This window comes from Meleagris gallopavo, chromosome 29 (genome assembly GCF_905368555.1).
Source record: "Meleagris gallopavo chromosome 29, MGAL_WU_HG_1.1, whole genome shotgun sequence".
Taxonomy (NCBI): domain Eukaryota; kingdom Metazoa; phylum Chordata; class Aves; order Galliformes; family Phasianidae; genus Meleagris; species Meleagris gallopavo.
The window spans coordinates 2,747,237-3,020,463 of NC_139432.1; the positions used below are offsets into that span (position 1 = coordinate 2,747,237).

The 273,227-nt window shown below is 59.2% G+C and overlaps 19 protein-coding genes across 29 annotated transcripts; 11 read left to right on the plus strand and 8 right to left on the minus strand.

Moving 5' to 3' along the window:
• Nucleotides 1-2,393: 2,393 nt before the first annotated feature.
• On the plus strand, nt 2,394-6,893 carry ATXN7L3 (ataxin 7 like 3). Its single transcript, XM_085211059.1, has 13 exons — nt 2,394-2,580; nt 3,003-3,115; nt 3,230-3,362; nt 3,472-3,643; nt 4,006-4,103; nt 4,266-4,288; nt 4,408-4,453; nt 4,571-4,602; nt 4,697-4,765; nt 4,996-5,039; nt 5,160-5,231; nt 5,330-5,463; nt 5,549-6,893. Exons 2-13 carry the CDS (start codon nt 3,065-3,067, stop codon nt 5,695-5,697), a joined length of 1,023 nt encoding a protein of 340 aa, XP_085067185.1. The 5' UTR covers nt 2,394-2,580; nt 3,003-3,064; the 3' UTR covers nt 5,698-6,893.
• A 536-nt stretch (nt 6,894-7,429) lies between these two features.
• ASB16 (ankyrin repeat and SOCS box containing 16) lies at nt 7,430-10,682 on the minus strand. The gene is made up of 5 exons (XM_085211058.1): nt 10,318-10,682; nt 9,522-9,789; nt 8,562-9,054; nt 7,814-7,927; nt 7,430-7,720 (listed from the first exon to the last, which is right to left on the minus strand). The coding sequence occupies exons 1-5, from the start codon at nt 10,625-10,627 to the stop codon at nt 7,535-7,537; spliced, it is 1,371 nt and encodes a 456-aa protein (XP_085067184.1). The 5' UTR covers nt 10,628-10,682; the 3' UTR covers nt 7,430-7,534.
• A 231-nt stretch (nt 10,683-10,913) lies between these two features.
• Nucleotides 10,914-13,708, minus strand: HROB (homologous recombination factor with OB-fold). Of its 2 annotated transcripts, XM_085210980.1 has the most exons (9): nt 13,609-13,707; nt 13,058-13,165; nt 12,874-12,960; nt 12,019-12,159; nt 11,829-11,937; nt 11,675-11,760; nt 11,494-11,601; nt 11,234-11,423; nt 10,914-11,153 (listed from the first exon to the last, which is right to left on the minus strand). In XM_085210980.1, exons 1-9 carry the CDS (start codon nt 13,690-13,692, stop codon nt 11,080-11,082), a joined length of 987 nt encoding a protein of 328 aa, XP_085067106.1. In that variant the 5' UTR covers nt 13,693-13,707; the 3' UTR covers nt 10,914-11,079. The 2 variants fall into 2 exon arrangements, with proteins under 2 accessions (XP_085067106.1, XP_085067107.1); XM_085210981.1 differs by lacking the exon at nt 13,058-13,165 and having other exon boundaries at nt 13,609-13,708.
• A 1,039-nt stretch (nt 13,709-14,747) lies between these two features.
• HDAC5 (histone deacetylase 5) lies at nt 14,748-52,850 on the plus strand. Its single transcript, XM_085210793.1, is given in 31 exon segments — nt 14,748-14,839; nt 15,089-15,231; nt 19,383-19,457; nt 24,695-24,897; nt 27,164-27,299; nt 29,254-29,368; nt 29,540-29,667; nt 29,779-29,910; nt 31,785-31,897; nt 33,086-33,217; nt 34,759-34,969; nt 37,175-37,350; nt 40,988-41,106; nt 41,108-41,144; nt 41,146-41,265; nt 42,566-42,595; nt 42,598-42,718; nt 44,460-44,593; nt 44,731-44,851; nt 44,963-45,006; nt 46,245-46,352; nt 48,054-48,109; nt 48,206-48,293; nt 48,380-48,499; nt 49,754-49,851; nt 49,925-50,004; nt 50,007-50,042; nt 50,147-50,280; nt 50,521-50,605; nt 51,931-52,084; nt 52,196-52,850. Coding segments are annotated over 31 exon segments (3,366 nt in total). The 5' UTR covers nt 14,748-14,762; the 3' UTR covers nt 52,236-52,850.
• On the minus strand, nt 52,463-57,235 carry G6PC3 (glucose-6-phosphatase catalytic subunit 3). The gene is made up of 8 exons (XM_085210979.1): nt 57,083-57,235; nt 56,232-56,457; nt 55,958-56,064; nt 55,320-55,410; nt 55,056-55,174; nt 54,824-54,965; nt 54,117-54,498; nt 52,463-52,635 (listed from the first exon to the last, which is right to left on the minus strand). The coding sequence occupies exons 2-7, from the start codon at nt 56,447-56,449 to the stop codon at nt 54,147-54,149; spliced, it is 1,029 nt and encodes a 342-aa protein (XP_085067105.1). The 5' UTR covers nt 56,450-56,457; nt 57,083-57,235; the 3' UTR covers nt 52,463-52,635; nt 54,117-54,146.
• Nucleotides 57,236-57,323: 88 nt separating this feature from the next.
• Nucleotides 57,324-62,677, plus strand: LSM12 (LSM12 homolog). The gene is made up of 5 exons (XM_085210983.1): nt 57,324-57,535; nt 59,794-59,927; nt 61,932-62,041; nt 62,253-62,379; nt 62,465-62,677. The coding sequence occupies exons 1-5, from the start codon at nt 57,415-57,417 to the stop codon at nt 62,555-62,557; spliced, it is 585 nt and encodes a 194-aa protein (XP_085067109.1). The 5' UTR covers nt 57,324-57,414; the 3' UTR covers nt 62,558-62,677.
• A 947-nt stretch (nt 62,678-63,624) lies between these two features.
• TMEM101 (transmembrane protein 101) lies at nt 63,625-65,787 on the plus strand. Its single transcript, XM_085210982.1, has 4 exons — nt 63,625-63,816; nt 64,885-65,065; nt 65,147-65,293; nt 65,365-65,787. Exons 1-4 carry the CDS (start codon nt 63,680-63,682, stop codon nt 65,671-65,673), a joined length of 774 nt encoding a protein of 257 aa, XP_085067108.1. The 5' UTR covers nt 63,625-63,679; the 3' UTR covers nt 65,674-65,787.
• Nucleotides 65,788-68,999: 3,212 nt separating this feature from the next.
• LOC104917010 (peptide YY-like) lies at nt 69,000-72,431 on the plus strand. Its single transcript, XM_085210969.1, has 4 exons — nt 69,000-69,067; nt 70,368-70,537; nt 71,969-72,040; nt 72,129-72,431. The coding sequence occupies exons 2-4, from the start codon at nt 70,368-70,370 to the stop codon at nt 72,157-72,159; spliced, it is 273 nt and encodes a 90-aa protein (XP_085067095.1). The 5' UTR covers nt 69,000-69,067; the 3' UTR covers nt 72,160-72,431.
• A 1,550-nt stretch (nt 72,432-73,981) lies between these two features.
• On the plus strand, nt 73,982-75,912 carry LOC146542582 (pancreatic polypeptide-like). Its single transcript, XM_085210984.1, has 3 exons — nt 73,982-74,038; nt 74,158-74,341; nt 75,711-75,912. Exons 2-3 carry the CDS (start codon nt 74,160-74,162, stop codon nt 75,772-75,774), a joined length of 246 nt encoding a protein of 81 aa, XP_085067110.1. The 5' UTR covers nt 73,982-74,038; nt 74,158-74,159; the 3' UTR covers nt 75,775-75,912.
• A 1,991-nt stretch (nt 75,913-77,903) lies between these two features.
• Nucleotides 77,904-87,334, plus strand: LOC104916981 (all-trans-retinol 13,14-reductase-like). Its single transcript, XM_085211014.1, has 11 exons — nt 77,904-78,147; nt 79,073-79,255; nt 79,930-80,159; nt 81,762-81,957; nt 82,593-82,787; nt 83,639-83,764; nt 84,547-84,685; nt 84,750-84,859; nt 85,588-85,754; nt 85,856-86,015; nt 87,172-87,334. The coding sequence occupies exons 1-11, from the start codon at nt 77,976-77,978 to the stop codon at nt 87,330-87,332; spliced, it is 1,839 nt and encodes a 612-aa protein (XP_085067140.1). The 5' UTR covers nt 77,904-77,975; the 3' UTR covers nt 87,333-87,334.
• A 1,000-nt stretch (nt 87,335-88,334) lies between these two features.
• LOC146542583 (uncharacterized) lies at nt 88,335-102,215 on the minus strand. The gene is made up of 4 exons (XM_085211013.1): nt 101,992-102,215; nt 97,737-97,990; nt 89,416-89,641; nt 88,335-88,866 (listed from the first exon to the last, which is right to left on the minus strand). Exons 1-4 carry the CDS (start codon nt 102,022-102,024, stop codon nt 88,765-88,767), a joined length of 615 nt encoding a protein of 204 aa, XP_085067139.1. The 5' UTR covers nt 102,025-102,215; the 3' UTR covers nt 88,335-88,764.
• An 8,520-nt stretch (nt 102,216-110,735) lies between these two features.
• Nucleotides 110,736-126,778, plus strand: COL1A1 (collagen type I alpha 1 chain). The gene is given in 52 exon segments (XM_085210964.1): nt 110,736-110,960; nt 112,565-112,759; nt 112,856-112,890; nt 113,012-113,047; nt 113,150-113,242; nt 113,340-113,408; nt 114,443-114,487; nt 114,756-114,809; nt 114,914-114,967; nt 115,074-115,127; nt 115,248-115,301; nt 115,466-115,519; nt 115,647-115,691; nt 115,915-115,968; nt 116,060-116,104; nt 116,252-116,305; nt 116,513-116,611; nt 116,703-116,747; nt 116,837-116,935; nt 117,198-117,251; nt 117,340-117,447; nt 117,616-117,669; nt 117,752-117,850; nt 117,968-118,021; nt 118,102-118,200; nt 118,449-118,502; nt 119,822-119,875; nt 119,973-120,026; nt 120,119-120,172; nt 120,286-120,330; nt 120,411-120,441; nt 120,444-120,508; nt 120,637-120,744; nt 120,978-121,085; nt 121,198-121,251; nt 121,347-121,400; nt 121,484-121,591; nt 121,674-121,727; nt 122,076-122,129; nt 122,323-122,484; nt 122,594-122,701; nt 122,796-122,903; nt 123,024-123,077; nt 123,177-123,284; nt 123,502-123,555; nt 123,658-123,765; nt 123,860-123,913; nt 124,032-124,139; nt 124,225-124,507; nt 125,353-125,543; nt 125,639-125,881; nt 126,554-126,778. Coding segments are annotated over 52 exon segments (4,359 nt in total). The 5' UTR covers nt 110,736-110,878; the 3' UTR covers nt 126,701-126,778.
• Nucleotides 126,779-129,942: 3,164 nt separating this feature from the next.
• On the minus strand, nt 129,943-134,159 carry SGCA (sarcoglycan alpha). Of its 3 annotated transcripts, none has more exons than XM_085210970.1 (10): nt 134,016-134,159; nt 133,475-133,630; nt 132,826-132,971; nt 131,779-131,851; nt 131,488-131,686; nt 131,217-131,379; nt 130,942-131,147; nt 130,748-130,774; nt 130,159-130,344; nt 129,943-130,065 (listed from the first exon to the last, which is right to left on the minus strand). In XM_085210970.1, exons 1-10 carry the CDS (start codon nt 134,053-134,055, stop codon nt 130,062-130,064), a joined length of 1,200 nt encoding a protein of 399 aa, XP_085067096.1. In that variant the 5' UTR covers nt 134,056-134,159; the 3' UTR covers nt 129,943-130,061. The 3 variants fall into 3 exon arrangements, with proteins under 3 accessions (XP_085067096.1, XP_085067097.1, XP_085067098.1); XM_085210971.1 differs by having other exon boundaries at nt 130,147-130,344; XM_085210972.1 differs by lacking the exon at nt 130,748-130,774.
• A 1,907-nt stretch (nt 134,160-136,066) lies between these two features.
• Nucleotides 136,067-145,262, plus strand: PPP1R9B (protein phosphatase 1 regulatory subunit 9B). Of its 3 annotated transcripts, XM_085210967.1 has the most exons (10): nt 136,076-137,624; nt 139,755-139,887; nt 140,014-140,134; nt 140,277-140,381; nt 140,778-140,913; nt 141,012-141,164; nt 141,253-141,306; nt 141,794-142,023; nt 143,430-143,526; nt 144,593-144,783. In XM_085210967.1, exons 1-10 carry the CDS (start codon nt 136,335-136,337, stop codon nt 144,644-144,646), a joined length of 2,373 nt encoding a protein of 790 aa, XP_085067093.1. In that variant the 5' UTR covers nt 136,076-136,334; the 3' UTR covers nt 144,647-144,783. The 3 variants fall into 3 exon arrangements, with proteins under 3 accessions (XP_085067091.1, XP_085067092.1, XP_085067093.1); XM_085210966.1 differs by lacking the exon at nt 141,794-142,023 and having other exon boundaries at nt 136,068-137,624; nt 144,593-145,262; XM_085210965.1 differs by lacking the exons at nt 141,794-142,023; nt 144,593-144,783 and having other exon boundaries at nt 136,067-137,624; nt 143,430-144,528.
• A 1,684-nt stretch (nt 145,263-146,946) lies between these two features.
• Nucleotides 146,947-153,850, plus strand: SAMD14 (sterile alpha motif domain containing 14). Of its 3 annotated transcripts, none has more exons than XM_085210976.1 (10): nt 146,947-147,123; nt 147,528-147,579; nt 149,605-149,762; nt 149,935-150,226; nt 150,305-150,392; nt 151,296-151,370; nt 151,459-151,615; nt 152,181-152,294; nt 152,371-152,526; nt 153,217-153,850. In XM_085210976.1, the coding sequence occupies exons 2-10, from the start codon at nt 147,540-147,542 to the stop codon at nt 153,370-153,372; spliced, it is 1,236 nt and encodes a 411-aa protein (XP_085067102.1). In that variant the 5' UTR covers nt 146,947-147,123; nt 147,528-147,539; the 3' UTR covers nt 153,373-153,850. The 3 variants fall into 3 exon arrangements, with proteins under 3 accessions (XP_085067102.1, XP_085067104.1, XP_085067103.1); XM_085210978.1 differs by having other exon boundaries at nt 150,127-150,226; nt 153,217-153,849; XM_085210977.1 differs by having other exon boundaries at nt 149,626-149,762; nt 153,217-153,849.
• Nucleotides 153,851-154,273: 423 nt separating this feature from the next.
• PDK2 (pyruvate dehydrogenase kinase 2) lies at nt 154,274-164,793 on the minus strand. 2 transcript variants are annotated; one of them, XM_085210927.1, is made up of 11 exons: nt 164,633-164,793; nt 163,836-163,977; nt 162,017-162,088; nt 161,654-161,838; nt 160,852-160,941; nt 160,499-160,576; nt 160,310-160,386; nt 157,029-157,127; nt 156,820-156,942; nt 154,813-154,926; nt 154,274-154,717 (listed from the first exon to the last, which is right to left on the minus strand). In XM_085210927.1, exons 1-11 carry the CDS (start codon nt 164,748-164,750, stop codon nt 154,577-154,579), a joined length of 1,239 nt encoding a protein of 412 aa, XP_085067053.1. In that variant the 5' UTR covers nt 164,751-164,793; the 3' UTR covers nt 154,274-154,576. The 2 variants fall into 2 exon arrangements, with proteins under 2 accessions (XP_085067053.1, XP_085067054.1); XM_085210928.1 differs by having other exon boundaries at nt 163,836-164,046; nt 164,633-164,773.
• A 514-nt stretch (nt 164,794-165,307) lies between these two features.
• On the minus strand, nt 165,308-181,929 carry ITGA3 (integrin subunit alpha 3). Of its 3 annotated transcripts, none has more exons than XM_085210925.1 (25): nt 181,640-181,929; nt 178,011-178,132; nt 177,796-177,878; nt 176,745-176,994; nt 175,465-175,548; nt 175,109-175,316; nt 174,064-174,257; nt 173,535-173,623; nt 173,306-173,442; nt 173,131-173,217; nt 172,950-173,017; nt 172,607-172,743; nt 172,347-172,493; nt 172,168-172,265; nt 170,622-170,787; nt 170,444-170,512; nt 170,278-170,357; nt 169,604-169,681; nt 169,404-169,506; nt 169,143-169,313; nt 168,900-169,013; nt 167,897-168,010; nt 167,696-167,794; nt 167,480-167,605; nt 165,308-166,199 (listed from the first exon to the last, which is right to left on the minus strand). In XM_085210925.1, the coding sequence occupies exons 1-25, from the start codon at nt 181,807-181,809 to the stop codon at nt 166,050-166,052; spliced, it is 3,144 nt and encodes a 1,047-aa protein (XP_085067051.1). In that variant the 5' UTR covers nt 181,810-181,929; the 3' UTR covers nt 165,308-166,049. The 3 variants fall into 3 exon arrangements, with proteins under 3 accessions (XP_085067051.1, XP_085067050.1, XP_085067052.1); XM_085210924.1 differs by having other exon boundaries at nt 181,634-181,929; XM_085210926.1 differs by lacking the exon at nt 165,308-166,199 and adding an exon at nt 166,492-166,647 and having other exon boundaries at nt 181,634-181,928.
• Nucleotides 181,930-186,285: 4,356 nt separating this feature from the next.
• On the plus strand, nt 186,286-191,684 carry DLX3 (distal-less homeobox 3). Its single transcript, XM_010727928.4, has 3 exons — nt 186,286-186,879; nt 187,640-187,830; nt 189,813-191,684. Exons 1-3 carry the CDS (start codon nt 186,561-186,563, stop codon nt 190,137-190,139), a joined length of 837 nt encoding a protein of 278 aa, XP_010726230.3. The 5' UTR covers nt 186,286-186,560; the 3' UTR covers nt 190,140-191,684.
• A 3,072-nt stretch (nt 191,685-194,756) lies between these two features.
• DLX4 (distal-less homeobox 4) lies at nt 194,757-197,731 on the minus strand. The gene is made up of 3 exons (XM_085211066.1): nt 197,449-197,731; nt 195,916-196,109; nt 194,757-195,168 (listed from the first exon to the last, which is right to left on the minus strand). The coding sequence occupies exons 1-3, from the start codon at nt 197,729-197,731 to the stop codon at nt 194,914-194,916; spliced, it is 732 nt and encodes a 243-aa protein (XP_085067192.1). The 3' UTR covers nt 194,757-194,913.
• Nucleotides 197,732-273,227: the final 75,496 nt, after the last annotated feature.

Genomic DNA, 273,227 nt, shown 5'->3' on the forward strand with positions numbered 1-273,227 from the left:
GACCCCTTCAGTGCTGGGGGGGGGGGGCTGAAAAGCATCAATTTGGGGCAACCCCCCCCGGGTGGGGGGGAGTGAGGGGGGGGGGTCCACACAGGACAATCCGAGGTCACCCCCCCCCCCCACCATCCCTGTGTCCGTCCGTCTGTCCGTGCCCCCCCCATCCCTTTGTCTGTCCATGTGTCCCCCCCCCCAGTTTGGGGTTTTCATTCCTGTCCTGGTTTTTAAGCCCCCCCCCCCCCCCAAATCCCCTAAGGGGATCCCGACCCCGCGCCGTTGTGTTTTCGTGGATGTTTTTAGTACAAAAAAAAAAAAAACAAAAACCCCAAAACGAGCCGGAAAAAAAAAAAAAAAAAAAAAAGAAAAAAAGAGGAGAAAAAGAAAAAGAACCGATTTTTTTTTTCTTCCCCGCCGTTTTTCCGTTAAAAAAAAAAAAAAAAAAAAAAAAAGAAAAAAAAAAAAGAAAAGAAAAAATTCTTACAGCGCCGACAATGACGGGATGGGGGGGGGGGGGGGGGGGGCGGCGTTTGCGCTGCGAGAGGAAATTGAAGCTCGGTGCTTTTTGGCACCGCTACGGAGCGGGGAACGGCCTGGAAAGTGCGTTCAAATGAGGGGAGAAAAAGGGAAAAAAAAAAAAAAAAAGAGAAAAAAAAAAGAAAAAGGAAAAAAAATTGGTAAAAAAGAGAGAAAAAAAAAAACCGAAAAATGAAAAAAAAAGCAAAAGGCAAAAAAAGCAAAAAAAAAAAAAAACCACAATTTTTTCCTTTTTTTGTTTTTGTTGGGTTTTTTTTTCTAAATATTTAAAGATGTTTTTTTGTAGGTTTCAGCGCCAGCGACGACGACGACAATAAAATACGGAAATAATAATAATAATAATGATAATAATAATAAAAAAATGATAAAAATGAGAGGAATCCCCAAGTGGAGTTTGTATGGATGGGGGGGGGGGGCGATCCGGTGGGTTTATTTTATTTTATTTTAATTTTTTTTTTTCTATAATAAAGTGAAGAATAATTAACGTTTCCATTCTCGTGTCGTTAATGAGTGAATAATTAGTAATAATAAAACTTTAGGGGGGGAAAGAAAGCATGAAAAGTGGAGTTTGGCGTGCCAACGGTGGGTTTTGGTTTGGGGGGGGTCTGTAGGGTCCCCGTGGGGGTCCTTGGGGATCATTATGGGATGGATATGTGGGGTTACTATGGGGGGGGATCATAGGGTCATTGCAGAGCCCCGGGGGTCGCTATGGGGGTCCCTGGGGGATCATTATGGGGGGATATGGGGGATGGGACCCCCCTGGGGTTACTATGGGGGGGGAACGGGGGTAGGGGAATCTTCAGGGTCCCTATGGGGGTCCCTTGGGATCGTTGGGGGGGATATGTGGGGATGTCTGGGTTACTATGGGGGGGAATGGGGGCACGGGGGGGTCCTTGGGGGTCAATATTGGGGGTAACAGGGATGAGGGTCACTATGGGTGTCCCTGGGGATCGTTATGGGGGGGATATATGGGGATGGGACCCCCCTGGGGTTACTATGGGGGGGAATGGGGGTAGGGGGGTTTGTAGGGTCACTATGGGGCTCCCTGGGGATCGTTATGGGGGGGATATGGAAGGATGGGACCCTCCTGGGTTACTATGGGGGGGGGGGGAATAGGCATGGGGGGTCTGTAGGGTCACTTTTAAAGGTTCCCGGGGGTCACTATGGGGGTAATAGGAATGGGGGTCACTATGGGGGTCCCCAGTAGCACTACTGGGGTTCTCCAGGGATCCTGATAGGGGGGGATGTGTGGGGACGGGACCCCCATGGGGTTAATATGGGGGGGTAATGAGGGTATGGGGGTCCATGGGGGCATTGTGGGGGTGCATGGGAATAGGGGAGCCGTGGGGGGGGTCGCTGTGGGGGGGTCACGTGGGGGTCCATAGGGGTCACTTGGGCGGGGATTACTATAGGGAGGGGACTTGGGGATGGGGGTCCCTGGGTGGGGACCGTGGGGTTGGTAGATCCATGGGGGGCATTAGGGGAGCCCCCGAGGACCGGCCGCTATGGGGGGGGGCAGGCGGTGGGGGTTCCTTAGGCTCTCGATGGGGGGCGGCCACGCAGCCCCGCCGCACCCCGCACCGCCCACGGGGCGGTAAGCCCCGCCCCAAGCCCCGCCCACAACAACACGCCCCTTGTTTAACCACGCCCCCTCTCGCCACGCCTCACATTTGACCACGCCCCTAAACACAGACCGCGCCCCCATTCTAGCCCCGCCCCTTCCGCTCCCCACCCGCTCTCCGTCCCCGCGCGGCGGCGCCCTCTCCCCATTGGCCACGGGCGCGGCGACGCCTCCCTATTGGCTGGCAAGCAGGAGGGGGCGGGCCGCGCATGCGCACCGCTCTCAGCGCCCCTCCCTCCTCTCTCCCCCCCCCTCCGCCGTCCCCTCCCCTCAGCGCCGCACCGCCGGGCGGGGGGAGCAGCGAGCGCCAGGCCCGGCCCTGCCCCGCCCAGCCCATGGCGAGCCGGGCACCGCCGTACCGCGCCGGGGGGCGGCGCTGAGCGGCCCCGGGCCTGGGCCTGGCCCGGCCGCCTCGGGCCTGCGCGCCGGTGAGTGCGAACGGGGCCGGGCCTGGGCCTGAGCCGCGCCCCTCGGAGCCGGGGGGGCAACGGGCGACACCCCGCCTTTTGTTCGGGGGCCGGAAATGGGGGATGGGGGGTGGCGTAGCGGTGTGTATGGGGGGGTTCGAGCCTCTCCTCCACGGCAACGGGGACGCGGAGCCCCGCGCGGCGGTGGGGGCAGAGCGTGAGGTTGGCCTTCCTCCTCGTCCTGCTTCGTTGCATTGATCGCTTCGGGGTTTGGGACCCCCCTCCCCCCCCCCACACACAGCCCACCCCCACCCCCGGTTTGGGGTCCCCTCCCCTGTTTCTCACGGGCAGGGAGGGGGTTGGCTGTGGGTACGGATTGGGGTCGGGTTGGGGGGGGTTAAGAAGGGTCCGTCCGCACTCAGTGCCCCCCCCCCCCCCCGCAGCCCTCTCCCTGTGCCCCCCCTGCTATGAGCCTCGGCCGCCGCTTCCCCCTGAGCAGCTGCAAATGAAAATGGAGGATATGTCTGTGGCTGGCCTGGATAACAGCAAGCTGGAGGTGAGCGACCCCACCAAACCCCGGGGGAGGCTCACGCTGCGCTCCCCCCCCCTCCATTCCAGTCTCCATTCTCACTGCCCCCCCCCCACCCCCCCCCCAAATTTTGCTCTGCAGGCCATCGCGCATGAGATCTACGCAGAGCTGGTGGAGGATGCCTGCCTGGGGCTGTGCTTTGAGGTGCACCGTGCGGTCAAATGCGGCTACTTCTTCCTGGATGACACCGACCCCGACAGCATGAAGGACTTTGGTGAGGGGGAAAGGGTGGGGGGAGACAACAGGACAAATCTCTGGGGTGGGACGTAGAGCTGGGCTGATTTCTCTGCCCCCCGTCCCCCTCTGCCCTTCCTGACCCACAGAGATCGTGGACCAGCCAGGGGTGGACATCTTTGGGCAGGTGTACAACCAATGGAAGAACAAGGAGTGTGTCTGCCCCAACTGCAGCCGCAGCATCGCCGCCTCCCGCTTCGCCCCCCACCTGGAGAAGTGCCTGGGGATGGGGCGCAACAGCAGCCGAATCGCCAACCGCAGGTGAGACCCCAACCCCCCAACCCATGGGGGGAAACTGAGGCACAGGCAGGGAGTTTGGTTGCGCTGGGAGCTCCGTGCTGTTCCCATCTCTCATTGAGCTGGGGATGGGAGTGGGAAGAGAGTCCTGAGATCCCCAAATCCGAGCTCAGCCCACCCCGCCGTGCCCACCCACCACATCCCTCAGTGCCACCAAGGGCACCCCCAGGGACAATGACCCCTCTGCTCCCTGGGCTGCCTGTGCCAATCTGTCTTTGGAGAAGAAATTTCTCCTGCTGTCCAGCTGGGTGGAAGCAGAGGCTGGGGAGAGGGGGGGGTGGGTGACAATGGGGACCTGATGCCACCCACCCCCCTCCCCTGGGCAGGATTGCGAGCAGCAACAACATGAACAAGTCAGAGAGTGACCAGGAGGACAACGATGACATCAACGACAACGACTGGTCCTACGGCTCTGAGAAGAAAGGTGGGACAGGACGGGGTGGGGGCACATGTTGTGGTGTCCCTCGTGCCCCATCCCTGCGTGCTGGGGGGACACACGAATGCTGCCCTGGCAGCGTTGGATGGTGTGTGGCGTTTTGGGCTAAGTTTTGCCAGAAGAAGTAAAAATCCTTCTTTCTCCCTGCAGCAAAGAAGAGGAAATCGGATAAGGTGAGAGGGCCTGAGGGGTTTTGGGGGGAGCTTTGCGGGTGCTTTTGGTGCCCCCTGCCCCCTTCAGGGCCAAGCGGGGGCTGTGGGGCTGCCCCCCAACTTCTCTACTCTCTTTGCAGAATCCCAACTCGCCCCGCAGGTCCAAGTCCCTGAAACACAAGAATGGTGAGGGGAGGGGCTTTGGGGGGGGGGGGGGTTGAGTGAGTGGGAGGGGCTGTGAAGTGGGAGGGGCTGTAATGGGAAGCGTGGGGGCATTGATTTCACACCCCCCCAATTTTTCAGGCGAGCTCAGCGGGAACCCCGACCCCTTCAAGGTGAGGGAAGCCTGTCCCCTCCTGTCCCCCCCCCATCCCAGGACATGGCTCGTGTCACTGGGGGGGCTCTGACAGCACTCCCTGTCCCCTGCAGTACAGCAACTCAGCAGGAATCAGCTACGAGACGCTGGGCCCGGAGGAGCTGCGGACGCTGCTGACCACGGTGAGGGGGGGCACGGGGTGTCCTGGGGGTGGGGAAATGCCCTTTGGGGGGGGGGAGGGAGGGGTGTGAACTGGATGATGGGGACGTGCCCCTCTGCACCCAGTTTGGGGACATCCCCAGGGGATGCTGTGTGTGTGGGTGGCACATAGGGGGTGGGGGGGGGGGTGGGGGACACACAGTGCAGCTCCGTGTGCCCGGGATCAAAGCTCACCCAGCTCCTCTCTCCCCAGCAATGCGGGGTCATCTCTGAACACACCAAGAAGATGTGCACCAGGTGAGTGCTCCACACCTCCCTGCTTAGGGAGGGGGGGGTCTGTGGGCCCTCTGCAGGCTGGCTGGAGCTGTGGGGGGGGTGCAGCTGAACACCTGGCTCAGCCCCATGCCCACCCCCCAGGTCCCTGCGGTGCCCACAGCACACGGATGAGCAGAGGAGGTCCGTCCGGATTTACCTCCTCGGTCCTTCAGCGTAAGTGAGGATCCCGGGGAGGGGGTGGTGGGAGCCTGTTTGGGGGAGGGGAGGGGCTTTTTTCCCCCCAGCCCTGGGGACACGGTGCCGCTCTGCAGGTCCCTGCCTGAGGCTGAGAGCAGCGTGGAGAACGACGGCTTTGATGTGGCTGAGAGCCAGGCCATCATGAGCCGGCTGCAGTGGGACGGCGCCTCCGACATCTCCCCCTCGGATTCGGCCTCTTCCAAAGCCAGTGAGTGCTGGGGGTGGGGGGCAGAACAGGAAGGGGAGGGAGCACAACGCTGAGCCTCAAGGACCCCCCTCCCACCCCCCTGCAGGTACCAACAACTCCGAGTCCCGGAAGACCAAGAAGAAGAAGCCCCACCTGGGGTTGGTGAGCGGCACCCCGGGGTTGGGCTCCAGCAAGAAGAAGAAGCCCAAACCCCCCGCCCCCCACACCCCCAGCATCTACGATGACATCAACTGAGCATCGCGGGGTGGATGGACAGACAGACAGACAGAGACAGATGGACGTGGGGTACCTGGGGCTGGAGGATGCAGGACTCGGCCGTTGCTGGGGGGTGGGGCTGCCCCTGTTTGTGCCCCCACCCCCCTCCCCATCCCGGTGCCTCTATTTATTCTGTGACGTTGTTTTTGTACTGGGGGGGGGGGCCATAAGTACCCCTCCCTTCCCCCCCCTTCACACTGCTCCCCCAGTCCTGCTACAGCCCCCCCTGCATTCCCTCCTCCGGCGCACCCGTATCAGTGGGGTGGGGGGTGGTGGACACACGGGGGGGGGGCACAGAATTCCTTCTGTTGCTCTGGGCTGGTGCTGTGGGGTCAGGCTCAGGATGGAGAGTACAGTGGGGGTGGGGTGGGGGGAATGTTCTCATGTTCTCTATGGGACCTCCTGCTCCTGAAATCTGCTGTCCCCAGTTGGGGCAAAGGGGGAGGGAGGGGGGAGAATGTGCATGCTGCGTGCGTGGGGCAACTGCTTTGTGTCTGGGGAGGGGGGCAACTGTGGCTGTACCCCCCCTACCCCCAGCTGGTCTCTTTTGGAGGGAGGGGAGGACCCTGATCTGCTAAGGCCTCGTGCTGTGCCCTGCTGGGGGGGGGGGTGAACAGAGCAGAAGTGGGGTCTCTATGGGAGGGGGGTCTTGGCTCTTGTTGCCCCCCCCCCCCCCCAAGGCTGGGGGCAGAACGGATCCTTGCAGCTGCCCACCCCCCACCTGTTGCAGTTTTGCTCTGTGCCCCCATCAGAACCAGTCACCACTCATCTCCCCCCTTAACCCCCCTCCCCCCCCCCCGGCCAGTCCTTCCTTCGGGTCTTGCGAATTATGGTGCTCTCCGTTCTGGATTCACTCTCGTTTCAAACTGCTGCTAAAGGCTATTGCTGGGGGGAACGAACACCCCCAGCCCCCCCCCCCGTCCCCCGCAGCCCGGTGCGCGGAGCTGGACTTCGTGTGCCCCGACCCCCGGGGGGGCCCGGATGGGGGGAGGCGGGGGCAGCGTTGTGGGGTCCACGGGGAAACGGCACGTGGGTCCGCCCCGCGCGGGGTTTATTCGTTTGGCCGCGTCCCGTGCCGAGGTCGTTGTGAGGTCCGTGTGTCCGTGCGTGGGCCGAGGCTGCAGCCCCCCGTAAATAAATCCGCGTCATGGACCGCAGTGCCGCGGGAACCGGGAGAGCGCGCCACGTCGCGTGCTTACGTCACGTGCTTTTGTCACGTGGTTGCGTCACAGCGCCGCGGGGGGGGGGGGCGTGAGCGGGGAACGCGCGTGCGTCAGAGCAGCGTCGCCCCTATGGGGGCTGGGCTGTCGCGTGGTGATGACGCCAAGCGATGGGGCGGGGCTACACTTGTGCCACGCCCCCTTCTGGGCGGGGCGTTCCGGCGGGTGGGTGGGTGCTGGCGCGTGTCACCTCCTCCCCGTGTCACCTCCTCCCCGTGTCACCTCCTCCCCGTGTCACCTCCTTCGGCCCCGCTCCGTGTCGCACCCCCCACATTGTCACCCCCCCCCCCCCCCCAGCTGCCGTCCCTCCTCTCTGCCCTTTGTCACCCGCCCCGAGCCGCTGTCACCTCGCTCCTCTGATTGTGCCGCCGACCCCCGCTTGTTGTCACCTCCCACGTGCTCTGCCGTTGTCCCCAGCGCTGTGCCACCCCCCAGCTCTTCCCGTGTCCCCTGTGCCCCCTCCCCCCATCCCGCAGGGAAGAACCCCAACAGCCGCCTCCGCACCTCCTTTATTCCCACGGACCCGCGGAAGGAACGGTGCGGGCTGAGACACCAACCGGGGGTGTTGGTGTCCCCTCCCCCGCCACAGCCGGACCTCAGGAAATGATTCCCTCCAGCGGCAGCTGCAGGTAACGGCGCAGCGCGGGCGGCAGCGACAGCGCGGGGACGGCGGTGTGACAGCGGGCGCCCAGATGCCGCCGCAGGGCACAGCGGGCCAGGTGCTGCAGGCGCCGGGGCTGCCCCGCCATGCGCACGGCCGACGTGTAGAACTCGTGGTGCTCCTGGGGTGGGGGGTGGAGGGGGGCAGAGAGCTGAGCGCGTTACGGACGGTCGAGGAACCGGCGGTGTGCGACCGCATCCCTGCGTCACCTCACCTCCCACAGCTCCGGCGGAACGGCCTCCAGCCACGTGTCGGGGGGGGGGATGCGGTCGTAGGCGTTGAGCAGCAGCTCCAGAGCCGGGGGGTGCGTGCAGCAGAACTTCAGCATCTGCAGGCGTGGGGACACAGCGGGTCACGGCGGTGCCACGTCCCTGAGCCACAGCAGCCCCGTGTCCCGCATCACACCAACAGCAGTTCTGTGTCACATCATCGCCGCGCCCCAAGGCAACCAGCGCCGTGTCCTCGTGTCACATCAATGTCGCGTCCCCATCTCACACCGCTGCCGTGTCCCCGTGGCACACCAGCCCCACGTTTCCACGTCCCACTGATGCCACATCCCTGTCCCACAACATCTCTGTGTCCCCGTGTCACACCAGTCCCACGTCACATCAGTGTCACGTCCCTATGTCACACCCAGGCTAGGTTCCCTCTCCCTGTGTCCCCAAGTCATGCTAAGGTCATGCCCCCATGTCGCTCTGACCTTGTGCCCTCACGTCGTGCTGCCTCCTGTCCCCATGTCACACCTGCCCTCTGTCTCCACGTCCCACCAATGCTGTGTCTCCATCTCACACTGCCCCACGTCACATCAGTGTCACATCCCCGTGTCACAACGCGTCCCTAAGGCACACGGACGCCACATCCCCGTGTCGCGCCAACATCACGTCCCCATCCCACTGACACCACGTCCCCATTTCAGACCGGTGCCGCATCCCCACGTCCCATCGCGTCCCCTCGTCCCCCACCTTGGGCCGCACGGGCCCGGCTCCGTGCTCCAGCAGCAGCGCAACGATGCTCTCGGGGCGGTGCCGGCGGTACTCCGGGACGGCTCTCAGCGCGCAGTCCATGGGGGTATCCCCGGCTCCGTTGGTCGCCGTGGGGTCGGCGCCGTGCCGCAGCAGCAGCCGTGCCAGAGCGTGCTGCGCGTTCCCGCAGGCGTTGTGGAGGGGAGTGTGGCCTTTCCGCCCCGCGGCCGCGGGATCCGCTCCTGCCGCCAGCAGCCGTTCGGCTACCAGGCAATACGCGGGGGCATCGCGGGGCCGCTCGGCTCCGGAGCAGGCGGCGTTCAGGGGGGTTTCGCCCTGGCGGCTGCGCAGCGCGGGGTCGGCGCCGTGCCGCAGGTACAGCCCCACGTGCTCCGCCAACCCCCGCCCCGCGGCCACGTGCAGCGCCGTCAGTGCGCGCTCCCGCGTCGCCAGGTTCACCCGAGCGCCGTGGGCCAACAGCAGCTCCGCGCACCTGCGGGGACGGCGTGGGGCCGGTGTGAGACCCCCGGATCCCGGCCCGGACCCCACAACCCCCCCCGGGGCGGGGATCGCCGGCGGGCGCGGGGCGAGTGGGCGTGGCTTTAGGGTGGGTGTGCGCTGTTTGGGGGCGTGGCTTGCTCCAGCGAGCCAATGGGAATTGACGTGGGAGGCGGAGCCCGACATGCAAATCACAGTCAGATGTGGGCGTGGCTTTGGTGGAAAAGGTGGTGCGGTGTGTGGGCGTGACCAGCGGGTGGGCGTGGTCAAAGCTGACCCAGAGCGCAGGTGTGACCGGGATATGCAGACCGAGGGGGCAGAGCCTATCAGCAAGCGCGGGCGGGGCTTAGTGCGCAGATCGAATGGGTGGCGCACAGGAGGGGCGGGGCGTCGCATGCAGATGAGGGGGGCGGGGTTTGTCGCGGAAGGGGCGGGGTTTGTCGCGGAAGGGGCGGGGCGTACTGCAAGCTGTCGGGCGCCGTGCAGAGGTGCAGCGGAGCGCTGCCGTCCGAGCTGAGCAGGTTGGGGTCGGCACCGAACGACAGCAGCAGGCGGGCGCTTGAGGGTCGGGGGGCGGCCACGCTGTCGTGCAGAGCCCCCCGCCCACCCACCACGGCGTCCACCTCCGCCCCGCACAGCAGCAGGTGCCGGGCGCATTCCTCGTAACCGCGGGCGGCCGCGATGCGCAGCGCTGAGGTCTGCTGGGTGCGGGGGCTCAGAACCCACAGCCCTGCGGGAAGGGGCTGTGAGTCCCCCCATCACCACGGCATCTCCCCCTCCTCCTCCCCCCGGGGAGCGGAAATCCCCCCATCCTCCCCCTTTTTCCTCGTGGAGGCGCTCGGGGCTCTGTGCTCCCCCTTCCAGAATTAAAGCCCCCCCTCCTCCACCGTGAGCCCCTCCCTCTCTCATGAAAGCGGCCCCTGCCAAAGTTTGCCCCCTCCCCAAAATTAGCATCTCCCCTCCCACTGAACGACCAGTAGGTGACGGACCCCTCCCACGTCACAGCCCCCCTCCCCCCCTTTTCCAAATACGCGAATCCCTCCTCCAAAACCAGGTCACGATCAGCCCCTCCGGATGGATCCTGGGGGGGGCCTCAAAAACTGAGGACCCTCCTCCCAAATTCAGGCCCAGACCCCCTCCACAATTAGCGACCCCCCCTCTCTGAAATAAAGGGATTCATCCCTCCCAAGTCACCGCTCCTTTTAGCGGCCGCTCCAAACCCAAGGGACCCTCACCCCCCCGCAGCCCCCCCCCATACCCTGCTCAGGTGACCACACCAGCTCCTCGCTGACCGTCTCCAGCACCATATTGGCTGTGCTCTCATCCCTGAAGATGCCTTTGACTCGCTGCAGATCCCCTGCATACAGAGCATTGTGCACCGCCGGGTCCCGGCAGCACCGCGGCCTCCGGGTGGAGCTGTGGGGGGGTCTGGGGTCGGGGGGCTGCAGTCTCCTTGCAGCCCATTCCCTGGCCAAAGCCCTCCGTCGCTCCTCCCGTTCCAGCAGCTCCCGCTGAGCCTGGAGGGAGCGGAGGGCGGACGAGGAGAAGGCGAAGGTTTCCTGGGCCATGGGGTCGGTGCTGCAGCCCTGAGTTGGGTTGGGGTTATAAATAGGGCTCCTGCTTCATCCCGCACCCAGCACGGCCCTATAAATAACTGCGGTAAACAGAGTCACGTTGGTGATGGGGGGGGGGGGGAAGGGAGCGTGGCCTGCGGGTGGGTGCAGCACGGGGGGGGGGTTTGTGGGGTCAAATCTCGCAGGGTGAATGGTTTTGTGGGTTTGGGGCGTGTGGGGAAACCCCACGTGAAGGGTTTTGGGGGCTGAGGGTGGAATGAAGCAACGGCGAGAGAGGAGAGCAGAACCAACAGCCCTTTAATGGGGGGTGGGGTGCCGGGGGGGGCGGTGGGGATGGGGGCTGCAGGGCTCCTCAAACACAACAAAGGCACAGAGGGATGGGACGCAGGCAGAGCGGCACCCGAGTGCTCTCAGCACCGTGCCAGCAGTGCGTGCAGCTCCCGAGCTCAGCAGCAGTCATCCTGGGCTGGGGCTGAGAAGAAATCCTCGGGGAGATCTCGCAGGAGTCCATCCAAGTCGTCTGCAGGGGACAGAAGGAGGGAAGGTGTCAGCGTGGGAGTGGTTTTTGGGAGCCTTTCCCACGGGATGCTCATTCCTCACCCAGGTCAGCTGCATTGCAGCCATCGCTCCCTGCAGGCTCCTGCTGCGTGGGCTCCTTGCTCTGTGGGTGCAGCCCGGAGCCTCGGGGCGGCTGCTGAGTGTCAGAGCTGCTCATCCTCAGCAGGTCCCCATCCCCGCGTGCAGGGATGTGGCGCGGGATGGGGGCAGAACGCTCCTGGGATGACGAGACCTGTAAGAGCCGAGCTGCTGGAGCTCCTCTGATAGGAGGCACCATCCCTCCCTGCTCACCCCCGACTCACCTCCTGCTGCGAGAGCCCCACGTCGGGCTCAGGGCTGTAGATCCTCAGCAGGTTGTTGGGGGTGACGTTGAGGTAGTGGTTGCGGTGGGACGGGGAGAAAACGCCCACCTGAGGGGACAGAGCCGTGGGTTGGGGCAGAGCTGGGGGGGATGGGAGGGGGGGCTGCCCACCTGCCTCGTACCTGCTTCAGCAGCAGCACAGCACCGGGCTTCAGCTCACCCTGCCGCTCCTCCAGCAGCAGGCGATGCAGCGTGCCCTGCATCTCCCCTGTGGGCGAGGACGGGGGTTATGGGGAGTGCTGGGATGGGATGAGGATGGGCTCTGAGGGCTCTCACCAGTCGGGTCCCGGAATACAGCCCCGGCATCAACGCTGCTCCTGCTGAGGCTTTTGATCATCACGGCCATGCTGGGCACTTTGTTCCTCGGGAGCTGCTTCAGCGCTGCCTGCGTGCACCGACCTCATAGCACTGCAGCACCCGGGAGGGGGGAAACGGGGGGGTGGGGGAGGGATGGGGCAGAGCTCACCTTGCGCAGCACCATAACCACGCTGTAGGTCCTGAGGAAGCAGCTGGGGTCCCTCTCATCCACACCCAGCTCCGTCTTCATGGTCAGCCAGGGGCCCTTCCCGAAATCCTCTTCTGGAGGTGGTGGGGAGCTGGGCAGCTCCTGGGGGTGCAGCAGAGCAGCGGTCAGAGCTGTGTGCGCCCCATATAGAGCTGTGTGCGCCCCATATAGAGCTGCGTGCGCCCCATATAGAGCTGTGTGTGCGCCCCATAGAGAGCTGTGTGTGCGCCCCATAGAGAGCTGTGTGTGCGCCCCATAGAGAGCTCTGTGTGCGCCCCATAGAGAGCTCTGTGTGCGCCCCATAGAGAGCTCTGTGTGCGCCCCATAGAGAGCTGTGTGCGCCCCATAGAGAGCTGTGTGCGCCCCCCCCCATAGAGAGCTGTGTGCCGTATATAGAGCTGTGTGCACCCCTCCCTATAGAGCTGCGTGCCCCCCCATATAGAGCTGTGTGTGCCCCCCCCATAGAGCTGTGTGCTGCATATAGAGCTGTGTGTGCCCCCCCATATAGAGCTGTGTGCGCCCCCATAGAGCTGTGTGCTGCATATAGAGCTGTGTGCCCCCCCATATAGAGCTGTGTGCGCCCCCCCATAGAGCTGTGTGCTGCATATAGAGCTGTGTGTGCCCCCCCATATAGAGCTGTGCGCCCCCCCCATATAGAGCTGTGCGCCCCCCCCATAGAGCTGTGCGCCCCCCCCATAGAGGGCTCTGCGTGCCCCCCATAGAGCTGTCTGCGCCCCCCCCCCCATAGAGAGCTGTGTGTGCCCCCCCATAGAGGGCTCTGCGTGCCCCCCCCCATAGGGCAGTGAAAGGCTTCACCTGCACCCGTAGCTTTGCCACCGCCCCATGAAGCGGAGCTGTAGGGGCCGAGATGAGGATCTGCTCCAGGTGCTGCTTCCCGGCGTGCTGGGGGGGGGCAAAAGAGAAAATGCATTTGTACACAGAGCTCAGCAGGCAGCCGGGGGGGGCTGCACGGGGGAACCCCCCCCCCCCTTTTACCCACCTGCTGCTGCGGGAGGAGCCCCGCGGGGCCCGGGAAGCGGCGGCTCTTGGCTTTGGCTGCGGGGCGGGGGGCGGCGGGGGGGGGGGCTCTGCTGGCGGCGGCCACCAACTGAACCACGTGGTTGGTGAGCACCGGGCTGTGCGGGACCCCCGGGGGCGGTTCCGGAGGAGGTGGGTGGGGGGCGACGCCGTTACCGGGACCCCCCCACAGCCCAGCGGCGGGGGGGGGGGCGGGGGATGGGGGGCGGCGATCTCCGGCCGCGCTGGGCCTCAGAGCCCATTTGGAGGGCGGAGGTTGGGAGGGGTGGGGGGGTCCGAGCCGCGCTCTCTTAGCGGCCCCCTCCTCCCCGTCCCCCCCCCGTCGGGGCGGTTCTCCCCCCCCCCCGCTCTGCCCGGGCTCCGCGGGGAGGGCGAAGCGGTGCTCGGCGTCACGCACGGCCGAGAGGAATTCCTGCGGGGCAGAAGGAGCGGATGGGCACAACCGCAACCCCCCTCCAAGTCCCCCCCCGCCTTGACCCCCCCCCGCCTTGACCCCCCCTCCCCGCCGCTCACCTCGTCCCCCAGGTCCCCGTCATCACCGAAGCGCCGCTGGAGGCCGCACGCCTGCGGGTGGGGGGGGCCGTCAGGGGCCGTCATGGCGCCCGTATCGCCCCCTATGAGCCCCCCCAGACCCCCCTCGAAGCTCAGCCCCCCCCCCCCGCGGCCCCGCGGCGTTACCATGGAAGCGGCGGAGGCGGAAGTGGAGGGAGCGGGACGCGAACCCGCGGCCCCGGAGGGCGGCGCTGTCCGCTGTCCGCGTCGGAGGGCAGAAATCCGCCCGCGGCGCCGCTCTTAAAGGGGCCGCGTCACCCACGGCACACGCGTGGCGTTCCGCGTGCGTGTGGATGGGCACACACGTGTCAGCGCACACACACGTGTCGATGCACGTAGATGTCAATGTGCACACACGTATTAGCAGGAACACACGTGTCCATGCGCGCGTGTGAGAAGGAGCACATACGTGTCCATGCACACACATGTCTGTGTGCACACACGTGTTAATGGGCACACACGTGGCAGTGGGCATGCGTGTTAACGTGCACATACGTGTCCGTGCACACATATGAATGGGTTCGTGCGTGTCAATGCAGGTGCATGTCAAAGGGTGCACACATGTGAGTGTGCACGCACATGTGAATTGGCACACACACATCAGTGCGTACACAGGTCGATGTGCACACATGTGAATGAGAACATACATGTCCATATCCACACGTGTTGATGTGCACACATGTGTTAACACACACATCAACACACATAGAAGTGAATGGGCACACACATGTCCATGTGCATACACATCTGCACAGCCATATGTCCTCGCACATACATGTGAACGAGCACGCACGCATCATCTCACACACACATCATTGGGAACACATGTCAATGGGCGTGGGTATGCACATACGTGTTGATTAGCACACGTGTCCATACACACATACACATTATGTAATGTATGCACATTAGTAGCCACACGCATGTCAGCGCGCACACGTGTGAATGCACGCGCACACACTCCGGTGTCGCGGTCCCTTTAAGACCCCCCCCCCTCGCCCCGCCCTCGCGGGAGGAGCGCCCGTTATTGGGGGGGGGGAGGTGGGGGAGGGGCCGGCGCGCCGCGGCTATTTTTAGCGGCGGTTCCGTCACGTGACGCGCGGTGACGTCACCGAATGTTGTTGTCGGGCGGGCGGGGCGCGCCGCAAAGATGGAGGGGCGGAGGGGCGCGCGCGGGGCGGGCGGTGCGCAGGTAGGGGGGGGGCCGCGATATCGGGGGGGGCCGCGATGTTAAGGGGGGGCTTTGCGGGTCGGGGGGGGGGGCTGTGGGTCGCGGTGGAGGGAGGGGGTGTTGTTGTTGTTGTTGTTGTTGTTGTGGGGGGGGGCGGTGGGTTGCGGGGGGGGCGGTTTGTATGGCGCCGAGCTGTGCCCCCCCCCCCCCCCCCGTTATGCAGACCCCCCCCCACCGCTCGGTTCGCTGATTTGGGGGGGGGTCCCGCAGAGCTGCCGCTCCCCGCCGGCACGCTGCCCCCCCCCCCGCGCTGCTGACCCCCCCCCGCACGGTGCCCGCTCGGCCCCCCCCGGCATCCGCCTCTGCGCGACCCCCCCCGGCAACCGCAGCCATGGAGCCCCCCGGGGATACAGGTGAGAAATTGGGGGGGGGCAAAAAAAAACCCCAACCCCATTGAATGGGGGCACAGCGCGGCCCCTGCATGCAGGTCCCTCCGGTGCGCTGCGGGTCCCGGCTCTGCCATCGCCCCATTGCATGGATGTCCCCATAGCGCACAGTGGGGTCCCGTCCCATCATGGCCCCATTGCGCTTTGGGGTCCCACCATGACCCCATTGCACGGACGTCCCCATAGCGCACAATGGGGTCCCATCCCATCATGGCCCCATTGCGCTTTGGGGTCCCACCGTGTCCCCATTGCATGGATGTCCCCATAGCGCACAGTGGGGTCCCGTCCCATCATGGCCCCATTGCACTTTGGGGTCCCACCATGACCCCATTGCACGGACGTCCCCATAGTGCACAATGGGGTCCTGTCCCATCATGGCCCCATTACGTACTGGGATCCCATTGTGTCCCCATTGCATGAATGTCCCCATAATGCACAATGAGGTCCTGTCCCATCATGGCCCCATTGCACTTTGGGGTCCCACCGTGTCCCCATTGCATGGACGTCCCTATAACTCACAATAGGGTCCTGTCCCATCATGGCCCCATTACGTACTGGGATCCCATCGTGTCCCCATTGCGTGAATGTCCCCATAGTGCACAATGAGGTCCTGTCCCATCATGGCCCCATTGCACTTTGGGATCCCATCGTGTCCCCATTGCATGAATGTCCCCATAGTGCACAATGGGATTCCATCCCATCATGGCCCTATTGCACTTTGGGGTTCCATTATGTCCCCAATGCAAGAGGTCCCCATAGTGCACAATAGGGTCCCATAGCATCCCCATTGCGCTTTGGGGTCCCATAGCATCCCCATTGTACTTTGGGGTCCCGTTGTGCTCTTGTGTCCCTGTTGTACTTTGGGGTCCCATCGTGTCCCCATTGCATGAAGCTCCCTATAGCACAATGGGGTCCCATCCCATCATGGCCCCATTGTGTCCCTGTTGCATGAGGTCCCCATAGTGCACAATAGGATCCCACGCCATCATGGCCCCATAGTGCACAATAGGGTCCCATCGTGTCCCCATTGCACTCTGGGATCCCATAGCAGCCCCATTACATACTGGGGTTTCCTCGTGTCCCCGTTGCACAAATGTCCCTATAGTGCACCATAGGGTCCCATCCCCTCGTGCCCCCATTTGCTATGGGGTCTCTTTGTGCCCCTATTGCATAAACATCCCAGTAGCGCGCTATGGGGTCCCATTGCATCCTCATTGCATGAAGGTCCCTATAGGGCGCCGTGGGATCCCATCACGTCCCCACTACACTATGGGGTTCCCTCGTGTCCCCGTTGTGTGAAGGTCCCTATAGCGCACTGTGGGATCCTGTTGTGTCCCATTGCAAACCCATTTGTTGTATGCTGGCGTCCCATTGTGTCCCCATTGCGCTATGGGGTCCCATCGTGTCCCTGTGTCCCCGTTGCGCTATGGGGTCCTGTTGTGTCCCTATGTCCCTACTGCACAACGATGTCCCGTTGCGTCCTTATTGGGACCCCATTGCACTATGGGCTCCCATCGTGTCCCCATTGCACAAAGGTCCCTATAGTGGACTATGGGGTCCCATTGTGTCCCCATTGTACTGTAGGGTCCCCTCATGTCCCCATTGCACAGAGATCCCAACAGTGCACTGTGGGATCCTGTTGTGTCCCTATTGCACTACGAGGTCCCCTCATGTCCCCACGATGTGTCAGTCCCTATTGTGCACGAGGGGTCCCACCCTATAGGATCCTCCCCCATCCCCATTGCACTATGGGGTACTATTGTGTCCCTATAACGCACTATAGGGTCCCTGTTGTGTCCCCATAGCACAGAGGTCCCCATGTCCCCATTGTGCACAGTGGGGTCCTATAGCATGGGGGGGGAGGTCCCCGTTTCCCCATTACAGTGGGGTCTCCATTGCAATTGGGGGGGAGGGGTCCCCTATGTGTCCCTATTACATGGGGGGGTAGGGGGTCCCTATGGATCCCTATTGCAATGGGGGGAGGGTGGGGTCCCTGTGTCCCTATTGCAATGGGGGGGGTCCCTATGTGTCCCTATTGGAATGGGGTGGAGGGGTCCCTATGTGTCCCTATTGAATGAGGGGGGGTCCCTATATGTCCCTATTGCAATGAGGGGGGGGGTCCCTATATGTCCCTATTACAATGAGGGGGGGTCCCTATATGTCCCTATTGCAATGAGGGGGGGGTCCCTATATGTCCCTATTACAATGAGGGGGGGTCCCTATATGTCCCTATTGCAATGAGGGGGGGTCCCTATATGTCCCTATTACAATGAGGGGGGGTCCCTATATGTCCCTATTGCAATGAGGGGGGGTCCTTATATGTCCCTATTACAGTGAGGGGGGGGTCCCTATATGTCCCTATTGCAATGAGGGGGGGTCCTTATATGTCCCTATTACAATGAGGGGGGGTCCTTATATGTTCCTATTGCAATGAGGGGGGGTCCTTACATGTCCCTATTCGAATGAGGGGGGGTCCTTTTGTGTCCCTATTGCAGTGAGGGGGGGGTCCCTATATGTCCCTATTACAATGGGGGGGGGTCCCTATATGTCCCTATTACAATGAGGGGGGGGTCCTTATGTGTTCCTATTGCAAGGGGGTGGGGATGGGGGTCCCTATATGTCCCTATTGCAATGAGGGGGATACTTTTGTGTCCCTATTGCATTGGGGGGGACACCGCTGTGCTGGGGGGGGGAGGGAGGGGGGGATTTGGGGGGATGGCCTCTCTGCGACCCTAAAGGGGAAACTGAGGAGCAGGCACCGCTTTAGGGGGGTGGGATGCGATTGGGCGGGGGGGGCTGCAGGGAGCCGAGAGCCCCGTAGCGCTATAGGACTGCCCCATAGCACTGCTTTGGGGGGGGGGCGGGGGGGGGGGCCGTTCCCGTGGCCTCCTGCCCGCCAGCTGTACCCGAAATAGCAGCGCTGACGTCAAGGCCCCAAAGAGCCCCGCGGGTGGGGGGCACCGGGGGGGGGGGGCGACCCATAAATATCCCTGGCTATTAAAAGGTGGGGGCGGCGGGAGGGCGTCAATAAGGGGGGGGGGACACAGCCCCCATGGGAGGAAGGGTGGGCAATGAAGGGGGGGGTCCCATTGTATGGGGTGGATGTCCTGTGGGGGGGTCCCATCATATTGGGGGGGGTCTGTGCTATGTGGGGGGGGTCCCATCCCATTGTATGGGTGGATGCCCTGTGGGGGGGTCCCATCCATTTGGGGGGGGTCTATGCTGTGTGTGGGGGGGTCCCATCCCATTGTATGGGTGGATGCCCTGTGGGGGGGTCCCATCATATTGGGGGGGGTCTGTGCTCTGTGTGGGGGGGTCCCATCCCATTGTATGGGTGGATGCCCTGTGGGGGGGTCCCATCCTATTGGGGGGGGTCTGTGCCCTATGTGGGGGGGTCCCATCCCATTGTATGGGTGGATGCCCTGTGGGGGGGGGTCCCATCATTTGGGGGGGGGGTCCCATCCCATTGTATGGGTGGATGCCTTGTGGGGGGGTCCCATCATATTGGGGGGGGTCTGTGCCCTATGTGGGGGGGTCCCATCCCATTGTATGGGTGGATGCTCTGTGGGGGGGTCCCATCCTATTGGGGGGTGTCTGTGCCCTATGTGGGGGGGTCCCATCCCATTGTATGGGTGGATGCCCTGTGGGGGGGGTCCCATCATACTGGGGGGGTCCCATCCCATTGTATGGGTGGATGCCCTGTGGGGGGGTCCCATCATTTGGGGGGGGGTCTGTGCCCCATGTATGGAGTTCTCCACTCTAAGGGGGGGTGTATGGGGTGCCCCCTCCCATTGGGGGGGGTCCTTGCACTCTGTAGGGGTCCCCATCCTATGGGGCTCAGTGGGGTTGAGCTGGGATGGGTTGTTACTGATAATGGGATCCCAGTTATTGGGGGGGGGGTCTCAATGGGGGGGGGTCAGTGTTGGATGGGGGGGCACCATTTGGCTGTGCAGGTGGGGGGGGGGGGGGTAATCTGGGCTTGGGCTCCTGATGCGGATTAATGTCCCTGGCAATTAGGGGTGGGGGGTGGGGGGGGGTCCTGGCTGTGTTACCATTGCTGGGGGGGGGTCCTGGAGGAAGGGGGGGGGCTGTTGGAGCTCATCGGTGTCTCTCTGCAGAGGGGGGGCCCGGCCATGAGCCCCCCCCAGAGCTCCTGCCCCACCCCCAGCTGCACGCTGCCCTCCCCGCTGCTGGTGAGTGCCCCCCCCAGACCCAAAACTGGAGTTCCCCCCCCCCTCCCCCCCTCTTTCCCCCCCCTCGCCCCTCCAGATCCCAAATCTGAGTAGTTAATCTATGCCCCCCCCAGCGATGGGGCAGGAGGTGTGTGGGGGGGGGGGCACCCCACAGCCCCCACCATCCCCATGGGGGTGGGGGGCACAAGCTGTGACTTCACGGATGCCCCCCCCCCCGTAACCCCCCCCCAGCTCAGAACCCTGTGCGTATTTTTAGTGCCTGAGCCGCTTACAGTGCTGTAATCCCCCCAAGGGGGGGGGCGTGGGGGGGGGGGGTCCCTGGCTGCTGTGTGTCTGCATGCGGGGGGAGGGGGGCGGGGGGGGGGCAGCAGAGCTGGGACGTGGCGCTGGGGGGGGGGGGGGGGGGGGCAGTGCTGGTGGCCCCCGGCCAACAAAAGCCACTTCAGTCACCCCTAAGTGCAGGGTTGGTTGGGGCTGGGCCCTCACAGGGATATTTTTAGCCCCCCCCCCCCATCCTTGCTGACCCCCCCCCTTCCTTTAGCAGCCCCATCCCGGCTGGGGGTACTGGTGAATACTGGGAGGGGCTGAGTTTTGAGGGGGGGGGGCACAGATCCATGGTAGCCCCCTCCCATTGCGCTGATGTCTGTCTGTCCGCACGTCAGTTGGGGGGGGGGGCTCTATTAGCATGCATTGTGGCCCCCCCCCACCCCACCCCCCAGTTTCCTGCTGATGCTCTGCTTGGGGTTGGATTGGGGGGGGGGGGGAGCTGGGCACCCCCCTCAGTTTTGTGGCTGCCCCCCATCCATGGGATGCCCTAAGGTGCCCCCCCCAAGTTGCCTCCCAGCCCTGCTTGTGTCCCCCCCCCGACCCACACCACCACCTCCCACCTTCCCCCATCCCTGTGCTGTCCCATATTCCCATACACCCCATAAGTGCATCCCAGTACCCCTATGATTGGGATCCTGCTCCAGGACCGCCCTATAAGCACATCTGAAATCCCTCCCCCCCCGTCCCTGAGATCCCCAAATCCCTGCCCCCCCCCAACTCAGCTGCCTCCCACCCCTTTTGGCCATACCTTCCCTCGCACCCCCACCCCATAGCCGCCCTTTGGGGTCCCTATATGGCCAGAGGAACACCTCCACCCCATATCAATCCTTTGGGGTCCCTATACTGCCAGAGGAACACCCCCACCCCATAGCCGCCCTTTGGGATCCCTGTAGGGCCAGAGGAATACTCCCACCCCATATCAGCCTTTTGGGGTCCCTATAGGGCCAGAGGAATACTCCCACCCCATATCAGCCTTTTGGGGTCCCTAAATGGCCATAGGAACACCCCCGCCCCATAGCCGCCCTTTTGGGATCCCTGTAGGGCCAGAGGAACACCCCCACCCCATAGCAGCCCTTTGGGATCCCTATATGGCCAGAGGAAAACACCCCCACCCCGTATCAGCTCTCTGGGGTCCCTAAATAGCCCTAGGGGTACCCCCACCCCATAGCAGCCCTTTGGGATCCCTGTAGGGCCAGAGGAACACCCCACCCCATAGCAGCCCTTTGGGGTCCCTGTAGGGCCAGAGGAATCCTCCCACCCCATAGCAGCCCTTTGGATTCCCTAAATGGCTATAGGGATACCCCCAACCCATAGCAGCCCTTTGGGGTCCCTATAGGGCCCGAGGAACACCCCCACCCCATATCAGCTCTCTGGGGTCCCTATAGCACCATAGGGGTACCCCCACCCCATAGCCGCCCTTTGGGATCCCTGTAGGGCCATAGGAACACCCCCACCCCATAGCCGCCCTTTGGGATCCCTGTAGGGCCATAGGAACACCCCCGCCCCATAGCCGCCCTTTGGGATCCCTGTAGGGCCATAGGAACACCCCCGCCCCATAGCCGCCCTTTGGGATCCCTGTAGGGCCATAGGAACACCCCCACCCCATAGCCGCCCTTTGGGATCCCTGTAGGGCCATAGGAACACCCCCGCCCCATAGCCGCCCTTTGGGATCCCTGTAGGGCCATAGGAACACCCCCGCCCCATAGCCGCCCTTTGGGATCCCTGTAGGGCCATAGGAACACCCCCGCCCCATAGCCGCCCTTTGGGATCCCTGTAGGGCCATAGGAACACCCCGCCCCATAGCCGCCCTTTGGGATCCCTGGAGGGCCATAGGAACACCCCGCCCCATAGCCGCCCTTTGGGGTCCCTGTAGGGTCATAGGAACATCCCCACCCCATAGCAGCCCTTTGGGATCCCTGTAGGGTCATAGGAACACCCCCACCCCATAGCCGCCCTTTGGGATCCCTGTAGGGTCATAGGAACATCCCCACCCCATAGCAGCCCTTTGGGATTCCTATACTGCCAGAGGAACACCCCCGCCCCATAGCCGCCCTTTGGGATCCCTGTAGGGCCATAGGAACACCCCCGCCCCATAGCCGCCCTTTGAGATCCCTGTAGGGCCATAGGAACACCCCACCCCATAGCCGCCCTTTGGGATCCCTGTAGGGCCATAGGAACACCCCCGCCCCATAGCCGCCCTTTGGGATCCCTGTAGTATCAGGGAGATACCCCCACCCCATATCAATCTTTTGGGGTCCCTATAGGGCCATAGGAACACCCCCACCCCATATCAACCCTTTGGGATCCCTATATGGCCAGAGGAAAACCCCCACCCCATAGCAGTCCTTTGGGGTCCCTATTGGGCCAGAGGAACACCCCCACCCCATATCAGCCTTTTGGGGTCCCTGTAGGGCCATAGGAACACCCCCGCCCCATAGCCACCCTTTGGGATCCCTATATGGCCAGAGGAACACCCCCACCCCGTATCAGCTCTCTGGGGTCCCTATAGCACCTAGGTGGTACCCCCACCCCATAGCAGCCTTTTGGGGTCCCTAAATGGCCATAGGAACACCCCCGCCCCATAGCCGCCCTTTGGGATCCCTGTAGGGCCAGAGGAATACTCCCACCCCATATCAGCCTTTTGGGGTCCCTATAGGGCCAGAGGAATACTCCCACCCCATATCAGCCTTTTGGGGTCCCTAAATGGCCATAGGAACACCCCCGCCCCATAGCAGCCCTTTGGGATCCCTATACTGCCAGAGGAACACCCCCACCCCATAGCCGCCCTTTGGGATCCCTGTAGGGCCAGAGGAATCCTCCCACCCCATAGCAGCCCTTTGGATTCCCTATGGTATCAGGGAGGTACCCCCACCCCATAGCAGTCCTTTGGGATCCCTATAACGCCAGAGGAACACTCCAGCCCCATAGCAGCCCTTTGGGGTCCCTGGAGGGCCAGAGGAATACTCCCACCCCATAGCAGCCCTTTGGGGTCCCTATAGTATCAGGGAGGTACACCCCCACCCCATAGCCGCCCTTTGGGATCCCTGTAGGGCCAGAGGAATACTCCCACCCCATATCAGCCTTTTGGGGTCCCTATAGGGCCAGAGGAATACTCCCACCCCATATCAGCGTTTTGGGGTCCCTGTAGGGCCATAGGAACACCCCACCCCATAGCCGCCCTTTGGGATCCCTGTAGGGCCATAGGAACACCCCCACCCCATAGCCGCCCTTTGGGATCCCTGTAGGGCCAGAGGAACACCCCCGCCCCATAGCTGCCCTTTGGGATCCCTATGGTATCAGGGAGGTACCCCCTCCCCATAGCCGCCCTTTGGGATCCCTGTAGGGCCATAGGAACACCCCCACCCCATAGCAGCCCTTTGGGATCCCTATAGGGCCATAGGAACACCCCCACCCCATAGCCGCCCTTTGGGATCCCTGTAGGGCCATAGGAACACCCCCGCCCCATAGCCGCCCTTTGGGATCCCTGTAGGGCCATAGGAACACCCCCGCCCCATAGCAGCCCTTTGGGATCCCTGTAGGGCCATAGGAACACCCCCACCCCATAGCCGCCCTTTGGGATCCCTGTAGGGCCATAGGAACACCCCCGCCCCATATCAACCCTTTGGGGTGCCTATATGGCCAGAGAAACACCTCCACCCCATAGCAGCCCTTTGGGGTCCCTATAGGGCCAGAGGAACACCCCCACCCCTTATCAACCCTTTGGGGTCCCTAAATGGCCAGAGGAACACCCCCGCCCCATAGCCGCCCTTTGGGATCCCTGTAGGGCCATAGGAACACCCCCACCCCATAGCCGCCCTTTGGGATCCCTATAGGGCCATAGGAACACCCCCGCCCCATAGCCGCCCTTTGGGATCCCTGTAGGGCCATAGGAACACCCCCGCCCCATAGCCGCCCTTTGGGATCCCTATAGGGCCATAGGAACACCCCCGCCCCATAGCCGCCCTTTGGGATCCCTGTAGGGTCATAGGAACACCCCCACCCCATAGCCGCCCTTTGGGATCCCTGTAGGGCCATAGGAACACCCCCACCCCATAGCAGCCCTTTGGGATCCCTGTAGGGCCATAGGAACACCCCCACCCCATAGCAGCCCTTTGGGATCCCTGTAGGGCCATAGGAACACCCCCGCCCCATAACAGCCCTTTGGGATCCTTGTAGTATCAGGGAGATACCCCCACCCCATATCAATCCTTTGGGATCCCTATAGGGCCATAGGAACACCCCCACCCCATATCAACCCTTTGGGGTCCCTATATGGCCAGAGGAAAACCCCACCCCATAGCAGTCCTTTGGGGTCCCTATAGGGCCAGAGGAACACCCCCACCCCATATCAGCCTTTTGGGGTCCCTGTAGGGCCATAGGAACACCCCTGCCCCATAGCCGCCCTTTGGGATCCCTATATGGCCAGAGGAACACCCCCCCCCTGTATCAGCTCTCTGGGGTCCCTATAGCACCTAGGTGGTACCCCCACCCCATAGCAGCCTTTTGGGGTCCCTAAATGGCCATAGGAACACCCCTGCCCCATAGCCGCCCTTTGGGATCCCTGTAGGGCCATAGGAACACCCCCGCCCCATAGCCGCCCTTTGGGATCCCTGTAGGGCCATAGGAACACCCCCACCCCATAGCCACCCTTTGGGATCCCTGTAGGGCCATAGGAACACCCCCGCCCCATAGCCGCCCTTTGGGATCCCTGTAGTGCCATAGGAACACCCCCGCCCCATAGCCGCCCTTTGGGATCCCTGTAGGGCCAGAGGAACACCCCCGCCCCATAGCCGCCCTTTGGGATCCCTGTAGGGCCATAGGAACACCCCCGCCCCATAGCCGCCCTTTGGGATCCCTATATGGCCATAGGAACACCCCCGCCCCATAGCCGCCCTTTGGGATCCCTGTAGGGCCGGAGGGGCCGGCAGAGCCTTGCGGGGAGCTCCGTGCTGCGGGGTTGGACGCTGCGGCGCGGGAGCGGCAGCTGCAGCGGGAGCTTCTGGCCCTGAAGCAGCAGCAGCAGCTCCAAAAGCAGCTGCTGTTCGCTGAGTTCCAGAAGCAGCACGAGAACCTGACCCGGCAGCACGAGGTGCAGCTGCAGAAACACCTCAAGGTGGGGGCGGGGTCGCAGGGGATTTTATGGGGTGATGGGACTGGGAGGTTGGGGGCTCGGTTTTGGGGGCGATTGGGGGTGGTGGAGCTGTGGGGTTTGGATTGTTGTGGGGTGATGGAGCCGTTGTGGGAAGGTCGGGGCTGTGGGATGTTGGGTATGGCTCGTTTTGGGGTGATGGAGCTGTGGGGTGTCCCATGATGGTGGAGCTGTGGGGCATTGCTTGTTTTGGGGTGATGGACCTGTGGGGTGTCCCATGATGGTGGAGCTATGGGGCAGGGCTCGTTTTGGGGTGCTGGAGCTGTGGGGCAGGGCTCGTTTTGGGATGATGGGTCTGTGGAGCTGGGGGTGTCCCATGACGATGTAGCTGTGGGGCAGGGCTCGTTTTGGGGTGATGGAGCTGTGGGGTGTCCCATGATGGTGGAGCTGTGGGGCAGGGCTCGTTTTGGGGTGATGGAGCTGTGGGGTGTCCCATGATGATGGAGCTGTGGGGCAGGGCTCGTTTTGGGGTGATGGAGCTGTGGGGTGTCCCATGATGATGGAGCTGTGGGGCAGGGCTCGTTTTGGGGTGATGGAGCTGTGGGGTGTCCCATGATGATGGAGCTGTGGGGCAGGGCTCGTTTTGGGGTGATGGAGCTGTGGGGTGTCCCATGATGGTGGAGCTGTGGGGCATTGCTTGTTTTGGGGTGATGGAGCTGTGGGGTGTCCCATAATGTGGAGCTGTGGGGCAGGGCTCGTTTTGGGGTGATGGAGCTGTGGGGTGTCCCCTGATGATGGAGCTATGGGGCAGAGCTCGTTTTGGGGTGATGGCATGGCTTGTTGGGGGTGAATGAGCTATGGGGTGTGCCATTATGGTGATGGAGCTATGGGGCACGGCTTGTTTTGGGGTGATGGATTTGTTGGGCATCCCATGATGACGGAGTTACGGGGTATTGAGTGTTTTGGGGTGGTGGAGCCATTCTGGGTAGAGGGGAGGCATGGAATCGTGGACTCATTGTGGGGTGATGGAGATACGGGGTGTCCCGTGATATGGAGCTGTGGGGCATTGCTCCTTTTGGGGCGATGGGTCCGTGGGGATGTGGCTCATGTTGGGGTGATGGGGCCATGGGATATTGCTCCTTTTGGGGTGGTGGAGCTTTGGGATCTGGCTCGTTTTGGGGTGGTGGAGCTTTGGGTTCTGGCTCCTTTTGGGGTGGTGGAGCTTTGGGATCTGGCTCCTTTTGGGGTGGTGGAGCTCTGGGATCTGGCTCCTTTTGGGGTGATGGAGCTTTGGGATCTGGCTCGTTTTGGGGTGATGGAGCTTTGGGATCTGGCTCGTTTTGGGGTGGTGGAGCTTTGAGATCTGGCTCCTTTTGGGGTGATGGAGCTTTGGGATCTGGCTCGTTTTGGGGTGATGGAGCTTTGGGATCTGGCTCCTTTTAGGGTGGTGGAGCTTTGGGATCTGGCTCGTTTTGGGGTGGTGGAGCTTTGAGATCTGGCTCCTTTTGCGGTGATGGAGCTTTGGGATCTGGCTCCTTTTGGGGTGATGGAGCTTTGGGATCTGGCTCCTTTTAGGGTGGTGGAGCTTTGGGATCTGGCTCGTTTTGGGGTGGTGGAGCTTTGGGATCTGGCTCCTTTTGCGGTGATGGAGCTTTGGGATCTGGCTCCTTTTGGGGTGATGGAGCTTTGGGATCTGGCTCCTTTTGGGGTGGTGGAGCTTTGGGATCTGGCTCGTTTTGGGGTGGTGGAGCTTTGGGATCTGGCTCCTTTTGGGGCTGATGGGCAGTGGAACGTTGCTGATGTTGGGGATGACGAAGCGGTGGGACGTTGCTCATTTTTGAGGTGATGGAGCCATGGGATGTGGCTCATTTTAGGGTGGTAAAGTGGTGGGATGTGGCTCATTTTTGGGGAGGTGGAGCCATTGGACACGGCTCATTTTGGGATGACGGAGCCATGGGATGTTGCCCATTTTTGGGGTGCTGGAGCCATCGGACATGGCTCATTTTGGGATGACGGAGCCATGGGATGTGGCTCATTTTTGGGATGATGGAGCCATTGGACACGGCTCATTTTGGGATGATGGAGCCATGGGATGTCGCTCATTTTTGGGATGACGGAGCCATTGGACACGGCTCATTTTGGGATGACGGAGCCATGGGATGTCGCTCATTTTGGGATGACGGAGCCATGGGATGTCGCTCATTTTGGGATGACGGCCATAGGGGGCGGTGGGGGGGATGCTGGGGTGGGGGCAGCCCCCGGGGGAGCCGAGCATGCAGTGCCCCCGCAGCAGCAGCAGGAAGCGTTGGCCGCCCGCCGGCAGCAGGAGCTGGAGCAGCAACGGCAGCGCGAGAGGCAGGAGGCGCTGGAACAGCAGCGCATGGAGCAGCTGCAGGCACTGCGCTGCAAGGAGAGGGGCAGAGAGAGTGAGTGGGGATATGGGGGGCGGGGTGGGATTGGGTGGGGTGCAGTGGGGTTGTAAGCCCTTATGGGGCTGGGGGGATTGGGGTGGGGAGTGCAGTGGGGGCTGGAAGCCCGTATGGGGCTGGGGGTGGGGATTGGGGTCGTGGGGCTGGGGGGGTCTATGGGGGAGATATTGGGGTGGGGGGTGCAGTGGGTATTGTAAGCCCTTATGGGGCTGGGTGGGGATTGGGGTGGGGAGGGTCTATGGGGGAGATATTGGGGTGGGGTGCAGTGGGGGCTGGAGGTGGGGTCTATGGGGGAGATATTGGGGTTGGGGATGCAGTGAGGGTTGTAAGGCCTTATGGGCTGGGGAGGGGATTGGGGTGGAGGGTGCAGTGGGGGCTGGAAGCCCATATGGGTCTGGGGGTGGGGATTGGGGTTGTGGGGCTGGGGGGGGTCTATGGGGGAGATATTGGGGTGGGGGATGCAGTGGGGTTGTAAGCCCTTATGGGGCTGGGGAGGGGATTGGGGTGGGGGGCCCAATCTGGAAGCCCGTATGGGTCTGGGGGTGGGGATTGGGGTCGTGGGGCTGGGAGGGGTCTGTGGGGGAGATATTGGGGTTGGGGTGCAATGAGGGTTGAAGGTGGGGTCTATGGGGGAGGGATTGGGGTGGGGGTGCAGTGGGGGCTGGAGGGGGGGTTTGTGGGGGGAATATAGGGGTGGGGGGTGCAGTGGGGGTTGTAAGCCCTTATGGGGCTGGGGGGGGATTGGGGTGGGAGTGCAGTGGGGGCTGGAAGCCCGTATGGGTCTGGGGGTGGGGATTGGGGTCGTGGGGCTGGGGGGGTCTGTGGGGGAGATATTGGGGTTGGGGATGCAATGAGGGTTGTAAGGCCTTATGGGGCTGGGGAGGGGATTGGGGCGGGGGGTGCAGTGGGGTTGGAAGCCCGTATGGGTCTGGGGGTGAGGATTGGGGTCGTGGGGGTGGGGGGGTCTATGGGGGAGATATTGGGGTTGGGTGCAGTGGGGGCTGGAGGTGGGGTCTATGGGGGAATATTGGGGTGGGGGATGCAATGAGGGTTGTAAGCCCTTATGGGGCTGGGGGGGGGATTGGAGTGGGGGTGTGTTGGGTTTGGGGGTGAGGTGGGAGTGGGTCAGTGGGGTGCAGTGGGGGTTGGGGTGGGATTACGGCTGGGGGTGCAGTGGTGGCTGGAAGCCCATGTTGGTATGGGGTGGGGATGGGGGGCTGGGGACCCATGGGGGGGGTATTGGGGTTAGGGGATGCGATGGGAGTTATAAACCCATATAGGGCTGGGGAGGGATTGGAGCTGGGGGTGCAGCGAGCCCATATTGGTATGGGGGTGGGGATTGGGATTGTGGGGCTGGGGGGGTCTATGGGGGAGATATTGGGATTAGACATATAATGAGGGTTGTGAGCCCTTGTGGGGTTGGGAGGGGATTGGGGCAGGGGGTGCAGTTGGGTGCGGGGGTGTAACAGGGTGAGGTGGGAGTGGGTCAGTGTGGGGGTTGGGGGTGCAGGGGGGGCTGGAAGCCTTCGTGGGTGTGGGGCTGCGCATGGGGGCTGGGTGCTAATGGGTCTGGGGGTGAGCAGTGGGGGCTGGAGGGGTGCAGTGGGGGTTGGGGTGGGAGTGGGGCTGGGGTTGCAGTGGGACCTGCGGAGATGCAGTGGGGATATCGTGGGGTGCAGAGCGGGTTGAAGCCAATGTGGGGCTGAGGGAAGCAGGGGTTGGGGTCTGTGTGGGTCGGGGAGCAGCGGGGGGCTGTAGGGGGAGGCGTTGGGGCGGGGGGTGCGGCGGGGTCTAAGGAGGCACTGGGGCCAGCGTGGCTTTAGGGTGGTGTTAGGGTCTGGGGGGGTGGTTTTGGGGCTGGGGGCGATGTGCGCTGGTGGTGCAGGTTATGGGGTGGGGGGGGGGGTGGGGGGGTCCACGCACTGCCCCCTCCCACCCCCCCACCCCACAGGTGCCATCGCCAGCACAGAGGTGAAGCTGAAGCTGCAGGAGTTCCTGCTCAGCAAAGCCAAGGAGCCGGGCGCCGGCGCCCCCAACCATTCCCTGCCGCAGCATCCCACGTGCTGGTATGGGCCCCCCCGAGACCCCCCCCCGGGACCCCCATATATCAGCAGCACCGCTGGGGGAGGATGGGCTGGGGGGGGGGGGGGGATGCGCAGTGGTGCACGGCGGTGCCGTGGGGCTGGGGGGCACGCAGCCATCCCAGCGCTCCTGCCCCCCCCCCGACCCCCCCCCAGGGCTCACCACACCTCCTTGGAGCAGAGCTCCCCCCCCCAGAGCGGCAGCCCCGGGACCCCCCCGTCCTACAAAGTGCCGCTGCTCGGCCCCTACGACGGCCGCGACGATTTCCCACTGCGTAAAACCGGTGGGTGCCAAACTGTACGGGGATTTGGGGATTTGGGGGGGGGTGTCCCACTTTGTACGGCTGGGGGGGGGGGGTCATAACCCACTCCCCCCCCCCCCCTCCTACCTGCAGCCTCAGAACCCAACCTGAAGGTGCGCTCACGGCTGAAGCAGAAGGTTGCAGAGCGGCGCAGCAGCCCACTGCTCCGCAGGAGGGACGGGACGGTGCTGAGCGCAGTGAGACGCAGAGCTGCTGAGGTCACGGGTGGGTGGGGGGCAACGGGACACCCCCCCCCCCCCCGTCTCCCGGGTGGGGGATGGGGCTGGGGTGGTGGGAGGTGGGGGTGTGAATAGGGGTGGGGGTTGTAAAGGGGTGTGGGGTGCCGTTAGGGGCTGGGGTGTTGTTGGATCTGGGGTGAGTTTTGGGGCTGGAGGTGTGATTGGGGGCTGGGAGATATTGGGGCTGGGGGTGCGATTGGGGGCTGGGGTTGATTGGGGGCTGGGGAGATATTGGGGCTGGGGTGCGATTGGGGGCTGGGGGTGCGATTGGGGGCTGGGGTGATTGGGGCTGGGGTGCGATTGGGGGCTGGGGAGATATTGGGGCTGGGGGTGCAATTGGGGCTGGGGCGATATTGGGGCTGGGGGTGCAAGTTGGGGCTGGGGAGCGATTGGGGCTGGGGGTGCAATTGGGGGCTGGGGAGATATTGGGGCTGGGGGTGGTATTGGGGCTGGGGTGCGATTGGGGGCTGGGGGTGCACTTAGGGGCAGAGGGTGGGTTTGGGGATGGGGGTTGCAATTGAGGGATGGGGTGCAATTGGGGGGTTGGGGTGCAGTGAAGTGGGTTTGGTGCAGAGGGTGGGTTTGGGGAAGGGGTTGCAAGAGAGGGTCCGGGTGCAGTTAGGGGCTGGGGTGCTATTGGCTCTGGGGTGGTATTGGGGCTGGGGGTGCAGTTAAGGATAGAGAGCATGTTGGGGGCAGGGGTTGCAGTTGGGGCTGGGGGTGCATTTAGGGGCTGGGTTGGGTTTGGGGCTGGGGTGCATTTAGGGGCTGAGGTTGGGTTTGGGGCTGGGGGTGCAATTGGGGCTGAGGTTGGGTTTGGGGCTGGGGGTGCATTTAGGGGCTGAGGTGGGTTGGGCTGGGGTGCATTTAGGGGCTGAGGTTGGGTTTGGGGCTGGGGGTGCATTTAGGGCTGAGGTTGGGTTTGGGGCTGGGGGTGCATTTAGGGGCTGAGGTTGGGTTTGGGGCTGGGGGTGCATTTAGGGGCTGGGGTTGGTTTGGGGCTGGGGGTGCATTTAGGGGCTGAGGTTGGGTTGGGGCTGGGGTGCAGTTGGAGGCTGGGGGTGCATTTAGGGGCTGGGGGTGCAGTGGAGGTAGAGGGCATGTTTGGGGCTGGGTAATACTGGGGCTGGGGGTGCAATGAAAGGTAGAGGTGGGTTTGGGTGGGGTTGCAAGAGGGGGGTTGGGGTGCAGGTAGGGGCTGGAGTGGTGTTGGATCTGGGGTGCATTTAGGGAATGGGGTGCAGTTGGGGCTGGGGTGCATTTAGGGCTAAGGTTGGGTTTGGGGCTGGGGGTGCATTTAGGGGCTGAGGTGGGTTTGGGGCTGGGGTGCAGTTGGGACTGGGGTGCATTAGGGGCTGAGGTTGGGTTTGGGGCTGGGGGTGCAGTTGGGGCTGGGGTGCATTTAGGGCTGAGGGTGGGTATGGGGCTGGGGGTGCATTTAGGGGCTGAGGTTGGGTTTGGGGCTGGGGTGCAGTTGGGACTGGGGGTGCATTTAGGGGCTGAAGTTGGATTTGGGGCTGGGGGTGCAGTTGGAGGCTGGGGTGCATTTAGGGGCTGAGGTTGGGTTTGGGCTGGGGTGCAGTTGGGGCTGGGGGCAGTTGGGCTGGAAATAGGGGTGGAGAACACGTTTATGGGGGGGGGGGGGGTTGCAAGAGATGGTTCAGGCTGCAGCGAGGGGCTGGGGGGTGACAGGGGGTCTCGGGGTGCAGGTAGGGCTGTGAGGGTGCCCAGGGGGGCTGGGGATGAGGTAGGGGCTGGCAGTGCAATAGGGGCGGGGGGTGCAGCAGGGACACGGCGCACGCATGGGGAGCGGAGGGGGGGCTGCAGTGTCCCCGTGCCCCCCTCCCCGCCCCCCTGCAGTCACAGCGGTGTGCAGCAGCGCTCCGTGCTCCGGGCCCAGCTCACCCAACAGCTCCCACTGCGCCATCGCCGAGAACGGCTTCACCGGCTCCGTCCCCAACATCCATGCAGAGGTGTGTGCACACGCGTGCAGTTTGCATGTGCGCGCAGTTAGCGTGTGCGTGGTGCGTGTGTGCGCTCAGTGCTCAGCTCAGGGCGCTGCAGACGGTGCTCAGGGGCCATGCGTGCAGTCGGTGCATGCAGTCGGTGCGTGCAGTCGGTGCTCGTGTTCTCAGGCTGCACGCGTGCTCTTAGCGTGTGTTGGATTGCGCACACGTGCTCAGGGTGCGTGCATGCAGTTAACGTGTGCAGGCTGAGTGCACGCGTGGTAAGTGGGTGTGCAGTTAGTTTCATGCATGAGTGTTAAGGGTCCGTGCATGTGTTAGCTCAGTGCACGCGTGTTAAGGGTCCGTGTTAGCTCAGTGCACGCGTGTTAAAGGTCCATGCATGCACTTAGCATGTGTTAGCTAAGTGCACACATGCGCTTAAGGTGCATGCATGCAGTTGCTCTATGCTCAGTGCACACATGCGCAGTTAGCATGTTCATGCTCAGAGCACGTGTGTACTAAGGGCGCACACATGCAGTTAGCATGTTCATGCTCAGAGCACGTGTGTACTAAGGGCGCACACATGCAGTTAGCATGTTGGCTCAGTGCACACGTGCACTCAGGTGTGTGCGTGCAGTTGGCGTGTGCATCCTCAGCGCAAACGTGCTCAGGGCCCACGCATGCAGTTAGCATGTGCGTGCTGAGTGCACGCATGTTGAGTGTCCATGTGTTGGCTCAGTGCACAGGGTGCATGCAGTTAGCGTGTGTTAGCTCACTGCAAGCACGTTAAGGATCCACGCGTGCAGCTAGCATGTCCTGGTTTGGTGCACACGTGCTCAGGGTGCGTGCGCGCACTTAGCACGTGTTGGTGCACACGCATGCTTGGAGTCCTTGCGTGCAGAGCATTGGCTTGGTGCACACTCGTGCTCAGGGAACACGCGTGCAGTTAGCATGTTAGCTCAGTGCACACACGTGGATGTGTTAGCTCAGGGCACGTGCGTGTTTGCTCATTGCAGACGTGTTCTCAAGGCATGTGCATGCGTGTGCACGCTCGGGGCACGCGTGTGCTGAGCTGCACCCCGTGTGTGTGTGTGTGTGTGTGTGTGTGCTCAGGGTGCTGTGTGCACAGCTGGGCTGCACGCCTGTCCCTGTCCCTGGGATGGGCGCCCATAGGGGTGCAGGGTGACCCCCCCCCCCCCCAACCTCCCCCCGCAGCAGCTGCTGCCCCAGCCCCGTGCTTTGGCCCTGGATGGCTCCGGGCAGCTCAGCCTCTACACGTCCCCATCACTGCCCAACATCTCCCTGGGGCTGCAGGCCACCGTCACCGTCACCAACTCCCACCTCAACGTGAGTGTGGGCTGGGGGCACATGGGGGGGTCACGGGGGGGGGGGGGGGGGGCGTGGGCTGGGGTCCTATAGGGGGGCTGTTGGGGCGTCTGGGTTCCCGTAGGAGGACTATTGGGGTCTGGGTTCCTGTAGGGGAGCTGCTGGGGGGATCTGAGGTCCCACAGGGGGGCTGTTGGGGTCTGGGTTCCCGTAGAGGGGCTCCTGGGGGATCTGGGGTCTCACGGGGGGGCTCTTGAGATCTGAGTGCTCATAGAAAGGGCTACTGGGGGATCTGGGGTCCGACAGGGGGGGTTTTGGGAGGCTCTGAGATCCCACAGGGGGGCTGCTGGGATGTGGGTTCCCATAAAGGGCCCGTGTGGGGGATCTGGGGTCTCAGAGTGGGGGCTGTTGGGTTCTGAAGTCCCATGGGGTGTTTGCTGGGGGGTCTGGAGTCCCCATAGGGGGCAGTTGGGATCTGGGGGCCCATTGAGGACCTGTTGGGGGGATCTGGGGTCTTATAGGAGGGCTGTTGGGATTTGAAGTCCCATGGGGTGTTTGCTGGGGGGTCTGGAGTCCCATAGGGGGGCTGTTGGGATCTGAAGTCCCACGGGTGTTTGCTGGGGGTCTGGAGTCCCCATAGGGGGGCAGTTGGGATCTGGGGGCCCATTGAGGACCTGTTGGGGGGATCTGGGGTCTTATAGGAGGGCTGTTGGGATTTGAAGTCCCATGGGGTGTTTGCTGGGGGGTCTGGGGTCCCATAGGGGGGCAGTTGGGATCTGGGGGCCCATTGAGGACCTGTTTGGGGGATCTGGGGTCCCATAGGGGGCTGTTAGGATCTGAAGTCCCACGGGGTGTTTACTGGGGGGTCTGGGGTCCCATAGGGGGGCTGTTGGGATCTGAAGTCCCACGGGGTGTTTACTGGGGGATCTGGGGTCCCATAGGGGGCAGTTGGGATCTGGGGGCCCATTGAGGACCTGTTGGGGGGATCTGGGGTCCCATAGGGGGCTGTTAGGATCTGAAGTCCCACGGGGTGTTTACTGGGGGGTCTGGGGTCCCATAGGGGGGCTGTTGGGATCTGAAGTCCCACAGGGTGTTTACTGGGGGTCTGGGTGCCCATAGAGGGCTGTTGGGATCTGAAGTCCCACGGGTGTTTACTGGGGGGTCTGGGGTCCCATAGGGGGGCTGTTGGGATCTGAAGTCCCACGGGATGTTTACTGGGGGGTCTGGGGTCCCATAGGGGGGCTGTTGGGATCTGAAGTCCCACAGGGTGTTTACTGGGGGGTCTGGGTGCCCATAGAGGGGCTGTTGGGGGGTTCTGGGGTCCCGTAGGGGGGCTGCTGAGATCTGAAGTCTCATAGGGGTGTTACTGGGATCTGGGATCCTGCAGGGCTGTTACGGGGGGGGCTGGGGTCCCATATGGGCAACATGGGGACCCTGGCATCCCTGGGAGGGTCTCGTGGTGACCTGACATCCCACGGGGGGTGGCAGCGGGGTTTGGTGTCCTATGGGGGGGTGACACAGAAGCACCCATTGCTGGGTTTCCCTCCCCCCCCCCCCCTCAGGCATCCCCCAAGCTGACCCCACAGCCCGAAGCCGATCGCCCGGCCGTGGCCGCGCTGCGACCCGGGGCTGCACTCAGTGGGAAATTCCTGAGCACCTCGTCCATCCCCGGCTGCCTGCTGGGGGTGGCCCTGGAGGGGGATCCCCCCGCCTCCCTGCTGCAGCACGTCCTGCTGCTGGAACAGGCGAGGCAGCAGAGCACCCTCATTGCTGGTGAGCAGAGCCCCCGGTTCCCCTATAACCACACCCCAATTCCCCCATAGCTGTGCCTCAGTTTCCCCTATAACCACACCCCAATTCCCCCATAGCTGTGCCTCAGTTTCCCCCATAGCCACCCCCCCCATAGTCACCCCCTATCCCCATATAGCCATCCCCCAATTCCCCCATAGCTGTGCCTCAGTTTCCCCTATAACCACACCCCAATTCCCCCATAGCTGTGCCTCAGTTTCCCCTATAACCATACCCCAATTCCCCCATAGCTGTGCCTCAGTTTCCCCTATAACCACACCCCAATCCCCCATAGCTGTGCCTCAGTTTCCCCTATAACCACACCCCAATTCCCCCATAGCTGTGCCTCAGTTTCCCCTATAACCACACCCCAATTCCCCATAGCTGTGCCTCAGTTTCCCCTATAACCATACCCCAATTCCCCCATAGCTGTGCCTCAGTTTCCCCTATAACCATACCCCAATTCCCCCATAGCTGTGCCTCAGTTTCCCCTATAACCACACCCCAATTCCCCATAGCTGTGCCTCAGTTTCCCCTATAACCATACCCCAATTCCCCCATAGCTGTGCCTCAGTTTCCCCTATAACCACACCCCAATTCCCCATAGCTGTGCCTCAGTTTCCCCTATAACCACACCCCAATTCCCCATAGCTGTGCCTCAGTTTCCCCTATAACCATACCCCAATTCCCCCATAGCTGTGCCTCAGTTTCCCCTATAACCACACCCCAATTCCCCCATAGCTGTGCCTCAGTTTCCCCTATAACCACACCCCAATTCCCCATAGCTGTGCCTTAGTTTCCCCTATAACCATACCCCAATTCCCCCATAGCTGTGCCTCAGTTTCCCCTATAACCACACCCCAATTCCCCATAGCTGTGCCTCAGTTTCCCCTATAACCATACCCCAATTCCCCCATAGCTGTGCCTCAGTTTCCCCTATAACCACACCCCAATTCCCCCATAGCTGTGCCTCAGTTTCCCCTATAACCACACCCCAATTCCCCCATAGCTGTGCCTCAGTTTCCCCTATAACCACACCCCAATTCCCCCATAGCTGTGCCTTAGTTTCCCCTATAACCATACCCCAATTCCCCCATAGCTGTGCCTCAGTTTCCCCTATAACCACACCCCAATTCCCCATAGCTGTGCCTCAGTTTCCCCTATAACCATACCCCAATTCCCCCATAGCTGTGCCTCAGTTTCCCCTATAACCACACCCCAATTCCCCCATAGCTGTGCCTCAGTTTCCCCTATAACCACACCCCAATTCCCCATAGCTGTGCCTCAGTTTCCCCTATAACCATACCCCAATTCCCCCATAGCTGTGCCTCAGTTTCCCCTATAACCACACCCCAATTCCCCCATAGCTGTGCCTCAGTTTCCCCTATAACCACACCCCAATTCCCCCATAGCTGTGCCTTAGTTTCCCCTATAACCATACCCCAATTCCCCCATAGCTGTGCCTCAGTTTCCCCTATAACCACACCCCAATTCCCCATAGCTGTGCCTCAGTTTCCCCTATAACCATACCCCAATTCCCCCATAGCTGTGCCTCAGTTTCCCCTATAACCACACCCCAATTCCCCCATAGCTGTGCCTCAGTTTCCCCTATAACCACACCCCAATTCCCCCATAGCTGTGCCTCAGTTTCCCCTATAACCACACCCCAATTCCCCCATAGCTGTGTCTCAGTTTCCCCCATAGCCACCCCCCATAGTCACCCCCAATCCCCTATATACCCACCCCCACCCCCCATATACCCACCCCAACCCCCTCAACCCCCCATACACCCACCCCAACCCCCCATACCCACCCCCAACCCCCCACCCACCCCCAATCCCATACACCCACCCCAACCCCCCATATACCCACCCCCCATATATCCACCCCAACCCCCCATACCCACCCCAATCCCCCATATACCCACCCCCGATCCCATATACCCACCCCCACCCCCCATATACCCACCCCAACCCCCTCAACCCCCCATACACCCACCCCAACCCCCCATACACCCACCCCCAACCCCCCATATACCCACCCCCACCCCCCCCCATTCCCACCCCCAATCCCATATACCCACCCCCCATATACCCACCCCCACCCCCCATACCCCCATACCCCCACCCCACCCCATTCCCCCATGCCCCCCCAGCCCCCTCTCAGCCCGGTTCCTCCCCCCCCCCGCAGTCCCCCTGCTGCCTCAGTCCCCGTTGCTGGCAGCTGATCGCAGCCGTGCGGTGCCCAAAGTTCCTCGGCATCACCGGCCGCTGAGCCGCACGCAGTCCTCACCGCTGCCACAGAGCCCGCAGGCGCTGCCCCACGGAGCCCTGCAGCATCACCTGCTGGATAAACAGCAGGGCAAGGTGGGGGGCGGGGGTGGGGGGAGGGGTGGGAGATGGGGATGGGGTAGGAGCGGGGTGGGATAGGGATGGGGTGGCTATAGGGCAGGAGTGGGGTGTGGGATAGGGATGGGGTGGCTATAGGGCAGGAGTGGGGTGTGGGATAGGGATGGGGTGGCTATGGGGCAGGAGTGGGGTGTGGGGTAGGGATGGGGTAGCTGTAGGGCAGGGTGGGGTGTGGGATAGGGATGGGGTGGCTATAGGGCAGGAGTGGGGTGTGGGATAGGGATGGGGTGGCTATAGGGCAGGAGTGGGGTGTGGGATAGGGATGGGGTGCTGTAGGGCAGGGGTGGGTGTGGGATAGGGATGGGGTGCTGTAGGGCAGGGGTGGGGTGTGGGATAGGGATGGGGTGGCTATAGGGCAGGAGTGGGTGTGGGATAGGGATGGGGTGGCTATAGGGCAGGGGTGGGGTGTGGGATAGGGATGGGGTGGCTATAGGGCAGGGGTGGGGTGTGGGATAGGGATGGGTGGCTATAGGGCAGGAGTGGGTTGTGGGATAGGATAGGGATGGGGTGGCTATAGGGCAGGGGTGGGGTGTGGGATAGGGATGGGGTGGCTATAGGGCAGGAGTGGGTTGTGGGATAGGGATAGGGATGGGGTGGCTATAGGGCAGGGTGGGGTGTGGGATAGGGATGGGGTGGCTATGGGGCAGGAGTGGGGTGTGGGATAGGGATGGGGTGGCTATAGGGCAGGAGTGGGTTGTGGGATAGGGATAGGGATGGGGTGGCTATAGGGCAGGGGTGGGGTGTGGATAGGGATGGGGTGGCTATAGGGCAGGGGTGGGTGTGGGATAGGGATGGGTGGCTATAGGGCAGGGGTGGGGTGTGGGATAGGGATGGGGTGGCTATAGGGCAGGAGTGGGTGTGGGATAGGGATGGGGTGGCTATAGGGCAGGGGTGGGGTGTGGGATAGGGATGGGGTGCTGTAGGGCAGGGTGGGGTGTGGGATAGGGATGGGGTGCTGTAGGGCAGGGGTGGGGTGTGGGATAGGGATGGGGTGGCTATAGGGCAGGAGTGGGGTGTGGGATAGGGATGGGGTGGCTATAGGGCAGGAGTGGGGTGTGGGATAGGGATGGGGTGGCTATAGGGCAGGAGTGGGGTGTGGGATAGGGATGGGGTGGCTATAGGGCAGGAGTGGGGTGTGGGATAGGATGGGGTGGCTATAGGGCAGGAGTGGGGTGTGGGATAGGGATGGGGTGGCTATAGGGCAGGAGTGGGGTGTGGGATAGGGATGGGGTGGCTATAGGGCAGGGGTGGGGTGTGGGATAGGGATGGGGTGGCTATAGGGCAGGGGTGGGGTGTGGGATAGGGATGGGTGGCTATAGGGCAGGGGTGGGGTGTGGGATAGGGATGGGGTGGCTATAGGGCAGGAGTGGGTTGTGGGATAGGGATAGGGATGGGTGGCTATAGGGCAGGGGTGGGGTGTGGGATAGGGATGGGGTGGCTATAGGGCAGGGGTGGGGTGTGGGATAGGGATGGGTGGCTATAGGGCAGGGGTGGGGTGTGGGATAGGGATGGGGTGGCTATGGGGCAGGAGTGGGGTGTGGGATAGGGATGGGGTGGCTATGGGCAGGAGTGGGATGTGGGATAGGGATAGGGATGGGGTGGCTATAGGGCAGGGGTGGGGTGTGGGATAGGGATGGGGTGGCTATGGGCAGGAGTGGGATGTGGGATAGGGATAGGGATGGGGTGGCTATGGGGCAGGGTGGGGTGTGGGATAGGGATGGGGTGGCTATGGGGCAGGAGTGGGGTGTGGGATAGGGATGGGGTGGCTATGGGGCAGGAGTGGGATGTGGGATAGGGATAGGGATGGGGTGGCTATGGGGCAGGGGTGGGGTGTGGGATAGGGATAGGGTGGCTATAGGGCAGGAGTGGGTTGTGGGATAGGGATAGGGATGGGGTGGCTATAGGGCAGGGGTGGGATGTGGGATAGGGATGGGTGGCTATGGGGCAGGAGTGGGGTGTGGGATAGGGATGGGTGGCTATGGGGCAGGAGTGGGATGTGGGATAGGGATAGGGATGGGGTGGCTATGGGCAGGGGTGGGGTGTGGGATAGGGATAGGGTGGCTATAGGGCAGGAGTGGGTTGTGGGATAGGGATAGGGATGGGGTGGCTATAGGGCAGGAGTGGGATGTGGGATAGGGATGGGGTGGCTATAGGGCAGGAGTGGGGTGTGGGATAGGGATGGGGTGGTTAAAGGGTAGGGGTGGGGTGTGGGATAGGGATGGGGTGCTGTAGGGCAGGAGTGGGATGTGGAGTAGGGGTGGGGTTTGGGGTGGGGTGACTATGGGAGGGGGGACAGGTGATGGGGTGGGGATGGGATAGGAGCGGGGTGTGGGATAGGGATGGAGTGCTGTAGGGCAGGAGTGGGGTGTGGGATAGGGATGGGGTGCTGTAGGGCAGGGGTGGGGTGTGGGATAGGGATGGGGTGCTGTAGGGCAGGGGTGGGGTGTGGGATAGGGATGGGGTGGCTATAGGGCAGGAGTGGGGTGTGGGATAGGGATGGGGTGCTGTAGGGCAGGATGGGGTGTGGGATAGGGATGGGGTGCTGTAGGGCAGGGGTGGGGTGTGGGATAGGGATGGGGTGGCTATAGGGCAGGAGTGGGGTGTGGGATAGGGATGGGGTGGCTATAGGGCAGGAGTGGGGTGTGGGATAGGGATGGGGTGGCTATAGGGCAGGAGTGGGGTGTGGGATAGGGATGGGGTGGCTGTAGGGCAGGGATGGGGTGTGGGATAGAGATGGGGTGGCTATAGGGCAGGAGTGGGATGTGGGATGGGGCAGCTATGGGACAGGGGTGATGGAGTGGGGTGGGGTGGCTATGGGACGGGTGATGTGTGGGGTGGGGATGGGGAGGGGCGGGGACAGGGGTGATGGGGTGGGGATGGAGCAGGAGTGGGGTGTGGGATAGGGATGGGGTGGCTATAGGGCAGGGGTGGGGTTTGGGGTGCGGCAGGGAGGGGTGTGGGGTGGCTATGGGACAGAGGTGATGGGGTGTGGGGTAGGGATGGGGCAGCAGTGGGGCAGGGATGGGTGTGGGGCGGTGATGGGGAGGCTGTGGGGGTGGGACCGGGGTAGGGCTGCTGTGGGGCAGGGGTGGGGTGGCTATAGGGCATTGGTGGGGTGTTGGGTGGGAATGGGGCAGCTATGGGGCAGAGATGGGATATGGGATGGGGTGGCTATAGGGCAGAAATGGGGTGTGTAGGGTGAGGATGGAGTGGTTATGGGGCAGAGATAGGGTGAGGGATGGGGTGGCTGTAGGGCAGGGATGGGAAGTGGGGTGGGGATGGGATGGTTATAGGGCAGAGATGGGGTGTGGGGCGGGTATAGGGTGGGGATGGGGTGGCTGTAGGGCAGGGGCGGGCTGTGGGTATAGGGTGAGGTTGGAATAATTACAGGGCAGGTGTGGGGTGGGATGGGGTGGCTATAGGGCAGGGGTGGGGCGTGGGGTGGGTTTAGGGTGGGGATGGAACGGTTACAGGGCAGAGATGGGGTGGGGGGGGGGGTACAGGGCGGGGTGTGGGGCAGCTATAGGGTGGAGATGTGGGTTTGGGCTGTGGATATAGGGCAGGGTTGGGGCTCACCTCCCCCCCTCCCCATCAGCTGCTCCCCAAGGGGGGGGATCTGACCCGGCAGCCCCCCACGCACCCCGAGGAGACGGAGGAGGAGCTGACGGAGCAGCAGGAGCCCCCCCAGGGGGGTGAAGGACCCGGCGCCGCCCCCCCCCCCAAACGTCCTCCCCTCCCCGGATGCCGCCGACCCCCCCCGAGGGGCTGCGGGACCCCCAGCGCTGTGGGGCGGAGCTGGGGGGGGGCAGCGGGGATGAGGCCGAAGCTCCGGGGGGGTCCGACGGCCCCGAGTTGGGGGTCACCTACACACAGGTGAGGGGGGAGATGGGGGGGGGGGGGGGGTCAGCACCTCCCAACACCCCCAACCCCTCCCCACCCCCAACCCCTCCCCACCCACCCCTCCCCCCCTACCCCCCCTCCCCACCCCCACCCCTCCCCACCACCCCACCTCCTCCCCACCCCCTACCCCCTCCCCACCCTCACCCTCCCCACCCCCAACCCCTCCCCACCACCCAACCCTGCCCCACCCCCACACCTCCTCCCCCCCCTCACCCTCCCCACCCCTACCCCTCCCCACCCCCAACCCCTCCCCACCCCCCAACCCCTCCCCACCCCTACCCCTCCCCACCCCCAACCCTCCCCACCCCCAACCCCTCCCCCACCCCCAACCCCTCCCCACCCCTACCCCTCCCCACCCCTACCCCTCCCCCACCCCCAACCCCTCCCCACCCCCAACCCCTCCCCACCCCTACCCCTCCCCACCCCCAACCCCTCCCCACCCCCAACCCCTCCCCACCCCTACCCCTCCCCACCCCCAACCCCTCCCCACCCCCAACCCCTCCCCACCCCCAACCCCTCCCCGCCCCCAACCCCTCCCCACCCCCCAGCGCTTTGGGTCCCGTCCTTTGCCCCCTTCTGTCGGTGAGCTCCTGCCTTTGCACGAGCGCCTCCCATCTGTCAGCGTCTCCCTTTGCACGAGCATCTTTGCACGAGCGCCTCGCACCCCCACGAGCGTCCCTGCGGCGCCCCGGCTGCCTTTGCACGTGCACCCCCCCCCTTTGCACAAGCATCGCTCCCTTTGCACGAGCACCTTTGCACGAGCGCCTGCCGTCGATGCAAGCGTTCTTTCCATGAGCGTCTCCCTTTGCACGAGCGTCTTGCACGAGCGCCCCTCTCCCCACAAGCATCCCTGCAGCGCCCCGGCTCCCTTTGCACGAGGACTTTTTGCACGAGCGCGCCCCCCCCCCCCCCCCGTTTTGCACGAGCATCTTTTGCACGAGCACCTTTGCTCCAGCATCCTCAACCCGCACAACCCCCCCCCCCCTTTGCACACCCCCCCCTTGCACAAACACACACTTATGTACCACTGTGCCCCCCCCATGCTGCAGCACAGACTGACTCCAGGGCTCCATGACTCACGCCCCCCCCCCCCCCCCCACATCCTCCCATCTCCACCCCCCCTCATGACTCATCCCCCCCCCCCCAACCTCAGCCAGCCCCCCCCCAGCCCTAAGGACGTGGCAGCTCAATGCACACAGCTATTTTGAGTGGGGGGGGGGGAGGGGTGAGGGGGGTGGGCTGTACTGATGCCCCCCCCCCCCATCACCCCCAGGTGTTCCCGGAGCCGCTGCCCCCCCTGTACCCCCCCCCCCCCCCCTGGCAGTCCTGCCTCTGCCCCACCCCCCCCTCGGCCGCACTCAGTCGTCCCCCAGCAGCGTGAAGCCCCCCCAGCCCGACGGACCCCCCCAGCACCTCTTCACTACAGGTACGGGGCTGTGGGGGGGGCTGTGGGGTTTCCTTGCGTCTATAGGTTGTCCCCATCCCATAGGGTGTCCCTTCTCCTGGTGGTCCTGGTGGTCCATATCCCACGGGGTTCCCCTATATCCCTTGGGGTGTCCCTATATCTTGTGGGTTCCCATCTCCTGGTGGTCCCGTGGGGTGTCCCTATGTCCTATGGGGTGGGGTGTCCTTATATCCTGTGGGATTCCCCCATATCCCATAACCCCATATTCCTGTTTCCTGGTGGGCCCATGGGGTGTCCCTATATCCCATGGGGTGTCCCTATATCCATGTGGTGTCCCTATATCTTTTGGGGTTCCCATCTCATGGGGGGCATCCTTATATCCTGTGGGGGTGTTCCTACAACCTATTGGGTACCCTTGTCATTTAGGGTTCCTTATCTCCTGGTGGCACAGTGGGGTGTCCCTGTATCCTATGGGGTGTCCCTATATCCTATGGGGTGTCCCTATATCCTGTGGGTTCCCCTCTCCTGGTGGTCCCGTGGGGTTCCCCTATATCCCGTGGGTTCTCATTTCCTGGTAGTCCCATGGGGTGTCCTTATATTCTATGGGATGTCCCTATATCCTATGGGATGGGGTGTCCTTATATCCCGTGGGTTCCCCATATCTCCTGGGGTTCTCATTTCCTGGTGGTCCCATGGGGTGTCCTTATATCCTATGGGATGTCCCTGTATCCTATGGGGTGGGGTATCCTTACATCCTATGGGGTTCCCCCATATCTCCTGGGGGTCCCATTTCCTGGTGGTCCTATGTGGTGACCCTACATCCTATTGGGTGGGGTGTCCTTATATCTCATGGGATTCCCCCATATCTTATGGGGCTCCCATTTCCTGGTGGTCCTATGGGGTGTCCCTATATCCCATGCGGTGTCCCTATATCCCATGGGATGTCCCTATATCCTATAGGGTGGAGTATCCCTATATCCATGGGGTGTTCCTATATCCCATGGGGTGACCCTATATCCTATGGGGTGGGATATCCTAATATCCCATGGGATTCCCCATATCTTACGGGGTTCCCATTTCCTGGTGGTCCCATGGGGTGTCCCTATATCCCATGCGGTGTCCCTATATCCCATGGGATGTCCCTATATCCTATAGGGTGGAGTATCCCTATATCCCATGGGGTGTTCCTATATCCCATGGGGTGACCCTATATCCTATGGGGTGGGATGTCCTAATATCCCATGGGATTCCCCATATCTTACGGGGTTCCCATTTCCTGGTGGTCCTATGGGGTGACCCTATATCCTATGGGGTGGGGTGTCCTTATATCCCGTGGAATTCCCCCATATTTACTGGGTTCCCATTTCCTGGTATGGTCCCATGGGGTGTCCCTATATCCTATGGGATGTCCCTATATCCTATAGGGTGGAGTATCCCTTATCCCATGGGGTGTCCCTATATCCTATGGGGTGGGATATCCTAATATCCCGTGGGATTCCCCATATCTTACAGGGTTCCCATTTCCTGGTGGTCCTATGGGGTGACCCTATATCCTATGGGGTGGGGTATCCTTCCATCCCATGGTGTTCCCCATATCCCACGGGGTTCCCACCCCCTGCTCATCCCATCGGACCCCCATCCCCCCCCTTCCCCCCAGCAGTGCCGCATCCCTCAACCCTCCCCGCTCCTTACACCCCCTCCCCAAATCCCAACCCCCCCACCCCCACCCCATGGGACCCTTTATGGGATCCGTGCCCCCCAGGCGTGGTGTACGACACCTTCATGCTGAAGCACCAGTGCACGTGTGGGAACACCCACATCCACCCCGAACACGCGGGGCGCATCCAGAGCATCTGGTCCCGTCTGCAGGAAACCGGGCTGCTGGGCAAATGTGAGGTGAGAAGGGGGGGGGGGGGAGGTGGTGTGTGGGGGGGGTGATGTGCTGTGGGATTTGGGGAGGGGGAGGGGGGTGGTGGGGGGGGGCTCAGTTCTGTGCCCCCAACCCGTTTTGTTCTTTCCGTCTCACCCCATAGCGCATCCGGGGTCGGAAAGCGACGCTGGAGGAGATCCAGGCTGTGCATTCGGAGCATCATGCGCTGCTGTACGGCACCAGCCCGCTCAACAGGCAGAAGCTGGATGGGAAGAAGCTGCTGGGTGTGTAAGGGGGGGGGGGGCACGGGGGGCGGGGGGGGGGGAATGGGGAGGGGGGGGGTGAGGAGGTGAGACCCCCCCCCCCTCCCCATGATGTGTGGTGCTGCCCCACAGGTCCCATCGGGCAGAGACGTACGCGTGCTGCCGTGTGGGCATGGGTGGGGGGGAAACGGGGGCAGAGCGTGTGACCCCCCGTGTGTCATTGTGTGTTGGGGGGGGCGAGCTGTGTGACCCCCCCGTGTGTCACTGTTGTTTGGGGGGGGCAGAGCGGTGTGACCCCCATGTGTGTTGAGACGTGTGTGTACTGTGTGGGGGGGCAGAGCATGTGACCCCCCCCCATGTGTGTCAGTGCTGTGTTGTTGGGGGGGGCAGACAGTTGACCCCCCGTGTGTCACTGTGTGTGGGGGGGGCAGAGCAGTGTGACACCCCCCCCCCCATGTGTGTCAGTGCTGTGTATAATGGGGGGAAGGGGGGGCAGTACATGTGACCCCCATGTCAGTGCTGGGTTGTATAGGAGGGAGGGGGGGGGCTGCATGCTGTGCCCCCCCCCCCAGTGTGGTCTCTATGTGTGTGTGGGGTGGGGGGTCAAACAGTGTGACCCCCCCGTGTGTGTCACTGTGTTTTGGGGGGGGGGGCAGGTGGTGTGACCCCCCCCATGTGTGTCAAGTGCTGGGTGTGTATGGGGGGGGGCAGGATGCTGTGACCCCCCCCCATGTGTGTCATGCTGTGTGTGTATGGGGGGGGGGGGAGCAGGATGGTGTGACCCCCCCTGTGTGTCATGCTGTGTGTGTATGGGGGGGGGGCAGGCAGTGTGACCCCCCCCCCACGTGTGTCAGTGCTGGGTGATAATGGGGGGGGGGGGCGGATGATGTGGACCCCCCCATGTGAGTAATGCTGTGTGTGTATGGGGGGGGGGGGGCGATGGTGTGCCACCCCACCCATGTGTGTCAGTGTGTGTGTGTATGGGGGGGGAATGGTGTGACTCCCCCTGTGTGTCAGTGCTGTGTGTATATGGGGGGGGGGGGGGGCAGGATGGTGTGACCCCCCATGTGTGTCAGCGTGTGTGTATATGGGGGGGGGGGGGGTGTGCATGGTGTCACTTGTATGGGGGGGGGGGTGTGGTGACCCCCTCATGTGTGTCAGTGCTGTGTGTATATGGGGGGGGGGCACGCATATTTCCCCCCCCGTGTGTGCGTGTCACTGCTTTGAGAATGAATGAAGGGGGGGGGGCAGAACAGTGTGACGTGCGACCCCCCCTCCACGTGTATCACCATTCTGTGTGTGTATACAGGAGCGGGGGGGGGAGGGGAGGGGAGGGGGCAGAGAGGTGTGACCCCCCCCCACATATCACCATTGTGCCCCCCCCCTCCCCGACCCCCCCCCCCCCCGCCCCCAGGTTGACAGTGACACGGTGTGGAATGAGATGCACTCATCCAGCGCCGTGCGCACGGCCGTGGGCTGCCTGCTGGAGCTGGCCTTCAAAGTGGCAACGGGGGACGTCAAGGTGTGTGCGAGGCCGTGCACGAGGGGGGGGGGTATGCACGAGGGGGGGGTGTGCACGAGGGGGGGGTGTGCACGAGGGGGGGGGTGTGACGATGCACCAGTGTGTGAGCGGATGCTTGTGTTTGTTCTGCAGCTGCGTGCTCCGTGGGTGTTTGCACGACGTGCACAAAAGTGTGTGTGCACAAGTGTGTGAGTGCTCATGGGTGTGAGTATGAGTGTGTGTATAGAAGTGCTTGTGTGTGTGCACGAGTGTGTGCACAAGTGTGTCGTTACGTGCTCGTGTGTGAGCACAGGTGTGTGCACAAGTGTGTGCACCAGTGTGTCCTCATGTGCTCGTGTGTGAGAGCACGGGTGTGCACACAAGTGTGTCCTTACGTGCTCGTGTGTGAGCACAGGTGTGTGCACAAGTGTGTCCTTACGTGCTTGTGTGTGAGCACAAGTGTGTGCACAAGTGTGTCCTTATGTGCTCGTGTGTGAGCACAAGTGTGTGCACAAGTGTGTTGTTATGTGCTCGTGTGTGAGAGCAAGGGTGTGTGCACAAGTGTGTCGTTATGTGCTCGAGTGTGTGCACAAGTGTGTGCACAAGTGTGTCACTATGTGCTGTTGTTAGTGCTGTGTGTGTGCACGGGTGTATGCACAAATGTGTCCTTATGTGCTCGTGTGTGAGCACAAGTGTGTGCACGAATGTGTTTACATGTGTGTGAGCACAGGTGTGTGCTGTGTTTGAGCACAGGTGTGTGCACATGTGTGTCCTTATGTGCTCGTGTGTGAGCACAAGTGTGTGCATGAGTGTGTTGTTATGTGCTTGTGTGTAAGCACAGGTTTGTGCACTAGTGTGTGCACCTGTGTGTCCTTATGTGCTAGTGTGTGTGAGCAAAGGTGTGTGCACAAGTGTGTGCATCAGTGTGTCCTTATGTGCTCGTGTGTGAGCAAAGGTGTGAGCACAAGTGTATGCACAAGTGTGTCCTTACGTGCTCGTGTGTGAGCACAAGTGTGTGCACGAGTGTGTGCACAAGTGTGTTGTTACGTGCTTGTGTGTGAGCACAGGTGTGTGGACAAGCGTATGCACAAGTGCGTGCACAGGTGTGTCCTTATGTGCTGTGTGTGTGAGCACAAGCGTGTGCACAGAGCGCACACAAGTGCTCATAGGTGTGTGCACGTAAGTGGTCATGTATGTGAGCACAGAGTGTGCACGAGTGAGTGTGCAAGTGCTCACAGGTGGGTGCACAAGTGCACATGGAAGTGCTCAGGTATGTGAGCAGCGGTGTGTGCACACGTGCTTGTATAAGTGTGTACGTGAGCACCGACATGTGCACAAGTCCTCACAGGTGCACTTTTACACACGTGTACGTGAGCGCGGGTGTGCACGCGTGTGTGCACAACAAGATTGTGTGCACGTAGGTGCACACATGGATGCCTGCACACGTGCTCACGTGTGTCGCGCTCACAGATGTTTCCGTGTGATCACAAATGCACATGCACGTGCACGAGTGAGCGTGCACAAGCGTGCACGAGTGCTCCTGTTGGCGCGTGTGTGTGCGCACACTGGTGTGTGTGCTGGCTGGCTCCGTGCACACTCAGCAGCAGCTGGGGTTGCTGTGAGTGCACGCACAGCACGCTTTGCACACTCGGCGAGCCCTCGTGCAAACAGCCACGTGTGCACACACACACACACACACACACACCACTGCTGTCCCTGCAGAACGGATTTGCTGTCATCCGCCCCCCAGGGCACCACGCAGAGGAGTCGGCAGCCATGTGAGTGCTATGGCGGGGAGGGGGGGGGGTTGGGGGCTGTGTCCCCCCCCCCTCGGTGCCCCCCCCTACTGACTGTAACCCCCCCCCCCCAAATAGGGGCTTCTGCTTCTTCAACTCGGTGGCCATTTCAGCCAAACTGCTGCAGCAGAAGCTGAGCGTGGGCCGCATCCTCATCGTGGATTGGGTGAGGGCTGCCAGGCTGGGGGGGGGGGGGGCAAGGTGGGGGGGCTGTGTGTGTGTGTGTGTGTGACCCCCCCCCCTTGTCTGTAGGACATCCACCACGGGAATGGCACCCAGCAGGCTTTCTACAGCGACCCAGCTGTGCTCTACATCTCCCTGCACCGCTACGATGATGGGAATTTCTTCCCCGGCAGCGGAGCGCCCGAGGAGGTGGGGGGGGAGGGGGGGGGGCAAACACCCATGTGCCACCCCCAGCCCCCCCCCATGTGTCACCTCCCCTCCTTTGGGTGCCCACCACCCCCTCCCACACACGTTGTGTGCCCCCCCCCCCCCCCCGTGCGTTGTCACCCCCAACGCTGGGTGCCCCCCCCCCCCCCCATTGGGTGTCACGCCTCCCTTTGGATGTCAGCCCCCCCCCCCTCATTGTGTGCCCCCCCCCCCCCCCGTGTTGTCACTCCCCCCATTGGGTGCCTACCCACACCCCTCCACGTGTCCCCCCCCCTCATTGGGTGCCCCCCCATGCATTGTCACCCTCCCTCCCTTCTTTTGTCACCCTTCCCTCCCCGTTGGGTGTCACACCCCCCTTTGGCTGTCACCCCCCCCCATTACATTGCCCCCCCCCATGTATTGTTACCCTTCCCCCCACTTTGGATGTCACCTTCCTCATTGGTTCCCCCACCCCTTGTGTCACCCCACCCCCCCATTGGGTGCCCCCCCTTGTGTCACCCCACCCCCCATTGGGTGCCCCCCCTCCTCCTTGTACCACCCCCCATGTCACCAACTCCTCCATTGTGTCCCCTCTCCCCCTTTGGGTGTCACCAACCCCATCGTGTGCCTCCCCTCTACTGGGTGCCCCCCCATGCATTGTCACCCCCCCTCTGTGTCACCCCTCCTTCCCCATTGGGTGCCCCCCCCCCTCCACGTGTCACCACCCCCTATTTTGACCCCCCCCCACACACACATCACCCCCTCACTCAGTTGTGCCCTTCTGTCTCCTATTTGGGCCCCCCCGTGGGTCCCCTCCCCCCATGTCACCCTATAGAGTGCCCCCCCCAAATATCGCTCCCCACCCCAATTCTCCCCTCCCCTACGACTCACCCCCCCCATTTTACCCCCCCACTGGATGCCACCCCCCCAATGCGTCACTCCACTGTGCCCCCCTCCACATATCCCCCCATGTTATCCCTTTGGGACCCCCCTCACGTGTCACCCTACAGTGTTCCCCCCCCCCATGCATCACCCCCCCTCCAATTTTCACCCCCCATGAGTCCCCCCCCCCCATTTTACTCTTTACTGGATGCCCCCCCAATGCATCACTGTGCCCCCCTCCACAACCCCCCCTACGTTTCCCCATTGGTTGCCCTCCTTTGGGTGACCCCCCCATTTTGGGCGAGCCCCCTCCCCACATATCACCCTACGATGCCCCCCCCCCACGTTGCCCCCCCCGGGCGTTGTGCTGTGCAGGTGGGCAGCGGGATGGGAGTGGGCTACAACATCAACATCGCGTGGACGGGCGGTGTGGACCCCCCCATCGGCGACGTGGAATACCTGACCGCCTTCAGGTGAGATGGGGGGGCACGGGGGGGGGGTCTTATATAAGTTGGGGGGGGTCCTTGAGCCGCTGTGCCCCCCCAGGACCGTGGTGATGCCCATCGCCCGTGAGTTCTCCCCCGACGTGGTGTTGGTGTCTGCTGGCTTCGATGCGGTGGAGGGGCACCAATCCCCCTGGGGGGGTACTCCGTCACTGCCAAATGTGAGTTGGAGGGTGGGGGGAGGTGGTGGTGGGGGGGGGGGTCAAGATGCAGCACTGCATCCCCTCCGCTTCAATTCATTTATTTGCCCCCCCCCCCCCCCCAGGTTTTGGCCACCTGACCAAGCAGCTGATGACGTTGGCGGGGGGCCGCGTGGTGCTGGCCTTGGAGGGGGGGCACGACCTGACGGCCATCTGCGACGCCTCCGAGGCGTGTGTCACTGCATTGCTGGGGCTGGAGGTACAGGACCCCCCCCCCCTAAATCCCACCTCCCCCCCCCTCCCTCCCCCAACCCCCATATCTTATCCCAATTCAGAGGGAGGGGGCTTTGGGTTTATGCACCCCGTGCCGTGCCTCAGTTTCCCCCGTGTGGGTGGAGGAGGGGGGGGTTGGGGGAGAAGAGGGTCTCAGGGTGTTGTTTGGTGGGTTGTTTTTTTTTCGGGGGGGGGGGGGGATCCTGATGGTGACCCTCTGCCCCAGCTGGAGCCCCTGGATGAGTCCCTGCTGCAGCAGAAGCCCAATGTCAATGCAGTGGCCACCCTGGAGAAGGTCATCGAGATCCAGAGTGAGCCCCTGGGGGGCACCTGGGGGTCTTGGGGGGTGGGGGGCAGCGGGGGGCTGCCCTCACTTTGCGGGGGAGGGGGGGAGGGGGAGCACAGAGGGGTGCCAGCCATGGAGGGACAGAAGGCGGGGAGGGGGGGGGACAACACATAGGGGTCCCCAGGGCTGTTTTTGGTCTCACTGGGTGATCCCAGGGGGTCCTTATCGTTTGGGAGGGGTCCTTCCCGCTGGGGGGGGGTTTGGAGCTGCTCCGGCCATGGGGGTCCCAGGCTGTGTCCCCAGATGTGTCCCTTGAGCTGGGGTTCTGGGGGTCCCCAGGTCTGTCCTTCCCATGGGGGGTCCCCCCAGATGGGTCCCCAGCACTGGAGGGTTCTGCCCCCCCCTCCCCCCCCCCGAGCTATCCCTGCATATGGGGGTCCCAGCAGGGTGTGTGGGGGGGTCCCCAGGTCGATCCCATGGGGGTTTCGGGGGTCCTCAGAACTGCCCTTCCCAGTAAGGTGTCATCCCCCCTCCCCAGTTGTCCCCCCATATGGGATATGGGAGACCCCTGTTCTGTCCCTGGAGTGGGGGTCTTGGGGAGGGGGGGGGTCCTCAGGTCTGTCCCTTTAATGGGGTCTTGGGAGTGGAGGGGGGGGGTCTCCACATCTGTCCCTGCAATGAATGGGGTCCTGGGTGGGGGGGGATCCCCAGGTCTGTCTCTGCAGTGGGGCCCTGGGGGGGGGTCCTCAGGTATATCCTTGCACTGGTGGTCGGGGAGGGGGTGTGGGGGTCCCCAGGTCTGTCCCTGCAATGGAGTCCTGGGGGGGGTGGTCCCTAGATCAGTCCCTGCAATGAAGGTCTGAGGGCGGGGGGGGGGGGTCACCCTCAATCTGTCCCTGCACTGGGGGTCCTGGAGGAGGGGGTCTCCAGGTCTGTCCCTGCACTGGGGTCTTGGAGGGGGGGGAATCTGTTCCATGGGGGTCCCCAAGTCTGTCCCTTTAATGGGGTCCTGGGAGTGGGGGGGGGGGGGAGGCGGGGTCCCCGGGTCTGTCTGCAATGAATGGGGTCCTGGGGAGATCCCTGGGGCTGTCCTATGGGGGTCCTCGGGTCTGTCTGCAATGAATGGGGTCCTGGGGAGATCCCTGGGGCTGTCCTATGGGGGTCCTCGGGTCTGTCCCTGCACTGGGGGTCCTGGAGGAGGGGGTCCCCAGGTCAGTCTCTGATACGAGGACCCCCGGAGCCCCCAGCCGTGTCCCTGCCCTATTTGGGGGGGGGAGGGGGGGGAAGGGGGTTCTGTGTGTGTGTGTGTGGGGGGTGTCCAGGTGCTCAGCAGCACGGGGGTCCCGGCAGGCACACACTGGGGGTCTCTGAAACGCGGGGGGGCTGCGGTGGGCTGCTCACTGCTGGAGGCACAGAGCGGGGAGAGCGAGGAGGCAGAGACCGTGACGGCCATGGCACTGCTGTCAGTGGGAGCTGAGAGGGGGGGCACGGACCCCAACCCCAGGTATGGCCTTAGGGAATAGATGGGGGGGGGGGTCACATGGGGGTCCGGCTGTGGGTCCGGCCTTATAGTGACATCCCCCCCCCCCCCCCCCCTTCCCCTGACCCTGTGTAGGTCCGTGGAGGAACCGATGGAGGCTGAGCCTGCGCTGTGATGGAGGAGGGAGAGAGAAAAGGAAAAAAAAAAAAAACAAAACAAAAAAAAGAAAAAAAAAAAAAAACAGCAACAAAAAAGGACAAAATGGGGGGGGGGGGGAAAAAAGAAAAAAGGGGAAAAAAAAAAAAAAAAGGGAAAATATTTTTTTTCTATTAAAAAAAAAACAAAAGGAAAAAAAAAAAAACAAAAGGAAAAAAAAAAACCTACCCCCCCCCCCAAAAAAAAAACCAACCCCGAACCACCACCACACGTAACCAAGCGAGCGCTAAAAGCAGTGCCCCCCCCCGACCCTCCCTCACCCAGCAGCTCCACGCGGTGTTTGCAGTCGTGTCTGTGTGCAGCTGTGTCCACCAGCAACTCCCCGTCCGTCCGTCCGTCCGTCCATCTTAGGGCCGCCTCTATATATATTTATGGAGAGATGGAGGGGGGGTTTGGGGGTGTTTTCCTTCATTTTGCCCTGTTTTTTGTTTTTTTAATCCCCCCCCCCCCCACCCCCCCCTCCATGCTGCAATGGGGGAACAGCTGTGCCTTTCACCACCTCCTTTTTTATTTTCAAGCCTTAATTTTCCCGGATTTTATTCTTATTTTTTAAATGAATTCTTTTCATTTTCTCCACCGTCGTCACTTCTTTCTTTCTCCTTCCCTCTTCCAACCCCCCCCCCCCCCCCTCCGCCCCCCCAAATGCCCCCCCCTCCCCAATTTCGGATGGGGTCCCGGCGCTCATTGAATCCCAGTGGGGAAAAGGCATTGCTGCCATCCTTCTCTCAGCCCGAGGAGCGATGGGAGCTTTAACAGAGAGGGGAAAGCGAAGCCCCGCAGAGCAGAGGTCTCTAATTTTGTTAATTACAGAGGAATTATTTAATAGTATTTTTTTAATGGCTGGTGGCGGATGGGAGCGGCGCTTTGTGTGTCACTTAGTGGGGCGTTTTGGGGGTCTCCCCCCCCCCCTTATTTCCCCGTCACCCCCTCCTCCCCCTCCCCACTTCATTCCTATGTGTGTGTGTGGCAGTGTTGTGCTGCAGGGGGAGGCGGGGGGGGGGGGGGGAAGGTCCTCAATTTAATGGACTGAGACCCCCCCCCCCCACACACCCCTCTCCCCATCATTATTTGGGGTGGGGGTGCTGCCCTGTTCTCCCAATGCGGGTGGAATGGTGTGGGGGAGGGGGGGGTCCGGCCCTCCTGAGAGCGAGGCTGTCATGCTTTGGGTCAGTGCCCCCCCCCCCCTCTCCAATATTCCCCCCCCCCCCCGCCGTTTCTTTCTGTCCGTCCGCCGCCCGCTGGCTCTCGATATGGGTTTGAGTATTTTGTAATATGTCACCAATGTTCGTCCTTGTATAAATAAAACTGTTTCTGGCAATAGCCATGGGAGTGGGGGGCACAGCCTGAGGGTTGGGGGGCCGCGTCCTTGTGCCCACCCTCCCCCCCCCATCCCCCCCCATCCCCCCCCCTCTGCTTTTAGAAGGAACTTTGGGGCGGTGGTGGAGTGTAACAGTGCCTTTATTGGGGCAGAGAGGGATGGGGGATGAGGATTGCCCCCTCCCAGGGGGAAATGGGGGGGTGGGGATGAGGATCGCCCCCTCCCAGGGGGAAATGGGGGGGTGGGGATGAGGATTGCCCCCTCCCAGGTGGAAATGGGGGGGGTGGGGATGAGGATCGCCCCCTCCCAGGTGGAAATGGGGGGGTGGGGATGAGGATTGCCCCCTCCCAGGTGTAAATGGGGGGGTGGGGATGAGGATTGCCCCCTCCCAGGTGGAAATGGGGGGGTAGGGATGAGGATTGCCCCCTCCCAGGAGGAACCTGAGGGGCTGAGGAGTGAGGGTTGCCCCTATTTGGAGAGGATTGGCACGGGATGCTGGGGTGGGGGCCACGCAGGACTCACCGTGCCAAAGTTGAGGATCCCCCCAGCCCGCTATTCAGCGTGGGGGGGGCCCTTGGGGCGGGTGATGGTGCGGGCGATGCGGGGCAGCAGCACAGCCACCAGCCCGGGCCCGGCAGCGTATTTGAGGAAGCTGGAGGCGTACCACAGTGTCACCTGCTGGGGCTGGGGAATGTGCTGCAGCCCCTGCACGGCTGCCAACGCCAACACGGCACAGGCTGCTCGCTGCCGGGGGGGCAAAGGTTTATCCCAGCGCTGGGGGTCTCCGGCAGCGAAGCCCAGCCCCAGAGCGCTGCCGGCCACGCGGCAGATGGAGGCGAAGGGCCGCGTGTCGATGCGCAGCCAGGACGGGTCCTTGCACCAGGCGGTGGCCAAACGGATGGACCTGAATGGGGAGAGAGGTGGGGTGAGGCTGAGAGCCCTCCCAGAAGGCGGGGGAAGGGGTTGGGTGCTGCTTTGGGGGCTGATCTCAGCCCGCGGTGGCCTTGGGAAACGCATGTTAAAGCCGGTCCCTCTCGAACTCGAGGGCAAAATCTTTGGGGTTCGACCTCCAGCAGCCTGGGGGGCAGATCCCTGTGTCCTCCCCCTCCTCCCCCTTTGCCCTCCTGGGGGTTGAGCCCCTCTCTGTTTTGGAGAGTCAGTTCTCAGGGATGAAAACCCTTCCCCCCCTGGGGCTGTGAGTCCCCCACCCCCTTCCCACAGCTGCTCACCAGTCGATGTCAACGCCAGCAGCAACCATGAGTCTGTGCAGGGCGACCGAGCCCAGCAGCAGCCCCAGGGATGTGGCAGCAAAGAAACCCAGAGAGCGCGTGGCTGGGATGAGAGCCTGCAGCCCCCAGCCCAGGGCAGCCCCTGTGGGGTGAGCAGAGTCAGGCTGTGGGCTTTGAGGATGGACGTGGGGGGTTTGAGGGGATGGGAGGGGGTGACCCTTGCCCTGCTCACCTGCCACGATGCCACCGAGCACCTGGTGGGGAAAGTGAGCGAGGACAAAGACCCGTGAGAGCCCCACGGCCAGCAGCAGCAGCGTGTAGGCACTGAAGGGGATCAGCTTCAGCACCAGGCTGGAAGAGGTGAGCTGGGTGAGTGGATCCCGCAGCAGCCAGAGCCGCGTTCCCCATCCAGCCCAGCAGAAAGAGCCCTGCAGTGCATCTCCCTCTTCCCCCAAAAAATGCCTTCTGGGGACTTCAGGAGTGCCCCAGCTCTCACCTCTTGGAGTGTCGGGATGCCAGTGCTGTCAGTGCAGTCACCAGTGGCCACAGTGCTGCCCCAGTGATCATGCAGTGGCCGGAGGGGCTGCCTGCAAAGCACGAGATGCTCAAATAGGGGGGCAAGGAGCCCTGCAAGACCCCAAAACCAAGAGGCACAGAGCTGTGGGGGCCTTCAGAACGGAAACCCAGTGCAGACTGTCCGGTGGGTCTCCTGGCCCCAGAGCTGTGCCAGCCCATCCTGTTCCCTGCCGGTCATTTCTCAACTGTGCTGCCAACTCCTGGCTGCCCCATCCTGCCAGCACTGGGATCCCCAGGCTGCCCTGCCCACCTCTGTGCTGCCAGGGAGGAAGGCGGGACCCAGAGGCCTCACAGAGCAAAAGAGTAAATAAATCTGTTGTACAGACGGGGAACTGATGCAGGAAATGCTTTCCCCAGTGCCAGCTTGGCAGGAAGGGCTCTCACCGTCCTGCTTATGCTAAGCACTGACACCAAGGAGCCCCTGGGTGCCCCTCTAAAGCCAGCAGCCCAGTGTTATAGATTTCCTTGTGTGCTTTCAGTTCCACACTCTCCCCGCTGTGTCCCTGGAGTCACCAGGATGGAATCCCGTGCTGTTCAGCAGGGACACACACAGCTCACCTGGTCCCGTTTCGCAGCTGACGGGGAACTGACGCAGCGTGAGCGGCTGCTGGCTGGCAAAGCCCGACTCATGGATCCACCAGAACGGGCGTTCCCCAAATAAAAACCTGAGAGGGAGGGACAGAGCAGAGCAGTGAATGGATGCAGCCCAAAGCCTCAGTGCCCCACACGGCCCCGGTGGGTTTGGGGGCTGCGGGCGGCAGCAGGAGGGCGGCTATGGGGCCGTGGCATCCCCCAGCCCTGCAGGACCCAGCGGCACAGGCTGTGCTCTCACCATTTGAAGACCACGTTGAGCCACTCGGCCACCAGCCCGACCCACAGCACTGCCACCCCCACCTTGCGGTCGAGGAAATAGGCGAGCGGGAAGCACACGGTGAAGATGCATTTGGGGTCGGCCATGGAGGTGACGGTGAGCCAAAAGTTTTCCAGCCATGGCGGCCCGGCCTGCAGCAACTCGGCGACGTGGATCCCAGAGATGTGTAGGGCCTCCATGGTGTGGGCTGTGGGGAGGGAGAGAGTCAGGGAGGGGTCCTGGGGGGGAGGGGAGGGGGAGAATAGGGATGGAGATGGGGAATGGGGTGGAGATAGGAAGGGGGATGGGAATGGGGTGGGGATGGTGGGGATGGGTAGAGGAGGAAGATGGATGGGGATAGGGAGAATGGGATGGGGATGGGAATGGGAATGGTGGGGATAGAATGGGGAGTGGGATGGATATAGGGATGAGGACAATTGGAATGGGATGGGGAAGGGATGGAGGGAGGGGTTGAGATGGGGATGGGATGGGAAATGGGGATGGAGGTGGAGAATGGGGTGGGATGGGGATAACGGGGATGATGGGGATGGGGAGAGGAAGGGGATGGGATGGAGGCGGGGATGGAGATAGGAAAACGGATAACGGGCCGATGGGCACAAAGGCACCGGACGGGCGAGGCTGGTGCGGACACAAGGCCGAGCCGCGCAGCCCTGCGCACACCGCAGCGATCGGGGCTCCCCGAAGGACCCCCAGAGCGACCCGTCAGCCCTCTCCCCGCGCAGGGAGCCCCGCATCGGGCCGTTACGGCTCGGGGAGGCAGCAGGCGGGGCCCGGGCCGGCCTAGGAGCTCGCAGCGCGGTTTGGGGCCTCACCCGGGGGTCGGGGTCCCTGCGGCCCTCCCCGCGGGCAGGCCGCTAACCGCCTCTTCCTCCTACACTTCCCAGCGCCCCCTGCGGCACGGGCGAGGCGACCGCTACGGGGCGGCGCGAGGATCAAACAACCCTCACCGATCCAAGGTCACCCCGCCCCGCGGCGGCGCGCGGCGCGGCGAGGCGACGTCGGCACGCAGCGCGCGCGGAGGGGGGGACGCGCGACGTCATCACGCAACGCGTCTACGTCATCACGCAGCGCGGTGACGTCGAGCGGCGCCCCGCCCCCCCCTTGGCCGAGCCGAGCCGCGGCGGCCGCTGCGGGCTGAGAGAAAATGGCGGCGCCGGGCGAGTGCTTCAGCGTGGGCAGCCAGGTGTCGTGCCGCACCTGCCAGGAGCAGCGCCTGCAGGGCGAGGTCGTCGCCTTCGATTACCCCAGCAAGATGCTGGCGCTCAGTATCCATCCGCCGCGCCGCCACGGGGCCGGCCGCACACCGCACCGCGGCCCGGCCTCACTGAGGGGATGGGGGGGGGCTGAGGGGAGGGCGGGACGGGGGGTGGGGGGGGATGGGGGTTGGGCGGGGGGGATGAGGGGGTTGGGGGGGGGGGTGGGAGGTCTGCGTGGGGTTATTGGGGAGTGGGGGGCTGGTGGGGAGGAGGTATCGGGGATGAGGGGGTGTTTGGAGGGGGTTGGTGGGGTGGGGGGGTTATTGGGGGGTGAGGGGGTCTGTGATAGGGCTTTTGTGGAGCTTGGGGTGTATTGGGGGATGCTGGGGAGTGGGGAGGAGGGTACGGGGGTCCGTTCCAGCTTGGGATGTTGTGTGAGTCTGTGATTCTGTAACGGAGTTCCTGTAGAGCAGGGAGATGTATGGAGAGGGTTGGGGGGGGGGGGGAGGAAAAGAGGGGATCTGTGGGGGTTTGTTGGGTGGTGGAGCGCTGTGGAGGGGGATGTTATTGAGGGAGGAGGTGTTGGGGGGTTGGAAGACTTCTGATGGGGTTACTGGGGAGTGTGATCTGTGGGGGGGGTTATTGGGGTCCTGTAGGACAAGGGGGCTTGGAGGGTGAGGGGTGGATAGAGGGGCTGCTGGGGAGTGAGGGGATCCATAGAGCAGTGAGTGAGGAGTGGGGGGGGGGGGGTGGGGGAGGATGCAGGGTGCTTCTGGAGAGGGGACAGCCCTGCTGGGGGGGGATTGTGGAGTATTGATTGGGACCTCCTGGGGGCTTTGGACAGAGCATGGTGAGGCCTTGGAATGGGGGGATTCTGAGGACAGGAGGAGCCTGGGGAAGGCTCTGGTTGGGAATAGTGCTTGTTTGGGATTGCAGAGAGAGGCAGCAGCGTGGTGAGCAGGGCTCAGTGAGATTTGGGGAGGGCGGGAGGAGTCTTCTAAGGGCACGTGGGAGCCCTGGTTGTTATTGAGGTGGGGGAGAAATGTTGTGGGGAAGGGGACGGAGCTCTGGCATTGCCCAGGCCTTGTCTGGAGGGAGCAGGAGAGCAGTGCTCAGGTCTTAAAATGCATCGGTGTGTGTGTGTATGCACTAGGATGTGCTTTATCTTTTTAACCTGGCAGTGATGTGAGAGCAAGAAGGTGGTGGGCTGGTGCAGAACATTAAGAGGGACTGCAGGAAGCTCGTGAAGGCAGACTTTGAGCCCAGGGATGGTACTGAAAGGGGCTGGAGGAGCTTTGAGGTGATTCTGTGGCCCCAAGGCTGATTCTGGAGCTGTGAGAGAGGGCAGGAGCTGCAGGAGGTCCATGTCTGCAGGCTGCATTGGTAAGGAGTGTTGGAGCATTGTGGGAAATGTCCCGCAGCTCTGGAGGAGGAATTGGGACCCCCAGAGCTCCCCACCAGCAGGCTGTTCTGACTCATCCTCCATTCTCAGCTGTAAGGTTTAGTTTCTGGGTGGTCCTGTGTGGAGCCAGGAGTCGGACCCGCTGCTCCTTGTGGGTCCGTTCCAACTTCACATCTTCTGTGATCTCATCCTCTCAGGGGGAAGAGACTCTTGTGCCACATCCCTCGTGCTCTCTGCCGTGCAGAAGTGTGGTTGCTCGTGAGGGGCTGAGGAGAGCTGAGCCCCACGGGCTTCTCTTCAATGGGAGTCAGCAGCGAGGGCCTGCAGTGCAGCTCCCTGGGAACAGATTGCTCAGGAATTCGTGTAGGTTCTAGAAAGGTTTTCTGGGGGTGGTGCACTGTTGTTTCATTTACGTTTCCCAGCCATGCTGCAGCACCAAGCACAACAAACCCGGGAGGTGAGGAGGGCGAGGAGCTCCTGTCCTCCTGGTGAGGCTGTGGGCTTAGCTGTTGCCTGCCAGAGGAAGCAGCTGTGGGATAAAATTGTGTGAGTTTGAGGTAGGGTGGTGGTGGTTGGGTTCACTTCCAGACCAGCTTGTGTGTAAGGGAGTGCACTGCACTGCTCAGAACGTGGCAGCTGCATCTCAGAACTGAGCTCGCTTCTTGGAGGAGACCACACAATATCCCAGCTTGTGTGTGGTTGTGGCAGTTTTGGGCTGAAAACATCTCTGCTGGAGTTGGGGAAAAGCACGTCAGCATCGAATGAGTCAAAGGAGAGTTTGGTCGTGGTGTGCGGTCTTGCAGGTGGCCAGGTTGGCCGTGCTGGGGCAGGGATGGTGGAAAATTCACTGAAAGCCACCTGCTGGCTCTCTGTGCTCAGCACCTCTCTGTCTGGGTTTGTTTTCCTTAATGCTTTGTCCCTCCAGAATGCCCTTCTTCCAGTGGGAAGCCCAACCATGCAGATATCCTGCTTGTAAACTTACAGTATGTTTCAGAAGTGGAAATAATTAACGACCGCACGGAAACCCCTCCTCCTTTAGCTTCACTCAATGTTAGCAAGGTAAGAAGGTGACTGGGGTGGGCTGGGGGCTGCCTGTGGGTGGGGGGAAGCCATGCTGTCAATGCTGGTGTGGGTTGGCTTTTAACTTCAAGCCTGTGACTCCGTGCAGCTCCGTTCAGTGCTTGGGGGTCTGTGTGACCCGTGAATTTCTGCGCTGTGGGGCTCAGCCAGGAGCTGCAGCAGGTTCTGGGGCTGTGGGCAACCCAGTGCTCAGAGGCCTTCCCTCGAGGAAGGGCACAGCTCAGGCTCTCTCTCTGCTCCTTGCCCTTTGAACTCTTGCCCTGCTCACGCGGCGCCTGCTGGCTGAACGCATCAGCCTGCTTTCTGTGCTCCTGTGGGCAGGGAGAAGCTGTGGGAGGTCGGTGCCCTCTCTGCATGGATGCTGCTCGTCTTCAAAAGCAGAATTTCTGGCACAGCCCCGTGGCGGGGGGGGTGGGACAGGAGCTGTGAAGCCCAGCATTGTCTGAGTTTGGAGGAGCAGCTTCTTGTGCGTCCTCCTCAAAGGGGGCAGGTGCTGAAGGGAAGGTGAGCCCACACCTTTAGGACACAGCCCTGCAGGTTGTGAGGCCCTCGGAGGGCTCCAGGGGAAATGTGAGCAGGGTCTTTCTGTGGGGTTCCTCCTTTTCCCACCTGGAAGCTTCTCATGGTCACAGCAGCCCTGTCCCTGCACATGGTGGTGGTGGTGGCAGCGGCTGGACGTCCCCTGCCTGGCAGCTCCCCCTCCCTGGATGAGCAAGCTGACAGATTTCAGATGACACAAATGCTGTAAAGATGCAGCTCTTCTCATTGCACAGAGGGATGTGGCTGGGAGAGGACAGCACCTCTCTTAGGTCTTCCTGGCATTAAAATCCTTGCTGTAGTTTTGGTCCGTGCCCCCCATGTCCCTGGAGCTGTGGGGCTGGAGCAGATAGGGGGGGGGTGGTGGTGGTGGTGGTACTGCAGCACAGAGCTCGCAGAGCATGGCCACCCCTGCTTGGTGCCCTGCTGTGCTCAGTGCCCTGTTCTGCTCTGCGGTGCCAGGGGCTGTTCTGTCTGCTCACGTTTTGTCACTCACACCAATGGGGCAGGAGAGGGGCGGTGACTCATTTCATTCATGCAGGCGTTGCATGAGGCACGGAGCTGAGGAAAGGTCCCGGTGCTGAGGGGATGCTGTGGAAGTGAGGAAGCTGTATGGGGTGCTGGGGGCTGGCACGTTGCACATCTACTTCTGTTCTGGCTGGGGCAAATGGGAGAGAAACCTTTGGGTCCTTCCCTGCAGGACTGTGCTGCCAGTGGTGGCTCATGGCTCACAGCTGCAGCCCTGGGTGCTGTGGGTCACAGTGTTTGGGTGAGAAGCCAGAGTGAAGCTGTGCTGGAGGGATGAGCAGTGTTTGCTGCAAGAAGTGCCCATTCTCCCTGAGCAATTGGGCTTTTTGAACCCAGAGCAGGCTTGCAGAGGGGTCACTGCTGCCGTTTGGGATGCAGTGTTGTCAGCAGCGTGTTCAGTGTCTGCAGTGCTCCTCGGCTGTCAGGTTGAGGGGGAGAGGCTCCATGTGAGGGCTGAGGGGACCTTTTGCTGCTTCTCCATGAGCTCTTGGAAAAAGTTGGGAGGAAACTCCATGGCCTCGTATGCTGGACTCCTTGTTCATGGACTGCCTGTGCTGTGTCAGTGGGAGCCCCAGCAGAGGCCTCCCTGCACATGGATTGTGTGCTGCCAGAGGGATTGCTGTTGCTGTTCCCAAAAAGCTGACTTTGTTATTGTTGTTGTTACCTTTTTTGGACTGTAGTAACTGCTCTGGGATAAAGTTGCTCATACCTCCATCGTGCAAGCCTTAGTGTTGTGATTATTTTGGATTCACCTTGCCCAGGTCGTCGCGCATTGCGTGAACAAATGGAAGGTGGCTGGGAGCTAAAATGCACTGATAACTGGAGAAAGGCAGAGGGAATGGTGGTGGGTGCATAGCCATCCTCTGGGGATGGTGTGGGGCGCAGGCAGTGTGTGCAGGATCTCTGTCTCCCCCCCAGCTCGCCAACAAAGCACGGATGGAGAAGGAGGAGAAGCTGAGCCAGGCGTACGCCATCAGTGCGGGGGTCTCCCTGGAGGGACAGCAGCTCTTCCAGACCATCCACAAGACGTGAGTCTCGGTGCCTCCCCCCCCCCCACCCCTACACACCCACACTGGGGGTTTGGGGTCCCCACGTGGCCCAGGGAGGGGGGGTCTGCGTTGTTTTGTGTCACCCCTAAAAACCTGCAGGCGGTCAGCGGGATGCGTCGGGTGGTGGAATGGGAATTGGGGTGGGGGGAGGACACGGCTGGGCTGATCCTTCTGCCCCCCACCCCCGCAGCATTAAGGACTGTAAATGGCAGGAGAAGAACATAGTTGTGATGGAAGAAGTCGTCATCGCCCCCCCGTACCAGGTGGAGAACTGTAAAGGCAAAGAGGGCAGCGCGCTGGGGCACGTACGCAAAATAGTGAGTACGGCACAACGGGGGGAGGGGGCAGTGGGGGGTCACCCCCTCCCCTCCCCAGCCATGCTGAGCCCCTCCCCACCCACAGGTCGAGAAACACTTTAGAGATGTGGAAAGCCAAAAGGTAATGCAGCGTTCACAAGCACAGCAAACACAGAAGGAGAGCGCCCTGTCGTCCTGAGGCCTGCCGGCACCGATGTCCTCCCTGGGGAACGGGGCAGCTCGCCGATTCCAAACCTTAGACTTTAAAACAAACAAAACAAACAAACAAACAAACCACACACACACACACACACACACACACACACAAAAAAAAGAAAAAAAAAAAGAAAAAAAAAAAAAAGAGAAAAGAGAATAATTTAAAAGCTCATGCATTACTTGACTAACAGACTTTCTTTTGTCCGCCATGGTTTCTTTCCCATCGGCTGCTCGCGCTCGGTTACTTTTATTTTTGGACGCCCCTCTCCCCACACCCCCTTTATTTTTCCAAAGGGGGTCCTTCACCCCCCCCCAGTGGGAGCAGCTCCCTTTTCCTCCCCCAGAACACCTCCAAAAATAAAACTAAGCAGCAGCAGCCCCGAGCCGGGACCTGCGACCCGCACGGTCCTCTTTTAATTTTGTTTGCACAGGGCAAGGCTTGAATTAGTCCTATTTTTCTTATCTTTAAAGATATATATGAATATATATTAAAATGTTCTTTAAATATTTTCTGCTTCCGGCAGTTCTCTTGGGATCATGGCAAAAAAAAAAAAAAAAAAACAACCAAAAAAACCCACAACAAACCACCAAAATCCCCACGTTTTCACCCAAAGTTCATTTCCTGGGGGGGTGGGGGGAGGATGTCCTTCTTTCTCTTTAATTTTCACCATTTCCTTCATTTTTTAGTGTCTTTTTTTTTTTTTTTTGCCATGATTCTCCCCCTCCTCCCTCTTTGTTTTAATTTTTTTGGGTTTTTTTTTTTCTTTCTGTTTTTAAAGAGAAGAAATGGCTCAAAAAAAAAAAAAAAAGTTTAATTCAAGCCCTGCCTTATGGAGTTTAAGAAGAAAAAAAAAAAAACATAAAGAAAAGGCAAAAAAAAAAAAAGAAAAAAAAAAAGAAAAATTTTTTTAGTATTGTTTAGCAAAAAAACAATAAAACCCGAGATTTTTTTAACCATCACCGGTGTGGCGATGTGGGTTTGTGAGGGGACACCGGGCCGTGCCGGAAGTCCTGCCCCTCGACTTCCGGCGGCGGGATTTCCGGCGCAGTGCGCAAAGGACTTCCGGCTCCTCCACTAGGCCTTCCGGTTTCAGGCCTCCCCGAAATGGCGGCGGGGCGCGGGTGGAGGCGGCGGGCGCTGCGCCTGCTGACGGCGGGCGGCGGGGTGCTGCTGACCCGCTTCCCCTTCTGGCACTGCTTCAGCGGGCTGCTGCTGTGCGCCGAGCGGGCCGACGGGCGACGGTGCGGGGGAAGGGAACGGAGGAGCGGGGAGGGTGGGCGTGAGATGAGCCGCGGTGGGCCGAGGGGGGACGGAGGTGGGGTGGGGGTTAAGTGTGGGGCAGCTGTTGGGGGGAGGGGGTGAGTGTGGGTGTGGTGGAGTCTGGGTTAATTGTGGGTCAGCTGCGGGGAATTGGGGTAAGTAAGGGCTGTGGGGTGGGTGTGGGGCATCTGGGGGTACGGGGGTGGGTGTGAGGTTGTTGGTGGGCACTGGGATCAAGTGTGGGGCAGCCAGGGGAGACTGAGTATGGGTATGGTGGGGTCTGAGTCAGGTGTGGGGCAGGTGGGGTGGGATTGAGGGAAGTAAGGGGTCTGGGGTGGGTGGGGGGCACTGGGGTTATTATGGGGAAGCTGGGTACAAGGCAGCTGGGATCGTTTTGGGAGGGGAGGGATTGGGTGAAGTGTGGGTTAGCTGGGAGGTCCTGGGGGGCGTTGGGATTGGTGTGGGGCAGCTACAGGTTCTGGGTTGTGTATAGGGCACCTAGGGGCTGCTATGGGGCATCTGGAGTTAAGTGTGGGACACCTAAGAGAGACTGAGTGAGTATGTGGGGCTTGGGGAGCAAAGGTCGCTGTGGGATAGCAAAAGGATCTTGGGTTGGTATGGGGAGTGGGAGTTGGTGGGGTTGGTGTGGGGCAGCTGTGTGCCGAGAGTTAAGCGTGGGGCAGGAGGGGCTGAGGGTTGCTGCGATGCAGTTGGAGGAACCTAAGTTAAGTGTGGGGCAGCTGGGGGTTGGGGCATGGGGGATATGTGGGGCGGAGGATGTTGGCAGAGCCCTGGGGCTGAAGAGGCCATGATTGGTGTGGGGCCGTGGATGCTGGTTAGCGTGGGGCAGCTGGGGGGCTCCAGAGGTGGTATTAGAGGGGGTGGGGCTGGGGGTCTTGGGGCAGCTGGTAGCTTCGGTGGTCGTGTAGGGCTCAGGAATGGAGAGCTGGTGGGAAGGGAACCGTGGGAGGGGGCGGGATGTGCAGATATGGCACGGGGATGGGAGCAGGGGGTGCCTGCGGGGCTGGAGCTGCCGTGCCCCCTCCCAGGAAGCCTGACATCCCGGTGCCATACCTGTATGTGGACATGGGGGTGGCCGTGCTGTGTGCCAGCTTCATGTCCTTCGGGGTGAAGCGCCGCTGGTTCGCCTTGGGGGCCGCCCTGCAGCTCGCTGTGGCCACGTACGCCTCACACGTCGGCGGCCAGGTGCACTACGGCGACTGGCTGAAGGTGAGACCCCCCCCCCCTCACACCTCCCCAGGGGCTCCCTCCCTTTCCCCGGGGGGCGCAGCAGTGACGGTGGCCCCACAGGTGCGGATGTACTCTCGGACCATCGCCATCATCGGCGGTTTCCTCATCCTGGCCAGCGGTGCAGGCGAGCTGTACCGGCAGAAGCCACGCAGCCGCTCGCTGCAGTCCACAGGCCAGGTCTTCCTGGGCATCTACCTCATCTGCCAGGTATGGGGGGCGCTGGGGGCGGGCGACGACGGCACCGAGCCCATCCCACAGCCACAGCCCTTCTCCCGCAGGCCTACTCGCTGCAGCACAGCAAGGAGGACCGCCTGGCTTACCTGAACCACATCCTGGGTGGCGAGCTCACCCTGCAGCTCCTCTTCGTGCTCTACGGCCTCCTGGCTTTGGCCTTCCTCTCTGGTTACTACGTGCGGGTGGCAGCGCAGGTCCTGGCCGTGCTGCTGCCTCTCGCCATCCTCCTCATCGATGGCAACATTGGTTACTGGCACGAGGCACGGCGCGTTGAGTTCTGGAACCAGATGAAGCTCATCGGGCAGAACGTGGGCATCTTCGGTGCCGTCGTCATCCTGGCCACCGACGGCTGAGCAGGACTGGGGACGGTGCAGCCAAACGGCTTGTTTTGGGTTATTTTATTTGAAGGATTGCTATTTATTATGATTTTTTTTTTTTTTTAAATATGTAAATATTTGATAATAGGACGAGGTGGTGGCTGTGCCCTGCGCGCTGGCGGGGTTGCAGGGGGGGCTCCCAAGGGGCCTGAAATCCCCACTCCTCCATTTCTGTGGCAGCAGAAGGAGAAATCCTTTTGCTCCGTCGGGTGGGGGCTCTGTGTGCCACTACGGGGTGTCCCCCATCCTCAAGGTGGGGAAACTGAGGCAGGGGGTGCGATGTTGGGGGCTTCCCACTGCGTGCTGCTGCGGTTCTGGCTGCCACAGTGGGCACGCAGGGAGGGGCTGGGAGCGGGGGCCGTGTCCTCCCTGTCCCCACCGTCCCTGTCAGCACGTCGGAAGCGCGTGGGGCCGAGCAAACAGGCACTGCCGGGGCTGATAGGGGCTGATAAGGGCTGCGGGGCCGTTAATGCGTCTCCGGCGGAAAGAGCGGGGCCATAAAGAGCGGGGAGGCGGCAGCGGCTGTTTGCTGTCCCTGCACGGAGCTGGGGGGGGGGGAGGGGGTGCCACGTCCCACCCCCTCCGCCACGCTGCCCCCGCTGCCGGAGCCGTCGTGTGACCTTTGGAAAACGGCTGTTTGCTGTCACCTGGGGGAAATAGAGCAGAAACGTCGCCTCCGTTTCACCCCCCCGCCGCTACTCTGGGGTCGGTGCTGGGGGGGCCACGTAGAACCTGGGCCCCCCCCACTCCTCTGCCTGAGGACATCGGTGGTGCTGCGGGCTGGGAGTGGCGCTGCCGCTGTCCCATCCCTCTGGGGGCGATGGGGACGGGTGGCAGTCGTTGTCCCCCCCTCGGGTGGGGGGTCTGGCAGTGCTGGATCCGCCCTCGGTGTCCCCAGCACGCGGCTGCATCGATCCGATTACCTTCAGGGGACGCGAGAGGTGACATCGACGCTGTCGATCCCATCCCCGGAGCGCGGCTGTGGCCCCGCTCTGTGCGTGTGACACGAAGTCCCTTCGGCCACCTCTGTGCTCGTGGCTCAGCGTGACACCAAACGGGCCGTGTGAGCGCACGGCTGCGAGCCCTGCGGGGTGCGAGGCGATGCGTGCTGCTCACCGGGCCGCGCACAGCCGTGGGGCCGGGACCCCCGTGGTGGCAGTGCTACGAGCTGTGCCCATGCTGCTGCTTGGCCGGGTCGCAACAGCGCGGCCGTGTCCCCTCCTGCCGGGCGTGCAGCAGCACCGCGTCCCCTCATCCCATCCCTCCATCCCTCCCTCCAGAGACACGGCTTCAACCCCCCCCCCGAGGCGGTTCTGTTGACCCCCACCTCGTGCGTCACGTCCCAGACGCTTGATTGCTCATTAATACCAGGTCCGTAATGAATTAACGCAGGTGGGGGGGGTGAGGGGGGAGCAGAAAGGGCAGCTCATCCATCCTGGGGAGGTGGTGGCAGTGATGCAGTGACGGTGCTGCGTGGCTCCGTGCTCTGCTGTGTGCTGCAGGGGGGGGGAAACTGAGGCAGCAGAGGTGCTGTGTGCTGTCCTGTGTGCTGTCCTGCCCGCTGCCCCAGGGCTGGCCGTGCCCGTTGTCCCTCTGTGTGATTGATGTCCCCCTGTCTGTGTGCCACTGTCACCTCCTGTGCCTCTCACGTGTGTGGTGGCTGTGTTGCTACTGTGGCTGGGTCCCTGTGCCATGTTTGTGCCGTGTCCACCTGTCATGTTTGTGCCATGTTTGTGCCATTTCTGTGCCATGTGCATGTGCCATGTTTGTGCCATGTCCATGCTGTGTCCCTGTGCCACATCTGTGCCATGTCTCTGCCATATCTCTGCCATGTTTGTGCCTTGTTTGTGCCACATCCATGCTGTGTTCCTGTGCCATGTCTGTGCCATCTCCAAGTGCCATGTTTGTGCCACGTCCATGCTGTGTCCCTGTGCCACATCTCTGCCATGTCTCTGCCATGTTTGTGCCAATCCATGCTGTGTCCCTCTGCCATGTCTGTGCCATGTTTGTGCCATTTCTGTGCCATCTCCATGTGCCATGTTTGTGCCACGTCCATGCTGTGTCCCTGTGCCACATCTGCACCGTGTCTCTGCCATGTTTGTGCCTTGTTTGTGCCACATCCATGCTGTGTCCCTGTGCCACATCTCTGCCATGTCTCTGCCATGTCTCTGCCATATTTGTGCCACATCCATGCTGTGTCCCTGTGCCACATCTGTGCCATGTCTCTGCCATGTTTGTGCCATGCTTGTGCCATGTCCCTGTGCAGTGCCATGTTTGTGTCATGTCTGTGCCACATCCATGCTGTGCTACGTCTGCGCCATGTCCATGTGCCATGTTTGTGCCATGTTTGTGCCCACGTCTGTGCCACGTCTGTGCCATGTTTGTGCCATGTTTGTGCCATGCCCCTGTGCTGTGTCTGTGCCATGTACCTGTACTCTTTCCCTGTGCCATTTTGGTGCTGTCCCTGTGCTGTGTCCCTGTGCCACGTCCGTGCCATGTTCCTGTGCCATGTTTGTGTCATATCTGTGCCATGTCTCAGTGCCACATTATGTCCCCGTGCCATGTTTGTGCCATGTTCTTGTGCCATGTATGTGCTACAGCCATGCTGAGTCCCTGTGCCACATCCGTGCTGTGTCCCTGTGCCATGTCTGTGCCACATCCCGGTGCTGTGTCCATGTGTCACATCCTGTGTCCCTGTGCCATGTTTGTGCCATGTCTGTATCACGGCCCCGTGCTGCATCCCAGTGCCACATTCATGCCATGTCCCCGTGCTGTCCCTGTGCCATGTCCCTGTGCCATGTTTGTGCCATATGTCTGTGCCACGTCTGTGCTGTGTCCCTATACCACATCCGTGCCATGTCCCTGTGCCATGTCCCCGTGTCACAGCCACATCTGCGTGCCGTGTCACCTCCCTGTGCCGCATCCGTGCTCCGTCCGTGTGCCATGTCCCTGTGCCACCTCCACGCTGTGTCCCTGTCCTTTATCTGTGCCGTGTCCCTGTGCAGTGTCTCTGTCCTTTGTGTCAGGTCTGTGCCATATTTGTGCCACGTCCCTGTGCCACATCTGCATCCCCTCCCTGCACCACGTCCGTTCCGTGTCCCCGTGCCACATCCCTGCGTCCCGTGGTGCCACATCCGCGTGTGACATTGTCCCCCACACCTTTCACCCTTCCCCCATCCGTGCACCACACTGGGGGCACCGAGAGTTGCTGCAGAGCCGGGGGTGGGGGCTGCGTGGTCCTCGCTCTGGTGGGTCGGTCACGGCCGAGGGGGGGAGGGAGGAGCCGGGCCCCCCCGGAGGCTATAAAAGCAGGGAGGGCACAGCAGCTGGCTGGCGTGTCCCCTGTGCTGTCACCCCACTGCCTGGCACTGTGAGTATGGGGGCAGATGGGGGGGCTGCTGGGGACGGAGGGGTCCCCTGGAGATGGGGATGTTGGGGGGGGGGGGGGGGTCTGTGGGATGGGGAAATGTCTCCTTGGGGGTCTGCGGGGGGAAGTTGTCCTATGGGGGAAATGGGGGTCCCGGGTCATGGGTGGGGTGCTGGGTGGGGGAAGAGTTTTCCTTTGGGGGGGGGTCTTTGGAAAAGGTCCCCTTTGGGGGGAAGGGGTCCATTTTGGGGGGTGTCCCCTTTTGGGGGAGCTTCCCTTTTGTAGGGGGTCCCTGTTTGGGGGGGGCGTGTCCCTTTTGGGGAGGATGTCTCTTTTTGGGGGGATCCCTTTTTGGGGGGGGGGTCCCTTTTGGGGGGCTTCCGTTTTGGTGAGGGGTCACCTTTGGGGGGATGTCCCCTTTGGGGGGGTCCCTTTTGGGGGGGGGTCCCTTTTGGGTGACAGGTCCCTTTTTGGGGGAGTGTCCCCTTTTGGGGGGGGGGGGTTGTTTGAGGGAGGGTCCCTTTTGGAGTGGGTTCCTTTTGGCAGTGTCCCTTCTGGGGGGGGAATCCCTTTGGGTGACAGGTCCCCTTTTGGTGGGGGGGTCCTCTTTGAGGAGGGGTCCCCTTTGGAGGGTGTCCCTTTTGGGGGGTGTCCCTTTTGGGGGGATGTCTCCTTTTGGGGGTGTCCCTTTGAGGGAGGGGTCCCCTTTGGGGGGGGTCCGTTTTGGGTGGGGTGTTCCTTCTGAGGGGTGTCCCTTTTGGGTGACAAGACCCTTTTGGGGGGGGGGTCCCTTTGAGGGAGGGGTTCCCTTTTGGGGGGATGTGCCTTTTGGGGAGGGTCCCTTTGAAGGGTGTCCCTTTTGGGGGGTGTCCCTTTTGGTGGGGGGTCCCCTTTGGGTGGATGTCCCCTTTGGGGGGGGGTCCCTTTTGGGTGACAGGTCCCTTTTGGGGGAGGGGTCCCCTTTGAGGGAGGGGTCCCTTTTGGGGGGGTGTCCCTTTTAGTGGGAGGTCACCTTTGGTGGGATGTCTCCTTTGGGGGTGTCCCCTTTGGGTGACAGGACCCTTTTGGAGGGGGGGGGGGGGGGCCCATTGGGGGGCTGTCCCTTTTGGGGAGGGGGGTCCCAGTGGGGAGGGATACATCCCCTTGCTGACCTCGGAGGGATCCCAATGCGGGGGGGGGGGGGGAGGGAGGAGGGGACCAACAGAGCAGCTTCGGGTCGGGTGGGACCCCGAGGGTCGCGGGGACCTGTAGTGGGGGTGGGCACCGCTCTGACCCCCCCGGGCCTCGCTGCCATCCGACGCAGATGCCTCTGGCCCCGCTCCGCGTTCTGCCCGCCTTGGCGCTTTGCGCGCTGCTGTGCGCGGCCGCGTATCCGCCGAAACCCGAAAACCCCGGAGACGCGGCGTCGCCCGAGGAGATCGCGCAGTATTTCTCCGCGCTGCGCCATTACATCAACCTGGTCACACGGCAGCGGTGAGCGCCGTGCGGGGCCGTTTGCACGCGTGTTTGCACACCCGTGTGCGTGCCTGCGAGCCGCTGGGCGCGCAGCCCTGAGCTCCCGTTTGCACACCTGCCTGCTCCTCCTTTATGGTTGCGTGCTCCCCTTTGCACACCTCTCAGCTCCCGTTTGCACATCTGCAGGCTCCCCGTTGCACACTCGTGCACACCCACGGCTTGCCATTTGCACACCTGTCAGCTCCCGTTTGCACATCTGCACGCTCCCCGTTGCACACTCGTGCACACCCACAGCTTGCTATTTGCACACCTGTCAGCTCCCGTTTGCATATCTTCACGCTCCCCGTTGCACACTCACGTGCACACCCACGGCTTGCTATTTGCACACCTGTCAGCTCCCGTTTGCACATCTGCACGCTCCCCGTTGCACACTCACGTGCACACCCACGGCTTGCCATTTGCACACCTCTCAGCTCCCGTTTGCACATCTGCAGGCTCCCCGTTGCACACTCGTGCACACCCACAGCTTGCTATTTGCACACCTGTCAGCTCCCGTTTGCACATCTGCACGCTCCCCGTTGCACACTCACGTGCACACCCACGGCTTGCTATTTGCACACCTCTCAGCTCCTGTTTGCACATCTGCAGGCTCCCCGTTGCACACTCACGTGCACACCCACGGCTTGCTATTTGCACACCTCTCAGCTCCCGTTTGCACATCTGCACGCTCCCCGTTGCACACTCGTGCACACCCACGGCTTGCCATTTGCACCCCTGCACGCCCCCATTTCCACACTCATGTGCTCCTCCTTGCTTGCTTGTGTGCTTTCGTTTGCACACCCACGACCCCCTATTTGCACACCCACGATCCCATTTGCACATCGCCGTGCTCCCCCTTGCATGCTTTGTTCTCCCATTTGCACACCCGTGACCCGCCATTCGCACAACCACGTGCTCCCATTTGCACACGTGCTCCCATTTGCACACCCGCATGCTCCCCCTTGCTTGTGTGCTGCCGTTTGCACGCTTGTAAGCTCCCATTTGCACACCCACACGCTCCCACATGCACAGACGTGATCCCATCTGCAGCCTTGCACACTCCCATTTGCACACCCACGTGCTCCCCCCTCACGCTGCTGTGCTCCCCACTGCCCACTGATGAGCCCCATTTGCACACCCACGAGCTCCCATTTGCACATCTGCACGCTCACAATTACACGCTCGTGTGCTCTCATTTACACACCCGTGAGCTCCCATTTGCACACCCGCAACCCCATTTGCACACCTACACTCTCCCCTTGCACGCTTGTGTGCTCTCATTTATGCACCCATGAACTCCCATTTGCACACCCGTACGCTCCCATTTCCATGTCCGTGAGCTCCTCCTTGCACACCCCCACGCTCCCATTATTTGCACACCCGTGTGCAGCCCTTTGCACGTCCCCACAGGTATGGGAAGCGCAGCAGCTCCGTGCCTGCAGTGTTGGTGCAGCCCGTGGGTCCCCGCAGTGATGCACTGTGGTGAGCATCACCCCCCCCTCTGACCCCCTTGACCCCCCCCGACCCCCCCAGGCTGTGTCCCCACACGTAACCCCTGCTGTCCCCACAGGTCCGACATCGATGACGACTCCGCCTGGTGACCCCCGTTACCCCAAAGTCACCCCCCCCCCACCCCCCAACCCCACCAATTGTCCCCATCTCTCCGTGTTGCTCCCATCCGAGTGAGGGTGCAGCACTGGGGGCTGCATGAGCGCTGCGTGGGGGGACCCCCAGAGCCCGGGGGTGTCCCATGAAGGGGGGGGGCACACAGACACACAGACACACAGACACACAGACACACAGACAGATCCCATCTGCTGGGGGGGTCCCGTGTGGCCCCCACACACTGCTGCCAGTGGCAATAAAGAGCATGATGTGGGCACCAGTGTGGGTGTGTGTGCTGGGGGGGGGAGAAATTGGGGGGGGAGGGGAGGTTGGGGGGGGCAGAGGTGAAAGGGATGGAGGAGGGGATGTGGAGGGGGGGAGAGGATGGAAAATGGGATTTGGGGATGGGGGGATGGAGGAGAGGATGGGGGATGTGGGGGGGACTCAGATGGGGATGGAGGGATGCAGGAGAGGATGGGGGTGTGGGGGGCAGGGAAGGAGGGAGAGGGTGGAAAAAGGGATGGAGGGATGGAAAAAGAGGGATGGAGGGAGTGTGGTTGTGCAGGTTAGGATGGCAGAGAAATTGGGGGGTGGGAGGGGTGGATGGGGGCAGAGATGAAAGGGATCGAGCAGGGGATACGGGGGGGGGAGAGGATGGAGGGGGGGTGGAGGGATGCAGGAGGGGACGGGGGGTGCAGGGAAGTAGGGAGGGAGGGAGAGGGTGGAAAAAGGGATGTAGGGGTGGAAAAGGGGGGATGGAGGGATGGAGGAGGGGATGACAGATACAGGGATGTGGAGGATGGAGGGATGGAGAAGTGGATATAGGGATGGAAAGGATGGGGGATGTGGGGGGGACTCAGGTGGAGATGGAGGGATGTAGGGGTTGGTGGGAAAAGGGATTTGAGGATGGAGGAGAGGATGGAGGGAGGGATGGAGGGATGCAGGAGGGGATGACAGGTAGAGGGATGCGGAGGGTGGAGGGATGGATAGGAGGAGAGAGGGAGGCAGGAGAGGATGGGGGGTGTTGGGGGGTCCGGCATTGAGTTGTACTGGTGTGGAAACTCGGGAGGGAGGGGATGGGTGCAGTGAGCAGGGGGGGGGCACACGGGGATGGGTGAGGGGTGTGTGCTGCCTGGGGGCGGGGGGGGGGGGCGGCTGGGCTGTGAGGGTGCTGGGTGGGGGGCAGTGCTGTGGGTGCTGGGGTGCACCTTGTGTTGGCTGCACCACGTGTGCTGTGTTGTGGGGTCCCTGGGGGGGGGGCTGCAGCCACTGGGGGCTATCTGGGCTGTGTCTGGGCTGTGTCTGGGCTGTGTCTGGGCTGAGCCGGGGGTCCCCAGCCCCTCTGAGCCCCCCACCCCAAACCCCTCTGACCTCCCAGCCTGGCCATGGCGGGTGGCCACGTCTCAACTCACAGCCACAAGCGGGGGGTTCCAGCTGCTGCCCCCCACGCTGCCTGCAGCCATTCACCTCCTGCCCCCACGGCGTCCCCCCGTCCCACTGCCATCTGTCCCCCCCACCTCCCATGGCTGCACCCTCTGTCCATCCGTCCCCGTGCTGCTGTCCATCTGTCCATCCCCAGGACAGAACCACTCTGAGGACAGCAACCTCACCCCCCCACGTACCCCCATCCCTAGAGTCAAACATTAACCAGGGCACTGCGAGGGGCCAGCTGTCCCCGTCCCCCCCCCAACCCCCTCCATCCCTTCTCCCTGTCCCCCCCATCCTCCCTGGCAACGCAACCGGGGTGACATCAGCAGGGGACAGAACCCAGGGGGGGATATAAGGGCAGCTCAGCACCGCGGCGGTGCCACCGAGGGATCGGGAGCTGCCACCAGTGCTGCCATCGTGTCCCCGTGCCACGTCCCAAGGAATCAGGTGAGCAGCACCGGGCAGTGCCACGGAGCGGAACCGGGGCCGTTCGTGGGCCGCTGAGCAGGGTGTGCACGCACACACGTGTGCAAGGGGCGAGCTGACACTGCACCGCTGCGCTGCAGCCATGCCGCCCCGCCGGGCCTCGCTGCTGCTGCTGCTGGCCTGCAGCCTGCTGCTGCTCGCTGTGCCCCCCACCACCGCCGGCCCCTCGCAGCCCACCTACCCCGGGGATGATGCTCCTGTGGAGGACCTCATCCGCTTCTACAACGACCTGCAGCAGTACCTCAACGTGGTCACGCGGCACCGGTGAGCAGCAGGGTTGCAATGCCCTCCTATTGCAATGCCCTCCTATTGCAATGCCCTCCTATTGCAATGCCCTCCTATTGCAATGCCCTCCTATTGCAATACCCTCCTATTGCAATACCCTCCTATTGCAATGCCCTCCTATTGCAATGCCCACTTATTGCAATGCCCTCCTATTGCAATGCCCACTTATTGCAATGCCCTCCTATTGCAATGCCCACCTATTGCAATACCCTCCTATTGCAATGCCCTCCTATTGCAATGCCCACTTATTGCAATACCCTCCTATTGCAATGCCCTCCTATTGCAATGCCCACCTATTGCAATACCCTCCTATTGCAATGCCCTCCTATTGCAATGCCCACTTATTGCAATGCCCTCCTATTGCAATGCCCTCCTATTGCAATGCCCTCCTATTGCAATGCCCTCCTATTGCAATGCCCACCTATTGCAATGCCCACCTATTGCAATGCCCTCCTATTGCAATGCCCACCTATTGCAATGCCCTCCTATTGCAATGCCCACCTATTGCAATGCCCTCCTATTGCAATGCCCACCTATTGCAATACCCTCCTACTGCAATGCCCTCCTATTGCAATGCTTCCCTTTTTGCAACTCTCCCCCCCTCCATTGCAACACACTCTCTCTTGCAATGCATTTCCCAATGCAAATTTCTCCCCCCCGCAGTGAACTCCCCATTGCAATCCTCTCCTTCTTGCAACCCATCGCCTGCTTGCACTCGCTGCAATGCTCTCCCTCCTGCAACGCGCTCCACTGTTGCAACCTGCTTGGCCACTGCACTCAGATCCTTGCTGCAATGCCTTCCTTGTTGCAGCATGCTGCCCCATTGCAATGCACCTCCTGTTGCTCTGTGCTTTCCTCTTGCAGCTGCTCCACTTTTGCAACGCCAACCCATTTCATGCTGCAACCCACCTCCCCTCACTGCAACCCATCCAGCTGCTGTGCCACCGTCCCTGTTGCAACGCAACTCCTGCTGCAACACACTCCCTGCTGCAAAGAGCTTTCCCACACTTGCAAGCTCCTGATAGCACTTCCTCCTTGCAATGCCCTCATTGTTGCAATGCCTTCCTCCCTGCAATGCTTTCCTTGTTGCAACGCCTTCCTTGTTGCAACTCCTTCTTCCTTGCAATGCATTCCTTGTTGCAACACCTTCCTTGTTGCAACGTCTTCCTTGTTGCAATGCCTTCCTTGTTGCAACGCCTTCCTTGTTGCAATGCTTTCCTTGTTGCAACGCCTTCCTTGTTGCAACGCCTTCCTTGTTGCAATGCTTTCCTTGTTGCAATGCCTTCCTTGTTGCAACGCCTTCCTCCTTGCAATGCACAGCTCCCTTGCACTGTGCTCCCTGTTGCAGGTACGGCCGGCGGTCCAGCAGCCAGGCGCTGTGTGAAGAGCCCATGGGTGCTGCTGGGTGCTGAGCACCGGGTGCAGCGCTGACTGTGGAGCCCAGCAGTTCCCCGGGGGAGGGGGGAGCTGCAACATCTGCAGCTCCTCAGCCCCCCTCACACCGCCCCCCAGCCCCAACAATAAACCCCATTGCAGCCACCTCCTGCTTCTGCCTGGTGCTGGGGGGACTGGGAGTGCTGGTGGTGCACTGGTGTGCGTGCACGTGTGTGTGTGCCAGCATAGAGTGCAAGGGTGCGGCTGTGCTGGTGTCTGTGCCGCAGTGAGCACGAGGTGATGTGCACAAGTTGTGCACTGTGCACGCCAGGCATTGCTCTGTGCACACACAGCCTTGCACTGTGCACACTTAGCATTGCACCGTGCACACACAGCATTGCACTGTGCACACTTAGCATTGCACCGTGCACACACAGCATTGCACTGTGCACACTTAGCATTGCACCGTGCACACACAGCTTTGCACTGTGCACACTTAGCATTGCACCGTGCACACACAGCCTTGCACTGTGCACACTTAGCATTGCACCGTGCACACTTAGCATTGCACCATGCACACACAGCATTGCACTGTGCACACTTAGCATTGCACTGTGCACACTTAGCATTGCACCATGCACACTTAGCATTGCACCATGCACACACAGCCTTGCACTGTGCACACTTAGCATTGCACTGTGCACACTTAGCATTGCACCATGCACACTTAGCATTGCACCATGCACACACAGCATTGCACTGTGCACACTTAGCATTGCACTGTGCACACTTAGCATTGCACTGTGCACACTTAGCATTGCACCATGCACACACAGGTTTGCACTGTGCACACTTAGCATTGCACCATGCACACACAGCTTTGCACTGTGCACACTTAGCATTGCACCGTGCACACTTAGCATTGCACCGTGCACACTTAGCATTGCACTATGCGTGCGCACACGCGTACACCAGCCTTCGAGGACGGTTGGAGCTCCTCCCGCCGGAGCCGCTCTGCACTGCCCTCTCTATGATCCGAGGTCCTCCGGGCGGTGCAGAGGTGCTGTCCGTCCACCAGGGGGCGGTAGAGAGCACTGCGCGTGCGCAGACCCTGCCTCCGTTTCCTCACCCGACCCCACCGGGTTGAGCTCTGCACTCATCTCGGGTCCCCCCTCCCCCCACATAGCAATGACCCCCTGAGGACCGCAACCTGTAATTAGCCCGCAATTAATGACCTTCAGTGATGCTGCTGGGGCTGCTATGGGGGGATGTGAGGACAGGGGGGCTCCGTGCTGCATCTCTGCATCCCCTCTGTCCCCCTGCCCTGCCCTGGGGGGACACCCGGGTGTCCTCATGTCCCCGTGTTCCCAAATCCCTGTGTCCCCACATCCCCACATCTCAATGTCCCTATGTCCCCATTTCCCCACGTCCCATTTTCCCACATCCCCATATCCCCCCATCCTTGGCTCACCCCTTTTTGTGGCACTTTTGTGCCTTTTCTTAAAGTGAAAGAGTTAGAAAAGCAGCTCCTGTGTCCCCAGACCCACAGAACTGGGGCAGTGCGGGGTGGGCACGGTGCCACCCGTGTCCCTTCTGCCCCCCGTGTGCGTCCCCCTGTCACTACGTCCCCTCTCCCACCGACGCCTTAATCCCTGAAAATGCATCTTTGGCCCCATTTTAGCACACGGAGGGGCAGAAGGGAGGGGGTTTGTGGGGCTGGGGAGGAGTGTGTGTGGGGGGTCAGTGTGTGTGTGTTTGCACACGTGTGTGCAGCGCCCTTCCCCCTGCAGCCGGGAGATGTCAGCAGAGCTGCAGGCAGCGGAGTTGGGTTGGGTGTGAGGGTGTGCACGCGCGTGCTTGCACAATTTGCACACGCAGATCCATGCATGCCCAGCTCCGTGCACCCCCCTTTTGCACAGCTGCACACGTGCCACACACACACACACACACACACCATCCATGCACGCTGCTCTGTGCCCCAGCAGCACGATATGTGTGTGTGTGGGGGGGGGGATGACACAACAGGAGGGGGGGTGCTGCCCCACGGGGTGCAAAACTGCTGGCTGCAAGCCAGTGTCTGTAAGCCGCTGCAGCGATAAGCTGCTCTGCCCCCTAAGCCCCCAATCCGACAGCCCGGGGGGGGGGAGGCGAGGGGGGGACACACATGAGGTGCTTTGCATCCACACCACCCCATCCCTGAGGTGCTGCATCCGAGCTGCAGTGCTTTCCCGGTGCAACCATGTGGGCTGCGCTGCTGCTTCTGCTGCCTCCGTGCCTGGCCGTGCTGCTGCTGGGGCTGCTGGCACAACGCCTGCTGGGCTCTGCTGGGAATCCCTTTGCACACCCACCCTCCCGACCCCCCCGGCCCTTGGTGACGGACCAGCACGTCCGTAACAGAGTGCTGAGAAGGGGTGAGTCTGTCTGTCTGTGTGTGTGCTTGTCCGTCCGTCTGTCCATCCCTGCAGGCTCGTGCAGTGCAGTTGCAGCGTGCGTGCTGCATGTGAGCGCGGCGCCTGCTGCAGCCACGCATGCGGGGCAACGTGTGGTTGTGAGCTGCACGCTGCACGGGTGTGCATCGCGTGCTGTGTGGGTGCATGTTGCACGCTGCTTGGGGGCCGTGTTGCACGCTGCATGCATGCGCACTGCGTGGTGCACCAATGCATGCTGAGCACTTCGTGGGTGCACGTTGCACGCCGTGTGGATGTGCAGCGCGTGCTGCACCAGTGCACATTGCACAGATGCACACTGCACGCTGTGTGGGTGCACACTGCATGGCTGCATGGCTGCATGTTGCGTGCTGCGTGGGTCCGTATTGCACATTGCATGAATGTGCGCTGCATGCTGTGTCAGTGCACGCTGCACAGGTGCACACTGCATGCTGCGTAGGTGCATATTGCACACTGCACGGCCGTGCACAGTGTGCTGCACCAGTCACACTGCATGGCTGCATATTGCACGTTGCATGTGTGTTTATTGCACACTGCACGGGCACACACTGCACGCTGTGCGGGTGTGCACTACATGCTGCACATGTGCACGCTGCATGGCTGCATGCTGCATGCTGGGTGGATGTGCACTGTGTGCTGGACGATGCACGCTGCACAGATGCATCTTGCACACTTCACGAGTGCATACTGCATGCGGTGTGGATGTGCACTGCGTGCTGCATCAGTGCACGCTGCACGGCTGCATATTGCACACGGCGTGGGTGCAAAGAGCACGCTGCACTGGCGCGTGTTGTGCACTCCGTGGGTGCACACTGCTTGCTGCATGGGTGCACGTCTCCCGCTGCAGGGGTGCATGCAAGCAGCACAACAATCCTCTCTCCATGCACAGGGTTCAGTGCTGCACGTGTGCCACAGGATTTGGACGCTGTTGTCATCGGCAGTGGCATTGGGGGGCTGGCAGCTGCATGCATCCTGGCCAAGGTGGGCAAACGTGTGCTGGTGCTGGAGCAGCACGACCAGGCTGGGGGCTGCTGCCACACCTTCCAGGAGCGGGGCAGTGAGTTTGATGTGGGTAAGGAGCAGCGTGCATTGGTGGTGCTTGCAGTGTGCGATCCTGCATGCAACCTGCAGTGCAACGGCTGTGCAAAGCGTGCATGCAGCACGTGTGATGTTGGCGCGGGCGGGCAGGGTGTGCGTGGTGCATGCACTGATTGCACGTGGGGTGAATGCACGAATGTGCGATGTCTGCAGTGTGCACAACCTCCTGCATGCATTATGTGTGTGTGCATGCAGTGTGCAAGCCATGTGCATGCATTATGTGTGTGTGCATGCAGTGTGCAAGCCATGTGCATGCATTATGTGTGTGTGCATGCAGTGTGCAAGCCATGTGCATGCATTATGTGTGTGTGCATGCAGTGTGCACGCCATGTGCATGCATTATGTGTGTGTGCATGCAATGTGCAAGCCATGTGTATGCATTATGTGTGTGTGCATGCAGTGTGCATGCATTATGTGTGTGTGCATGCAGTGTGCAAGCCATGTGTATGCATTATGTGTGTGTGCATGCAGTGTGCATGCATTATGTGTGTGTGCATGCAGTGTGCACGCCATGTGCATGCATTATGTGTGTGTGCATGCAGTGTGCGGAGCACATGCACGCCATATGTGTCTGCACGTGCACTGTGCATGCTGTATGCGTGCAGAATGCGTGCACACAGTGCATGCCTGCCCTCCTGGTGCCCGCAGGCATCCACTACGTGGGGCAGATGCACGAGGGCAGCATGCTGCGCGTGGTGCTGGACCAGCTGACAGATGGGCAGCTGTGCTGGCAGCGCCTGCCTGACCCCTATGATGAGGTGGCCCTGGGCCCACGCTGCTATCAGCTCCGTGCTGGCAAAACTGCCTTCGTTGCTGCATTGGAGGAGCAGTTCCCTGAGGAGAAGGCGGCGATCCGGGAGTTCATGAGGCTGTCCAAGGTTGGGGGAGTGGGGATGGGGGGCAGTGGGGTGGGGGGCAGCCAAGCTGCTGGGGGAGGTGGTGTCCATGTGGGTCTGTGGGTGTTCGGGTTGGGATGGGGGTGAAAAGGTGATCGTGGTGGCTCTGGGGATAGAGGTGATGCGGGTGGAGGGGACAGGGGTAGTGGCCATAGGGGGACATGGGTGGTGGGGACAGGGGGGACATGGAAGGGATGTGAGTATTGGTGGGGTTGGCTGGGACGAGGGTGGTGGAGGCCACGGGGAAGATTATGGATGGTAGAGACATGGGGGGCATGAGTGATGGGGTTGGATGGGACACAGGTGGTGGCCATGGGGGAACAAAAGTGGTGGGGACATGGGGAGCAAGAGTAGCGGCCATAGTTGGGACATGGGCGGTGGCTACGGGGAGGACATGGGTGGTGGGGACAAGGGACATGGGCAGTGGCCATGAGGGGGGCATGGATGGTGAGGACGTACGGGACATGGGTGGGAACCATGATCAGGACATGGGCGGTGGGGACAGTGGTGGCGGGACATGAGTGGTAGAGTTGGCTGGGAGGATGTGGATGGTGGCCATTGGGAGGACATGGATGGTGGGGACATGAGTTGTGGGGGTGCAGGTGGTGGGGACATGGACATGGGTAGTGGCCATGGGAGGACATACGTGGCTGGGACATGGGGAGGACGTGGATGGTGGGGACATGAGTAATGGGGTTAGCTGGGACGTGGCTGGTGAGGGCACAGGGGACATGGGTGGTGGCCATGATCAAGACATGGGTTGGTAGGATTGGGAGCACATGGATGGTGGCCATGGGGAGGACATGGGTGGTGGGGACATATGGGACATGGGGGGAGGACATGGGTGGTGGGGATGGAGGTGGTGGGGAAATGGACGCAGGTAGTGGCTGTGGGGGGCGCATGTGGTTGGGACATGGGTGGTTGGGATGTAAGTGTTGGGGACGTGGGTGGTGGGGTTGGATGGGATGTGGGTGGAGGGACATGGTGGGCCATGGAGGGACGTGGTGGTGGGGACATGGGGGACACGGGGGACATGGGTGGTGGGGACACGGGGGACATGGGTGGTGGGGACACGGGGGACATGGGTGGTAGGGACATGGGGGACATGGGTGGTGGGGACATGGAGGACATGGGTGGTGGGACATGGGGGACATGGGTGGGGGACATGGGTGGTGGTAGGGACATGGGGACATGGGTGGTGGGGACAGGGAGGACATGGGTGGTGGGGACATGGAGGACATGGGTGGTGGGGACACGGGGGACATGGGTGGTGGGGACACGGGAGACATGGGTGGTGGGGACATGGGGGACATGGGTGGTGGGGACACGGGGGACATGGGTGGTGGGGACACGGGAGACATGGGTGGTGGGGACACGGGGGACATGGGTGGTGGGGACATGGGGGACATGGGTGGTGGGGACACGGGAGACATGGGTGGTGGGGACACGGGGGACATGCGTGGTTGGGACATGGGTGGTGGCCACGGTGGTGGCAAAGGCAGAGGGGATGCTGGGGACATGGGTGACACAGCCACGCTGGGGACAAAGCTGGCCGAGGGGTGACACGGAGCCGTGCTGGCGCAGCTGGCCTCCAGGCACGTGGCGCTGCTGGCGCTGCTGAAGTTGGTGCCGCGCTGGCTGGCGGCCATGTTGGTGCGCAGCCGCCTGCTGCACTGCCTGTCACCCATCTTCCGCATGGCGGCCACCAGCCACAGCGAGGCGGCGGCCCGGCTGACGGCCAACCAGGACCTGCGTGCCCTGCTCAGCTACCTCTTCTATGGTCAGCGGCTGTCGTGACAGGGAGGGGGCTATCGCGATGGAGAGGGGGCTATAGTGATGGGGAGGGAGATATAGAGACGGGGTGTAGGCTATCGTGATGGGGAGGAGGCTATCATGACACAGAGCGGGCTATCACAACAGGGAGGAGGATATCGCGGCAGAGAGGGGGCTGTTGCTGCAAGGAGGGAGGTATTGTGATAGGGAGGGCACTGCTGCAACAGGAGTAGGGCTGTGTTGTGATACTGCAGGACGTTGCTGCAGGAGAGGTAGGCTGTGTCGTGATAGGGTGGGGTAGGTTGCAACAGGGAGTGGCTGTATCATGATAGGGAGGGCCATGTTGTGGTGGAGAATGGCTGTGTCATGATGGAGAGGGCCTTGTCATGACAGAGGATGGCTGTATCATGATGGAGAGGGCCTTGTCATGACAGAGGATGGCTATATCATGATATGGAAGGCCACGTTGTGATAGGGGAGGGCCATGTTGTGACAGAGTACGGCTGTATCACGATGGGGAGGGCCACATTGTGCTAGGGGAGGGCCGTATCACGACGGGGAGGGCCACGTCGCGACAGAGGACTGCTGCCCTGCGTCGGTGCCATCTCCGCGGTGGCACTGTCACGATCCCCGTGTCCCCAGGCACTGCACCCCGGGACTCCAGCTTCCTGGTGAACGTGCTGATGGTTCACCACTACCAGCGCGGCGCCTGGTACCCGCGGGGGGGGGCCAGCGAGATCGCCTTCCACACCGTGCCCCTCATCGAGCGCGCAGGGGGGGCCGTGCTGGTGCGTGCTGCTGTCACACGCATCCTCGTCTCTGATGGCACCGCTGTGGGTGAGAGCCCAGCATGGGGTCTGGGATGGGTGACAGTGTGGGATGGGTGACAACGTGGGATGGGTGACAACATGGGATGGGTGACAACATGGGGACGGGTGACAATATGGGATGAGTGACAGTATGGGATGGGTGACAGTGTGGGATGGGTGACAGTGTGGGGATGGGTGTCAATGTGGGATGGGTGTCAATGTGGGGATGGGTGACAGTATGGGATGGGTGACAACATGGGGATGGGTGACAACATGGGATGGGTGACAGTATGGGATGGGTGACAGTATGGGATGCATTACACTATGGGGATGGGTGACAATGTTGGGATGGGTGACAATATGGAATGGGTGACAACATGGGGACGGGTGACAATATGGGATGGGTGACAGTGTGGGATGGGTGACAGTGTGGGATGGGTGACAACATGGGGATGGGTGACAACATGGGATGGGTGACAGTATGGGATGGGTGACAGTATGGGATGCATTACACTATGGGGATGGGTGACAATATTGGGATGGGTGACAATATGGAATGGGTGACAGTGTGGGGATGGGTGTCAATGTGGGATGGGTGTCAATGTGAGGATGGGTGACAATATGGGATGGGTGACAGTGTGGGGATGGGTGTCAATGTGGGATGGGTGTCAATGTGGGGATGGGTGACAATATGGGATGGGTGACAGTATGGGATGGGTGACAGTATGGGATGCATTACACTGTGGGGATGGGTGACAATGTTGGGATGGGTGACAATATGGAATGGGTGACAACATGGGGACGGGTGACAATATGGGATGGGTGACAGTGTGGGGATGGGTGTCAATGTGGGATGGGTGACAACACGCTGTGCTGCAGGGGTGGCTGTGCAGAAGGGCGGTGAGGAGGAGGAGGTGGAGATCCGGGCACGTGTTGTCATCTCTGATGCTGGCACCTTCAACACCTTCGGCAAGCTGCTGCCCGCCCCGCTGCGCGCCCACCCCGGTGTGTGCCCCCATGGACCCCCGTGTGCCTGGGTTCCCCTGTGTCCATGGTGTCCCCAGTGGTCCTGGTGTCCCCACTGTCCCCCGTGTTCCCAATGCTTATGGTTTCTCCAATATCTCCCATGTCCTTGGTGTCCCCAGTGCCCATGGTGTCCCCAGTGTTCCTGGTGTCCCCAGTGCTCATGGTGTCCCCAGTGCTCATGGTTTCTCCAATGTCTCCCATGCCCATGGTGTCCCTGGTGTCCCCAGTGCTCCAAAGCTCATTGTGTCCCCAGTGTCCCCGGTGTCCCCAGTGCCCATAGTGTCTCCAGTATCTCCCATGTCCCCTGCACCCTCACTGCCCATGATGTCCCCAATATCCCTGTTGTCCCCAGCACCCCAAAGCTCACTGTGGCCCCAGTGCTCCTGGTGTCCCCAGTGTTGCTGATGTCCCCAACACTCCCGGTGTCCCCCAGTGCTTGTGGTGTCCCCAGTGTCTCCAGAACCTCCAGAGCTCATCATGTCCCCAGTGCTCTTGGTGTCTCCAGTGTCCCTGGTGTCCTCAGCACCCCCAGTGTCCCCAGTGCTCTTGGTGTACCCAATGATCTTGCTGTCCTCAATGCTCTTGGTGTCCCCAGTGATCCCCAGTGTCCTCAAAGTCCATGGTGTCCCCAGTGCTCTTGGTGTTCCCAGTGTCCCTGATGTCCCCAGCACCCCTGGTGTCCATGGTGTCCCCTGTGCCCCCCCCAACTCCTCTCCAAGGGACAGGGTGCCACTGTCCCCAATGCCTCCCTGTCCCCGCAGCCATCCGCTCCCGCCTGGCCATGGTGCAGCACGGGATGGGCTCCTTCCTGGTGTTCGTGGGGCTGCGGGGCAGCGCAGCTGAGCTGGACCTGCCAGCCACCAACTTCTGGATCTACCCTCACAACGACCTGGACGCCATGTAAGGGCCCCCCATTGAGGGACAGGGATGGGGACAGGGATGGGGACAAGTGCTGTTCCTGTAGGATGAGCAAATATGCTGCCCTGAGCCGCGAGGACGTCCCTGAGAACCTGGCCATGATGTTCATCACCTTCCCTGCTGCCAAGGACCCCACCTATGAGGAGCGGCACCCAGGTGGGGTGGGGGGTCCTCACTGTGTCCCCAGCCCCCAGACCCCATCCATACGGCAGCACGAGCTCAGCACCTCCTTCATCTCCCAAGGGTTGGGTGATGGGGTGGGCTTGGGGGTGATATCTCCATGGTTAGGACCATTAGGGCCAAGATCATCCCAGTGGTCGGGGTTATGGGGTGGGCACTGGAGTGGTGACAACTCTATGATTAGGATCAAGGTCATCCCCATGGTTGGGGCTGGGCATCCCCCAAGTGGGGTTGAGGCACTGAGGGCAACGCTCCTATGATGAAGACTGGCTTCATCCCAAGAGTTGGGTGACGGGATGGACACTGGGGGTGACATCCCTACAGTGGAGACCAAGGTCATCCCAATGGCTGTAGGTATAGGGTGGGCACCAGGGGTGACATCCCTATGATGGCAACCAAGGTCATCCCAATGGTTGGGTTATGGGGTGGGCACTGGGGAAGTGACATCTCCGAGATTAGGACCAAAGTCATGCCAACGGTTGAGGTTATGGGGTGGGCACGGGGGGAGAAATCCCTATAGCGGGGATTAAGGTCATCCCAATGGCTGGGGTTACGGGGTGACATCCCAAAGATGAAGTCTGTGATCATCCCAGTGGCTGGGGCTGTGGGGTGCGCACCAGGGGTGACATCCAGGACGCCCTACAACAGATACCGAGATCACGCGGGGGTCGCAGAGCCGATCTCCCCCCGTGCCCCCCATGCAGGCCGCTCATGCATGACCATCCTGACCATGGCACGCTACGAATGGTTCGAGGGCTGGGCAGGGACTCTTCCCAGGCACCGTGGGGACGATTACCTGCGCTACAAGACCGACATCGCCCAGCGCCTGCTGCAGCGCGCGCTGCTGCGCTTCCCCCACCTCCGCGACAAGGTGACGGCATCGGGGCGCTCCGTGGGGGTGGGGTGCCCGCAATGGGGTGGGCTGTAGGGGACGAGGACCCCCCGTATACCCTATGTGCCACCTCCGTGCAGGTGGAGTTCGTGGAGGCGGCGTCGCCGCTCAGCAATGCGCATTACCTGGCGGCGCCGCGCGGGGAGATGTACGGCGCTGAGCACGACCTGCGGCGCTTCAGCCCCGAGGTGGTGGCAGCCATGAGGGCGGACACCCCTGTCAGGAACCTCTACCTGACGGGTACGTGGCCGTCCCCGCCTCCTGCGTGCCCGTGTGCCCGCGTCTGTGTGTCCCCGTGTCCCCACGTGCTCCACGTCCCCACATCCCTGCATCCCCGTGTCTCCTGTTCTTGTTTCTCCACGCCCCCGTGTCCCCGCGTCCCAGAGTCCCCATGTCCCCATGACCCCATTTCCCCACATCCCTGTGTTCCCCATGTCCCCACATCTGTGTGTCCCCATGTGCCCGTGTCCCCACATCTCTGCATCCCCGTATCCCTGTATCCCCGTGTCTCCTGTTCTTGTTTCTCCATGTCTGTGTCCCCATGTCTGTGTGTCCCCATGTCTATGTGTCCCCATGTCTGTGTGCCCCCATGTCCCCACGTGCTCCATGTCCCCACATCCCTGCATCCCCGTGTCTCCTGTTCTTGTTTCTCCATGCCCCCGTGTCCCCACATCCCAGAGTCCCCATGTCCCCATGACCCCATTTCCCCACATCCCTGTGTTCCCCATGTCCCCACATTTGTGTGTCCCCATGTCTGTGTGTCCCCATGTCCCCGTGTGCCCTGTCTCCACATCTGTGTGTCCCCATGTGCCCGTGTCCCCACATCTTTGCATCCCCATATCCCTGTATCCCCAAGTCTTCTGTTCTTGTTTCTCCATGTCTATGTGTCCCCATGTCTGTGTGTCCCCATGTCCCCACGTGCTCCATGTCCCCACATCCCTGCATCCCCGTGTCTCCTGTTCTTGTTTCTCCATGCCCCCGTGTCCCCACGTCCCAGAGTCCCCATGTCCCCATGACCCCATTTCCCCATGTCTATGTCCCCATGATCCCACGTCCCATCTCCCCATGTCCCCATGTCACCACGTCTGTGTCCCCTCATCCCCATGTCTCCATGTCTGTGTGTCCCCATGTCCCATCTCCCCATGTCTCCATGTCTCCACGCTCCTACATCCCCACGTCCCCATGTCTGTGTGCCCCCACGTCCCCATGCCCCCTCTCTCCACGTCTCCCTGTCCCCGTGTCCCACGTCCCCATGTTTCCATGCCCAGCTCCAGCCAGGCTCTCCTTACACCTGGGACGTCCCATGGGGTGACCAGATCCCCATGGCAGTGGCCGCGTCCCCGTGTCCCCATGGGGTGGCCGTGTCACAGCCGGGTCTCGTCCCTCTCGTCCCCAGGGCAGGACGTGTTCAGCTGTGGGCTGGCAGGGGCTGTTCATGGGGCGCTGCTTTGTGCCTCGGCCGTGCTGGGCCGTGTGCTGTACGTGGATCTGCTGCGGCTCAAGAGGAGGGAGAAGGCAGCAATGCGTGGTGCGAGAGCGGGGAGTGCAGCACAGTGATGGGGGGGATATGGGTAGGGTGGGGTGGGGGGTGGGATGGGGATGGGATGGGGTAGAATAGGATGTAGGATGGGATGGGGATGGGGATGGGGATGGGGATGGGGATGGGATGGAATGGGGATGGAATGGGAACAGGGAAAGGATGGGATGGAATGGGATGGGATGGGATGGGATACAATAGGATATAGGATATAATGGTATGGAATGGGATGGAATAGGATGCAATAAGATATAGGATGGGATGGGATGGGATGGGATGGGATGGGATGGGATGGGATGGGATGGGATGGGATGGAACAGGATAGGATAGGATAGGATGGGATGGGATGGGATGGGATGGGATGGGATGGGATGGGATGGGGATGGAATGGGAACAGGGAAAGGATGGGAATGGGATGGGATGGGATGGAATATGATAGGATAGGGTGGGATGTGATGGAATGGGGTGGGATGGGATGGAATGGGATGGGATGGGATACAATAGGATATAGGATACAATGGTATGGAATGGGATGGAATAGGATGCAATAAGATATAGGATGGGATGGGATGGGATGGGATGGGATGGGATGGGATGGGATGGGATGGGATGGGATGGGATGGGATGGGATGGGATGGAACAGGACAGGATAGGATAGGATGTGATGGGATGGGATATAGGATACAGGTTGTAGGATGGGATGTGATGGGATGGGATATAGGATACAGGTTGTAGGATGGGATGTGATGGGATGGGATATAGGATACAGGTTGCAGGATGGGATGGGGATAGGGATGGGATGGGATGGGATGGGATGGGATGGGATGGGATGGGATGGGATGGGATGGGATGGGATGGGGATGGAATGGGAACAGGGAAAGGATGGGAATGGGATGGGATGGGATGGAATATGATAGGATAGGGTGGGATGGGATGGAATGGAATGGGATGGGATACAATAGGATATAGGATATAATGGTATGGAATGGGATGGAATAGGATGCAATAGGATATAGGATGGGATGGGATGGGATGGGATGGGATGGGATGGGATGGGATGGAACAGGATAGGATAGGATAGGATGTGATGGGATGGGATATAGGACACAGGTTGTAGGATGGGATGTGATGGGATGGGATATAGGATACAGGTTGTAGGATGGGATGGGATGGGGGCTGACATACAGCTGTGCCCCCACCCCTGCGGTTCCCCCCGGCTCAGCAGAGCAGTGTGGGCTCTTTCCATTCTATTGCCACAATAAACTGAGATCCCCGCACGGAGCTCCACCGGCGCAGCTCCGGTGTGGGGGGGGGAGCGGTGAGTGGGGCTCAGACGGACACAAAGGCAGCGCAGCGGAGCTCAGTGCCGCCGCCGGGGCGGGTGGTGACCGCAGAGCCCCGCAGAGCCCCGCACAGACCCGCTGTGTCCGGGGGGGGGGGCCGCAAACCCCCCTAGAAGTGGGTCGGGCTGCCGGGGGGGGGCGATGCCGGGACGCTGCGGTCGCGCTGCGGGAACAGAGCGGGCTGCGGGAACAGCGAGGGCTGCGCTGCCACCTGCGGGGACCGGGAGTCAGCGGGGACGGCCCTATAACTGCGTCACCCCCAGCCCCTAAACTCCATCACCCCCAGCCTCATAAGTCCGTCACCTCCGGCCCCATAACTCCATCATCCCTGATCCCACAAATCCATCATTGCCAGCCCCATAACGCAATCACCTCCCAGCCCTACACCTCCATCACCTCCAGCCCCATAACTCCATCATCCCTGACCCCACAGCTCCACATTGTCAGCCCCATAACTGCATCATTCCTGACCCCACAACTTCATCAATCCCAGCCCCATAAATCCATCATCCCTGACCCCACAACTCCATCACTCCCAGCCCCATAACTCCATCATTCCTGACCCCACAACTTCACATTGTCAGCCCCACAACTCCATCATCCCTGACCCCACAACTCCATCATCCCAGCCCCACAACTCCATCACCCCCAGCCCCATAACACCCCGGTCCCCATAGGCAGCACCCGCAGCCCTCTCACCCCACCCCCCCTTTTTCCTCCCCGCCCCTCACATCGCCCATCCCGGCTTTATGGGGCGCACCTCGCTATAGGGCGGGGGCTCCACGCCGAACATCCCGGCCCCCCCGGGCAGGCTGGGCAGGGCGGGCATTGGGTGCAGCGGGGGGGGGGGCGCGGGGCCGGGGGGGTCACGGCGGAGCGGGGAGGCGGCGCGGTTGCGGCAGAGCAGTCGGCACACGTAGAGGGACACAACGAAGATGGTGACGGAGATGAAGATGATGATGAAGACGAAGATGACGGACATCGCCCTGCGCACAGCGGAGGCCGCGTCGGTGCTGTTTTTTCCTCCCCCCGCGACCCCCCCGACACCCCGGGGGTCCACGCCGCCCGCAGCCCCGCAGCCCCGCACACACCTGCCGTGCGGTTCCCCCCCACGCACACACCGGGCATCGCCGCCGCGCCCGCTTGGACTTTGGACCCGCACCGCCCCGCACCGCCCCGCAGACAGACTTCGGCCCGGGCGGTGCTGCGCGGCCCTCAGTGGGGCGGTGTTGGGGTCCCGTTGTATCACTTCGTTTCATTGCGCCGCGGTCCCCCCCCCACCTCCCCCAACCGGGCTGTCCCCGCTCTGCAGGGCGGTGTCGGCGCTCCGCTTCCGTCGCTCCGCATCGCAGCTCCGCGCAGCGCTCCGTGCGGCACAGCACAGCACGGGGGGACCCGCAGCGGACACGCAGGGACGGCCCGCAGCCCCGCAGTGCAACCCCCCAACCCCCCCCATCCCGGCTGCCGCTCTGCCCCACTGCTGAGGGGGCTGCAGATGTGCCCGACCCCGGCCCCATCCCATCCCATCCCATCCCATCCCATCCCATCCCATCCCATCCCATCCCACCCCATCCCATCCCACCCCACCCCATCCCCATTCCCATCCCATCCCATCCCATCCCACCCCATCCCATCCCATCCCATCCCATCCCACCCCATCCCATCCCATCCCATCCCATCCCACCCCATCCCATCCCATCCCATCCCATTTCCATCCCATTTTCCATCCCTGTCCCCCTTGCCCCTTTCCCCACCCCATCCCTGTCCCTATCCATGCACCCATCCCCATTCCCATTCCCATCCCATCCCCATTCCCATCCCCATCCCATCCCATCCCATCCCATCCCATCCCATCCCATCTTTCCCCATCCCATCCCATCCCATCCCATCCCATTCCTTGATCCTGTCCCCATCCCATCCCATCCCCTCCTTTTCCCAATCCCTATCCCTGTCTCCATCCAATCCCATTCCCTGTTCCTCTCCCAATCTCCACCCCATCCCATTTCCCATCCCTGTCCCCCTCTCCCTATCCCCCACCCAATCCCTGTCCCCATCCCATTCCCCATCCCTTCCCATCCCTGTCCCCATCCCAACCCCATAGCGCTGCACACAATGGGGCAGAAGTTGGGGGGTGTGGGGGTGTCTGTGTGCACAGCTGTGCAAAATGCTGTGTGTGCAACATGTGTGTGTGTGTGTGCAACGTGTGTGTGCAACGTGTGTGTGTGTGTGTGCAACATGTGTGTGCAACGTGTGTGTGTGTGTGCAATGCCATGGGGTGTGCATGGGGCATACGAGCAGCACAAGGGGCTGCATGGGGTGCACATAGGGGGTGCCATGGGGTGGATATAGGGGATGCCATGGGGTGCACATAGGGGTGCACAGAAGGTTGAATATAGAGGGTGCGCATAGGGGGATGCTATGGGGTGGATATAGGGAGTGCTATGGGGTGGATATAGGGGATGCCATAGGGTGCACATAGGGGATGCGATGCCATGGGTGGATATAGGGGATGCCATGGGGTGGATATAGGGGATGCCATGGGGTGCACAAGGGGTGCACAGAAGGTTGAATATAGAGGGTGCGCACAGGGGGATGCTATGGGGTGGATATAGGGGATGCCATGGGGTGCACGAGTGGCACACAGGGAGTGCATGTGGGGGTTGCACATAGGGGATGCCATGGTGTGGATTAGGGGGGGCCGTGGGGTGCACATGGGGCGCATGAATGGCTTGTGGGGTGCACATAGGGGATGCTATGGGGTGGACATAGAGGGTACATATGGGGGTACACATAGGGGATGCCATGGGGTGGATATAGGGGATGCCATGGGGTGGACATGGGGTGCAGGAGTGGCACATGGGGTGCACACAGGGGGTGCACATAGAGGGTGCACATAGGGGATGCTATGGGGTGGACATAGGGCACACAAGGGGGGTGTGTATAGGGGGTGCTCATAGGGGATGCTATGGGGTGGACACAGGGGATTCCATGGGTGCACACAGGCGGTGCAATGGGGCACACAATGTGGGCGAGCCGGGGGGTGGAGGTGCCACCCATGGGTGCCACAGCGCTGTGCTGAGCGGGATGATCCCATGATGGGATTATCGGCACTCGGGGCCGCCGTTAATTGGCTCAGCTCCTTAATGAGGGCTGCGATGCCACGCGGCCTCCGGTGCCCCCACCCAACCCCAAAGGGGGGGGGCTGCAGTGTGCAGCAGCACCAACACACGAGTGTGCAAGCATGCGTGCTGCACGCTGTGCGTGTCTTGCATGTTGAGCATGCCTGTTGCACGCTGAGCATGCGTGTTGCACACATGTTGCATGTCGCGTGCACGTTGCATGCAAGGTTGCATGCTGCATCTTGCACGTTGTATGCATGTTGCACGTGGAGGACACACGTTGCACTCAGTCGCATGTTGCACACCCAGCATGCGTGCTGCACGCCACATGCAGATGGCATGTTGCACGCTGAGCACACATGTTGCATGCTTTAATTGCATGTTGCACGCTGAGCACACATGTTGCACACTTTATTTGCACGCTGAGCACACACGCTGCATGCTTTAATTGCATGTTGCACGCTGAGCACACATGTTGCACACTTTATTTGCACGCTGAGCACACACGCTGCATGCTTTAATTGCATGTTGCACGCTGAGCACACATGTTGCACACTTTATTTGCACATGGAGCACACACGTTGCATGCTTTAATTGCATGTTGCACGCTGAGCACACACGTTGCACGCTTTATTTGCACATGGAGCACACACGTTGCATGCTTTAATTGCATGTTGCACGCTGAGCACACACGTTGCATGCTGTATTTACACACTGTACGCTGAGCACACATGTTGCACACTTTATTTGCACATGGAGCACACACGTTGCATGCTTTAATTGCATGTTGCACGCTGAGCACACACGTTGTACACTTGATTTGCACGCTGAGCACACACGTTGTACACTTGATTTGCACGCTGAGCACACACGTTGCATGCTTTAATTGCATGTTGCACGCTGAGTACACGCGTTGCATGCTGTATTTACACACTGTACGCTGAGCACACATGTTGCACACTTTATTTGCACGCTGAGCACACACGTTGCATGCTTTAATTGCATGTTGCACGCTGAGCACACACGTTGCACGCTTTATTTGCACATGGAGCACACATGTTGCACGCTTTAATTGCACACTGAGCACACACGTTGCACACTTGATTTGCACGCTGAGCACACACGTTGCACACTGGCGGTGCACACTGCCCGCAGTTTGCACACTGCAGCCCCCCCTCCATGGCCCCTCTCCCTCCCAGCTCTGCACTCCCTGCTATTTTTTCCACCGCCGCTGCCAGCAGCCCATAATGAGAACCAAACGCTCCCAACGCCGCAGCTCGGCGCCGCCCCACACCGGGCTGCACTGCGCCGCCTCCTGGCGTCCCCACCTCCGTCCTGTCCGTCTGTCACCATCCCATAATATCCCCATCCTGCCCACGTGCCACCATCCCACGGCGTCTCCACTCTGCCATGTGCCACCGTGCCACGAACTCTCTGTCCTGTCTGCGTGCCACCACCCCATGACATCACCATCCTGCCATGCGCCACCATCCCCTGAACTCTCTGTCCTGTCCTCATGCCACCATCCCATAATATCCCCATCCTGCCATGTGCCACCGTCCCATAACATCCTTCCCTGTGCCACCGTTTCTGAACACCTCTATCTCCCCATGTGCCGCCATCCCGTGGCATTTCCATCCTACAGATGTGCCGCCATCCCGTGGCATCTCCATCCTACAGATGTGCCACCATCCCATGACATCTCCATCCTACAGAGGTGCCACCATCCCACAGCATTTCCATCCTACAGATGTGCCACCATCCCACAGCATCTCCATCCTACAGATGTGCCACCACCCCATGACATCTCCATCCTGCCATGCGCCACCATCCCCTGAACTCTCTGTCCTGTCCTCATGCCACCATCCCATAATATCCCCATCCTGCCCATGTGCCACCGTCCCATAACATCTCCATCCTTCTCTGTGCCACCATTTCTGAACACCTCTATCTCCCCATGTGCCACCATCCCATGACATCTCCATCCTACAGATGTGCCACCACCCCATGACATCTCCATCCTGCTATGTGCCACCATCCCCTGAACTCTCTGTCCTGTCCTCATGCCACCATCCCATAATATCCCCATCCTGCCCATGTGCCACCATCCCATAACATCTCCATCCTTCCCTGTGCCACCGTTTCTGAACATATCTATCTCCCCATGTGCCACCATCCCATAATATCTCCATCCCATCCACACGCCACCATCCCTGGATGTCTCCATCCCATCCATGTGCCATCATCCCATAACATCCCCATCCTGTCTGCGTGCCACCACCCCATGACATCTCCACTCTGCCACGTGCCACCATCCCGTGGCATTTCCATCCTACAGATGTGCCACCATCCCACAGCATTTCCATCCTACAGATGTGCCACCATCCCACAGCATTTCCATCCTACAGATGTGCCACCATCCCACAGCATTTCCATCCTACAGATGTGCCACCATCCCACAGCATTTCCATCCTACAGATGTACCACCATCCCATGACATCTCCATCCTGCTATGTGCCACCGTCCCCTGAACTCTCTGTCCTGTCCTCATGCCACCATCCCGTAACATCTCCATCCTTCCCTGTGCCGCCATCCCATGGCATCTCCCCCCTGCCATGTGCCACCATTTCTGAACATCTCTACCCCCCCACATGCCACCATCCCATGATATCTCCATCTGTCCGCGTCCCACCACCCTGTGGCATCTCTATCCTGCCATGTGTCACCATCTCTTGCCATATCCATCTTTCCACATGCCACCATACCATGGCATCTCCATCCTGTTCATGTGCCACCATCCCGTGATACCTCCATCCTACCCATGTGCCACCACTTCTGAACATCTCTATCCTCCCACGTGCCACCATCCCATGGACATCTCTGTCCTACCCACATGTCACCATCACTGGACATCTCTGTCCTACCCACGTGTCACCATCCCATGGACATCTCTGTCCTACCCACGTGCCACCATCCCATGGACATCTCTGTCCTACCCACGTGCCACCATCCCATGGACATCTCTGTCCTACCCACGTGTCACCATCCCATGGACATCTCTGTCCTACCCACGTGTCACCATCCCATGGACATCTCTGTCCTACCCACGTGTCACCATCCCATGGACATCTCTGTCCTACCCACGTGCCACCATCCCATGGACATCTCTGTCCTACCCACGTGCCACCATCCCATGGACATCTCTGTCCTACCCACGTGTCACCATCCCATGGACATCTCTGTCCTACCCACGTGCCACCATCCCATGGACATCTCTGTCCTACCCACGTGTCACCATCCCATGGACATCTCTGTCCTACCCACGTGTCACCATCCCATGGACATCTCTGTCCTACCCACGTGCCACCATCCCATGGACATCTCTATCCTCCCACGTGCCACCATCCCATGGACATCTCTGTCCTACCCACGTGTCACCATCCCATGGACATCTCTGTCCTACCCACGTGCCACCATCCCATGGACATCTCCATCCTGCCACCTGTGACATCTCTGTTCTGCCTGTGTGCCACCGTCCCATGGATGTCTCCATCCTTCCATGTGTCACCATTACTGAATTGCTCCATCCTGTCCACATGCCACCATCCCATAGCATCTCCACCCTGCCCATGTGCCACCATCCCATGGCATCTCCACCCTGTCCACGTGCCACCATATCTGAACGTCTCCACCCTGCCCACGTGCCACCATTTCTGAACATCTCCACCCTGCCCACGTGCCACCATTTCTGAGCATCTCCACCCTGCCCACGTGCCACCATTTCTGAACATCTCCACCCTGCCCACGTGCCACCATTTCTGAGCATCTCCACCCTGCCCACGTGCCACCATTTCTGAACGTCTCCACCCTGCCCACGTGCCACCATTTCTGAACGTCTCCACCCTGCCCATGTGCCACCATTTCTGAACGTCTCCACCCTGCCCATGTGCCACCATTTCTGAACGTCTCCACCCTGCCCATGTGCCACCATTTCTGAACGTCTCCACCCTGCCCGTGTGCCACCATCCCTTGTATGTCTCCATCCTTCCATGTGTCACCATCCCATGAAATCTCCACTCTGCCTGTGTGCCACCATCACTGGAAATCTCCATCCTACTCACGTATCACCATCCCATGATGTCTCCATCCTGACAATGTTCCAACTTCCCATGGCATCTCCATCTTGTCCATGTGCCAAACTGGATGCCTCCATCCTCCCACGCGCCACCATCCCATGATATCTCCGTCCTTTCAAGTGCCATCATCCCCTGAACTCTCTGCTCATCTGCCACCATCCCATGGCATCCCCACCATGCCCATGTGCCACCATTTCTGAACGTCTCCATCCTCCCATGTGTCACCATCACTGGACGTCTCTGCTCTGCCCACGTGCCACCATCCCACGGCAGCTCCAACCTCCCACGTGCCACCATTTCTGAACATCTCTGTCCCCCCATGTGCCACCACTACCGGACATCTCCATCCTGTCCACGTGCCACCATCTGTGGTGGCAGTGTTAAGTCCCAGCCTGAAGCAGTGATGAAGAACCTGGTGGAAGGCAGAGCCAGCCCAGGGAGCTCAGGTGCATGCAATGCAATACAGCTGAGTGAGTGGGAGGGCTGGAGCCAGGATCCACCCCTTCCCAGCCCTCATTTAAGGGCTGGCAGGGGAGGTGAAGGGATCTCCCTGGAGATCTCTGTGTTTCTGAGGCCTTCAGGAGGTAAGCAGCTTCTTTCCTTTGTTTGTGTGCTCGTGGTTGTTGTGTTTGAGCGAGTCCTGGGATGTTACTGCTCTGCTGGCATTGCTGTGCTTTTCGTTGCGTTACAGCATTATACCATCCCATGGCATCTCTATTCTGCCCGTGTTCCACCGTTCCGTGACATCTCCATCCCCCCAGTGTGCCACCATCACTTCACATCTCCGTCCTGTCCTTGTGTCACCATCCCATGGCATTTCCATCCTTCCATTTGCCACCAGCCCCGTGATCCCTACTCTGAGCCAGCCTGGAGTCCTGCAGCTCCCTCCTCTACCAAACTGCCCCCGTGGGGTGGTGAAAAGCCTGGGAGTGCAGGGTGTGAGGTAAGAGGAGGTGCCCTCCCCCTGCTGGGTCCCACTGCCCTGCAGCCAAGCCGTGCTGCTCCAGCTGGCGCTGCTCAGCCCCACATCTCTGCAGCTCCACTGCAGTCACATTTTCCACTGCTCTGTGTTTGTGCTCTCAAGGTCTGGGGGAGTGAAGGGGGGGGGGTGAGGGTAGCGGGAGGGTGGGATAAGCAGAGATCCCTGTGGGGTTGGGGTGGATGTGGGGGGAGAAAGGGGTGTTTATGGAGGTGGGAGGGAGCGAGGTGAGCAATGGGGAGATGCCTGGAGATGGAGTGGGGTGGGCTGTGGGGTGGGGGCACAGGGAGGGGATGGGAGCTGTGCTCAGAGCCGGAGATCCGCTCTGAGGAGGTGATACCAGAGAGAGGGTGAGCCCAGGGATGGGGCTGCACCCATGGACGGGGTGATATCAGGGATGAAGCCATGCGGGGATGGAGCTGCGCCTGTATCCATGGATGGGATGATGCCAGGGATGGGGCTGCACCCACAGGTGGAGCCGTGCAGGGATGGAGTGACAGCAGAGATGGAGCTGTACCCATGGGTGGGGCGATACCAGGGATGGAGCTGTGCCCACGGATGCAGCTGTGCGGGGTTGGAGCTGCATCCACGGATGGAGCTGTTCCTATTGACGGAGCTGTACCAGTGACGGAACGACACCAGGGATGGAGCCATTACTCGTGGATGGAGCCCTGCAGGGATGGAGCTGTACCCACAGATGGAGCCTTGCAGGGATGCAGCCACATCGACGCGAGATGGGATCGCAGCTCCAAAACAACGCTCGCTGCTGCAGCCTCTCCCATCCGCTCCCTCCGGCCCCCCCTCTGCCCCACACACGACACCCCACGGCCATCCCCGCCCTCCTCACCCCCGGGACCCCCAGTGACACCACCGCAGCGTTTGCTCGGGGCCGACCGTTCCTCGAGCTCTCACACCGTGGCCAGCTGTGCGCCCGGGGACGTCCCGGCCGATCCCTCGCCCTGCTTCCTCGAAGGCCGGCTGCTCCGTGCCAGGGTGACGCTGGCGGCTCGGAGCTGACCTGCTTTTTCTCCTCCAGCCCTTCGCTTGCATCCCTCCGGCCGGCTCGGCCCTCTGCACGGCTCCGAGATCGCCGACGGCTTCCTGTGTGGGCGTTGGAATTTGGAATCCGGCCGTGGGGATGGAGCAGCCGATGTACAACGCCCGGCACCGCGCGTCCAGCAACACCGTGCACCCATCCTGCTCCGTGCACCCAGCAACAACACCGTGCACCCATCCTGCTCCGTGCACCCAGCAACAACACCGTGCACCCATCCTGCTCCGTGCACCCAGCAACAACACCGTGCACCCATCCTGCTCCATGCACCCAATCCTGTCCTGTGCACCCAGCAACAACATCATGCACCCATCCTGCTCTGTGCACCTAGCAACAACACCGTGCACCCATCCTGCTCTGTGCACCCAGCAACACCGTGCACCCATCCTGCTCTGTGCACCCATCCTGCTCTGTGCACCCATCCTGCTCTGTGCACCCATCCAGCACCATGCACACATCTGGCACCATGTACCCATCCAGAACTGTGCACTCATCCTGCTCTGTGCACCCATCCAGCACCATGCACACATCTGCACCATGCACCCACAAACACCAAGCACCCAGCAACACTGTGCACCCATCCTGCACCGTGCACCCATCCAACACCGTGCACCCATCCAGAGCTGTGCACCCACCCAACACCATGCACACATCTGGCACTATACACCCACAAACGCTGTGCACTCATCCTGCACCGTGCACCCAGCAACGCTGTGCACCCATCCAGAGCTGTGCATCCACCCACCATCAAGCACACATCTGGCACCGTGCAGCCACACAAAGACAAGCACCCACCCAGCACCGCGCACCCAAACACACCTTGCACCCACCTGGCACCGTGCTGCGCACGGAGGACATGTGTTGCACACTTAGAACACGCTGCATGCTTTGCCTGCATGTGCACCCATTTGACTCCTCTCACCCACCCAGCACTGTGCACCCATTTGACTCCTCGCACCCACCCAGCACTGTGCACCCATTTGTCTCCTCGCACCCACCCAGCACTGTGCACCCATTTGACTCCTCGCACCCACCCAGCACTGTGCACCCATTTGTCTCCTCGCACCCACCCAGCACTGTGCACCCATTTGTCTCCTCGCACCCACCCAGCACTGTGCACCCATTTGACTCCTCGCACCCACCCAGCACTGTGCACCCATTTGACTCCTCGCACCCACCCAGCACTGTGCACCCATTTGACTCCTCGCACCCACCCAGCACTGTGCACCCATTTGTCTCCTCGCACCCACCCAGCACTGTGCACCCATTTGTCTCCTCTCACCCACCCAGCACTGTGCACCCATTTGACTCCTCGCACCCACCCAGCACTGTGCACCCATTTGTCTCCTCTCACCCACCCAGCACTGTGCACCCATTTGTCTCCTCTCACCCACCCAGCACTGTGCACCCATTTGACTCCTCGCACCCACCCAGCACTGTGCACCCATTTGTCTCCTCTCACCCACCCAGCACTGTGCACCCATTTGTCTCCTCTCACCCACCCAGCACTGTGCACCCATTTGTCTCCTCGCACCCACCCAGCACTGTGCACCCATTTGTCTCCTCTCACCCACCCAGCACTGTGCACCCATTTGACTCCTCGCACCCACCCAGCACTGTGCACCCATTTGTCTCCTCGCACCCACCCAGCACTGTGCACCCATTTGTCTCCTCGCACCCACCCAGCACTGTGCACCCATTTGTCTCCTCGCACCCACCCAGCACTGTGCACCCATTTGTCTCCTCGCACCCACCCAGCACTGTGCACCCATTTGTCTCCTCGCACCCACCCAGCACTGTGCACCCATTTGACTCCTCGCACCCACCCAGCACTGTGCACCCACCCAGCACCGTGCAGGAGCTGCATGCACGAGGGCTGCACTTACAGAGGCTGCATGCACAGCGGTTGCCCACACACCCTGACAGCAACGCGTGGCCTCTCCAGGAAGATCCTTTATTCCCCCTCTGCCCCATAAGCGTGGTCCCCTCCTTCTTCTGTGCTTGTGGGGTGGTCCCAGTGCTGCCCCCAGTGCTGTAACCCCAATAATGCCCATGGTGTAACCGCAGTGGTGCCGGTGGTGTAACCGTGCTCCTGTCCATGGTGTAACCCCATGGTGTCCATGCTATAATCCCGATGGTGCCCATAATGTAACTGTAATGGTGCCAATGGTGTAAGCGTGTTACTGCCCATGGTGTGACCCCAATAGTGTCCATGGTGTACCCCAATGGTGCCCGTGATGTAACCCCACTACTACTCATGGTGTAGCTCTAGTGGTGCCCACAGTGTAACCCCAATAGTGCCCATAGTGTTACCCCAATGCTGCCAATGGTGTAACCCCAACAGTGCCCATATTATAACCCCAACGCTGCCAATGGTGTAACCCCAAGAGTGCCCATGTTATAACCCCAATGCTGCCAATGGTGTAACCCCAAGAGTGCCCATGTTATAACCCCAATGCTGCCAATGGTGTAACCCCAATGCTGCCAATGGTGTAACCCCAAGAGTGCCCATGTTATAACCCCAATGGTGCCAATGGTGTAACCCCAATGGTGCCCATGTTATAACCCCAATGGTGCCAATGGTGTAACCCCAATGGTGCCCATGTTATAACCCCAATGGTGCCCACGCTGTAACCCCAACAGTGCCCATGTTATAACCCCAATGATGCCCACGCTGTAACCCCAATATTGCTCATGGGGTACCCCAATGATGCCTGTGGGATAACCCCATTACTGTCCATGCTAAATACCCCAATAGTGCCCTATTGTAACCTTAATAGTGCCCATGGTTTAATCCCAGTGCTGACCACCATGAAACCCCAATGGTGTCTGTGGTGTAACCCCAGTGGTGCCCATGGTGTAACCCCAATAGTGCCCATGCAATAACCCCAATGCTGCTCGTGGTTTAACCCCCGTGGTGCCCATAGTGCAACCCCAATGCTGCCCACGGTGTACCTCAAAGTGCCCATGGTATAACCCCAATGCTGCCCATGCAATAACCCCATATAACCCCTTATAACCCCATATGGTATAACCCCATATAACCATGCAATAATGCTGTTCATGGTGTACCCCAAAGGTACACTTGGTTTAACCCCGATGCTGCCCACAGTGTACCCCAAAGTTGCACAAGGTTTAACCCCAATGCTGCCCATGCAATAACCCCAATGCTACCCATGGTGTACCCCAAAGGTGCCCATGGTTTAACCCCACTGCTGCCCACAGTGTACCCCAATGCTGCCCACAGTGTACCCCAATGCTGCCCATGGTTTAACCCCAGTGGTGCCCATGCAAGAACCCCAATGCTACCCATGGTGTACCCCAATGCTGCCCATGGTTTAACCCCAATGGTGCCCATGGTTTAACCCCAATGGTGCCCATGCAATAACCCCAATGCTACCCATGGTGTACCCCAATGCTGCCCATGGTTTAACCCCAATGGTGCCCATGGTTTAACCCCAGTGGTGCCCATGCAATGACCCCAATGCTACCCATGGTGTACCCCAATGCTGCCCATGGTTTAACCACAGTGGTGCCCATGGTGTACCCAAAAATGCTCATAGTTTAACCCCAGTGTTGCCCACAGTGTACCCCAGTGCTGCCCATGCAATAACCCCAGTGCTGCCCATGGTTTAACCCCAGTGGTGCCCATGGTGTACCCCAAAATGCCCATGGTTTAACCCCAAAGGTGCCCATGGCTTAACCCCAATAGTGCCCATGCAATAACCCCAAAGGTGCCCATGGTGTAACCCCAATAGTGCCCATGCAGTAACGCCAGTGGTGCCCACGGTTTAACCCCAATGGTGCCCACGGTTTAACCCCATTGCTGCCCATGCAATAACCCCAAAGGTGCCCATGGTTTAACCCCAATGGTGCCCACGGTTTAACCCCAAAGGTGCCCATGGTTTAACCCCAATGGTGCCCACGGTTTAACCCCAAAGGTGCCCATGGTTTAACCCCAATGGTGCCCACGGTTTAACCCCAAAGGTGCCCATGGTTTAACCCCAATGGTGCCCACGGTTTGACCCCAGCGCTGCCCACGATGTACCCCAGAGGTGCCCGCACTGCAGCTCCCGCACATCTCCGGCCGTAGCCGCGCTGTGGATGTCAGTACGGCCCCCCACCCAAACGCTGCCCCCAGCGCAGCCCGGGGGTCCCCCCTCCCCCTCTGCTGCCGACGTGGATGCGGCAGGGACGTGTCCGGGCGGGGGGGTCGGAGGCCCGCGTGCCCCACGCCGGGGGGGGGGCCGCCCGGGGAGGAGTTCCCGGCGCAGAGCAACGCCCCATAGCGCTCCCCCCCCTCCCCCCTCCTCGTGCCTCAGTTTCCCTCTCGCTGAGGGCAGCTGCCCATGGGGAGGGTCCTGCGGGTCCTGCGGGGCTGGTTTGAGATTTTTTTCCCCTTTTTTTTTTTTTTTGCCGGGGGGGTGGTTGTTGTTGTTGTTGTTTGGGGGGGGGAGGACTTTTTTCTGGCTTTGCTCCGTCTCCATCCTTTTGAAAGCCTTTTGTCGGGCGGCCCCGCCCGCTGCAAAGCGGGACGCGCCCCTCCGCGAGGCCACTCCTCTCCCCTCCCTCCCCCCCCCCCCCCCCCGGCCCAAATATTCCCCCCCCTGCCCCCCCTCGTATTTCCACGATGGCCAAATCCCGCTGCCAAAGCGGCAGGGCCCGGCAGCTGGGGACGGGACGTGGCGGGGCCGGGGGGGGGGACGGCCGGGGGTGGGGGGGAACCGTGGGGGTGGGGGTAGTCCGTGGGAATAGGGGCAGTGTGGGGGGAAATAGGGGAGCCCCCGGCAGTGGGGGGAGTGCGGAAGGGCTGGGAGGGGAACGTGGGTATGGGGGGGACAGCGTGGGAATAGGGGGTTCCATGGCAACGGGGGGATGTGGAGAGGATGGGGGCAGCCCGTGGGGTTGGGAGACCCCACCTAAATGCGGGGGACCCGCGGGAATAGGGGCAGTGAGGGGGGGGGGCACTGTAGGGACTGTGGATGCAGAGGGGGATGAGGGGGAGACAGCGTGGGAATAGGGGGCCCCATGGAAAAAGGGGAGCTGTGCGAATTGGGGGTGAATGGGGATGGGGGGACGTGGTGAGGGCAATGGGACACGGCGGGGAGCAGCAGCCCGAGAGGGAAGAGTTAAAACTCCCCCATCCATGCTGGTCTGTCAGGCAGGGAACTGGGATGAACTGGGGGGAGCGGTGCTGACGTGGGGCTGGGAGCGGTGGGAAGCAGCTGGAGAGGAGAGGAGGAGGAGGAGAAGGAGGAGGAGGAAGAGCAGAGGCCGGATTTGGGCACTGCGGAGCGGTGCTCTATGGGGCCGGGATGAGGGGGGTGAGGGGGGTCCTCCCAGCCCTTGCAGCCCTGCTCCTTGTTTTGCAGACCCCTTACCCAGAGACCCCACTGTCTGCACACGCTCTGTCTGTCCTTCCACCCACCCACCTCCTGTCTGTGTGCTTGGAGGGTCCCTAAATTTAACCGAAGCACCGACAGGGAGGGCAGACCCCAAACCACAGCTCAGCGACCCCAGTTCCACCACCCAGCAGTGTTAACCTCAGCCCAACAGCCCCATCCCAACCCAACACCCCCAGCCACCCAAATCCCAACCCAACAGCCCCAACTACCACTGACCCCAACCCAACCACCCCAACCTAACAACAGCCCCACTCCAATCACCCCAAATACCATGAATCCTAACCCACCAACGACCCCAACCACCAAAATCCCCAATGCAACAGCCCCGACCACCCCAAACCCCAACCCAACCACCCCAGATACCACTAATTCTAACCCACCACCAAACACCACTCAACCACCCCAACCCCAAATCCCCAGCCACCCAAATCCTCAACCCAACAGCCCCAACTACCACTAACCCCAACCCAACCACCCCAAATACCATGAGCCCTAACCCACCAACAACCCCAACCCAACAGCCCCAACCACCCCAAACCCCAACCCAACCACCCCAAATACCTCTAACTCCAACCTGTCAACAACCCCAACTCAACCACCACCAACCCCCCACCCAACCACCCCAACTCAACTCTCCCAGCCACCCAAATCCCCAACCCCACAGCCCCAATTCGGTAAACCCAACCCACCCACCCCAAATACCACTAACCTTAACCCATCAACAACCCCAACCCAATAAACCCAACTACCACCAACCCCCACCCAACCCAAAGACCCCAAACATCAACAATCCCCACCCAACAACCCCCACCCAACCACCCCACCCAACAACCCCAACCCAAAGACCCCAACCACCACCAAGCCCCACCAACAACCCCAAACCAACACCCCCAACCCAACCACCCCAACCCAACCGCCCCAATCCCCACCATCTCCACTCCAGCAGCCCCAACCCAACCCGTGGCCATTCTGGACACCCTCTGTGCACACACTGCTCCATTCTCAATTTCTCTGTTCCCCATTTCCCCACAGCTGCTTCCACAAAAATCCCCCATTCAGCCTCAAACACCCCCCTCCCCTCCCCAGCAACGAGAAACCCCAAAACTGGGACAGCGCGGCGCTGAGTGCGCTCAGTGCCATTTGGAAACCATCTCTTCTGTCGGGGGGGACCCTACAGCTCTGCCCCCACACGAGCACGGGGGGTCCCTGCAGCCCCCCTGGGAGCTTTTGGGGTCTGAGGCTCAGCAGCTCCATGGCCCCCACACAGTGAGGATGAGGAGGGTGCGAGGCAGGCAGCGGCAGCCCCACGCCTCGGCCACGTGGCAGCGGGATCACCATCCCAGCCCTGGGATGAGGTCACTCAGAGAAATCCCAGCCAGGCTCTGGAGCCGGCCGGCAGTGAGGATCCTGGCCCTTGTCTGCAGTGCCATTCGCATCCCGTCCCCATCCCCTTTCCACCCCATTCCCACTCCATCCCCTTCCCTGTCCCCTTTCTATCCCGTTCCCTTTCTAATCCCCTTTCTAACCCATCTTATCCCCACCCCCATCCCGTCCCCATCCCTATCCTCATTCTCATCCCCATTCCCTTTCCACCCCATTCCCATCCCCATCCCCACCCCATCTCCTCCTCCTTCCCCATTCCCTTTCTACCCCATTCCCTTCTCCATCCCATCCCATCTCATCCCTATCTCCATCCCCATCCCCTTCACTTTACCCATCCCCTTTCTACCCCATTCCCACCCCCATCCCCATCCCCATTCCCATCCCCTTCCACATCCCTTCCCCATCCCCTTTCTACCCCATCCCATCCCATCCCATCCCATCCCATCCCATCCCATCCCATCCCATCCCATCCCATCCCATCCCATCCCATCCCATCCCCTCCCATCCCCCATCCCATTCCATCCCCATCCCCATTCCCATTCCCATCTCCATCCCATCCCTTCCCACCTCCACCCCCATCCAATCCCATCCCACTCCCCCTCCCCACCCCATCCCTATACCCAATTCCCATTCCCACCCCATCCCAGCCCCTTGCAGGGGATGCGGGGTGAGAATCCCTCTGCATGGACCTGGAGATTTTTTGGGGGGGAAATGTGGGTTCGGGGGTCCCCCTGCATCCCTCCCAGCACCGTGGTCCCACTTGGATGGGGTTGGGGGCATAATTGTGGCCGTAGGGGTGTGTGGGGCCACGGCTGGGAGCGGGGATTCTTCCATGAAATCGAAGAGTGGAATAGAGCAGGAAAAAAAGAGAGAGAGAGAGAAAAAAAAAAAGAAAAAAAAAAAAAAAAGAAAGAAACTTAAAAAAAAAAAAACGAGAGAGAAGAAAAGAAAACGGGCAATGGAAAATATTCGGTGTTACCTCGTCCCTCACAATTTCCATCTCAGCTTCTGCAAGCTGAGACGGCGGGGGCCCGGGCTGGGCTGCTGCTGCTGCTGCTCAACTGGGGGTGCACAGCCCTGCCCCCATCCTTGGGACCCCCTCAGTCCTCGGGTTCCCCCCACTCTTGGGATGCTCTCACCCTTGGGGTGTCCCCATCCTTGGGATCCCCCCATCCTTGTGACCCTCTGGGTGTCCCCATCCTTGGGATGTCCCCATGCGGGGGATCCTCCTGTCCTTGGGAGGACGCCCCCACCCTTGAGGTGCCCCCAACTTCAGGATCTCCCCACGTTGGGGATACTGCAACCTTTGGGATCCCCCCCTCTTGGGAAGCCCACACTGGGGCAGCCTCATTCTTGGGACCCCCCCCCCCATTTCTTAGGATCCCCCCCAACCTTGAGACCCTGTCTATGTCGGGTGCACCCCTACCCTTGGGATCCCTCCATCTTTGGGATCCCCCCCACTCTTGGAACCTCCCTGTGTTGGGAATTCTTTACCTTAGGGGTGCCCCCACTCTTGGGGTGCCCCCACACTTGAGATACCCCCATGTTGGGGATCCCCTCACCCTTGGGATCCCCCCACCTTTGGGGTGCCCCCACCTTTGAGACCTGCCCATATTTGGGGATACTGCTGCCTTTGGGGTGCCCCCGCCATTGAGATACCCCCATGCTGAGTATCCCCCCACCTTTAGGTTGCCCTCATCCTAAAGACCCCCACCCCCCATTCGGGTCATTCTCCCATCTTGCCTGTGCCCCCACCCCCTCCATAACCCCAACCCCACAGCCTTATCCCACACAGGAGACGCAGAGCGGGGCCACCCTACAACCCGCACCCCATCCACCTGCATCCCCCATGGCCGGGGGTCCCCGGTGGGACACACAGGTCCTATTTTAGGGCGAGGAGCCACGTCTCCCTGGCTGCCCAAAGGCCAATTACGCCCATGGCTGCTTTGAGCACAGCTGGAAATAGCGGCGCAGTCGGTGCCGTGATTACGGGGTTCTGCCCTGCCGGCCACAATTGGAGGGTGCCTGGGGTTCAGGAATAGCCGGGGTGGGGCGGGCTGTGGGCTGCGGCCGTGGGGGGGAAACTGAGGCATGCAGACCCCCACCCTCCCCATGGGGCAGAGCTTTGGGGTCGGACCCTGTTGGGATGTGGGGTAAGACCACCAGACATCTCGATGGGGGAATATCCCCTCCCTCAGCATCCGTATGGAGGTAACACTCCCCCCCCCACAAAGTGTCTTTATAGGGGAATATCCCCCCCACCCCAGCATCTTTTGGGGGGAAATATCCCCCTCTCAGCACCCGTATGGAAGAAATAACCCCACCCAGCATCTTTATGGGGGGTTACCCCCCCCTATAACCTCCCTTCAGCATCTTTTTGGGGGAAAAATCCCCCACCCTCAGGATCTTTGTGGGATAATATCCCCTCCTCACCATCTTTATGGCGGGATATCCCACTCCCCAGCATCATTTTAGTGTAAAATCCAACCCACCCCCCCCCAGTATCTTTATGGAGGAATACTCCCCACCCCCCCCCAACATATGTTTTGGAGAAAATTCCCCCACCCTCAGTGTCTTTATGGGAGAAACACCCCCTGCTCAGCGTTTTTTTGAGGATGGAGGATCCCCCTCCCATGGAGTGCCCCCACCTTTGGGCACCCTCATTCTTGGGACCTCCCGATCCTTGGGATCCCCCCCCCCCCATCCTTGGGATCCCTTCTATCTTGGGGACACCCCCACCCTTGGGGTGCCCCCACCATCGAGACACCGTCACGTTGGGGATCCCCACGTCCTCGGGATCCCCTCACCCTTGGGGTGCCCCCACCCTTGGTGCGCCCCTACATTCGGTGGGATGAGACCCCCCCGATCTTTATGGGGCAAATACCCCCCACCAACACCTTTTAGGGGGAATATCCCCCCCCCGCCCAGCACCTTTCTGAGGATGCCATAGGACAGCAGTGGCGTCACAAACCTGCACTCCCCAACCCCACACTGAGCCGCCCCCGGTTCCACCCGCTCACCCCTCGCTCTGGGATTTGGGGTTCGGGGCAGCGCAGTGTTGGGGCCGTTGGGGGGGGCGAGGGGAGGAGGAGGGGGGGGGGGGCAGAGAGCACTGCGGGGCCGTGGATGAGGGGGGGGTGATGGTGATGATGGTGGTGGTGGTGGTGGGGGGGGGGCGGGGAGGAAAGCGAGAAGGGATTTAATCCGCTCCATGTGTGCGCGCTGCCGAGCGGAGTTAACGCGCTCCAGATGCGGCGCCGGCACACAAAGCCCACAGCCGGAGCCCCCCGCCCCATCCGAGCTGTGTTTCTGTAGGTCCGACCCAAAACCCAGCGCCCCGCGGTGGGGCGGGCCGTCCGCCCCCTCCTCGTCTGCGGGGACGAAGCTGCGGCCGTCGAAGTTTTGGGGGTGGAAAAAGAACTTTTATTTTATTTTATTTTATTTTATATTTTATTTATTTATTTATTGAGGGGTGGTGAAAAAAAAAAAAAAAAGCCTTATTGGGGGAGTTTTTGTGTGCAGGGCCGGCGAGGCTCATTGGAACGGGGTGGGTGCTGAGGGCGGGGGGGTGGGGGTGGGGGGGTCAGGACCCCCTCTGCTGTCCCCACACGGGATGGACGCCCACAGCAGCAGGCCTGCAGCTCCCAGCACGCATCCCATCCTAATGGTTTTTCCAGCCTTTTATTCTGCTTATCCCTTTTTTACATATTATTATATATTTTGAAAGGGGGGCGGGGGGGGGGGGATTTCTTCCCTCCCTCCCCCCATCCCTACACCAAAGCCCGCATTCCTGGGACGGGCGGCTGATGAGGTGGCACCATCCATCCTCCCCCCCCCCCCCCCCAACCGCCCCATTCCCCGTTTTCCCTTTTCCCTCCCATCCACGCACACGAAACGAAAAACAGCAAAAAAAAAAAAAAAAAAAAAAAAAAAAAAAGGAGAGCGAATGACATTCTTTTCTTTTCTGTCATGCTGCAAAAATTAAAGACACATCTCGGGGCTGGAGCAGGGCCAGGTCCTTTGCGAGCCGCCGGGGTCGGATTGGAGGAGCCTTGGGCTGCAACGTGTCTCGGATGCGCAGATACAGCGCTGAACGGCGGCCAGCTCAGCTCCGCACCGCCGGCCGTGCAATGCGCGCCCATCGCCACTTTTTTTTTTTTCCCTTTCTTTTTTTTTTTTTTCCTCTCCGCCTTTCGTTGCAGCCCGGAAAAAAAGACCTGGAGAGGTCGGCAGCGTTTAGTTTGGGTGTTTTTTTTTTTTACCTCTCCCATTTGACGTGTCTCTTCTCCCCCCCCCCCCCCCACTCTCTCCATAACCCCCCACACTCTTTGCTCCCAGTTGTTCGGGGTTCTCTCCCTCCATCCATCCCCACTGCTTTGCCATGTGACACCCAAACCCCACCGCTCACCCGCCCCATTGCCCCCCATCCCCTGTGGGGTCACCCCTTTGCTCGGTGCCACATGGCTCTCGTGGGGCTCCATCCCATCCCATGGACCCAGGGCGGCCCTGAGGATGTATCTCTGTTTTTTTGGGTGCGTAATTACAGCCTCCCCAAATTGCACGGTGCGCTGTGGATTATTGTCAGAGAGCTTTTTCTTTTTCCAACCAACGTGGCTCTGCAAATGTGGAAACAGTGGTGGAGGCGTGCCAGGGGGGAGGAAGAAAAGGAGAGGGAGAGAAAGGGAAAAAGAATGGGCTGAAAGAATGGGAAAAAGGGGGGAAAGTGCAAAAAAAAAAAACCACCCCAAATTTGTGGGTCCCCGCTGCACTTTTCGGGTGTTGGCATCTCCTGGCTGGGGCTGTGGGTGCAGTGGGGGCAGCTCGGCCTGTGGGGACGGGAGGTGCTGAGGGACCCCACGGGGCAGCGGGGGCAGCTCTGGGCCGTGGGTGGGGGCACGGTGTGGGGCACAGTGGGAGGGGGCTCTCGCAGCCCCAAATGGGGGCGCACATCTGTGTAGGGCTGCGTGGCATCGGGACCCACAGAGCGCCGTCCCCACCCCGCCCGGCCACTTCCACAGCACACAGCCTTGAGAAAAGCCCCAAAAACACCCGAAGCCCCCACACCCCAACCGCTCCGGGATCCCCATCCCAAATACTTTGGGGTCTCCATCCCATCTGCTTTGATGTCCCGATCCCACACACCCTGGTGTCCCATTCCCAAGAGATTCAGGGCTTCTGTTCCAGCTTTGGTGTCCCCAAATCGATCACTTCAGGGTCCCCACACCAAACATTTTGGGGTCCCCAAATCTAACTGCATTGGATTCCCCATTTCAAATACTTTGGGGTCCCCGTCCCAAATACTTTGGTGTTTCCATCCCAAATATTTTGGGGTCCTCATCCTAAGAGCTTTGGGGTCCCCAGCTCAACCTCTTTGGGGTCTCCATCCCAGCCACTTTGGCATCCCCATCACAAGTGATTTGGGATCTTCATTCCAGGTGTTTTGGAGTCCCCAGCACAACTATTTTGGGGTCCCCAACTCAGCTCCTTGGGGTCCCCATTACATGTACTTTGGGATCCCCATCTGAAATAGTTTTGCGTCCCCAGCTCAACGACTTCGGGGTCCCCATTCCATGTGCTTTGGGGTTCCCATCTCGGATAGTTTTGGGTCCACAACTCAACCACTTTGGTGTCCCTAATCCAGGTGCTTTGGGGTCCCCACCTCCACAACTTTGGAATCCCTAATCCAGATGCTTTGGGGTCCTCATCTCAACTATTTTGGGGTCCCCATTCCAGACCATTCGGTGTCCCCATCCCAAACTCTTTGCGGTTCCCCATTCCAAGCGCTTCGGGATCCAATCCTCTTTGGGATCCCCATCCCAACTTCTTCGGGGTCCCCATCCCACCCCGCTCTCCCCGCTCTGGGGGTGCCATGTATGCGTGTGCAGACCGGGGGGGGGATGGGGGGACGGCGGGTCCTTTCCTATTGGCTGAGGGGCCGTCCAAAATCCCCCGTGCGCTCCCGCGCAGGCTATGATGGGTCCCACCTCTCGGCGCCGCCGGACCGTATATAAGGGCAGGCGGAGCGGTGGGAAGGCAGTAGGAAGTTTCTGCTGGGGTCTGGATTGGAGCTGCGGAGTGAGATCGGCCCTGAATGACCCGACCCTAAGACAAAGAGCCCCAAAGAGTCTACATGTCTAATATTTAGACATGTTCAGCTTTGTGGATTCTCGGTTACTGCTGTTGATAGCAGCGACTGTACTACTCACCCGCGGGCAAGGAGAAGAGGACAGTAAGTAGCGGGCGGAGGGATGGGGTGGAAAGAGGGCTGCGTCCCGTGGGGGAGAAAAGAAGGAAAATGGAGTTAAATAGGGGTGAATCGGGCTGGCGGAGGAGCGGGGTGTATGGGGTGCGTGGGGTGTGCGGGGCCGCGGCCAAGAGGAGGAGGGCAGAAGGGTGGGGGGAGCGGAGAGAGGAGGTGGGATATGGGAAAAGTGAGGAGAGGGGGGAGCGGGGAGAGGGAGGAGAGGGGAGAAGGGGCCCGGCTCTGTGAAAGCCATCAGGAAAGAATTAGAAAAGTCTCAGATGATTCATAAGGAAAACGTTCTGGCCGCCCCATAGCGCTGCCCAGACATCGGGGCGGGGGGAGCGGAGCGTCCCGTCCGTCTGTGGGGTGCAGTGTGGGGTGGGCGGGGGGCACAAATGGGGTCACTCTGCATCCCGAGAGCCGCGCTGCTGCCGGTGCAGAGATGGGGCACGCTGGGATGGCACTGGGATGGCACTGGGATGGCACTGGGATGGCACTGGGATGGTGCCAGGCTGCGCCGCGCCGCGTTGCTCCGAGCGTTGGCCCTTCCCAGAGGTTCTGTTTTGTGGCGCTTTTATGGGTTTTGTGGCTCTTTTTGGGGCAGTTTCCCTCCTGGGCCCATTCCCACCCGCTGTGCCGCTCTCCTTTGGCACCGCGCGTTGTGCAACGCGCCCGGCAACGCCCGCAGCACCACGGGAACTTTGCACTTTGGTGTTCCATTTTTGGGGCTCAAGCCTGCGTTGCTCGGGGTCGATGCTGCATTTTTGGGGGGTGACATTTCGCCTCTTTTAAGGGGTGGCGGCGTTCTGCATTCCTTGGGGTCAGCTTTGCAGTTCAGGGTTGGCGTTGTTGCATTTTCGGAGTCGGCGATGTTGCGTTTTTGGCGGCGGCGATTTTGCATTTCTTTGCATTTTGCCCTTGCATTTTTTTTTTTAAATTTAATTCTTTTTTCCGGGGCTGGACGGGAACGGGGGACGGGACGGGACACGACAACGACGCGACATCTTGCTTTCACATTTCATTTCATTTCATTTCATTTCATTTCATTTATTTCATTTTTTCGCCCTTTTGATTCTCTCCAAGCCCGTGCACTTCGTTACAGAGCTTCTCCCCTTCTCCCCCTTTGCCATCGCGCAGCGGTGCGGCCCCACAACCCCCCCCTCCCGGCCCCCCCGGCTCTACTATGGGGCCGCCCCACTCTCTGGCAGCCGCCCCACACTCGGCAGCTCCCACATCTGGCCCCATCCCGCCTCATCCCGGCTCTAATTTCAGCCCAGACGAGGGGGGGATCCCCCGATCCCGGCACCGCCCCGCACTCCCCCCCTTCACCCCCCCGCCCCCCCCGCTATTTTCCTTGGCCCCCGGCTTCGGGACGCGGCTGCCGGACGGGGGTTTTGTTTAAATTCCAGACTAAGTGGGAAGAGCCGATGGCGGCGGTGCTTTTCCCGTGTCACAGAGCCGGGTTGATGAGAACCAGATGAAGGGAGAACGGCGCTGCCGAGCGGGAGCGCTGCGGGGCGGGGGGAGCGCAAACTTTCCTCGCTGACCCCCCCACCCCCACCCCCCCCCTCTCCCCGGTAACCCTGCAGTCCAGACCGGGAGCTGCGTCCAGGACGGGCTGACGTACAACGATAAGGATGTGTGGAAACCCGAACCGTGCCAGATCTGCGTCTGCGACAGCGGCAACATCCTCTGCGACGAGGTGATCTGCGAGGACACCTCGGACTGCCCCAACGCCGAAATCCCCTTCGGAGAGTGCTGCCCCATCTGCCCCGATGTCGACGGTACCGCTCCCCCCCTCCCCCATCCCTCCCCGCCCCTCTCCGGGCTGGTTTTGGGGTGTTGCCCCCCCATCTAAACACCGCTCCTTCCTCCCACAGCCTCCCCCGTCTATCCAGAGAGTGCTGGAGTAGAGGTAACCACCGCTGACCCCAAACCCTTTGGCTGCTCCAAACCCCCCCGGATCCCCCTTTGGGATCATTTTATGGGACCGTTTTACAGGACCATAACCTCCCCCCCTCGCCTTTCCCCCACAGGGTCCTAAAGGAGACACCGGCCCCAGAGGAGACAGGGTTTGTACCCCCAGGCACCCAGCCCTACACACACCCACATTGGGTGCCCCACTGCTGCTCACCCCACTGCTGCTCACCCCCTCTCCCCCCCACCCCCCATAGGGACTCCCCGGCCCCCCTGGCAGAGATGGCATCCCTGGACAGCCTGGCCTCCCGGGACCCCCAGGCCCTCCAGGACCTCCAGGCCTCGGCGGAGTGAGTATGGGGGGGGTCCTCATCAGCACACCCCATTGCTGGGGTTTTCCCCTGCCCCCTCCCCCCGCTCAGCCCCTTCTCTTTCTCTGCCCCACAGAACTTCGCTCCTCAAATGTCTTACGGATATGATGAGAAATCGGGTGGCATGGCGGTGCCCGGCCCCATGGTGAGTGGGGGGCTGGGGGTGCAGGTGGGGTGTGGGGTGTGGGGGGAGGGAGGTGGGGGCTGTGGGGACGTCAGTGGGGTTGTGATGGGGACAAGGGTGGGGTGGCAATGGGGATAGGGATGGGGTGGCAGTGGGGACAGTGTTGGGGTGTGGATGAGAATAAGGATGGGGTGCAATGGGGAAAGGGACGGGATGGTAATGGGAACAGAAATGGGGTGGCAATGGGGTCAGGTGGAATGGAAAGGGGAATAGGGATGGGATGTCAGTGGGGACAACAAGGGGTGGTGATGGGGACAAGGACTGGGTGGTGATGGAGATGTCAGTAGGGTAGCAGTGGGAGATGGACTGGGTGGCAATGGGGACAACAAGGGGTGGTAATGGGGACAACCATGGGGTGGTGATAGGAAAAGGGATTGGGTAACAACATGGGCATCAATAGGGTGGGAATGGGGGCAGGGATGGGATGGCACTGGGGACAACAAGGGGTAATGATGGGGTCAGCAATGGGATGGTGATTGGGAAAGGGGTTGGGTAGCAATGGAGACATGAATAGGGTAGGATTGCAGACAGGGATAGAGTGGCAATGGGGACAAGAAGGGGCGGTGATGGGGACAGAGATGAGGATGGGTGCCAGTGGGACAAGGATGGAGTGGTGATGGGGATGGGTAGCAATAAGGACACCAGAGGGGTAGCAATGGGACAGGGATGGGGTGGCAATGGAAAGAGGGGTGGGCTGGTGACGGGGACATCAGAAAGGCAGCAGTGGGGATGTCAATAAGGCAGCAGTAAAATAGAGACAGTGGGGACTGAAACAGACGCTGGGGACAGAGATGTGAGGGGGACAAGGGGGACATCAACGGGACAGTAAGGAGACAAAGTGCTGGGCATAGGTATAGGATGGTGCTGGGGACAGAAATAGGGTGGCAGTGGAGAATCAGTGGGGTAGGAATGGGTGGGGTGCTGATGCAGCAATGGGACAAGGATGGGGAGGGGGGTGGCACACACTCAGCTCTGTCTCCTTATTCCCCCCCCAGGGCCCTGCTGGACCCCGTGGTCTCCCTGGTCCTCCTGGTGCTCCTGTGAGTATCTCCTCCTCCTCCTCAGCTCATTTTTGGGGCCAAGCCCCTGAGGGACCCTTTGGTTTGGGTGCCCTTGGTGGCAGGGGTGGGCACAGGTTGGATGAGGGCAGGATGCAGCATCCCCCCCCCGTGCATAAGGAAGACCACAGTGATGGGAATCCATGTGGGGGGGGGAGAGGGGAGGCTGAACTCATCATTGGGGTCTTCAGACCCATCTTTCCCCTTTTCTAACCCATTTTTCCCTTTTTTTCCCCCCATTGAACCACAGGGCCCTCAAGGTTTCCAAGGTCCCCCTGGTGAACCCGGCGAGCCCGGTGCCTCTGTAAGTGCAGGAACTGCACCCCAACCCCCAGCAGTGCTGGGAGGGGGCAGCAACGGGGAGCCCTGCACCCCCACAGCCCCCCACACCCCTTTCCTATCTCCTAGGGACCCATGGGCCCCCGCGGCCCCGCTGGCCCCCCTGGCAAGAACGGCGATGATGTAAGTGGCAGTGGGTCGGACCCCCCCCTCCCATCTGGTGGCATTGACCCCCCCCCGAGGGCTCAGCACTGTGGGGCTGTGCCACCAACCGTGTCTTTGTCTATAGGGTGAAGCTGGCAAACCCGGCCGTCCTGGTGAGCGTGGACCCCCTGGCCCCCAGGTGAGGCTCTCCCCATGGTTGGGGGCCCCACAGTGTGCACAGTACACAAGGGATGGGGACACGGGGACCCCCCCCCCCCCACCGCGGGGCTCTGTGTCACCCCACGGCCTTTCCTTGTAGGGTGCACGCGGTCTCCCTGGAACTGCTGGTCTGCCGGGCATGAAGGGACACAGAGTGAGTTCTGCATCCCCCCCCCCCCACTGCACCCATGAGACGTGGGGCGAACTGGGAACACCCTCAAGTCGGGGAAACCCCCACGGAACCCCAACACCCAGCCTATGAGCTGGGGGGTGGGGGCTGGGGGGCACTGATGCTGACCTCCCTCCTCCGCCCCCCAGGGCTTCAGTGGTTTGGATGGTGCCAAGGGTGAGCCTGGCCCCGCTGGTCCCAAGGTGAGCAGTGCTGCTGGAGCAGCTCACCCACCCACCCACCCCCACTGCGGGGTCCCGCTGCTCCCACTTTGGGGCAGAAAACCCCAATTTTTTTACATATTGTTGTTATTATTATTTGTTGTCCTAGGGTGAGCCTGGCAGCCCTGGAGAGAACGGCGCTCCTGGGCAGATGGTGAGTGCTGGGTGGGTGCTGGGTGGGTGCTGGGTGGGTGCTGGGTGGGTGCTGGGAGACACAGTGAAGGGGGGGGACACGGTGCCCCCTGAGGGGCTGCATCCCTAGGGGTGCTGGGGGAGGGGGGGCTTAGCAATGAATGAGAGCATCATTGGGGGCAGGGGGCACAGAGATGCTGAAGGGAAAGCAGCCCACCCTGACCCCACCCTTCTGTCCTCCGCAGGGTCCTCGCGGTCTTCCCGGCGAGAGAGGCCGCCCCGGTCCATCCGGTCCCGCTGTGAGTATCGGGGAGCCCGGGGCTCGGACCCCCCCGGCAGCCCCCCCGCCCCCCATCACTGCCGCAGCTCACGGCCGCCTCTCTCCCGCAGGGCGCTCGCGGTAACGACGGTGCTCCCGGTGCTGCCGGTCCTCCTGTGAGTGCTCCCAACCCTTCGAGCTCCCCCCGGCCCGGCCTGGGAGGGGTCTCCTGCGGAGGGTCCCCATCCCAGAGCCGCACTTCCCGGTAAGCCCGATGCGCCGCGCTGTTCTCGCCTGACGCATCCATCCTCTCCCCCTCTTAGGGCCCAACCGGTCCCGCGGGTCCCCCCGGCTTCCCCGGCGCTGCTGGCGCTAAGGTAAGACCTCCGCCCTCGGCCGCGGCCCCACAGCCCGGCTGGGGGTTCTGGGGGAGGTGGGATGGGGGATTTCCTCCCCCGTGCTCCGCAGTGCCCGTCGGTGACAACAGGGTCGGCACCGCCAACGGCTGCGCTGCGCGGAAAGGAGGAGCGGTGCGGCTGCGGGCAGCCCGGCCGTGACTCTTCCTCCCTCCTCTTCCTCCCCAGGGCGAAACAGGTCCCCAAGGTGCTCGCGGTAGCGAAGGTCCCCAAGGTGCCCGTGGCGAACCCGGTCCCCCCGGCCCAGCTGGCGCTGCCGGTCCCGCCGTGAGTGCCCCCCGACGGCGTCCCGCCCTTCAGCCTCGCGTCCCTCGGGCTCCCACGTAACCCTCCTCTTCCTCCTCTTTCTCTCCACCAGGGTAACCCCGGTGCCGACGGTCAACCCGGTGCCAAAGGTGCTACGGTGAGTTGTTGGTGCCGCGTCGCGCTGCCGCGCGTGGTTCCCGGTTCGGGGGTCCCCGCGCCCTCACCGCCCCTCTGCCTGTCCCTCAGGGCGCTCCTGGCATCGCCGGTGCCCCCGGCTTCCCCGGTGCTCGCGGTCCCTCCGGACCCCAAGGTCCCAGCGGTGCTCCCGGACCCAAAGGGAACAGCGTGAGTACCTCCGCATCCCCCCCACCCCCCACCCCGTGGTGGGGTCTCAGCCCTTCGCTCCAGCGCTGGGATGGAGATGGGGCGCTGGGTCGATGGCTTTGGGACGGCTCCATCCTTTGGTCCATCGATGCGCCGCCCCACCCGGGCTCATCTCCGCACCCCCACGGCGCTACGAGCTGCCAGCACCGGGGCTGGGGGGCCTCAGCACCCCCTCCCCTCTCCCGCCAACACGGTTCTAAGCATCTCCCCTCCTCTTTCCCAGGGTGAACCCGGCGCTCCAGGCAACAAAGGTGACACCGGAGCCAAAGGCGAACCCGTAAGTGTCCCCAGGAGCCACCGACGCTCAGCGCAGCCCCGGCTCAGCGTCTCCTCGCGGCCGCTCACCCCGCTCTCCCCCCCCGCAGGGTCCCGCTGGTGTTCAAGGCCCCCCCGGCCCCGCCGGTGAGGAAGGCAAGAGAGGAGCTCGTGGAGAGCCCGGCCCTGCTGGGCTGCCCGGTCCTGCAGGAGAACGGGTGAGTCCGCGTCGTCCTCCCCCCGCTTCAGCCCGATGGAAACGCCGATGTCCCCGCGGGCATCCCACGCACCTCGAGGTTTCCTTGGAGCATCTCGGCGGCTCAGCCCCACAGCTGTGCCCCATAGGGTCCCCCACCCCGCTCTGACCGCTCTCCCGTCCCTCGCAGGGCGCTCCCGGCAGCCGCGGTTTCCCCGGTGCTGACGGCATCGCCGGTCCCAAGGTGGGTTTTTTTCCTTCCTGCGTCGGCGCAGCTCCGTGCCCCCTCCCCATCCCGGATCTCGATAACCTCCGTTCTCCCTCAGGGTCCCCCCGGAGAGCGCGGTTCCCCCGGTGCCGTCGGCCCCAAAGGATCTCCCGGTGAAGCCGGACGCCCCGGAGAACCCGGTCTCCCCGGCGCCAAGGTGAGCGCGGCGGGGGCACGGTGCGGTGGGCAGAGCCAACTGCCGGCCCTGCCCACGTCCACCCCCAAAGCCCACCCCGAACCCCGTGCCCTAACCCGGCCCTAACGCTCCTCCCAGGGTCTGACTGGAAGCCCCGGCAGCCCCGGTCCCGACGGCAAAACCGGACCCCCGGTAAGTAACGGCTATAGCCCCCCCCCCTCACCCCCTAACCGTGCGGTTCACTGACGGACTCTTTGCTCTCCCCACCTCAGGGTCCCGCTGGTCAGGATGGCCGCCCCGGCCCCCCCGGCCCCCCCGGAGCCAGAGGTCAAGCTGGTGTGATGGGTTTCCCCGGTCCCAAAGGTGCTGCGGTGAGTACACGAGGATGGGATGCTCAAATAGGGGGGGGTTGGTCTGCCCACAGGTTCAGGGATGCACGAGGTGCACAAGTTCACAAGGACTTCATGTCAGATCTGTGGCACGAAGCTCTCACGGAGTCCCATATTTGGGGGGGAGGGAGGGGGGCTCAGGGGACGTGTCCCTATATGGGGGTGTGGGGGGGTCCATTCCACGGTGCTGTGATTTTGACACACATCTCACACCACTCTCTTGCTTTTAGGGTGAACCTGGCAAACCCGGTGAGAGAGGAGCTCCTGGCCCCCCTGGTGCTGTTGTGAGTATTCCTGGGGGCAGCTCTATGGGGCCAGAAAACCAAATGGGGTTTGGGAACAGCAGCTCTGGTGGCCATCGGTCCAGGCTGGAGGCTGCCAGCAGCTCAGGATCCAGGGCAGCAGGGAGGTGACGTGGCAGGAATCTCCTTCCAGGGATGCCGCAGTTCAGTCCTGCCCCACACCTCACAGCTCAGCCCCATAGGCTCACAGCACAGCCCCATATGCTCACAGTGCGTGGCCCCATGGGCTCATAGCACAGCCCCGTAGGCTCCCACTATAACCCTATAGGCTCACAGCGCATGGCCCCATAGGCTCACTGCACAGCCCCATAGACTCACAGTGTATGGCCCTATGGAATTCCAAGGCATGGCCCCATGGGCTCATAGCACAGCCCCTTAGGCTCACACTGTAGCCCTATAGGTTCACAGTGTGTGGCCCCATCACAGAACAGCCCCAAAAGTCGCAGTGCTTGGCCCTATAGACTCGCAGCACAGCCCCATGGACTTACAGCACACAGCCCCATAGGCTCACAGTGCACAGCCCTATGGGCTCACAGCCCAGCCCCATAAATTCACAGCACACAGCCCCATAATCTCACAGCCTAGCACAGCCCCATAGACTTACAGCACAGCCCCGTGGCTCACAGTGCAGTCCCATAACCTCACAGTACAGCACCAGCCCCATAGACTTACAGGGCATGGCCCCATGGGCTCACAGCACAGCTCCATAAACTTATAGAATCCATAGACTCACAGCCCTGTAGGCTCACAGTTCAGCCCCATAGGCTCACAGAGCACAGCCCCATAGGCTCACAGTGCACAGCCCCATAGATTCACAGCCCCGTAGGTTCACAGCTCAGCCCCGTAAGTTCAGAGCTCTCAGTCCCATGGGATCACAGCTCAGCCCCATAGACTCACAGCCCCATAGGTTCACAGCTCAGCCCCATAGGCTCAGAGCTCTCTGTCCCATGGGATCACAGCTCAGCCCCATAGACTCACAACCCCGTAGGTTCACAGCTCAGCCCCGTAAGTTCAGAGCTCTCTGTCCCATGGGATCACAGCTCAGCCCCATAGACTCACAGCCCCGTAGGTTCACAGCTCAGCCCCATAAGTTCAGAGCTCTCTGTCCCATGGGATCACAGCTCAGCCCCATAGGCTCACAGTGCACAGCCCCATAAGTTCACAGCTCTCTGCCCCATAAGTTCACAGCTCTCTGCCCCATAGGCTCACAGCGCAGCCCTATAGACTCACAGCTCTCTGCCCCATGCACTCCCAGCACCCAGGGGTGCATGCAGTGCTCTGAGCCCCTCTTCCCCCCTCAGGGTGCTGCTGGTAAGGATGGTGAAGCCGGTGCCCAGGGTCCCCCCGGCCCCACTGTGAGTATCTGTGTCCCCCCCCTCACTGCGCACTATTGATGCAGTGGGTGCTCCGCCGCCCCCAAACCCCCCCTCACTCTTCTCCCCCCTCCTGTAGGGTCCCGCTGGAGAGAGAGGTGAACAAGGTCCCGCCGGAGCCCCCGGCTTCCAGGTGAGGGGACAACACCTCGTGGTGACAGCGGTGCCACCCCCGCTTTGTACCCCACGTTCCCACCCCCCACCTCTCCTCCTTTTCCCCCGCAGGGTCTGCCTGGCCCCGCTGGCCCCCCCGGAGAGGCTGGCAAGCCCGGTGAGCAGGTGAGTGCCCCATCACCACCCCTACGGACATCACCCCGAGTCGGTGCCTCAATGCGCCATCCCATAACCTCCATCCCATAACCTCCATCCCATAACCTCCATCCCATCCACAGGGTGTCCCCGGAGATGCCGGTGCCCCCGGTCCCGCCGGTGCCAGGGTGAGTCGAAGCCCCCACAGCCCCCTCTGTTCCCCCCCTGCTCCGAACAGCCGCGCTCAGCCCCGCTCCTCCTCCCGCAGGGTGAGAGAGGTTTCCCCGGTGAGCGCGGTGTCCAGGGCCCCCCGGCCCTCAGGGTCCTCGTGGTGCTAACGGTGCTCCCGGAAACGATGGTGCTAAGGTGGGTATGGGGGGTTCTGCTTTTTTTTTTTGGAGGGGGAGGGGGTGAGGATGACTCCAGAATGGGGCTCTCTCTGCAGAGACAGCGCTGATTTCTCACTAACCTCCACTGCTGTGTTTCTCCCCCAGGGTGATGCCGGTGCTCCCGGTGCCCCCGGAAACCAAGGCCCCCCCGGTCTGCAGGGGATGCCCGGAGAGCGCGGTGCTGCCGGCCTGCCGGGCGCCAAGGGTGACAGAGTGCGTGCACCCCCCTCCCCAAATCCCCCCATCCACCCTCTGCCTGCAGCCCCCTCCCCTTCCACAGCTGCTCACCGCCTGGAGGGGCATCCAGGGCCACTCGTGTCCCAGCGTGGCTCTTCCCTAAGCCAAGGGGGGGGTGCGGGTGTGGCGGTCCTTATGGGGCGCAGAGCAGTGGGACGCTCCGGGCCGTACCCCACATGTGACCCTCTGTGCCTTCTCCCCCCACGCAGGGTGACCCCGGTCCCAAAGGTGCTGACGGCGCTCCTGGCAAAGATGGTCTCCGTGGTCTGACCGGCCCCATCGGCCCCCCCGGCCCCGCTGGTGCTCCCGGTGACAAGGTGGGGACATCCTTCATCTGGATGCTATGGGGAGGTGTCCCCGCGCCCCCCACCAACCCCATACCACTGCTCTGACCTCATGGCCTTTTCTCCTCTTCCTCCCCTCCGTCAGGGTGAAGCTGGCCCCCCCGGCCCTGCTGGGCCCACTGGTGCCCGTGGTGCTCCTGTAAGTGTCCGCACACTGCATGGCACAGCCGTGCTGACATCCTTGGCCACCCCATACCCGATGTGATGGCCATTATCCTTCTTTCCCCCCCTTAGGGTGACCGTGGTGAGCCCGGCCCCCCCGGTCCTGCTGGATTTGCTGGCCCTCCTGTAAGTGTCCTGACAGATGCGCTCCCCCCGGATCCCCCCACCCCACACTTGATCCCCGCTCACCCCAATGCTCTGTCCCTTAGGGTGCCGATGGTCAGCCTGGTGCTAAAGGTGAAACTGGGGATGCTGGAGCCAAAGGTGACGCTGGTCCCCCTGGCCCTGCTGGCCCCACTGGTGCTCCCGGCCCTGCCGTAAGTCCCCCCCCCCAGGTGCCCCCCAAGGAGATGTCTCCACAGTGTTGCTCACCCCTCTCTTCCTCCCCCCAACCTGCAGGGTGCTGTTGGTGCTCCCGGTCCCAAAGGCGCTCGCGGAAGCGCTGGACCCCCTGTAAGTATATGGGTCTTGTGGGGGGGGTTGCATAGCCCCCGGGTTGGGGGGAGGTGGGTGTGTGCACCCATGGGTGGCTCAGTCCCTCCTGCATCTCGCCCCAAAACTATGGGAGCGTACCCTGAAGCTGTTTGGGTGGGTAACATCATGCGTGGGGAGGGGGGTTGTTCCCATGAGGGGGGTGGGAGGTGCAGTGGGCGAAGACTGCTCGTTTCTCCCACCTCCCCCAAATTCAAAGCTGTACAATGGGGTGAGCGCTTCCCTCCTGGCCGCTGATCCAGGGGACAGCAGGAGGTGCCCCCGTGTCGGATGCGACCCCCCCCTGACCGCAGCGTTTCTCCCTTGCAGGGTGCTACTGGTTTCCCTGGTGCTGCTGGAAGAGTCGGTCCCCCTGGCCCCTCCGTAAGTCCTGCGTCCCCCAGCAGCGGCGGGACACGGGGTGTGGGGGGGCTGCTGGCACCGTGCTGTTGTGTGGATGCCGGGCAGAGCTCCAGGCAGCTCCACGTGGCCACCGTGGCCCATTTGGCACCGGACGCCCCTGGCACCGCGCAGCCACCGGCGGGGGGGTCTGACTGCAACACCCCCCCTTACCCAGGGTAACATCGGCCTTCCCGGCCCCCCCGGCCCCAGCGGTAAGGAAGGTGGCAAAGGACCCCGTGGTGAGACCGGCCCCGCTGGCCGCCCCGGTGAACCTGGCCCTGCCGGCCCCCCCGGACCCCCTGGCGAGAAAGGCTCCCCCGGCGCTGACGGCCCCATTGTAAGTCACCCCACAACGTGACCCCTCCGCGGACACCAGGCCGTGTCACCCCGTGGTTCTGCCCTCCATCAGGAGGTGCCCACATTGAGCTGCTGCTCGTCCCCCCCAGGGCGCTCCCGGCACCCCCGGACCCCAAGGTATCGCCGGTCAGCGCGGTGTCGTCGGTCTCCCCGGACAGCGAGGTGAAAGAGGCTTCCCCGGCCTGCCCGGCCCCTCTGTGAGTACCCCCGTGGGACCCCCAGCTCCCCAGCTCACCGTGTGGCTGATGGATGCTCCTGGTGTCCGACACCTCTGCGCTCTCTTCTCCATAGGGTGAACCCGGCAAGCAGGGTCCCTCAGGTTCCCCTGGTGAACGCGGTCCTCCCGGCCCCATGGGCCCCCCTGGCCTTGCTGGTCCCCCTGGTGAAGCTGGACGTGAGGTAGGGTGAAGGCTGGATGTGCTCGTGGCACCCATGGGTGCCGGGCTCAGCGACGGGTCCCCCCTTCGTTAGCATCCCTCATCCTAACGAGGGGCTTCGGGGGGTCTTGCTGTCCCATAGGGTGCTCCCGGTGCTGAAGGTGCCCCCGGTCGTGACGGTGCTGCTGGTCCCAAGGTGAGTGCCCACGGGTGGGGTGGTGGGTTGGGGTAGTGAGGCTGTGCTGATCCATGCTTATGTCTGCTCTTCCTCCTCCCTTCCTCTTCCTCCTCTCAGGGTGACCGTGGTGAGACCGGCCCTGCCGGCCCCCCTGGTGCTCCCGGTGCCCCCGGTGCCCCCGGCCCCGTCGGTCCTGCTGGCAAAAATGGAGATCGCGGTGAGACCGTAAGTGCTGCTCTGCTGATGGAGAGCCTCATCCGTTCCCTCCCGGCCCCAATTCTCCATCTGAGCACTGACCCGACTGAGGTTTGGGTCAGAACTGTCCCTGTGCTTGGATCCCGGCACAGGAGGGGGCTGCCCACCAGGGGGAGGTGACCCTATGTCCCACTTGGGGTGTTGCTGTGGGATGATGCTCTGACCATCTCCTTCCCTCCTGTCCCAGGGCCCTGCTGGTCCCGCCGGCCCCCCTGGTCCCGCTGGTGCTCGTGGTCCTGCTGTAAGTTGGTGTCCCCCTCCTCTGTCCTTTGTCCTTCCTTGTCCCCATGGACGTGGGGACGGTGTGCTGTTCGGGTTGTGCTCAGCTCATCTCCTTCCATAGGGTCCCCAAGGTCCTCGTGGTGACAAAGGTGAAACCGGTGAACAGGGTGACAGAGGCATGAAGGGCCACAGAGGCTTCTCCGGTCTCCAGGGCCCACCTGGTCCTCCTGTAAGTGCCACCAGGTGTGGGGATGGCAGCAGCGGGTGCTGCCCCACATCCTGAGATGCTCACAGGACTTTCTCTCGTGCCCCGCTTTGCACAGGGCGCTCCTGGTGAACAAGGTCCTTCTGGTGCTTCTGGTCCCGCCGGTCCACGAGTAAGTCCCCAGCACACAGACATCCATCCAGGGCTGAGCACCGTGGGGCTGCACGGGGGACGCGTCCCCCCATGGTGCCGGGGTCCCATCTGTGCTCACCACCTCTCCTCTCCCATAGGGTCCTCCTGGCTCCGCCGGTGCCGCCGGCAAAGACGGTCTCAACGGGCTGCCCGGCCCCATCGGCCCCCCCGGCCCCCGCGGTCGCACCGGTGAAGTCGGCCCTGTTGTACGTATCCACCCCACCGCCGCTGCCCACCCGGATCTGCCGCCTTCACCCCACGCTCACCGCCCTCCTCCTCCTCCTCCTGCAGGGTCCCCCCGGCCCTCCTGGCCCCCCAGGTCCTCCCGGCCCCCCCAGCGGCGGCTTCGACTTCAGCTTCCTGCCTCAGCCACCCCAAGAGAAGGCGCACGACGGCGGCCGCTACTACCGAGCCGACGATGCCAACGTGATGCGCGACCGTGACCTGGAGGTGGACACCACCCTGAAGAGCCTCAGCCAACAGATCGAGAACATCCGCAGCCCCGAAGGCACCCGCAAGAACCCTGCACGCACCTGCCGGGACCTGAAGATGTGCCACGGCGACTGGAAGAGCGGTCAGTGCCCCCCAACGCTCCTCCCTCAGAGGTCCTCCTCAGCTCCATCCCTCCTGGATGCTCCCAGCTCCATCCCTCCTGTCTGCCCCTCACCTCCATCCCTCCATCTTCATCACCCACGGATCCTCACCTCCATCTTTCCCACCCACCCCTCACCTCCTGGATGCTCTCACCCACCCCTCCGTCTCTCACGGCTCTTCCTCACCTTCATCCTTCCATCCTCCCCCTCTCACGGCTGTTCCTTATTTATCCCTCCGTATTCCATCTCCCACGGCTGTTTCTCACCTCCATTCTCCATCTCCCATGGTTCTTCCTCCCATCTTCTACCTCTCACGGCTTCTCACTTCTTATTTATCCATCCTCTGTTCCTCGTGGCTGCCTCGCTTCCATCCTCAACCCCACGGACTATTCCTCACCCCCATCCCCGTGTCCAGTGGCTGCTCCTCACCTCCATCCCCATCCCCTGTTCCTCCCCTTTACCTCCATCCCCATCTCTTATTTCTCTTCTGACCTCTACCCCCGCTTTCCATCACTTCTCCTCACCTCTATCCCCATCCCCTCTCCCTCCCCTTTACCTCCATCCCCAGTTCCTCCTCCCCTCCCATCCCTTTTGGCCAATCCTCACCTCCATCCTCATCTCCTGTGGCCGCCCCTCACTTCCCTATCCCTTATTCCTCCTCCCCACCTCCGACCCCAACTCTCATGGCCGCTCCTCACCTCAACCCCACCCCTCCCGGCCACTCCGCACTCCCCTCCCCATATCCTGCTTTCACTCCTCACCTCCTCCCATCCCTCCTCACCCCACAGCCCCTGGCTGCCCCCTGACCCCATCTGTTGCCCCACAGGCGAGTACTGGATCGACCCCAACCAGGGCTGCAACCTGGACGCCATCAAGGTCTACTGCAACATGGAGACAGGCGAGACGTGCGTCTACCCCACGCAAGCCACCATTGCCCAGAAGAACTGGTACCTCAGCAAGAACCCCAAGGAGAAGAAGCACGTCTGGTTCGGCGAGACGATGAGCGACGGCTTCCAGGTGGGCCGATGGGGTCCATGGGGGTGATGTAGGGGGGGAGATGTAGGGCAAAGTGATGCAGCACTATAGGGTCCCTAACACCTCTTCGCCCGCAGTTTGAGTACGGCGGTGAGGGCTCCAACCCGGCTGACGTTGCCATCCAACTGACCTTCCTGCGCCTGATGTCCACCGAGGCCACCCAAAACGTCACCTACCACTGCAAGAACAGCGTTGCCTACATGGACCAGGACACCGGCAACCTGAAGAAGGCTCTGCTGCTCCAGGGAGCCAACGAGATCGAGATCAGGGCCGAAGGAAACAGCCGCTTCACCTATGGGGTCACCGAGGATGGCTGCACGGTGAGCGGCTGTGGGGATGGGGGACACAGGGATGGGGGACTTGGAGACGGGGGACATGGGGATATGGGGATGGGAAATGTTTGGGAGGGGGACGTGGGGATGGGGGACATGGGGATGGGGGACATAGAGACGTGGGGACATGGGAATGGAGGACACAGGGAAGTGGGGACTAGGAGATGAAGGACACATGGATGGGGGACACGGGGATGGGACACTTGGGGACCGGGGACGTGGGGATATGGGGATGGGAGACGCATGGATGGGGGACACGGGGTGGGGGGCATGGGGATGGGGACATGGGGATGGAGATGTAGGGACATGGGGACGTGGAGATATGGAAATATAGGGTTGGGTGGGCACATGGGGATGGAGCATGTGGGGAACTGGGGGTGGGAGACACATGGATGGGGGACGTGGGGATGGGGGACAGGGGAGCACAGGAATGGGAGGCATTGGGATGAAAGACATCTGGACAGGGGACATGGGGACAGGGGACATGGGATGTGGGTTAGGGAACATAGGAAGGAGCATAGAGACAAGGGGGTGGGAGACACACAGATACGGGGTATGGGGACATGAGGACACGGGACAAAGGGGACCTGGGAGGGATGGGGACACGGGGAAGGGGCTGGGGGGGGGGCACACAGGTACCTGACAGCCTCGTCCCCACAGAGTCACACTGGAGCATGGGGCAAAACAGTCATCGAGTACAAGACGACGAAGACCTCGCGCCTGCCCATCATTGACTTGGCTCCTATGGACGTTGGTGCTCCGGACCAGGAATTTGGCATTGACATCGGGCCCGTCTGCTTTTTGTAAACCGGAAAGCCCCACGCGCGACAGGAGAGAGTAATAATTATAATAATTAATAAAAAAAAAAAAAAAAAAAAAAAAAAACTGCCAAAAAAAAAGGAGAAAATTTCACATGGACTTTCAATTCGTGTCGGTTTCTATGCAGCGTCTCTTGAAATCATTTGCGTTTCCGTAATGAAAAAAAAAAAAAAAAAAAAAGCCAAAAAAAAAAAAACCCTCAAAAAACCTAAAAAATGAAAACCAACCAAACCCCCCCCCCCCAAAAAAAAAAAAAAAAAAAAAAAAAAAGGCATTAAACCAAACGGAAAAAAAAAAATAGTAATAATAAAAAAAAAAATAAATGACTTTTTCAAACCATACCGCCAGGAAGTGGGTTCGCTTGCTTGCCCCCTCCTCCTCCCCCGGAGCCCCCATGGCCGTACCCCAATGCTGACCCCTAGTGCTGCCCCATAGCGGGGCGGGGGGAGCACCCACCCCCCCACCCCCCCCACCCTTTCCCTGCTGGGCTCTTCGCTTCTTGCATCTGCAAGGACCTTTCCAATCTCCACCTCCTTGTCGTTGTTGCTCTCCCTATCCATGTCTTGTTTTTTTTTTTTTGGGGGGGGGGTTTCCCCCTTTTTCCCCTCTCTTTTTCTCACACACAGCACAGCCTGAGCAGTCTGCGGACCCCCAACTCCCCAGCGCACCCAGCAGCCCCCAACCCCGGAGCGGAGCGGCCGCGACCCGTCAGTGCATCTCCTCCTTTTTGGAAGGCTACCTCACCGCTGTGGTTTTGCTTCATTAAGGGTTTTTTTTTTTTCCTTTTTTTCTTTTTTTTTTTTTTTTAACCTAATTTTTTTTTTTTTTTTCCAAGTAGTTTTAGGTTCGTCGTGGGTATTTTTTTCCTTTTTTCAGCCGTGCCGGGACTTTCCTGCCAGGTTCAGACCAAAGGTGCTACGTTCTCTCCACTTTTTTTTTTTTTTTTTACCCTTCTCCATTTTTTTTATATTTTTTTCATTTTTTCCCCTATTCAAGGCCTCCCCCCACAGCCCCCCACCCCAGGATTCCTGTCCCAATGTTTACTCTCTTTCCTATTGGTCCCATCTCCATGCTGGGACCTGTGGTGCTATAGACACAGCGCTGTGACCGGACACGTCCTGCGTTGATTTCTAACTTTCTGTTCCTATTATTATTATCATTATTATTTTTAATTCACCTCTTTTGCTGACCGAGTCCACTCGTGAATTTCCTAAAGGTGCTATTTCACCCCCTAACCCCAGAGCAAAGAAACGCCGGGTCGAGCCTAGCAGCTTCGGAAGGGAAAGGAAAGCAAAGCACAGGCGTTGAGCTCCAGGGCTCAGCAGGTGGCTCATTTCTGCCCGCATCTCCCAGCAGCTTCTCTATCCACCCACCCACCCACCCATCCATCCACCCATCCATCCATCCATCCACCCATCCATCCATCCATCCATCCATCCACCCATCCATCCATCCATCCATCCATCCACCCATCCATCCACCCATCCATCCACCCATCCACCCAGCCATCCACCCAACCACCCACACAACCATCCACGCACTCAATCATCCACCCAAACACTCAACTACCCAACCACCCACCCAACAACCCAATCATCCACTCAACCACCCAACACCCACCCACCCAAACACCCAACCATTCACCCAGCCCACTCAACAACTCAACCATCCACCCAACAACTCAACCATCCACTCAACCACCCACCCAACTATCCACCCAATCATTCAACAACCCAACCATCCACCCAACCACTCAATCACCCAACCACCTACCCAACCATCCATCCCTCCACCCACCCACCCATGCTTTCTGCCCCAAACCCGCCCGCTCGCCAGCCCACCTCCCGGCCCATCTCTGCGTGTCTGTACCTAAAGTTTTTTGGTTTTTTGATTTTTTTTTTTTTTTGGTCTGTGTATGAGAAAGAATTTGAGATGTCTTTTTTTTTTTTTTTTTTTTTCCATAAATTCTGTCGACTGCTGAAATAAAGCATGTGAAATGATCCGACCCACCTGCTGCCCACTGTGCTCTCGTCTCTTCCCGCGTCTCCAGGGAAATGGGGTTCAGGAATTGGGGTTGTGGGGACCGCAGCCCCTGCGCCGTCCTCCCTGCTCTCCTCCTGCCACGCTACTGTGCTCTGTGCTGCCCACCTCCCCTCCTCCCCCCACCCTTCCTCCTCCTCCTCGATCAGCCCATAGGCTGAGAGAGTGAGGGGAGAGGGACTGGGAGCCACCCCCAGGGAGTGGGGGGAGTGGGATGGGGCTGGGAGGCCAAGAGTTGTGTGGGGGAAGGGTGGGGAGGGGGCAACGTGAGGGGGAATAGGGGGCTGTTGGCACAAGGTGGGGGGCGCACAGCTGAGGGAACCCCCCATATAGACACACAGTGAGCTGGGGGGGCACAGACGTTGGCTGAGGGGGTGCATGAAAATGGATGGGAATGGGGCGTGGGAGGTTTGCACTCACTTGTGCACAAGCGTGCCACGGCGTGTAAGTGTGCCACAGGGCGCAGTGTGCCACGGTGTGCAAAGGCACCACGGCGCTCCGATCTGCCACGCTGTGCCAAATATTTGCACGCACGGAGTGAGGGGCAGCAAGGGGTGCCCCCCTCCCCCCCCCTTGTACACTGGGTGTACACAGGTGTGCAATGGGAGAAGCAGCACACGCGTGTGCCCGCGGTGCCACGCGCCTCAGCACGGACACCTTCACGCTGCGCGGGGCTGAAAGGGCCCTTTCTCCTCTCCATCCCATCCTATCAATGCCTCCCCTTGTTCCCCCAAAACACGCCCCTGTGTTTTCCTAACCCCCCCCCCGGGCGCCTGCCCCGCTGCACTGAAAGAGGCCCTTTCTTTGGCTGGGGTTGGGGGCTGCGGTGTCCCCGGGGGGGCTGAGAGGGATGCCCGGGAGAGAGCGGAGCAGCAGAGAGCAGAAGGAGCTTCGGGATGGTGCCCACGCCCAGCAGGACTGCAGGTGAGAGCTGGGGGTGTCGGGGTGCACCCAGACATTGGGACACCCCCCCACCCCCAAATCTGCCTTCTGGGAGCCCCCTTCCCCCTTCAGATCTCCCTCACCACAAAAGGGGGAGCGAATGGGGGTGGGGGTAAAGGAATGGGGAGAGGGGTAAGGGGTGCAGGGTCTCTGATGTATAGGGCTGTACCCCTAACCCCCCTCAAGCCCCCCCCAGAGCAGCCAGACTTGGCTGCCAGCGTCGGGAAATAAAGCTGAGGAATCGCATCTCATTGCAAACAGCCAAATTTTACCAGCAAAATCCCCCCCCCACCCCAACAGCTCGCAGAAAGGAGCTCGCAGCAAGCTCATCCTGGGAGGGGAGGGGGGGGCACAGCCACGCTGCCTGTTACCTGGAAATGGGGAGAAAATGGTCATTCCCCTTCCAAAAAAAAAAAGGATAATAAAAAGAGAGGGGCTTCCCCCATGCTCACCCCCCGGCTCACCGCTGCTGTGGGATCAGGGGGTCCCGAGCCCCATCGGGGGGTCCCACCATGGGGTTGGTGCGCTGCCCCGTGCGCACGTTGAACATGGGGAGGGTGGAGAGCGGCCGGGGGACGTCGCGACTGCGGGCCATGCTCCTCAGCTCCTCCGTGTCACCGTGGATGGTGGTGTGATGTACAAGTTGGATGCTGCCCAAGGGGGGGGGAAGGGGGGTGAGGGGGGGGGTTCTGGGGTTCTTTCTTGTCAGAAAAGCCCCCGCACGATGGCTGAGATGTCAAAGAGCTGCTGCGCTCTGAGCCCCGTCTGTGGGGGGGGTTATGGGGTGTTGGAGTGGAGGGGGATCCTTTGGGGTGGGGGCACCTCTAGGTTCCGTCATCATCACCACCTCCAGCCCCGTTGCCCCCAGGCTGCCCCACCCTGGGGGTCTTAAAGGTCCCCTCTGATCGATGTCACTCGGTGGCAATGAATCCGTGATCCTTTGGTTCCGCGGCTCTGTGGTTCTTGTTCTGATCCCACAGCTCTCCCCTAACCCAGCCTGCTCTGCACCCCAGCCACCCCCCCACCCCCCCCCAGCTCACCCCAGGGACTTACTCAGACGTCTCCAAGTCCCGCTTTGCCCTACAGAACAGATCAGAGATGGGGGATAAGAAACAACCGACAAAGCAGGCGGTGAGAAGTGGTCACCCACACACTGCCCCCAAGGCAAAGGGGCACCACATCAGCTCCCCACACCCCACCCAGGTGGGAAAGGGACGTGACCCCCCCCCCTCAAGTGCCCAACTCACACTCCCTCCCGACGGCAGCACATGAGGTGGCCCAGCACCACACACAGCACCGCAGCCACCGCCAGCGGCACCAGCAGCGTCACCAGGAAAGCAGGCAGCAGATCTTTGGGGGGGGGCGAAGTGGGGGGCTGGAAATCCCCGCTCCCCTCCAACACCCCGGGACCCCACACCAGTCCCGGTGCCGTGGGGGTGGGCAGCACCTGCAGCTGGAAAGGAGAGGGAGGTCAATGTCAGGCACGGCCCGGAGGTGTGGGGGGCTGGGGAGCGGGTCTCACCAGGGTGAGGTTGCACCAGCGGATGGCAAAGTGGGGTGCGAAGGTGTCGTAGCAGGAGGCGAGGGGCTGCTGGCCCAGACGGCAGTGGAAGAGGCTCTGCGGAGAGCTGGCAGCCAGCAGGCAGGGGGAGAAGGCAGCGTGGGAGCCCACCTTGACGTACACCCTGCACGGCATGGACGCCATGGGATGACACCCCGACATCACCGCCAACCCCACCGCGTGGATCCAACCAAGATTTTCCCATCACCACCCCCCCGGCCCGGCCCCATACCCCTCCTTGCGCCCCTCGATGGGCAGCGGGACGCGGCCCCCCCTGTCCAGAGCGGAGGTGATGTTGATGATGTGGACGTCGTCGTGCTCCCACACAGCAGACACTGCCTGCACAAACTGTTCCTGCACGGCTTCCGGCAGCAGCTCCTCCACGTTGTGGTTCCCCACCAGGAACTCACCCTGGTACGGCGGATCCCCCTCTGTGGGATGTGGGGGATCCATGGGGGCTGCTGCGTGTCCCCCCGAGGGGCTGAGGGGCAGAGATTTGGGGGGGACTGGGGGGAAACCTCACCTGGAGAGGGGGTGATGGAGATGATGAGCCGCTGTGCCACTGTCTCATAGGTGAGCCGGTTGGATGCCAGCACCTGCATGGTGACTGGTTGCATCAATCCGTGCCAAGCCCTTGCACGAGGTCATGCACTTTGCACAGGGCCGTGAACTTTGCACAGAGCCATGCACGTTGCACGAGGTCATATACTTTGCATGGAGTCGTGTCCTTTGCACAAGGCCATGCAGTTTGCACAAGGGCTGCGTGCCTTGCACAGCGCCATGCACTTTGCATGAGGCCATGCACTTTGCACAAGGCTGCATGCCTTGCACAGCGCCATGCACTTTGCACGAGGTTGCATGCTTTGCACAGCGCCATGCATTTTGCACAAGGCCATGCACTTTGCACAAGGGCTGCATGCCTTGCACAGAGCCAAGCACTTTGCATGAGGCCATGCACTTTGCACAAGGTTGCATGCTTTGCACAGCGCCATGCACTTTGCACAAGTTTGTATGCTTTGCACAGCGCCATGCATTTTGCACAAGGCCATGCACTTTGCACAAGGTTGCATGCCTTGCACAGCGCCATGCACTTTGCACGAGGCCATGCACTTTGCACAAGGCTGCATGCTTTGCACAGAGCCAAGCACTTTGCATGAGGCCATGCACTTTGCACAAGGCTGCATGCCTTGCACAGCGCCATGCACTTTGCACGAGGCCATGCACTTTGCACAAGGTTGTATGCTTTGCACAGAGCCAAGCACTTTGCATGAGGCCATGCACTTTGCGCAAGGTTGCATGCTTTGCACAGCGCCATGCATTTTGCACAAGGTTGCATGCTTTGCACAGAGCCAAGCACTTTGCACGAGGCCGTGCACTTTGCACAGGACCACACACACTTACACAGGGTCACGTACTTTGCACGGGATCATGCACTTTGCACGGGGTCATGCGCTTTGCACGGGGTCATGCGCTTTGCACAAAGGCCATATACTTTGCACAGGGCTGTGCATTTTGCACGGGGTTGCACTGAGTCAAGCACTTTGCACGAGGCCGTGCACTTTGCACTTACCTCGATGATATGCGTGCCCACCTCTGCAGCAGTGGGGCTGCCATAGAGGAATGCTGAGCTGTGGGACCCACGCTGGGCGCAGCGCAGCCACCGGGGCAGGTCGGGGTGTTCCCAGAGGTGGGCATGGAAGGTGATGGGGGGGGCTCCTGGGTGCCGGGATGCACGGACAGACGTGGGGACACAGGGAGATGCGCCATCAGGCAGGACCCCGCAGTGCAAGGCCTTCCCAGCCCGCATGTCCCCATCGGTGTGAGCCTGTGGAGCATCCTGCTCCTCTTTTTGAGTGGAATGTCCCTAAAATGGGGTAACCTCCCACTGTGTGTGCTGGGCGGATGGGATGGCGCAGTGCTCAAAAGCAGGAGGTCCCGGGGTGGGTGAGGGGGTGGGGGCACACAAGAATGTGTGGAGGGATGGAGGGATGGATGGAGGGATGGATGAAAGGACAGATAGACGGATAGATGGATGGGCAGACAGGTGATGGACATGGATGGACTGCTGAAGGCTAGGAGGAATGGACATACAGCCCACCTGAGTTATGCCTGCCAGGGACAAGTGTAAGCCAGTGCCCCTCAGGATCAATCCTGGACCCCCCCGCAAGCCCAGCCCTGCAGGACACCCCCTGCCCCGCTCCCCTCTGCCCCATCCTCACCATCCTCCTCCTCGCTCTCACTGAGGAAGGCTTCCTGGAACAGCTCCCTCTCCAGCTCATGGACAAAGATGGCTCCAGTCTCGAGGGAGACGCGGTGGTCGGGGAGGGCAGTCTGGGTGCCCCACAGGGTGGTCTGGGTGCCCCCCAGAGCCAGGGCTGCGGTCAGGAACAGGGCTGGAGTCACGGTGGGGGCACAGCTCCTCCCTGCCTCAGTTTCCCCATTTCCAGCAGCCCCGTGGCACACATGGCCACCCCCAGGACACGCGTCCCAACAGCGCCAGCTATATTTAGGAGGTGCTGGGGAGGGGGACAAGAATGGGGACGGGGACATGGATAGGGACAGCCCCTTCCCCTCACCCTGCTCCCACCAAGCACAGGGATCCCCTCAGTCCCCTTGTCCCCAAACCCCCATCACCAAGGACAGGATGGATTTACCCAGCTCTCCCATTGGCACCCCCCACCCCTGAGGGTCCCCCCAGCCCCCTCCCCATGGGGGTACCCCCAGCCGTGTCCCCACGCTGGTGCTGGGGCTGCCACTCGCCTGCCAGAGCCCAGAGCCGCAGCAGGGCGGCCGCCTCCATCTTCTCTGGGAGCACAGCCAGCGCCTGAGTGACAGTGACAGCGGGGTGGCCTGGAGGGGGGCCCCGTCTGGGGGGGGGGCACGGGGAATGGATGGGACCACCCCCTGCCAGCCCGGCCCTGTGCCACTGCTCCTGGGTGGCAGAATGGCAGCTGGACTGTGGGATGAGTGAGGGGGGGTTGGAGGGGGCCCAGAGCACCATGGGTGGGGGGGGCGTGGGGCACAGTGGGGCACAGTGGTGTGGGATTGTGCGCAACGGGGCCACTGAGGGGAACAGGAGGGCACGACAGGGCGCAGTGGGGCACAGGGGGATGCAGTGGGGCATGGCGGGGTGCAGCGAGGCAGTAGGGAACAGCAGAGCACAGTGGGATATCATTGGGCTCAGTAGGGCACGATGGTGCACAATGGGGCACAGGGGGATAACTGGGCACAGTAGAGCACAGCAGGACATAATGGGACACGGTGGGGCACAACGGGGAGCAGTAGGGCCAGTGTGTCACTATGGGGCACAACAGGATACAAGTGGGCACAGCGGGGCACTATGGGGCACAACGGGGCACAGTGGGGCCCAGCAGAACACAGTGGGGATGAAGGGACGTGATGGGGCACAGCGGGATGGCCTTTGTGCCACAATGGGGCACAAGAGTACGACGTGTCACCTCGGGATGTGGGGACACTTGGGGACAGCTGAGCGCCTGCCAGCACAGCACTATGGCCGGCCAGAAGCGGTGCGCTGCACACGCGTGTGCACAGGACTGGATGGAGAGCACACGTGTGCACATGTATGTGCGCGCACGGGGTGGATATCCAAGGCTCCCCCAGCATTGAGTGGGACTGGAGGGGGGGTGGGGATGCTGTAGGGCTGGGGGGTTGAGCAGGCCCTGCAGCGGAAGGAGAAGGGGGGGTGAAGGGGGGGCTGTCGCTCTGCGCTGCGTCACAACGCGTCACGCACAAAGGGCCGGCGCTGCGTCGGGAGGTGCAGCTGCTGCAGGGTCCTGCTGCCCTCGTCTGCATTTATGTGGGGGCCTGTGGGGATGGCACTTGGTGGGGGAGGGGGGTGGTGTCCCCGTTTTGGCCCCCAGCCTGTATGGTGTGTGGTTGTTTTGGGGGTGCTGGTCACAAAAGTGCCTTGAAGTGGGGCTGTGCTGCGCGCTCTGGTTCCTACGGTGTCTGTATGCACTGGGAGGGGAGTAGAACCCCAGTAACAACCCCAAAATATTCCCTGACCCGACCCCCTGGTCAAGGTGTGGGTGGGTTGGCAGTGCCTTGGGGGGGGGAGGGGGGGTTATGGGAACAGAAAGCAAATGGGGACCCTATAGGGACATCAAGGGGCACCTCAGAGCAGGGTTTGGTGGAGCTCTGGGTTCATGGGGACCAAAGGGATCAGAGCAGGGAATGTGTGAACAAATCTGGGGGGGCACAGGGATGGGAGAGGGGGACGTGGGGACAGCCAGCAGGGGCACAGGGACAGGGGAGGACATGGAGAAAAGAATGGGGGATATGGTGTTAACATCGGGAGGATATGGGATGGGGCACAAGGGAATAAAACTGGAGGGACTTGGGGATGGGAGGGGGGGCATGGGGACAGGGGGCGTGTGTACAAAGGTGGGGGGCACGTGGCCAGAAATGGGGAGACCCAGGGACCGTCCTGGGGGCTGTGGGGATGGAACTGAAGATGCAGAGGGGCAGGGCTGGGGGTCCCCAGGGCAGTCATGGGAGACCCCGGGGATGGAGGGGTGAAAGCCTCGGGGGAAGGGGGGGGGACACGGGGACAGCGCTGGGCTGTGGGGACAACGCACAGTGCCAGGGGAGGGGGGAGAAATGCGGTCCCAACCATGTGGAGGGGATGGAGGGGGACAGCGGGGGGCTGAGGGGAGGGGGCGGCGGTGGCAGCAGGCTCAGCGCCAGCAGCGCTCCGGGGCGGGGGGGGGGGACACAAACACACAGAGCTGGGGGCATCCAGCAGAGAGGCCGAAGCGCGGCGGTGAGGAAGAGGAAGAGCAAGAGAGCGTCGCTAAGACCCAGAGGGCTCTGCGGGCAGCGGGGCGGGCGGATCGCGGGCGGCAGCGCTCCATCACCAGCGCAGAGAGAAAGGGGAAGAGGAGGAGGAGAAAGGAGGAAGGAAGGAAGGAGGGCCGGGGCGGAGGGGGGGGCGCGCTGGGCCCCCCCAGGCTGGCGATGGCCTGACCGGGTCCCCGCGGCCCCCCAGCACGGCCCCCTCCCCGTGCCCAGCGGGCGGCGGGCGATGCGGCGCGGCGGTGACGGAGGTTTCGGGGCAGGATGCTGAGGACGGAGGCAGCGAGCGGGGCGGCAGCCCCGGGGGGCAGCGGGGGGGCCCCGGGCAGCGGGGCGGGCAGCGGGGGGTTGAGGAGCGCGTCCCCGCACCGCAACGCGTACGAGGCCACCATCCAGGCCCTGAAGCCCACAAAGGATGCCGAGGGCGAGGACGGCAAGAAAGCCCGCAGCAAGAAGTATGGCTCCAACGTCCATCGCATCAAGAACATGTTCCTGCAGATGGGGACGGCGCCGGGCCCCGAGGGCGCCTGCGACTTGGCCAAGGGCAAGGAGAAACCCGTCCGCCTCTCCCTGCCCCGCGCCGGCAGCCTGAGCGATGGCATGGAGCAGGGCAGCCCGCTGAAGCTGGGCACCAGCGTGTCCGAGAGGGTGAGCCGCTTCGATTCCAAGCCCGACAAACCCTTCTCCAAGCTGCAGGAGACCCGTAAGATCTTCGAGAGGAGCCCGCAGGAGAAGGAAACCACCACCAAGCTGCTGCTGCGCAAAGAGCGCGCCGGCTTCCAGGACCGCAAGCTGGACGTGGTGGTGAAGTTCAACGGCAGCACCGAGTCCTTGGATAAGCTGGACACCGAGGCCGTGTCGCCCACCGTCAGCCAGCTGAGCGCCGTGTTTGAGAAGGCTGACCTGAGGAACAACCTGCACAAGACGCCGGGGCGCGCCGGGCCGCTCAACTCCAAGCTGGTGAGCAAAAGGTCCCGCGTCTTCCTGCAGGGCGGAGAGGGTGGCAAAGCTGAGGGCTGCGCAGAAGGCAGCGCTGCGCCCGCACGGCCGCGTCCTGCGGAGGAGGAGAAGGTGATGGGCAAAGCCCCGAGGTCGGCGGAGAAGGATGGGAGCGTCCCGCGGGTGCAGGAGGTCTGCAAGATCAAACCTGTGGAGGTGGAGGAGAGCGGAGAGTCGGAGGCGGAGGTGGAGGTGAAGGAGCCCACGGCTGCAGCCGAGGTGGCCAAAGGGGCCGAGGGGTCGGTGGTCCCCGAACCGTGCCTGGATGGGGGTGAGGAGCCCCCCGACGCCAAGGAGGGAGGAAAGGGTGAGCGGGTGGAGGAGAGCGAGCTGTACGATGAGTCCAAGAAGGAGGACTTCTCCGAGGCGGACCTGGTGGACATAAGTGCCTACAGTGGGCTCGGGGAGGACTCGGGGGGCAGCGGGTTGGATGAGGATGAGGAAGCGGATGGGCTCTACGAGCCCGAATCCAGCTGCATGGAGATCCCGGGGCTGTCTGAGGAAGAGGAGCCCGTTCCCAATCGCAAGATCCAGTTCAGCACGGCGCCCATCCAGGTGAGTCCGGCCGTGGTGCTTTGGGGTCTCCAAAGAAGGGAGAAGAGGGGAGTTTTGGGGGTCCCCGATCATCCAGCGATGAGATTGGAAGCCATGGAGATGGGCAACCTCCTGCCCAATTGGCCATGGCCAAGCTTGGGCAGCCTCCATGGAATGCTGACGGCCCAGCACGGAGAAGGGCGGAGGGTCTCCGATGTGCCGTCGTACCCCAACATGAGCCCCCTGGGAGCTGTGCTGCTGGGGACACATGGCCACGTGGGGAGGGGAAAGGGACACGGAGTGGGGTGGAGACCTTGGCTGTGAGACATTGTGTTGGTGGCACGTGGAGGGGAGGACTCCGGGATCTGATGGCACACACTGCCAACCCACCACGGTGCACCAGGGCGGGCTGGGACTCACTGTACATTTTGGGAGGGGATGCCCAAAATATTCATCCAGGCCCCAGATCCTGCCAGGTGCCAACAGGCCAGACCTGGTCTCCGGGACCTGTCAGTGCTGGGACTGCCTCCAAACTGCGACCCCTGCAGGGAAGGTTGATGCCCACCCCCCCGGGCTCAGCACAGGGACCATTTCGGGAAGTGGAGGAAAGGGAAGTGCCTCATGGGCGGGCGGGTGCCAGCGGCGAGAGCTGCTCATCCCCCTCCTTGTCCCCACATGGGGACAGCTTTGGGATTTGGGGTCCCCGTATCACCCCCACCGTGTGCCAGCGATGGCACGGAGGGCGATGGAGGCCGTGCCGTTATTTCAGGGCTTTCTCTCGTGCTCGTATCCCCCCGGCTGGAGGAACAGAAATTGCTTTGTGCCTGGCTGGGTTATTTATAGCAGCACGGCCTATATTCTGGCTCTGAGTCAGCGGCGGGTGGGTGGCCCCACCTGGGATGGGACACGGGCACCGCGGTGGCACCGCGTGGGGATGGGGTCCCATGGTGGCCGTGCACTGCTGGGTGTGCGCCGGGGGTTCCGCACCGCGGGGATCGGCTGTCTTGGCTCCAAGAAGGAATCCCTGCTGTGGAGGTACCGATGTGCTTTGTGGGGTGCTCTGCTCCCCCCATGTTTGTCCCCTGCTCTGTCCCTCTGTGGGGTGCGGAGGGCACCCAGCTGTCCCAGCGCCTGTCAGCATCCCGAGCCCCCAAACCAACCCAGAGTGTGGGCACCTGGGGACACCCCCAGCACCCGCAGAGTGCGCCCTGTGCGTGGGGATGGGGGGCCCTGCTGCCAGCCCCCTCCCTTGGCGCATTTGCTCCCTCCTTCTGTATCTCCTCTGGGAACTGCTCCAGGTCCCCTGCATGTCTCCAGCACCCCAAGGACCTGGGGACAGCACTCAGGGGCACAGTGGGACGCGCCGGGCCATGCCCGGACCCCTCTGGGTACCCTGTGCAGATGTGGGGCAGGTGCTCAGTTTGTCCCTGGGGGTGCCACCCACGAGGGTCCTGCTTGTCTCGGTGTCACCAGGCTTTGTGCGATGGCCCTTGACACTCATCCCTAATACCCTTTGTGCAAGGCTTTAGCAGCCTGGTGTTAGCCCTAATCCACTCGCCCTGGAGCACCCTGGCCCGTCTGGGGACATCTGCCACGCTCGGTGCCTGGGTGACCCCCCCCCCCCAGTCTGGAGCACAGCACTTGTGGGGTGCAAGGAAGGGCAGAGCTGTCCCCTTCCTGGCTGCTGTAGTGCTTTGGCCCTTGAGGAGATGCTGGGCTGGGAGCTGGGGAGTCCCTCACTGGGGAAGGGAGGAGGATGAGGCTGGAGCAGGGGAATGGTCAGGTCTGCACCCCCAAATTGTGTGACTTGGAGCAGCCACTGCTTGTGCACCCCATCTGCCTCCCACCCATCCACCCATCCCTCTGCCCATCCATCCGTCCATGCCCATCTATGCTTGGTCCATCTGTCCGTCCAACCACCCCTCCCTCCATCCCTCCATCCACCCATCCATCTGTCCATCCGTCCATCCCTCCATCCACCCCGGGATGCAGAGCACAGAACCACCCCCATCTCCCGGCACATCCCAAGCCCTCCATTCTTCCTCAGACTCCTCCTCATCCCACGGTTTGCTGTGCTGGAGATTCTCCCGTGTCTCCTAAGATCCACCACCCCCATGCCCCATCCCTTTCACCATCTCCCTCCCACCTCAGGTCTTCAGCACTTACTCCAACGAGGACTACGACCGCCGCAATGAAGATGTTGACCCCATGGCTGCATCAGCAGAGTATGAGCTGGAGAAGAGGGTGGAGCGGCTCGACCTCTTCCCCGTGGAGCTGGAGAAAGGTGGGTCCCATCCCTGTCCTGTGCTCCAGGGCTCACTTGGCTCCTTGGGACGGATCCTGAGGTGACCCCGTCGGTGCTGGGCATTTTGCTGCTGCCCCATTGGGACACAGATCTCTGTCTCCACAGATGCTGCAGGGCTGGGAATCAGCATCATTGGCATGGGCGCAGGGGCTGACATGGGCCTGGAGAAGCTGGGCATCTTCGTCAAGACGGTGACGGAGGGAGGGGCGGCCCACCGGGACGGCAGGTATGGGATGCCCACCCCCAAACCCCACCTGGGCTCCTGCTGGTGGGCTTTGGTGGTGATGGAGGAGCTGGCTGGGGAGCTGGGAGGTGTCTGGGGGGTGGGCTGTGGGATGGTCGTGCTGTGATGGTCCCCTTGTCCTCAGGATCCAGGTGAACGACCTCATCGTGGAGGTGGATGGCACCAGCCTGGTGGGAGTGACGCAGAGCTTCGCTGCCTCCGTGCTCAGGAACACCAAGGGCCGTGTCCGGTAGGGCCCAGGGCTGGGGATGTGGGGGCAGGCATCCCCCACAGCACTCCCTGCCCCACAGCATCCCTGCTCCCTCCTGTCCCCACGCCCACTGCCTGCCCTGTGCCACCTTGCTCCCACAAATCCCCCCCCAGAACAGCGCAGGATGCCCCTCTATCTCAGACACAGGTCCTGTGATGTCCTCCCAGATTTGTCACTACCTGAATGTCCCCCATCTGAATCCCCCAGTTGTCCCCCAGCTGTGCCACCTGGGTGTCCCCTGGCTGCGCCACCTCCACGTCCCCATCTGAACCTCTCCATTTTCCCCTAGCTGTTCCACCTGGGTGTCCCCAACTCTCAGTTCCCTGCCACCCATGCCCTAAGCTGTCCCCAGGTGAGTGCCCGCTGTCCCCACAGGTTCCTCATCGGGCGGGAGAAGCCAGGTGAGCAGAGTGAGGTGGCCCAGCTGATCCAGCAGACGCTGGAGCAGGAGCGGTGGCAGCGGGAGATGATCGAGCAGCGCTACACGCAGTACACCGAGGATGATGAGGAGGTGAGAGCAGCACAGACGTGGCTCTCACTGCCTGGGCTGACTCAGTTTCCCTGGGTGGGGGGCTGCTGTGTGCCAACGCTGCTCTGTGCCCGCTGCAGACAGGGGAATACGCCACAGATGAGGAGGAGGAGATGAGCCCCATGTTCCCCAGCAGTGAGATGGCCATCGAGGTGTTCGAGCTGGCCGAGAACGAGGACACGCTTTCCCCAGTTGAGATGGACCCTGAGAAGCTGGTGCACAAATTCAAGGAGGTGAGGAGGGTCCAGGGGGCGCATGGGAGTGGGGTGGGGGTGTCCCACCACATTGCCATACCCTGCAAATGCCCGGCTCCTCTTGCAGCTCCAGATCAAGCACGCTGTCACCGAGGCGGAGATCCAGCAGCTGAAGAGGAAGGTGAGCAAGTTCCTCCATCCCCCCACATCCCCTCAAATCCCCACAAATCCCCACAACCCACCCAGAGCTGCTGTGCCACACTGTGCCATGCTGTGCCATACCTGCTCTTTGGCCATGGCAAGCCATCCCATGCCATTCCATCCCATGCCATGCCACTCCATGCTATGCCATATCTGCTATTTGGCCATGCCATGCCATGCCATGCCATTCCATGCTATGCCATATCTGCTTTTTGGCCATGCCATGCCATTCCATCCCATGCCATTCCATGCCATGCCACTCCATGCTATGCCATATCTGCTTTTTGGCCATGCCATGCCATTCCATCCCATGCCACTCCATGCTATGCCACTCCATGCTATGCCATATCTGCTTTTTGGCCAAGCCAAGCCATCCCATGCTGCACTATTCCATGCCACGCTGTGTTGAGCCATCCCATGCAATGCTGTGCCGTGCCGTGCCGTGCCCTGACCCTGCTGTCCCCCAGCTGCAGTGCCTCGAGCAGGAGAAGGCACGGTGGCGGGCTGAGAAGGCCCAGCTGGAGCAGAGCGTGGAGGAGAACAAGGAGCGCATGGAGAAGCTGGAGGGGTACTGGATGGAGGCACAGAACCTGTGCCAGGCGGTGGATGAGCATCTCAAGGAGACACAGGCCCAGTACCAGACTCTGGAACGAAAGTACAGCAAGGCCAAACGGCTCATCAAGGAGTACCAGCAAAAGTGAGGGCAGGGCCCTGGGTGCTGATCCTCTCCCGGGGCACCCACCCCCTCCCAGGCACCCCTCATCCTGGATACGCACTGTCCCTTGGGACCCACTCCCTGGGAAGAGTCCATCTCCTGGGCATGGACCGTGCCCTTGGTGCAGACCCGTCTGTGGGGCAGCACCTCTTTGCCAGGCACACTCTGTCCTTTGCCACGATTTCGTGAGCATTGACTCCTCCTTGAGGCACCAAAGTTGTCCTGGCTGCCTTCATCTGTGGGCATAGAGCATCTGTTGGGCGTGGACCATCCCCTGGGCACGGAGTATCCCTTGGGCATTGACTCCTCCTCAGGGCACCAAACCTTTCCTGGGTACCCCTTGTTCCTGGGCAGGGATGAACCCTTGGTCATGGAGCATCTGTTGGGCTTGGACCATCCCTTGGGCATGGACCATCTGTCCTCAGGGCATGGAGCATCCCTTGGGCATTGATCCCTCTTCAGGGCACCAAACCTTTCCAGAGCATCCTTTTTTTCTTGACATGAACCATCCCTTGGGCATGGAGCATGCTTTGGGCATGGAACACCTGTTGGGCATGGACCATCCCTTGGGCATGGACCATCCATGCCCTACGCATGGACCATCCCTCGGGCATCCATTCCTCTTCAGGGCACCAAACCCTTCCTGGGCATCCCTTTTTTCCCTGGGCATGATCATCCCTTAAGCATGGAGCATCCCTTAAGCATAGAACATCCCCTGGGCATGAAGCATCTGTTGGGCATGGATAATACTCTGGGCATGGACCATCCAACCCCTATACATAGACCATTCCCTGGGCATGGATCATGCGTCCCTTACACATGGAGCATCCCCTGGGCATCCATTCCTCTTCAGGGAACCAAATGCATTCTTTTTTTCCTGGGCATGGATCATCTCTTAAGCATGGAGCATCCCTTAGGCATGGAGCATCCCTTAGGCATAGAACATCCCTTGGGCATGGATCATCTGTTGGGTTTGGACCATCTATTGGGTATGGACCATACTCTGGGCATGGATCATGCATCCCCTACCCATGGAGCATCCCCTGGTCATCAATCCCTTTTCAGGGCACCAAACCCTTCCTGGATACCCTTTGTTCCTGGGTATGAACCACCCCTTGGGCACAGAGCATCTCTTGGGCATGGACCATCCAGCCCCTATTCATGGAGCACCCCCTGGGCATCGGTTCCTCTTAAAGACACCAAACCCTCCCTGGTCACCCCTTCTCTCTGCAGACAAACCCTGAGGAGAAACCACCCCCTGGGAGATCCACGGCACAGATTATCCTCAACGCCCAAACCCCAGCATCCCCCTCCCCACCTCCCTGCCCCAAGGAGGGGGCACAGACACCCATCCCAGTGCAGCACACCCACACTCTGTCTCCCCACAGGGAAATCGAGTTCCTGAAGAAGGAGACGGCGCAGCGGAGGGTGCTGGAAGAGTCGGAGCTGGCGCACAAGGAGGAGATGGAGAAGCTGCAGGAGAAGGTGGGCACCGGGCGCCGGGATGCGGGCTGCCCCTGAGCCCTGGGGCCACCGTGGGCACGGCCGGATCCGGCCATGGCTCCACCGCCGCCTGGTCCCGCTCCACCGCCGCTCCCACCGCGTCGCTCCCGCGATGGATCGCAGGAATTCTGCTCTGCTCCTCATCCCACGTTGGGCAGCAATGGATCTGCCCAACCCACCGGATTCTGCTCCCGTTGTCCCGGATCGAGGGGATCCGTTTGGGCGCTGCCGTGCGCCCGATCCTCCTCCTGGCGTTGGATGCCGCACGGGATCGCGGTGGATCCGCCCAGATGTTGGGCTGTGCTGGATCCTGCTGCAGGGTCTGACATTCCCCCCATGGACCAAAAGAGATTGTCTTGGGCACCGGATCCTGGGCTGCGCTCGTGGGATCCCGCAGTGGGTCCTGGCAGATGTGTGTGAGGCTCTGGGTCACGCCTGATCCTCAGCCTGGAGCCGGGTCCCATGCTGGTCATGTTGGATCCCACCACGGGTCACACTGGATTCCATGTAGGCTCCACCAGATCCCAACCAGGGATCAGAGAGCTGTGCTGGGTCATAGCAAATCCCCTACGGGGTCACCGCATCCCCCAGGAGCCCGGAGCACCTGGGAAGTGCCGTTGGTTGCGGTGTGGGGCCGGGGGGCACCAGGGGACCCTCCATGTGCCCCTCCTTTCCACGATGCCCTCCTCAGACACCCCCAGATGACGCACAGCCTCTCACTCACCAGCTGGCTGCAGCCCCCCATTCCCGCCCCCCAATCCCACACTGTCCCCCCGATACTCCACCCCGTTCCCCTGTCCATGCTGTTCCTCCCTAATCGTGTCTCCATCCTCTCCCCCTTGTCCCCCACCCACCATCTCCGTGTCCCCCCCCATCGCGTCCTCCAAGTTCTGTCCCCCCATCCCCGTCTCCACGTCCCCATCCCACGTCTTCAACACACGGTGTCCCCCTCCTCTTGTCCCCTCTCCCAGCCCCATGTTTCCTCCCCACACCCCCTCCATGCCCCCCGCCCCCCCCTCTGAGACCTCTCCCCTTTGCTGTTTTTCAGATCTCCGAACTGGAGGCCAAGCTGCAGACCTTGAAAAATTCCAACCCGACTTAAACCACCCTCAAACCGCAGCGATTTGGGGGGGTGGGGGGGGGTCTGCCCCTCTCCCCCCAGCCCCTCTCTCCCCCATTCCTACCCCTTCCCATTGGGGGGGGGAGGTGAGATCCCAGCAAGGCCTCCTGGTGCCCCCCACCTCCCATTGGGGCACAGAGAGAAGCGGGGGGGGGATGCAAACAGGGTTTTATTTTGGGGGGGCGGACACCCCACATTCGTGTCTGTCCAGTGTGAGTCTCGTGATAACGTGATGGACTGATTGGGGGGGGGGCACGACCCCCACAGGCCTCCCCCTCCCCAAAAGCGCCCTCCTCTTGATGTGACTTCCCCCATCCCCCCCCGGATATTGTTGAGGGGGGCAAACAGAAATCATCTCTCTCCCCCAGAAATGTGAACCATATTGAGGAGAAAAAGGGGGCACGCTGGAAGCCCCCCCCCCATCCCTATCCCCTCCTCTTGGGACTCGATTGGAGCACTCTCCAAGGGGGGGGGGGGGGCTGGTTGCCTTTGTGTGCCCCCACATGGAATTGCCCCCATCTCCCCCCCACATTGAGCTCAGTGCTGGAACCCCTCAGCCCCTCGATACTGGGGGGGTCCCACAGCCCCCCCCGCCCCATACACACCCACTGCCACCACTGAGGTGCTGGGGGGGGGGACGGACGGGACAGACGCACAGAGCCTTTGCCGAGCTCTGCCCTTGCCAACCTCATCCTCCCCCAGCCCAGGGCTTTGCCTTCCCTGGGGGGGGGGGCACGGGGATACCGCTCCAGTGGAGGGAGCAATGCCAGGAGGTGGTGACCCCCCCCAATTGTAAATACACCCTCAGTAAATCACAGTATTTCTCTGGGGCACCCCCCCCCCCCCACCGGCAGCCCCCTCCCCTCATCCTGGGGTGGTGGTGGCGGGGAACCCCTTTAGTTTTTGTTTCTATTTGCCCCCCCTCCCACTCTTCCCCCCCCCCAAAGTACTGAGTCTCCGACAGTAACTGGATGTGGGGGCAACTGGGAGCCAGCGGCAGTTATACTGGGAAGGGGCAGAGCATTGGGGGGGGGGGGGGGAGGGGGAGAGGCAGCGGGGTGGTGGGGAGGGGGGGTCCGACTGGATTGGAGCCACATTGTGGGAAGGGGGGGCGGGGGGGGGGGGAGGAAGTATTTAAGGGGGGGGTCGGGGAGCGCGAGCCCCGGGGGGGTGCTGGGGTTATTTAATCTCACACGTATACCTGTGGGTGTATATACTATATATATATGTACGTATGTATGTACCGGTCCTCGTTTTGTAACGCAACGTCCTCGCATCCCCCCCCACTCCACTCCACCCCCCCGCCGATAAACGCACCTCATTGTCCCCCCCCAGCTCCTCATTGCCCCGCCGGAGGGGAAGTGGAAGGGAAGGGGAGGGGGGGTGGTTCACTTGGGGGGGCTGAGCAGGATGGAGGCACTGGGAGGTGTGGGGGGATGATGGGGGGGGCACTGGGTGGAGTGCGGGGGGAGGACTGGGAGTGATGGGGATCAATGGGAGAAGGGGGAAGGATAGGGACTGGGAGAACTGGGGAGGGGTCAGTGGAAAGGGTGGGAAGGATGGGGAAGATTATGGGGGATGGAGGGGGCGCTGGGAGGGATGGAGAGGGAGAAGTGGGGGTCAATGGGAACAGTAGGAAGGATGGGGAGGGGGGGCATCGGGCGGAGCGGGGGTCGCTGGGTGGGCTGGGAGGGGTGGGGAGGAAAAGGAAGGATTATGGGGGGGGGCACTGGGAGAACTGGGAGGGATTGGGAGATACTGGGAGGACTGAGGCGGGTCGCTGGGAGGAGTGGGAGGCTGAGGGGGGGGCACTGGGAGGAGTGCGAGCGATCCGGGGGGTACAGGCGGGGCTGGGAGGGATGAGCGGGATGAGGGGCACTGGGGGCAATGGGGGCATTGGGAGCAATGGGGGCATTGGGGGCAATGGGGGCATTGGGAGCAATGGGGGCAATGGGGGCATTGGGAGCAATGGGGGCAATGGGGGCATTGGGACGTCCGCGCATTCACGGAGGGCACGGCAGGGTTGAGGGAGGGGGGGGGGCTGCACGTGCAAACCGAGTGCGCGCATGCAAGGGGCGTGCAAGCCATGCGCGTGCCCGCGGCGCTGCCGGGCGCTGTCCGTTCAGCACCACGAGCACCGCACCGCACCGCACCGGGCAGGGCGGGGCGGGGCGGGGCGGGGCGGGGCGGTGGATCCCTGCCCCCACCTTTCCCCTCCCCCCCAGCCCCCCCTTCCCACCCCCACGGCCGCTTCCGGGTTCCTGTCTCCCCCCTCCCCCCCCTCTTGATTCCCCCCCCCGCGGCCCCCGGCCCGGCGGGGTGGCCCCGCTCCGCAGCGCCCTCCGCTTTGCTCGGCTCGGTTCGCCCGATTCCCAACGCCCCCGGCCCGGCTCAGCTCGGCCCGGTTCGGCCCCGACCCGGCGGGGGGGGGAGGCGCCCAGGATGCCCGAGGAACGCGGGTGAGTGGGGAGGGGAACAGGGCGTAACCCCCGGGCGGGCCCATCCCCATAGAGCATCCCCGGTACACCCCCATCCCCATAGAGCATCCCCGGTACACCCCCATCCCCATAGAGCATCCCCCGTACACCCCACCCTCGGTACACCCCCACATAACATCTCTCCCCCTCCCCCCCCCCGCACATTCCCGTACCGCCGCCCCCTCCCAGCATTGGCCTCCCCGGGGGTAGGGAGGAGTCGGGTTCACATCCCCCCCCTTCCCCTCCCCTTCCCCCCCCAGTGCCACCATTCGGAGCTCCCTCCAGCTGTGACATTCCCCAAACATTGGGGGATTTAACCCCTTCCTGACCTGTACATAAATACTGACATCATTATTCACCCCCCCCTCCTCCCTTGCCCCCCCCAGCCCGGTCCCACCATGTCGGTCTCCAAGCTGCAGGATGCAGATGAGGTTTTCGGTGAGTTCCCTGGGGGCTGTGGGGTGCAGCACCCCGGTGATGGGGGCTGTCCCCCACACGGCCCCCCCCAGGCCCCCTCGATTTCCTCCTGCCTGCCAGTGGTGATGTGAGGGGGGGTCACCTCGTGGGGACAGCGTGCGTGTGGGCATTGGGATGGGGGGAGACATGCATGGGGCATATAGGACAGCAGGGTGTGGAGACGTCTGTGGGGCAGAGGGACACGTTGGGATGGGTGTAAGAATGAACGCAGGACAGAGACATGGGAAACTTATAGGGCAGCGATGACATAAGGACATACAAGAGGCACAAAGACACTTTTTTAGGCACTCGGGTTGTGCTCAGAACCAGAAAGACATGGGGACACACCAGGGGACGTGGCACAGAGCCACACGTGGGGTTGGGGCACGGCAGGGTGGCATGCAGCCCCTCAGCCATGGGGTGACCCCATGCAGAGCACCAGGCACAAGTGTGTGCAGGTGTCACACAGCTGATGGGGACACTCCACACCGCACGCACCGGGCGTTTCTTTGAACACTTCTTTCTGTCCCTCCTTCCCCTGTCCCACCCCACGGCGGTGCCCCACCCACCCGTATCCCCAACACCCTCCTTCCCCTTTTGCCCTTCCCACCGGGATCCTGTTTGTCCTCTGATTCCTGCTCTACCTCCATGCCCTGCTGTCCCTCTGTCCCTTCTGCACCGGGCTGTTCTCTTCCTGACTGCATGTCCATCTGTCCCTGCACTGCTGTCCCATCCCATGTCCTAACCTGACCTGACCCATCTATCCATCCCTCTGCAATCCCTCTGTCCCCATCCATCTCTATCTCCTATTCCTTATCCAACCATACATCCCCATCCATCCATCCGTCCATCCATTTGTCCATCCATCCCCATCCATCCCTATTCATCCATCCATCCATCCATCCATCCATCCATCCATCCACCCCCATCCCTCCATCCCTTTCCATCCCTTTCCATCCCCATTCATCCATTCACCTGTCCATCCATCTCCACCAATCCTGATCCATCCATCCATCCCCATCCCTCCATCCCCATTTATCCATTTATACCCCATCCCCATCCCTCCACCCCTCTCCACCATCCCCATCCCTCCATCCACCCCTATCCATCCCCACCAATCCCTGTCCATCTGTCCATCCATCCCCATCCATCCAACCCTACTCACCCACATGTCCATCCACCCACCCACCCACCCACCCATCCACCCATTCATCCACCCATCCACCCACCCACCCATCCACCCATCCACCCACCCATCCATTCCCCCAACCCTATCCATCCCCATCCCTCCATCCCCATCCCTCCATCCCCACCCACCCATCAACCCACCCACCCACCCATCCACCCATCCACCCACTCATCCATCCTCCCACCCACCCACCCATCCACCCATCCACCCACCCATCCATTCACCCACCCATCCACCCACCCACCCATCCTCCCACCCACCCACCCATCCATCCATCCATTCCCCCAACCCTATCCATCCCCATCCCTCCATCCCCATCCCTCCATCCCCATCCCTCCATCCCCATCCATCCATCCATCCATCCATCCATCCATCCATCCATCCATCCACCCATCCACCCACCCATCCATTCACCCACCCATCCACCCACCCACCCACCCATCCTCCCACCCACCCATCCATTCACCCACCCATCCACCCACCCACCCACCCATCCTCCCACCCACCCACCCACCCACCCATCCATCCATTCCCCCAACCCTATCCATCCCCATCCCTCCATCCCCATCCCTCCATCCCCATCCATCCATCCATCCATCCACCCACCCACCCACCCATCCTCCCACCCACCCACTCATCCACCCATCCACCCACCCACCCACCCATCCATCCATTCCCCCAACCCTATCCATCCCCATCCCTCCATCCCCATCCATCCCTCCATCCATCCCTACCCACACACCCCCTCCCCCTGTCCCCACCTGTCCGTCTGTCTGTCCGTCTCTCTCTCTCTGCCCCGGTCTCTCTTTCACCCCCAGATTTTACCGCTGTGGTTCCAGAGACGCCGCGTTTGGACAGCAGCTTGCAGAAGGCTCGAGCCCGGCTGTTAGCCAAGAGCCGGCGGCACCGGCCCTCGCGCTCCCGCCTGCGAGACAGCGCCAGCTCCACCGAGGGCGAGGAGGGGCTGGAGGCGGCGGTGAGAGCCGGGGGCACCGCACCCCAGGGAGGATGTGGGGAAGGGGACGGCGGGAGGAAGGAGACACCTCTGGGAGGGGGGAACGGACGGGGGTTGGAAGCCCCCGGGGGGGGACCGACGGGGGGATTGACCCCTCCCCCCCCCCTCCACCCTGCCCTGTGCCCCCACCCAGGGAGCCGAGGGCAGCCCCGCAGCCCCCGGCCGTTCGCCCCCCGCCGCTCCGCTGCTCCTGGCCCCCTCGCCCTCCTCCCGCTCGGAGTTCTCCTTCGAGGCCGGGGCGGTGTGCAGGGTGTTGGGGGATCCCCCCCCGGCCCCCTCGCCGCCCCTCGGCCGCTATCGGCCCCTCACCAACGCCTCGTCCCAGGAGGGGCTGGCGGGCACGCCCTCGCCCAAGTCCTGCCCCAGCTCCGACAGCTCGCCCGGCTTCGCACGCCGCGATGCGTGGCTCCAGCGGCACAGCGAAGGTGAGCTCCTCCCCCCCGGCCCCCTGCCCGCACCCTGGTGTGGGGGCCGTAGGGTGACACCCCATCCTCATCCCGCAGATGATAGCAGGGACATGAGCCCCCCCGAGCCGGCCAGCCCCACCGTAGGGTTGGATAAGAAGACGAGGAGAAAGTTCCTGGATTTGGGGTGAGAGCCAGAAGTGGGGAAGGTTGAAGGACGGGTGGTGGGGAGCAGTGGAGATGTGGAGGAGGGGTCTCCATAGAGGTGGGGAGATGGATGGATGGGTGGATGGATGGGGAGGGTCGCTGTGGATGGATGGATGGATGGATGGATGGATGGATGGATGGGTCGCTGTGGATGGATGGATGGATGGATGGATGGATGGATGGATAGATGGATGGATGGATGGATGGATGGATGGATGGATGGATGGATGGATGGATGCATCTGAAAAAGGATGGAAGGAGGAGGTTTGAGAATGGAGGGGAGGATGGAGGGTAGAAGATAGGAGGGAGGGATGGATGGGTTGAGGGGGGTCTGCAAAAATGGATGGATCGAAAGATGGATGGTGAAGGTCTCTGTAGATGGATGGGTGGATAGGGAAGGTCTCTAGATGGATGGATGGATGCATGCATCTGTAAAAGATGGAAAGAGAAGCTTTGAGGATGGAGGGATGTCTCTGAAAAGAGAAGGAAGAAGGAGATCTGAAGATGGATGGATGGAAAGATGGGGAGGGTCTCTGAAAATGGATGGATGGATAGATGAATGGGTGGAAGGATGGGGAGGGACTCTCAAGGTGGAAGGAAGGCTGTCTGAATGAAAGAATCTCTGTAATGGTGGAGGGATGGATGGGTGGATGTCGAAGGACAGATGGAGAGATGGAGGGTTCTCCAAAGATGGATGGATGGATGGGTGGATGGATGGGTGGGTGGGTGGGTGGATGGATGGATGGATGGATGGATGGATGGATGGATGGATGGATGGATGGAGGCTGGGATGTCGGACAGGGGGCTGGTCACACACCCAGTTCCTGGATGAGCACAGCCCCTGGGAACCCAGCTGTCCACCAAAGCAGCCCCTGCCACACAGGGTCACCCTTCGCCGGGCATCCTCCAGCAAGAGCCGCAAGGAGAAGGGCAGCAATCGCCTGTCCATGGGCAGCAGGTTGGGACCCCCACCCCACATTGGGGGCTGCCAGGCCCTGTGCAGCACAAGGGGCAGCTCTGGGACCCTAACACAGCTCTGTCCCCAGGGAGGTGTCAGAAGGTCCCGGCCGCCCCTCGGGGTCACCCTTCCTGCCCTTCTCCTGGTTCTCAGATGGTGCCCGGGGCTCAGCCTCACCTGGCTCTGCATCACCCACCGGCTCCCCCCGGCACGATGGGCTCAGCCCTGCCAAATCTGCCTCCCAGGTCAGTGCCAGTGGTCTCCAATCGCCATTGGGGTGGGTGGTTGTAGGGATGGGGGTACAGGAGCCTTACAGGGCCGGGATCCTGCAGAGAAGGATCTCAGTGCCCCTATGGCTCAAGCAGTTATAGGGGAAGAGATCAAAGTCCCTAGGGCTTGGGTCACTATAGGGACAAAGACCCATACGGTCAAAACAGCTATGAGAGAGAAGTTCAAATCCCTGTGGAGTGAAGGAAGTTACGGGGAAGGTGAGGATCAAAGCTCTGTAGGGTCGAGATACCTATAGCAAAGGGGGAAATCAAAGACCTATAGGATCAAGCTAACTCTAGGGGAGGGGATCAAAGCCCTGTAGAGTCGGGACACTACTGGGGGGAGGATAGAAGCAGCTCTGGGTAGGGGAGGGAATCAGAGCTCAGTAGGTAAAGATAAGTACAGGGGTGCCAAAGCCCAAAAGGCCTGGCAGCCACCTGGGATGTCAGAGCCCTGCAGGGAGGACGGCTGCAGGAAGGGGGTTGGGGGGCTGCATGCAGCTCTGGGGGCCCAGCCCTTGCTCCTCCCGCTGCCCTATAGGACTCAACGCTGAGTGAGGACTCCCCACCGCCCAGCTCCAGCCCGCGTCTGCCTGGCCCTGCTGCCACCAAGTGCTCCTACCCCTACCACACGCTGTCACAGTCCTCGGACGAGGTGAGTCCCAGGCGGAATGAGATTGATGTCATTGGGTGCCACGCGTCCCCTGCTAACTCCTGGGTCACACACCCAGTTCCTGGATGAGCCCCCCGGCGCGGCCATGGGGTGGACGTGCCACCAGGTCGGGCAGTGGCTGGAGAGCCTCAGCCTGGAGCAGTACGTGGAGGAGTTCTCAGCTCATGGCATCGATGGCCCCCGGCTCCTGCATCTCGATGGGGCCAAGCTCAAGGTAGGGAACTGAGTGGGTTCCTACACCTCTGGGGGGGTTTTAGGGATGCTGATAGGCTCAGGCCTGAGGCAAGAGCTTCTAGGCGTGCCAACAAGCTGCTCCATGGAGTAGGAGGTCTGTGAGGGTTCTAGGTACCCCAACTGATTCATCAGAAGATAAAAGGCTCTAGGTACCCCAACAAGTGACTCTGTCTATGGGAAGGGATGTCTGAGTGGGTTCTAGATCCCTTAATGGACTTCTTCAATGAGGCAGGTTTAATTGGGGTCTAAGTACCACAAAAGGCAGCATTATGGGGTAGCAGATCTAGGTGGGTTCTAGGTAACCCAATGGATGCAGAGGACACCAAGCTCTAGATGACCGAACAGCCAGGTCCATGGGACAGAGATGGGTAGGTTCTAGGTTCACCAACGAGCTCCTCAAAGGACAACAGGTTCTAGGTACCCCAACAGCCTGTTCCATAGGACAGCTGTGGGTAGGCTGTAGGTACATCACAGTGCTCAAAGGACAGCCGGTCCTACGTACCCCAACAAGCTGCTCCATGGGGCAGAAGGCAGGACAGGCTTCAGGCAGCCCAACAGACTGGGCTTCTAGACCCCTCACAGGGCTGGTGAATAGGGCAGGGGGGCCAGACCCCAAGGCTGGGCTGGGGGGGCCGTGTGCTCCTTCTGGCAGCACTGGGTGTGCTGGCAGGCTCTGGGCGTGGGCAGCTCTCAGGACCGCGCCGTGCTCAAGCGCAAGCTGAAGGAGCTGAGCCTGGCAGTGGAGAAGGAGCGCAAAGCCCAGGAGAAGGCGGAAAAGCAACGGGAGAAGCAGAAGAAAAGGGACCAGGAGCAGCGGCGGAGTTAGGGGGGGAGGGGGCAGGAGAGCCCCCGGACCCCTTCCTTTGCCCACAGCCACCCCCACCAGGGGACATCCGGCCCCGGCATGGCACACACCATGGCCAAGGGACCGCGGTGCCAGGCTGAGGTGGGCACGGAGCGGCACGGGTGTCCCCCCCGCCTGCACCCCTGCACCCCACAGGCACAGAGCGGACCCCCCCGTGGGCCCCTATTCCGGATGCAAACAGCACGTTGGACCCCTCCCCCTTCCCTCCATCTCATTTCCCCCCCTCAATCCTAGCTAACCCTCCCCACCCCAAGGGGTCTGGGGGGGGTCACTGCCACCCCTCGTCCACCCCTCAGCCCCTGGTGCGCTGCGGCACCGACCGAGGACAGTGCATGGCCTGACCCCCCCCAGACACACATCCCCATTGAGGTGTGGTAAGCAAATGCTGACCCCCCCCCCCCTCTCCCCCCCATTCAGCTCCCGGCCCGCTGGCGGCATGGGACACCCCCAGGAAATAAAAGGGTCTGAAGGGCCAGTGCAAAGCGGTGCGACCAGAGTGAGCCTGACTGGTGGGGTGAGGAGGGGTGGGGGGCTCTGTGCTGGAGTTGGGGGGGGGTGGGGGGGGGGGAAGAGAGCAGCTCCTGTCCCCAAACCTGGCTGTCCCTCCCCATCACCACTGTGCCACCATATGAGACCCCCAATCCCAGGGGGACCCCAGGGTGGGGAAACTGAGGCACAGAGCAGGAGAAAGGACTTTGCCATGGGGAAGACACAAAGAGGTGGGTGAGGGGGAAGATCCCAAAAAACCACAGCAGGCATTCAGTCAACACCCAATTTACTGTCAGCATTCGGGGGGGGGGGGGGCAGAATCCCTACAAGGTCAGGGCATGCTGGGGGGGGGATCGACCCCTTAAGGGGTATGGGGGGGGGGGGAGGGGGCACACAGGGATGACGACAGCTCAGTAGTGCAATGCAAGGAGTTTGGGGGGGGAGTCCCCTCCCACAGCCAGTGCTGCAAGGGGGTCACAAAGTGCTGCTGCTCAAACTGGTTGGGGGGGAGGAGGGGGGGGTCCCTCGCTGCCCATAGGGCTGCGCCCACCGTGGGGCGGGCACCGAGGCTGGAGACAACAAGGGCTTCCCCCTCCCTCCTGTAATACCCCACTGCCACCCCCCGCTCCCGCACCCGAGTGCCAACACAGTGGGGGTCCCGGCGGTGCCCCCCACCCTATGGCACACGGTAGGTGGAGGTGTTCTTGGGCTCGGTGCTGGGCACACACCAATCCCCTGCCTCCTGGCTGGCCTGGTAGTGCCGCCACGCCGACTTGTTGTACACCGGCAGCCGCTCCACCGAATCCGTGGAGAGAGCCTACGGGACAGAGGGGAGAGGTGGGCACGGCCCCCGACCCCAAAGGGATCCCACAGATGGGAGGGATGGGAGGGGTGTGGGGAGGTTGCCCCCACCTTCAGGTAGATGACGGCATCGGTGCCGAAGCCCTCCATGGAGAAGAGCTGCAGGTCCCCCTGGAAGTACTTGGCGTACAGGCGGGAGATGGGCAGCCCGTACCCAAAGCCGGCCTGTGGGGTGCAGGCAATGGGGTCAGCACCCAAATCACCCCCCAGCACCGCGGGTGGCACCGCATGCACGCAGCTGTCTGTGTGCCACCCCAGTGCCACATCCCCTGAGGTCGCTGTGAAGTCCCCAGCCTCCATGCGCCACCCCATGCACCCTAAGACAGCCCTACATCAGCCCCGAAGTGGCATCCCAGAATACTCCCATGCTATCCCAATGGCCACCCAACTGACCCCACGTGTCCCCACGCCACTCCACGCACGCACAAAGTACCCATGCCACTGCAAAACCTCACCATGGTGACCCCAAATACTCCCATGTAACCCCAAAATATCCACCTGTAATTCCAAAACCTCACCATGCCAACCCAAAATACTCCCCTGTAACCCCAAAACCTCACCATGCCAACCCAAAATATGCCCCTGTAACCCCAAAACCTCACCATGCCAACCCAAAATACCCCCCTGTAACCCCAAAACCTCATCATGCCGACCCAAAATACCCCCCTGTAGCCCCAAAACCTCACCATGTCGACCCAAAATACCCTCCTGTAACCCCAAAACCTCACCATGCCCACCCAAAATACCCCCCTGTAACCCCAAAACCTCACCATGTCAACCCAAAATACCCCCCTGTAACCCCAAAACCTCACCATGCCAAACCAAAATACGCCCCTGTAACCCCAAAATCTCACCATACCGACCCAAAATACCCCCCTGTAACCCCAAAACCTCACCATGCGAACCCAAAATACCCCCCTGTAACCCCAAAACCTCACCATGCCCACCCAAAATACCCCACTGTAATTGCAAAACCTCACCATGCCAACCCAAAATACCCCCTGTAACCCCAAAACCTCACCATGTCAACCCAAAATACCCCCCTGTAACCCCAAAACCTCACCATGCCAACCCAAAATACTCCCCTGTAACCCCAAAACCTCACCATGCCAACCCAAAATACTCCCCTGTAACCCCAAAACCTCACCATGCCGACCCAAAATACGCCCCTGTAACCCCAGAACCTCATCATGCCAACCCAAAATACCCCCCTATAACCCCAAAACCTCACCACACCAACCCCAAAATACCCCCGTGACCCCAAGATATCCAAGTGCCACCCCCAAACCTCACCACGCCACCCCCAAAATGACCCCACTTAACGCCTAAGCCTCACCATGCCAACCCCAAATATCCCCATGTAACCCCAAAACCTCACCATGCCAACCCCAAAATATCTGATTGCCACCCTCAAACCTCACCATGGTGACCCCAAAATACCCCAATACCCAAATCCTCACCAGTGGTGACCCCCAAATACTTTTCTGTAACCCCAAAACCTCACCGTGCTGATCCCCAAATGCCCCCACATAACCCCAAAATACCCCCATGTAACCCCAAACCCCACCACGTTACAGCAAAGCGCCCCAAAATGAACCATGCCCACACAGCTCCCCTAAATGTCCCCATGCCACCTTCCAAGTGACCCCAAATGTCTCCAGTGCCACCTCCCATGTCCCCAAATGTCCCCACGTTACTCCAAGTGCCCCCAAATATCTCCAGTGCCATCTCCTCAATGACTCCAAATGTCCCCAGTGCCTTCTCCCCAGCACCCAAAAGTCCCCACGATACTCCAAGTGACCCCAAATGTCCTCATTGCCACCTCCCATGTCCCCAGATGTCCCCATGCTACTCCCAGTGACCCTCAGTGTCACCAGAGCCACCTCCCAAGCGTCCCTAGATGTCCCCATGCCACTCCAAGTGCCCCCAAATATCCCCAGTGCCACCTCCCAAGTCCCCAAACGTCCCCATGCTACTCCGAGTGCCCCCAGATGTCACCACGCCATCCCCAAATCCCCCCACGCCATTCCCCACCCTGAGGTCCCTTCCCCCACCTACCAGGGGGGCACCGACCACGGGGGTCCCCCCAGCCCCCAGCTGTGGGGTGGGTGCAGTGGAGTACATATAGCTGAAGAGACGCTCGATCTTACGCAGGGGGACACCCAGACCCCGGTCACTCATCTGTCAAGAGGTGACAGACGGTGACAGTGAGCCCCGTGTGACAAGCAGGGACGGGGAGGGGACGGGGGGGGTGTCCCTGAACGCACCTTGATGGAGAGGTCCTCCTGTCCCAGGGCCACCAACACCCGGATGGCCGGCAGACGTGGGCTGCTCTCGTGGCTCTCCACGGTGGCTCGCATGGCGTTCTATGGGCAGGGGGCTTTAGGGACCCCCTGGACACCACACTGGACACCCACTGGACACCCCACCAGACACCCCCCCAGACACATATCAAACACCCCCCACCCCCAAATACCCACTAGACACCTCACGAGACACCCCCTGCACACCCATCAGATACCCCCCCCAGACACCCACTGGACATCCTGCTGGACACCCCTCTGACACCCCCAGAAACCCACCAGACACCCCCCAACAACCCACAGGACACCCCCTGGACACCCCCCAGACACCAGACACCCTCAAACACCCCACTACACATCCCAGCACACAGACATCAGCTAGACGCCCCCCCAGACACCCCCTGGATGCCTCTGTGGACCCCCCCCCCCCCCCCAATCCCACCAGACACCCCCTGGACACCCCCCAGACACCCATAGGACACCTATTGGACACCCCCTCTGTCAACGTTTTCTCAGACTTCGAATTTCATTCATTTTCAGAGATCGATCAACAATGGTAACGATATCTTGCTCACCTCTTACTCTTTCGGGACTTCTTGTTGCCCTCATTGGCGCCGGTGACCGTGGTCTTACTGAGGGCCCCTCCCCTGGACTTAGGGGTGCTTCTTGTGGATCTTGGAGCCACTCCTCTGGACCTCTCTCCTCTTCTTTCTTCTCTTCTAACTGAGTCGAGATTCGTTTCATTTTCCGTCCTCTTACAGGGGCAAGTGACATCAATTGTGGTGCTTCTTGTAGTTGATCAGGTTGGTCAGTTCCAATGCTCTCATCCTCCAGTTCAGCTCGGAGCCTGTCTCGTTCGATGATGAGAGTATCTAGCTCAGATTGGAGGGTGTCTTGTTGAGATTGAAGACTGTTGAGTTTGGATTGCAGGGAGTCTCTCTCAATTCGGAGGGCATCTCTCTCAGATTGGAGGCTGTTTCTCTCGACCAGGATACTCTCTCGCTCATTTTGCACTGTTTCCCTGAGACTCTCCTTTTCAATTTCACAAACTCTCTCCCTCTCCAGGATAGTTTTGAATAAGGCCCGGTAAGCATTAGCCAGGCCCCAAATAATTTGGGCATCCTCAGATCTTCCTGAGCCGCGACATTCCTGTCTCAAATATCTGTTTAAATTTTCAGGGTCTTTCAGGTGTTCTGGAGTAAAGTTCCATGACACCGAAGATTTCCATCTCTCTAAAGTCTCACCCAGGCCTCTCCACATTCCCTGCCACTCAGTATTTACTGGTTTTGGGGCAGACTTCCTCAAAATATAATAAATACTAATAATAAGTGAAATGGTGAGCAGTACATTCACGGAGATTAATAACGTGATCAGGTGAGCATTGAAAATCCGCATAAAGAATTCAAAGGAGAGGCTGGAAACCTGCTTAAAAATCCCCAACCCTGTAAAATTAGCAGCTCCCTCTGGAATGGTATGCCACATAATATGCAGATGCCACATAGTTATTTCCATCCATGTTTTCAATTGGCTATATATACCTATTGCTCCATAGAGCAAAGTGGTGAACTTAATTAAGGCCCAGTATGTTTTTAGCATTAAGAAAGAAGAGACAGTGGCATGCAGCCCCTTAAAAGGCAGTTTCAGTAGAGAAAGCATTTTTCTCTTTTTTTTTTTTCTTTTACAGAAACAAGATAGCAAGGCTCAAAGTTTACAAATATCCTAGAGTATTGGCCGTCCCTGTGCACCTTCCAAGGTCCCGCTTTCAGCCAGTACTCGTGAAACACCTCAACTTTCCCAATGCAGCTGCCCAAGAACGCAGTGACACCTTAGTCCCAAACGCTCCCAAGCAACTGGTGCCCCGATTCACCACCAAGAATTCCAACGCATTACGGGCTGGTGAGGTCCCGTTCCGCCACTACAGGGGCGCAGGGATCCGCGGATCCCCGCCCCCGGGCAAAAAAGAAGAAAATAAGGGACCCCGAAATCATTAGAAACAGTGGCAACAACCCGAGGTGAAACAAAGGACTTTACTGAATATGGTCTCCACAGGAAATCGTAAGGAGAGAGAATGTGAAATTGATTGTGGCTCGGCCTGCTCGCAGCGCTGACATGAGCAGCGCAGGCCGAGAACCACCTGCGACAAGCGCAGGCACAGAACCGCAATCACACCAACCCAGTCAGAGAACCGCAATCGATACACCCCAGACAGCCATGAGAGCATCCGCTGACCCTGCCGCCAGTTATATCTCCTCGCAGACCCCAAAGCCCCCTGGGGAAACGTAGCTGGACCTCTCCGCCCGACAAACACCCGGAACTTCAGCATCAGCACACAAACCCCCAGTACATCCCTGGATGCTCTGATGTGGAATACCGATAATGAAAAACCATGAAACCATGACACCCTCCCAGACGTACCCCCAGACACCCCCCAGACACCCCCTGGACACCTCTGTGGACCCCCCCCCCAGTCCCACCAGACACCTCCTGGACACCCCCCAGACACTCACAGGACACCTATTGGACACCCCCTCCCAGACGTACCCCCAGACACCCCCCAGACACCCCCTGGATGCCTCTGTGGACCCCCCCCCCCCAATCCCACCAGACACCCCCTGGACACCCCCCAGACACCCACAGGACACCTATTGGACACCCCCTCCCAGATGTACCCCCAGACACCCCCCAGACACCCCCTGGACACCTCTGTGGACCCCCCCCCCAGTCCCACCAGACACCTCCTGGACACCCCCCAGACACTCACAGGACACCTATTGGACACCCCCTCCCAGACGTACCCCCAGACGCCCCCCAGACACCCATAGGACACCTATTGGACACCCCCTCCCAGACGTACCCCCAGACGCCCCCCAGACACCCCCTGGATGCTCCTGTGGACCCCCTCCCCAATCCCACCAGACACCCCCTGGACACCCCCCAGACACCCATAGGACACCTATTGGACACCCCCTCCCAGACGTACCCCCAGACACCCCCCAGACACCCATAGGACACCTATTGGACACCCCCTCCCAGACGTACCCCCAGACGCCCCCCAGACACCCCCTGGATGCTCCTGTGGACCCCCCCCAATCCCACCACACACCCCCTGGACAGTCCCCATACACCCCCTGCAGCCCTGTCCCCCCCCCCCCCCCCCACCCCAAACATCCATCAGACACCTACTGGACACCCCCTCCCAAACACCCCCCAGCCCCCCCCCCCCACCCCCCCAGGTGCAGCCTCACCTTGAAGAGCTCGAACAGCATATGGTAGAGGTGCGAGGGGACGTAGACGATGCTGATGGGCTGCTGGGCATTGCTGGCTGCAGGGCACAGATCAGCCTCACCACCCTCCCCAACCCCACACGAGACACCCAAGTATCCTCCCCCCCCTCCCCAATTCCCTATAGGGACCCCCCCCCCCCAAGCCCTCACCGTTCACCTCCTCGATCTCCAGGTCAGGAGAGGCCATGTAGTATTTGTCACACAGCAGCTTGGCCATGTTGTAGGCATCTGCAGAAGTCAATGCACAGGGGGTTCCCATGAGGTTTGGGGGGCTCCTTTTTTGCCCTCCCCCCCCGTAAATATTTCATATTTTTGGACCCCAACGCAGACCTCTGAAACCCCAGTGCTGAGGCTGACCCAACTCATGACACAGATGGCTCCCAGATGGAAAGATCTCACAGCAGGGAGATCAGAGGGACCCTCAGCTGCTGGAAAAGCCCCCCCCCCCCCTCCTTCTTTGACCCCCCCCACCCCATACCTTCACAGCCCAAAGTCCCACACACCTCTCACCACGCTGGCCACGCTGCAGTGGGGGTCGATGCTCCCGATGTGTTTGGGGTGCGCCGGGTTGGTGCTGCCATCAAAGAGCAGTGCTGGGGGGGCACAGGGAGGGGGGGGGGGAGGTGGGAGCCCATACATCATCCCTGTGGGACCCCCAGATCTGCCCCCTCCAACCGGCCGCTGCACCCGTCCACGCCCAAGGGTGGATTTATGGTGGGTGGGAACGTGGGGGACAGGGATATGAAGGGGCAGGGGGTGGATATGGGGCAGGGCATGGGGCTGGGGCATGGGATACGTGGAGATGGGGGTGGGGACACCTGACGGGGTGGGGACACCTGAAGGGGTGAGGAGGAGCACCTGGAAGTTGGGGAGGGGACACCTGGGGATGGGGGGGGGGGGGGGGACACAAACGGGGATGAGGGGAGACACGTGGGGGTTGGGGGGACATGTGGGGGTGCAGCAGGATGCTTGGGGATTGATGACCTCAGGGACCCCTGGGGTTGGGGGATGCTGATGTCAGGAAGAAGGGGGTGTCCAGGGCTGGTGGGGACACTCAGGTCCTGAGGGATGGTGGTGGGAGGTCGAGGGGGGAGGACGCAGGGGGTGACAAGAGACGCTCAGGGTTGGCAAGGATACCCAGAGCAGGACTGGGCCACCCAGAACCGATGGGGACGGGGGGGGTGGGAATGGGATGCTCAGAACCACTGGGATGCTCTGGGGATGCTGGTGGGGCACAACCAGGTGACACCAGGAAGGGGGGGGGGACACAGAGGGGGTGGGGGGGACACACATGGGGACACTCACTGTGCTGGTTGATGAGCATCCGGATGGAGATGCGGCTCAGGTAGAAGCGGTCGAGGAAGTACTGGATGTTCTGGTTGGACACCGGGTCGTCCCCATAGGCGTCCTTATACTCGATGACACCCTGTGCCATGGTGGGCACCACGTCGTTGTGGCGGTTACGGATGGTGACCAAAGCGTTGGTGAACCTGGGAGGGGGGGGGATGTAGAGGGGGGGGCTGAGGGGTGATACGGAGTGTGGGGCAGCTGGGGTGGGTGGGGGGATGGGGTTTCCCCATAGGTGGCACAGGGGAGAATACAGAGTGAGGCTGCGGTGCCACAGGTGGCACTTTGGGAGGGGGGGGTGGGGGGTCACCCCACACTCACTGCCCCAGCGTGGTCTGGTCTTCGGGATCCTTGTCGAGGAACTCCATGATGTCCAGCAGGCTCTGCACGTACCTGGGGGAGGAGATGGTCACCCCACAGCCACCCCAAACGGAGGGGATGCCGATACAGGGAGAGGGGCTCAGCACCCCGCCTTACAAAACCACCCTATGCTCATGAGGAGGGGGTGTGTGCTTGTCCCCCCACCCCACAGCGTGGCAACCATGGGGACAGCAGAGACAGAGCCCCCCCAGTGTGACCCCAGGAGGTCACAGCGATTTGCCCACCCCCCATACATGTGCTTTGATAGAGGGGCACTGCCAGGCCCCGCTACCCCCCCCAGTCCCCCCCCCTCCCCAGTGCCACTGGCAGTGCTGGCACAGACCTGAGGACACAAACAACTCGTCACGTGGCAGCTGGGAGCGGGGCCAGGCTGCCAGCACCACCCTTAAAGGGACACCCAGCACCTGCCCCCACCCCACCCACACAACCCCCCCCCAGCCATGGGGCGAGAGGGGACAGCAGGGACAGGAGGATGGGGCAGCACCCCTCGGTTGAGGACCCCCCTGCATGTCCCCACATGCAGCCACTGTCACCCCAGGGTAAGAGATGGGTGCTGCTCTGTGGGATGTCTGTGTCCTGTCCCTGTGCCACCAACCCCCCCCCCCCACCAGCACCCCATAGACCTGTTGGGGAGGACAGCTGGCAGCAGTGGGGGGGGACCAGAGGTGGCAGCAGTGACAGATGTCACAGTGGGATCTGTGTAGGCCATGGAGGTGGGACCCACAGGGACAGCAGACAAGTGATGGCAGAGGGGCAGTGGGATTAGATCCCTCTGGGTGACAGCAGTGGGATCCATAGGGACATAGGGCAGGTGACAATGGTGGGACCCCTCCTGGTGACAGCAGTATGAACTATGGGGATATATGGCAGGTGGTGGCAGTAAGAACTCTATGAGTGACCACACTGGGATGTATGGGGACACCTGGCATGTGGTGGCAGTGGGACCCCTCTGGGTGACTTTGGTGGGACCCACAGGGGCATGTGGCAGGTGACAATGGTGGGACCCCCTCTGGTGACAGCAGTAGGACCCATGGGGCCATATAGCAGGTGGTGGCAGTGGGAACAGACACCTGTGGATGAGACCCAGGGGGGCATATGGTAGCAGTGGGATCCCTCTGGGTGACTGTGGTGAGACCCATGGGGACACCTGGCTGATGATGGGACCCCTCTGGGTGACAGCAGTGGGAACCACAGGAGCATATGGCAGGTGACAATGGTGGGATCCCTCTGGGTGACAACAGTGAGACCCAAGGGGGCACCTGGCAGGTGGTGGCAGTAGGATCAGACCTCTATGGGTGACAGCAGTGGGACCCATAAAGGCACATAGCAGGTGACAATGGTGGGACCCCTCCAGGTGACAGTGGTAGGACCTATAGGGGCATGTAGTGGCAGTGGGACCGGATCCCTATTGGTGACAGCAATAGGACCCATAGGGGCATCTGGTGGTGACAGCAGGACCCCTCTGGGTGACTGTGGTGGGACCCATAGGGGCATCTAGCAGGTGGCAATAGTGGGACCTCTCCTGATGACAACAGTGACACCCATAGGGGAATAGGGCAAACGAGAATAGTGGGACCCCTACGGGTGACAGCACTGTGACCCACGGGGACACCCAGCAGGTGGTGGCAGTAGAACCAGACCCCTGTGGGTGATAGCAGTGGGACCCATAGGGACACACAGCAGGTGCCAACGGTGGGACCCCTCCAGGTGCCACCCAGCAGCTGACAATGGCGGCGATGTCCCCACGCTCTCTGCTCACCAGCTCTGCACCAGCTGCACGGAGGGGGTGTGCAGCACGCGGTCGGGCAGCAGGTTGATCTCCTTCATGATGTTGGAGAGGCGCACGGGCAGCTCCTGCCGCAGAAAGGCGAAGGATGTCTTCTCACAGGCATTGCTGGAGCCTGGGGGAGGCAGGAGGGGGGTCAGCAGCAGCCCCCCCCCTCATAGTCCTTCTTCCAGTACTGGGAGCACTGAGGGCATGAGGGGAGAGGGCAGCTCACCAGGAGGGAACCGGTACAGCCCAGTACAACCAGTGCGCTTTGATCATAAGGGATGAGGGCATTGGGTGCCATCAGAATGGGGTTCACCCCCCGAGGTGGGGGGGGGCGACACAGGAACAGACCCCAGGGGACAGCGCTGCAGTTCGGGGGGATGCGGGCAGGGGGACGTGGGCAGAACGAGGGGAGGGAATCCGGCTGCCAACCTCAGCAGTGCGGGTAAATACAGCCCTGAGCTCAAGTGCTGGGGGGGGAAAGGTCTCAACCTGGGGACCCCCCCCTACCTCCGGCAGACGGATGGCGGCTGCCGGGGGGCGTGCCCATGGCGGGGGGCGTGCAAATCACCAGGCAGCTCCACCCCGGACCGGCTGTTTACAGACAGGGGGGGACGGATATACGGACACACGGACATACAGACACACGGACACGGCGACCTCAACAGGCTGGAGGGAAGGGGGGGGGCTGCCTCTCTCCGTGTTGTACCCCCGTGGGGGAGGCGCTATCCGGGGGGCCGCCACCGGGGTTGGGGGCAGGAGGAGAGGGGGGGGGCGGTACTCACCGAAGTCCAGGAACTGCTTCATGGACAGCGGCGAAGGCGAGAACTTGCTGAAGTGCTCGATGTAGGTGGGCACCCCGGCCAGGGCCGCCCGCTTCCGCAGGCAGCGCAGCAGCCGCATGGCCGCCCCGCGCCCCCGGCCCCGCGCCCGCGCCCCCCCCTCCGACCCCGCGCCCCTAGGCCACGCCCCCCCGCCGCACGCAAACAACCCGCCCCCCGCTCCGCCAATCACCGTCCTTCCGCCAATCAGCGCCCGCCCTGCCGCCGTGGCTGACGTTGGATACGCCCCTTAACATGCCCCCGCCCCTTGACGGTCTGACCACGCCCATTCTTATTAACCCTTTCGCGCCCGGAGCCGAGCGGTGATTAACCCCTTCGTGCCCGTCGCGCTCCCACCACCCTTTTCCCACGGTTTAAGCCGCCCGGTTCCGCACACACCGCATGATTCCCCTCAATCCTACATCCACGGGGGGTGTTCTGCCCCATGCATGGGGACAGCTCCACTGTTGTCACTGCCCGCCTGCAGCATTTTCTCCTTTCGGGATATTTCTCCCCCTCTGACCCCACTCTCCTGGACTCTCTCTCCCCTCCCCTTCTGGCACACCCTTTCCCCTTTTGGAGCATCCATTCCCCCCCAACCCCCTTTTTACCCCCACCCCATAGCAAACGTGGGGCAGATGAGAGGTTACAAATCCCAGAGCGAGGCTTTATTAGCCCCCAGCAGAGGGGGTGAGCATGGGCCGGGGTGGGGGGCACAGACACCCCCACCCCAAACCCCAGTACCGATCCCACTCTGGGGCTTGACACAAAAACGCACAGAGAGACACGGAATAATTTAACCCCCAGAGCTGTGTGGATGGGGGGGGGGCAGCCCCCAGAGCCCCCCATAGGGACTGCAGCTGCTGTGGGGGGAGGGGGCGCACGACAAGCTCCCATTCTGCACCTACCCCCAGCAAGGGCTGAAGGTGCAGGATGAGGAGGAGGAAGCAGGGGAGGAAGGCACGAGCCCCCCCATAGCACAAAGCCGGGGGGAACCCCAAACCCAGCGCACAGGCAAAGTGTGGGGGGAGGGAAAGGTGCACCGGGGAGGGGGGGCAATGAGTGTGTCCCCATGTGCAAGGACGAGTCCCCACGTTCAACAGCGCGTCCCACCGTGGGGACCAACCACAGGAGGGGGGAGAGCGTCAGCACAGGACCACGAGGAAGGCACTCAGGAGGAACCAATGGGAGCGGGGGGGGGGGCGGCAACACGAGGCTCCCCCCCACCCCCGAGCGTGCAAGAGGCACAGAGGTGTGCAAGGAGCACGCAAGCCGCAGGGAAGGAGCGATGCTGTGCTTGTGCAAAATCACAGCGCACCCCCACCGCTGCCCTGGCCCGGGTGGGGGGGGCTTGGAGGGGGGTGGCGGCGCGGGGGGGGGGTCAGTAGTACTTGTCTGGCTGCTGCCAGCTCGTCACCCAGTGTTTCTTGCGCCGGGGGCCGGCGGGTGGGTAGCGCTGCTCCTGTCGGATCCGCACCGCGTGGTATTTGGGCATCACCCGGTAATAGCGAGTCCGCTGGAAGAAGTCACACTGCGGGGTTGCGGGGGGGGGAAGAAAAATAAATATAAATATAAATCAAGCGGTGGTGGAGTGTGTGTGAGGGGGGGGTGGGTGGGCGCGGGGCGGCGGAGAGAGGCTCCGGAGTGGTGAATAGCAGAGCCGGAGGGGGAGGGGGGGGAAAGAAAGAGTAGCGCCGGGATTCCCCCCCCCGTGCCCTCAGGGCAAGGAGTGGAGAGGCTGAAGAAGAAGAGGAGGAAGAAGAGGAAGAGGCCGTCAGGTGCCACCCGTGCGGGTGCGGGGCATTACCGGGCGGGCGGCGCGGGCGCCGGGGGGGGCAGTGGGGCTGCGTTTCCCCCCCCCACCCCCGTTAGTAGTCGTCCGTCAGCCGCTCGGTTTCCGACGGCTGGATGCGCATCTCCGCCTTCTGCCCCTTGGCCTCGTACATTGCACGCGTGCTGGCCCGTCGGAAGAAACCGCACTGCGGGGGGGGGGACGGGACGGGAGGCGGTTCAGGGCACCTCGGGGACCCTGCGCCCTTCGGGGACCTCCACCCCACCCCTCCCCCCGGAGGTGCCACACCGGGCTGATGTTGGGATTGAGGGGGGATGCTGGAGGTGCTCCCACCGCTCGCCATCCCCGAGCATCCCTTGGTGTGGCTGTCAGCTCTGCGACCCTTCCTTCTGCAGGAAGGGCAGGGGGTGGAACAGCAGAGGGTGGGAGTGGAATGGGGCAGGGAAAGGGAATGGGATGGGGAATGGAGTGGGATAGGATGGGGAATGGAGTGGGATAGGATGGGGAATGGGATGGGCCAGGGGATTGGGGCGGGGTGGGGCAGGCGATGGGATATGGATGCAGCAGGGAATGGGGCAGGATGGGGGAAGGGACAGGGATTGGGGTGGGATGGGGATAGGACAGGGCAGCATAAGTATGGGTATGGGATGGCAAAGCATAAGCTTGGCATTGTGTAATCTTAGAATCCCCCGAGCTGGAAAAGACTCATAAAGATCAGCTCCTGGTGCAGCACAGGCACACGGTAGCACAGCACAGATATGGGACGGCACAGATGATATGGGATGCCACAGCACAGATATGGGCACGTGTGTGGGATGGTACAACACAGGCATGGGATGGCACAGCACAAGTTTAGACATGGGATGGCATAGCATGTGTATGGGGTGGCACAACAGAGGCAGGGGATGGCACAGCACTGACATGGGATGGCACAGCACCAATATGGGATGGCACAGCACCAATATGGGATGGCACAGCACCAATATGGGATGGCACACCATAGCCTTCCCCCTTCTCACCTTCCACAGCAGCACAATGATCAGCCCCAGCAGCAGCAGCCCCGCCGCCGCCGCCACCAACACCAACCACAGTGCGACCTGCGGCGGCTGCTCCTCCGTCAGCTCCGAGTCCACATCCACTGAGAACTGGTGACAGCAATTGGGATGGGGGGGGCACACCGGGAGCTGCCCCTCACCCCCACCCCACATTAGAACCCCCCCTCTCCCATTGCTTACCCGCACCGTGTGGTTCCTCATGTTGATGGTGGGGATGTGGGTGCGGAGGAACAGCGTGGCGGTGCCGTCCACCTTCACCCGGTCGAAGCTGCGGTACTCCTGGGGATGGCAGCACCGTGGGGACGGGGATGACCCCCTCCCTTCCTTCCCAAATAATCCCCTTCAGCCCTGCCCTCCCCCACCCCCCCTTGCAGCACTGACCTCAATGAAGGTGCTGTTCCACACCCGGGCACGGACGCGGAAGGTTGTGGGGTGCTGTGCTGCAGGGACCGGGCACTCGAACCAAATGCAGCGTGCGGTGCCTTGAGAGCAGCTCTGGGGGGGGCAGGAGAGGTCCTCGAGGTTGGGGGACGGAGGGGGGCACCACCCCACATTGCCCCACGTAGGGATGGGGGGATGGGATGTGAGGGAGGTGCATGTGAATGCAGTCGGGGGTGTGCTGTGCATGGGTTGGGGTGCACATGCACGTGCAGTTTGGGGTCACTGCATACAGATGCACAGTTTGGGGTCACTGCATGCACACATGCACAGTCTGGGGTCACTGCATGCACATGTGCAGAGCTTCGGGTCATTGCACACACACACAGTCTGGGATCACTGCATGCAGATACACAACAAATCGCTGCATGCACACATGCATTCACATGTTTTGGGGGTCAATGCATGCACAACTTTGGGGCCATTGCACGCAGACCCGCACAGTTTGGGGTCACCGCGTGCAGATGGGCAGCTTGAAGTCATTGCACACGCAGACGTGCAGTTCGGGGTCACTGCATGCACACATGCACAGCTTCAGGTCGCTGCACACAGATGTGCAGTTCGGGGTTCACTGCACACCCACATGCACGGGTGCACACTCTCAGAGCTGCACGTGCCACCCCCCAACTTGCTGCATGCACACACTGCTGCACGGTCAGTGCATGCACACAAACAGCTGCCTGCTCTGCAGGCTGCCTCCTGCACGACTCCAAGCTGCTGTGCACACAGCACTCTGGCAGCAGACAGCTGCCTCCCAGTGGCTGCAGCCAGCAGTGTGCGCACCCAGCTGCACCCTGAGCTTGCAGCATGCCTGCAGCCCCCAGTCCCCCCTGCAACCCCCCCCTGCAGCCCCCACAGCCACTTTCTGCAGCCCCCAGTCCTCCCCTGTAGCCTCCAGCACCCCCATACAGACCTCAACCCTCCCCCTGCAGCCCCCCTCACTTACCAGCAGCACCTCTGACTTCGCCTTCTTGCCCGTGGCCAGGGTAATGGGGGGCTCTCCAGGCTCAGCCCCCCCCAGCTCCCGTCGGTGCCGGGTGAGGGTCCCATCCTCCAGCAGCTGGATGGTGGTGAAGGGGGGCAAAACCCCAAAAGCCATCAGCGTGGCCATGGCCCCATGGCACAGGGTGAGCAAAAAAAGCCCGAACCCAACACAGAACTCGGGTACCCCCATCTGGTAGCCACTCACCGTGAGGTTGAGGGGGTTGATGACCCCCCCGGGGGGGCTGCAGGTGCCGTTGCTGTTGATTTGGATCTCGGTGGGGTACAGCAGCCATTTGCCATTGGGGATCTCATAGGGCCACTCGAAGCCCAGCACGATGGTGCCCAGCGTGCCCAACGCCTCACCCTTAGTCATCACCTGTGGGGAACAGCGTGGGGGTGGCACTGAGGGATGGAACCCTTCCAGCCCCCCACTGTTCCCCCCCCCAACCGATGTCCCCTATCTCACCTGGAAGTCGAAGGCCAGAGGGCTGCCCACATCCTGCTCACTGCGCATGGCCGATTCGCCCATCACCGTCCCGCTGAAGTGGGACTGCAGGTGTGCAGGGATTCTGGGGACAATTTGGGGGGGGGATGGGGGTGTAAAGGGGAGGGGTGTGAGGCAGAGCTGCGAGACGGGGAGGTGCGGGGGCCGGGGGCTGCGCTCACACGCTCAGCGAGGACTGCAGGCTGTAGTCCACCAGCAGCTGGGCCAGCACGGGCTGCAGGTCGTCCTGCGTGCTCTGCCTGCAGACAGTGCACCATGTCAGCGCCTGCTGCCATCCCCGTGCCCCCCACCCTTTACAGGGCACCAACGCAGATGTATGCATGCTGGATGCACAGATGCATTTCCATTCAAGCACAGGAGAAGCCAACATCCCTTCCCTCACCTCCCTTCCCCCTCCCCTCCCCTCCCCCCATTCCCCTCCCACCTCCCCTCCCCTCCCCCCTCCCCTCCCCCTGGCACCCCCAGGGCACCCAGCAATGCCCCCCACTCCGGGGTGCTCCATCCTGCCCACACACACCTCCCTCCAGCCCCTCCTAGAGCTGCAGCACTGATGGATGTAACACCAACACGTTCCCACCAAGCACAGGAGACCCCAAAGTCCCTCCCAGTGCTGTTTTCCCCATCCCTTTGCTCCCCTCAGAGCCACCCATTAACGTCCCCGTGTCCCCAGCCCTGGTGTATCTCATCCTGCCCACAACCCCACCACATCAAGCCCCATCAATGCTGACGGATGCAACATCAACACTCCCCCACCAAGCACCGGAGACCCCAGCATCCCCTCCAGAACCATTTGTCCCATCCTCTCCCCCCCACACCCCAAAACAGAGCCACTCACGTGGACAGATCCAGCCACACCACCACCTCCCTCGTGTCCAGCGTGATGCCGATGGCCTCGAAGGTGATGATCAGCTCTGCCTGCAACAATCCCCCCTCCATGGGTGTGGGGTGGTAGAAGACCCCCCCCCCCCAGAGCCCTCTCCCTGCTCCAAGGCAGCACTCACCCTCTGGTTCCGTTTGAAGGGGTTGCCCAACTCGCACAGCACCGTCTCCGCAAAGGTGCATGCACCGCTCTGCAGAGGGTGGGGAGGAGGGGGAGGGCATGAGGAAGGGGGCTCAGAGTGCCCCTCCCCCCCCCCCCCCGGGACCCCTCCCCAAACAGGGTGGGCAGATGGCACTCACGGGGCGGACGGAGGAAGGCAGGAGGCTGCTGGGCACCGTGATGTTGAGCAGAGCTTCGTGGGCATCCTCCCCATTGGAGGCAGAGGTGGGTGTGTTGGTGATGTTGATGCTCAGGTGCAGCTTGCGTGTGTCCCGGCTGTAGTGCAGCACCTGAGTGCCATTCAGCCTGGGGGGAGTAGAGATGCTCAGCAGGGGGGTGGGGGCTTACGGGGACAGCCACCCATGGGGACACCCAATGCTACCGGGACATCTTTAGGGGCCAGAGAACCCAAAGTGGGTCAGGATCGGAATGCTGCAGTCATGAGGTGTTACAGAGCGGGCATGGGGTAGAACAGCAGAGGGGGGGCGTGGAGTGGGGGCAGGGATGGGGCAGGGAAAGGGGATGGGATGGGATGGGATGCAGCAGGGAATGGGGATGGGATGCAGCAGGGAACGGGGATGGGATGGGATGCAGCAGGGAACGGGGATGGGATGGGATGCAGCAGGGAACGGGGATGGGATGGGATGCAGCAGGGAACGGGGATGGGATGGGATGCAGCAGGGAACGGGGATGGGATGGGATGCAGCAGGGAACGGGGATGGGATGGGATGCAGCAGGGAACGGGGGTGGGATGGGATGCAGCAGGGAACGGGGGTGGGATGGGATGCAGCAGGGAACGGGGGTGGGATGGGATGCAGCAGGGAACGGGGGTGGGATGGGATGCAGCAGGGAACGGGGGTGGGAAAGGCAGGGAATGGGGATGGGAATGCGGCACGGGATGGAGAGAGGACAGGGCAGCATAGTTATGGGATGGCAAAGCATAAGCTTGGCACTGTATAATCTGAATCACGTGAACAAGCTGCCCAGAGAGGCTGTGGATGCACCATCCCTGGAGGTGTTCAAGGCCAGGTTGGATGGAGCCCTGGGCAGCCTGGGCTGGTATTAAATGGGGAGGTTGGTGGCCCTGCATGTGGAGGGGGGTTGGAGCTTCGTGATCCTTGAGGTCCCTTCCAATCCTGGCCATTCTGTGATTCTGTAATCTTAGAATCCCCCAAGCTGGAAAAGACTCCTAAGGATCAGCTCCTGGCCCAGCACAAGCACAGGGTGGCACAGCGCAGATATGGGATGGCATGGCACAGCATGGGCACGTGTATGGGATGGCACAGCATGGACATAGGATGGCACAGCACAGGTTTAGACATGGAATGGCATAGCATGTGTATGGGGTGGCACAACAGAGGCAGGGAATGGCACAGCACTGACATGGGATGGCACAGCATGGGCACACGTATAGGACACGACATGGGTACATGTATGGGACAGTGCAGCATGGGTATGGGATGGCACAGCACAGGGTACAGAATGGCACAGCGTGGATATGGGTATGGGATGGCACACCATAGCCCTAACGTCATGGAATTATACAACATCCCAAGTTGGAAAGGACCCTTAGGGATCACTGAGCCCAGCTCCTGGCGCAGCGTGGGCACAGAGTGGCACAGATACGGGATGGGGGGGCACAGATATGGGATGGGGGGACAAGGTGGGGAGCAGAGCACACAGCACCTGGGCAGGGGCTGGTTCTGCTCGGTGACGAAGGCACTCTGCAGCTGCAGGTTGCTGTAGCACTTGTTGTCGGAGCCACACTCCTTCTGGAACTCCACCTGGGATGGGGACAACCTCGGTCACATCCCCACCACCCCCCCGTCCCCAGCTCTCCCCCCTGCACCCCCCCCCCATAGCACCTTGGTCTCGTTCTGGTGGGACTGGTCCTGGTTGAGGACGGGGAATGCATTGAGGGAGTGGGGGCCGAGCTGGAAGCTGCGGGGCTGCTCCACCAGTGAGTAGTTCATGGAGAGCACGATGGGGTGCAGCTTGTCACGGATGTTATCCTGCAGCAGGGAGGGACAAACTGCAGCCAAACCCCCCCCCCCCAGTGCATCGATGCACAACAGTCCTCCGCATCCCCTGGTGCACAGTGGTGCACGCACCCTCGTGCTCTCACCAGCAGCAGCAGCTCCTTGCTCTCGCAGCGTGTGTCAGGCATGGGGAAGGTGCCACGGAACGTGGCCGAGTGCGTTCCCAAAAACCTCACCCTGGGGGGGTGCCGCTCCTTGTCTGCCTCCAGGATGTACTCCAGGGCTGGGGGGGGGGGAGGCACAGCAATGGGGCTGAGCATGCTCGTGTGCCCCCCCCCCCACGCACACACACACCCCCTTGCACGTGCAAAGTGCTCTATCCACCTGAGCACTAATGCACACGTGCCTTCACAATGCACTTCCCCCCCCCCCCCCGTGCACGCTCCCTTGCACCAACACCCCCACGGTTGCACCCCCACGTGCACTCACTGATCCTCTCCTTGTACGTGGGGTCACCGGCGCTCTGGTTGTAGGCGAAGCAGACGGTCACTGTGATGCTGTGGGGGGGGTGGGGGGATAAGGGGGTGGTGGGAGGCACCGAGTGGACCCATAGCACCGTGCTGAAGTGCTGGCACCCCCCTCCCTCCCCCCCCCGTGCACAATTGCTCACCAGGAGTCGGGCGTGCAACGTGCAGGGTCCACTTTGCTGGGGGTGACGGTGAAGGTTTTGTCGAGGATGTTGATGACGGGGCGAGCGCTGCAGGGTAATGGGGAGGGGGTGCTGAGCATTGTGCACCAGCAGAGCTGTCACTGTGGGGGTGGCAGCGCCCTGTGTGTCCCCATACCGGAGCAGCACCACGCGTTCTGCCAGGCTGCCCACCAGCAGGTCGGGGTAGGAGTTGCCATCCACGTCCAGCCCTCCGCTGAGAGCGTAGCCAAAGGTCTGCATGCTGGCAGGGCCCAGCTCTGCCCCACTGATCACCTGCGGGGGGTGGGGGGGCACTGTTAGCTCCATGGAAGTGGGGGCTTCAGCCCCCGTACCCTGTTTTGTTTTTTTTTGAGGGGGGTCCAAACCTGGCTGGGGATGCGCCGCAGTCCTTCGGCGCTGCTGTGGTAGATGTACACTTTGCCTGGCCCCTCAAAGGGAGCCCCCACGGCGATGTCTGGGGGTGCACAGGGGGGGGTCAGCCCCACAGGGATGGGGAGGGGCTTCCCTGTATCCTCACCCCCTCTTTAACCCCAACACAACGCCCCATTTCACCCCCAATCCCTTACCCCATCCCATCTTCACCCAGACCCACCACAAATACCTCCCCCCCCCCACCCCAACCACGGTGCCCCCAACCACGGTGCCCCCAACCACGGTGCCCCCCATACCCGAGGTGACCCTTAAAACCAAACTCTCCCCCAACTCAAGGTCTACCCCCAACCCAAAGTGCCCCCAGACCCTCATCAAAAAGCTGCCCTCAAACCACGGTGCCCCCCAACCCTTCCGCTCACCCCAAACCTCTCCACGGACCCCCGTCTCCCTGCACTGCCCAGCCCTCCATCCCCAACCCGAACAGAATCTCCTCTCTGCCCCCCCTGCCCCCCATCCCCTCACCCTGGAAGCCATCCTGGTTGATGTCCCCTATGCTGGCGATGGCGAAGCCGAAGGCGGAGTAGCTGGGCCCGGTGAGCTCCAGGCTGGGCTCGGGCTGGAAGCCCCCCGCCTCATTCATGTACACATAGATGGCCCCCCCCACCTCCTGCTTCCTCTTGAAGTAGTAGGGGGCTCCCACCACCAGGTCCTGCCACCTGCAGGGACAAGGGGCTGTGACACAGGTTGGCATCCCATGTACTCCTAGGGGAAGAGGACCCCTCCCCAAAAGAGCTGAGAACCTCTCCATAACCATCAGAAGATCACTCCCCCTTCCCCCTTCCCCCCCCCAAAAAAAAAGCAGGATAGAAGACTCCCAGTGGCCAAAGCTGCAGACCCCCCCCCCCCTTGCTGTGACCCCTCTCTGAGTTGTGGGTGCCCCAGGATGTCCCCCCCCACACTGTGACCCACAGGACTCCTATGAGCTATGGGGTGCCCCAGGACCAACCCCCCCAGGTCTCCCACCAAGCTGTGACCCATAAGAGACCCTTCCCCAGGACTGACCCCCAGTCTCCCCCCACATTATAACCTACAGAGACCCCCCCATACTGTGGGGTACCCCAGGACCAACCCTCCAACCCCCCACACTGTGACCCACAGAGACCCCTCTGCGCTGGGAGTTCAGGACTCACTCCCCAACCCTCCCCTTGCCATGACCAAGAAACCCTTTGGTGCCCAAAGACCAACCCCCCCCCATACTTCCAGCTCTCCCCCACACTGTGATCCACAGAGACCCCTCTCGGCTGGGGGTTCCCCAGGACTGACCCCCTTAACCCTCCACTCTGTGACCCACAGAGACCCCTCTGCCCTATGGGGTGCCCCAGGACCAACCCCCCAGATCTCCCCCCATTCTATGACCCAGGGAGACCCCTCAGCACCACGCAATGCCCCAGAACCAACCCCCCAAACCCCCACACCGTGATCCACAGAGACTCCCCCGCACTGTGGGGTACCCCAAGCCACCCCCCCTCCCCAACGACCCTCTCCCACCCCCACCCCCCACTCTTACCCATCATTGTTGAGATCCGCCAAGGCCACAGCGCTGCCGAAGTAGGAGCCGACCTGGCGGCCTCGTAGCAGCCCACTCCTCTGCAGGGTCTGCTGGGGGCTGGTGCTCAGCAGGTACACAGCCCCGGTGTGCTGATACCGGGGGGCTCCGGCCACCACCGTCACCGCCTCCTGCTGCAGCACCCCGCTGCCCACCTCTGCTGCATACCCTGCAGCCAAAGCACCGCTGCCAAATCCCCCCCAGAACCCAACACAGCTCCCCTCCGACCCCCTCCTCCAGCCCTGGGGGTCTCCCGACCCCTCTGTGCCCCACTCCCACCTCCAGACCCCCCAACCCAGAACCGGGGCTGCCCCCACCTATGTAGGTGTTGCCGTTCTTCTCGTTGGGGTAGGAGAAGTCGTGCAGGTCCCACGTCTCCCGCTGCAGCATGTAATTGGTACCTGCAATGGTGGTCAGCCCTCCTTGCACACCTGTAGCATGTGGCGGGATGCGTGCACCAGAACACACACCTGCTTGCACGCGTGCGCAGTCTCACCACGCGGAGGTGTAACCATGCACCAGGACGTGCACACACCTGCATCTTATCCAGCATCTCACCATACAAAAGTGCACGGATGTGTCAGGCCATGCACGTCTGCACCCTTACACGTCCTCGTGCAATGTCCCACCGTGCAGAAGTGCACATCTGAGCACCAGAGCACACCTGCTTGCACGCTTGTGCAATGTCTTAACGTACAGGAGTGCATGCATACGGAACAACATGCACACTTACATGCTTGCATGCTTCTTACCATCCATAAGTGTGCACACATGCACGGGAACATGCATGTCTGCATGCTCGTGCAACGTCTCACCATACAAAAGTGCACTGGAGCATGCACGTTTGCATACTTGTGCAATATCTCACCATACAGAAGTGCACGTATAAGCACACCTGTTTGCATGCCTGTGCAATGCCTTAATGCACAAAAATGCACGCGTGTAAAACAACATGCACACTCACATGCTTGCAGAACATCTTACCGTGCAGAAGCGCACGCATGCATCAAAACATGCACACATTTGCATGCATGTGCAACGCCTGAACACACAGAAATGCACACATGCATGCTCGTGCAACGTCTCACCACACAAGAGTGCTCTGGAACATGGACACTTGCACGCTTGTGCAATATCTCACCATACAGAAGTGCAAAATATGCACCAGAGCACACCTGCTTGCATGCCTGTGCAACGCCTCACCATACAGAAGTGCGTGCATCAGACCATGCACACGTTTGCACACACGTGCAACGCCTCAGCATACAGAAATGCACACCTGCACGCTCCCGCAACGCCTCACCATCCAGAAGTGCACGCGGGCAGCAGAGCACACACGTCTGTACAGCTGCACATCTGAGCACAAAGAACGCACGTGGGCATGCACACCTGGCTGCCTGCACCACAAAGAACACGCGTGCACCAGACCAAGCACACGTCTGCATGCTTGCACGAGACCTGGCCATGCAGATACGCACAGCTGCACTGTGCCACACGCACTTGCAGCACCTCACAGGTGAAGAACACACACTCAGCCACACCACACAGGGCACACACTCAGGGAGGAGCATCATAACCCCCCCACGCACACACCCACCCTGCCAATTATAGGCTCCAGGTGCTCCAAAATAGATGATGTTGGCAGTGAAGCCGGCGCTGGCACCCATCTGGCACATGCCAGTCTCCTCGGCGTCCATGTTGGAGTTGCACATCTCGTTGTGGTACGTTTGCCATTCATCACTCAGGTCCAAGCTGAGGTCGTTGCCCCGCACGTAGCAGCGTCCAACCATGCGCCGCTGGTCCTCGCTGCCCGACCACAGCACTTTGGTGTAACGGTGAGCACAAGCCTGCACGGACAGCCCTGGGATGAAGGGTTCCCCCCCTCAACCCCTCCCCACCTCACCCTCATCCAGGGTGACCCCGCAGAGCAGACAGGGGGGTGACCCTGCAGCCCCCCCCCCCCCCCCACCAGGAGGGTATCAGCTTGGCAAACTACAACTCCCAGCATGCACTGCTGCTGCCAGCCCTCAGCGCCCCCCTCCTCCCCCCTCCCCAATGCATGCTGGGGGCTGTAGTTTGAGCTCATTTCTCCCCCCATTCCCTTGGGTGCAACAGCAACTCCAGGGTGGCACTGCACAATGGCCCCCCTCCCCCAAACCCAGCACCCAGGCGTAGGGACCCCCGGTTCAGGGGGTCACAGCTCTTTCTCCCCCCCTCCAGCACCAAGAGGTAAAACCCTCCACAGCTCATACCCCATTTCCCACCGTGGGGGGGGGGGGGGAGGAGGCACTTCTGCAAAGAATTGCAGTGTAGGTGTGCAAGGAACTGTGGTGCAGACGTGCAAGGAGCTGTAGCGCAAGCATGCAAGGAGCCACGGTGCACGTGTGCAAAGAACTGACACGTGTGCAAGGAGCCACGAGGCCCGCGTGCAAAGTGCTGCATTGCACGCCTGCAAGGAGGAACCACGGTGCACGTGTGCAAGGACCCGTGGTGCACGTGTGCAAGGAACTGCAGTGCAGGCGTGCAAGGACCCACGGCGCACGTGTCCAAGGAACTGCAGTGCATGCATGCAAGGAGCTGCGGTGCACACGTGCAAGAAGCCGTGTGTGTGTGTGTGTGTGTGTGTGTGTGTGTGTGTGTGCACTCACCAGCACCCTGCCAGCTGGCTGCCGTTGGCTGGCCACTGTCACCCCCAGCCACATGTCCTCAATGATGTACTTGTCGGGCTCACCTGGGAGAGCAAGGTGTGAAGCTGGGAGGGGACCCCCTGCCCTCCCCCCCCTCCTCTCCCCTCCATCCTCCAGGGCAGGGGAGGCCGATGCGGGGGCACATCTTGAGGGGTTTGGGGGGGGGTCTCACGCACTTCTCAGCTCGATGTCGAGCCGCTCGCAGTCGCTTTTGGAGGAGGAGAGGGGACAGGCATAGACAGCCCCCGTCCTCGTGCCGTTCTCTGGCTCCTCGTCCTGAGGGGCTCCCACCAGCAGCCTGGGAGGGGGGGGGGGGGGGGGCAGAAACGGGGGAAGGGGTGATGTCGGGGGGTGTTCATCCCACTCTGATGCTCCCTGCTTCACTTTGGGTGTGCTGAGAGATCCCAAAGAGACACAGGACACAAACCCTCCCCCCCCCCCCCTAGAAAAACAAAGCAAACAGGTGATGGGGTCACAAAACCTACCCACAGCCCCCCCCCTCACCACCAAGCTCTGAGCAGCAGCCCCAATGCCACAGCTATGTGTCATTCTGCAGGCCATGCCAGCCAACCCCCCCTCACCCCCATCCCACCCCACAGACAGCTCTTGGGGGGCACTTAGGGGTGAGTCAGCCTCCCCCCCCCCCCCCAGGCTCTCAAGCATCGCAGCTGAGTCACAGCAGTGCCACACAATGTGGGGGGGGGGGGAAGGAGGGGGGCACATTGGCATGCGATGCACTTCCCCCAGGTGCCATAACAATAAAGGAGAACTAAACCCCCCCCCCCCAACCCAAATGATGTACAGCCCAAGGTGGGGATGGGTGGGGTGCAGCACCCAGCCCTAATTTTGGGAGGGGGTGGGAGGGGGGGGGGGTGCGGAAGGGCAGCCCTTCCGCTGGGAAGTGCGGAGGACAATGAGGTGAGGAGGAGGCAGAGCCACGCAGTGCCAGAGCAGGAAGCGTCGTCCCCGAGGGTGGGGACAGCGTGAGGTGACAGCAGCACCCAGGTGCAATGAGTTGGGCCGTCCTCAGCTGCCCTACTGCCCCATAGAGATGGCATCCCCCAAAAAGCTGTACCCCCCCCCCCCCCACCCCCACCCCAACCTGGCAATGCAGCGCGGGCGCACCCAGGCTGTGTGCTGACTCAAAGCCCAAACGCAGGAGGAATGTGGGGCCCCAGGCAGCCCCGGCATGCTGGGACAGGCAGCAGGCCAGCAGGATGCTGGGGGGGGGGGAGTATGGGATTGGGGGGGGGGGGGGGGAAAGCAGAGCTGCCTGGTTGCAGAACAGCCCCCAAAATGAGGGTTGGGGGGGGCTCAGCACTGTGGGGTGCTCACATCACCTGAGGGCACACAGGGATGCTCGGCATCAAGGTGGGGGGGGCACACCTAATTCCACCCTCCCACCCCTCCTGAGTGATTTTGGGAAGGATATCTGGGGGGGGCATAGGGCACCTCCACGGAAGTGACTCAGTGTGCTGGGTGGTGACTCGGGGGGGGGGCAGGAAGCTGCTGCCATGGCTGTGCCTTGGGGAGGGGGGGCACTGACACCCCCCCCCACACTTGGGAAGCTGATGATGGGGGGGCGGGGGGGGGGGGAAGGGGGGCAAAGCGCCCACCCCACCTCACTGCCTTCAGCCCTGCAAGCCCATAGCAGCCCACTTGGAAAAGGGGGGGAGGGGGGGCTGCCCAAAAGAGGAGCTGTGGAGGGAAAAGGGACAGTCGTGGCACTGCTCCATAGTGAGCTGGGGGGGGGGGGGGGGGGGGTGGGGGGTCCCAGTGCAGGCGGGGGCTGCGATGGGGCTGAGCCAAGGCCTCGTGCTCAGCCTTTCCAGCTGAGGGAGCAGGGATGGCCAAGAAGGGGGAGGCTGGGAAAGGGAAGGAATGCAAGAGCTGTGCCCCAAACTAATCTGCCTGGGTCAATGAGGGGGGGTGGGGGGGGGGAGGGTTGGCCTCAAGCCCCCCTTAACCCTATAGCATTGCCACACTTGCAGTGAGGTCTTACAACAGCCCCCCCCCCCCCCCCCCATTACAGCCCCCAGCAGCTGAGTGTGCTGATGCAGGCATGCGGGGGGGGGGAGCTCCCAGAGCATCATCCCTGGGCACAGCCCCCGCCAGAAGCTCTGCCAAGCACTGCCCCCCCCCTCCCCCCCCCAAAGCAGCAGCTCCTAAATGAGGGGAACCATATGGCTCTGAGTGGGGAGGGCACAGGGAGCACAGAGCTGGAGTGAAACAGCCCTTAAAGGGGAAACTGAGGCACAGCAATTTGGGGGGGGGGGGGGGGAGAAGAGAGGGGGGGGGCACCCACGTCACCCTCTGGCCAAAGCAGCTCCCTTAATCTCCTGGCTAACCCCGATAAGGCTGCAGGAACGCAGCGAGCAAACAGAGCAGTGCTGGGAACACTGGGAACAACCACCCCACAGCCATGGGGACACCTGGCCATAGGGATGCATCCCCATAGGAAGGATGGGGGGGGGGTGATGGGAGGCGGGGGGGGGGGGAAAGTTTTGGGCATCCTCACTAGGTGGTGGGGAGGATGGTGCCATGAAATACCCCATTGCATGGGGAGGATGTGGTCAGGAAGTGTCCCCACGCTGTCCCCACCCTCTGCACCTGCACTTTGGAGCCAGCAGTGAGCAAAGGGCACAGGGCAGGAGCCCACACCCTGGTGATGCTCAGAACTGGGGGCTGTGGAGTGAGATTTCCCCCCCCCCCCCATCCTCCTCTTCCTCCCTGCTATGGGGCTGCAGCATTGGGTGCGTATGGGGGGGTGTGGGGGTGGGGGGGAAGTTGGGGCCATCACTGCAGCCACAGGGCTGCAGGAGGTGGGGGGTCCTACTGCACTGCATGCCCCACAAGATGCAGGGAGGGAGATAGAGGAGACCCCCCCCCCCCCCCTCTTGGGATAAGGGTGGGGGAGGTGCTCAGGGTTTGAGGATTCTGCTCAAAACAAAGATTCCTCCCCAAACCTGTCTGCACTCGTCCCATTTCCTCCTCCCCCCCCTCGGAGCGCTGCCACCCCCACACAAACACCACAGGGAAGCAGAAGCATGCAGCCCCCAGTCCGTCCCCCCCCCAATCCCAATGGGATGAGCAGAGTGTGTGGGGGGGGTCCCAAATAGGGGTGGGTTGGGGATCCTATGGGAAATGGAGCACACAGCCCCCAGGGTTTCACATCCCAAAGGTGGCAGAGCACAGAGCCAACCCTCCCCCCAACCCCCCAAAAATGAAACCCATAGGGACAGAGTGACAGCTGCTGTCACCATGCGAGCTGCTGCGTCCCCATGGGGACATCCAATGCCCCCCCCCTCCCCCCGGACAGAAACAAAGGGGATTTGGGGGCGGTTTGTAGGGAGCAATGGGGAAGGACTTCGGATGGGGTTGTGGGATGGGAAGTGGGGTCCTGGGGGGGGGCGGGGGGTGAGGAGGGGACACCGCCCCGTGTCACCACTCAGCTGGGACACAGCCGGGGGGCACTGACCCCCCTCCCCCTCCCCAGAGAGCAGCAGAGCAAAGCCGTACAAATAGACCCCCCCATCCCCCCTCCCACCGGGGAGGTGATTTCAGGACAACCCAACCCCACACCCTGCCTTGAGTTCCGGGACCACCCCCAGACCCCCCCTCTCCCCCCCACCCTATGCACCTAAACCCCAAACCTCACCCCTCAACCCCCCATAGGCGTAACCTCCCCGCAAGAAACCCCCCCTCAGCACCCCCCTCCCCCAACCCCCCACCCCAGGACCCCTTCCCACACACAAGCCACGATCCCGACCCCCCTCAAACAGCCCCCCGCCCCACGCACAGGTACCGCTCCCCCCTCTCGTTCTGCCGATGCAGCGCTACGGAGAAACCGAAGAAGCCCCGCGTCGCGCTGCCCTCCTTCAGCACTGGGAAGGCGGTGTCCAGGTTGAAGGCGGCAGAGGAGCGGAGCATCGCGCACAGCAACAGCAGCTGTAACACCGCGAATCTCCTCGCCATGGCCGGACCCCCGCAAACCCGCACCTCCCCGCACCCTGCGGGGCAGCGCCGGCCCGGTGCGGTGCGGTGAGCGCGGGGTACGAAAAGAGGGCGTGGCCAGGAGGAGGGGCGTGGCCAGGAGGGGCGCGCACTCTTCCGGGCGCCCCCCTTAAAGGGGCCGCGTACCCCCACCTTCACCCCGCCCACACCTGCGGAGGGGGCGGTCCGCGCATGCGTGTAGGTGGGGGAGTGAGTGAATGAGGGGCGTGGAAGCGCGCACTTGGGTTTGTGCACAACGGGGTGAGTGTGAACACCTGGGCACACCTAAGCGTGCACACCCGGCAGCGCTCTACCCAGTTGTGTGCACGCTGCCACGGACACGAGCAGAAAGCTGAGCGTGAAATTGCACACCTGCGTGCTACACACGGCTGGCATTTGGGTGTGCAAGCAGCCACTCATACAAACGTACACCTGGATGTGCACTTGGACTTGGGTTGCATACTTGTGCATGCACGCTCCTGTGCAAAAGTGCACCTGGGTGTGCATGCGCTCCGTGTATTGCACACTTGTAGGTGCACGGTCTCGTGCAAGCACGCTCCCAAGCTGAAACACAGCTTTGCGTGCACACACGTACGCATGCACACACGTACGAGCGTCGTCCTCGGCATGCACACAACTGTGGGAGCACGCGCTTGGGTGTGCGCGCTCCCGTGCATGCACACACCTGGCCGTGCGCGCGCTCGTGCGATCCCCCCGCTGTGTGCACACTGCGGGCGCGTGCACGCCGCCGTTCCTCTCCTCCCCCCCCCCGCAGCCACAGCCGTGCACACGCAGCGATTTGCACACACAGGAAGAGGCGCAGACTCTGCCGCGCGCTGCCCGCCCCCCCCCCCGCACCCCTTCCCCCCCAGCGGGACCCCCGGGCCGACGCTCCCCAACGTGCGACGTCCAAACCGGGACCTCCACGGAACAGCCCCCAAACCCCCCCGGATAATCCCTGCAGGCAGGGATCGGACCACCCGCGTTGCCCCCCCAGAAGCGAGACCCCCCCCATAGACACAAGCTTGGAAACTTATGGGGAGGGGTGGGAGGGTGGGGGTCCCGCTGCAGTGTGTGGGGGAAACTGAGGCAGGAGGAAGCGGGGCTCGGACGCTGCAGGGGGAGTCGGAGCTGCTGGGACCGGGGGGGGGTGCAGAAAATCCCCGGCCTCCCACGGCGGAACGCCGGGAATGTGCCGGCTGTGTGCCCGGTGCCGGCTCCCATCCCGTGGGCTCTGTGCCCGACAGCGGCCCCCGAGAGAACCCACCCGTGTGGGGGGCAACCCAGAACAAATCCCCCCCCCCCCCCCCCGGCCCCGTTGCTTCCATTGGGTCCTGCGGTGTTTGGTGTCACCCCCCGCTCTGTAGCCCCTCGACCCCCCACCCCCCTCTCGGAGGCTGCGCGGGGCCCCGAGGTTTGTTTGTGTTGCGGGAGCCAAATTCCAGCCCTGGGAGACGCTCGGAGCCTCCCGGAGCCCCGCGTGGGGGCTGCGTGATGGGGGGGGGGAGTGGGGACGGGACGGACAGACGGAATGGAGGAAAGGGACGGGCGGACCCCTGCCATGGGAAGGGCAGAGGTCAGCTCTGAACCCTGATAGCAGAGCAGGGGATGGGGACAGAGTGGGGATGGGGTCACATTAGGGGTGGGGTCACATTGGGGGTGGGATCACACCGAGGATGGGGACACTCTGGGGATGGGGACTGCGGTGTCACCGCGTCCCTCCCACCCGGTGCCAGCCGTGGCTGTGTGTCACCTGGTCCCCAACCACACACGGAGGTCACCGGCAGCCCTCAATCCCACCCGTACCAGGAAACCCATCCCTCCAACGGGAAAAGGCCGCAGGATGTCCTGCTCCCCCCGCCCAATTCCCACCCGCCATCCTCCCCCCCCCCCGGGCACCGCTGTCACCCGTTCTCCAGCACCGCACGATGTCACCGGAACGCGTGACGGCAGCAGGGGACAAATCCCACGCACAGCACTGTTAGCACAGCCCCCAGCCGTGTGTTCCCCCCCCCGGATCCCTGCCCGCGTGCCGTGCCTTTGCCCCCCCCCGCCCCATTGCTCAAGGTGCTCACAGCCCCCAAATGTCCTCAGTGCCCCTCAAATGTCCCCAACACTGCGGGTTGAACCCCGTCGAAGGATTTGCGTGGGGGGTGGAGGGGACCCTCAGCCCTCCCCCCCCCCCGCCGCAACGCAGCACCTCTCTGTGGGGGGGTGACCCCCCAGCTTCCCTTGGAACCCCCAAAGGAGGGGCGGTGGCACCCCAGGAAAGGCATTTCCCTCCCTCACCCCAAGGAAAGGGGTTTGCACCCAAAGGAAGACCGCTGACAGCCGGGTTGGGGGGAGTTACCCCCCCAGGGATGGTTTTATCACCCTATTATCGCCCCCCAGCCCCGAGGGGATTAATTCGGGTGGGGGGGGAAGGGGAGAGGAAGTGTTTGGGGATGTAATTCCCCTAACTACCGCTAGATGGCGCCATCTGATAAAGGATGCTGCAGGCTGGGGGGCATTGGGGACGACCCGCCCCCATCACACCGCCTCCCCATCCCCCTCCCCGCAGTGTGACAGCAGTGGGGACACGAGGGGACTCGTGAGGACACGGGGGGACTCGTGGGCATTGCTGGGATTGAGTGTGTGTGAGGGGGCGGTGTTTCCAATTGGGGCACGGGCTGGAGGGGGGGGATTACAGGGGACATATTGGGTTTGGATTCCAGGGCAGCTCTGCCAGGACCCCCCCACACACACATTTGCAGAGACCCCCGGGTGCCCCACGTCAGCACAGAGAACCCAAACCGGACCCCATCATCCCCCCGGCCGTCCCCACGAGCTCCTCACTGCGGGGCTTCAGTCCGGTCTGCAGCTACCAGTACGTCCCAGTCCCAAACTGGTTCAGTGCCGCACGTAACACGCAGCTCCCTGACCGGCTTTTCCTGCTGCAGGATCCGTCCCGCAGCGGCACCCAGCCTCGCCGGCAGCCCGGCCGGACCGACGGACAGGACCGGACCTGGGGGTGTCCCAGCGGCTCCTCAGCTCCTTGGGAATCCTCCGGGGAGGGCAGACGGCGGGGTTGGGCCGCACCCAAGCACCTCTGTCCTCACTGAATTAATTCACCCAGTTCAAATTGCAGTTCCCATGTGGGGAGATGAGCCCGGGCTTCGTGCAGTGTCTGGGTCACACCTGTACCTCCATGGCTGGCTGTGCCCTCCGAAGCAGAGCTCGTGGGACTCACATCCCATCCCATCCCATCCCATCCCATCCCATCCCATCCCATCCCATCCCATCCCATCCCATCCCCATCCCATCCCCATCCCATCCCCTAAGGTATCTAACCCTATCCTATCCTATTCCCACTATTCCATTTCATTCCATTTTTCTACTTCTATTCAAATTTTGTCCTACTAATTTTGTTCACTCTATTCAATTTATATTTGATTCCCCTTCTACACTATTCTGCTACTATTCTATTCTACTTCTATTCTATTTCTATTATACTTCCATTATTCTGTTCCATTCCATTTCGTTCTACTTCTCCACTCCTACTCACACCTTTTGCTATTCTATTCGTTATACTTCATTCTATTTATTTTATTTCTATTCTATTCTACTAAAATTTCCATCTAATCCTGTCCTAGTTTTGTTTCACTTCCATCCCATCCCATCCCATCCCATCCCATCCCATCCCATCCCATCCCATCCCATCCCATCCCATCCCATCCCATCCCATCCCATCCCATCCCATCCCATCCCATCCCATCCCATCCACATCCCATCCCATCCCATCCCGTTGCCGGCAGTGCCGGGATTCGAACCCTCGCCTTCCTGCCCTTGCAGTGCCCCACGGTGGCCACCAGGTGGCGCCATTGCACCGCGCCGCCCTGAGGTGGGAAGGCGGGGGGAGGGTGGGGGGGAAAGGGGGGTTGCACACACACCAACATTTCTTTTAACCCCCAAAAAGCCGCAGCCGGGCTCAGACATCTGCCCACCCGCCCTCGAGCCCCCAGCAGCTCTCAGGGACGACGACCTGCCAGCGTAGGGGAGAATCCCCCCCACCAAAATACAATCCCACCTCCCCCCCATCCCCCCAAATCCCCCTCCATCTCCTCACTGCTGTGCTGGGGCCTGGGCCGGGGGGGGCTCTCAGGGCAGTGCGAGGGTTCAGAGCTGGGAGACGGGTGCAGTGTGCTGGGGGGAGGGGTGGAAAGTTGTGGGGCATGGAGGGGGGTTCACCCTGTGCTCTGGGGATGGAGGGGGACACTGGGAACTGTTGGGAAAGGGCACCTCATCCCTGACCCCAACCCTTCTCCCCAACAAACACCCCCCAGAGCGGCCCCGGGACCCCCGATCCCAGTGCAAAGATCCCCAGCAACCACATGGCCTCTCTGTTCCCCCCCCCCCCCCCCCCCAAGCTCCTATCCCTTCCGTCTCTCCTTCACCCACTCTTTGTTGTTTCTTGAGAGAAGGGAAAAAAAAAAAAAAAAAAAAAAAAAAAAAAAAAAGAGAGAAGCCAAACCCCAAACCAGGAGGCAGGAGCCTGTTTTGCCTCCCAGGCAATATTTCTGGAGCCAATCGGAATGCGCACCCACCCTGCCCCGCTCCCTAATTAAAGGCTTTGGAGCAGGGCCGCCCGCAGCTCTGGGCACACACTCTTGGGTCGCCTCTCAGCAGGAGCAGATCGGGGTACGTTGTGGGTAGCGGGGGGTCCCGGGCGGGCTGCAGCCCCCCGAGCGGCAGCGATGAGCGGCTCCTTCGACAAGAAACTCTCCAGCATCCTCACCGACCTGTCGGGCTCGCTGAGCTGCCATGCCTCCTCCAAGGACTCCCCGACGCTTCCCGAGTCCTCCGTCACCGACCTGGGCTATTACAGCGGCCAGCACGACTTCTACCCCGGCCAGTCCTACGGGCAGCCCGTCGCCCACTACCCCTATCCCCAATTCAACCTCAACTCCATCGGCGCCGGCGGAACCTATTCCCCCAAATCTGACTATTCCTACAGCCCGTCCTACCGGCAGTATGGCCACTTCAGGGACCAGCAGCTCCCGGCGCAGGATGCAGGTATGGGGTGGTGGGCTGGGAGCTCTGTTGGTTCTCTGTCGGGAGAGCGGGTGGGAAAAGCTGGGGGACCCCCCCGACTGGGTGGCAGAGGATGGGGACAGTGGTTGGGGTCTCATGGGATCCTGATGAATCGTCGTAGGGAACGTTGGAGGGATCGCAGTTGGCTGTCATGGGGATCCCAATATATTCTTATAGGCTTCCCAACTTCTTGTTGTGGGGATCCCAGTATATTTTCGTAGGGAATCCCAATGTATTGTTATAGGGATCGTCGTAGGGATCCCAACTTCTTGTTGTTGTAGGGTTCCCAGTGTGTTGTTGTAGTGATCCCAATGTGTTGTTGTAGTGATCCCAACATACTTTTGTATCAATCCCAATATATTTCCACAGGGATCCCAATGTATTTCCATAGAGATCCCAGTACATTTTCGTGTGGATCCCAGTGTATTTTTGTAGTGATCCCAATGTATTTTTGTAGAGATCCCAGAATATTTTTATACAGATCCCAGTGCATTTTCATAGGGAATCCCAGTATATTGCTACAGGAATCTCAATGTATCATCATAGGGATCCCAATGTATTTCTGTAGCAAATCCCAACGTGTTTCCGTGGGGATCCCGATGTATTTCTCCCCAGTAAGAGTTTAGGGCTGGGTCTGCCCTGCTTTGCTGCCATGCAGTGGGGTGACCCGGCTTACTGTGGGGTGGGGGCTGCACGGGGACCCTTTGCCAGCCCCATCCTCACCCTCCTGCTCCGTGTGCAGTGTCGGTGAAGGAGGAGCCGGAGCCCGAGGTGCGGATGGTCAACGGGAAACCCAAGAAGATCCGCAAACCCCGCACCATCTACTCCAGTTACCAACTGGCCGCCCTGCAGCGCCGCTTCCAGAAAGCCCAATACCTGGCCCTGCCCGAGCGCGCCGAGCTGGCGGCACAGCTGGGGCTCACCCAGACCCAGGTAGGGCTGAGCCCCCTCCCCGATCCCACCTGGGGGTTGGGAGCTGGGCTGTATCCCACCCTGTGAGCCCCGAATCCGTCTGGGGTCGGCGCGGCACAGTTAGGGGTGTCCTTTGGGTGGGAGCTGGGAGCATTTGGGGGACCCCTGGGATGTGGGGAGCCCTGGGGTGGGCGATCCCCACTTGTAGGGTGCAGGGAGCCCCGGGTTTCCCCGTGCAGAGCTGATCCACAGTGCTGAGGGAGGGGACGGAGTGTGCCCCTGAGCGCAGCGTGGGGACGTGGGGCTTTACCCCCTCCCTGTCAGCACCCACATGGACAGATTGCTGGGGGAGGGCTGGGGGCTGCGCACGGTGCTCTCAGGACTCCCCCATCCCAGCTCCATCGCCCCCCGCCCCCTGAGTGGGCTTCCCATTCCCAGAAATAGGAATTTGGAACATCTGTGAACTTGTCGGTGGGCTGCCACGTCAGGTTGAGCTCCACAAAGAATGGGTTTCTCCTTCCCCACGCTTCCAGATCTTCCTCCCAGCTTCGGGACCAAAAGCTTCGCTTTCGGGGCTTTCCGGGCACGGGGACAAACCCGACCTCACTGGCGTGACAGCCACCCCACAACCCGCCCCATCCCATCCCCGTGCCCTCCCTGCCTGCAGGCCGGCGCCGGCGCCCTTGTGCCGCCCTTGGCTGGCGCTCCCCAACTCAACCTTCCTCCTCCTCCCTTGGGCGATGAAGCAATCGGGGACAACTCGGCAAAGGGCTGACGGAGCGCGTCACCCAGAGGGACATCCTGTTTGGGTGACACCGCCACTCCCCGCACCCCGTCCCCAAAGGCTCACAGCCTCACCCAACGCTGGGACGCTCCCGACGGCCGACGTGCCGGGCCGGTGTCCCGTGATGCCTGGTGTGATGGCTTCACACCCACGGCTCAGAGGCAACTGCACGCCACGCGTCCAGGGACCCCATGGCACCCGCAGCGTTGGTGACATTCAGTGCTGTCCCCACAACACCCCTGTGACACCCTTAACATGGGCTCTCAGGTGTGCGGTGTGTTGCGCCTCTCCAAAATACTCCCCTTGCAGCTGATTTGCCATGGTGGTTGTCCGTGGTTCCCCTCTCAGTGTTGACTTCCCATGGTTTGTGGTGTCTTTGGGGTCCCTACAACACTGATTCTGTAAATCGCTTCCCCTACAGCGTGCGGTGTGTCTGGGGTGTCCAAAATGCAATTATCAGCACCGTGGTGCGTGCTGTGCCTGGGGTCCCCATGGCACCCGGATCATAGGTGGCTTCCATCGGTGTGTCCCCATGACACAAACATCATGAGTGACCTCCTTTATGGCACGTGGTGTGTGCTGGGTCTCTGTGGCACTCACATCAGGTGGCTTCCCATGGGGTCTGGGGTCCCCATGGCACCCAGATCATGGGAAGCCACCCATGGGGTCTGGGGTCCCCATGGCACCCACATCACAGGTGCCTTCCCATGGGGTCTGGAGTCCCCATGGCACCCAGATCATGGGAAGCCACCCATGGGGTCTGGGGTCCCCATGGCACCCACATCACAGGTGCCTTCCCATGGGGTCTGGGGTCCCCATGGCACACAGATCATGGGAAGCCACCCATGGGGTCTGGGGTCCCCATGGCACCCACATCACAGGTGCCTTCCCATAGCCCATGGCACACCTGGGGTCCCCATGGCACCCACATCACAGGTGCCTTCCCATGGGTCTGGGGTCCCTGGCACACCCATATCATAGGTGGCTTCCTATAGCACATGGCACACCTAGGATCCCCATGGTGCTCACATCACAGGTGGCTTCCCATGGGTCTGGGGTCCCTGTGACACCCATACTGTAGGTGACTCCCAGTGCTGCGTGCCGGCTTCCCACAACCCCACACCACCATTCCCTTCCTACGTTCCCTGGACCCCACATCCCACTGTCCCGCCCCACCTGTGCCATCCACCGTCCTCTCACCCTATCCCTCCCCCTCCAGGTGAAGATCTGGTTCCAGAACCGCCGCTCCAAGTTCAAGAAGCTCTACAAGAACGGCGAGGTGCCATTGGAGCACAGCCCCAACAACAGCGATTCCATGGCCTGCAACTCCCCCCCATCGCCCGCCGTCTGGGACAGTGCCTCGCACGGCAGCGCGCCGGGACGGACCCCCCTCCCACAGCCGCTGCCCTACAGCCCCTCGCCCGCCTTCCTGGAGGAGCACAGCCCCTGGTACCACCCGCAGAGCCTCGCTGCCCCCCACCAGCCACCCACCACCATGCACCACACCTCGCCGGGGCCGCCCCCCAACCCGGGCGCCGTCTACTAACCGTGGGGGGCAGAGACAGTGCAGAACTCCTTCTTTTCCTTTTCTTCCCCACCACCTCCCCCCCCCCCCCCCTCGATTATTATTATTATTTTTTAAAGTGTTCCAGGACACTCGTGTACACACACCCCTATATATCCACTTCTATATCCTCTCCTCTCCCAGCTCATCTCAGGAACAACAGGGACTGCAAAGGGTTGAACTCGTGAGCTCTGCGCCCAGGGGCCACCACCGCCCCCCCCACCCCCCCAACGACTGCATCCATCCCCCACCCACAGGAGAGACATTTGGGTGACTGTCACCCCACTTTGGGGTCCCTGTGGAGCTCGTGGGACGCCGTGTGGGATGGAGACATGAGGACCAAAGCGGGGTGCCATCCCCACCTGGAGCAGGGGACACCCCTCGCCCTCACGGCACCCAAAATCCAGTGCCATGCAGGGATGAAGAGCGGTCTGTGGACTATGGGTACTCCATGGGGTGTGGGTTCTCTGTGGGGTGTGGGTTCACCGTAGGGCTGTGAGTGTTCTATGGGGTCATGGGTTCTCCATGGGGCTTTGGGTGCTCCATGGGACCAAGGGTTCTCCATGGGGTTGTGGGTTCTCCACGTGGCCATGCGTCCTCCATAGGTTTTCCATGGTGCAATGAGGCTGTAGGTGCTCTATGGGTTCTCCACGGGGGCCGTGGGTTCTCTGTGAGGCCGTGGGCTCTCTGTGAGTTCTCCATGGGGCTGTGGGTGCTCCATGGGGCCATGGATTCTCCATGGGGCTGTGAGTTCTCCATGGAGCTGTGGGTGCTCCATGGGGCCATGGGTTCTCCATGGGTTGTCCATGGAGCTGTGGGTACTCCATGGGGCCATGGGTTCTCCATGGTTTCTCCATGGGGCCATGAGTTCTCTGTGGGGCTGTGAGCTCGTGGAGCTGTGGGAGCTCCATTGGACCATGGGTTCTCCATGAGTTCTCCATGAGGCTGTGGGTTCTCCATGAGTTCTCCATGGGGCTATGGGTTGTCCACAGAGCTGTGGGTTCTCCATGGGGCCATGGGTTCTCTATGGTTTCTCCATGGGGCCATGGGTTCTCTGTGGGGCTGTGAGTTGTCCGTGAAGCTGTGGGAGCTCCATTGTACCATGGGTTCTCCATGGGGCTGTGGGTTCTCCATGGGTTCCCCATGGGGCTGTGGGTTGTCCATAGAGCTGTGGGTTCTCCATGGGGCCATGGGTTCTCCGCAGGGCCGTGGGAACTCTATGGGGCTGTGAATGTTCCATAGGGCTGTGGATGATCCATGGGACCATGGGCAGCTTCACAGGACCCCAACCCTGGGGACGGCGCTCAGACGACGAGGCGGTTATTTAACAATTAAAAAAATAATTAAAAATAAATAAATAAATTAAAAAAAGGGGAAAAAGGGGTGGGGAGAAAAAAATATTTTAATATTTAAACAGTTTGGGAACAGCTTAAGTTATTTTTGAGAGAAAAGTTGTGCAAAGTGTCTGTTTTCTCAGAGTGCCTCCAGCGGTGTCATTTAAGCTAACAGTGAAGAGGAAGGTGTATTTTTTAAGGAAACCCACCACGCGTTTAACACAAAAACAAAAAAACAAACAAAAAAAAGCCCCCCTTAACCCCCCCCCCCAAAAAAAAAAAAAAACTTTACTATTTTTTAAGAGAGCGACGCTATTTTTTTAGGAAAAAGTGCCGTTTTAAAGATGTGTCCCTCTGCGTTGTACAGCCCCCAGGACCTTATTTATGTTGCCTTATATATATATATAGGGGTGTGCGGGGGGGTGGGGGGGTCAGAGTGTACATAAGGTTCGTTTGTATAAAGCTGATCAAACCCGAAGCGCTCCGTTCTGCTGTGTGCTTTCCTCCTCTGTGGGTATGGGGTCTTCTGCTGCTTTTTGGGGTGGGGATGGGGGGGGCTGAGGTGGTGCTCGGAATAAAAGTGCTTTGAGCTTTACTGAGGGCGTCCCACCGATGTCTTTGGGGTGGTGGGCAGGGGGTGGCCCCATTTGCCAGAGGGGGATTTGGGGATGTGGTGGGGGGATGTTGGGGATGGATGGGGATGGGCGTCTCTCTTTGAGAGCGTTGGTTTGTGGGGGGGGGAATTGAGGGGGGTTGAATTGCTGCTCACTGAGTGCATTCTGACCCTGCTGTTCTCAGTTCTGCTTTGGGGAACAAACCCCAAACGCACTCTGGGACCCTTCACATAATGGGGTCCCCCCAGCGCTCCCCACACGACCCCCACCCCCACCCAACGTCCCTCTGCCCATGGGTCACTGCTGTCCCCACTCAACGATACACGTGGGGCCAATGGGGACACTTCAAATATGCCCATACCCCCCCCCCAACCCCAAATCCATCCCCAAACGGCACCCCGATGGCTGCAAAGGGTTAAGGGGAGCTGCCAGCCTCTGGCCCCCAGTGCTTGGGGTTGGGGTTGGGTTTGGGGTTGGGTTTGGGGTTGGTTGGGACTGTGTGTGCATCGCAGCGGGCAGACATGCTGGAGACACAGAGCTGTGTTTGGGGGGGAGGGGGGGAAGAGGCTGCCAGGAGTGGGGTGAGGGGGGGGGGGGGAGGTTGGGGGGAAGGGAGCAGCGTGCAGTGAGCTGCTGGTGCTTTGGGGTGGTTGGTGTTTTGTTGTTGTTGTTGTTTTAATTTAGAAGAAAAAAAAAAAGAGAAAGAAAGAGGAAAGATGACATCTCTGTAGGTTATCTAAATGATGGGTGCATCCTTGCCCAGAGCTGAGCCCCCCCCCCCCCCCAGTCTGGGGGTGCACACAGAGATGCTGTTCTGCTGTGGTCCCTCCTGCCCCACTGCTTCGTCCTGAAGGATCCCTGTGGGGCTGGGGGGGATCTGTGGGAACAGCAGGTGGTGCCTCCTGGCTGCTTTCCCCACCTGCAGCATCACCAGCACAGGGCCTGGAAGTGCCCAAGATCCCCAGGAAGGACCTGGATAATCCTTCCCCATTCCTCCCTTCTTCCATCTTCCCTCAAGTGGGACCACCCAGCACAGGGGGAGCACCCCATTGCCCTCCCCCCCCCCCCCCATCACCCATCACACAGCCTGCAAATAAAACAACCCCCCTTCCTCACTACACAGACAGACCCAAACATCCTCCACCACCGCCGCATGGCACCAAGATGGGGACATGGCACAACCCCAACCCCACAGAACGGGCACAGGTAGGGTGGGGGCACAACTCCCAGGCCCCACAGATGCAAGCTGTCGTACACCCGTTGATGTCCCTACACAAACCCCAGCGTGCAGCCCCCCAACCTCCCTCCTCCAGCTCTCCCTGCCCCATTGCAACACGCTGCTGTGTTGCATCACCCGCTGCCCCCACCCAGCACAGCGCTGGCGCTGGGCTGAGCCACGCGTGGCAGCGGTGTGGGATGGAGGTGGCATTGGCCATCGAGGTGCTGGGTTGGGTTATGGGATGGAAGGGGACACGTCGGCTCGCTGTGATGGGGATGGGAAGGGAACACAGCGTGCGGTGCACAAAGCTGCTCTGGCACTGCACAGAGTGGAGGTGGAGGGAGGGGGGGGCACCGACATGTCCAGGGGAAGGACATCCAGAGGGGATTTCCTCCCCCTCTTTGGGTTAATCCCGAGTGCAGCAGGCTGTCTGAGGGCTCCCAGCCCCACAGAGGATGCTCCCGACCCACTGAGAGGAGCGCAGAGCAGCTGCAGCAATGCTGGAGGTGCTGCCCTTCTCCCAGCACGCAGCATGAAATGGGTTCCTGCGCAGCAGAAAGGGCAGCAAAGCCCCCAGCCTTCCCCTTCCCCCAGGGTGCAAAGCCCCACTCCTTTCTTTGCAGCACCACGACCTGAGCAGAACATTTTACACCAAAGGGAACACATCGCTACTGGTCTGCATGCAGGTGGGGACACCCAGAGCGTGGCTCTGTGACGGATGCTCTGCTGGGTCCCATCCCACATGCAGGGACGCAGCTGCAATCCTGCAGCCCAGGGTGGGGATTGGGGAAAGCAGGGAACAACTGTAAGGTGTTTTCTAGCCTCTGAGAGGGGAAAGGGAGAGGTTCCTCACTGGGAAACCTGCAGCTGAAGAACGTCCCCTGCTCCCCATACGCCCTCATTGCTGGGGTCAGGGGTCCCCAACCCCCCCCCCATTAAGGAAGACAGCTTCAATAGCTGCAAATTGCCCATAATTACCCCGAGAAGGTGGCGAGAAGCCCCTCACCGAGGAGCCTGGCTCCACAATTATTGTAATTGTGCCTCTATTTGGGAGCAGTGGGTCTGAAAATAGTGGCAAGTCTGAAAATAGTGGTGGGTCCTGCACAGATGTTGGGCTGGGGGGGTCTGGGGGTACCTGGCCCCTGTTTGGGTGCCCCCATCCCACAGGAGCATTCTCCCCAGCCCATGCAGACCCTCAGCACACGGCAGCAGGTACCGAGGAGCAGTCTTTACTTTACAATTGTACAGCCTATTTATAACAGGAGGCACATAGGTTCACAGATGGTGCTTATAAATAAAGCCAGGTCCAGGAGCAGGGGGGTCCGGGGACCCCTCCAGCCCCTCTGTGCCCATGGACCTTGGGGCTGCAGCTTGGCCAAGTCCTGTCCCGCCCGTACCAGGGCTCTGTGCCGGGGACATCTCACTTCAGCCCACAGTGGGGGTCCCTGCAGACAGCGGTCACCTTCCTCCTCCTCTTCTTCATCCTCCATTTGCTGGGGTCCCCCATAGCATCGCCCATCAGGGCTCGGAGGCACGTCCCCCCCTTGCTGGCCCTCCCGGAGCCGCTGGGTGCTGCAGCCATAGTGGTGTCACATCATGGGACCACGGGGCATGGAGTCCTGAGGGTGCGGCTGGTACCAGGCTCCAAAGCTGCTGATGTAGTTGTTGGGGGGCAGCGGGGGCCCTTTGCCCGGCACAGGGATGTCCCAGAGCGGGGGGATGCTGGGGGAGCAGGGGGACAGTGAGGAGGAGGTGTGCAGGTGCTGCTCCCCATCGGGCGCACTCGAGCCCTGCTTCATGATCTTCTTGTATTTGGAGCGCTTGTTCTGGAACCAGATTTTGACCTGTGGGTGAGAGTGGGGTGAGCAGGGATGTGGAGAAGGTCGCACCGCTGGGCAGTGTCCCACCCCTCAGGTCCCATTATTTTGCAGCTGTTTCATCCCCCCACCTGTGTGAGGGTCCACGAGACGAACCCAACCCTATGCGAGCCACTAGAGAATCCACCACGAGGAGCTGGAGGAGAAGACGATAAGGGAAACAGGGAGAGCAGAGAGCAACTCAAGAGCCTCCAGCCCCGTGTGTCCCCATGTGTCCCCCCAGCTGTGCCCCCTCCAGCCCAACCCGGGCACAGGAGCACTGCTGGGGCGCGGCGCGGTGGGGCCCGCAGCGCTCTGCTCGGGGTGGTGGCCCCACTCATTCCTCCCCACGGTCCCCCCCGCGCTGTCGGCAGGTTCCCACTTGCCTCCTCTTCCCCGTCTTTATGAGCTCGCTTCGCCCCTGGCTCCGGGCTGCACCGCTGCCGCCTGCCTGTCTCTCCCCATCGCCTTCAAAAACCCACTCACCCCATCCCGCGGCGCGGGGCCGCCCAACGCCGGGCACGGCTGGGCCAGCAGCCAGGCTCCAGGGCTGGGAAAGTCCCTCTGCCTCTGGGAGGTGCGAGGAGGGCACCCCAAATCCCACCCGCAGGGCCCCGGCGGCGCCGGCTGCACGGCACGGCTCCAACGCGCCCCGATCCGGACTCAATCCGTGCGTGCGCCACCAACGTCCCCTGGGGAGGCACCGGGTGTCGGGGTCGGGGGGCTCAGCCCTACCTGGGTCTGGGTGAGCCCCAGCTGGGCCGCCAGCTCGGCACGCTCGGGCAGCGCCAGGTATTGGGTCTGCTGGAAGCGTTGGTTGAGGGCCTGCAGCTGCAGGCTGGAGTAGATGGTGCGTGGTTTGCGCAGCTTCTTCCCCTTGCCGTTGAGGCGCAGCTCGCCGTTGGCCACTGGTGGAGGCTTATTGGGTTCTTGGGGAGGGAAAGGAGAGGAGAGGACAGTCAGTGGGGACAGGAGGGGAACCGCAGTGCTGTGGATGTGCTGCCCCTGGGGGGCTGCGCTGTCAATGGGGGCTGCGCTGTCCCTGCGGTCAGCGGGGGCTGCAATGGCACTGGGGGCTGAGCTGTCCCTGGGGGCTGTGTGGTCACTTGGGGCTGTGCTGTCAATGGGGGCTGCTCTGCCCCATCACTGGGGGCTGTGCTGTTGTCAGTGGGGGCTGTGCTGTCCCTGGGGGCTGCTCTGCCCCATCACTGGGGGCTGTGTGGTCACTTGGGGCTGTGCTGTCCCTGGGGGGCTGCTCTGCCCCATCACTGGGGGCTGTGTGGTCACTTGGGGCTGTGCTGTCCCTGGGGGGTTGCTCTGCCCCATCACTGGAGGCTGCGCTGTTCCTTGGGGCCGTTCTGTTAATGGGGGCTGTGCTGGCCCTACTGTGCCCCACCACTGGGGCTGTCCTGCCCCTATGGGTGCCCCATCACTGGGGCTGGGCTGGGCTCTGCTGTGCAGGCTGCTTTGCAAAGGGATCTGCCTCTGCTTCACCGCTTCATTCAAAAAAAAAAATTAAGGAGGTGGAGGGATGGAGGGATCCATTCAGTACTGCTCGATCCCCACAGTAGGAAGGTGACAGCCCCGTGGCATGCACGCTGTGAGGGGTGGGTGGGGAGACAGGGCCCTGCGAGGGGATGGGAGGTGGCTGAGACCCCCATCTCCCAGGCAGCCCTGCTCCTTGGGTTCTGTGTCACCTCCAACCCCGGTGGTGACTCTGAGTATCTGCGGGTCTTTTGGGGACATGGGGCACGGTGGGGGTAGATGTCTCTGCTCTCAGAGACACTGGAAATCAGGAGTGTGCACAGCCCCGCACCCCCCACCCCGCTGCCATGGAGAAGGGCTCAGCGGAGCGTGGGACCCCTCTGCTGTGAGCCCTGCGGGGGAGGGGGGAGCTGGAGAGGTGGGGGTTAGCTTTCAGCTTTGGGGAAAAGCAGACGGCAATTGGAATGCGCGCTGCAGGACCGAAGGGAGGAGCTGCGGGATCGGGACAGCCGGGGCTCTGCAGCCCCCCGGGGGCTTCTCGCAGCCTCTCACCCACCCACCGCCGTGTCTTCCCCCCGTTACGTCTCCCCCCCAGCAAAGGTCCGAGCCCCCCGCCCGGTCGCGCTGCCCACGGGCCGCCCCGAAACGCTTTCGACGGTTGCGGGGCGGGGAGCGGCGGCGCCGCGGTGCCTCGACGGGGCGGGACGGGACAGCGATGGGAACCGGGATGGGAACCGGGATGGGAACCGGGATAGGGACCGGAACCCCCCGCGGCCGCCTTACCTGCGTCCTGCAGCCCGGCGCCGTGGGCCAGCCCGGCCGGGGGATGCTGGGGCGGGTAGGGCAGGTAGGGGCCGCCGTGGGGCGGGGGGGGGGGACCGCCGGGGTAAGGATAGGAACCGGGCCGGCTGTAGGAGGAGAAGGGCGACGGGTCGTGCTGGGGGTGGCCGGCGGGGTGGAGGCCGTGCAGCGGGTAGTGCGGAGGAGAGGGGTGGCCGAGCTCCAGGAAAGAAGTTTTGGATGGGTCGGAGCCCAATAAGCTCTCGGTGACGGAGCTCATGGTCATGGCCGGGCCGAACCGGGCCGGGCCGGGCCGGGCAGCCCTCGGAGCCCGCAGCGCCGCGCCCCGCAGCCCCCCCCGCCGGGCTCCGCGCTGCCGCACCGCGGCCCCGCGCCCGGGGGATCCCCTGCCCGCCCCGCCCCGCCCCCTGAGCCCCGCCCAGGGACGTCGCTCCCACCCCCCCCACTCTCCGGGGGCAGCCCCCTGGATGCCCTCCCCTCGGGGGTATCCCCTCTGTGCCCTCTCTCCCAATGCGGGTCTCCCGGGCCGGCTGTGGCCAGGAGGGGAGATGGGAGGGGGACACCGCGACCTCTCCCTGCGTCCGGACCTCCCCGGAGGGGGGTCTTGTCCTCAGTGCGGGGCGCTGCTTTGCACGAGGACCCCTCCTTAGAGGGGACAAAAAGCGAATGGCAGCGCATGAAGGGACTCGACACCTTGGACCTGGGCACAGAGGGACAAAAAGCAGCTGGGATCACTGGTGTGGGGACATGGGAGGACAAGAGGGATGGGAGAAAGTGCAGAGGTGGACAGAGGTTGGGCAGACACGGACGGAAGGTTGGACACGAGACCTCATGCCTCGGTGCCTGCTGGCTGCAGGGGGACAACCTGCTGCACCGCTGCCATGCGTTTGGGGACATCGTGGCACAGAGCTGGGTGGCTCACATCAGCCATGAGCGCGCCCGGTCTCAGCGCCGCCCCACGAGGGCTTTGCCTGGGAGGAGGTGGCAGCGGCCGGGGATGCTGGCAGGGAGGGTCCCCCATCCCCACCCTCCCATTAGACCATCTCCAAAACATGTTTCCATCTCGCCATCGCGACGGCTCTGAGTCACTCGGCAGCTCCGATATAAATAGCTGAGCTCCTCACTAACCTCCAGGCACGCCGGGACCCCGCTGCAGCCCCAGGCTCTGAACCAAACAGCTCCTGCCCCCATCCCATTCCCCGTTGGTCTTCTGCCATCCGCCCCCATCCTGACCTCGGGATGGTGCCCAGCACAGCTGGACCCATAGAACAGCCTCATTGGCACGGGTTCTGGGGTCCCTATAAGGAGCGTGGACGTGGGTCCAGTGCCCAGGGGAGAGGTGGGATCAGACCCATACTTAAGCCCTCAGGGTGGGCACCTCGGATGCGTGGGTGCTCCAAAGGATGAGGGCTCCCATAGGCCATGCCCACCTCCCTGCTCGGATATTTTAGGCACAGGTTGGGCAGAGGGGACCTTGGTGGCATTTTCACCCCTTGAGGGACAAGAAGAGCCTCACATTCCATCACCTGGCATGGTTGCAACCCTTATCTGGGTGCTGGCATCCCTGTGCACGTTTTGGAACATTATATGGCTTAGGATGGAAGGAGAGCCAAGTTCCCTCTTGGGCAGAGATGCCAAACAGGAGTCTGGTCCCACTGAATCCTATCAGATGGGTCCCCCCAGGTGGGGGTCTCCCATTGGGTAGCACCAAGGGAAAGCGGGTTTGAGGCCACCCTCTCCTCCCCAGCAGAACCTGGCTTCACACAAACAAGATTCAGGGTCGGACACCCATAGCTGTGCAATGGAGCATCCCCAAACCCTGCAGTCTGTCTGTCCATCCAGAGCGGGCTCGTGGGCAGCTCTCTGCTCTACTTTCCCTCGCTTGGTTTCTTACCGGCCCCAACCCCTTGGGGGCGGAGACCAACGTCCCCAAAACCCCGCAACCCCGATGGCTCCGACACCTGCAGGGGGCACACGGGGCAGCCCCAAACCCCGGCATTGGGGCTGCGAGGTGCAGCTCACATTGCCTGAGCGGGGTTTGGGGTTTTAGGAGAACCCAGTGCCAAGGCAAATACATCAAATCATCTCAGATTAAATTAAAAAAATAAATCACAGCCGCGCTCGGGGCCAATTCCAAACCTCGGTGTCGGGGTTGGGAAGTGCTGATACACGTCAGGATCCGAGCGGTGGTGGGGAGCACAGAGACGTCCCCGCGTGGTCCCACTGCTCTGTGAGCGGCTCTGCTGTCCCCCGGGATGGGGAATATTGCAAAAATCCCCCCCCTCCTACCTCCCCCCCCCTCAGAATATCCTGCAAAGGAGAAGAGCAGAGTTCGGGTTTGTAGCTGCCGGCTGCTGATGAAAGCAGGAAGGATTAAAGGGGTGCAGAGAGGGAGGAGTGCAGGGAGGGGGGGGAAAGGAGGGAGGGGGGGAAGAGCATGTGCCAGGTAACAAACCTCTGAGATCGCCCGAGATAAAGGGAGATCCCAGCAGCTGTAATTACGGCGCTGCAGATGGAGCGGCGCGGGGAAAGCCCGAAGCCAAGCGCAGGAGCTGCGGGTGAGCGGCAGCCCGGGGAGAAGTTAATAACACCCCGAACCGAGTGGGAGCAGACAGCCTGGCGTCTGCCCTCCCACACGCCATGCTGCCCTGCCGCCGCGCTAACGAACGCAGCGCTAATGAACCTCCGGCCCTGAGCCCTCCGAAGGCATTGCTGGGATGATCCCGGCTTGGCCCGGGTCTTTCTTTGGGTGGTTTTGTGGTTTTTTTTTTTTGGGGAGTGGGGGGAATGGGGAGGAATGGGGGATGCGGTTGGAAGGAGATGGGGATGGGGAGGTGTTTGGGGGTCGTTGGGGAGGGTTGGGGTGGGAGGGGATATGGTGGGATTTATGGGGGGGATGCGCAGTGGTGGGGGTGTCGCACCTGGCTGGGACATGGGGACATGGGGACAGAGTGACATGGGGACACAGGGACATGGGGACACGGGGACATGGGGACAGGGTGACACAAGGACAGGGTGACACAGGGACATGGGGACATGGGGGCATGGGGACACAGGGACGTGGGCATACGGGGACATGAGAACACAAGGACATGGGGACATGGCAACACAGGGACACAGGACACGGGGGACACTGAGACATGGGGACATGTGGTCAGGGTGACACAGGAACATGGGGACACGGAGGTGTGGGGACACATGGACACATGGAGACAGGGAGACACAGGGACATGAAGATGCAGAGACATGGGAAAGCGGATGTCTGCACTCAGTGCATTCCCTTCTTCCCATTACAGAAGCTTGTGGTGGATTTGGAGGCTTGGTGACAGAGGGGCTCGTCCTCTCCAGCGGAACAAATCTCCTGCAGAAGTGCTACAGAGACACCCACAGTGTTGAAAAAGGGAGTTTTTTTCACTAAAATTTCAAAGCCTCCCCCACCTACCCCCATCCCCAGTCCATTTCTGGATAAAGGAGACCCAGCAGCACTAATGAAGCACCTGGGATTAATTGGGGAGTAGTGTCACACCACACACACAGCAGTGTCACACACAGCAGTGCCACACACACACGAGCATCACACACACCCCAATGGGACGTGTGGGTTTGGAGAGGCACTGAGGGCGTTCTGGTGGGTGACCTCGTATCCTTCCTAATTAACAGAGAGAAAATGAGTGATGATGGGAATGGTTCATCCCATATGGCTGTTTCTAGTGTGCTTGGGGTCGTACCCAACAGTGGGTGAGGGGCTGCCCCCCAGTTGTGCCTGCAGCACGCAGAGCCCACGGCACTCATTGATGGAGTGATGCTGAACAGTGCTCAGCTCAGCCCGGGCTCCAAGGGAAGGACGTACAGCATTGGGATGCAACCTGACAGTGAGCATCAGGCATCACCTCGGGCGTGTGGGATGCTCTGCTGGGGATGGCTGCTGCGTGCTTCAGGCTAGCAGCCACTTCGTGTCATCATCCTGCTGCTGAGGACCAGCCCAGCATCACGGTCCTCATGCAGGACATGGATTCTGCTGGTCTGACAGCATCTCCCTGGGGGCTGGAGGTAGAGCTGCTGCCTTGGGGTTGGGGACACTGCTGAGCCAGACGGGGTGGTGTCACCCGCGTGTCCCCACGCCACCGGCAGCCTTGCAGGTGGTCATTAGTGGAGCTGACAGTCCCCACGGCACACTTGGAGTATTTACATCGCTGGGGAGCTGAGCTCCGGAGAGAGACAGAAGGAGAAAAAAAAAATGGTGACAGTAAATGTATAATTAAAGTCCCATTAAGAGGCGCCTATGAGTCTCTGAGGGAGCAGGGTAGACAGGATCGCTGCCACCCCGATGGCTTTCAGGTGCAAAAGTGTCCCCAGGAACAGCCAGGGGGGAGTTCCCCTGGGGAATGTGGCAGTGCCAGGGTCTCTGTGATGCTGTGTGCTCCCAAGCTGGGCTCTGGTGTGGGAGGACTTTTCCATCCCATCCCATTGCATCCCATCCTATCCCATCCCATCCCATCCCATCCCATCCCATCCCATCCCATCCCATCCCATCCCATCCCCATCCCATCCCCATTCCCACCCCCAGCCAATCCCATTTCCATTCCCATCCCATCCCACCCCCATCCCCCATCCCATCCCATCCCATCTTATCTCATCCCATCCTGTCCCAATTCCATTCCCATCCTATTCCATCCTATTCCATCCCCATCCCCAGGCTTTGAGCCAGCTCAGCAATCCAGCAGAATTATTTCCTCTCCCACTGGAAGTGTCCCCATTCTGGAGGTGACACACAACATTCCCCTGCCCTCAGCTGTGCCAGCATTGTCCCATAAACCAATTTAACCCTAATCCAAAGTCGGGAGCACATAGTTTGAGGCCAGTCCTGGTGGGAAACCCCACTGTTTCCCCCACAGTGCTCACACCACCCTCCCATCCCGAGCCACCCCAGCTTTTTGCATCACCCCATTAGTTGTGCTTCACTGGACACTGAATGGGGACTGGAATTCCTTAATCCACCTGTGCCCCGCGGATGAGCTTTCCCAGCCTGAGCCCCGTAACCCAATCCCATCCTGCACAAAGCCAGGCATCGCCCCATACAGCACAGCTGAGCTCCCAGTGGAGCCTTTGTTTGGAAAATCCCACCTGGTTCTGGTTGGGTGTTCCCAAAGTCCCATTTGGGAGCCCAGAAGTGCTGGCGGGTTGGAGCTGCTCAGCACTGAGCAATAAAAGGCACCGAGAGAGGATTTGGAAATGTGGTGGTTTTTTTTTTTTTTTTTTTTTTTTTTTAAAGAGGAAAATGTTGATTCATTGGAAAGAATGATTTTTTGCCAGCAGTGTCTTTTCTCACTTTGACCCGGGCAGAATTTCTCATTAAAACATTACAGAGATGCATCCATCCCATAATAGCTATCAGTTTGGGGTTTGCTCCGCTTCTCTCAGCTCACCAACTGCATTTGGGAGGGTGATGGAGCAGCGGCCTCACTTTGCATTCATCCTTTGCTCCATGCCCCAATGGACCACCTCCCAGCGCCGATGGAGATGACCTCATGGCCACGTGGGATGGGGAAGCACCACACGTGGGCTCCTCCAGTGCCAGAGCTCCCAGTGCTCGCCCACACCTCCTTTCCATGAGCTCAGAGTGGTGGGAAGGAAAGGACACGGGGCTGCCTGGATGTGTGGCATGGGAGTGAGGGGTGGCCCTGCGGACAGCGTTGGGTTGTTGAGTGCGATTCGGATGGAGATGATGCAGAAAGTGAGCCTGGAAATGGGTGAGAGTTCACATCCTGTGCGCTCTCACAGTCGTAACCAGCACAGATCCTTCACGTTGGAGGGTTTTTTCTTGAAATACCCATTTTCTGTAAAAATACACGGCCAAGGAGCCAGCTATGCTCTGCACTGACCCACTGATGGCCCTTTGGGAGCCCTGGGGCCGGGTTGGGCAATCTGCTTTTTGGGAAAGGAGTGCTGAACGTTATTGTCAGCTCTGGGTGCTCCAAGGGGCTATATGTGCTATACAGGAAGCGTGAATTCCTCCAGCCCATGAGAACTGGACTGCCAAACCACCTGGACAGAGGAGTAAAGGAGCACACAGGACGTGCATGCTCACCCGGCAGCCCGTTCTGCGTGTCACAGCAGAGAGCCGCGTCCAGGGTGGCCGTGGTGTGGGGCTGAGCTCAGCCCAGCTGCAGCCATGGGACACCAAGGCTGGCGGCCAATGCCCACTTTCCATTTGCTCTGACTTTCCGCCCCTGCATCCCCCCACATCATCCCCATGAGTAATAGGGAGCGGCCGTCCTGCCTGGGCCAACGGGGACGGGGCCACCGCGGCCATCCTTGGCTCTGGAAGCAACAAGGAGGAGGAGGAGGAGGAGGAGGAGGATGAGGAAGGCAACGCTGGGCTCTCCATTTCCTCTTGGCCACCTGGTGTGGTTCAGGGTCCCGTCCTGACACGGCTGGAAGCCAGCCAACCCCGTTAGTCATGCAGGGAGGTGGGAAGGCTGGAAAGACCTGCAGCCCCACTGCCAGGGCGGGCAGCACGCCTCGGCCTGGAGCTGTCATGCTCAGTGCCACAAAGGAGACATGAGGGGGGAGATGGGACTCGTGACCTCCAGCCTCACTCTCACCTCCTGGAGGGTCTCTTGGTGGTCTCTACGCCTTTCCCTCTGATCCCTCCCTGTCTGCAGTGTGCCAGTGGCACCACTTGGTGTGTGCCATCCCACCTCAGGGACCCCTCTGGTTGCTTTCAGCTTTGGGGCACGCAGAGCGGAGGTTTGTGGCCGGCACAATGCAGGTGGTGTGGGGACAAACAGGAGGGGAATCAACTCTTTGACAGGGGGGATAACTGCAGGACAAGGAGAAATGGTTTGAAGTTGAGGGAGGGAAGATTGAGGTTGGATGTCAGGGGGAAGTTCTTTGCTATGAGAGTGGGGAGGTGCTGGAACAGCTGCCCAGAGAGGCTGTGGATGCCCCGTCCATCCCTGGAGGTGTTCAAGGCCAGGTTGGATGGGGCCCTGGGCAGCCTGGACTGCTATGAAATGTGGAGGTTGGTGGCCCTGCATGTGGCAGGGGGTTGGAGCTTCATGATCTTTCGGGTCCCTTCCAACCCTGGCCATTCTGTGATTCTGTGATTCTGTGACGAAGGCTGCTTTCCAAGCACACAGCTTTTACAGAGCTCAAAGAGCTGCGGGTGGGGAGGAACAAAAGCCCTAAAAACAGGAAGAAAAAATAACACCGAGCACCTGGAGTCACCGGGGATGGGAGGATTTGAGGGCAGAGCCGTCGGTGGGGCAGTGCCTCCCCACCACAGTCCATCATCTCCAGGCTCTGTGCTATCCTCTCTTCATTATTTCACTGGTTGCATTGCTGCAAGCTCCAGCTTAAGGCTCCCATCATTCTCTCCATGGGTGTGCAGCACATCTCGTCTTTGCTGTAGCTTCACTTCCTTGCACACCGTGTCCCCGGTGTGACGGCAAATCCATCAACATCTCCATGTTCCTGCATCCTCTTCCTTATTTTAGGGCCAACATCATCACTTGGGGGTCTGCACATGGTTTAGCATTTCACATAACAGGGTTCAACCACACGGGCAGCGTTGACAAGAAAAGGCAGAGAGGAAGGCGTAGGTGTGCTCCTGTTCGATCAGAGCCAGGCTGGGTCTGTTCTGGTGAGGTGCAGCACAGATGGAGATGTGTGCAGGAGCTGTGATGAGCAGAGAAGGGTCTCAGCCACCCCTGCGGGCTGCGGGAGCACCGTGCTGCACTCCTAGGATGCGTCACTTTGGGCATCACCTGAGAAATCTCTTTAGAGTGTTTCGGGCTATGGGGACGGCGATGAGATGTGAGCACACGAGTGCTGCTGTATGAGTGTGTGTGCTGTCACTTCTGATGCTTCGTGATGCTGCAGCTGCTTTGCTGAGTGAACATGACACCAAGCTGAGTGGTTGACACGGTGGAAAGAAGGGATGTCATTCAGAGGGACCTCAACAGACTTGAAAGGTGGGCCTGGGTGAACCTAACGAGGTTCAACACAGTAAAGTGCAAGGTTTGGCACTTGGGCCAGAGGAATCTCAGGCATCCATACAGACTAGAAGGAGCGGTCCTTGAGAGCAGCCCTGGGGAGAAGGACCTGGGGGTCCTGATGGATGAAAAGCTGAACGTGAGCCAGCAGTGTGTGATTACAGCTCAGAAAGCAAATGGGATCCTGGGCTCCATCAGCAGAGGGGTGGTCAGCAGGGACAGGGAGGTGATTGTCCATCTCTACTCTGCTCTTGTGAGGCCCCATCTGCAGCGCTGTGTCCAGGGCTGGAGCCCCCAGCACAAGAAAGACAGGGAGCTGTTGGAGAGGGTCCAGAGGAGCCACAAAGATGATCAGGGGGCTGTAGCACCTCCACTACAAAGACAGGCTGAGGGAGCTGGGTTGTTCAGCCTGGAGAAGAGAAGCTGCGGGGTGACCTCAGTGCAGCCTTCAGTACCTAAAGGGAGCCTACAAACAGGAGGGGAATCAACTCTTGGAAAGGGGAGATAACAGCAGGACAAGGGGAAATGGTTTGAAGTTGAGGGAGGGAAGATTGAGGTTGGATGTCAGGGGGAAGTTCTTTGCTGTGAGAGTGGGGAGGTGCTGGAACAGCTGCCCAGAGAGGCTGTGGATGCCCCGTCCATCCCTGGAGGTGTTCAAGGCCAGGTTGGATGGGGCCCTGGGCAGCCTGGGCTGCTATGAAATGTGGAGGTTGGTGGCCCTGCGTGTGGCAGGGGGTTGGAGCTTCGTGATCCTTGAGGTCCCTTCCAACCCTGGCCATTCTGTGATGCTGTGAACCAGCGAGTGGAACCGCGGTGATGTTCGGCAGCTCTCCGCCTTCGCGCTCACCCCGCCGGGGTCCCAGCGGCTCCGTCCCCAGCAGCGAGGCCGGGCTGCAGGTAACGTTGCCATCTAGTGGCTTCCCCACCCCGAGCCGGGAGAAAGCACTCGGGATATTCGGGCAGAGGAGGATGGAAGAGGCGAAGCAGCTGCGCTGGCACCGGGTGGCACCCAGAGACACCCCCGCGGTACCCACACCCTGGGCACCACCAGAGGATGCCATGGACAACCTGCAGCCTCCCTGCTCGACAGCAGATCGTCAACCTGGAGCGCACAGCAGCTCCAACGCGCAGCTGGGGACCTGGGGATGTTCTGGCAGCTGATGCCCATGGGAGAGAACCCGGAGTCCTCACACGCTGCCTCCAGCCCGGGGGCAGAAGGTGGAGGCTGCGCTCCCGGAGCTGTCAGGCATTGGTCACCGCGGTGACAGAGCAGCTGCCTCTGGATGGTACCTGATGGGTGAGATTCCTGCGCAGCATCCTTCTTGACAGGGCTTAAGATCAAAGGCAGATGGAGCCGAGTACATGTGCAGCTCAGCCCTGTGTCGGGCTGGAACCCAGTGCAGGAGGGTCCCAGCAGCTCCCAGCCAGATGCTGAGCATGGCAGCATGCACAGGGGCAGAAATACCCACGTAATGTGCTGCGTTCATACAGTGAGCTTTCCCAGCATCCTCATCCCAAAGGGGCACAGATCTTCCCCTGTTTTTCCAGCACATGGAGCCTTCACGTCAGGGGAGAACCGCCCTCTGTTCCCATCACCTCTTCATGTGGCATCACCTGCAGCTCTGCCCGTGCCATCCACATCCCAGAAGTGTGAGAGGGGAGAAACAGGGCCTGCCTGGTGCCCAGAGGGAAAGCTCTGCGTGGCACAGAGCCACAACCACACCACCAGCTCTGCACACTGAGGGCACGGGGGCTTGGGATCGGGTTTGGGATTCCTTCAGTTCCTGCACTGTAAACCCCAAAGGAAATGGTCTGGGCATGGCCTGTCCCTGCAGTGAGCTCCTGCCCATCCCTTTGTCCTCTCACACTCTCTAGTATTAAAATTTTCTCTGCACTTCATCCCCTTTATCATTTTCAAACTTCCTATTTTAAAACTCTCGCTATCTCAGCGCTTCTCTACGAGCTTTATTGGTCCTGCCAAGACACCAGCAGCAATAATCTCATGGCAATGGACTTTGCCCATTAACCAAGCATCACTTCCACACCATTCCACCCTGCTTGGAGATGCTGGGACCGACCCTTCCTCCCCCAGCTGCCAATGTTGTGGCTGTGGTGGCAAAAGCTCCTAAGCAAAGGCCTTTTGCATCTGCCCTTCTATCTGCTCTCTGCATCTCACATGCACGGAGCCTGTGCCTGCATTCCTCACTACGGAGTCACCTTGTTTGGCTGCTGTTGGATCCTCCGGGTTTCTCTCCTGCTCTGGAAAACACACCCACAGGAAGGCAGCCTCCTCCCCTGTCCCCTGCCAGCTCCCCATTCCCGCAGCGTGCAGCGGGTGGTGACACTGATTGTGGAAGAGGATGCAACGCAGGGTGTTCATCCCTGACTGCCCAGGATCCTTATCTTGCCAAGGGAGAAATTAAGGAGAATGCAGAGGTTTGAAGGTGGGATCTTAAAGTTAGTGGGGGAACAAGATCATCCCTGCACAGCCTTCGGTATCGCATCGTCTGCTGCAGTTATGTTGTCTGCACGACTGGGCATCCTCCTGGGGACACTACAGCTGCTCTGCCCAAGCAGCCCTGTCTCCAAGCCCTGGGGGTCCTGCAGCTCTCCATATGGATGTGCCTCTTGTCCGCCAGGCTCGGCAGACCCTCTGCTCACTGCAATGCATTGTGGCATCTCCTCTTCGCATCACACGCTGCATCCCTGGGCTGCGGTGCAGCAGAGCAGTGCTGGGTGTGATGCCAGCAGAGCACAGGGCATGTAGGCTGCAGGACAGGGCCAGGGCAGGGTGCTGCAATCCTGTCCTGCTGTTTACTTCCCCTCCCAGCTTTTTTGCAAGCTCCTCGGGGCAGCGCCTGTTTCTCAATAGCGCTGCTCTCTCCTGTGGCTTCTTTCTGCCACTGTGAGCAGATGCTTTTGCTGGCGATAGAGCTCCAAATTCCAGAACCTACAATCCCACTCCAGCCAGGATCCCATTGTTGATCCTTGAGCATTTCTGCTTGCATGGGATCAATCTCCAGAAAAGCTCTGACCCAATGGAACACGCTGTAGCCTCACTCTTCTATCCCAGAAAGCTGTGAAAGACCCCTCAGTGCCCAGCTTCTGGAGCTTGGTGCACACCCAAGCAGCAACTGAAACCCATGAACAATCCCCACTCCCACTCAGCTTCAGATTTGGCTCCTGACCCTCATTCCCTGAGGGTACAAGCACAGCCCATGTGGAGCTGTCACCAGCTCACCAGCAATTCCCCAGTGCTCACTCCGGGTGCCAGTGGAGCCTGTCCTCTCCTCTCAAGGCTACTTTGAATCTTCTCATGGTGGCCTCCAAAGCTGGCAGCTCCCAACAGGGACTGGATGGAGACAGACAGCAATCACGGTATTGTCCCATGTTTTTTTTTTTTTCAGGCTCCCCAGGAGTTATCCACTGATTTTTCTCATTTTCTACCAGACTACAAAGCTCTAGAGGCAGAAATGATTACTGCTTGCATGGCGCCTACCATGGCAGGACGCAGCTTCGCTCCAGGGACTCCTGACTGCATCAGCAAGCTGAATAAATCAAGGATGTTATCAGATCTTGAAGGCTGGAATAGACCCCTCAGATCCCCACATCCAACCCCAGCCCACCCCACTATGCCCAATGGCCATGTCCCCATGTGCCACATCCCCATGGTTCTGGAACACCTTCAGGGATGGTGACACCCCACCTCCCTGTGCCGATGCCTTATAACTCTTTCTAAGAAGAAACTGCTCCTAATACCCAACCTGACCACGAACTACATGTGCTGGCACCTTCCACTGAGCACTTCCAGCCAACCCAAAGAAATAACAACGGAAATGGAGCACCCATGGAGGCCAAAGGTGGCACGGCTGTACGATAACCAGGAGAGCACCCATCCGACACAAACAACCGTGACACGGTCACGCTTTTCACGCAGGGCCGGGTGTGATTAATCCCTGAAGCCTGCCAGGGAAGCGCGCAGCTAAGCAAATGCAGCCTTTGATGTGCAGCTTGGGGATTGATGAAACCGAGGCACGTTGACGGCAGCGTAGCTGTAGGGTGGCCGAGGAGAGGAGGGGAGGAGCGGGCGTGCAACAAGCCCCAGTGGACTCAGAGCAATGCCTAAGGTACAGGGGAAGAATAATAAGAAAAGATGCTACCAAAATTTAATTAAAAAAAAAAAAAAAAAGGGCCAACGAGAAGAAAGGGTTGTCCCAGGAAACTTCCCCTTGCCCAGCGGAGGTAGCGTGGCCCAGGGGTGGCAAGGTTGCCTGGGTATTTGGGATGTGCTCCAAGCAAGGCTGCTGTGTGGTCTTGGTCAATTTCCCTTCCCTGTCCCCCTGTCTTGGTAGATAACAGTTGCTGGGCCTAATGCACTTATTTCTGGATTTAGCCACGTTCAAACACAGGATCATGGAATAATTAAAGTTGGAAGGGACTTCTGGTTAGAGGATCAGGGTCTGAGTGCAGAGGATGACCTGATCTGGGGATTTCCTCTGAGTTAACCCAGTGGAAAGAGTTACAGCAACTCTGTGATTAAGGCTGAGCGAAGATAAAACAGGGAAAGTAAACTCTACCTGCACTTTGCAAGGAGCCAATGCCAACTGCAGGTGCAGCTCTGTGGTTTTCAGCCTTCTCCTGATGTGCTCCAGCACTCTCCAGCTGGCTGCCTCTTCCCCGTGTGATGCTTTTGGATCTTCTAAACGAATAGAAAACTGTTAGACAGCGAGGACTCAAATCCCAAACAAAATACATGGAAAATGGCTACAGCCTCTTTGTGATCCCCAGCTAAGTGCTGTGGCACAGCTTGCACTCAGTGCAATAAGAAATACGTGGCTGAAGGTCTACACGGACAAAGGTTCATCCCCCATGGTGGCAGCAAGGCACAGTGAGTTCTTGTTCTCTTCCCCTTGGAAGGATGTTGAGGCCAAGGGATGAACCAACCCTTCCCAGACACCTGGAGTACCCCGGGGTCCCACTGCAGAACTAATTTCTCCACAAGACCAAAAGTCAGCTCTCCTCGTTTGGGGGGATGCCTATGAGCTGGGATGGCACAAACCGGTTCAAGAGAGTGAATTTGCTCAACCCATCAACACTCAGAGCCCGTGCCTGTTTCCAAAACAGCCTGTGGTTCTACAAAGGCTGGATGTCCTCTTAATTTCAAACATTCTTCCAGTTTTCTTCCAGGACCGATAGGAAATGTGCTGAAACACCGTGAGAAAGCTTGTTCTTGTGGTTATGTCTGGCCCTAACCAGAAACAGAAGCGCCAGGAGGTGGGATGAGAGTGCTTGAAATCTCTCCAACTTCCCGTTACAAATGCTAAAGGTCTGCGTGCTTCAGATGAACTTTTGGATGCTCCCATCCAGCTTTTGATGTCTGCCCTTCCCTCACAAGTCGCTGAGAACAGCAAAGCATCGATGAGTGAAAGAGGCCCGGAGCAGCATTCCCCAAGGAGACCATGGGAGACCTTGGTGGTTGTTGGTTGCAGAGCCCATCGGTCCCCAGAAGCAGCCATGGCTGCTCAGCTCAGCCCTGGCAGCCCCAGCTCTGCTCCCTGTGTGTTGGCCCAAGAGGAGATCTGCTGGAAGTGCTCCTAGGATTGCAACATCCTGCCTCAACCTGAGTGGTTTCAGCGGCTACACGTCTGAAGGGAATCTAGCCACAATGCTGCAGCGATGGGATTCAGATATCACTAATCTTTCCACTCACAGGATCTGGAATACCTGTTCTCCTTAGACCCAGCTCTCCAGAAGGTTCAGTCAAGAGTTCATCCTTTGATCTGGGGAGGGAGAAGAGGAAGGAAACCCAAAGAGAGAAGGGAACCCCAGAGAGGAGGATCTGAACAGATGCTGGAAACGTTCTCTTTAACACCTTTTTGAGTTACCTCATCCAACCTCCACCTTCAGCACCAGGAGATGCTGCAAGAGCCATGTGGCACAGAAAGGCCAAAGGCCCCATGGGTGGCTCCACCAGCTCGAGCCATGCAGGCATTTTGGCATCTCACTCTTACGCAAGCACCAGGACCAGACTTCATGGCAAACAGTTCAAAGCACCACCAGCTCCCTCTGCAGGATGCGGAAAGAGGGAGAGGTGACCTCCACCAAGGAGCCGGCTTCAGAGAGAAGCACAGTGAGTTATGGCTAGCAATGGCTGTGCTCTTCCTTTGCTCAAGAGGTGACCATCCTCCCCTTGGCACATCCAGCACCCCAAACTCACCCTCGAGAGGCGACCATCCTTCCCTTGACACCTCCACAAGCTCTTCAAATTGAGCCCTGTCCCCAAATCCTATAGGGCTCTGGAGAGCAAGGAAGGTCAACACCTTTGTGGATTTAACCCCAAAAACCTCAAGCTATGCAGCCATCCTTAAAGCAAAAGGACTATCAACGCTCCTGGAATTTCTTGTTCAAAACAATGCGTCACTCCCAGAGCAGGAGAGGGACCAGCTCTATGTGACTCGTCACCTGCCCAACACCCCTGGGCCAAGGTGGAGTGCCTGCCATGCTCCGGCCCTCTGCTTCCTGTTTGCTCTGCCCACAGCGCTCCTGGAATGGCCAGCAGTGCCCTTTCCTGTGCACCCAGGTGTCTTGTTTGATTAGGAACAGGTTACCTGGATACGACGCTTCATCAAAGGGAATCCTGTGTTGATGGCATCCCGGAGATGCTTGGTTAATTGTAGGTTGCTGCCTGGCTGGAGCCAGTTCAACCCCTGCCTCAGCTCTGTTGCGCTGGAGAGGAGCTCTGCATGCAAAGCGCAGGGGGAAGAGCTGTGAGCTTCCACCAGAGATGCTATCATGAAAATATTGTGAGCAGGCAGCCCCAAAAACACCTCCCCTCTCCAGCCCATGCAGATGCCTAGCCAAGAAAGCAGGCAACAGAAAAGGCAGCACCAGCCAGCGGATGGAGCCCGGAGAACTGAGCTCTCCTTGTGGCTTTCCTGTGACCCAAAGCTCACAGGTCTCCTTGTACTGCCCCTTGCAGAATGGGACTGCCACACGCCGCAAAAACATGGGGGTGTTTCAGATTATTGGCTCTAATTCACCAGCCGAAGAGTTCCGTGGGTGACAGCTCCTCCTCCTGCACACTGCTGGACACATCACAAGAAAAGAAAGTGAAATTAATCAGAGTTCACGATTTGGAACAGCTCATGCTGCCTTGTCTAATTTTACTCTTTCCCAGGCCAAACCTATTCAGCCAAAGTACTTATTTAATTACTGCATTTTCTATAATCATCCACTCGCATCCCATAAATGCAAGTAAGACACCAGGCTCCAGCCAGCAGTCACTGAGGAATTATGATGTGCTCAAAACAAAGAATTGCTCCAGTCCAGGACGACTGGCACCCCTGAGACATCACTATTATCTAATTTTCACCTCTCCAGTAATAACCCCAACCTTTTGCATGAATACAGAGAAAGCCCTGATGCTTGAAGTGTGAGACGCTGACGGCTCGATCTGGTTCTCATTTAAACGAGAAGCAATGGATTTCCCCATGGAGACAAACAACGTGGGATGAGGAGAAGCTGTGGCATCCTGCGATGCTGCCCCGAGTGGTGCTGGGACAGAGGTGAGCCAAGGGAATGGGCTGTTCCCCACGGCTGGGATGGGTTTGCCAGCTGACAGGCACTGAGCCCTACTTAGGGAGAAGCTGCTGGAAGTGGCTCCTTCCAGCACCTGGGGATCAGCGTGATCCCAGATGTCACACCCTCCGTGTAACTCATCGGGAGGGCGGAGGTAGGAACTGAGAGCGTTGAGCAACCACCGGCTGTTTCATTTTGGGAAGAGTTTCAGGATTTTGAAATTTCCAACTCTTTCAGAAAGGGAAGAAAACAAAAAAAAAATGATGTTGATGTTTCCCAGCATCCAAAGCTGGATGAACCGAAGGCGTCTCGCTCCCAGCTCCATGCAGAAACCCAGAAACTCAAGGGCTGTCCAAATATTTTGGTTCAAAGTTCGTCCAAATTCACTGCCTGCCTCCTTCTACGCTGTCCCATTTTCTTCTCTGGAATGATTTCTTCCCAAAGTTCATATGGTTTTGAAAAGATATTATTTCTTTCCAGCTTCTCAGTGTAAATGATCAGAGGTTCTTAAAGAAAGGCCTGGAGCTGGATGAATCCTATTGATTTCCCTTGCCTTGTTGGGTAACTCTTGAGATAAGGCTTTCCACCTGAAGAGAGAAGTTGCCCAGGCACACGGCTTGGGCCAGAAAGACTGAACATTTCAGACTGGGTCAGATAGCAATTGCCTCCAGCAGAGAGAAACACCTGGGTGCATTACAGAGCCCTGGGATGACCACGAGTTGCCAATGGGATGGGGCAGAACGCACAGGCGAGGGTTTTACAATCCTGGGATCAATTCTCCTCAATGTTTTCAGCAGAAACTGGGTATTCCTTGTTTACGGCTTTGAGGAATCTCACCCGGAATACAGTGCATTATCTCCATCAAGAAGCAGCACCACGAGGGTAACTGGAGAGCCCTGGGGGAGGCTGCGAGACCTTGGCTCTCACAGGCGAATGGGAATGGTCTTGTTCTGCCTAAGGAGAGGCTCTGCCTAAATGCTCATGAGGTGGAAAAGCAACGTGGACTTAAAGGACAGACAATGTGACGACAAGGATGAGTTTGTATACGTTGGACATTAATAAATTTAGGCTAGAAACCAGCAGGTTCCTTATCAGCCACTTAGCCTTTAATGTATGTGAGAAACGTCAAGGGTGGTGTTTGTTTCGCCCAGCTTCAGATGTTCAGAGCGAGGACGTCTGCATCTGAGAGCAGAGCACCTGGGGCTCTGTCTACAGTCCGTGCAGAGATGGCTCCAGTAATGCACCCAGCCTAATGCAGGCGCCGTGTTGGGAGAGGTGAGCCCTGCTATCCCACAGCAGCAGGGAGGGAGGCACAGCCCCATCCGTTCACTTGCCTCTAGGGAGAAAAGGCCAGCGGCACGAACCAGGTGGGAACACGGCCCTGGTGATGATGAGCAGAACGGGGAGAGCTCCCATTGGTTTTTAAGGCAAAAAGTAATGCTCGGAGTTGCAAGGACGTGAAACCTGAAGGATGCAGGCTGCCATTAGCGCAGCAGAACTGCCTTCTTTCCAGCTGGATTCTTCCTGGATGGAGAACTGGAAAAAATTACAGATTTGGAAAAGTGCAAAATTGAGACTTGGGAAGCTTGTAGGGGAGTGGAAGAGGTCCCGAAAGCCGCGCTGAGGCCGTGGGCGCCCCGTGCCACCTGGCACCAGGATGATGCACCAGCCCTCCCCTCCCTCTTCCTGAGCCCACGGTGAGCGGGCGTCCCCAGAAGTGCCACATTGCACACAAGCAGGTGTCACCAAGCCGCCCCATCCTGTGTGGAACGAGTTTACGGGCTTGATGCAATCCCCAGCCGGCCAACGGCAGCATTCCTGGGCATGGAGTCACGGGTGGCTCATGCAAGGATCTGGAAGAGGGCACTCTGTGTGGGTGAGCGCTGGGTGCCAGCACGGAGCCCCACATGTCGGCGTGGGGCACATGGCAGCGAGCACAGGGTGTGCATGTGCTGTCTGCAGCTCCGTGGGATGCACGGTGCCCTCCCACCTGAGAGCAAGGTGGTGGCTGGGGAAACTGAAGGATGAGCTGGAAAATGGCAGCTCATGCTGCTCTGTTCCAGAATATGCAGGGGATCCCGTGAGCAGCTCACCTGGGGAGTGGGATAGGAGTGTGAGCTTGCTTCCCTAAGCTGCTCCTCTGGGAAATCGGAGAAAACTCCCATTTCATAAAGTTAACAGCAACCAGGAGGGTTTTGGAGATGTAGGAGATGGTCACTCGGTCCCAATTTCAGAGTCATAACAATCTCAGTTTAATCCCTAACTCACCCCAGGGTTCCCAATGCTGTTATCGAAGGCGCGTCCCCTGGAGAGGAACCCAATCCATCCACTGCTTTCTTGATCAACTCCAAGCCTCACCAATTGGATTTGTTCACAGTGGCACAGGTTGTGACCCCTCTGCCGATGGACAAAACTGCCTTCAGAAGTTGGAAACATGAGATCTAACTGGTTGGAGGACTCAACACCAACTGGTGAGGGATGAGGATTTTACACCCATGCGCTCGCCATCATTTCTTTCTGTGCACTCATAGGGTCCCAACGTTTTTAGGAAGAGTGTTTTTGAAGCAGCAGTCGCAATGCATCAGCTACATGTTGAAAAACACGCTGGGAGTTGCCAGGACCCAAGCTCTTTGGAAAACCTGGCCCCATCTTGAAAAACCAGCTCCCATCTCCTGAAAATCTGGTCCCCACAAAGCAGCTCAGCTTCCCCCCCTCCTCGCGCAGCAGCAGCACAGACTGTCTGGCCCCCTGCGTCTCCCTGCCAGAATTAAGCCTTCAAAGTTGATCTAAAAAAGTAATTTCGGGGCTGACAGATAAGAAGTGTGAAAATGCCACGGGGAATGATTGGCATATGCTCCGGTGGAGACACCGGGGTAGGTTGGATTTAATTACAGGCTGGCCCGGTGGCAGTGCCTGTCAGATGACTCACTTCCATCGCATCCCGCAAGGTTTCTCCTCTTCTCTCTCCCCTCGCACCTCTCTCTGCTGGGTTCTTTCATCAGATTCTCACTGGCTGCCTCGTGAGCCTTGAGGCACTGAGTCACATCAGCAGAACCGGGCACTGAGCAGTGCATGGTCTGCCTGGCACCGGCACGCACCCACCCAGCAGAAGGATGGGGAGAAGGAGCCTGCTATGGATACAGCCATCCAAGATGGCATTTTGGGAAGGAAGAGAAGGTCTCCTTTCACAGACCGTCGCTATTGTGTGCTCTAAAGGGATGGAGCTCATATTTCCTTATGGGGAAGGGTAGGGAATGAGTAGGGAAAAGGCTGTGAGCATCTTGGATGACCCTGTCCAGCCATCCCAAAGAAGTGCTTTAGGAATAAGTAGAGTTCTATACTCTGCTGGAAGGAAATTCTGCTCAGGAGGTGGGGAAGGATGGGGATTTGGAGAGGAGATGTGGAATCACGGCATGAGGAGGAATAGAGGCTACAAATTTGGGGGTTATTCCTATTAAAAGACTGTAATTTAGAGCAGTAAGGACAACGCTAAATTAGTGCTGTGAAGGGAAAAATGTGAGGGGCTGTATGGAGATGGAAGCAGCGTTCAGATTGCAACTCGTGTCTCAGAAAGCCCACTGATGGAGGTAAATATTATCCTACATCAGAGTAATAATTTAAAAAAAAAAAAAAAAAGAGTACGAAATGGAATAAAACGCAAAAGGGGAGGATGGAGCCAGACTTACTTGCAACGAGATGGGATGTGGGACCAAAGAAAGGTGCAGGTCAGAGGGAGCTTCTCTGCTGAGAGAAGATGGAGAAAACCCCTCTATCACCCGTGCTCCTTTCAGAGGAGACTGAAAATGATGAGATGAATCAATCACAAAAGAACGGCCCAAATGCAGGATAAAAAGTGTTGCTTTTTTTCTTTTTTCCCCCTACTTTCGACAGCTTCTCATTTGGCTGTTCATTCCATTTCACACAATAACAACAACAAAAAAATAAGATAGCCCCAAATTAAATATTTCAAAAGTATTGAATGAAGGCCTGCAATTTTATTTTTTTTTTCTGCAATTTTATTTCAACGACAAAAGATTTTAATGAATTCATTTTTTAAATCTAGGAGTTTCATTAGAGGGGAATTTATCCCATTGTCTAACAGCAGTGGGTCTGATCCAGTGCTGCGATAACTGGGGAAGCAATGACTTCCAGCTGCATCAGAGCCCCAAAACAAGATAGTATTTCTCATGTTTTAGCTTAAAACTTGTTTTTTTCGTTAGGTTGTACCATGCTCCCATTGAAGCTGGTGGGACTTACACCATGGACATGGTTGGTCAGATATTTCTGTTGGTTTTCCCCCCGTTCTTGTGGGTCAGGAGTCAATGGGAAACAGATCCCTCTGGAACAAAGAAGAAAAATGAGAAGCACGTTTCCCACTCCCAAAGAGGTACATGTGGCACCGATCCCCTGGAAGAGTTGGTTTCCTTCATGCCTCCCAGTCAAGGAATGGCAAATTCCTTCAGGAACGACTTCACAACTCCATTGCTCTCCCCAGTCTCCCTCAGAGTTGGGTCAGCTCAGCTCCAACTCACACCCCGACTTTGAGCAGATCCCCTGGAGAGCTGATCCTACATGGATCCCAAGCACTTTGGAAGAAGTGGGTGCTCCTCCTGGAGAGCTGGGTTGGTGGGCTCCTGAGCAGACCCTGGAAAACCTCATGGTTGCAGGACCACATTACCAGCACCAACATTTGTCTCATGATTTATCATAGAATGGTTTGAGTTGGAAGGGACCCTTAGAGGCCATCTGGTCCAGCACCCTGCAATGAACATGGACAGCCACAGCTCCACCAGGTGCTAGCAGCCTCATCCAGCCCGAAGATGGCTGAGACATCTGAGATCTCATGTGTACTGAGGGATACGGTTTAGTGGGAAATACTGATGATGGATGGACGTTTGATTGGGTGATCCTGGAGGCCTTTTCCAACCTTGGTGATTCTATGACTCCATGATCCATTGCTATGGAATTAAGCACCTCCATGAGGTGCACCCATGCAGTAGCAATCCATCAGATTCCTGCACTGTTCCATCCCACTCCCACCCACCAAAGCACTAGGTCTGAACTGGCATTAACTCACGTCTCCCAGTCACTGCCTTGTCCAAGGAGAGGGAGACCCTGTGTGGAGACAGGGAGCAGCACACCAGGCAGATCCACGTGGAAGTAGAGCCACAGGACTCACCTCTGCTCCCTGCCCACATGGAACTCCTGGTTCCCGGCCCCTGGTTAAAAGAGCAGAGCCAAACATAAGTGTATTTGCTCTCCATTTCTGCCAAGAAAAGCAGCAAAGACAAAATTCTCACCCCTCCACTTTAATTTTTTTTTTCTTTTTTTTAAACTTATTATAGTGTTATCACTAAGATGGTGGTAACCACAGAAGGAAGGGGGAACAGAAAAGAGACAAGAAGTACCGGTGCTAAAATATTTGGGCTCAGGTAAAATAAAAGAAATGTTGGGATTGTTGGGTTTGGCTAAGCACGTATTTCCAAACACAAACCACATATCTTGTAGAAAACTGTCATTTTCAATAGATAACCAAAGGCAGTTTGAGGTGCAAGGAGCGTATCAGAGCTGGCAACCAAGAGTGTGACAACCATCCTTCAACCTCCCCCCACGAAAACTACAATTTATGTAAGGGAGAGAGAAGGGGGAGGTGCTGCTGTGCTGTAGAAAAACTCCAGCACTGTTTGGTGAGGAAGAACACAAAGAACCCGAAGGAGAAGGCTGCAGCAGCAGCCCATGGGTCAGCACTATGGCATCTCCCCGCAGACGGCGCTGAGGAATGCTTGGAGACAACGCAGTGACACAGATCACCAAGCACCTGACCTATTTCCCCCGAGGCCCACAGTCAGAATAGCCCAGAGAACCAACAGAGATCTTTAACCTGAATAGCTTCGGCCGTACCCACGGCGCACCCCATTGCAAGTGGGTCATATCCAGAAAGATGCAACGGGCCCACATCAGGACCTCCAACTTCATTGCCCCAGTGCCAGCGTGAGATTCAAACTGCCATCATTTGCCACTGCGATGAGAAGATCCCACCTGCAAAACCAGAACACAAGCAGGGGAATCATTGCACACCCCACAAGCATCTGCTCTGTGCAAGACAGGAGGGGCAGCAGTTCCCCAGACTGCCCCAGTCTGTGCTCCCAGGAGCAAAAGCCAACTCTGGGCCTCGGGATGGAGCACTTCCATTCCTCCCCGTGCTGCTGAGGTGGGCACCCTCTTCTGCAACAAACAGAGCAGCCCCAGCACCATTCCATCTGCCTGTGCCAAGCATCCAGAGCTGAGACTGTCCTCTAATCTCCACTTTCCCCCTTAAAAATTGGTTTGAATACTGCGAGAGTCAGAAATAAATAGAGAGGGTGCACCCTTGTGCTGGGCCACCACTTCTGGTGGTGCCTTTAGAAGCCTTTGTTTTCCTCTGTAGTCATCAGGAACCTTTAACAAAAAACTGAGATTTTGGTGTGCTCATCCAATTCCAAGAACTGGCACTTTTTTTTTTTTTTTTTTAAATAAAAATATATAAAGAACCAAAGCACAACATAGAATGCGATGAGACAGAAACATCACGAAAGTTTGCAACGCTGGTGTTGAAAGAGGAGCCCTTTGTATGTTAATGATCTTTCTCCTTCCGTGCCCAACTGCTGAAGGGCGATTCAAGCGCTCCCAGTGCTGAGAAGAGGGGAAGCTCAACATGTCCAAGGACCGCAGCATCTCCTGGCACGCTGCTGGAACCTGCCCCACCCCAGAGGCCATAGCAAGGGAGCTGCCCTGCTCTGAGCCTGCTCCTCTCCCTGGTCCCAAACAGAGAGGAATTGCAGCACAGCAGCTGGTGGATGTGATGAGATCCAATGTTCCCATGGAGAAAAGGGTCTGGGGTGCAAGGATGCCAAAGCAGTATCACACATGCAGACAACTTGTACTGCTGCCACTCCTGCTGCCCATCAGTACTACACACTCCTACACCCCACCCCAGCTTGTCTTTGTGATATGGGATTCAGGGTTTTGCTTTGCTGCTCCAAAGGGCCACAGCAGCAGAGCCCAGAGCTCAGGTTGGATATTAGGAACAATCTCTTCTCCAAAGAGCAGCGATGGCACAGAGTGTCCTGGGAGGTGGTGGTGGTCACTGGAGGTGTCCCAAAACATGGGCACAGTGGGTTGGGGGTCTGAGAGGTATTTTTCCAACCTCAATGATTCTGAGATTTTGCTCACGATTAAACCATACTGCTTCCCACTACCAGCACTCCTGCTGACCTCAAGAGTTTGGAGATGGGATACATTCAGCCACGAGGTCTTCCTTTAAGTCCAGCCAGCTTCCAAGACAAGGATTACCCTTAAGGCTCACCTCCTTTTTCTCCTTCTCCTGTTCATTGGATGCCAAGCAAGACCAGACTGCCTCCCCAACACAAGCAACTTGCCTCAAGGAGAGCTGCAAACCAGAGCCCCACGTGTTACCAGCTGCTCCTCCGCATTGTGCAACGTTGTGCAAGACCCATCTGAGCCCTCTGTTTCCTGCACCAGCATGGACACAAGGGGTTCCTTTGTAGACTTGTGCAAAGCTGGAGTTGGACACGATGACCCTTCCGAGACTGTTCCCTCTTGGGATATTTTGTGATTCTATGCTCAGATTCAAATACACAAATAAGTCCCTGTGCAAATAATCCCAGTTTTGCACATCCAAAATGCTCTGTTTGGAGTTGGAAAGGAAAAGGTGCCACCAGGCTGATTCTGAAGCAATAAGTGAATTACAGTTGTGCTTTACTGTGCTCATTTATGGATGTAATTTTGGCTAATTTGATGGAAGAGAGCAAGGCTCCTTCCCCTAAAGTCAAGCTACAGAAGCCACCTCTGTTCCATGTCGTGGCCATACAGAACAATGGCAAGGCTGGAAATACAACCCAGCAGTCCTCAGCCCTCAGGCTGCGTTTTATGCATAGTAATTCATTTTCTTAATGTTTATGTTAAATAAACTCTTTCTGGAATTGTTCAACATAGTAATTATCGGCAGATAATTGCCTGTGATGAGCAGATAGTGGCAGGACAAGGGAGGATGGCTGTAAGCTAAAAGAGGGGAGATTTAGATCGGGTGTGAGGAGGACATTCTTTACCCAGAAGCAGTGATGATCTGGCACTGCTGCCCAGAGCTTTGGGTACCCATCCCTGGTGGTGCCCAAGGCCATGGATGGGCCCTAGGCTGTCCATGCCTATGGAACTGGATGGGCTTTTAAGATCTCTCCCAATCCAACTATTCTATGAATCACAGAATCCTCGAGGTTGGAAAAAACCTTGGAGATTCCAACATGCAACAACAACCCATCATCGTGCCCACTAACCACATCCCTCAGTGCCACATCTCCACAGTTCCTGAACACCTCCAGGGACAGAGACTCCTCCACCTCCCTGGGTCTGTTCCAGCAGCTGACCTCTCTTTTAGAGAATAAGTTTTTCTTACTATCCATCCCGAGTGTTTTCCATTAGGGACCACCACCAACCAAGGAGTCACCCAGCCTGAAGAAGCACAAGCAAACAGCCCCCCACTGACCAAACCCAGCTGCCCTTGCTCCATCCTCTTGCAAAACTCAACGCTAAGCCCTTCACAGGGGTTCCACGTGCTGAGGGTGAACCAGAAACCCCAACTGCAGCATCACAATCCACCGGGCAGCTCTCAAACCGGTGTGTCAGCACAGAGCAAGCTGGAAGGTGCTGGAAGGTGCTGCTGGAGCGAGCACAGCTCCGCTGCCCCAATGGCATTGGCAGAGCCGTGGCTGACATCACACTCACAGCTGAGGGCAGAGCACTCATCCCTGTGCCCGCATGACGTCGGGCTGTGTCAGCAGAAGCGTGTTGCAGCACGAGGCAACATCGCAACGGCCTCCATGGCATCACCCAGACCCACGTTGCAGGTCATGCTGTAAGGGATGGAAGTTGCAACGTAGGCACCAGAACTGGTCCACGCAGCCCTGGGCACAGGTCAGCACCCCGATGGTGCGTGGTGGCAGGAGGAGGATGGCTCAGCAGCCATCTGAACGCAGCCAGCATCTCCTGCCCCACGCAGACTGCTTCCTTGGGGAGCTTCATGCCTACAGCCCAAAACCTGTGGCCAATGGCTCGTGCCCATTGATTCTTCTTGCCCACATCCAGTGCAGTTCCTTTCGTTCCTCCTCAGCATGAACCAAAGCAGGAGTTAGCAATAGAAAGCCAAGATAAAGCTCCTAACAGCATTCCCATGGACTGGAACCTCCCCAGAGACTTTTGTTTTGTTATTTCTAATGGCCAGGATTTGGATTGTTGTGCTAGTGGTCTGTTTGTTGGGGTTTTTTTCTTCCTTTTTCTTTGAAATATGGTTCCTCACAGAACAAACAGGCTGACAACACATTTGCTAACCACACTGGGCATGGAGGAGCCCTCCAACCTTCATCCACAAGCTCATGAAAACAGTATTTACATGACAAAAAATAATACATGTATATATTTCTGCTCCAAGAAATTTCCACTGGGTTCTAAGCAAAGCAATTCAGCACATGGGAAACATCCCAGGGACACCACTGGGAAGCAATCGACCAAAAGGGGAGAGATGCAGGAGAACTGCTGCTACATCTCATAGTATATTGTTGGAGGTGACCCCGAGGGTCATTGAGTCCAATTCCAGCTTCCATCTCAGACTGCCCCAACCACACCAATCCCAAGGAAATGGTCCTCAGTGGCACCTGCAACGATTCCAGTCTTGCAGGGATGGATACCTTAAGCAAACACATAAAGAGAATAATAGGAAAACAGACCAAAGACTGGAATTCAGTCCGCTGGCACTCAGGGGGAGAACCAAGCAAAAACCTATCCTTCTTTTGCTTCATAGAGAGGAGAGGGATATGAACTCTGTTCTTCCATACAGAAGCTTCAAAACTGGTGAAACACAACTGGTGAGACACAGATACCGGCTGAGATCCCAGGGCCCAGCTGAGGATTTGCACTGGTACTTGCTCTGCGTGGGCAGCCAGAAGCAATTGCAGATGGAGAACTGAGACTCAGAAGCAGCAGCACGGGGTCACAGTACCTGGGAGCCAGTGGGATGCTGTCCTCACAAGAACAGTGCAGCTGAGACTACTGAGCCACGGAAACCTTCACGTGGTCAGACTATGTGGCCAGAGCTCTCATCAAGGAGGAAGGCACACACGGGGTTTGACATGAGAATCAGATTCAATGCTAAAGTGCTGTACTCCAAGGAGAACCATCTGTCTCAACTCCAGCCTTCCAAGGAGACATCAGCAGAACAACGATAGGCAACACGCAGCCCAAACGCCAGCATTCAAGTGAAAAAGGTGCTTGTGGCCACCGTGAAGTCTTCCAGGAAGATGACAGTAGAGAAACCTCTTCCTCTTAACACAAACCTCCAGCTGGAGCTCTTTGATCAGAACGAGAAAACAGAGGAGAGAGGTTGGATCCCTTCTTACCACCCGCTCCCCATCACAGATCCCCCACCCAACAGCTGCTCCCACACCAGCGGCAGAGAGATGAGGTGGGAGCAGCACTTTGCAGGCACGCAAAGAGTTAAGGCACAGATCAGCTCCTGTCATCAGCAGCCCTGGATGAGCCCCAAGTCTCCTTGCTGGTACCTGGGCGCCTGCCTCTGTCTGTGGGGTGGAGCCCTCCTAACCACAGGGCAGCCTCGCCTGCATTCCTGCACCCTGAGCGACAGCCGAGAGCCCTGGCAGCAAAAAGGTGCCTCCTGCAGGGCCAGGGCAGACTCGCCCTGGAAATCTCCTTACTTAGGAGAAATGGGCTGAGGAGCCATTGAGGGCTTGGCACCGGCAGGTGTTTTGCTGGAGATGTTTAGGAGTGCGTTGAAATTGCCAGCTTGCATCTCCTTAGATGTCTGAGCAATATCCTAGCACGGAATTAGGCAGGTAATAAGGGCTTGAAAGCAGGAACAACCGCAGCTGGATTAAGATACAGGCACCCTGGGCCTTTGCTCAGATCCCTGGCTCGCAGGGCCTTGGGATGACATCAGTCCTCACTTTTGCTTAGCAAAAGCATTTCTGATGCTGTTTGCAAAGAGAAGCCAAGTGGGAGAGTCGCTCTCAGGACACTTGTTCAGGTAAAAAGCCAGGGTCTGGCCAAGAGGAGAGCAGGGACCACTGCTGCTGGAGCCCAGAGCAGCTCACAGACATGGGCTCATGATCCCATGGCTAGGAAGGCAGCTCAGCTCGTGAGGGCATCAGAACAACACGGTGGGTACCAGCTCTAGGGCAGCCACAGACAGCACTGAATGGTTTCCATCAGCCCTGGACAGCCCACCTGCTGGTCTCCATCCAGGTCTCTGCTCTCAGCTTTTATCTGTTCATTCATCAAAATCACAAAACTGGCTTTGAACCGTTGCCCTGGCGAGGCCTGGAGCCTCCCATCTCCAGGCAGACTCCTGCAACATCATGCCCTTACCAGAGCTCTGCACCCAAGCACCAGCTTGCATCCCAGCTGCAAGCACAAAACACACTCGGGGCATGTGAACCCATGTGAAACTTGCTGACCTTATTAAGAATCTCAAGTTCAACCACCCTGTTACAAGAGTATGAATGAATACTGGTCCATGATCTTGTTAGTGCAGCTTAATGAGTTACTGATCATCAGCTGTGCCGTGGTAGTTCAGTTCATTAGAATGCAAAATAGGAACAGCTGCAGTAACTTGATCACTCACAGTCCTCCACACATTGTTTTAAAAATGTGTTTTGTTTCAGTTTCTTCTATAAGTAATATGCAAAAGCTGACAACAGATTCACGAAAGTGCTTTGATTTACACAGATGACAAGCATATTCCCCCTTCCTGCCATGCATCTCTCTTACCTATTTAAGCCTGTAAGATATTCAGAATCAGAACTGGATGGCAGAAAGCACTTCTGATCTGGTTTGGTCCTCCAAACCTTACCCTTCTCATAACTGCTTCAATACCAGAAGTTGGTTCTTCCTTTCCCTGAGCACAACTGAAGCAATGCAGATCCCAGCTGTGGAGCAGTGGATCATTCAGATCTTTACAATCTTTTCCATCAGCGATACAAGACTAGGGCACCAGGCTCTCTGGCAATGCAGCTCCATCCACTGCAGCAGCATTTTTCTTCCTTGAATGCTATTCACTGCAAAGGAGATGTTGGGGAAGAAGAGCAGATAGATGATAGCCCAAAATCTGAGCTTAAACGGAGCTTCTGGACTGATGGGCAGAGGGGTGGGGACCTCACACTCGGCTGCCTGGAGTCATTAAGGCCAATTAGCGCACTCATGGGCCCATCAGTGGGCTTTCTAGATGCATCTGGTTCAGTCCCGGTTGAAACCATCTGGTCCTGGCTGTGGGGGTGCTGAACTCTGGCCCTGCAGGGCACAAGGACCATCACCATGTGAGGAGGGGTCTGGTGTGGGCTAACAGCGAGCCAAGGTCTCCTCTCATCACAATGGATGTCTTTGCTCTGCCTGCATACACCTAGGAATGAAGGAATCTTGAATCATAGAATCACAGAATCATTAAGGTTGGAAAAGTCTTCTAAAATCACCTCGTCCAACCGTCAGCCCACCACCTGCGCCCACTACCCCATGTCCCTCAAAACGCACTGAAGGCCATCCCAAACTCAACGTGGCTTCAGGAGGATTTCCAAGAGATGATGAAACAGAGCCTACAGAGACCCAAGCAGGGATGTGTCTCTTGGCCTGCCCAACTGGACTGAGGTCTGGATCTCACAGAAGACCTTTTGTCCTGATCTGGGACAAATAACCTTCCTTGCACGCGCTCTGCTGCAGAGAAATGCCACAGTCCTCGTCCTCTCTGGCAGATGTCCTTGGCTGGTGACCTCCTGACCACGCTGTGCCTCCTGCTGTGGGGAGAGACCTGCTCCACGTGGTCTTGCCCAAAGCATCACAAATGGCTTTCACCACCCTTCCCCTACACTGCAACCCTCCTTCCAACAGCAGACGCGGCCAACATCTCAGATTCATCTCAGTGCCACAGCCCAGGCTGACGGAGGCGATCCCAGCCCAGATGGCTGTTCCAGCCTTCCCCACACATCAGCGTGGATTTCCTCTGGCTTCCTTTCCCCTTTCAGACCTCAGTTCATTCACGTTCAGGGAAAACGCCTTGCCAAAGGGGCTCGTAGGGGTTGTGGAGTAGTTTTATCCAATTACTTTTTAACTACACCTGTGATTCCTGGTGAGGTCTGGACACTGTCAAGGAGAGCAAGGCTGGCCTCGTGCTCATAAATTACATCGTTTGCTGGGAAGCAGCCCAAAGAGCACGGGTCCTTCCCTTTTATGCCTCCATTCCCCATTCCTGATCAGTGTGGATATGACAAGAAAAATGGAAACGTTCCAAAACAAAACTTCACCCCCGAATCTGTTTCTGTTGAATCATGTCAAGACGCAATGTTACAAGGAGAGCACAGCTTGGTGGGGTTTTTTTTGTTGTTGTTGTTTTTTTTTTTCCCCCTGGTTTAATGGAAAACAGTAATACCAAAAAAAAAAAAAAAAAAAAGAATAAATAAATAGTCTTCCTAGAGGGAATGATAGCAAGAAACCTTCAGAATTTATAACAACAAGTGTGAATTATGATAACACATCTAGGAAAAGGTAATGTAAATCATGCCTGCGCAGTGCTGAACTCAGAAGGGAGTACAGTTCAGGGAAGAGATCTTGGAGCCACCATTGTAATCCTATGAAGTCATTGCCTTAATGAGTGGTAACAGTCAAAGCAGCCAGCAGAATGGAGTATCTCCATGAAGGGCACTGAGGGGAATGCAGAGAGGGCTGCTCCATAGAACCTTGGTGTGCTCGTGTTTGGAGTACCTTGCATCATCCCATCCACTGTGCTTCAAGATGTGGAGTTACAGAAGGGCTGGAGAGGGGTGAACATATACTGAAGGGCATGGAAAAGCAGCTTCACATGGAGAGGCTGAACCATTTCTCCCAAAGCAAGACACATTTAAAACCACCAGCTGACAAACATCGTGCCGTTTTTGGACCAAAAATTAAAGGCAGTTTCTCTGGGTCCAAACAGTGCAACTGGGACATCAAATGAGGAAGAAGGCACTCATTTCACCTCTTCCACCCCAGAAGACGCTGTCGGAGAATGGCTGTTGGAGGGCCTGGGTTGGGTGACATGGGGAAGGTGCACTGCACGCTCATGATGGAAGAGTAGGTCGGGTCCTCAGCTGGAAGCACGTCTTGATTTGCATGGCTGGTTTCGCTTGCTTCGCTGATTTGTTGTGCGCATCACTCTGGAAGGGCACCACGAGTGTGTGATCTGCTGCTGAATCACCCCAGCAAATGATGAGTCCCAGAGGATTCATCAAAGGCTGCTGCACCTCACGTCACTTCTGGCAGCAGGGAAAAAGTGGACGCGAGGTTTCAAACACTTCTCTGCTTAAGGAGATTTGCAAAGAGTGCGGTGACAGCGCAGGAGGGCAGGAGAAAATCAGACACGTGGTTGAAATTTTGGCTTTTCTGAAATTACTGACCAAAGGCTAAAGCCTGTAGTGCACTAATATTGGGCAAACATCACCCAAAAACGCCACATGAACAAACAGAGGGCACTGAAGTGAAAGAGTCTCACCATGCCGTCTCACGCAGTGCAAAAAGTATTATTAATCAGAACAACAATGAGGAAAAAGATGACATCACAACACGGAAATTTGGTGGGCGAGACACAACTGCATTGATGAAGTCTGCCAGGGAGATTAGCGACGGCAGAAAAGCCATTTCAGAGCCCACGTCCCATCTCCAAGCTCCTAAACCCATTTGTGTATTTAAAAAACCTTTTGAGAAGCTGCAGGTTGGACATGCCTGGAATTACGGCAGATTTAATCTCAAACTGGTCATAAAATTCCTGCCTGGATGGCAGAAACTCACCGACTTTGGGACTGGGGAGAGTGGATTTGAGGATGCTTGGCTTCAGCCTCCCAGTATCCACTCAGATCACTGCTGTGTCCGACGTTCAGCAGATGATGGACTCGGAGCAGAAGGAACATCTCCTTTCCCACCCGTTCCACTCTACTCCATTCTGTTCCACCACACTTCAAGCAATGCAGTGGGGTGCTTTGCAGCTCCACGTTCATCCTCCTGGTGGGAACGAGATGAGCTGAGCACTGCACAAAGGGAGAGGCCAACCCTACGCGTTGCCATCTGGCTCCAGTTCTCCATAGAAGCAAGACAGGTGAGGGCTGGTTATAATTGACCCCAATTCCCCAAATAGCCCCAGTTGACAAGGAGACGGCTAAATAGCTCTGAAATGGACCCAGGTGTCCCGGTGCCCCTTGGCCTGGGACAGAAACCTTTTAGCACCCCAAAGAGTGACAGAGCCTTGCTTCAGAGAGTATCCGTCAGGCCGAGAGGTTTGAAAGCTCTGGATCAAATTCTTAATTACCTTGGATGGACACAATGGGGGCTGTCAGTGCATGGCAGCCCATAGGATGGTGCTGTCAAAGGGACCGAGGTGTTAAAATACCACTCAGCTCCGCCAGAGAAAGTTGACTGCTGGGGAGGGGGGATGGTGTTGATCTGTTTTTTCCTTTATAGGAAGGTTAAAAACAGGTCAGCCTTCATAAATGCCATTTCAAAGAGGACCTGGGCCAAAAGGAGGCAAAAAGATTGCTCTGAAATTGTTGTTTGGTTGGTTTTTTCTTCCCTTTTTTTTAACCAATAACTGTAAATTCTGCTCAATTGTGGGCTTTTATGGTAATTGTGGGTGAGTGCTTTGGTCAGAACAATAGTTCAAAGAATGGAAATATTTCATTTGTGATATTAAAGTCCCTCGGTTGTTTTCTTCCCATCTCAGCTCTCGTGCCATGAAAGGATTGATTTTGAAAGAGAAATTCCAAATTCCAAACTTCTCAAAATCTTCATTTTCAAAAGAGAAGCACCACGTGGCAGCGTTTGCTTTCCATTTTATTCTCTCTAAAATTGCTCTTTGAGTCAATCTAAATGGAACAAGTCCTCAAACAGAGCAAAAATACCACTCTTTTGCAAAGCCCTAATTACGAGCAGCATCTCCACGTTGGCCGTCACATATCCTACATCTCCAAAGCCAGACCTTTAAAACGCACCCATGTTTAACCTGGAGCTGGATGTGCTCCCCAGCCCTCCTGACTGTTTAAGGGTATTAAGGGTTCTCTATCCACATCACCTCGTTGGTACCATCATCTCAGCTCAACCGCTGTAGGTAGGCACAGCTTCATCCCCTGCACGGCCACTGGACCCAACACACAACCCCAACTGGTAGTTCCTCCTGCTGCTCCTGCCTGGCATGGCTCCTGGGGACATCCATCAGGCCGTGTCAGCCTCAATGCGTGTCTCAGCCTTGCCCTTGTACCCCCGAGATGATGTCAGGGAGAGGTTGGCCCAGTGGCCAGCCAAAGAGCTGTCACCAGCCATGCCAGAACTAACAATAAAGACAAATGGACCCATCACAATAAATGGCCCTTAATGGGCTGCAGGAGGCGATCAGTCCACGGTGCTGGCTGGGCACCATATGTGAATTCTTCACTAATCGCTCCAAATTGGTCCAATTTGTTCAAGAGCTGTGTAGGGACTTGTGTACCAGCAGTCATAGGGCTTTAACGTGAGCAGAGCCCAGCATGGAAACAATTTTATACTTGTGTGGGTGCTTCCTGGGGCTTCGGCAAAAATGGGGGAAAAAGAAGCAGCAAAGAGGAAGCGGGAGCTTTCAGTTGGATGGCTGTGGCCTTTCATCATTTTTTCCTTAATGCTCCTTGTCTGGGGGAGGGAAACGAGACAAGGATCTAAAAAGATTGGATATGAGTGAATGAGACAGTGAGGGTCCAGGTGAGGGCTAATAGCAGCCTTGATCCAGCACTGGAAATACGCTGTGCTGCCCACGAGAGCTCTACGGGGAGGTGGGGAAGTGGGAGCTGTAAGAGGAACTATGGTGGAACATGATGAGCTGTAAGGAGGAAGGGTGCAAGGTTGTCTATGAGAAACTGGAGCTGGGACAGAGATGCACAGGGTGAACTGCTGCTATCTCTTGACAATGGGTCATGAATCTCATGGCTCTGTGTTGAGAGGAGGATCTCCAAAGCTTGGAGATGAGACGTTTTCATGCCGTGAAGGTACAAAGAACCCCAAAGATGTGGACTTTTAAAATACCTTGTCATTTGGGCAAGAAATAAAGGGTGCATAGGTTTGCCACAGTGGTGTGAGAAGCGTGATCGCCCCCGTGCAGGGTGAGCTCTGGATGATGCTGACACCCACAGCCAGGAGATTAAGTCACACCTGCAACCTGAATGGCACTGGGAAGATAACAACCAGCTTCCTGCACCCTTTATTCAAAAATAAGCTCCTTAACCCCCTTTAAAGCCCTCTCCTGCCCCCTCCCCAGCCCCTCTGTGACCATCGCCGCCGTCACACCCGCTATTGAAAGGAGCTTTGTTCAGCCCCTACCTGGGCTTCACCTCCCTCCTGTGATCAGAGCAGTGGCTCTAATTATCTTGCTCCCTGCCTTCTGGACTATCGAGACATTCAATCAGAGGTCACCTGGGTCATCTTTCATTGGGAAGAGGAGACATCACCAGGAAGGTAAAGTTTCGGAGCATCCTTTGATGCTAAGCTAGCAGGAATTACAGCCCAGCTCTCCTGGGATATGCAGCACTTGTGGCTGCTTTAAGGCACTGAAAGGTTTCTCTCTTGGGCTTTTTTGGGAGTTAAACTTCCTTTTAACTATCAAATGGTTGGAGACTCCACCAGTGCCACTCCAAGCAGGAGAGCTGGAACAGCACTGATGGCCACTGGGCTGCCTGGGTCCGTATGGGTTGAATGCCTCACGTCCTTTGGGCTCTTTTTGGCGCTGCGCTGAGCTTCCTGTTGCTGTATCACCCTCTGCATTAAACTCAAGCCATGGCCAGCTTGGATCTTCTCAACGTGGCGGGATCTGCTGCACCTTAAGGTCTGCCCAGATATCGGCACCACTGCAGTGCTGCAGTCACTCTGCAACAGCCATCGTAGTGTGGAGGATCTCATGGAGACATCTAATGTCAGACATTGAAGCAACAGAGAGTCAACTTTTTGTACTGGTAAAGCCTCTCCAGATGGTGCTTTTCCTTTGAAGGTGGTCTTTTTTTCTCAACAAAGACCAATTTCAAGAGAACGAATTCACTTCAAAAATAGAGAATCTCATTGCCCCCACTTCTGCACACTGCAGTTTAAGAGACTGTATAAATGAACCTGAAAAGACAACACAAACAGCAGAGAGGATTAAGAGAGCACAGTGTACGAGAAAGGATTTCTGTGTGTCCTCGTGCCAGAAACTGCCAGCTGGCCTTGGGCACAGAGGCTGAGAAGTGCTATTGTTGCAGAGGTGAAGGGAAGTGATGATGGTTCTCAGGCTCTGCAAAATGGGGCAGAATGGTACAGCCCAGCCCTGCTAAAATGGGCAGAAATGGTGGCAGAACAGCAGCCCTGAGGCTCTCAGCCTGCAGACACCTTGAGGAGAAGGAGAAAGTTGTTGAGCTGTCCCATGTGGTGCGTCTTCTTGTGTCCAGGAGCAGGTATATGGTGTTCCAACTTATCCATTTCAGAGGAAGGTGCCTTTTTCCAGCTAAAAAGTGTCCTCAGCCATCTGCATGAATAAAAGCAGAGGCCAATGAGTCCAGCCTGCACACAGATCCCACGTTGAGGGTATTTCCCCACTCTCTCCTGGTTCTTTGGCTCAGGGAGAGGTTTCCTCCTGTGTCACAGAGAGATGCAGTGGGGCTCAGGGAACAGTGCTACGACGTCCCCACCTCTGCAGGGAATCCCTTTGCTGACAGAAGGGACAACTTCATGTTCAGTGGCCAACGGAGGCAATATGGGACGACCTCAAGGGGAAGAGAGAGATGCATAGATAAATAAATAAACAAACAAACAAACAAATAAATAAATAAATGTTCACATTAATCAGTCTGGAATTGGAGAAGAGCCAAAACGAAAGTCGTGGCGTGGGAGAACACAATCACAAAGGAGCTGGTGCCAAGGGATGGATGGCCACCGTGGTTCAGGATCCAGGACATCCACGTGGGCTGGAAAAGTTCATCAGTTTGGTCCTTGTCAGTGTGGAGAAAAGGGGGAAGCAAAGGGAAGGTGGGACAGGATGCAGTCAGCGGGGATGGGGGAAGGAAAGGCTGCCTGTGCCTTTAATTTCTGCAGCCCAGGTTTTAGAAATGTAGCTTTGCTTGGAATGCTGCTGAGTGTGTAGCCCTGGGACAACTGCGATCCCTTTGATTTGGCAGACTGGAGCCTCTGCAGGTTGCTTTGTGGGTGTATTTCATAAGAAAACAGAGGAGGCAGCAGTCCTGCCCTGTAACAGCCTCCAGACATTCTGGCCGGGTGCTGCCAAAGCAACAGCCAAGAAAGGCACCGCCTGGAAGAGTGGAGTTTCAAGAAAGCCTTCTCTGGTCGGGATGTTTGCCCAGCTTGCAGAAACCTTGGCTGTGTTCTGGTTTCTCCATTCAGTGCAGAGGCAGAAAGGTTCCTGCAGGTAATTACATAAATTCTGCCTCCCTGCCCCCTCTCCTCCACCTCTGTTTGCTGCTCCGTTGTGCTGCGATGGAGCAGGGCATGCATGCTAAGGGAGCTGCCATTGCAGTTCGGATTTCCTGGATGGAGCCCCAGCTCCAACACGAGGAGCAATGCTGTGCACCATGCAGCACGTGGGGACTGGTGTCCCTTCCAACCTGTGCACTGGGAATCCAACAGTGTTCAGACACAAATACCCAGGAGAATCACAAACCAAGGCCCTGCAGTGGGTAGATAGAGAAGCGTTGGGGTTTTCTGGTCTCATCTGGGCTTCATAGCCCAGGGATCTCGTGGACTGAGGATGCAGAGCTCAGTGTGACCCCAGAGAGGGGTTCTCGGGGTCTCTTCCCATCTCCCTTAGCCTGGGTCAGGGATGTAGGAAGCAGCACACTGCTTGCCATGTGGTGTCACATGAGGATGGAAGTTCATGCGTTCTGTGCACTGGTGCCAGGCAAATTCCCCACGCAGCTCCCTCGCTGGTAAGGAGTAGCAGCATGCCCTTGGGGTGACTCAGCTTTTCCTCTGAGCCCTTAATCATTGTTGTTCAGCAGCAGTGCTCAGCTAATGCGCATCCTCAGGAGGCGAGTTGGTGCGTAAGTGTGTGTCCCAACACGCCTGCAATTCCCTTTTTCACTGAAAAATGCTCGGTGCCGGACACCCCAGCATGGGTCGGGCCATAGAGGAAGCAGGGGATGCTGCTTCTCTGCAAATGATGAGTGCTTGCTGTAGAGGGTGAAAGCCTGAGCTCAGCATGGTGCAGACCGAGGTGTCTATCCAAATGAATCAGGCTGGAAGCAGAGTTGAAACCAAATACCTGCTGCAAACACCTGAAAAAGCTGGAAAAGTCTGGGGCTAGCTTCAGAATCAAAGGCCTGGCCCAGAGTGCATCAACACTCATGGAAAGACTCCCACAGGCTGCCCTGCTTTTTCCATTAGGTCTGCAAAGCTTTGCCCCGCGCGGCGTCCCTGCGGCTGTCCCAGCCCATGAGCAGCTCTTTGGATCCCAGTTCGGTGCCCTGATAGCAGCTCCGGGCTGGGCTGCACAGAGCACCTGCTGCACTGCCCCAGGGCCTGATTCTGCAGTCCAGGTGTTCACCCAGGCATGGCAAAGAGGCAAGGGAAGGTTGGGCTGAAACGCAGTCGGCTTTGTGCCTGATTGCTGCAGTGGGAAAGGGTTTGCAGAGCTCCTGGTGCTGCTAGCAGGCTGCAGGTGGGCACTGCTCCCACCCGATCTCCGTCATGCTGGGCCCTCTAGCAGAAGCACATGGCCCTGGAGTTGCATGGGTCTTGGAGGAAATCAGAGAAGCCCTACAGCAGCTATTGCTGCTTGGAGAATTTCAAACAGCATGTAAGCATGGATCAAAGGGAGAAGCTCAGAGAAGCCATGCACAGCACGGTCCTGCAACTTCCAAAGGCTGGTGCACTGACCAGCCCTCCACGGAGGCCCCCAGGGGCCATTTCCCCACTTGTGCAATGGCATTCTCCATTGAACTTTGCTTCTGTTTACATGCAGACCATGGTAGAGCAGCCGGGTTGGAACCTGGAGGGGTCACTGGCACCAACACCGTGACTGCAGCAGTGCACAGCAGAGCTGTGGGGAGGGAACAGGAGCGTTGGGGTGGGCGAAGGAGGAGCCAGGAAACGTGTTCTGCAAGAGGCTTACACAACCCTGCCAGGTGCAGGGCTTCTCAATCTCCTGTGCGTCCCCCAGGATTTTAATAAGGATAGGGAGACACACGCATTGGTGCCGTTGTGAATCTTGCCTCCCTGGCTGGAATAATCTGTCATTTAGATCCAAGGGGAGAACATGGAGGTGGAGGCATGAGCAAACTGCAGGGTGGGAGGGCAGGTGAGAATGGACCTCTTGGGCCACCAAATTCAGTGAGCAGCTGCAACAGGCATTGTATTGAGTAATCCTTCTCCCAAGCACCATCTCAGTGCCATGGAATCACAGAATACTTAGGGTGGGAAAAGCCCTCTCAGATCCCTAAGTCCAACCCCAATCCATCCCACCATGCCCACTAACCACATCCCTCAATGCCACATCTCCTCAATTTGGGAACACATTACGTAAATTCTGCCTCCCTGCCCCCTCTCCTCCACCTCTGCTGCTCTGCTGTGCTGCAATGGAGCAGGGCATGCAAGCCCTGACGCCCTGATGGCAATACCACCACCCCCTGGGCAGGGCGACATAAGGACGGAGCTGCGGTCAGCTCCTGCTGCCAGCATGGATGTTCCCACCATCCATCACCCAAACATCATCAGTGCTCCCACCACCCCTCATCATCAGTGGGAGCTGTCACCTCCAGCTCCCATTGGCTGCTCTCTGGGATGCCCACATCAGACCCGCGTGCTGATGGGAGCAACGTGACCCCACTCCACGGCTGATCCTTCCTGGTGCTGCCCCAACACAGGATAAATAATAATTAGAGCGGGCTCAGAGCAGCTGACGTGGGAGTGGCTTGGCTGGGAGCGCCATCCCATCCACCCTCGTTCATCCCCATGAACTGGGACAGAGGGAGGAGGACAGAGGAGGAAATCCACCGCAAACACTCAGCTCCTTCCTCCTGTGTAGGAGGGTGAGCGTCGACGCACCGGCTCTGCTGATACAACGCCAGTTGCTGCACCGGAGCTGCTCCTGGTTTGGAGCTGGCCGAGTGTTTACATGAATTATTATTATTATTCATTGAGATTATCTTGTGGTTAAAACACGGGAGCGGGAAGTGAGCGATGTGTTCCTGGCTCTGCCGCTGACTCTGAGCGTGGCCCTGGGCAACTCACTTTCCCCCATTACTTTCCGGAAATACATTTTCAAGTGAACAAATGCTAGCTTTGAAATGAGGGGAGAACGACACAGATGATGAGCATCTGCATAAATACCTGATCGACATCCAAATCCGACCGAGAAACAACAACACAATGATCCCAAAGCTCAGCGAGAGCTGCTTTTGTTTCTTTTATTTGCTAATAAATTGGTGGAGAGGGTTTGGTTTAAATGGTGCAGCAATTGCTGGGGGCTGAATTTTCAACACTTTCTGTTGGGGAGGCTGTGGAAAGGGGGTGAGAAAGGCTGTTCCCCATGAAAGCAGAAAGTTTCCCATCTAGTTTGGGAGCATCCAACCCAAGCTTTCCCATGGGAGAAGTCTGAGAAATAAAGAGGAAAGAAGTGAACGGGTTGAAAGCACTGAACGAAGAAGAAAAGGCATTGCAATGAGAAGATGAGTTTTCTGGTGACGGTTTAGCTGCTCCCCACCATCCATGGCCCAGGGAGCTCCTCCATGAGGATCCCACCATGGCAGACCTGGATGGCGCTCCGGGAGCTGCTCTGATGAAAGGAGCTCATTTCTGCTGTTCCAAATCAGACAACTTTTACATCAAATCAAGAGCACGAGCTGCCTTTCAAAGAAGAAAGGAGAAAAAAAAAAAAAAAAAAGAATCAAACCCAACTATTTTAATTGACTCTCCCTTAGGGGAGGGAGGAGGAGTGATGCAATTACACGCAGGAGGGGGTAGGATGGTGAACTGGATTCTGTTCTGTGAACCAAATGTCCTCGGACCTCCTCCTCCAAGCAGCTCTGGGAGCAGGGTGCAACCTTCTCAACGTTCACAACGTTCCCCTCCGTGATTTATGGTGATCCCTCCAACAGCCCTGTGCTGTTTTCAGCATGTTTTCTTGCTCAGCTGGGGCATCCTCTAATTATCTTGTTTGTAAATTTGCAATTAATTAATTAGCCCGTGTCTGAAAGGGCTTAGAAAACGCAAGTGTGGCTGAGTATTGTTCCTGCTGAGTTCAATTATTATCATTAAATATTTATCTAGCATTGTAACTAGTGGCTGGCGTTTTAGAGAGATTAAGGAGGATGCTATTCCTGCCTGGAAGGCCTTGTTGTCCAAATTAGGCAAAGGAAGAACGTGGAGATTGACAAAAGGACTGAGATGGGGAGGACTGGGGCACCTAAACAAAGGTCGCTGTGAGCCACGTGTTGAGCAAATACCTCTGAGCAGGAGGATGAGGAGGAGCAGGAGGCAGAGGAAGGACGCCAGCTGGGTGAGACCTGGCACCATGCTGGTTTTTGTTGAATCACAGAATCCTTAAGGTGGGAAAAGCCCTCTCAGATCCCTATGTCCAACCCCAACCCATCCCACTGACCACATCCCTCAGTGCCATATGGTTCTGGAACACCTCCAGGGATGGGGAACCTTCCCTGGGCAGCTCCTCATTGCAAGTTACGAGGTTACAAGAGAGCAAAAAGTGCCAAGAGGGGAAGAGAGAAATGGAGGGGTCAGTTTCCTCTGCGTGTTTGCTCTTTGGCCTTACACTGGTACTGGTGGAACCCTTACCTCCTTCTCCAAAATCAGGAAATAACAGCACTGCTCCTCTGCATGCTGCTTCCCAGTCCCACGAGTGCATTCCATGCTACATGTACATGCACTTGCTAACCGTGCCTTCAACCCAAACAGGGCCCTTGTGACTAATTCCCAGGGATAAGGGGTTTTCCCAGCCTCAGTTTTCCTGTCCCAGAGGTTTCCAGCCATGTGGGAAAAGCAGAGCGGAGCAGAGAAATAATCTTTGGTTTTCTGCCCTTTGTTCCAGTGTTAAATTCCACCTGGAACACCGAGAAATTGCACGGAGAGATAACCAACACTAAGGTAAACCGGGTTATCATCATCCTCAATTGTTACCCAGTTGTTTTATCACCCCAAAGAACCAATCAGACGACAATTAATTCTTACAGTGGCCATCGAAATGTTATCTTCGTGCTCCTCCAGGTGATGCAGGCGTTTCTCGTGCACTGCTTTGGATTAAAGCGCACGAAGATAAAAAGCTGCTCATCGCAGCCCAACAACCAATGGAAATCTGCCAAAATGGGGGAAAACACCTCGAGTTCAGCCAAAAGTCTCCGTGATGAAGATGATGATGGGAAAATAGGGAGTAAGTGGTGGAAGACCACCGGTGATGCCTCTCCATTAAGTCCTCTCCGATAGCGACCGCGGTTCTGCAGCGCCTGGCCGTGTCTTTGTGGTTTCCTTATTGCTACCCAGCCTTGCCGACCTGGAGCCACTCGGAGAAAATTAACTCAAATTAATTAAAAGGATGAATTTGAAGTCGATCAGTTAAAGCCCGTTAAACTCATGATTCAGATTTCGGAATTAAAATGGTTTTAATTTAATCTAGTCCAGCGCACTCTGAAAGTAAATTAAACAAAACCACATTAAAGCGGTTTTAATTCTCCGTAAGCGTGTTTAATGTGGTTTAATTTATCCACTTTCAAAGTGAAGGCAGATGAACCTTCCCCGATGTCCCCAGGTAGGCAAAGCTTGTGATAGGAAGCAAAGATAGAATTGGAGTCCACCAACAACACCGATGGAGAGTTTTGATATGGGCGGGGACCAAACCCTCGTTGGCTGCTCTATTCATAGATGTCCATGCTGCAGTTCCAGCTCTGATTGCACCTCTGTAGCTGCAGTTCATGGGGGGCTGCAGAACTGGGGACCCCGGGAGGGCTGCAGCCCATGGGATGGACATCAGCCCAGCATCAAGGATGGGTCAACGGCGTCAAACATTTGGCTCTGCACAGTTCCAAGAAGAAAAATTTCCTGGGATGTTTCCCCAGAATTCTGCAGTTCTTACAAAACAAAACCCACCTTGGGAGCCACGCAAGGGCCATTCCTGATGCAGGAAACTCTCCTGTGGTTTGTTCCAATAGGTGACTCATGGAGCCAGTCTGTGCAAGCAAGGCATGGGACCAATGGATGGAGATCCCCCTCGGATCCCTCTGGACCCCCTCAGCCCCCCCATGGATCCCTTCTCCATCAGAGCAGGAAGGCAAAGTCCAGGGCTGAGTCCAACCTGGGCACAGCACCAAACTGCTTTCTATGCACAGAGATTCGCGGTGATTTTGTGCCAGTGTGTACTTAACCCCACACACAAATAACAGCTCCACATTCAGCAGCTAATGCCATTAATTGCCCTCGCGTTACCTTTCCCTTTCAGGCTACAGAGAAGGAATCCCAGGAGGGGAATGGCAGCCACAGGTGTCATGCTTTGCACACCTCTAATGCTGGTATGTGCAAACCCCCAGCCAGGCATGCAATGTTCCACCTCAGGAGCACAAGCCCTCTCTCCCGAACCTCTCCACCCTGTCCATCCCATAAGGAACAGGGAAGTTCTCACCCTGTGGTCTTTTCCCTTGGCTGCATCTCGGGATGACAGATTACAGAACAGTCTCTGTACCGACAGTGTTTGGGAAATGGCATTGCTGACCCAAAGCCCTGAGTTCAGCCCCAGCTACCCACCAAGCAAGGAGGTGGAGGACAGAGGGCGGGCAGAAGAGGTAGCCCAGGGTACTTCTCAGGGGCTTAGCAAAGGCTGGATTTGTGGTCTGCTGAGTAATTAGGAGAGGAGATTTTTATCAGCCAGGATCTGGCAGTTCCTGCTGCTGATATTGTGGTGAAGTGCTGAAGGGTGAGTGAGAGCAGAGAGAAAAACAGGTCTGATCCCTGCAGACCCTGTCACTGCTGACAGCCAGGCTTTGCAGCTGAATGTGCTGATCGTAGAATCACAGAGTGGTTGGGTTGGAAGGACTTTAAACATCATCAAGCACCAATCCTCTGCCGTGGGCTGGGTGCCCCCCAGCATCTCAGAATGCCCAGGGTCCCATCCGTGGCCGTGAGCACCTTCAGGGATGGGCACCCACAGCTCTGGGCAGCAGTGCCAGCATCTCATCACCCTCTGAGCAAAGAATTTCCTCCTCACATCCGACATCTCAGCATCCCTTTGTTAGCAGGTGGATGTTCGTGATGGAAACACCATGCCTCATTGTGTCCTGGTTTCCCCAATGGAAACCACACATAAGGGCTGGGCTGTGCCATTATTCATTGCTCTGATGCTTTACAGGACAGAGCCAGCAGCCCTCAGGCCCTCCGGCCCTCCACCAGTTGGGCTCTGTTACCACCCAAACCACTCTCCAGACTCTGCAATAGCCATTCACCACCCACCTCAGCAGTGCCACTGCCCTGTCCCTGCAGGGACCTCGATAAACCTTCCCCCTGCTCCGAGCTGTGCCAGCAGCCTGTGCCCACATCACCCCATGCCCACATCGCCCCGTACCCACAGCACCCCATGTCCGCAGCCCCTGGTGTCCACCCTGGCCCGAGGGGAACTGACATGCTGCTCTTCATTCCAGCAGGATGAAAAGTCGTGCAGGTTTCCATGACCTGACCTTGCATCACCGTCAGGGAATTTCTCTGCAGCGCCTTGCTGCGAGCACCAAATCAACCCCACGTGCTGACCTGATCCACCCTACAGCTCAGATCTTTCTATCTGCAAGGGCTGCCGGTGCCCTGCTGATGTGGTTAAGCAGAAACTGCCTTTTCCTTGCACAGAAGCCAGCCCTAAAGTAGCACGGCAGCACAACGGGGACAAGCTTAGAGCAGCATCCAGCGCTCAGCGCTCCCCTGGGCCGCAGCACGAAGCTGCTCTGTCAGCACTCCTGAGCCTGAGACTCCCACCTCCCATTGAGCCCCAACCTCTGGGCATCATCCCTCTGGAAATGGGACAGGGAGACCAACTGTGTGCCCCTGGCTCCCAGCTCGGGGCTCGGCGTCTCTCGCAGCCGCCGCAGTTGAACAGGGATGGGAGTGCAGTCCTGGGCTCACAGGGAGCTGAGAGCCAGCTGAGCCACATTCCAGGGCACAAGATGCCCTGTGAAGTGGGAAGGCCTCGGGCCAGACCACTCCTAAATCCCAAAGGTGCCAGAACGATGTGGGTTGGAAGAACAGGTTGGGGCTGCCGGAATGGGAGCATGGGGACGGGCTGTTGGGGCGAGAAGAAGGGAACAGCCGGCCCAGAGGTTGGGAAAGAGGAGAGGATGTGAGAGAGGAGGAGAGGGAAGCATGGGACGCAGTGGAGGAGCTCCTGGCACAGCCCTTCCCCAGGCAGCACAGAGCTGAGGTACACCGAGGGATGCAGGAGGATGCACGATATGAAGGGTTTGGTGCAGGACATGCATGCTCTGAGATGTCAGTGCAGGGCTAAGCCCAGGTTAGCCCACCTGGTTGCATTTATTATGTCTTGAGACCATGCTACCCCACTTGCAAGGCTTTAGGATGGAGGTGGCTTTGTGGCTGGCAGGCTTGGAGCCTTGGTGAACCAACTGTGTAGGCATAAAATCATGCTTCAGAGTGGTTTGTAGTGGATAAGATTGGTAGGAAGACTGAGCCAGCCCTGAACCCACTCCCCAGCCCTAAGACTGCAGCAACAAACACTTGGTCCCAACCAAGGACCACATCTCAAAGCTCCCAGCCAAGGGGAGCTCTCCTCCATCTCTTGTAGGATGCACAGATGGACAAAGACTTCGGGAGGACGACCTTTTGGTACAACACAAGTTGTCTACAGAGCTCCAGGAGAGGCAGCTGCGTCTTTCACAAGTCCTTCCAGCTGTTCTATGCCCTCAAACACATCTGCCCCAGCTCCTCCCCTCACCCAAATGGACACGGTCAGGGTAGATGATCTTGGTGCTCTTTTCCTATCTTAATGAGTCTATGACTCAACCACCTCTATGTTGGCTGGATATTCCAGTATATCATGATTGGCTGTGCCACAAGGCTCCCAGCTCAAGCACTGGGAAACCCTACGGCCTCAGCTCCTGCTGTCTGCAGAGGCACTGGTTGTTTCTTGCGTTACCTTTGAGCAGAAGATGGCCATGTGCCCCCTCTGCTTTCCTGCAGCTCAGTCCATGTACTGGATTTATGCATTTGCTGGCTGAACAAAAAGGAAACGCTCTCTGTATTAGAGCATAACCATTTGAAGCTGCTTCATTGTCTTTTTCTCGTTGAAAAAAAAAAAAAATATATATATATATATATATATACATTTTGAAATCATAATACTGCTTTGAACCCCCCCCCCCCCACCCAACGTTTAATTTCATTTCTGATCTTTTTGAAACAAAGGAAACATTTGAACTCCCTCCAGATTTTCCCTCCTGCCTTCTCCAAACGAACCTGCCAAATTCAATCCAAATTCATGAGCTGTTTTGGTCTCTTTTTTGATCGTTGTGCCCCGCAAGATCATTTTGGGTGCGTTTGCTTTCACCGAAAAAGCCCTTGTTTGATTCTCAAGAAATCTCCCTGCCTATTCCATTGATCCCAGTGTTACCAACAGCATCTCCCTGGGTACAACCTGCTCTGACACACGGAGCTGATGGGGACCATTGTGCCCTACAGCCAGACAGCCGTGGCAAATAAGGGCCGTGCATCCCTGCATCCAGCCCAAAGCTCAGTTAGCTGCTTCACTACTGGGATGCTGACACTGATAGAAGACCCCACAAACTCAGCAAAGCTGATTCTGTGCAGCGGATGCCGTGACACCATGATCCCAAGATACCATGACACCACGGCCAGCTGGGATGGCCCTCACAGCTCTGATGTGTCGATGCTATTTAGAGCACCAGGGTGGCTCTTATAGGGGCGGTGTAACACAAAATCCCCAAATTGTGGTGGTGCAGACGTACAGTTGGGGTGATTGAAATCCGTAAGAAAACACATGATGTAAGGACTTTTGGAGGAGTTTGATCGTGGGTTTTGATCCTGCCTATCTCCAGACAGAGGCGCATCCAACAGAGAAACACTTAGAGGGAATTTGGCAAAGATGGGAAGACAACATTGGAGTGATACACCCCAGGAAAAACATTCAAGCAGTGATGCGAAGCCGAGATCTCAGTGTTTTGTGAAGCTGAAGAAGCCTTCTCTATTTTAAGATGAGTCAGAAATCAGGAAGATCGTTCTCAATCTCATCTTCTCTGGGGCTCCATTGCCTCCTAATGAGCCCCATGCATTGTTTTCACCCCGGTGTTCTCGGTTCAACTTTATCTCTTGCCATGCTTCATTATTATTTATATGAGCATAGTGCCTGGGGGGCCTTCACCCAGCTCCAAGCCCCACTGCGCTCAGCACTGCACAGACATGCTCGGAGAGAGCCCAGCCCTGCAGGGCTTCCAGCCTCGCTACACAAAGGGAATATTATTATCCCCTTCACCCCCACTTCGAGGAGCAGAGCAGAAAGGGGCAGGGAAGTGCTCAGGGTCACGGAGGGCTCCCACCTCCACCCTGTGCTCAGATCCCCAGTGTCGTGACCACACTGAGCTGAATGGATGCCACGAGCTGAAGGGAGGTTCTTTGCTTCCTGCTGCACAATGCACAAAGATTGCCCAAACACCCCATCTGAAGTCACCAAGCTTGGTTTCCACGGAGCTCACAGTGGCTCAGGTCGCTTGGACATACCCTGGGTGTCCCTTGTGCCCGTCAGTAATTTTCTTGTGACTCAGTTTCCCTGCCACCACTGAGCTGGGCACATGTGCAAAGCACACGCATCGGTTCTGCTGGTGCCGGCACAGGCACGGGCAGAGCAAGATGAGATCACTCAAGAATGTCCTGGGAAGAAGAGGGCTCCTCCGGGATGTCTTCATCCCACAAGGAAGGAAGTGGAGGGGGTATAAATCACCCCGGCTCCACTTTATCAGAAATCAAAATCTCTGCAGCTGATCCAAGCCCAGACTGCCGTGGGCATCCCTATTGCTTTTCCTGTCAGTTCCCTTGTTGTTAGAAAGGCAAGTACAGAACAGCACATGCAAACAACACAATTAGGATTGTATGTGCTAATGAGGGTTTCGGCACCACACAGCTTTAACACGCAGTGATCAGAGCATTTTCCCTGGCTCCTCTCCCCAGCACAGTTTGCTCACTCTGCCTCGCTCGGGTGCTGGGAGCTCTCAGCACCTCGCACCTCTCCAGCACTGCTCCACCCCAATGGGGCCACCTATTGAGGTTCTCCCCCCATGCAGGAGTGGAAACATGGCTCCAGACAGAGCTGCATCCTCTGTCTGTGTCCCCTTTGTCTCAGTGGTTGGGAGGTTCTGTTCCCAAAGGAGCTCCCTCCAACACATGGAGAAACTGAGTGACGGTGTCACTCAATGGTTACAGCTCAAGGCAGCCCCACGCAGCCAATAGAGAAATACAGCTCTGGATGGGAACAGGAAGGTGTCAGATTGGGTAGCACCCATCCAGAGGGGAACCTTGGCCTTGAGCCTCTCCATGGAGAAGAGCCACCAAGAAATAAATCCGAAACTGGAGATGATGGTCTTTGCAATCTCAATTCAGATGCTTGCCCTTGCTTTGCAGTGCTCAGCTGGGTTCATCCCCAGTGCATTTGGCACAGCTCTGGGGCCTTTGAGGACGAAGCAGAAATGTTACTGTGTGTATATTCACAGCCACCCACAGAAGTTAATTCTGATTCCGTGGATCTCCGCTGCGGAGCGGTGTGACAAACAGCAGCAGCTCTGCTGTCACAGCTCTGAAAAGGGTTAAGTCCTGGGATGCTCTTCGTCCCCATGTCCCCTCTCACTGCCATCTCCATGTGCTGTCCCAGGAACAAAGCTGCTCAGGCAAAGTCTGCAAGGGAACATGCAAGAGGACGTGCAAGGGGATCACAGAATCACAGAATGGCCCTGGTTGGAAAGGACCTCAAGGATCACGAAGCTCCAACCCCCTGCCACACGCAGGGCCACCAACCTTCACATTTAATACCAGCCCAGGCTGCCCAAGGCCCCATCCAACCTGGCCTTGAACACCTCCCAGGATGGATGGGGCATCCACAGCCTCTCTGGGCAGCTGTTCAGCATCTCACCACTCTCATAGCAAAGAACTTGGATGTGCAAGGGGATGTGCAAGGGGATAGAGAGGTGGCTCTGGCCACACCTTTCTGTAGGACCGAGAATGGCTGGCAAATGCTTATCTCAAAGAGAAAGCAGGAAACCATCCTCCAGAGAAAGGGAAAAAAGAGCAAAACAGATCTCCCACCCCTGCAGGGGAGGTCAGTGGGGATGGGATGAGCATTCCTATAGGTTGCAGCCCTTGTGTGCAGCAACACCTCTGAGCCAAAAAGCTTCTCTGAGTGTCTGTCCCCAGCTGAGCACCGCAAAGCAAGGGCAAGCATCTGAATTGGGATTGCAAAGACCATCATCTCCAGTTTTGGATTTATTTCTTGGTGGCTCTTCTCCATGGAGAGGCTCAAGGCCAAGGTGGAAGAACAGAAACAAACATTGTTTGCTTGCAATCCTCTCCCGAAGCAAGGATGACCAGAAACCCCAAGACATGATGGCCCTCGTCCACATCCCATCCACACACATCAGCGTCACTCTGCTCACATTCTTTAACACACAGCTCATAAATGGGCACGGAACTGAGATGGACCTGGTCCCTCTGGTTGCTGGGAGAGGAGCAGCAAAACCAAAGTCACTTTCCTCCCAGCAGAGGTGGCACCTGCCGAACCCACCGCTGCCTCCTGCCAGATAATGTTATGCTCCCCGTTTTCCCCAAGGACCTAATTAGTGAGATCCAAGCTGATGCTCCCCCCTACCCCCCCACTGCCAGCTGCACGCCTCCTCCTTCTGCCACCCACCCACATGAGCACGGCCGGAGCCAGGCGGATGACACAGCAGCATGGCAGAGTGCCCTGTGTCCTTTTCACCCAGCCAGGCTCTGTCCCTTGGGGCGGCTCTGGGGTCTGAGTGCTCTGTGCAGTGCTGACAAACGGGAACAGCACAGGTGCTGCTTTAGGGCTGCGCAGCAAAATCAAAGGGTGGGAGCTGCTTTGCCATGGGGATGATCCAAAACTCCACGCTCATGGCTTTATTTGGCTTGCAGTGTTGATGGGAAGGGTTTGTTTTGCCCACGGACAGCCTTCACTGTCCCCTGTCCTGGTTCTTGCCTCTGGGATTGCTGAACCAGAGGCGCTGGAGCCACCTGCTGCAGTGTAACAGGGGACAGGACAGGGACCCTCGGATCTCGGGGCCCCCAGTATCACAGCACTACACTATTGCTCACTGAGACCCTCCTGCAGAATGATTTCAGTCTGGGTGGGATCTCCTGCAGCCTCTTGGGCACATGAGGAGATGCAAAGGTACCCAGAGCAGTGGGATCCTCCAGCAAGGTGCCAATGGGTGCACAGCTCTGGAGAGGACTGCAGCCCACCAGGGGTTCAGCAGCAGCTGAAGGAGGATGCTGGAGAGCCGTTGATATTTTTGACCCTAATTCCATGTATACCAAACAAGATCTCCCTCATCTGGATGAAGCTCCTCAATCCATTGAGTCCCATTATGTCCCACTACACTCCATTGCATCCCATTGCATTCCACTGCATCTCATTGTGTCCTATGCATCCCATGACACCCCGTTGAGTCCCATTGCATCCCACAGCATTCCATTACATCCCATTTCATCCCATTGTGTCCCATGGCATCCTACTACATCCCATTGCATCCCATTGTGTCCCATTGGATCCCACTGCATCCCATTATGTCCCACTGCATCCCATTCTGTCCCACTGTGTCCCATTGGATCCCATTGTGTCCCATTGTGTCACACTGCATCCCATTGCATCCCATTGTGTCCCATTGTGTCCCATCATGTCCCATTGCATCCCACTGCATCCCATTGCATTCCATTGTGTCCCATTGTGTCCCACTGCATCCCACTGCACCCCATTGTGTCCCATTGTGTCCCACTGCATCCCACTGCACCCCACTGCATCCCACTGTGCCCTATTGGATCCCACTGTGTCCCATTGCATCCCATTGTGTCCCATTGCATCTCATTGTGTCCCATTGTGTCCCATTGCATCCCATTGTGTCCCATTGCATCCCACTGCATCCCATTGTGTCCCATTGCATCCCATTGCGTCCCATTGTGTCCCATTGCGTCCCATTGCGTCCCATTGCATCCCACTGCATCCCATTGGATGCCATTGCATCCCACTGCATCCCATTGTGTCTCATAGCATCCCATTGCAACCGACTGCATCCCATCCCATCCTATCCCCTTTCATCCCCTCCAATCTCTCCTCATCCCTCCCCATCTCATCCCCCACCCCCCTACACCCCATCCCATCCCCGCAGAACACGGCCGTGTCCCGGTTCGCAGCGCGGCGGAACGGGGCCATCTGGCGGTGAACCGCGTCCCGACATCGCTGTGGGATCGGAAAACCTTCCCCGGGACCCGGGAAGCGGGAGCGGAACCGTGGGACGGGGCAGTGCCACTACGGGGGGAGAAATGAGGCTGATGGGGTAAATAGCCGCCATCCGGGTCTGGTGCTGGGCCCGGGTCTGCGGTGCCTGCGGACCTCACGCCCTTCCTTGAAGCAGGATGCAGAAGAAACGGATGTGGGGAACGGACTGGGAGCTGTTAAGGCGCTGAGGAGAGGCAAATCCAGCTGCAAAACCCACAAGGAAGCCAAGGGCTGCCATCCCGCAGCACTGCCTTCCCTGCACTCAGACACCCCCCGCAAAATTCCCCTCCTGTCACCCCGCACAGTTTGGGTGCCGTCCGATGGGACGCTCTGCACTGAGCCCAAATCTCCGTGTGATGGCAATGGGGAACGGATGGGAGGGGGCTGTGAAGGGGGCTCAGCACCAAGACTCCATTGGGACAGCAGCAAGGCACCGCGTGTGTTCCCTTCTGCACTCACAGACTGCTTCCAGTGCTGTGCCAGCAAGAATCGCAGCCACCCCAGTAAGATGTTGGCAAGAAATACTGAGATGCTAGACCTTAATATATCTGACAATAATTTCCCAGCAGCTGGAGTTAGATGGGTGCTGAAGTTTTCAGTAGCACGATGGGGAGCTTTCTTTGCTTCTGGTCCCATTGGCATCACAGTGACATGGACAGCAGAAGTCTGATCAGGTGGAGGGAGGCATCTTTGTGAGTCCACTGCAACTTTCTACACTAAAAATTGAAGGTTTCTTAACGTTATCAGCTTTGAAATTAATGAAAAGTCACCAGGAACTCTCCCAAATATCCCGCCTTTCCCTCCCCATCACCTCGTGTTATTTACAACTGTCCTCACAGAGACCAAAATCCCATTTCAGAATAAAGATTCCATGGTCAATGCAGATGAAAAGATAAATCACATGCAGGGGCCTGAGGGCATTTCCAGAGCATCCCAGTCGTTATTGCTCTTGGAAAGCCATGGGAGAGGAGCATCAGCTGATAACACCAGCAGCAGAGCTCGTCCCAGCCATGTGCATGTCTGCTGCTGAGAGGAGAGAGCAGAAAACTCAAAATCTGGTTTTGGGTTTGGAAATGGCAGAGGAGCACACCTTGTGCAGTGATACCTACGGATTTACGCGGAGTTTGTGTTGTTACAGAAAGACAACCTGCAAAAAGCAGCCATGTGGTACTCAGTAATTAACAAGGCACGGCTTCACAGCCAAAATCCCCTTATTTCCTGCATTTTCCTTTGGCTGGGGTCGTCCGTTATTAAGGTTTCCCAAAGCAATTGAAGGGAACACGCATCTGATGCCCTCAGAACCAGCAGTGCCACCTGCACGTCCCCTTCTGACCTGCTGCACTTTTCCCCTCCTTTTGAGGATGGGGGTCACACACCCTGCATGGGCACAGGCAGCCACCCCCAGCTCCTGCAAGCACACATCACAGCCAGAGCTCAGAGAGGCCCCAGTTGGGTTGGTGGAGGAAGGGAGGGCACAGAGTGGTGCTGGAGGAGCACTGGGAAAGGCTGGGGGAGGGAGTGGGGAATGGGGAATGGGCAACCGACACGAGTGCAGGAGGGGCTGTGGAATAGCAAGCATGAATAGCAAGCATGAATGAACCACGAGCAAACCTGGCACTGCTCCTTGCATGGTTCGGGAGCAGCCTTCTAACTGGGGAGGAAAGGATTTTGTACAAACCTCAGCCCAAATTACTGCTCCCCAGGCCTAATCAAACGCAGCGCTCGCAAGTATTGGCTGGCTGGGGGCTAAGTTTGGGAAGGTGTTTCCTTCCCTGCTCTGCTTTCAAACTAACCAGGATGAGGAGGAGTTCAAAGACCTCAATTGTTTGTGGAACACTTTGAACACAGAAAGGGCCTTGGGCAGGGAGATGGGTTGTGGCTGAAGCACGGGCCCAGCAGGCAAGAGACTTCATCTGCATTCCCTGCTCAGCTGCAGGATCAGCATACGGCCCCGGAGTGCTGCTCTGTGCCTCAGTTTCCCCACCGCAAGAATTGGGGACAGGATCTGCCACGCTGTGCTGGTGGGGTGCCTAAAAGCTCTGAGAGTCCTTTGGGTGGAGGATACGAGCCGTTCCAGCTCAAAGCTCCTTCCCTGCTTCAGAAGTGCTCTGCCCACCTTGCAGGCTCTGTGCATGCCCAGAGCTGGAGACAGCCCTCATCCAAAGAGCTCCTCAGTCAAAACAGACAGGATGAACAAAGGGGTCCGGGAGGAGAGATGCCGTGCCTGATATCCTGCAGGGAATGTGTCAGAGGAATGACTTGACTCCAAGAAAAACGCCCTAACAATATGCATAAACTTAATAAACACATGAGATTGCTTCATTGTACGCTCCTCTCTGGCTGAGGTCTCAGTTAATCAAGGTGCGATAAGGGCAGAGAATTTACCTCCTCCCCATCTCCTCCTGCTGTTTCCTTTTCATTTATTCATTGAACAACCCCTTTGAGCAAAGTCTTTATCTGAGTTTTGCTGGCAGCTCGCTGCGTTCCCTGCCAGGAACGGAGGCACAGGAAATCTGCCCCAGGCTTTGGGGTTTTAGGAATCCCATCTCTGCTAGTGCACAGATGCCAGCAATCCCTGCCCAGAACGGTGCTGGGGCTGGGAAAAAATTGCATGGAGCATGTGTGGAAACTGAGCTTCAATGTGCCCGAAAGAAGCTATCAACCACAAACCAAACACATCTCCCTCCCAGGCTGTGCCCTCTGTGGCATAACTAATGGTTTGTGCGACCCTCGAGGTCAAAACGGGCCATGAACTTTTCCAAAAGGTGATTCCCAGCAGAAGGCAGTGAGAAGCATGGGAGCAACCCAAGTGGCAGCAGCACGTGCTCTGAGGTCCCAGCTGCAGTTGCCCACCAGTGCAGGTTGTATGGAGGTGTTGCTGCACCCCAGCAAAGTTGCCCACCACCCACCCACCTGAGAGCAGGTGGAAAAGGTCTCACTGAGTTCATCCATCAGCTCATCACCAGGGTGTCCACTCATGGAAACACAGAATCCTTATGGTTGGAAAAGACCTCAGGTCCAACCCCAACCCATCCCACCATACCCACAAACCATGTCCCATCAAAACGGCTCTGGAACACCTCCAGGGATGGGGAACCCCCCCTAATCCTGGGGCACAGGAGGACGTCACAGAAGCAGAAGGGGGGGATGTCCCAGGAGGAGAGCAGCCACCTCCTCCCCAGGGGGTCAGGCAGGGCCAGCACATCAACAGGGCAGGAGGACGAGGCTGTGAGATGGGCACAAGGAAAGACAAAAGCAAAAAAAAAAAAACCTCTTTGCAATCCCAACAAGAGATTCTACACCTCTCCAACCAGGAGAAAGGAAAGAAGTAAAAAAAGGTCGCAAGGGTTAATTCCATCCAGGTAGATTCTTTGTTACCAGGCACATCCCATGCTAACCGCAGACATCTCCCAACTGTTGCCGGAGCTCTCGGTGCAAAGTCAGACTTGTTGCCTCGGCTCTGCCCGCTGCAGCGGCTCCGTGTCACCTGTCAGCCCCGCACCCCCAGGGATGGGAGGCTCGAGTTACGGGGAGCACCGCTCAGCCGGGACAGCAGCAGCAGCGGGAGGCACCGCGCATTCCACCCGGAGCTAAAAAAAGACGGTTGGGGCTTTGATCTCCGGGCTCCGTCTGCACCACAGGGAGACAATGCAGAAGGCCTCTGGGGAGGAGGAGGAGGGGGAGGTGGACTTGACAAGACATTCCCCGAGCCGGTCTGCTCCTCAGGTCCTGGAATCAAAGGGGATGAGGAGGCGGGCATGGCACCGGGGATGAAAGCGGAGACGGGCTGGCAGAGGGAAGATCCCACGTAGAGCCACGCTGGGCTCCTCCTGAGGCCAGGAAGGCTCCAAGAGCGGAGGACCAGATGGCTGAAGGGAATGGGAATGAGCCTGGAGATGTTTCTCCACTTCCCTGGTTTGAATGTGAGCCAGGATGCCGGGACGCAGCGCTGTCCCTGTGCGGTGGCCATGTGGGCTCGTGGAGAGCTGCACTGGTGGGCTTTGTGCGCAGCTCTGAGATCCTGCAGCCGTGCAAAGCCAAGGGGGGGTGGCCAAGGAAAGGAAGATCACTGCAGTGGGGCATGCAAAGGGGTGAACCTGAGGTCCTGGCTCTGCCATGGGTGAAAAAGTGATGGAAAAGGTGCTGAAAAGCGTTGAGAGGCAGAGCGCGTCAGTGCTGGGAAGGTTTGTGAGTGAAGAGATGGACTTCGGGCATCCACTGAAGGCTGAAAGAGATGGAGGCAGAAGGGGGAGACGGGGTTAAAGAACCTTCCAAGACTGGCTGAAATAATGATATCTCTATCCTGTTGATGTGCTGGCCCTGCCTGACCTCCTGGGGAGGAGGTGGCTGCTCTCCTCCTGGGACATCCCCCCTCCTGCTTCTGTGACGCTGCAGTGTGACTGAGCAAAGCGTTAATGCCTTCCCACCCCCAGGAGTCCTCAGAGCAGGCTGAGCCTCAGCCCTCTGCCTCCTCGGTGCCCAGAGTTACCAAAATATAGAACCTGGAATTGCCAGAAAATGGTTGTTTTTTTTGTTTTTTTGTTTTTTTTTTCTTCTCCCTCCTTGCAGTGCATAAGGAGAAGTTTGGGAAACTGAGGCAGGGAAAAAAAAACAAAAACAGTCAATAACTTGCCTGCAGCTGAGAGGAGAGCAGGTTTTCTGAAATCCACACCAACACTGCAACCGCAGGTCATCCCTCTGTCTGCAAAGCCCTGAACCTTCATTCAACCTTCAGAGCTGTTCCCATATATTTATATAAATATATATATACACACACCTGAGACATTATTGCTTGGGAATCTTCGGGCCCTGGGCCCTATCCCCCACCCTCAGAGCTCATTCATCCTCCTTTTTACTTTCTGGAGCTCACAAAGAACCTTCCCTGCAGCAGCAGGGTTGGCTCTGCTCCACTTCAGCCCAGTGCTGCTCTCCCAGCCCATATGGGTTTGAGGCAGTGACACCGATGCCCCAAGCACTTCCCTCCTGGATCCCTTTGGGCCACGGGTTCCTTTGCACAGCCCCCAGCAGAACCCACAGCCCTGGTGTTGCTGCACAAACATTCCGCTCTCAGTGCCATGGCAGCAGTGGGGAACGCCAAATATTTGAGAGGGGAGCAGTGGGAGGGATGGAACGGGCTTGGGGAGCTGGCTGTGCTTTCTGGGTTCTTCTCTGCTTGTCTGCTTTTGCCTTCTTTGTGCTTTGCTGTGTATCAATAGGAGAGGACAGCATTCTTACACCTTGGGTCCATGCTGGCTTTCCATCTTTGGGATAATCCCTCCCTGTAAATTCCAGCACAGGAGGGTCTGACCCTCATTTCCAGTGTCAGATATTCAGATTTTCCCAAAGTTCCCCTTTTGGCCAATGATGCACCGTGCAGAACCCAAATGCAGCCTCCGGGGCTGAGCTGTGGGCATTCACTGCTAAAATCAGAGCCCCTCTGGTAGGAGGGCAAAGCCAGAGCAGAGCAATGCACCCCCCAGGGTTTGTCAGCCCCTGATTTGCAAAGAGGCCCTGAGCTACGAGGAATTCATTCCAGGACTGCACTCTCCCTCTCCCTCTCTCCCAAACCTGCACCTACCTGCAAATGCAATTCAGCTAAATCATAATTGGCAGCGGGAGCGAGCCAGCCCCCATGTTTCTTTTAATGTTTCCACAGGAACCTGGGTGATGTCTTTCACATCATACATCGTGGGTGGCAGAGACCTAAATAACCCCCTTCAGAAGCAGAACATGTTCAAGAGGTGCCAGTGTTCCCTCTCTGACTCAAATTCAGATGTAGGATTTGTAGTCCCAGACCTGTCGATCTGCAGCACTGGCTCCATAGGAATCCCTAATCTGGGAAGAGCCTCCCATTGCTTCCCCATTCAGTTATCTCACTGCTTTGCTCTGCAGGGTTCATCATCTCTTCACATATTCAACAAATATCCCATTCTGCTCTTGTGCCTTGCAAGCAAATGCTCCCAGAGGCTCCAAGCAAAGCTTTGGAGGAGAGGTATTGCCACCACATCTGGTGCTGCTGATGTGGGATGGGATGCTCAGATTCTATGGCACCAGGTCGCTCTGATTGACTTAATTCTGGATCCACAGATTTAAGAACTGGGGCCAGCAAATTCATTTTCAGATAGCAGCACAGAGTCATAGAATCCTTAAGGTTGGAAAAAACCTCTGAGATCCCCAGGTCCCCCCCACCCCATGTGCCCACTGACCCCTCAGTGCCACAGCTCCGTGTTCCTGCAGCACCTCCAGGGACCCCAGCTGTGCCGTCAGACCAGAGCATGCAGGGCTGAATGCTGAAATCCAGGACTCCATCTGAATCCAGAACAAAACCCATGAGCACAGCACCTCTGGCAGGGACAGGGGCGTGTGACATCCTTATAAAATTAGCCCTTCGGGGATGAGGTTTAGTGGGCACGGTGGTGATGCAGGTGGGAGTTTCCAGCCCAGCCTTGCTGTACACACTGATCGGAAGGTGAAGGTCAGCAGGAGATGCCTGGAATATATGAGGCTGCCTGAGTTGTCAGCTGTCCCAGCCAATTCCTCATGCCTTCAGCTGTGCCATCCCCACCAGCAGCCCCGTGCACTCCCCAGCACTCAGGAAGCAGTGCGTGACACCTCCCCCCAGGCCAGAGGTCTTTCTGTCCCAGGGATGCTGCATTGTTAACCCCACTGTCCATCACATCACCCATCGCAGTGCCCCTGTTGACCTTGCCAGCAGTTTGGGACTGAGCTGTGGGGAAACCACAGACAAAAAGGGGAATGAAACGAGGGAGCACTGCAGGGCGCTGCGTTCTGAACTGGGAGTAGCTGAAGGCTTCCCTGCTGCACATCCCCAGCACTGCAGCTGGAAGGTGCATTCCTCTTCCTTTCCCAACAAGGCGATCTTCGTGATCAAATCTGAAGCGATTAATTATAAGCAATTACTATTAATGGTATCATTAACAACACTTGGAGGCGAGGCTGGAGATGCCTCCATCCCGCTTCCAGCTCTGTGCCCACAGCAGTTCTCTTTCACTTCAATACTGACTAATGGAATTGATGTGAAAGCTGGTGCTTAAATCACAGGGCTGACCAGCGTGGACTTTCATCTCATGCTTCAATCCTCCAGGCCCTGCTGTGTGTCCTCCTATGTCAGAATCACTGCAAGCCTTCCTTAATGCATCAGCTCTGAGAGCTGCCCTCATCGGAGCAAGAGGTGGAAGCCAGAAGCCAAAAGGACAGCCCAGCAGCACTGAGACATTACAAGCCGTGCCCCCAAAGCACGGATGGGCTTTAAAGCTTTATCAGAACGTCTCTTGCAGCCTTTGTGTTTGCTTCCTGGCTTCTGAGCCTTTAATGCTTCTCAGGTTCGCCCTGCCGTAATGAAGGCTGGGAACAGAATTCTTGGTTTTAAATGAAAGCCGAACTCCCCACATCATCGCACCGCTCCAGAACCTGGCTCCAGAAGAAACTAGCAAATATCACGAGATGTGAGAGTTGGCAGCACAAGAAAGAACTAAATAACAGGACAGGATCCTCGACCCAGCCGCGTCAAGGGGTGTTTTGCCATTAAATTTAATGGAGGTAGGATTTTGCTACGGGTTTCTCGGTCTCCCAAAATGAAGCAGGCTCCCATTGAAGTCTACGGGCCCCCACCGGCTCTCCCAAAATGCTGGGATGAAGTGCAGACACGGGGCTGCTGTGCACAACCGGTGTCTGCCGTGTTGCAGCACTTCAAAGCTGAGTTTGGAGATGAATCAGCGCCAGCCCAGCGCGGAGCATCGACCACAAGGGACTTGGAGAGCTCTGAATCGAGTCCCACTTCTTCGGGTCACATCTGGCCCATCTCCCAGCCAGTCCCGAGCCCCAGATCTCCCCAAATCCTAGAAAGCTCCATTCTCCCTGGGCTGACACGTTCCCCAGCCACAGCAGCCTGCACGGAGCAGGCAGGGTGCTCATTAACTGCAGCGAATATCGCAACGGGAGGTGAAATTGCAGCCTGCGAAGAAGCAGCGCTCTGTCATTTTGCTTCCCACCAGGGAGAGCAGCGCTCGGCTCTGATGCTGCACCGATCAGCCCCACATCACCGCCTTCCTCAGCTTCCCCCCCCCCCCGTGATGCCGGGGCTGCGGGTTAAAGGATGAAAGAGCCAAAAGCAGCCCTGCTCTGGGAGTGGGCAGAGCTGAAGCAACGAGCAGAAAATGAAAAGAGCGAGCGACTCGCGGGCAGGAATGATGTCCTCCTGCAGGGAGAGGAGGAGCTGCGGTGGTTGGAGCCGCTGCTCGGGGCTGCCCGACTATTTCCAGCTGTGGGTGGGAGCGTGGGGTAGGAAAAGGGTTGGCAGTCAGGATGTTGGGCTGCAGGGGCTGCCAGCAGAGGGGTCACCTGGCTCCTGTTTGCAGCTATTCCTGCGGGGGTCACTTAGTGGTTTGGGATGGGGATGCATCGCCGGGCTGCGATTCTGGCTCTGCCTCACGGCGTGACACCGAGCAGAGCTGCTGCTTCCACTCGGCTCTGAAGTGGGGATAATAAAACCGTGCTGTTCTGACTGCTGAAAGACCACAGCTCAGCTCGTAAATCCTCGCTGGCGCTCATCGGCCAAAAGGCGCTGCAGAAACACGAGATGCAAACTGTGGGACCTTCTGTAAGCCGGGTCCCGTCCCACATCCAAGGCAAAGGGTGCGTAAAGCCCAGGGAGGTGGACAGGGAGTTCTGCAAAATGCTGAAAGACCGAAGAACTGCTTTGATTCTGGCTTAATTGTGATTTATAGCAAAGAGCAGTGGGGATTAAAGGATTGGTCAGGCACTCAGCAGGTCTGTGTGCAGTAAAACCACATGGAAATAAAAAGAAAAAGATGAGCTGTAAAATAATTGAGTTTTCCCTTACTTTTCAGTGCAGGAAAATGTTTTCCTGCTCCATCACTGATGGGTTCCCCTACATTCCCCTGCTCACACCCTCATCCCCATGAAGTGTTTGCTTTATGATTTGGCTTCCTGCAAATCTCAGCATCCTCAGAATGTCCACCCAAGCTGAACTTTCTCCATTCTGCAAGCCCATGTATAGAAACAGCAAATTAAACCTCGACTCATGCAATAAGCTCAGTGCCCAACCACGCTGAGCTTCCTCCAGGAATGCATCTGCATGTTTATTCATACAAACAGCAAAGAAATGCCCAGTGTGAGCAGCTGACAGTGGCCCAGGAGAGGCTCCTGCCAGCTCACGTGGAGCACACGCAGCCCCACATCAGCATGCAGGCACCAGATCAAAACGGATCAGATCATCTCACTCTCCTCTTTGCCGTTCCAGTCTTTGTAGGTGCAACCTGCTGGGGGGATCTGAGCCAGCAGGGCAGGATTCAGCTCACACCACAGTGCTCTGCTGATGCAGTTTGTAGAGAGGAGATCCTCCGTGTAGCCAGAGGCACTGTGACCCATCAGGTGTGATGTTCGTTCATTAGGGCTACAGATATCTGTAAAGCCTTGAGTCTGTGATCCTGTGATTCTGTGGTTCTGTGGTTCTTTGATTCTATGGTTCTATGGTTACATGGTTCCACGATTCTACGGTTCTATGATCTACCATCCTATGGTTCTGTGATTTTATGTTTCTGCGATTCTATTATGCTTTGATTCTATGGTTCTATGATTCTATGATTCTGTGGTTCTATGATTATATGGTTCTTATGAATCTATGATTCCGTGATTCTATGATGTTTTGAGCCTATGGTTCTTATGATTCTATGGCTCTATGGTCCTGTGGTTCTATGATACTGCAATTCTATAGGTCTGTGGTTCTTTGATTTTATGGTTCTATAATGCTTTGATTCTATGGTTCAATGATTCTATGATACTGTGATTCTATGGTCCTATGATGTTTTGATTCCACAATTCTGTGATTCAGTGACTCTATGGATCCATGATTCTTTGATTCTATGATTCTATAATGCTCTGGTTCTATGGTTCTATGATTCTGTGGCTCTATGATGCTTTGATTCCATGGTTCTATGATCCTACCATTCCATGATTCTATGTTTCTATGGTTCTGTGGTTCCACATTTCTGTGACACAACAGACCTGTGATTCTATGGTTCTCTGATGCTATGTGCTCAGGAATGACAATCCCATGCTGCTGAAATTGCAAAAAAAAAAAAAAAGTCAGATTGAGCACAGCGCCTGCTCTGAATAGCATCAACGTCAGGGCAGCAGTCAGGGCTAAAGGCAAAGGCCCCACATCTGGTTCTGGTGAAGAGCAGCTGTTCCAGTAGCCGGTGCAGTGCTGGTGCTCCCAGCAGGGCATCTTCCCATCACCCTTCAAGTAGGATTTTGTGGCCCTCTGTTTGAAAGCCCAAACGTGGCCGTGCAGAACCAGCTCCTACCTGAAACAGAACAGGGAGAGCTGCACCAAAGCCCATCTCTGGAAGCATCCCTCTCTGCCACCTTTGCACGAGAGATCTCACAATTACCAAGGCAGCCTGAAGACACCCAAGAGTCCTTTATTTCCTTCACAACCTTTCAAAACCCAGCGGTGGGAACACGGTTAATTGCAGGCTGCCTGGCAGTCGGTGCCACTTGCTGCACAGCAAAACTGCGAGCCTGCAGCGGAGCGATGCTGCACGCCTCTGCCTCTGCCTCTGCACGCTTTGCTCGTGCTTTTCTCACACACACACAGACAAAACCCGGCACCCAGGCACGGCCGTGGCACCAACAGAACCCGAGGAGGAGCCGGGAACAGGGCGAGGCTCCTCTCGCAGCAGCTCCTCCTGCAGACCTGCAGGCACCTTTGGAAAACCACAGAACGGGGAACCAAATAAACACGCGGGGCGGCTCCGGCTCACCGCACCCCCACCGACCCCTGGGGGCACGAGGAGTCCCGAGGCTGCCAAGCAATGATGGAGCTGAGCAGCAGAAAGGAGCAGGGCTGGGAGGGTGCTGCTGGGGGTGGGGGTCTTCGGGCAGGCAGAGGGTGGGCTGGGAGGAGCTGGGTGGCCTTTGGGTTGGCTCCGTGTTTGTCCTCTGCCCTGCGTCAAAGGGTGGCCCTGTGGTCTGCTGTGTGTGCACCCGCTGCCACGGTTCTGGATTGGAGCAGTGGTGCAAGGATGATTTGGGAGTGTTTAAAATCAAGCTATGCTTGGGAAGCTGCTCTGTTGGGGTTTGGGCTAAGCGATCTGCAGAGTTTAACTGCATGTATCAGGGATGAGCTGCTGGAGAGGAGCTCTGTGGAGAAGGACCTGGGGGTCCTGGTGGGTGACAGGTTGTCCAGAGCCAGCAGTGTGCTCCGGTGGCCAGGAGGGCCAATGGGATCCTGGGGTGCATTAAAGGGAATGTGGCAGCAGGGGAATGGAGGTGATCCTCCCCTCTGCTCTGCCCTGGTCAGGCCTCAGCCGGAGTACTGCATCCAGTTCTGAGCTTCCAGGTACAAGACAGACAGGGATCTCCTGGAGGGCACAAAGATGATGCAGTGCTTGGAACATCTCCCTGTGGGGAAAGGCTGGGGGACATGGGGCTGTTCAGCCTTGAGGAAAGAAGACTGAGAGGGGATCTGATTAATATTTATAAATATCTTAAGTGTGGGAAACAAATGAATATGGCCAACGTCTAGTTCATGGTCTGTGGGGACAGGACAAGGGGAAATGGCCATAAACTGGAGCATAGAAAGTTCTGCACCGACCTTTATGCTTCTATGATCTTTTTTCCTTTAGCAGCACACAGAGGAATGCAAACAAAGAAAGCTGAACCTGAGTACGAGCTAAAAGGAAAGGTGGAACACTCACAGTGGATTTCAGCAGGTTTGGGATCAAGGATCAGATCAGAAAGGGGATCAGCAGACTTTGCACTGCAGTGCCTGGCTCACCATATGCCACCACAGCTTTCCCTGCAAGCAGGAGGCTCCTAACAGCTCAGGTGTGCAAAGTGCAGCAAACAACACTGGAAGTGGTTCTGCTGCCTAAGCCAGTCTCCACCCTGCAGGCTCCCATCACCTCCACCCCTCTGTGTCCCTGCCCTTGTTTTGCCTCCCAACCCCTCTTGCAATCCCTGTGCCCTGCCTTCCTCCTCCCCCGTGTGTTGCTGACTTGACTTTACGATTCCTCTGAACGAAGAGCTTCTTTCCATAGCTGTGGAAATGCTTTTTGTTTGGCAGCGTTTCCCAGCTATGGAACAATGGAAGCCACCCTTCTTGCTTCAGTGCCATCCGTGAGAGCCTGTGGCATGTTGCAATGATGCCTAGGAGAGCCAAGCACAGATCCTGCTGCTGCCTATAAGCAAAGCAGTCCTCGAGAGCTCCCGACCTCAGTGACACGCTTATCGATTTCATGCACTGATGTCACCCCAGGAGCAGGAACAGGAGAGGAAATCTCCCTTTTGTTGTTTTGATGTGTGCCCGATGATTGCATTCTGTGCCTTCTCGTGTTGGGAGCAACAAAACCCCACTTTGAGGCAAATTTCACTTTGCAGACCTTTAACCACTCCTCCAAGCAGGGACTCTCACTTTGTCTCATCCCAATGGAGTATCTCCTTTAAGGAAGCAAACTCATTGCACAGGCAAATAAAATACAACAACCTGGGATGGCCCCAAACTGTCCAGTCCAGTTCAGGGTATGTCCATGTTCAAAGGAACCAGGATTTGGCTTCAGCCTACTTTTATATACTGATGTTATTAGCCAACGCATATTGAAGTCTTTTTGGTGGTGCCATGGACAGTGCTGATCAGGATGATGGGAAGACATCCATTAATCGATATGCTGATGTTTGGTTTTACAAAAACAGATTCAAATCAGTTCCAGGCTCACGCAGAGCTTTGCAGTTCAAAGGAGCACAGGGGTTCACCAGCTTTGCCTTAACATTGGTGAGAAAACCCCCAAAATTCTGCTGTTACAATGGGAGAGGTGGGACTTTTTCTTTTGGGTAGGACCTCTTTTATGTACGGCTGCATTCGGGCTTTCAAACAGAGGGCTACAAAGCCCATCCCAAGGGTGATGGGAAGATGACTGTGACCACACAGCCCTTCTACTCAAACTCTTTTGCTATGTCACATTACGTCCACCAAAATGTTTGAGTTTATTGCCGTTCTCCCTTGCATGCAACAAATGGTCGCAGTCTCAGGAAGATGATGTCCTTTAAAACCAAATTACGAGGAGTTTCCCCAGCAGTCCCAGCTTAATGGGAAGAGCGGGGATAAAGCTAAGTTGCTGAAATGCCAGCTGCTAACAAAGGCAATTCTGCATTACGTGGTGCTACTTGCGCTCTTGCAGGAGATGAAAAGCCAGAGGGCTGCAGCTCACCCACAGCTGCCTTTGCTCCCTCCAGCTGCCCCTCAGCAGCCTCAGAGCAGTGGTGTGTCTGCCAGACAATTGCATGTTTGAGCGCTGCTGATGGCAGCCTTGGTGATTAAGGTGGTGGTGAGCGGGGAGGAGGGCTGTGCATTTGTCTCTGTGGCTCCAGGAGGGCTGCCAGGGCACAACCGAGTGGCTCCCGAGCCAAAAGAAGTTGGTCTGTGTCTGTAATCAGGGAGAGGCTCTGCTGCAGCCAAAGCGAGGATGAAGATTTGTGATCTTCACCAAACAAAGCAAGAGGGGGGTGGGAGGATCTGGTCAGACAGAGCATGGACATCTCCGCGTCCCAGCAAGAGCCCAGTTCTTGTCTCTGGGTACAGCTGGTGCCAGGTGCTTCAGAGCCACTGCTTCCAATTTCGTCCAGTCCGTGGGTCATGGTTGGTTTTCAATGTTTCCCACAGAGAAACAGGTGCCAGTGGTGCTCAGCCATTCCTAAAGGTGCTCAGGTGAAGGCTGGGGCATCCTGGGGTGGGCTTCCTTTGCTCTTTGCATTTACACTGCAGCTCGGAGCTCAGCTGCCTGCAGAGAAAAGCCCATCGCTGTTGCATCAAACTCAGGTTTGGATGGTTTAGATGGCCTCAATTCTGCACCACGGGGGTGAAATCAGAGGCCAGTCCTCCAAAGGGCAGGCAGAGAAAACAACACGGTGTAGCTTCAGACTCTGCTCGGGACAGACGTGCAAATATTTGAGGTACGTAAATGGAACGATACGACAAAACCACAAATGGAAGTGGGGGTACAGCTTGCTAATGACAGTCAGGGTCTCTGAGCATCACAACCTGCACGATCATAGGGAGGTTTATGAGGAAGCAATAAGAGCTCTTTGCCTGCAGAGCTGATGGAAAATGTGTCCATTCAAGGGAGGTTCCCAGCACTGGGCATGGAGCTCATCATTGCCAGCATCAGGGAGAGATTCCCGATTCCCTCCAATTGGTGGAGAGTTCCAACTGATGAACCTCTTCTTGACATGATTTTGCTCAGGATTAGAAACACCTGGTTGCACATGCACAGATCCCACCGGGACGTGCTCGGCCACTCGAAGGGTTAATAAAATATTTGGGAGATGGTTTACGAGATTTTTCTTTTTTTTTTTTTCTTGGAAGCCCTCATTCATCTTGTTTCCTTGTCCCCCGTCCACTCCCACCTTCCCATAGGGCCCTTAGGGCAGAGCTGCTAGGGAGGCTGAACTCCGTGGTATGTGTGTGCGTGTGGCTCCTGGCGACGAGGCTGGGTGGTAAATTCACTTCAAAGGGGCTCCAGCACCAGCGAGCTGCAGTAGGGTGTAATTACCAGTGGGGCTGAACCACCCTCCTGGGCTGTTTGAAGTAGCTGAGAGCAGAGAGGCATCAAAGGGGAGTGCGGGGTCTGGGGAGGGAGGGCAGGAGCCATGCAGGCACATCTCGTAGTGTCAAGAAGAACCAAGATATGGGTGCATTGTACCTGTCATCCCGAGTGCTTGGTGGAGATGGGCACCTCTCGTCTGTGATGTCAGGAACAGCTCCCACACCTTTGCTACTGTGGGGGCAGTGGGGCAGACGCCGTTACCATTCAATGGAGCATTTGGGGTTCAGACATCAGGAGGAGCTCTGAAGTGAAGACCTACTGCATCCAAGCAGCACCCACAAAGCTTACATTTGGTGAAGGAGACCAGATTTCCATTGCACGGGATGTGATGTCAGACTCATCCTCTCCAAACTACACCCCAAACCAAATCGTGTCATCCAGCTCTGAAAAAATATGGGTATCAAAATTACTTTGCTTTGATGCTTCTCGTTTCATAACATCAGAAGATGAGCTATTGTGCAATACGTGCAAATACAAAGCACGGCTATCGATAGAATAGGTGGTGAAAGTGGTATTTAAATATAAAAATCAAAGTAAAATGAGGTCAGGTGCAACAAAACCAAAAGAAGCATCCTGTAACAAATGCACAGCTGACATCAGGGAAATGCTTTAGTTCTGATGGAAGTCTTTCCTGAGCCCTCGGAGGTGGATGCAACTCAACTCTATGCTGCTTAAAAACTACAGATCACATACAGACGTGGGCTTCCATCCACTCAACCTGATGCCAACAGTCTGCCAGGCAAAGTGTCAAATCAGTGCTGGGTGTTTCTATAGAACTGATTGCTAATATAAAATTAATTACTGATTGATCCCTTCTTTTCTTCAACAGAATGTGTGCTAGAATCTGGGTTTTGAGAGCTATTCAGCTCTAGGACAGCTCGCATCTTGTTGGTTTGATGTTGATTCAGAGAAGGCACACATGTAAGAGGTTGATGTCCAACAATGGGAGTCATAAGAACAACATGCAAACCTGCAGGACTTCTCCAATGCTGCCAGAGCTGCTGGAAGTCACCCCCCAAAATCCCCCAGTCCTGACTTGAGGTGCCTGGCCAAATCCCAAAGCATGATGTGAAACCTGAAACCGGGGAAGTTCAGCCCAGTTTCGTGTTTTGTAACGAAGGTTGCACAGTTCTGGCTGAGGCTCAGCCATAGGAACATGGTGAGATGCTTCCTTCTCTCCCCACATCACTACGTGCATCCTTGAGTACATCCATACATCCCACTCTGGGGCAGTGGTGAATGGCAAACCCAACACTGCAGCTGTGATGTAAGCAAAGAAGCAGAGGAAGCATTCGGCCCTAAGAAAACGAGCATGAACAGCCAGTATCGCTCCATCTCTCCACTGTCATCATCCCATGGGTGAGTCATGCCCGTTGCTAAATAAAACGTGCATTGGCAAACAGAAAAGGGAATATGGATGACTCAGTGACACTCAGAGCAGCCATCGCCAGCTCCGGTGGGCTGTTCTCCATGGAGGAAACGTGCTTGGGGCTGAGCCCAGGGGGACGTGAAGGAAAAGGGCTCCTTGCTCAACTGTGCCAATGTGTGGCATGGGGAGTGTGTTTTATGAATATATAACTATGCAAATCATTAGCAGAGCAGGTAATTAAACTAGCACATGTTACCGAAGGATGTGGCAGGTCGGACATCTCTTGGTGTGGATTTGGTGTGGTTGGAGTCAGCAGGTGGTGCTGCCCTGCGTTCTGCTCAGCTTTGTTGGGTGAGTCCTACTCACCTTCTACACACCTCTGTGCCAGGAGCCACTCCATCACAAAGGCCAAGCTCTCATTTCTGGTTGTTCAGCTGATGTTTGCCCATCATGTTTGCAGACTTCCTGCAGCTGCAATCGATGAGCTGCCATTGGCAGTCGTGAAGCTCATTCAATTCTCGAGGCAATGCAGCTCTGCTGGTGCAAAACCAAGAGGGTTTTCCCAAGTGTGCAGCGTCTGCCTGCCTCTGCTGCCACTGTAAAACTGTCCCTGATATCAACTGAAAACAGCATCTTTCAGTGATTCTCTTTGGCTGCAACATGACTTTGCAATGGCACCTGACTTGGAGAGTGGATACAGACTGGGACAACCTCTCAGATATCTGAGAACGCCGTAACATCCTGGATATTCTCTTATCTGGGGAAGAGCAGTTTGAGCTGAAGGATTTGATGCGGCTGCAGCATGCGTGTCCTACAAACTGTGCTTCCTACACTTCCTGGAGCACACATGGGCAGAGCGCAGTGGGATGCTGCCCAGGAGATGGGCAGGCAGGCTGAGAGCGGAGAGGTGTCCAACCTGCAGTGAGAACATTGTCCAAACGAAGCCTGCAAAGCCCTTCCAGGCAGCCTGCAAATCCTCAGAGTGATGGGATCTGAGTGGGTTCCTGCACGGTGCTGCTGAGTGTGCCATGTGAAGGTGCACACACACACACACACGCATGCAGGCACACACATCTTCTCCTGCCTGGCACTCAGCCCAGCTCGTAAATCAGGAGCTGCAATGAAAGCAGAGGAACAGCATTTCTGACAAGCAGGGCAGTATTTATGAGCATCTTCAGCCCTTCTCCACCTCCTCACTGGGACATTGCCTTTATTAATCATTCCTCCCTCCTCCCAGCTTCCCAGTGAATGGGGCAGCTTGCAGAGGACCTGAGATGAACTCAGTGAAGCATCTCAGCTTGTCTCTGGTGTGTTCTCACTGCAGAGGAACCCACTGCCACCAAGCACGCCCAGCCAGGCCTCCTGCTGCTTTCAAAGCTGCTGGTAATGTGTTATTATTTACTGGGGTTAATTTTCTGCCTGTTGCTGCTTAGTGAGGGAAGCGCCCACTGTGCAATAAAGAGTGGGGAAAGCCACCATCCGAAGAACTCAGATCCACGTCCTTGGAAAGCATGTTTTGAGTTCAACAGGCAGTGAAAAGTTGGAGCCTGGGCACATTTGAAGACCTGGGCCTTGGGATCATAGGATTATAGTCATGAAGGTTGGAAAAAAGCTGTAAGATCACCAAACCCAACACCAACCCATCCCACCATGCCCATTGACCTTGTCCTCATGTGTCACATCCCCATGGCTCTGGAATACCTCCATGGATGAGGACTCCCCAGCTGCCTTGGGCAGCCCATGCTGATCCCTCACCACCCTTCTGAGATGAAATTTTTCCTGATACCCAACCTGAACTCCCAGATCCTTCTCCTCTATGCAGCTTCCCAGCCGCTCTGCCCTAAGCCTGCAGCACTGCATGGGGTTGTTGTGCCCCAAGTGCAGGACCAGCACTTCTCTTTCTAAAGCTCATACAGTTGGCTTCAGCCAATCCAAGTCCCTCTGGAGTGCCTTCCCACCCTCAGGCAGCTCAATGCTTCCTCCCAGCTCAATGCCATCTTACTGAGAGTGCTCTCAATCCCCTCATCCAGATCCACAGCAAGACAGAAGCTGCATCATTACTCTGTTTCACAGGTGGGAGCTGGGCATGGGGACAACCTAGAGTCCATAGCTGAGCTTTGAATCTTGCATGCAACGTGATCCCTTAAACACAAGAGAATTCTGTGCTGCACATCTGCTAATGCACAGCCTGCAGGGCTGCAGCTTGCTGGCAGAAGGGAGGCAAACTCCCACCTCCCTGCTCTGGAGGGCCCAGGAGGGACCAACAACCCCCCTGAGCATCTGCTTGGGTACTTCCTGACGTGAGCTCCTTTCTGCATGGTGCCTGCTCGTCTCTCCAGGGCAGGCAGGAGCCTGTAATTTGTGGGGATGAAGAGGTGGTTCCTGGGGTGGTTTGAGCCTCAGAGACTGCAAGTTCCTCCCCAGCAGAGTTTGTCACCACAGCTCTGGGCTTGGGTTACTTACTGGGAGGTCTTCAAAGCTGGGGAGTGGAGGTGGGGAGCAAAACAGAACCGTCAGCCCCTTCCTCTCCACTGCCCTGGCAAATCAGTCCAGGGCAGGAAGGAGCCGGCGCTGCCTGGGGAAGCATCACCACAGCCCTGTGTGGTCCCCAGGACACAGAGCTGCTCCTTCCAGCTCCACTGCAGCACCCACTTGGTGCTGGACATCCAGAACGAAAGCACTTCTTGATGCAACTTTTGAGAGTTAAATTGACGCATTCCTTCCTGTGCATCTCCCCATCTGCTCTGCTGTGTGAGCTCTCCCTTTTCTCCTCTCCGAGAGGCTCTGAAACCCAGAGGGCTCCAAGCGTGCAGAGCTGTCATGGATGAACGCATTTTTCAGACACAAGCACCAAGAACGTGGCATGTTCATTTCCTGACATCCTCATCCCATAGCCTTCCTCAGCAGACAGCTCTGTGTGGCCAGGAGATGCATTTCCTATCCACAGTCGCTCCTCACAAAACAAGGATGACCGGAGCTCTGGTCCGACCCTTGCACCTCTTCCCAGAAAAGAAGAATTTTCTCACTGGGAAGAAAACTAAATGTTTCATTTTCTGTGTTTTTCTGGGAGAGCATCCAGACACAAGTTTTTTTTTTTTAAAAAAAAAAAGAAAACATCCCAATATTCCGTTTCAGATCAACTGGAAAAATAAAGTTCATTCTTGGAAAGAGAGCAAAGGAAATGGCTTAATCTCAGACTGGTTCCAGTTCCAAACTGGTTTTGCTTGCACACACACAGCCCCTCCCGATTGCCTGGGCAGTTTCTCAAGGGATGGAAGCCCTTTAGGATCAGCAGTAATGCTCCAGATGGGTCCTGCTGCCCCACAGATGTGATTCACCCCATGTCCTCCAGACATCAGTGTCTGCAGAGCCTGAAACACCATTTTGCCCTTTGCTGGTGCTGAGGCAGAGCAATGCGCTGCTGGGAGCTGTGACTGCTGCAGTGAAGGGGGACAGTCCAGGGTTCCTGACCCATTTGTGGCAATTAGAACAACATCAGTGACACACAGACCTCAGAAAAGCCAAGGGAGTGAGGATGATCCAATGCACTCATGCTCTCACAAGGGCTGCGAAATGCAGAAACAGGGTCCAACTCCCCACTCACCCATGCCAATGTAAACCTGAAGTAAATCCACTAAAATTTATACTGGCGTGAGTAAAACGAGCTCCCAGCCAAGGAACTTTTCCTGTCCTTGACTGCAGGTTTCTCCTTCCCTGAATTTTTCCCACTCATGGCTAAAGCATCAGCAGTGGGAGCTTCTTGTAGCAATGCCAGGAGGGCACAAACCACCCGAGAGGAACGCTGTGCCCTCTGGGTCTGAAGGTCCACACTGCAGGGATGCATCTGTGCTACCTGGAGTTCCAGAAATGCAACAGAGCTGTCAGAGAGGCTGCAGTAAGAAGTGACAAAGCGTGCAGCTGGGACGTTGGGACCCTTTGCAGCAGAGCTGCTTGGCATTTCATTATCCGGGCATTTCATTATCCAGGCATTTCGTTATCCTGGCATTTCCTTATTCAGCTTTCCTTGCTGTCAGCACCTTCCTTCTAGCTGCTGGCTAAACGTGATGCCAGTGAGGCTGGGACCAGCCAGCTTGCAGCCCTGCTATCAGACCCCCACCTGCAGGAACATCCCGCTGGACTCCATCACAGCTGCTGCCTGTCCAGCAGAGCTTTACACCCCAGGAGCTGCTGGATCCACCTCTAGCTCAGCTCCAAACGTGAATTTCTGGCTACAGCCATTCCAGCTGCACTTTCCATTTCAGGCTGCAGAATCAAGAAGCGCAGGCTTGGGGTTGCAAGGCACTTGAAATGCCACGATGCTGAGACAGTGCCCGGCTTTGGCTGCGTCCCTGCCCCCGTTTTGTGCTGCTGCCAGCTCCCGTGAGCAGCCCAGGGCTGGCGACCCACGGCTGCACCGCAGAGCGCCCGTCTCTGGAGGGCCCTCCCAAGAGGAAATGTGGTTTCACAGTGGCTGCTTGTCCGTGGGATCTATTTGGAGACACCACCCCGCCCTCCCAAGGGCTTGATGGATGACCAGCCAGGAGGATAAAAGGCTTTCCTCTTAAAGAAGACCGGCTAAATATAAACCTTCGCTGGCTTTAATGTGTCTTGAGGGCTAACTGGAACCATCTGCAATGGTAAATCCGCTCTCCCAGGCCCTGCTGTTTTCTGCGTGCTGCTCCAGAGCCCGGAACTGGCAGAGCCTGCAGCAGGGTGGGATGGTTGGGGCTCAGTGGGACAGAGCTGCAGCCAGGCTGAGATGCAGCGGAGTCCAAACCGCTCGGTGGGAGGCTGCTGCTACATGGGGAGCTCCCGAGGTGCTGAGAGTGAGGGGCTGCTTCAGCCTCAGTGCTGCTTGGGGGGAACGAAAGGCAGCTCAGCAGCCCTTCCCCTTCTCTCCTTGTCTTTGCAGAAGTGATTCCCTCAGCAAGCAGGGTGGGATCAGCACCGGGGTGGGTAGAACTCATAGAATCAGGAAGGTTGGAAAAGACCTCCAGATCACCAAGTCCAACCACTGACCCATCCCTGCTGTGCCCAACCGTGTCCCTCAGTGCCACATCACAGCAAAACACAGTGGAGGGACTCCAGCATTGAGCCCCTGCAGCTGAGCTGAGCAGCAAGGGGTTCTCCGGAAGCCAGGGCTGACCTAGTGACTCTGTTTGAGAACATCTCTAGAGGGATCTGTGGCAAATAAGCATTTATTAGCCCTGAGAGGATGCACTGTAAGACATTTGGCTTAGCCAAGAGCAGCAGGGAGAAGTCAGGTTCATCCTACCACCAGCTGGTGGTGATAGCATTGCAAAATGAACCTCCTTGCTGTGGGGACGTGGGAAGGATGGATGGGTAAAGCTCCCCCAGGGCTTGGAAGTGAATAGGCAGGAGCTCCCATGGTCCTGTCTGGGAAACATTCTGTCACTGTCAAAGTGTTAATCAGTCCACAAAGTGTTAATCAGTCCACAAGGTGGATGTGGCAAGCTCATATTACCAGGTCATGTAAAGACAAATGCAAAATGGAAAGACTTGCAAGTGGCTTTAACGAAAGAGAAGTTCCATTTTCAGCTCAGCTCTGCGGAGCTGGGACAACCACAGTCGCTCCAAAGATGGAGCAGAGCCCATCACTAAAGCCATGGAGCTCTGCACACGGAGGACCAAAACCAGGTCCTTCAGCTCCAATCACCCTGAGCTCAGACCCAGCTGAGGTCCGCAGGGCACCCAACCACCTGCTCAACAAAAAGACCGCATCATTCCTGCAGGCCAACCCCATCCCCAGCCCCGCTGCAGCCCCAGCCCCGCTGCAGCCCCCTCGCCTGCTGTCCTGCATGGGGAGAGCTGCGGTCTGTGCTGTGCCAGGGCTCCCTGCCAGCCCTGGCCAATGGCTCCTACGCCTCTGCTCCCAGTTTAGAAGCCTCGTTTTACTGCTTCCCAAACACAGCGGGTTCGGCTCGGTGCACCTTCTCCGGTTTACTCTGCGGAGGATGCGGGCTCGAAATAGTAAAAGGAAGGGACACCTAAAAATAAAACATAATTACAGAGGGAAAGGGTGTTTGGAGTTCAGAGCTCTTGGCCCTGCTGCTAACAGCAGCCGAGGCTCTGGGCTCTCTGCTCCTGGGGTATGAGGATGTTTTACCATTTTCAAGGGAACATAAAAGCAACACGATGGGCCGGACCTGAGGCAGTGAAGTCCTCTGCTCAGTGCCTTACCTGTGCCTGCTGAGAGCCAGAGGTGATGAAGGACAGTTCTCTATTCCCCTGATCACAGCCGGGGAAGGAAGAGCTGAAGGCCCAGGCAGCTGCCCCAGCAAAACTCTGCTCTGCAGGGTTTTCCCAGCAGAATTCCAGCCCCAGCCCTGCTGGCTGAAGCCAATGTGATTCCATCGACCTGAATAGGAATTGGGAATTCAGCATCATTGGTGAATGTTGCCTATAGATGGAGCAGACAGTTGTGCCAGGACCGTGTCAGGTCCTGAAATTTTGTGTGCTCCTGCTTCCAAGGAACAAAGACACAGAAAATGTCCTCGTTTAACTCCTGCTTACCACTACTACCTTGTCAGCTAGGTGCTCTGCTGTCTGACTGTTGTTCTGAGGTGACCCAAGCACAGCCCAGCATTTAATGCATGGCTTTCTCAGCATTTAACCCTCAACGTGACCATCTCATTTTTACAGGTGATGAATGAAAGAACACGTGCCTTTCTCAGTGGATGGCCAAGAAAAAAAACCCTGAAGCCTTTTACCTTCATTCACAGTCCTCCAGCTGAAATGAATCCGCCTCGGGATGGAGCACAGCAGCCACACAGCAATTCCTCTTATCAGCTCTGGATAAGCATCATCCTCAGCTGTCATAGGGCAGTTAATGACCTAAGCCATCAGGTTTGGATCTGGTCTGGCTGAGAGCATCTCCGCTGGCACCATCTCCCCCTTCCTGGCCCGCCTGGGGAGTGATTCAGAAAACACAGCATCACCTGCTGAATCATCAGCAGAGCTTCCTGCACCAGCCGGCTCCATGGGGAGAACTCCCAGGCAGAAATCCACTGACCAAGCCAAACTCTGCCATGCCTGTGGGAGCTGCGGGGCTGCTGGCCAAGGAGGACGGGGCCTTGCCCTGGGTGTCTGCTCAGTAAGGATCCTGATGGATGCACTTCTTGTTCACTGGGCTTTCCCAAATTGAAATGGAGCCGATTATCACGTGCACAAGAATAGCACGTGAAGACCCCAAGGAATCCAGGGAATTTGTTTCGTCCTGCCTGCTGCAGAACTGTGTCACAGAGGCAGGAGGAGCACCTTGCCTGAGGTGGTACGGCCACTGCAGGCTGAGCTGGGCTGGGAGCAGCAGCCACCTCTCCATGCCAGCGCTCCCCAGCCCATGTTCCACCCAGCAGACTGCAGCCTGCATGGAGGGCTCGCTCCCACTGCACCACACTGCTGCTTTCACAGCAGGAGCAAGACAGCACAAGCAGCACTTCCCCCTGCCATACCCTTTCCTTTGCCTGAGGAGCCTTGGTTATCTCTTCTCCCCAGTCTGATAGGCTCCATCTGTCCGTCTGGGCAGGACGGAAGCTCTGCCTGTTGACTGCACATTGTCTGTGTCTGCCTGGCAGCCTCGGCTCTCCTCATCCCAGGGCTCTCTGTCTGCCCATCTCCCAGCTCAGGAGGGTGAGCCTGGCTCCCCAGTGCTGCGCCTCTGGCGTTCTGGCAGCATCTCTCCATGCGTGGGAGGAGGTGGTGGAGTAAGGGAAGAGCTGAGAGCTTTACACGACACCGACCGGATGCTGCAGCACTCTTACCAGGCCGTGGAGGTGGAGAACCCGTCCGGCCCAGGAGCAGAGCATGCACAACACGAGAGCTGAGCACTCGTGCACTTGTGCCCAGATCACGGGATGCAAGCGTAGATTTGCAAAATCAGGCAGGGGTGTGAGCTGCTGTGCTGCCCTCTCCCTCAGACCGAGTTAAATGGGCACATCTGGGTGCAACCCTAAGCAGGAGTGAGCAGGATTGTGGGTCTGAATCCAGTGGTGCGAAATGGGTGAAAGTTTGGGACATCTGGAAACCCAAACCTGGAAAGATGGGGACACTTGGAAAACTCGTTTTGCAGTGATATGGACTCACTGAGTGCAGGGAACACTGAACACTTTGTCAATGAAGGAGGCAAATACCCCAGCGATGGCTTTCAGAATAAGATCCCCTCTGCTTTTATCCCCCAATGAGTGCTTTGGGGAAGGAACTTTCCAACACAATGCTGTGTTCCTGCTGGGAGTGGAGGTGGGATCATGGGAGGGAGTAATTCCCAGTACAGCAAAAGTAGAAAAGAACAGAACATTGCATTGGAATAAGAGCCTGGGCTGGTGGTTACCAACAGAGATCTCACACAATACCAAACATCCTCCGACTCCTGTATGAGAGCATTGAAACAGAAAAGACAACGCAGCCAAAGAGGGCTACCGATAATCTGTGGAGGAATAAATGCAAGTCATTAAAATCTTGGGCTGATGATCCAGCACAGAAATAGTCACAGTTTCATGTGGTTCATCCCCTGGGTCAACACAAGGCCTTTTCCCACTGCTGTCCCTGGTGATGGGATGTCTCCCAGGGCTATAGAAACACACTGAAAGCTCAGCAGATGGTGGTTTTATCTGACAGGCACCCTCTATTTCCCCTCTCTTTCATTCCTTGAGTTAATTAGTTACCTGCTGATGTCCCCTAGAAAATCTTTCGCTCTCCCTGGGCATCTCCCAGCCCCTCCCCACCATCTGATTCAGCCTTTTGTCACCAACCAGTCCCTCCAGATCCTCACCACTTTACTGCTCTCTCCTAAACTCTGTTAGTGGTTTTCTTCCGGCCGGAAGGCTGAAATTTTCCATCGCCAGAACCAGATCCCAGCATCACACAGCACACCAGCGTAGAGCTGGGGGCACGGAACTGCTGTCTGCCGCTCGGGGGAGAAAACAAGAAGGGGCCCCAAACCTCAGCACCAATGCAAACCACCCTCACGTCCCACTGCATGTTTTGCTGCCGGCTCACCCAGTGCTAAAATGAAGTCTGTATCCTTGTTAAGATGCTAACAGAAGGGACATAAAAAGGAGAAGGATGGCTTCTATAGCTGCAACATTCTCCATCCAGACTGAGAGAAGGAGGAAAGTCTGAGCACTTTGTGCGCGCTGTTGCAGAGCTCTGGGGCGGGTTGGGTTATTTTAGTGGAAACAGCAAAACCAGAGGAGCTTAACACGAACCCACTGACCCACACATCCCTGTGTCGGAGGCAGAGAGCCTCCTGTTGCTGCTTGCCCACACTGCAGGCAGCAGTGCACGGCACAGGGCTGCGATGCACGGCGAGGATCTGCAGCCATGGGGACAGCTTTGGCCTCCCACCTCCATCGCCCAGGGGTGACACAAGAGCTGCAGGGCCGTGGGTGGTGCTGGGTTACTCATGTCCGGCAGATGCAGCATCCCAGGACAGCGGTGGTGGAAGGCCAGTGCCATCTATGGGTCACATCCTGCCTCGGTCACTCTCTCTGTGCTGAGATGGGAGAAGGGACAGCGGTGGGGATGGGGTTGGCTGCGAGGATTGCTGCTTAGAAATGGCATCGTTCAGTTGAGAACAGGGAAAGCTGAGGGTTTGGGTTGTGCTGATGGAGCAGCTGTCATCTGGGGTGGGGGGAAAAGAGTCCTGTTGAGGGCAGTGGAGGCACCAGCCTGGCATCCCCACCAGGGACAATACAGAATCATAGAATCATAGAATTATAGAATGGCCTGGGCTGAAAAGGACCACAGAGCTCATCTGGTTCCAACCCCCTGCTGTGCGCAGGTCGCCAACCAGCAGCCCAGGCTGCCCAGAGCCACATCCAGCCTGGCCTTGAATGCCTGCAGGGATGGGGCATCCACAGCCTCCTTGGGCAACCTGTTCCAGTGTGTCAGAAAGCCCCCAGTGGAAGAAAAACTGCCCTGTCCTGAGTTATGGGGACACCACGCACCCCCAAATGTGAATGCTGCTTCATAGCAAGGGATGAGAAGAGCAGAATGTGTCCTATAAGCAGAGCAATTGCAGCACATGACAGTGAAGCAATCTGTCACCTCCAAGCTACCTGCTCGTGCCCAAACTGGGAGGAAAACTCGGCTCCCGAGCACCAGAGAGACGCTCTAACAGTGAATTTAGACTTCTCCTGATGCACAGCCCTCCCCCAACCTCTCTCAAACAGGGACAGATACAAACACTGACGTGCAAACCACCGTGCAAACCAAGCATCACTAAACGAGAACTATAATTTTGGCCCAGGAAATACACATCGGTGGACAGATGAAAGAGAAGTGGGACGGCTCCCAGAAGGTGCCTTGATGCCCTGAGCGGCTCTGAGCTTTGCAGATCAGCCCTGCGTGCCCTGGGGATGCAGCACCCTCTGCTGCCGCCTCGGAGCAAAGAGCATCGCTGACGTTTTGCTGGGGATTTCCAGGCAGTTTTGCGGTTGCTTGGATTCAGTCATGTGTGCAGTGCCTCTTCTGCTAGCAAGTATGATGGATGATCAGAGTGAATTGAGAACGAAAGCCATTAACTTGTAAAACCCCTTTAATGAGCTGCCTGT

Excerpts from the sequence above, each read along its gene's own strand:
- LOC104916981 (XM_085211014.1), top strand. The coding sequence starts at position 77,976 with ATGTGGGCTGCGCTGCTGCTTCTGCTGCCTCCGTGCCTGGCCGTGCTG. Across the intron at positions 80,160-81,761 it reads AGTTCATGAGGCTGTCCAAG|CTGGCCTCCAGGCACGTGGC; the intron begins GTTGGGGGAGTG and ends GTGCTGGCGCAG. Across the intron at positions 83,765-84,546 it reads CCCGCTGCGCGCCCACCCCG|CCATCCGCTCCCGCCTGGCC; the intron begins GTGTGTGCCCCC and ends CTGTCCCCGCAG.
- ITGA3 (XM_085210924.1), bottom strand. The coding sequence starts at position 181,809 with ATGGCGAGGAGATTCGCGGTGTTACAGCTGCTGTTGCTGTGCGCGATG. Across the intron at positions 170,358-170,443 it reads CCTTCAAACGGAACCAGAGG|GCAGAGCTGATCATCACCTT; the intron begins GTGAGTGCTGCC and ends GGATTGTTGCAG. Across the intron at positions 169,682-170,277 it reads GTGTGGCTGGATCTGTCCAC|GCAGAGCACGCAGGACGACC; the intron begins GTGAGTGGCTCT and ends CACTGTCTGCAG.
- LOC104917010 (XM_085210969.1), top strand. The coding sequence starts at position 70,368 with ATGCCTCTGGCCCCGCTCCGCGTTCTGCCCGCCTTGGCGCTTTGCGCG. Across the intron at positions 70,538-71,968 it reads AACCTGGTCACACGGCAGCG|GTATGGGAAGCGCAGCAGCT; the intron begins GTGAGCGCCGTG and ends ACGTCCCCACAG. Across the intron at positions 72,041-72,128 it reads CCCCGCAGTGATGCACTGTG|GTCCGACATCGATGACGACT; the intron begins GTGAGCATCACC and ends CTGTCCCCACAG.
- HROB (XM_085210980.1), bottom strand. The coding sequence starts at position 13,692 with ATGACGGCCCCTGACGGCCCCCCCCACCCGCAGGCGTGCGGCCTCCAG. Across the intron at positions 11,602-11,674 it reads CTGTGCTGCTGCTGAAGCAG|GTGGGCGTTTTCTCCCCGTC; the intron begins GTACGAGGCAGG and ends CTGTCCCCTCAG. Across the intron at positions 11,154-11,233 it reads CTGCAATGCAGCTGACCTGG|ACGACTTGGATGGACTCCTG; the intron begins GTGAGGAATGAG and ends TGTCCCCTGCAG.
- LSM12 (XM_085210983.1), top strand. The coding sequence starts at position 57,415 with ATGGCGGCGCCGGGCGAGTGCTTCAGCGTGGGCAGCCAGGTGTCGTGC. Across the intron at positions 57,536-59,793 it reads CAGCAAGATGCTGGCGCTCA|AATGCCCTTCTTCCAGTGGG; the intron begins GTATCCATCCGC and ends TTGTCCCTCCAG. Across the intron at positions 62,380-62,464 it reads TGGGGCACGTACGCAAAATA|GTCGAGAAACACTTTAGAGA; the intron begins GTGAGTACGGCA and ends CCCCACCCACAG.
- LOC146542582 (XM_085210984.1), top strand. The coding sequence starts at position 74,160 with ATGCCGCCCCGCCGGGCCTCGCTGCTGCTGCTGCTGGCCTGCAGCCTG. Across the intron at positions 74,342-75,710 it reads AACGTGGTCACGCGGCACCG|GTACGGCCGGCGGTCCAGCA; the intron begins GTGAGCAGCAGG and ends TCCCTGTTGCAG.
- DLX4 (XM_085211066.1), bottom strand. The coding sequence starts at position 197,731 with ATGACCATGAGCTCCGTCACCGAGAGCTTATTGGGCTCCGACCCATCC. Across the intron at positions 196,110-197,448 it reads CGCCGGGCTGCAGGACGCAG|AACCCAATAAGCCTCCACCA; the intron begins GTAAGGCGGCCG and ends TCCCTCCCCAAG. Across the intron at positions 195,169-195,915 it reads TGGGGCTCACCCAGACCCAG|GTCAAAATCTGGTTCCAGAA; the intron begins GTAGGGCTGAGC and ends TCTCACCCACAG.
- SAMD14 (XM_085210976.1), top strand. The coding sequence starts at position 147,540 with ATGTCGGTCTCCAAGCTGCAGGATGCAGATGAGGTTTTCG. Across the intron at positions 151,371-151,458 it reads CGCCTGTCCATGGGCAGCAG|GGAGGTGTCAGAAGGTCCCG; the intron begins GTTGGGACCCCC and ends CTCTGTCCCCAG. Across the intron at positions 151,616-152,180 it reads CTGCCAAATCTGCCTCCCAG|GACTCAACGCTGAGTGAGGA; the intron begins GTCAGTGCCAGT and ends GCTGCCCTATAG.
- ATXN7L3 (XM_085211059.1), top strand. The coding sequence starts at position 3,065 with ATGAAAATGGAGGATATGTCTGTGGCTGGCCTGGATAACAGCAAGCTG. Across the intron at positions 4,603-4,696 it reads GGAACCCCGACCCCTTCAAG|TACAGCAACTCAGCAGGAAT; the intron begins GTGAGGGAAGCC and ends TGTCCCCTGCAG. Across the intron at positions 4,766-4,995 it reads TGCGGACGCTGCTGACCACG|CAATGCGGGGTCATCTCTGA; the intron begins GTGAGGGGGGGC and ends CTCTCTCCCCAG.
- DLX3 (XM_010727928.4), top strand. The coding sequence starts at position 186,561 with ATGAGCGGCTCCTTCGACAAGAAACTCTCCAGCATCCTCACCGACCTG. Across the intron at positions 186,880-187,639 it reads GCTCCCGGCGCAGGATGCAG|TGTCGGTGAAGGAGGAGCCG; the intron begins GTATGGGGTGGT and ends CTCCGTGTGCAG. Across the intron at positions 187,831-189,812 it reads TGGGGCTCACCCAGACCCAG|GTGAAGATCTGGTTCCAGAA; the intron begins GTAGGGCTGAGC and ends CTCCCCCTCCAG.
- LOC146542583 (XM_085211013.1), bottom strand. The coding sequence starts at position 102,024 with ATGTGCGGGAGCTGCAGTGCGGGCACCTCTGGG. Across the intron at positions 97,991-101,991 it reads GCAGTGCGGGCACCTCTGGG|GAAGCCGTCGGCGATCTCGG; the intron begins GTACATCGTGGG and ends ACGCCCACACAG. Across the intron at positions 88,867-89,415 it reads AGCCCCCGCCCTATAGCGAG|GTGGCAGCGCAGCCCTCGCT; the intron begins GTGCGCCCCATA and ends CGGTCCCCGCAG.
- TMEM101 (XM_085210982.1), top strand. The coding sequence starts at position 63,680 with ATGGCGGCGGGGCGCGGGTGGAGGCGGCGGGCGCTGCGCCTGCTGACG. Across the intron at positions 63,817-64,884 it reads GAGCGGGCCGACGGGCGACG|GAAGCCTGACATCCCGGTGC; the intron begins GTGCGGGGGAAG and ends GCCCCCTCCCAG. Across the intron at positions 65,066-65,146 it reads ACTACGGCGACTGGCTGAAG|GTGCGGATGTACTCTCGGAC; the intron begins GTGAGACCCCCC and ends GTGGCCCCACAG.
- PPP1R9B (XM_085210965.1), top strand. The coding sequence starts at position 136,335 with ATGCTGAGGACGGAGGCAGCGAGCGGGGCGGCAGCCCCGGGGGGCAGC. Across the intron at positions 140,382-140,777 it reads AACACCAAGGGCCGTGTCCG|GTTCCTCATCGGGCGGGAGA; the intron begins GTAGGGCCCAGG and ends CTGTCCCCACAG. Across the intron at positions 141,307-143,429 it reads TCCAGCAGCTGAAGAGGAAG|GGAAATCGAGTTCCTGAAGA; the intron begins GTGAGCAAGTTC and ends GTCTCCCCACAG.
- G6PC3 (XM_085210979.1), bottom strand. The coding sequence starts at position 56,449 with ATGGAGGCCCTACACATCTCTGGGATCCACGTCGCCGAGTTGCTGCAG. Across the intron at positions 55,175-55,319 it reads GCATCCCGACACTCCAAGAG|CCTGGTGCTGAAGCTGATCC; the intron begins GTGAGAGCTGGG and ends CACCTCTTCCAG. Across the intron at positions 54,966-55,055 it reads GCTCGGTGGCATCGTGGCAG|GGGCTGCCCTGGGCTGGGGG; the intron begins GTGAGCAGGGCA and ends CTCACCCCACAG.
- ASB16 (XM_085211058.1), bottom strand. The coding sequence starts at position 10,627 with ATGGCCCAGGAAACCTTCGCCTTCTCCTCGTCCGCCCTCCGCTCCCTC. Across the intron at positions 9,055-9,521 it reads ACGGCGCCCGACAGCTTGCA|GTGCGCGGAGCTGCTGTTGG; the intron begins GTACGCCCCGCC and ends CCGTCCCCGCAG. Across the intron at positions 7,928-8,561 it reads CCGGGCCCGTGCGGCCCAAG|ATGCTGAAGTTCTGCTGCAC; the intron begins GTGGGGGACGAG and ends CCACGCCTGCAG.
- PDK2 (XM_085210927.1), bottom strand. The coding sequence starts at position 164,750 with ATGCGGCTGCTGCGCTGCCTGCGGAAGCGGGCGGCCCTGGCCGGGGTG. Across the intron at positions 160,942-161,653 it reads GATGCTCATCAACCAGCACA|CACTGCTCTTTGATGGCAGC; the intron begins GTGAGTGTCCCC and ends GTGCCCCCCCAG. Across the intron at positions 157,128-160,309 it reads TGCTGTTCGAGCTCTTCAAG|AACGCCATGCGAGCCACCGT; the intron begins GTGAGGCTGCAC and ends CCCTGCCCATAG.
- SGCA (XM_085210970.1), bottom strand. The coding sequence starts at position 134,055 with ATGGAGGCGGCCGCCCTGCTGCGGCTCTGGGCTCTGGCAG. Across the intron at positions 130,775-130,941 it reads TGCTGCCGTCGGGAGGGAGT|GGCAAAGCGGGACTTGGAGA; the intron begins GTGAGTTGGGCA and ends TCTGTTCTGTAG. Across the intron at positions 130,345-130,747 it reads CGGGACTTGGAGACGTCTGA|CATCCAACTTGTACATCACA; the intron begins GTAAGTCCCTGG and ends CCCCTTGGGCAG.